Genomic DNA, 288,358 nt, shown 5'->3' on the forward strand with positions numbered 1-288,358 from the left:
TGCGTGGCATTCTCTTTATTTGACCCTGTAACTTTCCAAAACACCATGATACCTAGACATGGGGGGCATTGTTGTACTCATGGGACATCAAAGCATACATATATGTGTGTTTTATTGCAGTAAAAGCAAACACTATTATGACATTCAAAGTTAAAGTGCCATGCAGACATTGGAAAATAAAATTTCTTAATTTCTCACACTTTTTTTTTATTTTATTCATCTTAAATTATGTTTCATATAAAACACAAGGTACTTAATATAGATATAACTAAGCAAATTCTAAATAAATAAATAAATGAAAAGCCATTTTCATCAGAAGTAATTGAAGTAATTGAAGCAATCAAAATAACCAGGATAAAAAGGTTAAATATAGGTAATCATTTTAAAAAGATACATAAAATACACAATATAGAAATACAGAAGTAAACTCTGAGGTAATACGTAAAAAGTAATATTCATCTGTTTAACCCCTTAACGCCGTTACGGCGTTCTATGCCGTCGCGGCTTTAAAGGGCTTTAAAGCCGTTGCGGCGGCATAGAACGCCGTAACGGCTGAAGCCCCCAGGACCTCAGCGGTACTTACCTCCGCCACGATCCTCTTCTGGAGGGCTGCCTGACAGCTCAGGCAGCCCTCCTCCGGCAAGTGAGGCCTCCGGGGGCCATGTGATCGCTCTCAAAGAGCGATCACATGGCCCCCTATAGCTGGCTGTGGATCTGCCAGCAGGGGGACTGTCTGAAATGTCAGATAGTCCCCCTGCTGGTAGGTAGGGTAAAAAAAAAAAATTTTAGACATGTTTAAAAATAAATTAAAAGTATTTTTATATATATACCGTATATACTCGAGTAGTAGTCGAGTTTTTCGGCACATTTTTTGGGCTGAAAAACCCCAACTCGACTTATACTCGAGTCAATGTCTATATTATGGCAATTTACATTGCCATAATACAGACAGGGGGCTGTGGGGGCTGGCAGGAAGCACTTACCTCTCCTGCAGCTCCTGTCAGCTCCCTCCTCCTCCGCGCCGGTCCGGTCAGCTCCCCTGTCGGCTCCCAGTGTAAGTCTCGCGAGAGCCGCGGGGTCATAGTCTCGCGAGACTTACACTGGAACTTGCAGAGGGAGCAGACTGGACCGGCGTGGAGGAGAAGGGAGCTGACAGGAGCTGCAGGAGAGGTAAGTGCTTCCTGCCAGCCCCCCTCCACTGAACTGCCAATGCCACTGGTCCACCAGGGAGTGAGGGAGTGAGAGCCCCCCACCCTGCCATGTATCAAGCAGGGATGGGGGACGAAAAAATATCAAAATAATAATACAATTAAATAATATTAAAAATAATAAGAACAAAAAATTATAATAATAATATAACAAAAAATAATAATAATAATATAACAAAAAAATAATAATAATAATAATAATATAACAAAAAAATTAAAATAATAATTAAAAAAAACTAAATAATAAAAATGCCCACCCCCCACCAAGGCTCTGCAACACATACACAAACACACACTGCACAACACACTCACACTGCATCACACACACTGCACTCATACACACACTGCACTCATACACACACTGCACTCATACACACACACTGCATTCATTATATACACACTGTAAATAAATACACACACTGCATTCATACAACACACTGCACTCAAACACACACTGCACTCATACACACACACTGCATTCAAACACACACTGCACCCATACACACACTGCACTCATATACACACACTGCATTCATACACACACACTGCATTCACACACACACTGCATTCATTATATACACACTGTAAATAAATGTTAAATTAATATAATTTTTTTAGGATCTAATTTTATTTAGAAATTTACCAGTAGCTGCTGCATTTCCCACCATAGTCTTATACTCGAGTCAATACGTTTTCCCAGTTTTTTAGGGGTAAAATTAGGGGCCTCGGCTTATATTCAGGTCGGCTTATACTCGAGTATATACGGTACGTATAATTACAATAATAAATAAATAAAATAATACAATTAATAAATAAAATATTGAAACAAAATTTAAAATAAATTATATATTCATATGTAATTTCATTGTAACTGTATTTATTTATTTATTAATATATATATATAGGTAACAAAATACACTTAGAGTGACATTCTATATATATCTATCTATATATAAAATACAAATAACCGCAAATATATATATAGAGATAAATACATATAATTACATAAAAGATTACATTAGTATACACGTAGAATTTAAATACCTATAAATGCATTATATATTAAAATGCTACGTGTATATTTAAGTAATCTTTTAACATAATGATGTAATTTGATTAATTAAAATTTGATTGACATGCCTGACAACACAGGGAGAAAGTGCAGAGAATTTGATTCGCAAGCACTATATTTGACCCTGTAACTCTCCAAGACACCATAAAACCTGTACATAGGGGCTACTGTTTTACTCGGGAGACTTCGCTTAACTCAAATGTTAGTGTTTAAAACTGGTAAATTGTATTACAACGATGATATTTTAAGTAAAAGTGACGTTTTTTTCATTTTTTTACAAATAAACGGCACTTTTATGGACTATATTATTGTTGTAATAAAAAACTAATATTTGTGTTTAGTAAAGTCTCCCGAGAATAACAGTACCCCCCATGTACAGGTTTTATGGTGTTTTGGAAAGTTAGAGAGTCACATATAAGGCTTGCATTTCATTTTTTTGACATTGAAATTTGCCAGATTAGTTATGTTGTCTTTGTGGTAGCCCAGGAATAAGAATGACCCCCATGATGGCATACCATTTGCAAAAGTAGACAACCCAAGGTATTGCAAATGGGGTATGTCCAGTCATTTTTAGTAGCCACTTAGTCACAAACACTGGCCAAATATTGCTTTTTTCACACAAAAACAAATATGAACGCTAACTTTGGCCAGTGTTTGTGACTAAGTGGCTACTAAAAAAGACTAAACATACCCCACGTTCAATACCTTGGGTTGTCTACTTTTTCAAATGGTATGCCATTATGGGGGTAATTCTCATTCCTGGGCTACCACACCGTCTCAAAGGTAACATTACTAATCTGGCAAATTTCTATTTGAAAATGGAATGTTCTATATTTGACCCTGTAACTTTCCAAAACACCATAAAACCTGTTAATGGGGGGTACTGTTGTACTCGTGAGACATCACTGATTACAAATATGTGCATTTTTTTGCAGTAAAACCTAACAGTATTATGACATTTACAGCTAAAATGTGAGGCGGAACTACAAATTTAAAAAAAAAAATGAAAGCCCTGTTTCTCCTGAACAAAATTATATATAATAAGTGTGGGTGCATTTAATATGAAAGAGGTGATTTACGGTTGAACAGACATACAGCGCAAATTCCAGTTTTTGTTTACGTTTTGTTTTGATCAGAACGTGTACTATTGACTCCGTCCTGATGGGGTTAAAGGGAGCAGCAAAGAAAGAAGACGTTTGATTAAGACTCAATGCTCTGAGATGATTGGTGGGAGGGAGTGATATCACCAAGTGTACCCGTGCATTCCAGATTCAGCCTTTCAACCATCTATTTTGATTCAAAACATGGTAAAAACTCAATTTGAAATCAGACACTTATTAAGTCCTATAGTCAGTGGTGTATTTAGGATTTGTGCTACCCTATGCAGGATGGTGCTCAGGCACCCCCCACTCCCTAATTTAAATTTTCCCCACCCCTTCCTGTCAAGGTCGCACTTTGACTGACAGACGCTCACTCACTGACAGACGCACACTCAATGACAGATGCATACACTCACTGACAGACTCACACTCTCATATACACTATTACTTGGACACACACTGACAGACGCACACTCTTACTGACAGACGCACGCACTCACTGACCGACACATACACACATTTACGCCGGCCAGCTCTTGAGTCCCCCAGGACACGAGGCAAGCAAGGGATCTGCCTGGGCGTTCGGGGGCTGCTTTTCTTGCAGCCCCCTGCAAAGTGCCGCCCAAGGCAGATGCCTTGTTTGCCTCGCAGAAGACATGTCCCTGCCTATAGTCTTGTATTCTATATACTCTATCAAAAAATCTGAAAAAAACTGTTAAGAGATGATTACTATGTATCTTGTCTGGAAAGGGGAACAATTCACTGACACAATATAGGCACTCATACTTCTATAATTTGTTCAGCACAATGTTGTGCAATCTTTTTCTGGCCGAGTCATTAATCAGTCTCTTTAAACTATTAGTGCCAGTTGTACATAATGGAATACATCAGGGCTCGACGTATTTGCTAAAAAAGTTAGGAGCCAGGTTTTTCAACGTCAAAAATACAATAATTAAAGGGACACTATAGTCACCAGAACCACTACAAGTTAATCCTAAAGGTGCTTACTGGGGCAGTGCTGCACTATGTTCACAGTCTCCATGCTCTGCACAGAGACTTTGAACATTTCCCATAGAGATGCATTGATTCAATGCATCTCTATGAAGATATGCTGATTGTCGCAGCATGAGCCAGTCACCTCGAGGGCTCACAAACACACAGGTGCCAGGACAAAATTGTTGACATGGACAGGGCCGTCTTTAAAGCGGGGCAAACGGGGCAGCTGCCCCGGGGCTGGTCCCTGCTGGGGGGCCCAAGACGGCTGCTCCGTCTGCCCTCTGCCCGCAAACTATGGGGGCCCATCGGGTGGCCCATGCACTTAGGGCCACCCGGTGGGCCTGTGTCAGCAGGGGCCCGGTCGGGCTTTAAAAGCGCGACCGGGCCCTTGCTTTCCGGCAGCCGACTGGGAGGAAGTGACAGCCGCGCGTCACTTCCTCCCACAGAAACAGGAGCCGCGCGGGAGGAAGAAGCTGTTCCGGAGGGGTCCAGGCCGGTAGAGCTTAACTCCCAGCCACCCCAGCCAGCCCACTGGACCCCAGGGAAGCCACCCTCCAGGAAAAGGTAAGAAACTGGAGGGTGGTTATCAAATTTTGCATGAGTGTGTGTGTGTGTCAGTATATATGTATGTGTATGTGTTAGTGTGCCAGTATGTCTGTCAGTGTATCTGTATGTCTGTGTGTGTCTGTCAGTGTCTGTGTGGTTCAGTATGTATGTATGTGTGCATGTCTGTCAGTGTATGTGTGTATGTGTGTTTGTCAGTGTGACAGTATGTCTGTGTGTGTGTGAGTCTGTCAGTGTGTCTGTATGTGTGTTTGTCTGTCTGTGTGCATGTGTGCCAGAATGTCTGTATGTCTATGTGTGCATCTGTCAGTGTCTGTGTGTTTCAGTATGTCCATCTGTCTGTGTGTATATGTGCCAGTATGTCTGTCAGTGTATCTGTATGTCTGTGTGTGTGAGTCCGTCAGTGTCTGTGTGGTTCAGTATGTCTTTGTGTATGTGTGTTTCCGTATTGCTGTCTGTGTCAGTACGTCTGTCAGAATGTGTCTCTGTATCTGTATGTTGTCCATTTGTGTTTGTGTGTGTGTATCTGTATGTGTCAGTGTTTGTATCTGTATATCTGCATGTGTGTCAGGTTGTGTATCTGTGTGTCTGTATGTGTGTCAGGGTGTGTGTCGGTGTATCTATATGAAGTCAGTGTGTGTACCTTTGTATCTGCATGTATGCCAGTGTTTGTATCTGTCTGTCTGTGTGTGTGTGTGTCAGTGTATCTATATGTAGTCTGTGTGTATCTGTATGTTCTTGTGTGTATCTATATGCGGTCAGTGTGTATCTGCGTGTGTGTCAGGTAGTGTATTTGTGCGTATCTATATGTAGTCAGGGGGGCCCAAGTAAATGCTTGCCCAGGGTCCAATCAAAATTAAAGACGGCCCTGGACATGGAGACATGGAGACTTGGCGCCTGGAATTTGTTGAGCCCTGGATAAATCACTACAGAACATTTATATTTTAAATCTGTAAATATTCACTAAAGTGTAAATTATTGGGATTTCAAAGTAAATTTAAAAAACCATGTATAACATTTTGAGATGCTCAAATTTAAAGGGACACTCCAGGCACCCAGACCACTTCTGCCCATTGGAGTGGTCTGGGTGCCAATTCCCACTACCCTTAACCCTGCAAGTGTAATTATTGCAGTTTTGTATAAACTGCAATATTTACCTTGCAGGGTTAACTCCACCTCTAGTGGCTGTCTACTTGCTGGTCCATAGCATAGAAAACCTGTGCTAGAGCGTCGCTGGATGTCCTCACGCAGTGTGAGGACCTCCAGCGTCGCTCAATTCCCCATAGGAAAGCATTGAAAAGCAGTCTCGCCCGGGATCAGTCTCGCCCACCGGCCGACGTAATGAAGAGGAGGAGCGGCGGCGACCAGAAACCACCGCCGAGGGACATCGGCGGGGGTGTCAGGTAAGTGACTGAAGGGGTTTTCACCCCTTCAGCAACCAGGGATTGGGAGGTGGGAGGGAGAGGGGACCTGCAGTGCCAGGAAAACGGATTGTTTTCCTGGCACTGGAGTGTCCCTTTAACTCCAAAATAGCAGAACGGAAAAAAATTCCCCAAATCAGCTATGCTTGCAGTACAGCTACTTTGGCTTTCAATTTCACATTTACCTTGATTTCCAAAAATTTTCATGTTAGTGAATAACCCTGTAACTGTTTGAATTCCTGAAAATTCACACTTCTTACTAAAGAGACATGCCAAAGAGCATTCTGCATTCTGGATCTGGACCAGTCTGACGTTATCATCAGGGCCGGATTAAGAGCACAGTGGGCTTGGTGCTGACAATTATGATGGGCCTAATTACGGAATCTTATCGACCAAAAACACTAAAACAGTCATACCTCCCAAGCGTCATGTATCTGATGGAGATGGTGCTGGAGGGAAACTCATAGGATGCAGCTATAAGAAAACACATACTCTATGCTAATCTCTCTCTAATTTATGCTTTCATCTTTCAAGTAAATCCATAACCCCTAACAGCAGTGAAGCAGGAAGTCAATGGGTGGGGTAAAAGGTTGTGCCACTGGCGCAAATCACGTGACAAGACCTGCCAAAAGGGGTGAACATGCCCAAAAAGGGGGCATGTTTGTCCAAAGAATTGAAAGGTTAGCCTGGCATGAATGCATGCCAGGCTGCCTGCCAATCCTGCAGGCTGTCCAACTAAGGGCATACTATGCAGGCAGCACCTTGAGCTTTACATAAATGCTTCTAATGATGCGCTCACTCCATGCTTTCTAAGGACTGTCCCCTAGCACTCGCTGGTCCACTTGCCTCCTTACCTTCTTACTAGCAGGCAGAAGTTCCTGGTATATAGTCTGAGACAGAGAGAAGGTGTATGTAGTGAGTGTAGAAGAAAGGGGACATGCCACAGTGTTAGAGAGACCAACGTCTGCATCACCTAAACTAATTTTAATGTCAGCCAGTCCACACAAGTTTTGTTCCCATACATCCCTCTTAAGCTTCCAAACTTAAAGGGACACTATAGTCACCAGAACAACTACAGTTTATTGTATTTGTTCTGGTAAGTAGAATCATTCCATTCAGGCTTTTTGCAGTAAACACTGTCTTTTCAGAGAAAATAACTCCACTGGCCGCTCCTTAGATGGCTGCTAGAGGTGCTTCCTGGGGCAGTACTGCCTAGTGTGCAGCACTGCCATTCAGTGTCTCCACCCTCTGCATGCAGACACTGAACTTTCCTCATAGAGATGCATTGATTCAATTTATCTTTATGAGGAGATGCTGATTGGCCAGGGCTATGTTGGACTTGTGCTGGCTCTGCCCCTGATCTGCCTAGTTTACAGTCTCAGCCAATCCTATGGGGAAGTATTGTAATTTGCTCAGACCACCACTTCTGAGCCAGCAGCTGCAGTAATGAATACAAGTAATATTTTACTATATTTAGGGAGGCAAGAAGGGGCCAGGGTGGTGGTTTTAACATAATAGGGTCAGAAATACATGATTGTGTTCCTGACCCTATAGTGCTCCTTTAAGCAAGAGTATGTGACGAGTAGTTAAGGTTGCCACCTTTCTTGGAAAAAAATACCAGCCTTAATCATTTGTATAATTAATTAGTTATGCGTGACATCACATGATGTAAATCACAAGGAGTGACATCAGAGAAAATTCTGTAAAATCACCAACAAACTACTCACAGTTTGATTCTGCTGTATAGATGGATTGTTCCCAGTGTCTCCCTGTCTCCCAGTGTCTCAGTCTCGCAAGTCACCCAGTGTCTCAGTGTCCCTATGTATCACAGTGTCAGTGTCCCCATGTCGCCCAGTCCCCTAGTCTCCCAGTGTCTGTGTCCCCATTTCTCCCAGTGTCCCAATGTGTCAGTGTGTCCCCATGTCACTAGGATACTGGGGACACTGATATACATGGGGACACAGATATTAAGGGAAACTGGGAGAAATGGGGACACTGAGACACTAGGGACACAGACACTTGGGGAGACATGGGGACAGTTGTGGACATAGACATGGGGACACTGGGACATATAGGGACTCTAGGCACACTAAGAGACATGGGACACAGACACTGGGAGACTTGGAGACACAGACACTAGGGACACTGGCTGGGGGACATGGGAACATAGTGTCTCCGTGTCCCAATGTCTCAGTGTTTCCCAATGTCTCTATGTCTCACAGCGTCCCCTAGTGTCTCAGCATCCCCATGTGTCCCAGTGTCCCCTAGTGTCTGTGTCCCCATGTTTTCCAGTGTCCTCCAGTGTCTGTGTCCCCATGTTTTCCTGTGTCCCCATGTGTCTGTGTCCCCATGTTTTCCTGTGTCCCCACGTGTCTGTGTCCCCATATGTCCCCTAATGTCTGTGTCCCCATGTGTCCCCTAATGTCTGTGTCCCCATGTGTCCCCTAATGTCTGTGTCCCCATGTGTCCCCTAGTGTCTCAGTGTCCCCATGTTTCCCTGCTGCCTTTCCCCCCATCCCTCACTTACCTGAGCTGTAGAGCTGCTGTCTGGACTGTCTGGACCACGGATCAGTGAGTAGTAGAAAGAGGCAGGGATATGCTGTAACTTCCTATCCCTGCCTCTCTCCACACACAGTGACCCCTACTGGCCGGTGCTGGTATTGCAGAGTAATCTCCATTTATTCAGAGAAAATTACCTGCATTTGTATTGCCGGTATTGCTGCAATACCGGCACAGCCAGGCAGCCTCAAATACCGGCTGTGCCAGTAAAAAAAACACAGTCAGGTGGCAAACCTAAGAGTAGTGTGTAAAAAAAAAAAAAAAAAATTTTTTTTTTTTTTAAATGGGCCTATTCCATGGGCCTGGAGCTGCAGCTCCATCAGCCCCTATGTTAATCCGGCCCTGGTTATCATGGCAAAAATTACTCTCTAAAGTGGCTCTGTCACATTATAGGATCCTTGTATATTTTGCAAAGACCCTATATGGTGACTATGCAGGAAAGGGTTAGCTTTGCTTACCTGAACCCATCCTTTGTGGTCACCGCCACCCCTTTCTTCCGCTATATGCTCTTAAGGTTCTGGCGTTTCATCTGTTAGTACTGTACTAAACTTGAAATTCTCTTTGAATTCTCACTTTAGTAAATAACCCTCGGGGCTTTTAACCAGCAGCTATCGCTAGTGGGTAGTCCCTCCTTTGTTTAAAGGCATCTCCAATAACATATAGATGAGTTTAATGGAGAGATCTTTGCATGTCCAGTCAATAATAAGCACCATCTTTGCATGATTTTTAGTTGTTTCTAAGATATTGAGACAATTAATTTGTAATTATTTTTTTGTTTTCAATTTAAGAAATACACCACTCAGAGTTGGATATAGGTATATTAAGATCCCTTTCCCATTTCCTCAGGGCTTGGGGGAGGATACATTGATTTGAATCTATTTCTCAAGAGATCCATGGCTTTAGAATACATACCCTTTATTTCTTTTCCATAGAAAATCTGCCTCATTAAGATGTTTGTATCCTCTTCACTGATTAATATGTGGTGTTTCAGAAAACTCTTGATTCTTAAATAATTTAAAATTTTGCAGTTGGGAATGTCAAATTTAACTGTCATTATCTTGTTCTTATTACATATATCCTTCAACTTAAATCTATCAAGTCTATTACAATTTTTAAGGGTTAATTTACAGATAACATCTTCCAAAACTGTAATTTCTACCTCCATATATATTTTGGGTGATATTTAACTCTTTTTTTTGATGATTTTCCATTGGCTTAAAGTTAGATTAAGAACCTTTAAAACAGCCTTCGGGTGTAGTAAGATTACGGTCTATGACATCCTTCCACAAAAGAACAGCAAGATTATTTTTCTTTTAAATTCTCAGATTCTACCTTGTACTATGCTTAATTTTTTGATCTGATTAGTTGTAGTTTATAAACATGCACAAGCATGTTAGCTAAATAAATATCTCAACCCCCCTAACATTTCTTTGCTAGCAGAGGTAAAACTAGAAACCACGGTGCGAAAATTGCCCTTGGCCCTCAGCCCCTCGATTTGTATAATATAAACACACATACATACACACACACAGATATGTAGAGGCACACACACATGCACTTATAGACTGTCACATATTCAACCTCACCTTGTGAGGTTGCTAATAGGAATTGCCACATGCACCAACAGACTGTCACATATTCAACCTCAACTTGTGGTGTTGGCAATACAGGGAGTGCAGAATTATTAGGCAAGTTGTATTTTTGAGGATTCATTTTATTATTGAACAACAACCATGTTCTCAATGAACCCAAAAAACTCATTAATATCAAAGCTGAATATTTTTGGAAGTAGTTTTTAGTTTGTTTTTAGTTTTAGCTATTTTAGGGGGATATCTGTGTGTGCAGGTGACTATTACTGTGCATAATTATTAGGCAACTTAACAAAAAACAAATATATACCCATTTCAATTAATTATTTTTACCAGTGAAACCAATATAACATCTCAACATTCACAAATATACATTTCTGACATTCAAAAACATAACAAAAACAAATCAGTGACCAATATAGCCACCTTTCTTTGCAAGGACACTCAAAAGCCTGCCATCCATGGATTCATGTCAGTGTTTTGATCTGTTCACCATCAACATTGCGTGCAGCAGCAACCACAGCCTCCCAGACACTGTTCAGAGAGGTGTACTGTTTTCCCTCCTTGTAAATCTCACATTTGATGATGGACCACAGGTTCTCAATGGGGTTCAGATCAGGTGAACAAGGAGGCCATGTCATTAGATTTTCTTCTTTTATACCCTTTCTTGCCAGCCACACTGTGGAGTACTTGGACGCGTGTGAAGGAGCATTGTCCTGCATGAAAATCATGTTTTTCTTGAAGGATGCAGACTTCTTCCTGTACCACTGCTTGAAGAAGGTGTCTTCCAGAAACTGGCAGTAGGACTGGGAGTTGAGCTTGACTCCATCCTCAACCCGAAAAGGCCCCACAAGCTCATCTTTGATGATACCAGCCCAAACCAGTACTCCACCTCCACCTTGCTGGCGTCGGACTGGAGCTCTCTGCCCTTTACCAATCCAGCCACGGGCCCATCCATCAAGACTCACTCTCATTTCATCAGTCCATAAAACCTTAGAAAAATCAGTCTTGAGATATTTCTTGGCCCAGTCTTGACGTTTCAGCTTGTGTGTCTTGTTCAGTGGTGGTCGTCTTTCAGCCTTTCTTACCTTGGCCATGTCTCTGAGTATTGCACACATTGTGCTTTTGGGCACTCCAGTGATGTTGCAGCTCTGAAATATGGCCAAACTGGTGGCAAGTGGCATCTTGGCAGCTGCACGCTTGACTTTTCTCAGTTCATGGGCAGTTATTTTGCGCCTTGGTTTTTCCACACGCTTCTTGCGACCCTGTTGACTATTTTGAATGAAACGCTTGATTGTTCGATGATCACGCTTCAGAAGCTTTGCAATTTTAAGAGTGCTGCATCCCTCTGCAAGATATCTCACTATTTTTGACTTTTCTGAGCCTGTCAAGTCCTTCTTTTGACCCATTTTGCCAAAGGAAAGGAAGTTGCCTAATAATTATGCACACCTGATATATGGTGTTGATGTCATTAGACCACACCCCTTCTCATTACAGAGATGCACATCACCTAATATGCTTAATTGGTAGTAGGCTTTCGAGCCTATACAGCTTGGAGTAAGACAACATGCATAAAGAGGATGATGTGGTCAAAATACTCATTTGCCTAATAATTCTGCACTCCCTGTAGGAATTGCCTTCCTAGCAGTGATGGAGGTGCCGTTTAACGGTCTGGCGCTGGCATACCTGACTGCTGCAGCATATATGTGGACTATTCTCGGGTACGTTAAGTCGTTACCTTTAGTCCTAGGTGTAATATAATTATACGTGCTGGATCAACTAGTAATCCTGACATTATGATATGGCCATAAATCCTGTAGAATTGTGTCAGCACATAACAGCTTGCGAGAGAAAGTTAGGAGAATGATAACCGTATGGTTTTAGTACGCTTCTTGCTTGGACAGAGCATTTACAGCCTGAGATCCCTCAGATTATCTCACCTCTGCCTAATATACCTCCACCTATAGTATATAAGGCGCCTACTATCTCTCTAACTCCTCCCCCACATTTTGATGGTAATATTCAAGAATGCAGGGGATTTTTAAATCAAATTGAGTACCATTTTGAAGCCTCACCGGGATCTTTTCCCATGGCTGGAGCTAAGATTGGGTACTTAATGAACCAATTAAAGGTAAAGCCTTAACTTGGGCCAATCCTTTATGGGAGAGTAATAGGAGTATTGCATATAAATACCAGGAATACCTTGCGGAATTTATATTAACATTTGAACCATTAGGCAGGGAGGACAACGCTTCCACTGCTCTAATGCGTATCAAACAAGGGAACCAGTCTATTATGCCATAGAATTTCGCACCTTGGCTTCTGAGGTAGACTGGACTAATAGCAGATTGATCTCTACATTTAAAGAAGGATTATCCAAGGCAATTCTTGATGAAATTGCTGCCAAAGATCTACCTAAAAAGTTAAATGAATTCATCACGTTTGGTATGCAGATTGATAACAGATTTAGGTCCAGAGAAATTACTAGAGATAGAAGCAGACGTATGGCTATGTCACTGGCACCTCAATTCTCCAAACCTGTTATCCCTGACCTCTTTATACAGTCCAAACTTGAACCTATGCAGTTAGGGGTCACCAGACTGTCAGAGGCAGAGAAGCTGTATAGGAGAAAGGAGGGTCTTTGCTTGTACTGTGGTAAAAAAGGACATATGAGACATGCTTGTCCCATACGTCCTGAAAACGTCCGCACCTAAGAACCTTAAGGGGAAAGGTCTTAGGTGTGATGGATACGTCCTCTGGTAATAACCAAAATAGATTTCTTCTTGACATCAATGCCCTTTGCAACAAGAAAAGCTTTTCATGCAAAGCCCTGATGAACTCAGGTGTGGCGGGAAACTTTATTGACATGCATTTAAAAAGAAACACTCCATACCTATCAATGAGAGATCATCATCTCTGGCCGTTGAGGCTAATGATGGGAGACCTCTCTCTCAACCTCTGATTACCCACAAAACCATGCCTATTAACATGTCTATAGGAGCATTACACAAGGAAGACATAACATTGCAGATAATTGCTTCTCCTTCTTGTTCATTAAAGGACCACTCTAGTGCCAGGAAAACATACTCGTTTTCCTGGCACTAGAGTACCCTGAGGGTGCCCCCACCCTCAGGGACCCCCTCCCGCCGGGCTCTGGAGAGAGGAAGGGGTTAAACTTACCTCTTTTTCCAGCGCCGGGCGGGGAGCTTTCCTCCTCCTCTCCATCTTGATCGCGACGTCATCGGCTGAATGCGCATGCGCGGCAGGAGCCGCTTAGGCGACGTCTTGCTTAGGCGACGGTCAGGCTCCACCCCGAGCAGGGTTCTTTTTTGTCTCAAAAAAAGATGGTGAATTACGGCCATGCATTGATTACAGGGCTTTAAACAAGATCACCATAAAAATGCCTATCCCATTCCCCTCATCTCCGAATTCTTTGACAGACTCCAGAGTGCAAGGATATTTACTAAACTTGACCTTAGGAGTGCGTACAATTTGGTAAGGATTAAGGAAGATCATGAGTGGAAAACAGCATTTAACACTAGAAGTAGGCACTTTGAGTACCTTGTCATGCCTTTTGGTTTATGTAATGCTCTGGCTGTATTTCAGGACTTCAGGACTATAAAGGATGTGCTCAGAGACTATATTTATTCTTTTGCTCTTGTGTACCTAGATGATATCCTTATTTATTTTCCTGACCTCTTGACTTATCACGATCATGTCAAACAAGTGCTGCAAACTTTGCTTGAAAATTGTCTTTATTGAAGCTTGAAATCTGCATCTTTGACCAGTGTGGTACAGGTAGTTTTTGGGTTATAATATATCTGCCTAAACTAGAGGCTGTCAATGGCCACTACCTAATGGGTTAAAACCAATTCAAAGGTTTATAGGTTTTGCTAATTACTCTTCTGTGATAGCCCCCATCACCAATATGACACGTAAGGGGGTTAGTTACACTGTATGGTCTAAAGAAGCTAGATAAGCTTTTGAACTTCTTAAACAAAGTTTTGCTTCTGCTGACATATTGATACATCCTGACACCAGCAAATTCTTCATACTGGAGGCAGATGCCTCCGAAACAGTGGTGGGGGCTCTCCTATCTCAGAGGGAGAGTCAGGATAATCCTTTGCATCCATGTGGGTACTTTTCTAGAAAGTTGCAGAGCGTAATCATGATATTAGCAACAGGGAATTGTTGGCCTTTATACTAGCGCTTAAAGAATGGCAACACCTTTTAGTGGGTTCCAAGGATCCACTTTTGATAATCACTGATCAACAATGTGCAATGTCAATCAGCAGTGGCCAAGGCCAGTAAGGTATTGTCATGCATGAAAAAGGGCATTTATTCTCGGTACGAGAATATCATTTTGCCTCTTTATAAATCACTGGTAAGACCACATATTGAATATGCTGTGCAATTTTGGGCACCTAGAAAAAGTGCAGAGGCGGGCTACAAAAAATAATAAAAGGAATGGAACATATCAGCTATGAAGAAAGGTTAACAAATGTAAACCTATTTAGTTTATAGAAACGTCGCATGAGAGGGGATATGATAACATTATACAAATATATTCGGGGCCAATACAAACCATTGTGTGGAAATCTATTCACAGACCAGACTTTACATAGGACACGAGGCCATGCGTTTAGACTGGAAGAAAGAATATTTCGTCTAAGGCAAAGGAAAGTTTTTTTTTTTACTGTAAGAACAATCAGGATGTGGAATTCTCTGCCTGAAGAGGTGGTTTTATCAGAGTCCATACAGATGTTCAAACAGCTACTGGATGCATACTTGCAAAAACAGAATATTCAAGGATATAATCTTTCAATGTAGGGTAATAACTGCTTGATCCAAGGATAAATCTGACTGTCATTCTGGGGTAAAGAAGGATTTTTTTTCCTAGCCTGTTGCAAAATTGTGCTTCAAACTGTTTTTTTTTTTTTGCCTTCTTTTGGATCAACAAAAAAAAACAAATGTGCATAGACGCCATCTTACCCAGCTCCCAGGTTGCAGAATTCAATCCTGAAAAATCACCCTCCACAGGGACCATCCACTAAAACAAAGTGCACACCCAGCACCAAGACATCAGGGCGAACAGATTGATGCCCTTCTTCCAAGCCGCCAAGCAGCCTAGGCAGCGGCGCAAAACCGCGGCCTACCGGGCCTCACCAAGCCTCAGCCTCGAGGCATTCCTCGGCGGACAGAGAGCGGGTCCCGACTACCCGGGTTACCCCCCGCAGGACTCACCTGCCATGGGCCGACGTACCCCCAAACCTACGGCTGGAGACCATACCCAAGGTAGGGACATTGGGGAAATGCTGCTCCGGCCTGCGCACACCACGCCAACACTTGCGAACCCCCTGCCAAACATGGCCCCCGTCCAGGAGATGGAGGGAGGGGAGGCTCCGCGCACAGAGAACCCCCAAGGGGGACCCACAATACCCCCGGCCTCGCCAGAGGACTCAGCCCCCACTACTAAAGGGGACCTGAAAGCCCTCCTGGTAGACATCCAGAAGCTGCTGGCAGCTGATGTGGCCCTAATTAAAAGGGACATGCAACAGGCCACAGACCGTATCATAAACGCAGAAAAGGACATAGCTGGAGTACACAATACTATAACTACCCTGAAAGATTCGGTACAACAGCTGCACATGGAACAACATGTCTTAGCAACCCAAATAATGTCCCTTGAAGACAAGCAACGCCGAACACACATAAAGATCCGCGGCATACCCAACACCATCACCACTGAAGAACTGCCGCACTACACGCGACGACTCTTGAATTCCATCCTACCACAACCAGTAGCTAAGAAAATCGTACTGGACGGTATATACCGAGTAACAAGCTCAGTACGCATCACACCTGATACCTCCAGAGATGTCATCCTGCGTTGTGTAACCATACATGACAAGATCCAAATAATGACTGCCCTGAAAAGCAAAACGCCACTAGAATTTGAGAACGCAACGTTATTATTTTTTCAAGACCTCACCAGAGCTACATTACTTAGACGCAAATCCTTCAGCCCAGTGACGTCCACCCTACGCAAAGCGAACATACCATACAGGTGGGGTAACTCCGGCTCCCTGCTAGTCCATCACGCTGGGACCACTCACAACCTTACCTCCCCGGTGGGAGCCCCAACCTTCCTGTCTGCATTAGGACTGCAACCGAGCCAACCTCCTAATACAGCAGATAGCCAAAATGTAACCCATGACCCAGGAGCCAGCACCTCGGCCGGACAAATGGCGAACTGCCTGCAACGCCCGCACACCCGACCCTAATCTGGGACTGAGCCAGCCCTGCCTCCGAGCAACCATCAGGCTAACTAAACTACACAGACCAACTTCACGCTCGGACTTAGATCCAAACCAATCAAGAGTCTATAATGTTATGCTACCATGCTTATCACATATTGTATTGTATTGTTTGTTCTCATTTACTCTAACTTTCTTTTTACCTTTCACTTTTGCTTTCTAGTACGCTCACTCAGACAACATACCCAAACCCCTGGGAAAGGTTCCACAACCCCCAAACAAAGCAGGGTCTACACACCTCTCTCACTCAGCAAGCCGCTGGCCCTTAGGAACCATGCAACCTGCCAATAAGAGGCGCCTTCAATACCCCCCCCCCCCCTGTCACTCCTATAGGGCAGGGGCAACACTAAGCGTGCCAGGCAACCACCACGACACCAAATGGTCCAACATCCACACAAACATCACATAGTACCCAAAAGGTACGCACACCCTGGCACTATCTACGCATATAGATACCAACCTGAGACCACACAAACTAAGGCTCCTACGCAACACTGCGGCCTCATGCAACACAAAGGAGAATACTTCACACCTCAAGCCTGTAGTACCCCGGGAGGGCAATAAACGCCAACCACTAGCCTGCCGATCTCTAACTAACCCCGGGCTTGTCCCCAAACACGGTTAAAAATAAAAAGTGCTTGACAAACACATTTCACTGTATATCCTGAAACTAACCTTAAAAGGTTATGGGAACACTTGTTACCGCTAAATACTTGCAAACTAACGATCTCATGAAATGCTGAATGTAATTCCTTGTACAACTGAGCACAGAAAAATAAAGAATTAAAAAAAAAATGTGAGGAAGGCTGAACTTGATGGACGCAAGTATGTAACTATGTATGTAACTGATCACAAAAAAATGGCATATATTGGTGATGCTACACAGGCCAGATGGTCTTTGTTCTTATCCAGCTTTAACTTTATTATCACTTACAGACCTAGTCCAAAAAAACGTTAAAGGGACACTATAATCACCTGAACAACTTTAGCTTAATGAAGCAGTTTTGGTGTATACAACATGCCCCTGCAGCCTCACTGCTCAGTCCTCTGCCATTTAGGAGTTAAATCCCTTTGTTTATGAACCCTAGTCACACCGCCCTGCATGTGACTGGCACAGCCTTCCATAAACACTTCCTGTAAAGAGAGCCCTATTTAGGCTTTCTTTATTGCAAGTTCTGTTTAATTAAGATTTTCTTATCCCCTGCTATGTTAATAGCTTGCTAGACCCTGCAAGAGCCTCCTATATGTGATTAAAGTTCAATTTAGAGATTGAGATACAATTATTTAAGGTAAATTACATCTGTTTGAAAGTGAAACCAGTTTTTTTTTTCATGCAGGCTCTGTCAATCGTAGCCAGGGGAGGTGTGGCTAGGTCTGCATAAACAGAAACAAAGTGATTTAACTCCTAAATGACCGTGAATTGAGCAGTGAAATTGCAGGGGAATGATCTATACACTAAAACTGCTTTATTTAGCTAAAGTAATTTAGGTTACTATAGTGTTCCTTTAAAGCTGATGCCCTCTCTAGACAGTTTGATATTGAATCAGAATAAGAACAAGAGACGTCCCCTATTGTTCCTCCCGAGTGTATCATTGCTTCCACTGTTCTTTCCTTGTCATCCCCTTTGTTTTGTGCTATCATGGCGGCTCAATTCCAGGCACCTTGCAATAAACCTCTGGATAAATTGTTTATTCCATCGACTGAAAGAAAGGAAGAAATGAGGGTATTCCACGACAATGTGACTGCGGGGCATCAGGGCATTAATAAGACCATTTCCACTGTCTCTAGATCTTTTTGGTGGGATCCACTCAGGAGAGATATCAAGGAACATGTGGGGGCCTGTTTTGTTTGTGCAGTATCTAAGGTTCCTCATAAACTTCTGTGTAGATTGTTACAACCACTTGCTGTACCTAGTGTTCCATGGTCCCACTTATCCATGGATTTTACCGTAGAACTTCCATGTCCAAATGGTTATACCGTCATCCTTATGGTGGTTTACCACTTTTCTAAGATGGCTCATTTTATTCCACTCAAAAAAGTGCCGTCTTCACAAGATCTGCTGGGTAAAGAGCTGGGTATTAAATTATCTTTTTCTTCTTTGTACCATCCCTAAACCAATAGTACGGCTGAAAGGGCTAACCAATCTTTGGAATTATATTTGCGGTGTTTTGTAAATGGCACTCAGGATAATTGTACAGAATACACACAGTACCAGGTGTAGAAGTGGTTAACCCCTGAACCACCTGGTGATTTTACTGCAGAGCTATATAATGGTATTTAATAACTTTGGGTGGTTGAGATCATACATAAAAGAGAAAATAAAGGTATATAGTATAATATTGTTGACACAGTGATATTAGTGATAAAGGTGAGTGATAACAAACTCACATGGTAAAGAGCCTTTAAACATAGGCTCTAAACTTTATAGCTGGTATGCTTTTAGGTAACATACAACCCCTCTATGGATCTTCTGTATGTGTTGATGTTTCTTCCAAATATTGTCTATAACAGAGAAAAAAATGGAGTGAAAATACTCTAAGTGTAGTGGGTTAAAAACTTAATAGTGAGCTATAACACATGGATGGGTGTGCTCACCTGACATAGACTGGCTCTAAGTACAAACATTTTATGTGTCTGTTCTGGGAGACACTTTCCCTTAGGTACCCGGTAACGTAGAAGCTGCATATGTTTCTTTGAATGCACTTGGTGCTATTTATTTAATAAAATGCAAATAAAAATACACTAATAAATATTAAAACAAAGGTTAAAATATAGTGGTAACACCTGGATCCTCTGAGACGCGTTCGTCCTACAAAATTAAAAAAAGGAATGAAACATATCAACTATGAAGAAAGGTTAACAAATTTAAACCTATTTAGTTTATAAAAACTAGATGCATACTTGCAAAAACAGAATATTCAAGGATATAATCTTTCAATGTAGGGTAAAAACTGCTTGATCCAAGGATAAATCTGACTGCCATTCTGGGGTCAAGAAGGAATTTTTTTTCCTACCTTGTTGCAAAATTGGAAGTGCTTCAAACTGGGTTTTTTGCCTTCAACAGCAAAAAACAAATGTGAGGAATGCTGAACTTGATGGACGCAAGTCTCTTTTCAGCCATGTAACTATGTAACTAGATAGGCTTTCTCAATCGGTTGTGTTCTTTGTTCCAGGTTGTGTGATTTTGAAGGGTGTTCAGGTCTTTCTCTTTTGCCGCTCCTCCAATCGGTGCAGTCTGTTCTGTCATATCCTCCCACTTGATTATCTGTCTCTGATGCTGTAATGATTACTATGTGGAGTCTCCAAATTCGCTGTTACGTCACTTCCGGGTTTTGGAACTACAGCGCCCATAATCCTCTGCGCTAGTACATTCCTTTCCCAGCGTTCTCTGCATTCTGTAGAAGTTTCATAGTGATAGAAAATACACGTATATTAATTTGTACAAATTTCACAAAGTAGATGATAACATATCATATTGGGAAAAATGTGACTTAGAAACCTTTTGGTTATATTGTGTAATAATGTCTTCCCCTCTCCAATTTGCTGTAACTTTTTGGATTGCTAAAAATCCACTAGGTCGTCCTATAGTCTCTGGAATCAATTTGATTTCCAGTAGACTATCGGAGTACATTGACCACTGCCTCCAACCCATTGTACAAAAAACTCAGAGCTATCTAAAAGATACTTTAAATATCTTACAAGTATTGAGTAATATTAGCTGGCAGGACAACTATATATTAGTAACAGCGGATGTTAGCTCCCTGTATAGCGTTATACCACACAATAGAGGAAAGGAAGCAGTTTAATTTTTCCTACAACAATCACGACTATACCCCCAAGAGCAAATACATTTTATCATACAAGGGATAGATTTAATTTTGCACAACAATTTTTTTTGGTTTCATAACGAGTTTTACTTACACATTTGTGGTACAGCGATGGGAACAAGGTTTGCACCCAGTTATGCCAATTTATTTATGGCCCTTTGGGAACAGACTTTTATCTTAGATAATGCAGACTGGAGTGCAAACCTTGTTTCCTATCATAGATACATAGATGATATTTTTTTATATGGAAAGGTCCTGTAGAGAGTTTGACCCTTTTTTAGGATTTTTTAATTTTAACAATTGAGGAATTACCCTAATAGCTAATTTTAACAATTACTGCGTACATTTTTTAGACCTAAATATATATATTGAAAACAGTGATATAAAAACAAAAACATATTTTAAATCCGTTGATGTGAACAACTACATCAACTTACAAAGCTGCCATTTCTCTCCGTGTGTACACAATGTACCCAAATCGCAATTTATTTGAGTTCGAAGAAACTGCACAGATGTAGCCACATATGACATTCAAGCAAACAGATTAAAAAATTGTTTTCTGGAGAAGGGATACTCTCCAAAAGACAATTAAAGAGATCAAAATAAAGGACAGATCGGCACTTTTAGAATACAAAGAAAAGAACAAGGACCCTATATCCAATATACCTTTTATCTGTAATTTTAACTCAAAAAACAGGGAAATAAAACGGATCACAAATAAATTTGGGCCGATCCTAAGAGGGGATCCATTATTATATAACTTATTACCCAACAAGCCTATGATTATATACAGAGGAGCTCCAAATCTAGCCACCAAACTTACTTACTTTTTTTTTTTTTTATGTGGTATATGTATAGCCCAGTGATGGCGAACCTTTTTGAGCCAGAGTGCCCAAACCGCAATACATGGCAACTTGTTTTTCCTTAAAGTGCCAACACGGCAATTAAACCTCAATACTGAGGTTTAAGTTTAGAAAAAACAACTCGTACTGTTGTCCGAACTAATTAACAACTTTTGTTTTAAAAGAACACAACAGCAGAGATTTCAATAATACAAATTTTAAATAATGATATAAATAGATAAAATTAAGCTTATATTTATTAGTATCTCCAACAAATGCAATACATACACACAGAGACTGCTGAATACATACACACAGTCTGCTGAATATACACACACACACAGACTGCTGAATACACACACACACACAGACTGCTGAATACACACACACACACACACAGACTGCTGAATACACACACACACACACACAGACTGCTGAATACACGCACACACACACACACACACACACAGACTGCTGAATACACACACACACACACAGACTGCTGAATACACACACACACACAGACTGCTGAATACACACACACACACAGACTGCTGAATACACACACACACACACACAGACTGCTGAATACACACACACACACACAGACTGCTGAATACACACACACACACACAGACTGCTGAATACACACAAACACACACACATACAGACTGCTGAATACACACAAACACACACACATACAGACTGCTGAATACACACAAACACTGCTGAATACACGCACACACACAGACTGCGGAATGCACGCACACACACAGACTGCGGAATACACACACATACTGCATTGAGGGGTGTAGTTTAAGGGGCATTGAGGGGTGCTGTGTGTGTGCTGTGTGTGTCTGAGGGTTTCTGTGTGTGCTGTGTGTGTGTGTGAGGGGTGCTGTGTGTGTGTGTGTGTGTGTGTATGAGGGGTGCTGTGTGTGTGTGTGAGGGGTGTGTATGAGGGGTGGTGTGTGTGTGAGGGATGTGTATGAGGGGTGGTGTGTGTGTGTGAGGGGTGCTGTGTGTGTGTGTGTGTGTGTGTGAGGGGTGCTGTGTATGAGTGGTGGTGTGTGTGTGTATGTGAGGGGTTGTGTGTGTGTGTGGGTGGTGGTGTGTGTGTAGGTGTATGTGAGGGGTGCTGTGCGGGGGGTACGGCTGCTGTGCAGGGGTAGGGGTGCTGTGTTGTGGGGAGTAGGGGTGCTGTGTGTGTTGTGGGGGTGCTATGTGCGGAGTAGGGCTGCTGTGTGTGTGGGGGGGTAGGGGTACTGTGTGTGGGGGGGTAGGGGTACTGTATGGGGGGTAGGGGTGCTGTATGGGGGGGTAGGGGTGTTGTATGGGGGTAGGGGTGCTGTGTGGGGGGGTAGGAGTACTGTGTGGGGGGTAGGGGTACTGTTTGTGGGGGGGTAGGGGTGCTGTGTGGGGGGTAGGGGTACTGTGTGTGGGGTAGGGGTACTGTGTGTGGGGGGGTAGGGGTACTCTGGGGGGGGTAGGGGTGCTGTATGGGGGGTAGGAGTACTGTGTGTGGGGGTAGGGGTACTCTGTGGGGGGGGTAGGGGTATTTAAGTAATAAAAAAAAAAAAAAGTATATTTAATTAGTCCCCCCCCTTCCTCCTTCTTACCTCTAATAAAGGAAGGGGGACACACAGCCATCCCTGGTGGTCCGGTGGTGGCAAGCAGTCTTCCGGGTCGGGAGGCAGAGGGAGGGATCTTTGCAGCAGCTCCCCTGTCCTCCCGCGCGATGCTGTGTGGAGCGTTGCCATGGTAACGCGTGGCAACGCTCCACACAGCTTGCTCGCGGGAGGACAGGGGAGCTGCTGCAAAGAACCCTCACCCTGCCTCCCGACCCGGAAGCAGAGTAGGCGCCTGCCGTTTCGGACAGGCAGGTGCCTACTCTGCATTATTGGCGAACCTATGGCCGCGTGCCCACAGAAAGGGCCCGGCGTGCCACCTGTGGCACGCGTGCCATAGGTTCGCCATCACTGGTATAGCCTGTCGAACAAGTGGGAGTAAGAAAATACATATTACCACATTTAAAAATCCCCATGAACAAAAAGAATACAAAATTAAAAATCTAATTACTTGCCACACAAAACAAGTAATCTAGTTGTTAAAATGCATGTGCAATTTATATTATGTAGGCAGGACTAAAAGACCCTTATATGTAAGGATAAACGCACACGCAAGAAACATTAGAAAAGGTTTCACACAACACAATGTATCCATGCACTTTAAAGAGAAACATAACTGTGACCCAAAATGACAAACATTTTTAGCAATCCAAAAAGTTACAGCAAATTGGAGAGGGGAAGACATTACAAAAAATTGGGTCAAACAGAGATGCGGTGGATCTTTGATTTGCATACTCTAACTCCGCATGGTTTAAATTTAGATTTCGAATTATGTCATTTTTTGTGAATTTCCTGCCTTTCCCTTTTAATTAGAAAACTACAGTTTGTAATATTTTAGATAAATATAGCACTTGATTTTATTTTTATTTTACATTTAACATGAATTATATTTAAATTTGCTGATTACAATATCAATATTTGGAAGTTTAATTCATGCTTAAATTGGGTACAAAATTGCACTTTAATTGAATATTAGTTTAATTTCATTTATTTTAATTGATCATATTTTTTTATAATCTTCTATACAGAATATAGCATTACAATGGAAATAAGTTATCTTTTTCCACAATATAACCAAAAGGTTCTAAGTCACATTTTTCCCAATATGATGTTATCATCTACTTTGTAAAATATGTACAAATTAATATACATGTATTTTCTATCACTATGAAACTTCTACACAATGCCGAGAACGCCGGGAAAGGAACGTACTGGCGCAGAGGATTATGTGCGCTGTAGTTCCGAAACCCGGAAGTGACGTAACGGCGAATTTGGAGACTCCACATAGTAATCATTACAGCATCAGAGACAGATGATCAAGTGGGAGTATATGACAGAACGGACTGCACCGATTGGAGGAGCGGCAAAAGAGGAAGACCTGAACACCCTTAAAAATCACGGAACCCGGAACAAAGAACACACCCGATTGAGAAAGTCTATCTACATAGGAGAAACGCGTCTCGGAGGATCCAGGAGTAACCATATATTTTAACCTTTGTTTTTATATTTATTAGTGTATTTGTATTTGCATTTTATTAAATAAACAGCACCAAGTGCATTCAAAGAAACAGATCCAGCTTCTACATTACCGGGTACCTAAGGGAAAGTGTCTCCCAGAACAGACACATAAAACGTTTGTACTTAGAGCCAGTCTGGAAGGCTCTATGTCAGGTGAGCACACCCATACATGTGTTATAGCTCACTATTAAGTTTTTAACCCACTACACTTAGAGTATTTTCTCTCCATTTTTCTCTCTGGTATAGACAATATTTGGAAGAAACATCAACACATACAGAAGATCCATAGAGGGGTTGTATGTTACCTAAAAGCATACCAGCTATAAAGTTTAGAGCCTATGTTTAAAGGCTCTTTACCATGTGAGTTTGTTATCACTCACCTTTATCACTAATATCACTGTGTCAACAATATTATACGATATACCTTTTATTTTCTCTTTTATGTATGATCTCAACCACCCCAATTTCCAAGGGTGAGTTATTAAATACCATTATACAGGGAGTGCAGAATTATTAGGCAAATGAGTATTTTGACCACATCATCCTCTTTATGCATGTTGTCTTACTCCAAGCTGTATAGGCTCGAAAGCCTACTACCAATTAAGCATATTAGGTGATGTGCATCTCTGTAATGAGAAGGGGTGTGGTCTAATGACATCAACACCCTATATCAGGTGTGCATAATTATTAGGCAACTTCCTTTCCTTTGGCAAAATGGGTCAAAAGAAGGACTTGACAGGCTCAGAAAAGTCAAAAATAGTGAGATATCTTGCAGAGGGATGCAGCACTCTTAAAATTGCAAAGCTCCTGAAGCGTATTCAAAATAGTCAACAGGGTCGCAAGAAGCGTGTGGAAAAACCAAGGCGCAAAATAACTGCCCATGAACTGAGAAAAGTCAAGCGTGCAGCTGCCAAGATGCCACTTGCCACCAGTTTGGCCATATTTCAGAGCTGCAACATCACTGGAGTGCCCAAAAGCACAAGGTGTGCAATACTCAGAGACATGGCCAAGGTAAGAAAGGCTGAAAGACGACCACCACTGAACAAGACACACAAGCTGAAACGTCAAGACTGGGCCAAGAAATATCTCAAGACTGATTTTTCTAAGGTTTTATGGACTGATGAAATGAGAGTGAGTCTTGATGGGCCAGATGGATGGGCCCGTGGCTGGATTGGTAAAGGGCAGAGAGCTCCAGTCCGACTCAGACGCCAGCAAGGTGGAGGTGGAGTACTGGTTTGGTCCTACTGCCAGTTTCTGGAAGACACCTTCTTCAAGCAATGGTACAGGAAGAAGTCTGCATCCTTCAAGAAAAACATGATTTTCATGCAGGACAATGCTCCATCACACGCGTCCAAGTACTCCACAGCGTGGCTGGCAAGAAAGGGTATAAAAGAAGAAAATCTAATGACATGGCCTCCTTGTTCACCTGATCTGAACCCCATTGAGAACCTGTGGTCCATCATCAAATGTGAGATTTACAAGGAGGGAAAACAGTACACCTCTCTGAACAGTGTCTGGGAGGCTGTGGTTGCTTCTGCACGCAATGTTGATGGTGAACAGATCAAAACACTGACAGAATCCATGAATGGCAGGCTTTTGAGTGTCCTTGCAAAGAAAGGTGGCTATATTGGTCACTGATTTGTTTTTGAATGTCAGAAATGTATATTTGTGAATGTTGAGATGTTATATTGGTTTCACTGGTAAAAATAAATAATTGAAATGGGTATATATTTGTTTTTTGTTAAGTTGCCTAATAATTATGCACAGTAATAGTCACCTGCACACACAGATATCCCCCTAAAATAGCTAAAACTAAAAATAAACTAAAAACTACTTCCAAAAATATTCAGCTTTGATATTAATGAGTTTTTTGGGTTCATTGAGAACATGGTTGTTGTTCAATAATAAAATTAATCCTCAAAAATACAACTTGCCTAATAATTCTGCACTCCCTGTATAGTGCTGCACTAAAATCACTAAGCGGTTCAGGGGTTGACCACTTCTACACCTGGTACTGTGTGTATTCTGTATAATTCAACCAGTTGGTGATTTTGGAGCACCCACATAGTGTTCTAGCTGCTATACTGAAATAGAACTAAATAAATCACAACACAAGCGCCTATATCTCACACATTTGTTCTTGTATACTCAGGATAATTGGTCTTAATTGCTGCCCTGGGCCAAGTTTGCTAGAAACAATGCTACCCATGACTCCTCCGGACATAGCACATTCTTTGTCAATAATGGTCGTCATCCTGCTGTGTTGCCGGCTGTTTTCTCTGACACTGTTATTCCTGCTCTGGATGATCGCCTTACTTCTATTTGTGAGACTTGGTCCAAAGAACTCCGCTCTTGAAACTGTGACTGCTCGTTTCAAATTTCATGCTGACAAATGGCGGGGTGCCAACCCTGTCTACCAGGTGGGTGAGAGGGTGTGGTTATCACCGTGCAACATCAAAGTAAAAGTTCCTAGCATGAAGTTTGCTCCCAAATTCCTTGGTCCATTTTGTGTTATTCAAAGAATTAACCCTGTTTCCTATTCCCTGGCCCTTCCAGCATCCTTGCGTAAACCTAATTCATTCCATGTCTTCTTGCTCAAACCCCTTATTTGTAATAGGTGTACAGTTCCAGTTGTCCCTCCTCCTTTGATCATTTCTGGACAGGAGGAGTACGAAGTCTCCTCCATAATTCATTACAGGTTTTCTCGTGGTGCCTTATAGTATTTGGTGGACTGGAGTTGGTATAGGCCTGAGGACCGTTCTTAGGTTCCAGCTTCTGACATACATGCTGGTCACAAGATTCGTTCTTTCCCTGCCAAATTTCCTCTAAAACCTGGTCCTGCCCGCTCTGTGGGCGGTTTTCAGGTAGGGGGTAATGTCACGTATTGAACCTCACCTTGTGGTGTTGGCAATAGGAATTGCCTTCCTAGCAGTGATGGAGGTGCCGTTCAATGCACTGGCATACATGACTGCTGCAGCATATATGTGGACGCCAGGCGATGTGGATCCACACCATATTATAGCCCCACATCTGCCCACGGTAATGACAGCGTCACGTAATAGACGCGCACGCACGTTTAGGGGTCAAAGGCCAGTTATGACTAATTGGATCTGCGTTATTTAAACTTATTTCTCCTTTCACTCATTGCCCTGTCATGGCAAGAAAATATATTTGGATATGTAAAAAGGCCCCAAAAAGAAGATAGGCAAAGAAGATATGTCAAATTTGAAAAGCATATGTCTGATGTTCGACATTGCATCCCCCAAACAACGCAGCAAACCTATGCATAGGTGGTATCACTGTACTCAGGAGATGTTGCGAATACACATTGGGGTGTTCTTTTGGCAGTTATACATAACAGGGGCTCAGAATCCATGCCTAAAGTACAATGTGTGTGCAAAATAACACAAAAGAAATGACTACCCAAAAGGTTGACAAAGACTGGTGGTAGAATTAGTGCATGGAAAATGTTAACATACAACCATTTAAAATACCTTAGGGTGTCTACTTTTCAAAAATATATGGTTTTATTGGGATAAATTACATTGGTCGGCTTCAAAAATGTACCAAATAGGACATGGGTACATGATGACCAGCTGTGAAAATTCCAAGTTGGAAAACTGGAATGCGCACCCTCAAAATAAGGTATTTTAGCCTCCAGAGAACACGACACACCTGTAAATGGGTGGTATCACTGTATTTAGGAGATGTTGCTGAACACATTTTGGGGTGTTCTTTGGCAGTAATACATAACAGGGGCTCAGAATCCATGCCTAAATTACAATGTGTGTGCAAAATAACACAAAATAATGACTACTCAAAAGGTTGACAAAGACTGGTGGTAGAATTAGTGCATGGAAAATGTTAAAATACCACCATTTGAAATACCCTAGGGTGTCTACTTTTCAAAAGTATATGGTTTTGAACAGAAGCATTGAGTTTTATGCCCACATTTGGTTGGTAGTTAGAAACCTCTCTTGGAGATATTTCTTGTTTTGGGATTGGAATAATATTAGCTTGTAATAAGTCATCTGAAACCCATCCCTTAAATGCAATCTCATTAAATGCAAGAATCAGGTATGGCAAAATATATTTTGTAAACATTTTGTAAAAAAAATTAGGATACTCATCGGGTACAGAAAATTTATAATGATCCCATCTGTTGATTGCTTGTTCAACCTCTTCTAATTTAATCTGTTGGTTTAACAATTGTATCTGTTCTTTGGATATTTTGTGGATAATAGTATTATTTAGATATTCTTCTAGCCTCTGTAAGGGCATGTTTGTTGGAAAATTATTTCAACTTTGGATCTGTGGGTAAAATCCCTGTCTATAGAATGGAGGAGTCTCCAACAGTGATATAGATCATGTCTTTTACATAATCTATTTAGCGCAACTGATTGTTTGACAAAGTTTTTTATCTATAATCTGGTTAACTAATAACTTATTTATTACAGGATTTGCCACTCAATTAAATCCTCCCACTATCAATAAAGTGCCCTGACAGATAGGGTTACTATAGTTACATTTTTACAGAATAATTTGACTGGTGCCTTATTGGATAAATATATGTTTATTAAGGTATACCAATCACCATTAATCTGACAGACTAAAATGATATATCGGCCCTCTGGATCCATATTTTGATATAAACTGAAAAAATTATTGATTCATCCTGTTTTTTCTTATCTTAAAGAGGCACTAATAACTAAAGGGGACCTTTTATAATTCCAATATTGCTTAGCATCTAATTTCCAATGGGTGTCTTGAGCAAAACAAATATGTGCATTCTTTATTAACAAAGTGTTCTATACAAATCCTCTCTTGTATGGTGAATTAACGCCTTAAGTATGGCAGGCGTTCTATGCCGTCCATAAGGAGTCAGTCCTAAACGCTGGAGGGTGGCATAGATCGTCCATGCCGTCTTTACTACTCACCTACTTCCCGCCGTTTCCCCACCAGCGATTGCAATTGGGGGCACCGCCTGAAATCCTAGGCCAGGGCTCGACAAATTCCAGGCTCCAAGATGCCATGATGACCAGGAAATTGGTGCTGGCGCCTGGGATTTGTGAGCCTGTTCAGCCCCCGAGGTGACCGGCTGCCTGAGACATAGGAGGGCTGAGGTAGGCGGGCAGTTCCTGGAGAGCTGAGGGAGGGAGGCAGCGGCTGGTGTTCTATTTCAAGGGAGGGAGGGAGGGAGGGAGGGAGGGAGGGAGGGAGGAGGGCGGCCGGGTGATGGAGAGTTGAGGGAGTGAGGGCGGCTGACTTATTGTGGCAGCAAGGAAGGCGGCTGTAATCACCCTGCTTTGCTTCCTTCGGGCACCTTGCAGTGATGCCAGGAGCCAGAGTATGACGTATCTCCGGCGTTGCATTACTAAACAGCGCGCGAGACAATAACGTATCACGACAATATCATCAATGAAAGTGCCATTTGTGTGTGAAAAATGCAAAGAACAAATATGAATGCAACGTTGGCCAGTGTTTGTTACTAAGTGGCTACTAAAAAGGACTGGACATACCCCATTTGCAATATCCTGGGTTGTCTACTTGTGCAAATAGTATGCCATCATGGTGGTAATTCTCATTCCTGGGCTACCATACGGTATCAATCTGGAAAATAACAAAACAACAATGGGTACAAACTGAAATGGGCAAGCCTTACATTTGACCCTGTAACTTAAAAAAAAAAAAAAAAAACACTATAAAACCTGGTCATGGTGGATGCTGTTGCACCTGTGAAACATCTCTGAACATAAATACGAGTGTTTCAGAGAAGAAAATGTATAATGCTAAAGATATCATCAGTGAAAAGGCAGTTGTTTTGTGAAAAAAGTTTGGGAAGGGTTTGTGACTAAGTGGCTACTAACAATGACTGGACATACCCCATTTGCAATACCCTGGGATGTCTACATTTGCAAATGGTATGCCATGATGGGGTTAATTTAATTCCTGTGCTGCCATACGGTCTCAGAGGCAACATAACCAATTTGTGCGTTACTGGCCCCTTTCCCAGCTCCTCTGTGTATCAAGATACCCTTCCCCAGCCATTGTTTGCATCATTGTCCCCTTCCCAGCTCCTCAGTTTGTGTCACTGTCCCCTTCTCCACACCCTCTGTATGTCACTGTCCACTTCTCAGCCCCTCAGTGTGTCATTGTTCTTTTTTCAGGCCCTCCGTGTCATTATTCCCTTCCCCAGCCCTTCTGTGTCTCTGCCTTTTCCCAGGACCTGAGCCTCTATGTGTCTCTTTTTCATCTTCCCCATCTCATCTGTGTGTCATTGCCCCCTTCTCAGCCACTCAGTATTTGTTATTGTCCCATTCTCAGCCCCTGTTTGTCTCTGCCCCCCCCCCCCCAGACCCTCTGTGTCTTTTTCCCAACCCCTCCAGGTCTCATTATCCCCTCCATCAGTCCTTCCATGTGTCTCATCCCTACAAGCCCCCCATGTGTCTCATTCTCCCCAGCCCCTCCATGTGTCTCATTACCACCTGTCCTCAACCCCTCCATGTGTCTTGTTCTGCCCCCTCTCCATGTGTTTAATCCTGCACCCCCAGCGCCTCCGCGTGTCTTCTTCTGCACCCCCAGCCCCTCCATGTGTCTTATCCTGCCTCCCCCAGCACCAGTCCGTACTGCGTGAACCGTGGGTAAGTATCAGGTCGGGTTTTGCAGAGGCAGCCTGAGCAAGCTGTTAGGCGTATGGCAGCGTGCGCTGTTTGTTCGGCGGGAAGCTCAGGGTTAGTTCCCTGATTGGTTAATTGTGGTGCGAGTCACCTAGCGGCGGGAACCGCAGGGTATAAATTTAAAGGCGCCCAAAAATGTATTCACCTCATCTTGTGCCAGACAAATCAAGGTTGGCTGCCTGTAAGTATTGAGCTGCAGCCCCACCCAACATCCCCTTTTTTGTTTCAGGAGTCCTGTCGTGACTTTATTATGGGATATGTCACCCTCCTGGGCATGACAGGAGGGTGGATTTGGCCTATTTGGTTGGAAATATGTATTTATGGCTCCTTGGTTTAAGAGACAGAGCCTGGAAATGGTTAATGGTCATAGTTTAAAATGCTGGTTGATTATCATTATTATTGATGTTTAAATTGGAATAGTGATATCCGTAATAAAAGTCACAGCCATTGGCAAAATGTTTTTCAATTTATAAAAATAAACAGATTAAAGGAAGAAGTGGTTTTGTGTTTCAGTTATACTATGTATCATTCAAACCCCATGGGTGTCAAAGTTTTTTAAAATTTCTGAAATCTGACCATTCCCCCAGATCCCTATGTGTGATCAAATCCCCCTCCCCTTAAAGGCAGTTCCCTGGATTTTGAGTCACATTTTAAAATGTAGACTCACGGTCATGGTGCCCAGTTGGCACCGTGTGGCTGCACCTGATTGGTGCGCTCACGCGGTGCCTGATCAGTGCCATGTGGAAGCACCCAATCGGTGCGGCCGTGCTGCAGCGGGAGGTTACTATCCTAACCTGCAGCGCCTCTCCCTCCGAGCAGCATCTGGTATAGTGGCCTGGGCCAACGTTACGGACGCCAGGCGCTACTAAATAGCACCACCCCTAAAAACATCATAATAAACTAAATGTGCTAGCGACGTCACATTTTCAACACGCACGTTTTGGAGTTATAGGTCCCATTTTAACCAATAAGCAGGCTTTGGAGGTTATTGAAACCCAAACCTGCTAGTGTTCTTTGGCTTTGTCTTCTTTTTTATGCTCCTGTCTGTGTGCTGGGCCACAGCCCCATCATGACAGCCACACACATTCATAAAGACACAGACATGCACACATACATCCAGCCCTTCCCGGGCCTCGCTGCCAGCATGCACTCTCCATGTGCTGTGTGGACATGTCTCCCCTGTGTGACCGGCCCCGCGCTCTAACCATTCCTATTATTTCACCCGCGGCCCCGCCCCTTCCCCCTTTACCAGCGGGGACCCCGCCCCCTTCCTGAGTAATGTCAGCGGCGGCCAATCAGAGCCGTGCTGGGCGGGGCGGACTGTCCCCAGCTAGCGCCGGAGCCCCGGCTCGGGGAATGAATCCTCTGGCCGCTGGTAGGAGCAGGAGACCGGGGCAGCAGCAACACATCCCGCCGCGGACAGCGCTCACCTGCCGGCACCATGGCAGTGGAGGAAGAGGGCATCCGGGTCTTTCAGAGCGTCAAAATCAAGATCGGTGAGTGAGAGAGTGTGAGTGACGGGGGGAAGCATGGCACACAGTACCGGGCTACCACTGCCAGGACCGGGCTACCACTGCCAGGACCGGGCTACCACTGCCAGGACCGGGCTACCACTGCCAGGACCGGGCTACCACTGCCAGGACCGGGCTACCACTGCCAGGACCGGGCTACCACTGCCAGGACTGGGCTACCACTGCCCGCTCTGCCAGGACCGGGCTACCACTGCCAGGACCGGGCTACCACTGCCAGGACCGGGCTACCACTGCCAGGACCGGGCTACCACTGCCAGGACCGGGCTACCACTGCCAGGACCGGGCTACCACTGCCCGCTCTGCCAGGACTGGGCTACCACTGCCCGCTCTGCCAGGACTGGGCTACCACTGCCCGCTCTGCCAGGACCGGGCTACCACTGCCAGGACCGGGCTACCACTGCCAGGACCGGGCTACCACTGCCAGGACCGGGCTACCACTGCCAGGACCGGGCTACCACTGCCCGCTCTGCCAGGACCGGGCTACCACTGCCAGGACTAAACTATTACTGCCCGCTTTGGCAGGACTGGGCTACCACTGGCCGCTCTGCCCGGTAGTTGCTGGGAGCTGATCAGGGTTACATGCTGTGCGCAGTGGAGTTCTGGTTGATAGGGGCCACCAGACCCCCCACCAAGTTCTACTTTCGCCTACAGTGTGCTGTGATATTAGTCCAACGCTCCGTGTGTGCCTATGTGTACAGTGTGCAGCCCTGGGTTATAACGTGATGTGATGCACTGTATAAGGCAGGGATAAAATAATTTTGATAACATAATCGAACTTTGATGATCGACTTTTTTTAAGGAGTCTGAGTCTCTCTGTGTGTCGGTCTGGTCATCCTACCTATCAGTGTCCTTAAAGTGGTGACAATCAGTCAAGTGATGCTTTTTGCTGATGTTGGTTAGTCTTTGGTTCTCCAGCTGTTGTGTTTCACAGGATGCCCAGCCAGCCATTGATGGTTTTAATTTGCTGAGGGTCATAGGACACCTAGATGACAGTAACAGCTGTGAAGTGGATGGTTGCCTATCACCATATAATTCTGGCTTGTAAATGTTTTTTTGCTTCTTGTCGTGCATATATTCCCCCTATATTGCATGTTGGGCCCCACAGTAAATACTCACACACTGCCTCCTCCTATATGCTGTGACCATGTGAACCCCATTTACTGCTCTTAGCTGTCTGTCAGTGTATGTGTAAAAACATAGCTCATTGCCTGCTGGCAAAACCTCTCACAGGACAGCAAAAGCTTTTATATGCAACAAAGCACTCATTATTCTATCCCAGTGGAAAATCTGTGTAAAGCAGACTATGGTGACTTGAATACTAACTGATGTCAGCCTGTTGCTTTTTAAACTATATGCAACTTATTGGTTGAAGTCTCTAGGCCAGTGAATGAAGAATGCTCTAAAAGAGAAACCATCTTTGAATGATGTGCCCGATTACTAAGCTTGGCTAATTGATTTCAGAAACATTTAATGTCCACATCAGCTTCTTAAACAAGAGGCTCTGGAACATAGAGTTCTTGTTGGATTAGATCTCCTTTGAGCCCAGAAAAATCTTTTTGCCCATCTTAAACTTTGTCCCAAATATAGCTCTGTGAATTCTATTGTCGCCCAATTGCCATACAATATCTTCAGGATATTTTTTTTTATCTCCTCCTACTTAAAATCATGTCCTTCTGTTCAGTAAATCACTTTTTGTTTTGAGATTGCTCTTCCATGGATCAAGATGAATAGAGGTATCTGTAAAATTGTTGAACTTGGGGGGGGGGAAATATATATTTTTTGGCTTCAGATTCAGGACTGCCTATCTTTGCGTCAAGTGTGGCATAAGTTGTTGTCTTTTACAGATAGGCTGCATGAGATTAAAACAATGATGTCATATAAGATTGTAAACTGTACTACAAGTAAATAATTATTCACAGGTCATGGGTAGAACAGATCTGTGGTTTACTTTTATTTACCAGCCGTTTGTAAGCAATTCCACACAAACCCCCTAACCTATTAAAGCGTAAATGTTCCATTTGTCTGTCCATCTAGCATTTGATTGGAAAAGAATCGCAAAATCTAGTGCAGTCCCCAAGTAAAGCAAACCATGAAAAGATATCTTGTCCCATGACTTATGGCCCCTTTTCTCCTATGACTCTTTGTACATGTGATCCACTGACGCTTCCCAAAGTATATTACCATAAGATTGGATCACCTGTGGTAAAGCAGAGATATTTTGACCTCTTTATCAACATATTGATAGGAGAGGCAGTGTAACATATCATCAACTGCACAATTCCTGGCTGACTCCTTGATATTGTGATGCATATCAGTAAATAAACATAATCAATCACTCTATATCTTTACTAATTTAATTTGGTTATTCATAGATTTTCTAGGAAGGGAGGTATTGTATTGTCAGTGCACACATTGGCACCCTGTCCAGTAATAATGATAATATCGTGTGTCTTTCGCCCTTATCACTGTGAAAGACTTTCACATGCACTGAACATAACTTGTCAGTTTGGCTGTGGTTTTACATCGTGTCAAATCTTACGAGAATCCGTTTCACTTAAAGGTGGAGTCGCATTAACACAAACCACAAATGCACATGTACATTTTTTTTGTTTTGTTTATTTTTTCACTTTATGACCTTATGATAGTTTTCAGAGTTTGTGTTTTTTTTTCTGTTTTTTTTTTTTTTTTTTTTTTTTTTTTTTTTTTAGCCACAGGGATTTGTTTATCAAAAGTGGAGTTTATTAATATAGAGGAACAGTCTAGGTGGCTCTCAGCAATGTTTTTTTCTTTGTAATAGCCTGGTAGTAAGAAATGTTTGTAACCTGGACTAGTTCTGCAACAATTTGGGCAATCTGCTTCTAGCCAACTGTGACCTTGGACAGTTTGAACAGAAATCATCCTCTGTCCATCGTTTAATACGTGCATTTTATCATATAAATAAAAACTGACACAACTGTAGAACTCTGTACTCACCAGGTCTGTCAGCAGATTGATACTTTAGATACCAGTCAGCAGTAGACTTATTGGATTTGCAGTTTTAGTATAAATTTTGCAAATCAGTCATAGATTCACTCCAATTCACTGCTCAGTGCATTAAACCTTTGGTGTAACAGTTTTCTGTGGTTTTCATTGACTATACAGCTGGGGCAGATTTACTTTCCTGTTTAACCCCTTAATGACATGTGTGACATGTCATGATTCCCTTTTATTCCAGAAGTTTGGTCCTTAAGGGGTTAAAGGGACACCCCAATTACCCTAACAATGCATGCTCACTGAATGAGTTATAGTCACTATCTCCATGCACACCGTTGCTTATAATTGCTTACACGTCACCAACCGATTCTTTAAAAAAAGCCAAATACACGTAAGAGCAAGATTGGTCAATCACAATGTAGCATGCAGCTGCTATCAGCTCAGACATCAATTCTATTAATACTATGCATTGGATGGAATTATTGCCTTGTGCAGAACTGCAAATCCCCCTTTAAATATTAATCTTTTTAATTATTATTTTTTTACATTTTGTTTCCATGTTCTATTTAAAAAAGAAAAAACGGATTTCACATTTCATCCTCTAATTAAAAATAAATAAATTCACATTTGGGTCCCCTTAAACTGAAGTACTATCCGCTTAGATGGTAAGCTTTATTCTGTCCTGTCTAATATATCCAAGTACACTACCATTTCCAATGCAAAATAATTATTAATTTTGTAACTTGTATAGCGCCAACATATTTTGCAGTGTTTTACATAATAATCGCAAATAAGCGACAAACTATTTTAAATTCTAACGATAAGAAGACGCTATTGAAGACCCTGCTCGAACGTGCTTATAATCTAGAGGAGGCTATATGTCTGTCGTCTTTGAATTTCCTAAACACCAATGCCTACAGCAGTTTAAGTGATTTCATGATATGACCTTCTTGTTCACTGATTTATAATGAAATACTGTACATTGTGTATAATCTATACAGTAATCAGTTCATTTGCACCTGGATATTGTTACTATTTTCTTTCTCCTACAGAAAGCACATTCTCACGTGTATTTGTATATGTTCTATTCAGTGCCTCCCTCTCTTGGTGACTCTCAACAATGTTTTGTTCTTTGCAATAGCCTGGTTGTAAGGATGATTTGTAACCTGGCCAAGATTTTTAACACCTGAGACTGTATAAAGCTGCATAATTGAATGACGTGCAATTCATGGTTAAAGTTTAACAGAGTTATGTACATTCTCCACTTCAATCCCTCCTGCTATGTTGAGAAAATCAAGGAATTCAGACACTCTAGCAGTTATGGACTACGACAAGTGTATTTTGAGATTTGTTGTTAATTTGTAGTGGTTATGGTGTGAGGAGTGCTCTGGTTAGTAGCCACACCTTTTGGTAAATATTTGACTTCTTACCTGGGGTCTTCTCAGCCTTAGGAGAGTGATGTTCCTGCTGGGAGCTTCTATTAACTCTCCTAAGTTAAAGGGACACTGTAGGCACCCAGACCACTTCAGCTCATTGAAGTGGTCTGGGTGCAGTGTCCCTTTTGCACCTAGTGCTGCAATGCAGTTCCAGAGAACTGCACTGTTTACATTGCAGTTCTAAGTCTGTCCACAGAGGTTGTCCACTAGACAGCCACTGAGGGTGCTTCTGGAATCGAAACTGACCTTTGGTCCGTTATCTAATGCTGGGCGTCCTCACGCTCTGCATGAGGACCTCCCGAGTCAGATTTTCCCCATAGGAAAGCATTGAATAATGCTTTCCTATTGGGAAATGCTAATGCAAGTGCGCATTAGGTCTCCCCCGCCAGCTGACGTCGGTGGTGGAGGAGCGTGGACGGAGCCTGACCCAGCATTGAGAGACAGCGGCGCTAGATTCAGATAAGGGCTGAAGGGGAGCTTCCATCTGAAGAGGAGTTGGCAGCAGCTAAGGTGGCAATCGGTTCTAAAACAATTTGACTACTTACACCATGGGTTCTCAAACTCTGGCCCCCCAGATGTTGCTGAACTACAACTCCCATGATTCTCTGGCTATCTATGTAATTCAAAGAATCATGGGAGTTGTAGTTCAGCAACATCTGGGGGGCCGGAGTTTGAGGACCAATGACTTACGCTTACAATTTAGTGATTATGAGGCTTGGAGTGTTCCATTTAACTTACCTGTAATACAGCTCTTAAACATAATCATAACTGCAGACTTGCAATCCTTCTAATGTGAAGTCATTGAGCATGATACTTATTGTCCAATCAAATGCTTCTCATAGAGAAGCATTGCGGACATGGGCAACATTCCGGGCTACTGTGTGCATGTGCAAGGATGTATATTCATATTGCGTGCTGGAATTTTCCACTAAACTGAATAGTAAAAAAACAATATTTACTGTTTTTCTGGAGTACCGAGTGGAACAGTGACTTTTTTTTTTCCACTCCTCAAAATACCTCCATGTACTGCTATGTGTAATGCTTGTGAATCATCAGCACTAATTTCCTTATCTGCAAATATGTGTTTGTTTGTATAGTTCTGGAGTTATCGGTATTGTCATTTGACATGTGTGCGGTCTCTAAACTAACACATTAACATGCATTTACAACTAATTTTTTTGGTACCTAAAAATAAAACCTGATAATGTTAACAGAAAACAACCTGCATGTATTTCATTTACCGTTTTTTTGCAAAAAAGTAATTTCCTGAGAAAGTCATGTTTTTTTGTGTGTGTGTGTTTTTTAAAAAAAATTTAGGGACCTTCTTCCTGCGCTCTTGAGGACCTTGAAAAAAACGTTGTAAATTATACAATTTATATCAGCTTTCAATAATGGGATGCATGAAGGTGTCACGTCAGTCTATGTTCTGTGCATGCAACCTTCGAAACAAGCTTATTAGACTACTTAATAGTTGAGTGTTGTGGGAGCAATTTTTCATGGGCAGACATTCCATGGGCAATGGTCTAGTTATAAGACACAATAGATCATCCCAGGGTGGTTTGGCAATGAAACACTGCGGTCCCACCAGATCAGACTGCTTCAAAGTGTAGAATTGTCTGTCCTGGCCAGTCCCTTACCAGTTTAAGTATTTACAGTTCTATATTATCTTCTGGTCTTATAGAAGGCAATTATTGGATTGCAAGCATGTAGCAAACAACTTTTAATTCATGAAAACTTTTTTTTTTTTTTTGTAAATCTGTTTATTAAGGCATAGTAAATAATACAGAGTTGGCTCGCAGGCCAGATAAACGAGCAAAATTTTCAAGGCATTAGCAAGACATGTATACAAAGTTTTAATATCTAGTAAATTGTGATATAAACAGGAGCAATACGATTAACCTATATCGGATCAGGAGATCCGAGCTTCCTCTTGTGGGTCAGTAGCAGGTCCCCAGCTGTCAGGTTCAGATATGTAAATGAGCAGTACCTCAGAACATTCCCAAGGTATTTACATGGGTGCACCAGTGACTATTCTAGGTGTGACGTTGCTTTAGGTTGGGCAGAGATAGTTGGCATGATCTATTCCATGAGAGCAGAGTTAGGAAAATTGGGTCAACCGTTAGCAACGTAGAGGTTTAGAATTCTGGGTCTGTGAAGACGATATAGAGTACTGCCTCATCACTTCACATGCATAACCCCTTTACCTAGTGTATCCCCAGATAAGGCCAATATTCAGGCTCTAAGACTCTGCGGTGGTGGGAGAATTCATGAAAACTTCCATCAAAGTCAAGAGCTTTTTTTAATCCTTTTTCCTGATTGAATGAGATAATAAATGTGGCAACATTGCATATCATATGCCTGTATGTTAATTTGTGTATTAAGAATCTCTGGGTTTTCTTCATTTTTTTTATTTTTTTTTATTTTTTTCCTTTTTATAAACTTCTTTACATATGCACTGTGTTTTTTTTTTTTTCTTTTTTCTTTTTTCAGAAGCTCTGCATTTTTGCCCTTGGCTGCTTGTACTGGGATGACCCATGTTTTTTGGGAACTGCTTGAAGAAATAGTAACTCACAACAATATCGTTTCCCGTGAGACAGTCTTGACATAGCACTCCACTGACCATAACAGGTTTTTTCTTTTTGTCAAGGACTCCCCAGGGAACTAGCTGGTAATTTCTGCTTATGCAAGAGTGCTTCTGCAGCAAGCTTGTTAGTCCAATGTCAAGGCTGCATGTTATCTCACCCTGTATGCACCAGAGCTGGAATATCACTAGCATGCCACTTTCTGATCCTGTTTGTATACCACCCCAATTTGGGAAGTATAGAGTAACAGTTTTGCGATACTTCTGCCGAAAAGCTTTGTTACAGAGCTTGGTGTTATGACGCACACCGCTAGTTCTATTTACGACGGAGTATACTAATTTAACTTTTTGCAGTGGCAGGAATTTAATTAAGAAACACGTTGTGAGGACCTTGGTTGTAATTAAAAGAAGGACAGAATCTGGATCCAATTTTGACTTTTAACTTCTTAATTCTGCATCATTGCAAAAGATTGGAAAATAGGTTTAAGAACCTTAGCAAATTTTACATATGCTTTTCTTTTTTATTATTCTTATATTTCAGTAATGCCTTCACATATAATTATTTTGTGTTCATTAGTGAAACTAATATTTTAATTTATTATCCATAGTTTTAGAAGCTTTTATACCTAGTTCTATAGTTTTGTACCTAATCTTATATTTTATTTTTAATATTGTAGGCCTAATCGACAATTGCACATACATACAGTATTTATGTACATACATTGATACATAAATATACCCTTGCATACTTAGACACTCAGTCTTGCCAGTTTATTTAGTTACGGTCTCCCTGCACGCTTTTGTCTCTAGTAAGATGGGAGAGGAGCTGTGTCTCTTTATTACAATGGTTAGAGATTGGGAAGAGTTACAATGGTTGAAAATAAATTAATTGTTTTTACATATTAGATAAGATTACTCAATCCATTCTTGAAGATATCTTTTATAAATAGTTTTCTTTTTGTTTAGTTTTCTTTTGTTTAAACGAAGACGCTTCTAATAAATTTTGCATGAATTCAAAGGGGTCGAGAAAACAAGATAGTACTTCTCTAAACCGTTACTGTCAGGAAGCTTCCCATGGTGACATTCCTGTGAGTCATAATGTGTTTCTTTTTCTCCAAATCACCAAGAGGAAATGGCAAACTAATCCCACTTACTGACAATTGATCATACTGTTTGTAGACTAAATTTGTATCTGTGGGAATAAATAAATATACATAATTCTTATCTGTTTTGTGTTTATATATTTTAATGCAACAGTAATTTATTAAGACCAGCTTCATAGCACTGTCAGTGTTTCAGTCTCTAAGAGATTGTTCGTAAGATTTTCACAAAAGTCTGTAAGACTGATATGTTGACTTAATAACTTACTGTTGCATTAACAGTACCTGCTGTTAATGCTCTGTTCCTTGGATTATATGCAATAGACAAATTATTTTTATTTTTTTATTTGCAGCACCAAAAACACAATTCTTGAAGGGACACTATAGTCACCAGGACCATTGCAGCTTAATGGATTGGTTCTGGTCTCTATCCTGTGCCTGCAGACTTTTCAATGTAAACACTGCTTTTGGGAGCAGTGTTTACATTGCTACCTAGTAACACTTCTAATGGCAGTCACTTAGACGGCCATTAAGGTGCTTCCTATCTCAGTGCTGTACAGTGTGCAGCACCTACATTCAGCGTCGCCATGCTCCGCATGGAGACGCTTAACTGGAGATGCATTTATTCAATGTATCTCTATGAGAAGATGCTGATTGGTGCAGAGTTATGCAGTGCATGCACAATAGCTTCCCAATACTTTCCTATGGGAAAGCATTAAATTGGCTGAGATCATCAAGCTTGATTATCTCAGGCATAGTAGCAGGGAGAGTAAAAACACCATTACCATGTAATTGGAGGGGGGCTGGTCCCCTAAATAAACACACACACTCACTGAGAGTCACACAAATTATGTGTTTTTAATTCAATATTATTCCAACACAGCCTCCCTACCATTGGGAGAGCTGGAGTAGATAGTCGTTATACGCAATCCAGAGGGCGGCTGGCTTGGGGCAGAGTGGAGGTGGGCCGGCTGTACATATTGAAGGCTGCCAGCAAGGGAGCTGTGATCTTCCTGCTCTGCTCCCTTGCGCACCCTTTAGTGATGCTGGGGCCAGAGTGATGTCATATCCCAGCCCCAGGATTTGTGCCTTTAACAGATGCATATTTATTCACTACATTGTCAAAGTGCATTGTCAGGAACTTAGAAATAATTCAAAGAGCATTTTCCAAGTTTATGTAAAAATACCCGAACTGGAAACAAGTGGATCATTTTTCTCACTCTGCTGTTTTTATTTATCCACTAAAATATTAAATGCACCTCCTTTTTAAAATCACAACATTTACACTTTATTACATATCCCTATAAATGGCACATCTCATTTCTCTTTTTTTAGACCTGTATTTTCTTCTAGTAGCTGAATGAATATTTTGCTCCCATATTCAATACATTTTACAACTACACTCCTTTACAGAGACCTATGGGAGGGAGGCTGCATTCTCTGCTACTTGCAGCCATCATAAAATAAAGAGGGAATTTTTTTTATTAGTACCGGTATATATATTTTACAGTAAACCTTTACTAGCATTTAAAAAAAATTAAATAAAAAAATAACAAATTATAGTGATTATGTGTATATATTTGAAGTTACTCTATCAAGGACATGTGTTCGAAATGACGGAACTCAGGAGATTGGATGCATTTACACAGATCGTGCTGTGTTTTTTGAATAGTTCTCAATGTTGTAGTTTCTAATAAATGAAAAACAAATTGAGGAACCCTGGTTGTGGTATTCTCAGGTTTCATCACACTGACCTCTAGTTGGGTAGGGCTTCCTTTCAAAAGGAAACTAACGTTAAAAATGGAACTGAATCATATTTTCATACTAGTAAACCAAAGAAATCTCATCAGTTCTATAAACCTAATTTTTACAGACACACTACGTGCATGCAGGTGTGCAGCTGTATGCTAAACTGAGATCAGGGGAGCAACTAGACAGCCGTACATCCTAGAGCAGGGGTAGGCAGCTTTTGGCACTCCAGATGTTGCGGACTACATGTCCCATAGTACTCTTCTACCTTTTAATGGTGGTAAAGCATCCGGGGGGACATAGTCCATAACATTTGGAATGCCGAAGGTTAACTACCGTAGCCCCTACATGCTTGTACCTTCTGTTTCATACCGAACCTGAGTAAAATATCTGGTGTACATGTGCAATGCTAGGAAACTTTATACATGTTTTGAAGGGTGTTGGCCTATAATTTCATTATCTGGTACCAACTGGTGGTGTTAAACCTGGGAATGAGTGGAGGATTGGCCATCTGTGCCATTACCAACACGCTCTTCATCTACCAGTCACCAGGAATGGTGTTGGAGAGACGCAGAAGTGCCAGCAAGCTATGGGTTTCTGATCACAGTGTTTAACATCTTGATTCTACATATTTCTAACACACGATAAACATAGTGTTAAGAGTCAAGAAACACTCAAGAAACAAATATTTAGTTTATTTTATATTGGAGTGTTTCTCCCGCTTACCTATTTTAGCATTGAGAACATTAGAAGTGCTACTGAACACATCTTTGTTCCTGTGCCATAGGGGTCTCCATGCTGCTCCAACCTGCCTCTTTTGAAGTCCTCATTAGTGCGTTTCATAGCGAAGCATTGGGAGACATGGTGCATGTTGGCTGCTCTGAGAAGTCCTGACTTCTGCTCTATCCTACAGCCAGAAGGTGCTACTGAGGGGGTTTATAAAAGTGCCAATTCCTCTGCATCTTATAAAGTAAGGCACAGGGACATGTTGTTCACCTTTAACCCCTTAAGGACCAAACTTCTGGAATAAAAGGGAATCATGACATGTCACACATGTCATGTGTCCTTAAGGGGTTAAACCATGTCATCGAGCTGGTGTGTTCCTTTGAAACTTTAATCTATTATGACCTTGTCTAACAGTACACCTGTACTGCAGAAAATGTAAAGCCACCGAATATACAGGACCTGTTGTGCTTTTTCCATTTTTGAATTCTATATACCGGTAGTTGGTATTCTACATAAAAAAACTGCTAGCGGCTCAATTGTGTGTGTGTGTGTGTGTGTGTGTGTGCAGAAACTCTAAGAGAATTGATGTAGGCTGGATTGAGAGGCTGTCTTACTGTCTGACATACGTGTGTGTATATACCGGTGTGTGTGTGTGTGTGTGTGTGTGTATATATCTATACATGTTTTTGTGCTAGTTGTCTTTAACTAATTTGTTACTGTAAAAGCAAAATACACAATATGTTGAGATGCTGCGGTATGTGTCTAGTAAATTTACTCACTTTACTTGATTGATTGGTATGCTTCTTTTTACTGCTTTGATGAATGCATTTGTCAATATCTTCTTTAGCAAAATCAATATTCATTTGAAATGTAGATAAGACTGTGTGCTTTATATAGCGTGGGGGTGTGTGGTGTGGCTCTTAGACCAATTGCTCGTGATAAAGAGTTTAGCTAATACTCTGTGACCTTGATCAAGGTGCTGAGATTCCTGTTGAGTTCCTTGGTATTTATTTTTAATATTCTAGATTTACAGATTAGATACCATATTATAGATTTTTTTTTTTTGTGTGTTTTTTTTATTTTTTTTAAATTTAGTTAAAGGGACACTATAGTCACCTGAACAACTTTAGCTTAATGAAGCAGTTTTGGTGTATAGAACATGCCCCTGAAGCCTCACTGCTCAATCCTCTGCCATTTAGGAGTTAAATCCCTTTGTTTATGAACCCAAGTCACACCCCCTGCATGTGACTTACACAGCCTTCCATAAAATTTTCCTGTAAAGAGAGCCCTATTTAGGCTTTCTTTATTGCAAGTTCTGTTTAATTAAGATTTTCTTATCCCCTGCTATGTGTCACGGTTCTCGCCGCGACATCCAGTCTGCCAGACAAGGTCACCCCAGGAGTGCCCAGCAGGGGATTTGAACCCTGGACTTTGCCTCTTTTGCCACTGTGCTATCCAGCCATTCATGTATTGATTTAATAGGTGTCCTCGCCTTGTTTCCAGCACTGGGAGCTGAACTTGCCCGTGGCTGCTCTGTACACCTGTATCCCATATTAATTGGCTGGATATAAAAGCCTGCCTCACCCTGGGAGGGGGTCAGACTACTCTGATCTCTGGCTTCCCTGATTTTGGCTTTCCTTGACTACGCTTCTGCTAATCCCTGCTGTACTGAGACTTGGAGCACTTTTCCTGGAAAGCCCCCGTGCACAGACTCACAGGCCAGGTGGCGTCTTACCTGGTCACCCTGGTCTGTGTCTACTTTGCAAGGGTGAGCGTATAACTCTGCGAGCTGGACTCCCTATCAGGTAAGACTCCTTACACTATGTTTATAGCTTGCTAGACCCTGCAAGATGCTCCTGTATGTGATTAAAGTTCAATTTAGAGATTGAGATACAATTTATTTAAGGTAAATATTACATCTGTTTGAAAGTGAAACCAGTTTTTTGTTTCATGTAGGCTCTGTCAATCATAGCCAGGGGAGGTGTGGCTAGGGATGCATAAACAGAAACAAAGTGATTTAACTCCTAAATGACAGTGAATTGAGCAGTGAAATTGCAGGGGAATGAGCTATACACTAAAACTGCGTTATTTAGCTAAAGTAATTTAGGTGACTATAGTGTTTTCAATTGTCCCTATTTAGGAGGGGTAGTCTCTATTTTGGGCCCAATCCCTTGGTTACTCTGTTTTGTCCTAGTCCCTAGTTCTATATTGTGGATTTGCCAGAGTGTATAACCGAGCTCCACAGCAATAATTCTCATTGTAAATTTTTTTACACTACAATAAATGTATTTAGAAATCAGTCTGCGTAAATAAGATACATTGTTCTTGTTTTAAATTACATTTTAGTTGCAAAAATTATTAGTAAGTCACCTTAAAAATTTTAGAACAGCCCAGCCTGGCTACACCGCTAAAATGAAAGTATCCCTCTTTGTCCATTTGAAATGTTGGGAGGTATGGATTAACAATTACCTGAACGCACACATGCATATTACATTAGATGTTCTAGCGTGAGTTTGTTACCACAATGCCATCAACCTTTCGTCATGGCTGAATTTAATTGCAAGCATTTAGCTGTAAGTGGGAGCTTACACTGTGATGTTAGATTATCATGCATTATCAAGGTTTGTCTATCTACCATGACATTCAATGACCTTCAATCTTACTCCAGTCAAATTGAATGGTGTCTTACAAACTACAGGGGTTAAATCCCAGCCATTGATAAAACTCTATTTGCTTAAATTGTTTGCCTTTTACCATTGGGTCACCTGGCAATATCTAGCTCTGGCTATTTTGCAAGGAGCAAATCATCTGTTTATATTTATATTGTTTATATGTATATTGGCAAAGGTCAATTGACCTAAAAACATACCGGTACATAGAAACCTCTTTCAGATCATTTGAATACCATCCAGATTGTACAATTGACTTCATCAAAGAGAAGCTGCAAAAAACTAAAAAAAAAGGTACGCCACAGACTGGATTTTTGTTATTCACCACAATCTCTTAGACATAATCTGACAGCCTATGGACACTTAACAGACAACTTGATATCACATCAAAATACCATCCATAGAAAGTGATCTTATAGATCATTCTGTCTTCCTCACTCTGTTTTTTTTTTTTTATATAATTACTAATTGCTAACTTTTTGATTTTTACTATTTTGGCTACATCTACGGAGTACCACAGTGGTTTCTTGAATTTTTTTTCCTTTTACTGACAAGCCTAATGCAATTTTCTGTTGCCACTTTTAAATAATCCAATTTCTCTTTGACTCCATTTAAATTGCTCCAGTCTGATAATGACTCCTTTACTTATTCTAATTTTAGAAAAGTCTTGTTTTTTAAAGTCTAAAACTTTTTTGTTTTTGTGTGGTGTTCTTATATTAAACCACACTGCCTGATGATCACTGGATCCTAATCTTTCACCTATAGTAATATCTGATAACAAATCTCCATTTGTTTACACTAAATCTATTATGCCCTCTTTACGAGTTGGCTCCTCAATGACTTGTTTTAGAGACCATTCCAGTAGGAGTTTACAATATGTGTGCTCCTGGCACAAGCAGCTATTTGGTTTTCCAATTCACATCAGGAAGATTAAAGTCACCCATGATAACTTGTTTTGGGGGGGCAATTGGATTGATGTTTTATCATGCTTTTGTCCCCTCCCTCCCCCCCAGTTTAAATACATCCTAGCAAAACCTCTGAACTGCTGAGAACATTTTTCTTTTTGAGAAAGATGCAAACCATCTTTTTTGTACAGTTCATTTTCATTCCAAACAGAGCTACCGTGAGAAATAAAGCCAAATTCTTGCTCCCGGCACCATTCACCAAGCCACAAGTTAAAGTCCATAATATGCTTCCGCCTGTCGTTCTGAGTGTTATGCACAGGCAGAACTTCAGAGAATGCCAGTGTGGAAGCAACCTGCCGTATATCATTGGCAAAAACACAAAACACTTCCTTTACCTCTGAAACCTCATTACAAGCCAAGTCATTTGTCCCTAGATGGACAAGTACATCCAATTCCCCTTCCTGCTTTGCTCGCTTAACAATATTACATATACATATCCTGTCTCTGTGAGCACTAGCTCCGGGAAGACCTCTCAAAAGACCACCATTGTCCATCTCCACACCTCTTACGATAGAATCCCCCAACAACAACTGCTTTCTATTAGGCCTCACCATGGTCTCCGAGCCTGTCTCCACAACACCACTACCCTCGGTGCCTGAGCCTGTCTCCACAACACCACTACCCTCGGTGCCTGAGCCTGTCTCCACAACACCACTACCCTCGGTGCCTGAGCCTGTCTCCACAACACCACTACCCTCGGTGCCTGAGCCTGTCTCCACAACACCACTACCCTCGGTGCCTGAGCCTGTCTCCACAACACCACTACCCTCGGTGCCTGAGCCTGTCTCCACAACACCACTACCCTCGGTGCCTGAGCCTGTCTCCACAACACCACTACCCTCGGTGCCTGAGCCTGTCTCCACAACACCACTACCCTCAGGGTCCCACGCCCGCCGGGCTGAAGGGGGAGGAAGGGGTTAATCCCTTACCTTTTTTCCAGCGCTGGGACTCTCCTCTTTCTTCTTCCGTCATCGGCTGAATGCGCATGCGCAGTAAGAGCCGCACGCGCATTCAGCCAGTCTCATAGGAAAGCATTATTAATGCTTTCCTATGGACGCTGGCGTCTTCTCACTGTGAAAATCACAGTGGGAAGCACCTCTAGCGGCTGTCAATGAGACAGCCACTAGAGGCTGGATTAGCCCATAGGTAAACATAGCTGTTTCTCTGAAACAGCTATGTTTACTGCAAAAAGGTTAAACCTAGCTGGACCTGGCACCCAGACCACTTCATTAAGCTGAAGTGGTCTGGGTGCCTATAGTGGTCCTTTAACCCCTTAAGGACCAAACTTCTGGAATAAAAGGGAATCATGACGTGTCACACATGTCATGTGTCCTTAAGGGGTTGAACACCTTTAGATGCAGAGGGACACTATAGCTGTGGGAATAGTTTTGTATTTCTAACACTATAGTGTGCCTTTAAGGATGTTTTGTTTGACAGTGTTTTGATACTGTGTTTGCATTCTTCATTTCTATGTTTTGTAAGTGGATAGATGTTATTAGAGTTTAGGAACATGAAAAGAAGTTTAGTCCGAGTCCAATATAAAATGAGAAACCTGTGTATTTACTAGGACTGGGTTATGTAGTATGAGTTTCTTCATGGTGGATTTCTAGTTTTTCTAGCAATTCCTCCCCCTACTTTTTGAGATTTCATGACTTGTTAAAACTTTTATTGCTTGACTTTCACAGAAGACGTTTTTTGGTTTTTCTGCCCAAGCTTAAACTATTTAGTTTTAATCTAGTTATACTATATGCGTAAATGCTATTTGCCCTTGTCAAGTGTTGGAATTCTACAGTTTGAGTCCTGAACATAGCTGTTCCCTTGCAGGAGATATAATTACACATGTCATCATAAATATATTAATTTTCATTTTTAGAAGTCAAGTAGGAACACTACGACTCTCTTTAGCACGTTGACTGCCAAAATTCTGCTAAGTGCATCACATGCTTAGTTTTTGGACACATACCTATAGTGTTCAATGAATTAATCTTTTTGAAAACCCATAAAATGCATCCACTAAACTTAAATGCACATAAATCAGATTTTTAGCCTAGCAGCCAATAGGCGATGACATTTAATGCACATTTTATATAATTGAACATGGATTCCATATGGAACTACACACACGTTTGTTTCCATAAAGTGGATGTTGGATTATCAGAAATGAATTTCAAGCGGAATTTCTGTAGGGCTATATTTGACTGTCTTTGAACAGGATTACCGCCCCCAGCCTTATGACATCCTTGTTTTCTTTCTGATTAGCAGGAGGCAAATGCAACTGAAAGATAAATCATGCGGTTTCAGATAAACTTTCCTGTGGACGGAGTAATATAGAAATAAAACTGTGACGTGTATGCTAGCTCATAACCCAGAGTAAGCAGCATTATTGTGTATTGATGGCTTTACAAAAAAAACAACAACCCATCCCTACAAACCAAAAAGAAACACAAGCTATAAATGTGTGATCAAACCTCATGATTTGTAAAAATATAAATTTTTGTGAAAATTAACGGACTCCTTTCAGACGCCAACCTAACTTTTTTTTAATAAAAAATTGAATACAATTCAAACGTATCTATATGCATGTGTGATTGTTTACTTTGCATGTGCATTTAGGCTAATATAAATTTATTATAACTCAACTATAGCAATTATGTTGCTTTGAATGTTCCTTTTACTATTGCCTGCTTATCTTTATTCGAAAACGGTCTACTTGGTGATCTTCCTCTTTATTAAATACCTTCTACATTGCTAAATGTGGCTGTGGGAATGGGTACATTTTTCTGTTCAGAATGTTGTGATGGGATAAAATGTTTCATCATCTTCCGTTTTTAGTGTTAAAAGTAACCGCCACAAAGATATGTTTTTCATTATAATTGTAGCCAAAGGCTTTAATGGTTGTATTGAAAACTGTTGATCGTCCATTCCGTTTGCTGTGACTTTGAAAAGCTTGAGCAATGAATTACTGGCCATAAATGCCTGGGATCAGTAACCTTGCACTATTGTCTGTGTTCTAAAGTGCTAGTTTATTTTGTTAAAACTGTGGAACATTGTTCCCTGGCTTTGGTGTATTTTTAATTTTATTTATTTTTACTCCAGGTTTTTTGATTGTGTATTACTGGATAGCTGGTATAATTTGTATCACAGGAATAAATGTGCTTAATATTGTTCGTATGAGATTCCCAGTAAAGTCTGTAATTATTTTTCCTTTTAAAATACTTCTTCTTATTATTTTTCTATACTTAAATTACATATTTCTCAAGAAGTGCACAGTGCTTCTCCGCAATTCTGACATGGATGCCTGAGACATAAATTTGTCTGACGGCTGTCCTGTTTGAAGAGACATTATAAGTGGCCTAAACACTACAGCTTTTTGGCATGGTCCTAATGTGAAGTGTCTGTGAGTTCTGTCCCCTTCATTTTTTTTTTTTGTATTTTTTTGTTTAGCATATTCTCTTGGTTCCTTGTCTGTTTCTCAGATTAAGCAGAGGTTTCACTTCCAGATTATCAATCTTAAACCGTTGAGTGATAAACTGCAAGTGCTGGGAGAAGTTTAACCTGAAATCAAAGTTTGACAGAAAATGGGTTGGGAAAATTATTTATATCTCAAATAATGGTGCTTACTATATTTATTTTTAAAACCATGAATAAGGTGCGTTGTGTCTTTAAGACTTAACAAATTTTATAAAACTGTGCAAAACCGTATAATAATGAAAGTGCATACAAATATAACAAAAGTGTCACTGTGCAAAAATTTAGTGATGTGCACACCTTTGCCAAAGTGCTTTGAGTGAAAAGATATGTATAAAACACTTACAACAGAGTGTTGTTAGAATTGCTGGCAACTTTGTACCATCCGAGCGAATACTCAAAGATTAAAAACACAGAAAAAGAACATAGTGCAATCTTTTATAAAAAAATGTAAGTGTTAAAGATCTGAGGAAGCAGTCAAGGCGAAACGCGCCATCACGCCCTTCCACGTCACATTGTCATATGGTCCGGACGCTAACCCTGCCTCCCGGAAGAGTCTGTGCGGGATATTGGAGTGATCTGAGGTTCTGCAGCCGGCAGCGAACATAATGGTCAGAGACCCTACATAAGACACTCTCTGATGAAGGAGTGGAGTGGGGACGTTCTTTTATATTTTATGTGAACAAAGAATAAAGAATTTCCATTGTACCCCTGGCTGACATCCTCTCCTCCCTCAATGACCCTATTAGAGGTCTACATGTGCTGAAAGTTAGAGCATTCTCATCTGCTCTCTATTTGTGAGTGTTTCTTTACTTTTTACACTTGCATTATTTTACAAAAGATTGCACTACGTTCTTTTTCTGTGTTTTTATCCTTGCGTATATAGCTTGGATGGTACAAAGTTGCCTGCAACTTTTTCATTGTTTTTATATTTGATGAGTGTATTTATGGGCTATTGCACTCAAGGTGCTGTTTTTTTTTTTTTTTTTTTTGCACAATACTTTATTACATCCTTTTAAATGTATTTAGAACAATATTATAGCACCATCTTTTGTGTATACTATATTTTTAAGGCTTAATAATGGTACCTTGCCTAATCATGTCTGTAAAAATTCCATGTGACAATACATACAAATATAAATATATTTTTGTAACTGTGAAATCTGGTGCCGTCTAACTGATCCACTGTAAATGTGCAGAATTGCTGCCTACCTGTTTGAGTGTGCATGTTTCATAGACCTGTAACACAATACCGTATTGTGTTACAATGAATAATTATACCTACTTGGACAGCAATTATAACCTAAGAGCTCTGGGTTGTTTAGCTTATGCTGTTTAGAGTGCTCCTTTATAGAGAAAAGTACATTTTTACAAACCAAACCTCAGATTGATAGTACTGTAGTTAAATATTTTATTTATTTATTTTCTGATACCAATACAGGAAATTATTTGACTCAGTGCCCTGATTTTAAGATCTGTTTAGCGCTGCATAGAAAATTTGCCATGTGCCTAGATGGAAGCATCCTATGTCTCGGTTTAACCTAGTGAACCTGGTGAAGGCTCATTTTTCAAAAGGAAACCTGGACCACCTCAATACCTATGCTTCATTGAACATGCTCTAAATCCATTCAAGCTACGATTCAACTCTGAATTTTGCCTATGGTATGCAAGCCTGTTCAACAAGTTTAGTTGCTATTGCGTTGAAAACCTACTTACAGCGTACCCCGTGCAAGGTTCATTAAAACCCTTCCCAAAGTAATAATTTAAAGATGCTAGCCTATTGCTATAATTCTGGAGTTTGGCAATTCTATTCAAGAGCTATCCTAGTTATTTTAAGACCCATATAGGAAGTAGAGGCCTACATAAAATTCTAAACTTCAACATCATGCCTCCTTGAATTCTGAGGGTTGTCAAATTGCACATGTTTTATCCATCTCTACTTCATGTAGAATCTATTGATAGTGGGGAAAGGGCTGAGTACCTTCATGCATACCAATTTGGTATGTTTCTGCTGAAAAAAATAATCTTGATCAAAAGTTGATTGGCTCCTCATTAAGGGGAGGAAGAATCTATTAAGAAGTCCTATTAGGTGAGAGAGTTGTAAGAGTGGCATCTTTTTATGTACACTGAGTGGTGTTTTCACTACTGTACAAACTGCAGTTCAAAACCACGGCCTATGTTTTATTTCAACACTTATTCCCATATATTTCATAGAATGTAAGCTTGTTTGAGCAGGGTTTTCTTTGCCTCTTGTCTCTGTAATATTCTGAATGTAAATTACTTGTTGTCAAATATCCCCACTTTATAATTGTAAAGCGCTGCAAAATATGTCGGCACTATGTAAATAATAATAATAATAATAACAACATATAACTAAAGCTTTTCATATAGGTGCTACATGGCCGTCAAACAACCATTGAGCAAAACCTTTACCCTATTCTTTCCACACATACTGTAGTTTTCCCTGCATAGTTTGTTTCCTGAAATGAAAGTCACATTTTTGTGTAAGTAAAACTTGCCTTAATTTTGTCCACTATTTCAAAACTATATTTGTTGCTGCGAAGAAAAAAAAATGAATTTAGTGCAGCTCTGCTTGGTAAGATGTCTCATGCCGAGTGTTCGTTCTCAGCAATTAACCCATTGTCTGTAAGATGAATGTGTGAGAAATGTCCCAGGTTTGCATGCTTATTTTTTAGTATGAGGTTTAGTGACATGGAAGCACATTCTAGTTCATTATTGTCCAAAAAAAAGTCACCACAAAGGGTAATTGTTTCTCAAACTGAGTAGATAATATTGATTTTACTTTTTTTTTTTTTTTTTTTTTTTTTATACCCTCATTCCTCAACTAGTATAAATTCCCCTTGTTCTCCTATTCCCTCTCGTGCTTCCTTTTTGCATTGGTACATCTGGATTCTGTGAAATTCCTTTCCGTATTTATCATTTCCTGTTCCAATTCAGCACTACAGTCTATGGCCTTGAAATATTCCTCTCTTGTAAAACATCATTATTAACACACACTGACCTTTTCCATCTTATAAAGCCAGTCATTAGCTTGCTGCACACTTGCAAGACCAATTGGGTGCTATGTGCCTTTTGTGTGCCTTAATAATCAGTGACCTTATTTGTGCTGCCTCTTATATACTGGTGGTTTGTCCGTCTTTTCGGAGTTCGTGGGAAAAAGGGAAGCTGCACTGTCACAATTCAGGCTACTCCCAGGTGGTTTGCATTTAAAAGGCAAAAAAACATAAGCAATTTTTCAGTATCCTAATGTAAAGTTTTTCCAAATGTAAACTAAATGCACTTCCTGTATATCACTAATATTTTTTTCACACTTTTCTTTTGTTCCTTCCGTCATTTAAAAAAAATAAAAATAAAATAAATATGTATATTTATTTATTTAACATGCTTAATTTGGTAGCAGTTCCATTTGCTGCTATATATATTTACTTCCAACGGTGTATATTTAATTTGCCTGACCTAGCTGTACGAATGTGACAGAGCTTTATTAAATGCACACGTGACCCCCAGGAGCTCTGTAATTGAGGTGTGTTTTCCAGAAGACATGGTGAGACTTTCTAATGATCCAAAACAGTAATACAAGGTTGTCAGAGATGTGCTTTGGCAGCACTGTGTAGCTCGTTTATTAATGGTGCCGTATTTAAATAAAAATGATAACAATATCTCTTGCATAATAAAAATAATATAAAAGTAAAATATCTATACATTTACTTATACACAATTCTGTTCTGTTTAACCACATTCCAAAAGGGCAAACCTTGCCTGAGGGCAACAGTGCACAATATAATACCCTTTAAAGCCAATTTTCCTGTTACTAACCACATAATCTTTTTCTAGACCTCATGGGATAGTTGTGCCTTTCCCGGTAGCACTAACCTGCAAGGTATTACTGTGAGTGGCTTTTTTCATTATGAAATTCTGTCTCCTTTTTTTTTTTTTTCTTTTCTTCTTCAAGTGACAAGGAACGTTCGTTCTTCATGTCCACCATGCCTAACTACTTAGAGATGGGAGCACAAGTCCAGAAGGCACTCTTTAAATTAGTTGAATCTCATTTCGTCTTCGCCTGCTGAAATAAAATAACGTGGTCACGTTAATAGATGTAATCTTTTTTTTTTAATGCTTTCATATAAGAACATTATCTGTAAATGGCATATGTAATTTTAAATCTTGAGTTCGCCCAAAGCCATTTTCTATACTGCAATTTTAAATACAAATGTATTAATACCCAGCCACTAAAGGGTGTGTTCAACTTTTTAAAAAATATTAATTTCTATATTTATGAATGCACTTAAAGGCACATTTTAAGCATTATAACACATTGTGTAGTGGATATGATGACATTTTGAGTGCTGATCCCTCAGTTTGTTATAAGCCTGGCCTCTTTGCACCTGCTGAGATGATGTAAAGGTTTAATTTTATCGCTATAGAGAGGCAACCAACAATACGTTGCATGGTGGGATAAGTTGCCCCCAGAATAATGCCTTCTTCTAGAGGGCGAAACACATGCACCCCTTTTTTTTAAGACACCTTGACATTCCACACACATACCTCTGCATTCACATGACTGACATGTACTGGAAAGAGAGGCTTTTTTCCTCCATTGTGTGTTTGCGTATATTTGTTTGTGTTTTTTTTCGCTTTATGATCTAATAGCAGTGCTGTAATTTTAGTGAATCTTTTCTTCAGGATGTTTTATTTGTTTACATAGTTACATAGCTGAAAAGAGACTTGCGTCCATCAAGTTCAGCCTTCCTCACATATGCTTTTGCTGTTGATCCAAAAGAAGGCAAAAACCCCAGTCTGAAGTGCTTCCAATTTTGCAACAAACTAGGAAAAAATTCCTTCTTGACCTTAAAATAGCAGTCAGATGTCTCCTCTGATCAAGCAGCTATTACCCCTCTAATTAGAAATTATATCCCTGTACGTTATGTTTTTGCAAGTATTTATCCAATTGCAGTTTAAACATCTGTATAGACTCTGAGAAAACCACCTCTTCAAGCAATGAATTCCATATCCTTATTGCTCTTACTGTAAAAAAACCTTTTCTTTGCCTTAGATGAAATCTCATTTCTTCAAGCCTAAATGTGTGACCTCGTGTCCTATGTATAGCCCTGTTTATGAATAGATTTACAGATAATGGTTTGTACTGGCCCCGAATATATTTGGATAATGTTATCATATCCCCTCTCAGGCGCCGTTTTTCCAAACTGAAGAGATTTAAATTTTTTAACCTTTCTTCATAACTAAAATGTTCCATTCCTTTTTATCAATTTTGTAGCTAGTCTCTGCACTTTTTCTAGTGCCATGATATCTTTCTTTAGAACAGGTGCCCAAAATTGCACAGCATATTCAAGGTGTGGTCTTACCAGCGATTTATTAAGAGGCCAAATTATATTTTCATCTCGAGAATTTATGCCCCTATTTATACATGACAAAACCTTACTGGCCTTAGCAACGGCAGATTGACATTGCATATTGCTACCCAATTTGTTGTCTATAACAATTCCCAAATCCTTCTCGTGTGTGGTTATCCCTAGTTCACTACCATTTAGGGTGTAAATTGCTTGTGCATTCTTAACCCTGAAGTACATAACTTTACATTTTTCTACGTTAAATTTAATCTGCCATTTTAGTGCCCAGTCCCCCAATCTATCCAAATCCCTCTGCAGCAAGGCAATATCCTGCTCACATTTTATTACTTTACAAAGTTTTGTGTCATCTGCAAACACTGATACATGGCTTTCAATGCCCATTTCAAGATCATTTATAAAATAGAATATAAATAGAAGCGGTCCCAAAACAGAACCCTGAGGGACATCACTTACCACTTTTGTCTAGCTTGAAAATTTACCTTTTATGACAACTCGCTGTACTCTATCCTTAAGCCAATGTTCTACCCAAGAACAAGAATATTCATCTAGACCAATTTCTTTTAGTTTGAAGACTAACCTATTCTGAGGAACCGTATCAAATGCCTTGGCAAAATCCAAGTAGATCACATCCACTGCAACACCCTGATCTACACTTCTACTTACTTCTTCGTAGAATGCAATTAGGTTAGTTTGACATGACCTATGTTTCATAAAACCATGCTGATTATTGCTAATAACACAGTTCTTCCCAATGAATTCCTGAATATTATCCCTTAATAGCCGTTCAAATAATTTCCCAGTCACAGAAGTTAAGCTTGTTTCAATATATTATGTCTTAAGGGCTAGATTTGAGACCTATTGGAGCCTAAAGAAAATATTTTGAGGTCTTCAGCACAGGGGAGTGTACTAAATATGCTTTGGAAACCTCCTGTTTTTGTCAAACTGTTAATAAGCCTGACAAAACCCAGGAATATTCATCAATGGCCTCTTCCTATAACCAATATACTACACTACAATACACTATAGTGGTTATGTTGCTTGGAGTGACTCTTTAACTGCTGAATTGCTCCTAGTACAGTGAATTCCATTGATACTGAGAAATGGTGTTTGCTGTAAGCAGTTTGTCAGGCCTTGTTATTGGTTAGTGAGAAGAACTGCACTCCCTGTGTGTTGCAATGTATATGGATAAACAGCAGATGTTGAATACCTCTGTTATTTTATACAGTCAAGGGCAAAACGGTACTAGAGCCAATTGAAGGACACCATCACCATTGTTGGATTCTATTTTCTTGTATCTTTAGTTCCCTATGCTCTTGGTAAACAGTGTTCAACATTAGGGTACAAAATGCCATTGGGGAGGGAGGGTATGTAATACACCACAATTCACATCGAGTAACTCCTCCCACAGTAAAGGGTCTCTTCTTTGTGAGGTTTGGAAAACATTGGACTGTGTGACTAATATGTGTCATAGTTCACCTATAAACCCACTTGCCAATGTGTAAACAACCCAAGCCATTGTGTTTGGAACAACTCAGACTCGCAAACTGATTTAAACCGGTCAAAATTCCATTGTTACTGTGTCAAGAATGTTGCCTTCCTTTGTAGGGTTCTATCTTTTAGAATGCATTATTGTTTTATACCTGTCATCACGGTTACTTTAGAAGGGGAAAATAAGACTAGAAATATATATTTCGAGATTGCTATCGGGCAGTTTTCTTAAAATATAAGCAGATTTGTTATAGCACCCTTACACATTGGGAGGTGTGTAAATTGTTTATTGTACTACAGTACAATATTCATCACAGCTCTGAAAGATTGCGTTTCCACAACACACACAGTGCCGTGCAAATGAACACGAAAAGCTTTGTCACTTTTTAGGTTTCCGGCCCACATTGCCGTAGCAATAGAATTCAACTTTATATGTAAACAGAAACACACACCGTCATAATGGAGATATGCAGAAAGAAATCCAGTATTGGGGTTATTCACTAAACTGTTTGAGCAGGGCCGTTTTCAATTCTTGTTTCTGTTAAAATGGGCACTATAGGGGCCAGTACCACTACAGCTTAATGTAGTGATTCTGAGGACAACCGCCTTTTGGACAACCGCTAGAGGGTCTATCTGGGTTTGGTCTTGCAAAGACTGCTTGACCTAGGTTCAGTATCTCCACACTTTGCATGGAGATGCTGAATGCTTCACATAGAAATGCACTGAGATGCTGATTGCTGCATATGCAAAATTGTCCCGTCCCACCATGCTTCCCCACGGGGAAGCTTTGGATTGTGTGCGATAATTTTTATGGCCATGTAGATGGGGCCAATAGCCCTTGATCTCTTTTCCCTACATGCCCTACTCTTGCTGCCCGCTCCCGGTTTCTTTAATGACACTAGGAGTCAGCTGGGAACAGAAGCATTACCCATGTCCTAATCCCTGTGTGTCTCTCTCTCTCACCGGTATTGTTCCTGTTACCGCTGAGCAGCACTGAGGACATTGCATGGGTGGGCAGACAAAGCAGAGCATCAGCCTGACCATGGAGTTTGGTAGACCACAAAGTGCAGGGCTGGCAGCACGCTGCTAGAGTTCTCTCCCTGGAGTAGGCTTGTGGCCGCTGGACTTATTGAAACATTGACTGTCATCTTTATTGTATATGTATGCCTGTCTGTGTGTACCTGTCGGTGTCTTTCTTTGCTTGTGTGTGTAACTAACTGTGTATGTGCCAAAAGGTATGTTAAGTGACCGAATTGGGGGCTTAGGGGGGGTAGGGTTTATCAAATTATTTCTGGACTTCAGCTCTGGGTTTTTCTTTTTGACCCTAGCAACACCCCTGGGGCCCAGTAATCTAAAATGTTATCCTAACACTAGCATGTTAGAAAGACATGTCTGTATTCCTATTTCTAGAGTGTTACTTTTTATTTTTTTTTTCAGTGTCAATTACCTGTTGTCAAAAATCCCAATTGGTAGACCTTATAGTTTTTTGTCCTCACCATACAAAACTTAATCACATTTAATGAGACTGTAGCTTATTTTTAAAGGAAGTGTTATTAGGTTTACGTTAAATATTTGCTGTTTTTAATCTGCAGCTTGCAATGTGTTCTATCTTACAATCCCCATATTTCCTGTACCCACTGAGCATCTAATAATGTCACTTCTGCTTCCTGCTCTGGACAGCTGTGGTCTGCATCCCACTGGCGGGAAGGTGATGGATTAGTAGATTTCTTATATATAGACACAATGGGAAAATGTGTTTGTTTATTTTCTTACCAAAACCTCTATATGTGAACAGTTAAACATTTAGGCCATACAGGTGTATTGGCAGATTCCATGCAGTACTCAGGGGAAACCTAGCATGTTACATTTGTACCGATGCTGTCTTCTGCTTGTTTTTGAATTGCAGGTCATAATTCAGGCAATTTAGATATACAAAAAAAATACCGTGACCCGGAAGGAATGCTATAGGGTCAGGAAAACAAGCGTGTATTCCTGACCCTATAGTGTTAAAAAAAAAAATAAATGCCAAGTCCCCAGCCCCCCTTGCCACCCTTAAATAAGCATAAACTCCACTTTATTCCAGCACCAGATCGACTCCTTGTCTGACATCATCAGAACGATGATCTCAGCCAATCACAAAGCATTGGATTGGCTGAGATTGTCAATTTTGATTATCTCAGCCAAGGTGGTGTGGCGGAGCTAAATGCCACCCTAGCCAATCAGCATCTAGATGCATTGAATAAATGGGGGAAAGTTCAGCGTCTCCATGCAGAGCGTGGAGACTCTGAACGAGTGTGCAGCACTGCTCCAGGAAGCACCTCTAGTAGCCATCTGAAGAGTAGCCAGTGGAGGTATCCCTAGGCTGTAATGAAAGCACTGCCTTTTCTATAAAAAAAACTGTGTTTTCCCGCAAGAAGCCTGTAGGGGCTGACTACCCTCACCAGAACAATTGCATTAGCTGTATTTTTCTAGTGACTATAGTTTCCCTTTTTTCAGTGAAGGATGTGCTAAAGGAACACTGTAGCATTAGAAATATGAACTTGTGCTCCTAATGCTATAATGTCAATGAGACAGCCACTAGAGGCTGGATTAACCCTAATGTAAACATAGCAGTTTCTTTGAAACTGCTATGTTTACAGCAGGCAGGGTTAACAAGATGGACCTGGCACCCAGACCACTTCATTGCGCTGAAGTGGTCTGGGTTCCTATAGTGGTCCTTTAATCATATCTCTACCATATTTACAAAATAATACCACAGCTCCATACACTGGATGCTCTACTGTACGTCTTGATATAAATTACCGTAAGTCTTTGAGACTTTGATATAAATATACATGCTGACAACTCTATGTTCATTTATGTAATCTCCTAATTATCGGAGCAGATTGTTCCTCAGTATCCTGATTCTACACTTGAGGCCAGATAGGTCGATCTGGAATACCCTCTGGTTATGGACCCTGGATCCTGTAATATTTGTTTTTATGTGTTCATTAGTTAGAATTATGACTGAACCACCCAATTCACAAAAAAACAATAGCAAAATGCTGTATTTTTTTTGGACAGGGGGTTCCTATGTAAAATGGAATAAAATGTGTCCACATAAAATAGATGTGACTCCAGGGGTTGTTGTGTAGGATTATCCATCATAATTTGCAAGCATTTACGTATTTTTAGTTTTTTTTTTGTTTGTTTGTTTATTAGGTGAGTGAAAGAAATCGCCTGTCAATTTCAGTTGTGCAGACTGAGCGATGGTGCATCTCACTGCTACACCTTGACTGAAACGGTCTACACTTTCACATCATTAAATATCACATCTGTTTCTTGCAAAGTTAACGTGTGTGAGTTGATTTGTCAAGGCAAAACAGGTGCTTTTGTGGGGCAAAGTGCTAAATAAGCTACATTTGCCATGGAAACCAATATAATGTCTCTCAGCATTTAACACTTTGCCCCATTATAGAACATGCTTCTTCCCCACAGACTTTTCACCAACACCTATAACCATGTGTGTGAAAAGCATTCTGCCTGGCTGGGCTCTATTTGCCAAGTTATTTTTAGTTTATCAACTACGCTTGGCATACTACATGTTCTCCTTTACATAAACCCATTTCATATGTTTTATTTGATTTCATGCATATTTATTCTGACTGACGTTCTACAGTATCCATGTAAATACTTATGAATGTGAAGTAATGTTTGTTTGTTTTCTTGTTCCTTGTATGATGAATATCCAGATTCCCCACTTTTTGCTTTAATCTTCCTGATTTGCAGCTTCTAATTCATGTAGACATTGTAAGGCTGGGAGCCTAGATGACATTTAACCCTGTCCGCTGGGGTTACACCTCTTATACTGAAATATTTTATATTGCTGATGTCCTTAATTTCCATACAAACTCCATGCAACATCGCCATGTAAAATCACCGAAGTGACCATGGTGCTTGGAGAAACCCTTTAAGATAAGAGGTTCATTATATGTACAGTTACAGAATATCAATCAGATTCAGGTATTTTCTTAACTTGGTGTCCTCATTTTGTCATCTCATCTCTGCAAACACAAGTTTAATGAACTTGGATTAATGGGATTAATTGACCAGAAATGTAGCTATTGCATTTGAATAACATTTGGACTGATGGAAAAAAAAAAACATTTGTTTCATCCAAATTTTATTTTTATTAAAATAAATCTGATTTTTAATAGTAATAACAGAAACAGAACTTTTTTTTTTATCCTTCTTTTTTTTTTTTTTTTTTTTATCCAACCTGGTATATATATTTCTGATATATTCTGGCATATTAATTCTGGAAGACTTGGGGTTACTACAGTTCAAAAGGTCCCTTCTTTGCTCTGCTGATTGATTGCCTGAAGCATTTATGGAAATCGTAAGATCTGGCCTTGTTACCATCATATCTCATGAATATGTAGTCCAATTTAAATCCTTGCTTAATTGCCCATCGCTGGGTGCTGTTATTGTGTGGGCTAGAAGGCTTATCTGCAGCATTTTATTCCATGGCTGAAATAGGTGCCTTCTCTGTCAAATCTGTAAATGGAATACAGTATACTATGTTCCCCAAAACATAAATGTTAGGTGTAATTCTCCACTTAACTCTAAAGACAATTGTCCAACCTCTGAACCAAAACTACGCCAGCATTAACCCTGGCCCTACATGAACATTAACCCTAGCCCTAACTCTGCATTATTTCCTCTACTGAAATGAGAAGAGGGATTTCTCTGTTGAAACAGTAGATTGGTCTGTGATCATTACCTACTGGCTGTTTTGCAACATGAGAGGGAGACTTCCCTTTAATGCTGCAGCTCCGACATTCTGTCTCTGCTGATCACACTGATTGTTGCTTGACTACTGGCAAAGCCCAGCACCAATAACAATTGTCAGGAGGGCATACAGGGAGACCCTACCAGTGTTTTCAGACCCTAGAAGTCTCCTGAGTGCTTCCCGCTAGAGAATAACTGTGGCTGGGCAGAATCAGTCAGTTGCAGTGATTTAAAGGGTGGTGTAAAGCACTCTCTTTGAGCGCTGTATACAGTTAATCTGTCCATCTGGGGCCACTAAATATGGCCTTGGCTGACAGAGGAGAACTCCAGTTATTGATTGATTGATACCTGGGTCTCCCCAAAGGGAGTCTGGATTTAACCCTTTTCACACGAAAACACTAGGAAGTTCCATGCCATCCTAACACCTTTAACCCCTTAAGGACACATGACATGTCTGACACGTCATGATTCCCTTTTATTCCAGACGTTTGGTCCTTAAGGGGTTAAAACCCTTTGCAGAGGACAGCATGTATAGTCAGAACCTCGTAAGTGTTTGTCTTTGTATGTTTATGGTGAAATCCTTATAGGGGCCATAGTATTCCATACCAACCGTTTTTTAATTTTGTAAATTGTGAGCATGAAGGTTTAATGATACTCCAGCACATTAAGAGTTAACTCATACAATATTGCATTGAAACTGACATAATTTTAAAACCATTTAGAGTTTCTTTGTGTTTTAAAATAAAAAATGGAGATCTCGAAATCGTGTGTGTGTGTGTGTGTGTGTGTATCCATCCGTCCCATGTAGTGTGGAGATCAAGCTGGAAATTTGCAGTTAATTAATGAAAGCATCAGTGTGACAGGTATGGTCTTTTAATGCCCAAAATGAATTTACCTTCAGGGTTCTAAGTTAACAGACTGATATTTGACAACACTCTGGTATGTGACAGTTCCAGCGAAGCTTAAAATGGCCTCAAGGCTGCAGTTGGGTGATTATTTTAAGGTGGAGCCTCAAGGTATAGCATTCATTACCTGTATACCTGCGACTGCCACCTCAATAGTGTGAAGATACGTATATATTTGTTTAGTTTTACAAGTAAAGAAATGGTACAATTACACCCACCAAACATAGTTAAAATGTTTTTGTAAGGGTTTGCTCTTTTTTTTTTTTTTTTTTAAACAGTATTTTATTTATCTAAATGCTAAGAATTCCAACCAGAAAAAGTTGAGTTAATTTTAAATCTTGTCTGGTGTGATGTGTTGTAGCCAGGGAAGGGATGCGTTCTCATAGTACAGTGTACAGAGAGCAGTCTGGGCCAGTTTCCCTTTCATGGTGCGTGTCTCTCGAGTATTAGATCAGTGACAGGTCAAGGATGCCATGTACGCTTATCTTTCAGTAATGATCTCTTTCCATAGACTTGAATGATTTGACCCCTGACTGGTACTTGGAAGGATTTTATTCCTCCTGATGTGATTATAGCTCACCATCTGTTTCCCTTCCCCATTTTATAATACATTGCATGCTTAACCCTTGTGTGCCAGACCATTACCTGTGCAGGTTTGACAACCAAGCGTCGTGCTTAGTGCCGCAAGCATCAAATTTCTGATTTATGTTTGTGTGAGTTTCTTAGCAGTTTTATGTATCCATTCAAACCACAACCATTACAGCTAATTTGGGAGAGGTGAGTAAGTAGTATTCTCCCACCACACCTATTTAAACTTCCTAAATCTTTCTTTGGTTATATGGAATTTGGCTTGCTGAACTGCAGTTAACCCTTTCAGGACCCCCAAACTGAGGATGATGGTAATCAATACAATTTCTCCAGATTACACCAGCTCTTTGCTAATCGCCATTTGTTTTGTCCTGTTGTATCCTCAGTTGATCTCAGCACGAACAGGGGGAAACAGCCATGCTAAACCTACCCATATAGTTGGCATCTCTCCCACTTGCATTGGTGGTTGAACTGGAATGCTACATATTGCAGTTGCAGTATTTCTCTCCAGGGATTCGGTTTCAACAAAGACCTGACTTCTCCTTTCAAGCGGCTGTCTCATCAGTAACTGCGTCTGCCTTCTTAACCCTTCCCTATCTTCCTCTGCCTGTTATAAAAATCAAAAAGGCAATTCATTAACGACTGAAAGCCACCAAACTGACTTCTTAATCTTGGAGAAGACTAAACGGGCGGTTTATGTGGTTTAATTTGTAGTGTTGTTACTATCCTTTGCTCTAAACATAATGCACCTCATTATTGTACTAACATGAAACGTCTGTAAATATAGACCCAACATGTGAATATGATCATATTCTACATCTACAGTCTCATTTTTATTTATTGTAAATATTATCCAAATACAACGTGATCTTGCTTTTTTCTCCTTCCCCCTTTCTGACATGGCCATTCAGACTATATGGATTTGTGTCACAGCTTGCTGTTTGATGAGCTCCTTGTTCAGTCCGTTTTACTTAATACAATATTCAGACTGTAGGTCAGAATATAATTTAAATAAAAACAAACAAAATTATTCTTTGTAACAGAACCAACAATAAGAAGATACCATTTACAGAGGTTTGGTTCCTTTGTGATTGTGTTTTTATTCATTTCCAGTCATTTGAAAATTCTGTTTGCACTACTTGAGTTTGAAAAGCCTTGTTTTGGCTGCAATTGGAAGATTTGATGAACACATCACTATCGATCCACCTGTGTCCTGTGTTCTATATCTATTCTTTGGGGTATTTCTGGAGTATTTCAGTGACTGTTTATTAGACTTCACTAATGTGCAGTCATTGAAAGGTTGAAGTATGTCAGCTACAGATAAATACTCAATGGTCTTTTTTTATTAAGTACACTTTTCTAATACTAATTAAAACCCCAACATTACCCCCGAAAAGCCTGACTTCTTCAAAGCATGGAGTGATCAAGTACTGGAAATGCTTCTTATAGATTATTGCATTGTGCAGTTTCTGCAGGTTTGTCAGATGTACATTTATGCTGCAAATCTACCATTTCAGCACCTCCCAAAGATATTTTATTATTGGATTCAGAGCTGTTGAGCTTAGAGATCATTATTACATTGAATTGATTGCTGTGATCATGGAACCAACTTGAGATTGTGCTTTTTCTTGCTAGAAGATGGGTAGGCTATGTCCATAAAGTGACACACAACGTGAGCAACAATATGTAGGTAGGCTGTGGCATTTAAACCATTCTTAATTTGTATTGACATTTCAGCCAAATCTTATTCCCTACACCATTCTACCTCTAAATCACTGACACAAAGCAGGATGGGTCCATGGATCAATGTTTTACACCGCATTCCGACCCTACTGTCTGCATGTTGCGTGTTTCGGTCTTCTACTGTCCAGTTTTGGTGAAACTGTGTCCAGTCTCGCCTTCCTGTTCTTAATTGACAGAAGTACTATCCACAGTGGTCTTCTGCTGCTGTAGCACATCCACTTCAATGTGCAATATGTAGTGCGATCAGAGATGCTCATCTGGAAAAAAGTCCTATTGTCTTGCTGACAGCTAGAACCAGATTGACAACTCTCCTTTGACCCCTCAGTAACGCAGAGGAGCTCATACCTGGAGACTTGGACAGCTGAACCTCTTGGTTATGTCTATATGCTTTTTTTATATTAACCTTAACAGGCAGGTTACAGTGTACCTAATGGAGTGATCACTGAGTGTACATTAAGTGAGAAACTGAAGACATGTGTCCGCAATTGAAACACTAAAATAGGAATATATATATTTGAAATTTTAAATAGGAATGCCAGCTATTGATGTATGAAAGAAAATATTCTATTCCTCAGATATTTATTTTTTTTTGCATAAAACTCTGGATGGGAGATTTTTTTTTTTTTTTTCCCCTCAAGGTAGCACAACTAAGTAAAAGTACTACAACATACTGACTTTTTGGAGATTCTCTAATGTCCTCAATATAGTAGAATTCAAATGATTTTTCAGAATTAAGATGGCATCAGTTGCGAAGTCCATCTATTTTACTATTTATGATTTACTGCCAAGTGGGTATAGGAAGATTGTGGGGTTTACAAGCCCCTGGAGAGGCTCAGGTTAGTAAACTCATGGATCCATGTGTTAAGTTGATATTTTATAGAATATACAATAAATTACTGTATTGAGGGGCATTATGTTAATCCCAATAATGCAATGTAACTTAAGCATTACTGGAAAATACTGTAAGTGGCTGTAAAAACTGCATTATAAATTGATCCCATTCACCTACAGCTGTATGACTTACTGACCTCCTTTTAATGATACTGCATTTATTCTCAGTATACCACAGAGATTAAAAATACCATCTGTAAATTGCAGCAGAGTTACAGTTCTGGGAAGTACTTGAGATATGTCTTTTTAGAAAAATGTCTTATTTTGTGTCTGGGCTTAGAGCCATGAAACATTTCAAAAATTTGTTTTAGATTTTGAGACCTGGTATTGATTTGATGATGATGATGATGACGATGATAAATGTTTTTCGTGGACATATGATCTATAGTCCAAGTCATGTGTATTCATTCAACGTCACATTAGGTGGATTGTTGTAATTATTGTTTAAATATTTCTATATGGTTTTGTAACCCTTCCTAATGAAATAGAACACATGGATCTGATGAGTGTAAGTGTTTACCTATGGGGCTTTCAGTACATTCCCATATGCCATAAAGCAAGGGACGACCCCCACCCCTTTGCTGCTTATTATGTATACTTTTTTTTTTTTATTATTCTTTAAAGAGTGGTTATTTCCCAGAGGTTTTACCCTCCCTCCCCCCCCAAAAAAGAAGCGTTTTCTTGTCCTACACACATTTCCCACATTTTCCTGCAGTGTGAGAGAGAATTCTTTGAAATTGTAGTGGGTTGTTCTATGTTGGACAAAAAATTCTAAATCCACCTTGAAGGAACTAACCTTCAACGGCTTGAATCGTAAGAACTCCTAGCTGACTTTCTTTTGTGAAGTTGTTGGCTGTTTCGTTCTTAATACTAAGAATACAGCTGTTTTACGGCCAACATACCTATTTATTTGCATTTTCTTCCATGTACTTCCATGCTGTGGTTTGATCAGCTAGTAATTCCATATGACCGATTTTACTGTTGTCTGTGGATTAGAACCGTGTGTGTCTTCTAGAATGGGAAGCTTGGTCTTCCTAATTATTCTTGATGGACCTATGATTAAAAGGTTACTCATGCCTCTATATAATTTTTTTTTTTTTTCCTATAGTTTAAATATATCTTTAGGTTCCTCCCCATCCAATTTATACCCAAATAACCTTTACAAATAATACTTAACTGGAATCTCTGCTTATTCGTTGCCTTTCTGTGGAAATAATTATTAGAAATGACGACATAATTTTTTTTACACTTATAAGTTAAAACAGATAGTGGAGAGCTAAAATTGACAAGCGATATCTTACCCACTTGTACATGTGATTCCAAAAAGTTAGAATCTTCAATGACATAAGAGAATAAAGAAACAAAATATAGTGTAGATGGTACAAATTAAAGTGCAATAGGTAAGAGGTAATGGGTACACTTACATGGAGTGGATCCTTTTGTATATCTGCTCATCCAATTTCCAGATGTGCCTTTTAGCAGCACTTTCTTCAAACATGGTTGGTAACTGTTCCCTCAGGAAGAAAACATGAGGCACAGTGTAGTCTGTCTGGGATTCTTTATATAGACAAACTAAGAAAATATAAACTGCTCATATGATGTAGAGTCTTTCACTCCTAGACTGTGAGGGGTAAAGATGTAGTGTAATTTTGTTGGGTGACTCTCTTCCCCAAATTCCTTGCTTTTCTACTCCTGAAGACCGATCATCTTCTTCCTGGTAACTGTTTAATCAAATGCTTGTCATAGCGAAGCGTTGATGCAATTTATGCACATGTGCACCAATCAGAGAGGAAAGCGAAACAACTGACCGGAGAACGTGAAAGGTGGGCGGACAAGGGGAGAGGACAAAAAAATGTGGTGGACATACTTCGGTTATAACGGGTAGGGAGGCATGGAGTTCTTAAAGGACCACTATAGGCACCCAGACCACTTCAGCTTAATGAAGTGGTCTGGGTGCCTGCTCCAGCTAGGGTTAACCCTTTTTTCTATAAAAATAGCAGTTTCAGAGAAACTGCTATGTTTATATTCGGGTTAATCCAGCCTCTAGTGTCTGTCTCATTGACAGCCGCTAGAGGCGCTTGCGTGCTTCTCACTGTGAAAATCACAGTGAAAAGACGCCAGCGTCCAAAGGAAAGCATTGTAAATGCTTTCCTATGAGACTGGCTGAATGCTCGCGCGGCTCTTGCCGCGCATGCGCATTCAGCTATAGAGGAGGAGGAGAGCTCCCCGCTCGGCGCTGGAGAAAGAGGTAAGTTTAACCCCTTCCTCTCCATCCAGCCCGGCGGGAGGGGGTCCCTGAGGGTGGGGGCACCCTCAGGGCACTATAGTGCCAGGAAAACGAGTATGTTTTCCTTGTACTATAGTGATCCTTTAACCCCTTAAGGACCAAACTTCTGGAATAAAAGGGAATCATGACATGTCACAAATGTCGTGGGTCCTTAAGGGGTTAAGGAGGGAGGCATAATTTTTGTACAGAATTTACATTGGGTAGCACTGAGCCTTTCCAAGTCACAAATGCCGGTGTAACTAGCCCTGGCACGAAAGTGCAAATATCTCAGTATGTGCAACAATACTGAGTAGAAACGCTGCACATACAGATTCCTTCCTCCATAACCACATCAAAAAGCATAAGTGGTTATGGAGGTTGTATTAACTCTTTAATGTATTTACCTTTGGCTATCAATTACACTTTGCTCAATATAACTCCCACCATCCTTAGCTATTTGTTGTTCCTCAGGGTGATACCTGCAACTAATTCCCTCAGTTGACCTTCTGTGCTTTATACAGGGCTAGTCCGTGGGGCATACCCTGCTTTACAAGCCATCGATCTCTTATAGTGCACTCAGGGGTGGACTGACCACTCACAGGGCCCTCGGGCAGTGGGTGATCAAGGGCCCCCCCCCCCCTCTTGGTCCTGGTACAAGGTTTTCTAGTCCCCTGCTACTCTTCCCCCCTTCTTTCTGCTGCTTTTACACATATATTATGTGTAGGCTGCCCAGCACACAGAATGGCTGTGTGAGAGCCACACAGCCCTGACTCCCACACTAACAGAGCCCACAAAAATGGCCAGATTTACTTTAAAGGAGTTAATCCAACCAAAAACAGTGTATTAATAAACACTGTTCTTAGATGGAGTAACCCTTGCTGGCGTGCCTTCCCAGCAAATAAAGGATCACTATAGTGTCAGGAAAACAAATCGGTTTTCCTGACACTATAGTGCCCTGACGGTGCCCCCACCCTCAGGGTACCTCTCCCGTGGCGCTGAAGGGTTTAAAAACGCCTTCAGCCACTTTCCTTAATCCAGTGCTGGGCTCCCTCGGCGCTGGTGACCTCTCCTCCCCGTCTGACGTCAGCGGAGCCAAATGCACATGCGCGGCAGTGCCGCGCGCGCATTAAAAGTATCCATAGGAAAGCATTTCTCAATGCTTTCCTATTGACGCTCTGCGTGATGGAGGCGGAATGCGTCTCAGCGTCGCAGATGCGCCTCTAGTGGCTGTCCGGAAGACAGCCACTAGGGGCTGGATTATCCCCAAATGTAAACATATCAGTTTTTCTGAAACTGCAATGTTTGCATCTGAAGGGTTAAAACCTGAGGGACCTGGCCCCCAGACTCGCGGAAGTGGTCTGGGTGACTATAGTGTCCCTTGAAAATAAAGAAATAAAGCAAATTTAATAACACACTTCTTGACCACTTTTGCTGAGGCCATCACAAGCAGCAACCCCACATGTACAACCATACAATGGGCTGAGGTGGGTACTGGGGGTCTGAGGTGGGTACTGGGGGGCTAAGGTGGGTACAGGGGGGCTGAGGTGGGGGCAGAGGTGGGTACTGGGGGCAGAGGTGGGTACTGGGGGCTGAGGTGGGTACAGGGGGCCTGAGGTGGGTACAGGGGGCCTGAGGTGGGTACAGGGGGCCTGAGGTGGGTACAGGGGGCCTGAGGTGGGTACAGGGGGCCTGAGGTGGGTACAGGGGGCCTGAGGTGGGTACAGGGGGCCTGAGGTGGGTACAGGGGGCCTGAGGTGGGTACAGGGGGCCTGAGGTGGGTACAGGGGGCCTGAGGTGGGTACAGGGGAGCTGAGGTGGGTACTGGGGAGCTGAGGTAGGAGCTGGGGGGCTGAGGTAGGAGCTGGGGGGCTGAGGTGGGTTCAGGGGCTGAGGTGGGTTCAGGGGGACTGAGGTAGGAGCTGGGGGGCTATGGTGGGTACTGGGGGCTGAGGTGGGTACTGGGGGTTCAGGTAGGAGCAGGGGGGCTGAGGTGGGTACTGGGGGGCTGAGGTGGGTACTGGGGGGCTGAGGTGGGTACTGGGGGGCTGAGGTGGGTACTGGGGGGCTGAGGTGGGTACTGGGGGGCTGAGGTGGGTTCAGGGGCTGAGGTGGGTTCAGGGGCTGAGGTGGGTTCAGGGGCTGAGGTGGGTTCAGGGGGACTGAGGTGGGTTCAGGGGGACTGAGGTGGGTTCAGGGGGACTGAGGTGGGTTCAGGGGGACTGAGGTGGGTTCAGGGGGACTGAGGTAGGAGCTGGGGGGCTATGGTGGGTACTGGGGGCTGAGGTGGGTACTGGGGGGTTCAGGTAGGAGCAGGGGGGCTGAGGTGGGTACTGGGGGCTGAGGTGGGTACTGGGGGCTGAGGTGGGTACTGGGGGGCTGAGGTGGGTACTGGGGGGCTGAGGTGGGTACTGGGGGGCTGAGGTGGGTACTGGGGGGCTGAGGTGGGTACTGGGGCTGAGGTGGGTACTGGGGCTGAGGTGGGTACTGGGGCTGAGGTGGGTACTGGGGCTGAGGTGGGTACTGGGGCTGAGGTGGGTTCAGGGGGACTGAGGTAGGAGCTGGGGGGCTATGGTGGGTACTGGGGGGTTCAGGTAGGAGCAGGGGGGCTGAGGTGGGTACTGGGGGCTGAGGTGGGTACTGGGGGCTGAGGTAGGAGCTGGGGGGCTATGGTGGGTACTGGGGCTGAGGTGGGTACAGGGGGGCTAAGGTGGGTACAGGGGGGCTAAGGTGGGTACAGGGGGGCTAAGGTGGGGGCAGAGGTGGGTACTGGGGGCTGAGGTGGGTACTGGGGGCTGAGGTGGGTACTGGGGGCTATGGTGGGTACTGGGGGCTGAGGTGGGTACTGGGGGGTTCAGGTAGGAGCAGGGGGGCTGAGGTGGGTACTGGGGGCTGAGGTGGGTACTGGGGGCTGAGGTGGGTACTGGGGGCTGAGGTAGGAGCTGGGGGGCTATGGTGGGTACTGGGGCTGAGGTGGGTACTGGGGGGCTAAGGTGGGTACAGGGGGGCTAAGGTGGGTACAGGGGGGCTAAGGTGGGGGCAGAGGTGGTTACTGGGGGCTGAGGTGGGTACTGGGGGCTGAGGTGGGTACTGGGGGCTGAGGTGGGTACTGGGGGCTGAGGTGGGTACGGGGGGGGCCTGAGGTGGGTACAGGGGAGCTGAGGTGGGTACAGGGGAGCTGAGGTGGGTACAGGGGAGCTGAGGTGGGTACAGGGGAGCTGAGGTGGGTACAGGGGAGCTGAGGTGGGTACAGGGGAGCTGAGGTGGGTACAGGGGAGCTGAGGTGGGTACTGGGGAGCTGAGGTGGGTACTGGGGAGCTGAGGTAGGAGCTGGGGGGCTGAGGTAGGTACTGGGGGGGCCATGGTGGGTACAGGGGGGATGAGGTGGGTACTGGGGCTGAGGTGGGTACTGGGTGGTTCAGGTAGGAGCAGGGGGGCTGAGGTGGGTACTGGGGGGTTCAGGTAGGAGCAGGGGGGGCTGAGGTGGGTACTGGGGGGGCATGGTGGGTACAGGGGGGATGAGGTGGGTACTGGGGCTGAGGTGGGTACTGGGGCTGAGGTGGGTACTGGGGGCTGAGGTAGGAGCTGGGGGGCTATGGTGGGTACTGGGGGCTGAGGTGGGTACTGGGGGGTTCAGGTAGGAGCAGGGGGGCTGAGGTGGGTACTGGGGGCTGAGGTGGGTACTGGGGGCTGAGGTAGGAGCTGGGGGGCTATGGTGGGTACTGGGGCTGAGGTGGGTACAGGGGGGCTAAGGTGGGTACAGGGGGGCTAAGGTGGGTACAGGGGGGCTAAGGTGGGGGCAGAGGTGGGTACTGGGGGCTGAGGTGGGTACTGGGGGCTGAGGTGGGTACTGGGGGCTATGGTGGGTACTGGGGGCTGAGGTGGGTACTGGGGGGTTCAGGTAGGAGCAGGGGGGCTGAGGTGGGTACTGGGGGCTGAGGTGGGTACTGGGGGCTGAGGTGGGTACTGGGGGCTGAGGTAGGAGCTGGGGGGCTATGGTGGGTACTGGGGCTGAGGTGGGTACTGGGGGGCTAAGGTGGGTACAGGGGGGCTAAGGTGGGTACAGGGGGGCTAAGGTGGGGGCAGAGGTGGTTACTGGGGGCTGAGGTGGGTACTGGGGGCTGAGGTGGGTACTGGGGGCTGAGGTGGGTACTGGGGGCTGAGGTGGGTACTGGGGCCTGAGGTGGGTACGGGGGGGGCCTGAGGTGGGTACAGGGGAGCTGAGGTGGGTACAGGGGAGCTGAGGTGGGTACAGGGGAGCTGAGGTGGGTACAGGGGAGCTGAGGTGGGTACAGGGGAGCTGAGGTGGGTACAGGGGAGCTGAGGTGGGTACAGGGGAGCTGAGGTGGGTACAGGGGAGCTGAGGTGGGTACTGGGGAGCTGAGGTGGGTACTGGGGAGCTGAGGTAGGAGCTGGGGGGCTGAGGTAGGTACTGGGGGGGCCATGGTGGGTACAGGGGGGATGAGGTGGGTACTGGGGCTGAGGTGGGTACTGGGTGGTTCAGGTAGGAGCAGGGGGGCTGAGGTGGGTACTGGGGGGTTCAGGTAGGAGCAGGGGGGGCTGAGGTGGGTACTGGGGGGGCATGGTGGGTACAGGGGGGATGAGGTGGGTACTGGGGCTGAGGTGGGTACTGGGGCTGAGGTGGGTACTGGGGGCTGAGGTAGGAGCTGGGGGGCTATGGTGGGTACTGGGGGCTGAGGTGGGTACTGGGGGGTTCAGGTAGGAGCAGGGGGGCTGAGGTGGGTACTGGGGGGTTCAGGTAGGAGCAGGGGGGGCTGAGGTGGGTACTGGGGGCTGAGGTGGGTTCAGGGGGGGCTGAGGTAGGAGCTGGGGGGCTATGGTGGGTACTGGGGGCTAAGGTGGGTACTGGGGGATTCAGGGGGGTTAAGGTAGGAGCAGGGGGTCTGAGGTGGGTACTAGGGGGGCTAAGGTGGGTACAGGGGGGCTGAAGTGGGAGCAGAGGTAGGTGGGGGGGCTGGGGTGGGGGGCACTGGGGGCTGGGGTGGGTGCAGGGAGACTGCAGGTGGTGATGAGCTGAATGAAGATTTGCAGAAAATAATCTATTAAAAACGTACCTGAGCTGTCTGCCAGGCTGCTGCAGCTCCTCTTCAGGCAGGGCAGGAAGTGATGTCACTTTCTAGCCCCTCCTCTTCCTCCTCACACAGCACCGCACAGCTGGAGACCTGGCAGCAAGAACTGAATACTCACTGCCAGGTCTCCCTAAGAGAGGGAAAACGGGTGAGGGAGGAAGGGGGTTAACTACAAAGTGATATGCTGCAGGGGTCCTGCAGCATATCACTGGATTAACGAAAAAATCATGTTCTGGCTGGGGAGATCTTTGATCTCAGCCAGAGCATGACTGTGCTGCCGGGCCCCTGACTGCCTCGGGCCCTCGGTCCATGACCGATCTGCCCGACCTGTCAGTCCGCCCCTGAGTGCACTTGTCATGAGAAAATGACATGGTAACGTTTTATAGGTAATAACATTTCGTCAATACTTTGTGTAAATTGCTCGCAAACACATAGTTTAAATGGATACTCTGTGCGCCATAACCATTATAGGTTATTACATAGTTATGGAGAGTGCTATCCTCCTATTTTGTGTCACACCATTTCAAAGTGGTTTGACCACAACAACGAAAAAAGTCGAACTCTAATCCTGTACATGCTTGGAGAATTCATTTTTTATTTTTTTGTCAAACTGCCCTAGCAGGGGCGGACTGACAGGTCGGGCAGATCGGTCATGGACCGAGGGCCCGAGGCAGTCAGGGGCCCGGCAGCACAGTCATGCTCTGGCTGAGATCAAAGATCTCCCCAGCCAGAACATGATTTTTTCGTTAATCCAGTGATATGCTGCAGGACCCCTGCAGCATATCACTTTGTAGTTAACCCCCTTCCTCCCTCACCCGTTTTCCCTCTCTTAGGGAGACCTGGCAGTGAGTATTCAGTTCTTGCTGCCAGGTCTCCAGCTGTGCGGTGCTGTGTGAGGAGGAAGAGGAGGGGCTAGAAAGTGACATCACTTCCTGCCCTGCCTGAAGAGGAGCTGCAGCAGCCTGGCAGACAGCTCAGGTACGTTTTTAATAGATTATTTTCTGCAAATCTTCATTCAGCTCATCACCACCTGCAGTCTCCCTGCACCCACCCCAGCCCCCAGTGCCCCCCACCCCAGCCCCCCCACCTACCTCTGCTCCCACTTCAGCCCCCCTGTACCCACCTTAGCCCCCCTAGTACCCACCTCAGACCCCCTGCTCCTACCTTAACCCCCCTGAATCCCCCAGTACCCACCTTAGCCCCCAGTACCCACCATAGCCCCCCAGCTCCTACCTCAGCCCCCCCTGAACCCACCTCAGCCCCCAGTACCCACCTCAGCCCCCCCTGCTCCTACCTGAACCCCCCAGTACCCACCTCAGCCCCCCTGCTCCTACCTGAACCCCCCAGTACCCACCTCAGCCCCCAGTACCCACCATAGCCCCCCAGCTCCTACCTCAGCCCCCAGTACCCACCTCATCCCCCCTGTACCCACCATGCCCCCCCAGTACCCACCTCAGCCCCCCCTGCTCCTACCTGAACCCCCCAGTACCCACCTCAGCCCCCCTGCTCCTACCTGAACCACCCAGTACCCACCTCAGCCCCAGTACCCACCTCATCCCCCCTGTACCCACCATGGCCCCCCCAGTACCCACCTCAGCCCCCCAGCTCCTACCTCAGCCCCCCAGCTCCTACCTCAGCTCCCCAGTACCCACCTCAGCTCCCCAGTACCCACCTCAGCTCCCCTGTACCCACCTCAGCTCCCCTGTACCCACCTCAGCTCCCCTGTACCCACCTCAGGCCCCCCGTACCCACCTCAGCCCCCCGTACCCACCTCAGCCCCCAGTACCCACCTCAGCCCCCAGTACCCACCTCTGCCCCCACCTTAGCCCCCCTGTACCCACCTTAGCCCCCCTGTACCCACCTTAGCCCCCCAGTACCCACCTCAGCCCCAGTACCCACCATAGCCCCCCAGCTCCTACCTCAGCCCCCAGTACCCACCTCAGCCCCCAGTACCCACCTCAGCCCCCCTGCTCCTACCTGAACCCCCCAGTACCCACCTCAGCCCCCAGTACCCACCATAGCCCCCCAGCTCCTACCTCAGTCCCCCTGAACCCACCTCAGTCCCCCTGAACCCACCTCAGTCCCCCTGAACCCACCTCAGCCCCAGTACCCACCTCAGCCCCCCAGTACCCACCTCAGCCCCCCAGTACCCACCTCAGCCCCCAGTACCCACCTCAGCCCCCCTGCTCCTACCTGAACCCCCCAGTACCCACCTCAGCCCCCAGTACCCACCATAGCCCCCCAGCTCCTACCTCAGTCCCCCTGAACCCACCTCAGCCCCTGAACCCACCTCAGCCCCCCAGTACCCACCTCAGCCCCCCAGTACCCACCTCAGCCCCCCAGTACCCACCTCAGCCCCCCAGTACCCACCTCAGCCCCCCAGTACCCACCTCAGCCCCCCTGCTCCTACCTGAACCCCCAGTACCCACCTCAGCCCCCAGTACCCACCATAGCCCCCCAGCTCCTACCTCAGTCCCCCTGAACCCACCTCAGCCCCTGAACCCACCTCAGCCCCCCAGCTCCTACCTCAGCCCCCCAGCTCCTACCTCAGCTCCCCAGTACCCACCTCAGGCCCCCTGTACCCACCTCAGGCCCCCTGTACCCACCTCAGGCCCCCTGTACCCACCTCAGGCCCCCTGTACCCACCTCAGGCCCCCTGTACCCACCTCAGGCCCCCTGTACCCACCTCAGGCCCCCTGTACCCACCTCAGGCCCCCTGTACCCACCTCAGGCCCCCTGTACCCACCTCAGGCCCCCCGTACCCACCTCAGGCCCCCCGTACCCACCTCAGCCCCCGTACCCACCTCAGCCCCCAGTACCCACCTCTGCCCCCACCTCAGCCCCCCTGTACCCACCTTAGCCCCCCAGTACCCACCTCAGACCCCCAGTACCCACCTCAGACCCCCAGTACCCACCTCAGCCCATTGTATGGTTGTACATGTGGGGTTGCTGCTTGTGATGGCCTCAGCAAAAGTGGTCAAGAAGTGTGTTATTAAATTTGCTTTATTTCTTTATTTTCAAGGGACACTATAGTCACCCAGACCACTTCCGCGAGTCTGGGGGCCAGGTCCCTCAGGTTTTAACCCTTCAGATGCAAACATTGCAGTTTCAGAAAAACTGATATGTTTACATTTGGGGATAATCCAGCCCCTAGTGGCTGTCTTCCGGACAGCCACTAGAGGCGCATCTGCGACGCTGAGACGCATTCCGCCTCCATCACGCAGAGCGTCAATAGGAAAGCATTGAGAAATGCTTTCCTATGGATACTTTTAATGCGCGCGCGGCACTGCCGCGCATGTGCATTTGGCTCCGCTGACGTCAGACGGGGAGGAGAGGTCACCAGCGCCGAGGGAGCCCAGCACTGGATTAAGGAAAGTGGCTGAAGGCGTTTTTAAACCCTTCAGCGCCACGGGAGAGGTACCCTGAGGGTGGGGGCACCGTCAGGGCACTATAGTGTCAGGAAAACCGATTTGTTTTCCTGACACTATAGTGATCCTTTATTTGCTGGGAAGGCACGCCAGCAAGGGTTACTCCATCTAAGAACAGTGTTTATTAATACACTGTTTTTGGTTGGATTAACTCCTTTAAAGTAAATCTGGCCATTTTTGTGGGCTCTGTTAGTGTGGGAGTCAGGGCTGTGTGGCTCTCACACAGCCATTCTGTGTGCTGGGCAGCCTACACATAATATATGTGTAAAAGCAGCAGAAAGAAGGGGGGAAGAGTAGCAGGGGACTAGAAAACCTTGTACCAGGACCAAGAGGGGGGGGGGGGCCCTTGATCACCCACTGCCCGAGGGCCCTGTGAGTGGTCAGTCCACCCCTGTGTGTGTGTGTGTCACTGTTGTGTCAGTGTGCTTGTGTTGACCACAGTGTGTGTGTGTTCATGTGTTTGTATTGGTCACTGGATGTATGGGTTGCTGTGCGTGTCATTGTGCTTGCACTGGTCTCTGTGTAAGTGTCAGTGTGTTTACATTGGTTTGTGTGCCATATGAGTTAATCAGTGTGTGTGTGTGTTAGTCTGTCTGTAGTTGTATTGGTCAATGTGTATCTCTGTGTTTGTATTGGTCACTTTGTGTGCCATTGTGTTTGTATGGGCTGTATATTTGTAAGTATACTTGATTGTGTCCGTGTCACAATGTGTAATGTTATAATTGTGTGTCAAGTGTGGTTGTTTTGGTCATTATGTGTATACCAGTGTGTTAATGAGTGTATGTTGGCATCAATGATTGTAGCCAGTGAGTGTGAGTAATTGTGTATGTAGGAGTGTGCATGTATGGGTCAGTGTAACTGTATATCGGTGAGTGTGTGTCAGACTGCATATATATATTTCCCCTTTAAAATGCGATATAATAAAAAAAAAAAAGAGGAATAAAGGTATGTGTGTGGCGCTCTTATCTGTCAATGAGCAGCAATCCACCTACATGGAATCCCCACAACCTTGTGAAAAGCAAGCAGAGAAAAACAGTGGTGGTGGTGGACCACACTGAAGTTCTACAAAAGGTAATGAAGAAAGGTATATAATTACATACAGTTGATGGAAGAAAATTCTCTACAATATGTCTTAATAAAAAGAAGAAAAAAAAAACATAATAGTGCAATACAGTTAGATAATATATGCAGATAATATTTGCAATGCCAGTGGAACACTCACTTTCTAGAGCCAATTAAAAAACAAAAAGTTTTGTTCCCTCTCCTCGATCTATGTGGTTTCTAACAGTATTATGCATATATGCATATATTTGTATTATATTAATAGATGTGTTTTATATATGATAAGCATAATTTTATAAATTAAGTATACAATGCACTGATCAGCCAGAACATTAAAACCAGTGACAGTGGTTTTTCATTGACCTGTGGAGATGGGTGTTTTTATGCAGCCTTTAACATTGAAATATTTACTTCTCTCTTCTATCTAACCAATCTGTATTTGTGAAGTGTGAAAAATAAACGTAGAAGTTCATACCTCTTTTTTTGTGCACCTTCATATTGGCTCCTTGTCAGTCTGTGTTAAAGGCTCAATCCTTTGCAAGGTTGCACCTGGCATACAGAGAAGAGGAGAAATGAAGCCATGTTGCTATTTCTCCATATTTGCAATGTGTGCTCTGACTATGCCTGGAATGGACTGGAGCGTGATGTAATACACGTTTAAAGGAAAACCGAGCATCTCATGGAAAATGTGTAATACAAATTATAGGTGACTCTCAATGTTTTATTCAAAGTTGAAGTTTCCAAAGAAGTGACTGTTTCCTTTAAAAAAGGATTGATTGTGTAAAGAGAACGTGTGTTGATTTCTGTAGCGGTACTTACCCTTTCCAGGGGCCGGTCGGGGTCCTCTGTTCGAGCCGCGCGCGGCTCATCCGAAGGCAGAAACAGGAAGGCGGGCAGTGACCGCGAGAAGCGGTCACATGTCCCGCCTGACTCTAAGAGCGCACCGCGGGTCTCGGGCGCGCTCTTAAAGGGACAGTGGGAGCCTACATTGGAAAAGGCCTCCCATTGGTCCCTGTCATGCCACACTCCCCATACACTACCTTTTGGGGGCGTGGAGATGACAGGGATCAATCAAAATAGATGTTTAGTCAGTTATACTCACCTTTTTCCCTTGGTTCCTTGCCCTATCGTGGTTTCTGTTTCAGTTCCCTTTAGCGCTTGTTGTGTTCAGTTGTGTTCCTTCGTACTTGACCTTGGCTTTGTTTCTGACTACGTTATATCTTTATCCTTATCTGTTCTGTTTGCCGGCTTGCTGTTTACTGTGTACCAGACCCCGGCTAGTCCTAGTTTACGCTGTCTCTTTGTGCCCTTGACCTCGGATTGTTCCTGACTCTGTACTTCTCCTATATACGTCGAGTCCGGCCACTCTAAGGTCCGGTAGACGTATCTCCCCTTTGTGTTGTCTTCTGTTTAGCTGAATCCTGCGTGTTGGTGTATATTTTCGTTACAATTTCTTTGCCTATGGTGTATGGCATTCGGTCATTTGAGCAGCTGTATTGCCATCCAAATCTTCATGGGTAGTACGTAATTTTCCAGTGTATAAATATATGTATAAGCAATAATCATTTCAGCACATGACAATGCTGACAGAATTTGTTACATAATTTTGTGTAGAATTAGATTTTTACAGTGCTGGATGTTTGCTGTTTCTACAAACATTACTATTTGTATTACTTGGAATCAGTGTATACATATAGTGTATATAAAAAAAAAGGGTGTTTGTATGGATATATGTGTGTGTGTGTGTGTGTGTATGTATGTATGTATGTACCGGTATGTATATATATATATATATGTACCCAGAAAGAGCCCCTTTGGCCCCCTGCACAGATCTGCTGGAGCTCTACTACAACATACACATAGAACAAGAAGGATTGTAAGTCTACATTAAAGGAAAACACAATTGAAGAATAAATAACAATTACTTTTTTGAAAGCATTTAGTAGCTATATCCTAGCTCCGAGCTCACTGAGAATTGTTTGAGAGATAAGAGCACTAGTGTGCATATGCCTAGTTGGTGAGTTTAGGGTTAGTCCACTCAACCTGCCAGTCATGTGATGTAGGTTTCCTTATAGTCCAAAGCAAGTGAGGCAGGAACCCCATTTGGCTATCAGGTTGACCGCTGCAAAGGTGTGATAAAAGTGTATTACAGAAGTATCCGGGACAGCAGGGACCTTATCCCTAAGGAACCTTATCAAGAGGAATTCCCTTAGGTGTCTCGAGTGATAATTTTTTATTTATTTTTTAACCATCTTTTATGACTTGTCTGACACATAAAAGTATTACTTAATGTAAACACTGATAAGAGTTACGTTTCCATAATGTTTAATAAAATCTAAAAATGTAACAGATATTTAATTGTTTTGTGGTATATACATCATGCCCCTGCAGTCTCACTGTTACGTTCTCTGCCATGTAGGTTAGATCGCTTTGTTTATGCAGCCCTAGCCACGTTAGCCCTACCAGTGACTCAGACATGCTCTCTACACACTGAAAAAGGTCACATTTTTTTTTAACTGTCCTTATTGCACTCTTGTTTTTTTTTTCTTTTTTTTAACACTCCAAGCACAATAACCACTATGGTATGAAATTTAAAAGACCACAATAGGCACCCAGACCACTTCAGCTCAATGAAGTGGTCTGGGTGCCAGGTCCATCTGGTGTTAACCCTGCAGATGTAAACATAGCAGTTTCAGAGAAACTGCTATGTTTACACAAGGGTTAATCGAGCCTCTAGTGGCTGTTTCACTGACAGTCGCTAGAGGCGCTTCCCACTGTGAAAATCACAGTGAGAAGACGCTGACGTCCATAGGAAAGCATTGAGTAATGCTTTCCTATGGACTGTTTGAAAGAGCACGGCTCTTGACCCTGACCCCGGGGGGGGGGGGGGGGGGGGGGGGGGGGGGGGGGGGGGACACCTAAAGAGCTTATAGTGGTCCTTTAAATTGATTTTATTATCTTGTACGTATAAAGCTCCAACAGATTCTGCTGTGCTGTCTACATTCAATTAAAAGAACACTATAGTCACACAGACCACTTCATCTTACTGAATTGGTCTGGGTGCAGTGTCCCTGTCCCACATAGTCCTGTGATGTTTACATTGCAGTGCTAAGACAGCCACTAGAGGTGCTTCCAGGAGTTTACCAGACTTTTGGTCCGCTAACCGAAGCTGGACGTCCTCACGCTGTGCATGAGGATATCCAGTGTCCATAAAATCCCCATAGGATTCCTATGAGGAGGGCTTAATGCGCTCGCCACTCTTGTGCATTAGCCTCCCACCCCGTCGGAGGAGGCGGAACGCTGACTCAGTGCTGAGGGTCATCATTGAAGTAAATAAATTATTTTTAACCATTAACACTGCATGTCAGAGTTACTGGGGGGATTTCTTGGCCTCTTTAGAAGGCATTTTTAAGGGACAGTTTTGAAGAAAAGAGAAAGTTTGACATTCTGTAAATACAAACTTTTCTTCTACATATTTTATATAATTAACATTAATATAGTCCAGGAGCAAGCGTACTGTGGTCCAAAGTGGGAACCTAAATTTTAACGAAAGATTAAGCTGCACACAATATGGTGATGTCGGAGCACACCCACAAGTGTCTAGCAAACTATGCATTTTCCAACCTAAAATGCAGCATTTTTGTGAAGAACCCCCCAAATGTCCAGAGGCTGTTTTTATTTATTTTTTATTTCAAATGGGTTTTAATTCTCTTTCACAATTTGAACAAGTGTCCCATTGTCTGCCTTTTCCTGTTACATGCCTCTTTCCTGCTGGTTTTATATATACTTTTTTATTGCCCTCCTAGAATGGAAACTAAAGAAATGTACTTCCTTTCTGACTTCATTTGCTGAGCTGCAACACTTATCTTTCTCAGAAGGTCTGGCTGAGGCTTAAAACAGATGTAGTTTCACACCAGCTGATGATCAATAGATTGGCAAACTACGCACTGTTGTTGACTCAGTAGCTATGTAACGCTTTCTCATGAATATGTTACACAATATGGGTTGACATTGCTTTGATGGTATTAACTAGATTTCAATGTTAACGTGGTAAAAATAAATACAACGTTAATTAGCCAACTTTACTGTGTAGGGACATGAATTCTTAGGGAGACACAGGATTGATCAGTGTAAAAAAGCAAGCTTGACAAAAGCATTAAAGTAATGCCCCCAAAAATGGATGCTTGGAATAGCCTTCCAGCTGAAGTGGTAGAGGTTAGCACAGTAAAGGAGTTTAAGCATGCGTGGGATAGGCATAAGGCTATCCTAACTATAAGATAAGGCCAGGGACTAATGAAAGTATTTAGAAAACTGGGCAGACTAGATGGGCCGAATGGTTCTTATCTGTTGTCATATTCTAAGTAAGTGGGAGCAAATGGGTAAAATATACATGTCTATCCCGATACTGAGAGATTGGAGAATACCTAAGATTCTGAAAATCCTCTTTAAAATGTAGTTAAAACTCCCCTTTTTTTCGGGGAAAAAAAAACCAAATAGCCAAGGGCTATGTTTTTGTTTTGTTTTTGCCTTCTTACAAGGGGCTTGAATTTTTAAAACATGACTGGTTTGCGATATTTGTCCATCTTTTCGGTTTACTTAAATGATTTATCTCTTGCATCATTTGAATTTATAGAGGACGACACTGCTTAGGCTATTGTATGATACCATGCTTCCAGCTAATCTTTCATATGTTCGCAAGATCTGTCCATTAATCTATTGAATTAAAGTGAATCAGGCTTGAGGATAATAACCTGTAGAGCTCAGCTCAAGCTGGAGAGCTAGCAGGCTGGTTTACTGTCTATGCTATGGTAATAATTTTAGAGCTATATTCTCACGTTCACATAGCTATCAATGTGTGTGGTGCAATGCTCCATGGGCAGGTTATTTAATATGTGATCATTTGTGTTCCTGAGGTGGCACATGAATCATTGTTTTCTAAGCTGCTTACACCAGTGTTTGTTTGTGAGGCGTAACTGATGTGAATTCTGTATGAGATGTTTGAGGGCTGTATGTCTGTATGTACACATGACAAGATAGTTTCGCTTGTTTGATCTACGTCAAGCTTTAAAAGCACTTAATCTTTTGTGAAACAAGCAGATAATGATTTCTTGTTACTGTCTTGATATTTCCACTATTACGAGTTAGGTAGGACTGAAGTACTGAACTACAATAGTAAGTGGGACATACATAATGTATCTTCTATAATCTATACCAGGGGTAGGCAACCTTTTAGCAGCACTGTGCCGATATAGGATTGTGATGTCCTGTAGCGTGCGGTCCTATTTTTTTTAAAATTGAGGTGTGCATGCTGCCGTGTTCTGCTTGTGTTATTTTTACTGTAATTGCTTTGTATCGTTGTATATGTGCATATATGCAGGGCCATCTTTAATATTGACTGGACCCTGGGCAAAGCATTTGCTTGGGGCCCCCTGGACTCTGTCCCCCCTCCCCAGGCGTGCAAGCACGTCCTCCACCCCAACGCTGACACACACAGACTGACACACAGACACACAGACATACTGACACACGCATACTGACACACATGCAGACATGCTGACACACACACAAACATACTAACACACACAAAATTTACACTTTAAAACCCACCCTCCAGTTTCCTACCTCTCCTGCTGGTGGCTGAAGGTGTTGGGAGTTAGAGTCTGGCTCTCTCGGCCAGCCCCCCTCCACTCTGCCTACTCTTCCTTCCCGCGTGCTCCTCTCTTTGTGGGTGGAAGTGATGCGCGGCCGTCCCTTCCTCCCAGCCTGCTGCCGAAAAGCAAGGGGCCCACTCGCGCTGTTAAAGTGCCTCAGTGCGCAACCAGACCCCTGCTGACAGAAGCCCACCGGGCCAGCCAGTGGGCCTCCTTAGTGTGCGGATTACCGGCCGGGGGTGAGAAATAGTTGAGGCCAGCGGGGCTCACGGTGCAGCGGCCCCGTTTGCCCCGCGTTAAAGACAGCCCTGCGTATATGAACTATTATATTGTATATGTTCATGAGTAGTTTATGGTATTGTGTATGATACATATGAATATAAGTGGTGTATGGGGGCTGCTTGTGGAATTGTGTGTGTGGATGGATATGTCACATTGTGTGTTTGGTAGTGTATGGGGCTGTTTGGGGTATTGTATGTGAGCGGCTGCATGTGGAGTAGTGTGCATGTATGTGGATTGTTAGTGGTGTTGCGTTTGTGCGGATTGTGTGTGGGCTGTCTGTATTATTTGTATGAGGGGAGGGTTATTCTGCATTTCTGTGTATATCTAGCAGTGTGGGTGGCTTCCCTGGGTTCCAGTGGGGACCAGGCCGGCCAGGTACATGTCAAGGACAGGAGCTGCAACAGGAACTGCGTGCTGCTCTACTACTGTGTGGATTCCCATTCACAAGTGCTGGGAGGAAGTGATCTGAAATCACTTCCTCTACGTGCTGCAATGCATAAATTGAGGATTGTCCTTCACCACCTTTTCGGATTAGCAGATATCTGAAGTTTTATTGGGACTCCTGATAGACCAGAGTCTGTTTGGCTCTAGCAGCCTTGAGTGCCGTGCAAAGGCACCTCGAGTGCCGTGCTTGGCACTAGTGCCGTAGGTTGCCTACCCCTGATCTATACCATGTCCATTGCTAGTATTTAATGTGTTACTACTTACTGGACTCAGATTGTTTGACTGTATAATGCACATGTCTAATATTTACATATGCAGGTGCTGTATGCTATTGGTTACAAGTGTAGCTGAATTTAATGTACATCATTTGAAGAATGGAATTTGGTCCCAGAACCTACACTGATACTGTGACAAGCATTCGATATTTTTAGAGCATATTATATCTCACTAATGCTGGGTGTAGTGATTTTTTTCTTTTGCTCATCTTTTAAAACTATTTTGGTTTCATTGTTTTGTCTTTAAAAAGTTCCTAATTCGAAGTTATGCCCTTTTTGTAGAGCATTTAAGCAGTGAGTTGCTTAAAACGCAGTTCACAACCAACACAACAGCTGAACTAGAAATTTGTATTTAACATAAGCCTAGCTATGATGCTAGAGGAAATCACAAAAAGAGAAGGGGGGAGGGGGGGGGAGGGGGGGGGAGGGAGGGAAACAAGCATGTGTCAAATGTGTTTTATTGAATTAAAGATGACTGCAATAATAGCATTGCACATGTTCTCCAACCTCTCTGCTTGGTTTTATTTAATAGCATTAAAAACCCTGAGCCAAACGTCTAGTGAAAGAAAAGCTGCATGCCTCATAAGTACAAACAGAATTTGAAATGAGTTGTTTTTTTTTTAACATACACTATCTTTGCAATGATGATGTTGGTGCGAGTTGCATGAGCTTTCTGGTGTGTGTACATTAGAACAGTAATAGAGGATATAAGATAAGTGCAAATGACTGCTGACTTATATGGGTTGTTGGATACCAGTCAATATCCACTTTAAACATGTGTTTTTTTCAGGCAAACCTTGAACTAAGATAAGTGTTCTGTTCCTGATTGCAGATTGTTCAAATGAATCCCTGTGATTATTCTTCTGCTTAATCTTCTTGCTCCAATAAACCACAACAAGAGGTACAAATGGGGCAACGTTAACAGGTTGAATATTCAGGAGATACTAAAAATATCACTAAGTTACCGTATATACTCGAGTATAAGCCGACCCAAATATAAGCCGAGGCCCCTAATTTTACCCCCAAAAAACTGGGAAAACGTATTGACTCGAGTATAAGACTAGGGTGAGAAATGCAGCAGCTACTGGTAAATCTCTAAATAAAATTAGATCCTAAAAAAATTATATTAATATTTATTTACAGTGTGTGTGCGTATGAGTGCAGTGTGTGCGTATGGATGCAGTGTGTGTGTATGAGTGCAGTGTGTATGAATGCAGTGTTTGAGTGTGTGATGCAGAGCCTTGGTGGGGGGTGGGCATTTTATTATTTTTTTATTTTATTTTAATAGATTTTTGTTGTATAATTTTTTTTAATTATTATTATTTTATTATTATTATTATTAATATTTTTTATTATTTTTTTCGTCCCCCCTCCCTGCTTTATACATGGCAGGGAGGGGGGCTCTCACTCCCTGGTGGTCCAGTGGCATTGGCAGTTCAGTGGGGGGGAGGGGGGCTGGCAGGAAGCACTTACCTCTCCTGCAGCTCCTGTCAGCTCCCTTCTCCTCCACGCCGGTCCGTGCAGCTCCTCTGTCAGCTCATAGTGTAAGTCTCGCGAGAGCCGCACTATGACCCCGCGGCTCTTGCAAGACTTACACTGGGAGCTGACAGAGGTGCCTAAAGGACCGGCGCGGAGGAGAAGGGAGCTGACAGGAGCTGCAGGAGAGGTAAGCGCTCGCTGCCAGCCCCCAGTCTGTATTATGGCAATGTAAATTGCCATAATACAGACATTGACTAGAGTATAAGCCGAGTTGGGGTTTTTCAGCACAAAAAATGTGCTGAAAAACTCAGCTTATACTCGAGTATCTACGGTACTTTTAAAATACTATAAAGCACGAGTGGCCAAATAAAATCAAAATGCAGCCCCTCCTCACCAGTTCCAGAAAACAGCCACCCCACTGGGCAGCAAAGCTTCATGGGATTTGTAGTAATTCATACCTCCAAAAATTTAAAATGGACAAAGAGGGACACTTAAAGTATGGGAGTGCGGTCAGAGACATCACTATTTGAGAAATTGTAGGCAACTTCCTAATAATTTATGCAACTAAAATTGAATTCATAACAAGAACTATGTATCTTATGTTCACAGAATTATTTCGAAATAAATTTATTGTAGTTTAAAGACATTACTGTGAATATTATTGATGTGGAGCTATGTTATGCACTCACACACTAACAAGCTCCTAGAAAAGAGGGACATTCGGATCGAAAATAGGGACGGTCCCTGCTGAAAAGGGATACTTGGGAAAGATGGTGATTCACCAGATTAATTGTTGTCTGTCTTTACGTTATTATTGATGATATTTTGCAAGGTGCTAAATTTTATGATGATGCACAAACCAATCAAAGTAATCTTGACCAATTTTGAGGATTCCTCAATAGTACATGGTTTAGGAATTTAATAATTATATGATTAGCGTGTACTAGGAAAAACAAAATGAATACAAATAATAAACATAGAAGAAAAACAATAAAAAGGTCATCCAGACGGGGTCACCTTGCACACCATAGCTGTGGGTATTGCCTATACCGCACTGATGAGGCCTAACAAGGTATCTCTCGTGCAGAGAGACGGCCTGCATTTTGGATTTGAAACCACCCTTTTGGGTTGTATCTATGGTCTGGGTTCTCTCTGTAATGGAACAATTATGAGTTAAAACCAAAGAGTTCTGAGTGGGAATCCAAGCTATTTGAGCTGTTGTCCGTTCTCCGTATTCTCTTGCACCCTGTTTTTTGGTTTTGTTTTGTTTTCGCTGCTCTTTGTAAAATAATAAACATAAAATGTTTTTGTGGCGAAACCGACCTCGCCACGTGTCCTTGGAGGGGGCTGATTGCCCGCCTCTTGCCTTTGGACTATGGACCAGACTTTATGGGAATGTGATACCCCAGATAGCCATACCATGGAGCCTATTCATATAATGAAAGACTATGGGAAAGACTTTAGCTCCATGGCAATTGTACTGTGTGAGTAGGATCTGCGCGCTATTCGGTAGTTTTGTGCGTGCAGATCCCAGCTATCTGGGGATAGGTGAAATGTCTGTGTGTTATGTGTAAATGTGACTTTATGTATTTTAAAGTGTTTTATGTTGTTTTGCAACCATGTGGTTAATGGAGTCTGCCTTTAGTCCTGGGTAATTGGATTACTTCTCCAATTAACTCCAGGGCAGAAGGGAGGAAACCAGGGTGCATTGTGGGGATGTTTTTCTGCCAGCCAGAAAGGAACAAAAGATACTTTTAGTAACGTTTGAACCCCTGGTCGGATTCATGCCATTTTTTAATATGTTGTTCCCCTGAATGGATTGATTGTGGATATGCATTATGTGAATGTGATGTATGGTTTTAAAGTTATGAAAGTTGTGTAAAAGTATATTTTACACTGTATGCATAATGGGATTATGTGTCACACTAAGGGGAGGGGATGTGTGGGAGGTAACATCTATGTCATTGGTTCTTTTATGCCTACCCCTGGGTGTGGCCTGTATGTGTGAGTTGGAAATAAAAGCCAGGCTGGATGAGCCAGTCCAGAGTTCCTGTTTTACCCTCAAAGTGATGTGTCGTCTCATTATTGGGGGAAGGATTTATTGCATGCTGTTCCAGTTGACTGCTAGGAGTACAAGCCTATTCGTATGGTTCCTATTCAATGGTCTACAGCATTCAGAGGCTTGAGAGGATTCATATGTTTCTCGGATTCGGTGATTGTGGTGTCTGCCAGAGTGCTTAGAGTCCTCAGGAAGCACTAGGAGCATCCATTAACGGAGGTACCAAGTCGGGGTGCCAGGTGATCCGTTACAGTTTTATACATGGTCTGTTAACAAAGGAGAGTCATTATTCAACATCCTTTTTCTTCTAAACCAAAACTAACAAAATAGGTGCACAAATTGTGCACTAGAGAAAAATTAAATAACATTTAAATTGACATTTATTAAAATGCAAAAAACACTGTCAAAAATATTCAAGATCAAGATAAATGTGTTTACTACCACAACTGTCATGGTCCATTGCAACCAACAGAGCCTTCTGACTATGGGCAACACTCTTTTATGTACATATATCATCCTTCTTCCAAGCTCATTGCAGTTCTAAGTCTACTTTCTACATATTGTTCAGCTAAAGCTGTTTCTGTTTGTGTCTGTGGGTATCTATCTATCTATCTCGGCAATATTTTGTCCACTAGTTATGCCAAAGTTGATAGGATGAGCCAATGCCCTTCAGCAGAAGATAAGGTCATCTAGGAACACTAATTATCACAAACTTGTTGCAACATTCACCACTTCTAAGGAAGTAGTCTTCATTTGGTATAATCTTTGCTTTTCAAGAAGTTATCAAGTATCTGTGGTCTGTTAGTGCTTTAGTGATTTACCTATTTAATGTGCTGATTTTATCCTTTTTGTGAAGCGAGTCATTTTAGTTCGACTTATAGTTGTGTAGTGTTTACACTTGCCTATATCTATTGTTAATACATTTATTCCGATTTTTTTTTGTAGTGCAGGGAAGTACAGGCAGATGCAATGACATGAAGAAGTATAACATTCTAAACAATCATATTGGTAATAGAGGCAGGCATCATGTCCAAGAAACTGCACTATTTTATGTTTAAGGAATAAACATGCTGAACATACATGTCTGAGTGTGAGACTAGGTAGGAGATTCAATAACAAAAAGCATCAGACAGGATGAATACTAGTTGTGTTAGAGAGAGAGAGAGAGAACAAATCTGTGAGCGAGACAGCATTATCCAGCCCAACATACTTGTCTTTAATCGAGACACTAAGCTGAGACTCTCAAGAAATTGGCTAGCCATTGTGTTAGTAATAGCATTAAGATGCTATGTAGCATACTAGTAATTGTGATAAGTAATAAAAACAGGGGCCAAGTACCCAACCTGTACCCAACCCAACCTGATCTGGTACTACCCCGTACTCTATATTCGCCCGTCAGTCTGGGTACCCGGGGTGAGTGATATATTCAGGCCTACATACTTGTGACCTATTCCCCTATATCTGCTGTAATGAGGGTGATTATGGTAGGTATCTCCTTTGTTCACAGCTTAGTGGGCTAGTTATGGGGGTAACAGGGGAGGTAGGGTCGCTGTGTAGGGTTTGACCACTTGTAGTTCACCCTCGGTACGGTACTAGGGGGCTTTTGAGAGATCTAATCAAGGTGGGCATCTGAGTAAAAGTAATAATGAGTTACCCATTCTTAACTTAATGTGTAAGTTGACATACTGTGATACGTCACTCAATGACCCCTGAGCGCTTTGGGGGGGGCGGGACCTGGGGCAGGCACTTAGTGAACCTTCACAACACTGTTAAGGTTAAGTAGATAAACGATAAAGTAGGATTACTAGTAATTTCCACCACTAAATCATAGTAGTAATCGCAGAGGAGATAGTGGGATAGAGGCCATAGTGTATGCTAGGGGATAAAGATCGTAGTGGATAGAAGCTATAGTGGGCGCAGAAGAGGGATAGGGGCTGTAGTTGGTGCAGAGAGCAATAGAGACTGTAGGGGGTGTAGGGACAAGAAGGGCTGTAGAGGGTATAGGGGCTGTAGGAGGTAGTGGGGATTTAGGGGCTAGTAGAGTTTTAGGGGGCAGAGGTGCTGTAAGTTGTCATGGGGTTGTAGGGATTTCAGGGGCTGTAGGAGGTATATGGGCTGTAGGGGATGCATGGATTTTAGGGGCTGTAGGGCCCTGGGGGTATACGGGATGTAGCGGGTGCAGGGGAAGTAGGGGGTAGAAGGGCTTTTGAGGGTAGTGGTGTTTTTAGGAGCAGATGGACTTTAGGGGGCAGAGGGGCTGTAGGAGGTAAAGGGGATGAAGGGGGTGCAGTGATTTTAAATGCTCTAGGAAGTATATGAGCTATAGAGGGTACAGGGCTTGTAGAGGACTTGTAGGGGCTAGTAAGGCTGTAGTGGGTACTAGGCTTATATGGAGTAGTGGGGATGTATGTGGGTAGAGGGCTTGTAGTTGGTAGTGGGGCTGTAGAGGGTACAGGGCTTATACATATAGTTGGGCTGTAGGAGGTAGATGACTTATAGGGGATAGTGTGGCTGTAGGTGGGTAGAGAGCTTGTAAGTGGATGTGGGGCTGTAAGGGGTAGAGGAGCTGAGGGGCTTTGGGGGGGGTAGAGGGGCAGATTTATATATTAATAAAAAAATGGATTCCTCTCCCTGAGCCTTACCTGTGGCATGCTGTTGCAGACTCTGCTTTCTCCACATGGCTCACTGAACCTTTGACACATGATGTAATTTCCTCTATAACGAGCTGCATGGAGCTGCCTGATCTGTGCTACAGACAGCTCTCATTCTGTGCTCATCAGACAGGCTTTAGGCACACTGAGAGACAGCCCTAGTGGGTGTTTGGGAGGACCCCATTAGCGGTCTCTCGCTGTGCCCGGCCGAACAAGGGGGAAACAATTATTGTAATGGGCCCTTGCAGTGCCGTGCAGGCCTCTGACTGACTGCAGGCTGGCTGGGGAGATTTTTGCACTCAGGCTGGTCCCCAAGAGCCTCGGGCCCTCGATCCATGACTAATTTGCCTGAGTGCTCAGTCCGCCCCTGGATAAAAACTAAATGAAAGATGTACAATAACAGAATGTCAGCCTGGTCAGCCATCCGGTGTCGGCGCCAGACCGTGGGGTGAACTGAATAATTTTGGAAACGTCCCAGGTGCATGTCTGCCCATCACTGGTGTTTGCAGGTTGTGTAATACCCAATTTCTGGAGGAAAATAGCTGTGTCGGTTGCGGATGAGATGTGGTAGTTGCGGCTATCGGGGTATGTGAGGGGCCCCATTTGTAGTCAATTCCTGCTGATCTCAAGGGCTGCTGGAGGGATCTTCTCCAGGTCAGAGTGGAGCAGCATAAATCCTGTAGAAAGTGGAGCTGCATCTCTTCAAAGTGGTAGGGCATCTTGTTCTTTACCGCGTTTTGAACCGCCATCCTGTCTCGAAGCATGAGGAGGTGCACCAGCACGTCTTGAGAAACCCCAGCCGGAGCTCTGGCAGATTCGGTCAATCTGAAGCAGCTGTCTATTTGTATGCCTTTAGTCGAGTGTTGAAGTTATAAAGCAAATAGGCGTCGTAGGAAATGCAGCAGTTCTTGGTCATCAACTGTTTCCGCGATACCTCTAACTTTGAGGTTGTGCATTGTCTCGTATCTTCCAGTGAATCTATTTGTATTTGGATGGCTTTCCTCCGCGTTACTCTCTTGGTGTTGGCCTATGGAGGAGACGGACTCCTCAGCCACCCTCACTCTGGCATTGACTGCCGACATGTCCTCCCTGATGATATCCAGGTCAGCATTAAAGAAAGCGCGTATATTGTTTATTAGGGCCTTAATGGCCGGTGCTTGCAGATCTATCAGTGGTGAAGAATCCGAGCCCTCTGATCTTGGGATGTCGTCAGGGGCATCAAGAACTTCATCCTCGGAGGAGGAGTAAGGGGAGTCCGGTTGTGGCGCCTGAGCCGTGACTGCAGGAGGTCACATATATTTATGGTGCCGTCCCCTGTGAGGGTTTTGTGCTTTTTTGCCTTCTTGCACATTTTATAATGTGTGGTCAGGCTTGGTCTCTGTCGGTATTAAGGCAAAAAGCCGTTGAAATAAGGGTATATGCAGTGTCAACAGGGGAAGCTCTGCAGGCACGCGTCTGTTACCTTCAGTGTCAGAGCCGCGCCCCTGTACTCAGACTTTTTTTTTTTTTTTTAAGTCTAGCATTTTTCCATCAAACCTGATACTGTCCAGATTTGTATTCAGTTATTATTTTAAAGGCAGATGCAACACAAACCAGATATATCCTACATCCACCCCAGAGACCCAGTAATAGGCAGTGGATTTCTATGTCCATCCCTCTTGCATTAATTAAACTGTACAGTAGTTTGGATAAAAACACCCACCTCACCCACCTGAATATAGAGGCAAGAACCAGGCGTATCCAAAACATATTCTATGTGTGAACAAGTTATATGTCAAAACCATAATTGCAGCTAATTACAAACGCTTGGTTACACGGAAATAGCCTAGTTTGGCTTTAAATAAAATAGATCATATGGGGTAATCAATCAAGATGTCCGATTGAAGTCATGGAATGTGTAATGATTTTTTTTTTTTTTTAATGTATTTATATATTTGCATCAACAGACTAGATCAAAGCTAGGCAACAGAGCGCTCCATGCGTTATGGACTGCATCTCCCATACCTACTTTTACAACCTTAATGCTGGCAAAACATCAAGGGAGACGCACATCATCCGGAGTGCTGAAGGTTGGACACCTCTGGGCCATATCATACCATCACCTTTTCTGGTGTGCTTTGTGTCAGTTATAGCCAGATTTAGTGGCTCAATGTGGGCAGATGAAATTTAAGCAAGGCTCAAACCATCTGCTACACTTTTTTGTTTATTAGTGGATGGACACACTTCCTCTTTCACCTGAGCCAACCGGGACTTCAGTGATAAACTCACAGGGGGCTCATATGAAGGTGGAAATCACGCCACCATCTGCTATTGCTGGTGAAGCCTTTGGAAGTTGGTGTAGACCATAGAATGTGATGTCAGCTGTGATCTATTGAGACCAATACTGTGATTAAATTGAGCTGCCATATAGCCCATTGACACGTTAATGGGGAGAAACGTTTTGTTTCCCCTACTTAGAACTCATAAAACCTTCACAACGATTCGCTATTATATTGGGGTCCCTTGGGAACAGTTCCTGTAACCTCACAATGGGTTTCTTTGTAAGCATGAGGTCTGTGTAGTCTGAAAAGCACATACCACATGGGCCCTATGATCATATTCCCCTGATCAGCTGATCATGCACGCACAGCATGGTTTTATTAGCAAAGGACAATTGTGTATATTGGTTTTTCTTTTATTTGTAAGTGACATAGAAGAGTTGTATTGCTATTGTGCAAGTGTTTTTTTTCAAATAAAGATAAAAGCTAAAGATTATCTGGCAACATAAAAACAAAAAGGAAAATCTGAATAATTGGAATAATAACTTGTTTCTATCTGCACATTTCCTAAACTACCTATATAAAATCAGGACACTGGTTTTCTCATTCCCTTGTCCTGCTGTTGCTTTTACATTGCCCTATAATAGAGCACTGTCCACTCGGTTTATTTAAAGGGCGTTTGGCATATAGTAGGCACAATTTGATTGATTATATTGTTATGTTGGAGTGAAGTATGAGCCATCATTTTACAAATTGGGACAAAGTTTAAAAACCTATTCCTTGTGCCTGTATTCCTCGTGTTACGTAACCAAGCTGTGTATTACTAAGATGATGTACTTAATGGCAAGGAATAGCATTACATTATAATTTATTTGATGGGTTTGATCCTCGATATTTTGTCGTGTTGTTTCCTGTGTTTTTGTTTTGCTGGCTTGGTTATATGTTGTAGTGTTGGACTGGCAACCTTTCCTGCTAACCTACAGAAAATCATGTATGAATGCAGGCTTCTGGATTATATAATAGAATAGCCAGGAAGCACTTTACACCAGTCTGTCACTTGGCACCATGATCCTTCCGTGTCTTTCTTATGTTTTCTTCCTGAGCAGCTCTGTTCTTTGTCACTGTAAGACCTGCTGATTTCTGTCCTGTGGAGTTGGCTGAGCTAATAATCCGTGGTTGACAGAAATTGGACAATGTTTGTGAGTCTTCTGTTTATGGTGATTGCTTATACATGTTACTGATCAGACCCTTTGTCAATACACCCCCTCCCCACCAGTTCTTTCACCTGCCTATACTGTAGATAGGGGAAGCTGCTCAGACTGTATGGTCGCTTTCTCTAGATTTAAGTGACAGTGTTTTTGTCATTAAGCAGGAAGTACCTGCAGCTAGATAAGAACATGCCTTTATCTGTTTATCTTTGGAATTATTCCAAAATGTAAAGTGACACTCATCAGCAGGCAGCAACAGCAGTGAAACCCTCAAAGACAATGAAGGCTCTTCTCTAAAATTGCACTGTTTTCCCTTGCAGGGTTAAGGGGACAGAGACAGGGATACTGCACCCAGACTCCTTCAACGGGATGAAATGGTCTAGGTGCCTGTAGTGTCCCTTTAATAGAAATTGAGTTTACCAAATTAGATCTGCCAGTATAGCCAGATAACCGGCGTTGTTATATATATTTTTTTATTTTATACTATTCACAGGCAGATTCATAAAATTTCACTCCGGACAAAATATAATGTCAACCCTCAATTTTATTGCTATCAAATAATCATGGATTGCTATCAAAGATTTTAATTAATGGGGCATCTTTCTCCGAACCACACAGGCTATAAAACACTGCTCCTGTCTGTTTCACAGATGTTGGCTAACCAATTTACTAGAACATTATAAATTCTGATAGGATTGTTTTGTTGTGTTCACTCACAATCCAATTCTCTTTTTTCCCAGGTGAAGCAAAAAATCTTCCTTCATATCCCGGGCCGAACAAGATGCGGGATTGCTACTGCACTGTGAACTTGGACCAAGAGGAGGTATTCAGAACTAAGATAGTGGAGAAAACTCTCTGGTAATTTTTATTTTATCGTTATTCTTATATGAATGTAACCTTTCTTCAACAATTCCTGTTGCTCTTCTGGAGCCAGAGGGATGTGATACTCAATCTGGTGACGTTCATTCCCCTCTAAAAATCTAAAGAGTGTAAAGTTGATATATATATATATATATATTATGCATGATGTCTGTGTAGTCTGAAAAGGCACATACCACATGGGATATATATTGACATGTCTTCTCTTGTTTTCTTTAGTCCTTTCTATAATACAACTGGTTCAATATTTTAAGTGTTTTTTTTTTTTTTTTTTTTAAACTTGGTTTCTTTGTTATTGTTTGAGTCTTTTAGAATAAGGTAAAAAAATGAAAAATACATAAAGTTTATTTCAAAACATGCATGTAAATGAACAATAGTTGATTGTCCTAGAACAATATTAAAGTAATAAATAAAAATGGGAGGGAAGAAAAAATGTGAATTAAGTATTTGGAAGGAGGTCGGTAAAAACATTGACTGTGAGTACAAATGAATAAAGTGACATTGACAAAGCATAATGTTTAAGTGTAGCCACAGATATCTTGTTGAAGAACCCTACATTCCTGCAGTTCCCACACATGGACACCCGTATTGTATGTGTAACAGGTAGTTGAAGTGGAATTCTGGCATCATCAGGGTTGAATGTTTCCTCATTCAATCTTCACTCACCGTCTGAGCAGTAGAAACAGTTGTCTGTTTTATTTACAAATTTTTATACGCCTTCATTGAACCCCTCCCAGTGTGTGAGAGGTCAGGTATTGTTTTGGGTGGTCATGTGCAGTTACAGTGAACATTCTGTTGCGGGCAATTTGCTGGGGTCTGGTTCAATACTACGTGCCTGTTCCATCCTTTAGGAACATAATTATGAAGGCCCAGTTTTTTTTATTCCCCACCTAGGTGTAGGTGTTAAGATCCACAGATCCACTGATCGATATTTTTTATTGTTTTTCTTTTGCATCCCTCCATTTTTAGCCTATCACCGTTCTTTATTTTTCTTGACCTTTTGCTCAATATTCATACTTTGGCTTTAGAATCATATTTTTTTTTTTCAGATTTCCAGATTGATTTTTTTTTTTTTCATGAATATAAAGACAATTACATAAGTTACATTTTCCCCTCTTTTTTTCAATGTCTTATAAAGCTGACTTTAGTTTTAATGGTGTATTTGCCCTTTAAGTAGATTATGTAAATATTAAGCAGATTTCCCAGCAGTGTAAGTGGTAACAATTCGCAAAGTGAAGATGATCTCCATAGTTCATGTGAGGACCAGTCATGCTATCTTGTTGTCCTGTTTTGTGGTCTGCAGCTGCTATCAGTCTGGAATGTTTTATATGTATATATAAACCAGACTTGTGGTTATTGTCCTGAGTGTGATATTCTTAGTAAGCTTATTTTTATTGAAAAAGGTTTCTGAGTCAATCAATTTGCAATCACAGTTAAAAAGAACACAGTGTTAGGGACACAAAACTGCCATTGTGCCCTTGCCTATAGTTATACAGAAGTTCTCTTTTATTCCAATAAAATTGGTGAAATAAAGGTTTTACTTGCCTTCTTTCCAGCACTGATACCGCCTTGTCACTGCTCACCTTCTGCAAAGTCATCAAGGAAGCATGGATTTCTCCGGTGATGGACCAATGCAATGCTCCTCATAGAGGATTATTGGATACCTGATGTGAATACCACACGCACATCCAGGGATGTATCTACTGTGAAGCAAAACAGGCATTTGTCTTGGGCAGCACTTTCCAGGGGACGTCAAAAAACACATTTTGGGGGGCCCCCGGGACAAGCGGCTAGTTGTTTCCCGGGCGGGAGGCAAGGGAGCTGTTTCCCGAGCGGGAGGCAAGGGAGCACTTTCCCCTGAGCTCTCCCTGATCAGCACCCTTGCGTGACCCGCAGTGATGCCGGGAGCCGGAATATGACATCAGTCCAGCTCCCAGCATCACTCTGCGGCACGCGAGGGAGCTGAGCAGAATGATCACAGCTCCCTCGCTGACCACATAGAGTGGGCGCCCGCCTTGATGCCCAGCAGCCCCACTGGACCCCAGGTCAAAAATCCACCCAGCTATCACAAAAGTAGGGAGGCTGGGTGGATGTAATTTTTTTTTTAATGAAAATAATAATAATTGTGAGTGTTGGGGAAAAGTGTTTGTGTGTGTGTGTCAGTCTGTCTGTTAGTGTCTGTGAGTGTGTGTCTGAGTGTGCCTGTCTGTCAGTGCTTATGTGTGTCTGTCAGTGTGTGTCTGAATGATTGTATGTGTCTGTCAGATTGTGTCAAATCAGTGAGTGTGTGTGTATCTGAGAGTGTGCACTGGTCCGTGAGTGTGTGTCTGTCAGTCAAAATGTGTGTTCGTTAAAAGGCCTTGGCAGGAAGGGGCAGGTACATTTAAATTAGGGGGTGCCAGAGATCTGTCATTCCTAGGGCAGCACCATTCCAAAACACACTTCTGCGCACATCCAATTCTTCTAATAGGAGAGCATTTAATCCAATACTTTCCTGTGAACTGCCACATCATGTGACAGTTTTTTTGGTTTTTTTTTCGGCCAGTGCAGCAGAAACAGGTCTAATGGATAAACGGCAATGTTTTACCTTATCAGGTTAAGCATACAGGATCACTGCACCTGGACCACTTAAAGGGTAAAAGGGTTAAAATAGTCACCCAGACCACTTCAGCACATTGCAGGGTTAATCCAGCCTCTAGTCGCGGTCTTCCTGAGCCCGGCGCTGGATAAAGGTAAGTGGCTGAAGGTGTTTTAACCCCTTCAGCCCAGCGGGAGGGGGACCCTGAGGGTGGGGGGGGGGACCTAAGGGTTATATAGTGTCAGGAAAACTAGTTTGTTTTCGCTGACACTATATGGATCCTTAAATTGAGAATAAATGATCTGGGTGACTCTAGTGGTCCTTTCAGTGATCGTTCTAAAAGATCTAACCCTGCATCGCTGTATTTATGAATGCACCCTTTGTGAACATGTAGGACAGTAGATTTTTTTTTTTTCTCTCTCTCTCTCCATAGAATTCTATGGAATTCTCCATTTACAGTACATGTCGGAGGATGAGGCCACTGCATTTGTTCAGTAGGAGGATGTGGAGTGCTGTGGCATATTAATAGCTTGTGCTGAAGTTTAAAATAAAATCTCTGTGAACAAATAAATTGCGTTTTATTTTTTTTTATTTTTACCCTGGGAATCTCATTATTATTCTTAGAGCAATTCCCGTCAAAGAGAGGACAAAGTGATGTCAACCTCCAAAGGACTGCATACTCCACAGAATTTAGTGTTGTACGAGGAGGGCAATATAGGTTCCAGGGTTCAGGGTTAATGCATGCAACGTCTGTGGGTCACATCATATTGAATTAGAAATGCCAAATCAGCAATTACATTTCACTATCGCATGTGCAGAAAATACCAACTGGAATAATGTAATATCGATATTTACATCTTGGAGAAAATCTACTATAGAGTTGTATTAACATGTTAATTTTAGAAGCGTTTTTTTTTTTTTTTTTTTTTCATACAATAAATTGTGTTCTTTTTAATGTGAGTGGCTGACGCCTGGCATAACCTTCCAGTAGAAGTGCCTGGTTAACAAACTGGAGATTATAATTGAAGTCCCAGAATCACTCTTTAAACAATAAACTGTTTAGAAAGGGTGTATTCGTAAACACGTGGTAGGGAATTGGGTCTTTTAAAAGACTCATTTAATTCTGAATTTTATTTTAATTCGGAAAACTTTTTAATAATAAATAATGGGGAGAAAAAAATTAGCAAGGATCAGCGTGAAAGCTTACAAGGACATATGTAATGTGTGTATATTAATACATAGGCTGAAAAGAGACATGTGTCCATCAAGTTCAGCCTTCCTCACATTTGTTTTTTGCTGTTGATCCAAAAGAAGGCAAAAAAAAACCAGTTTGAAGCACTTCCAATTTTGCATCAAACTAGGGGAAAAAATCCATCTTGACCCCAGAATGGCAGTCAAAATTATCCTTGGATCAAGAAGCTATTACCCTACAGTTGAAAAATTATATCCTTGAATATTCTGTTTTTGCAAGTATGCAGCTAGTTGCTGTTTAAATTCTTTATGTGAGTATACGAAAAAAAAACACTTTACTGCACATAAAGGAACAAGTATGAGATACACATAACATAGCCAGTGTTTAGCATGTTTAACAGCACAAGTACTATTTCTACCAATTTTCTTATTAGTAAGTCAGGCTAATCCCCCTCATGTCTAATCAAAGATTGTAAAAGTAATTGCCTAGGAGGGTGCAGGTAATATGCGTTGTGTTCCCTACTTAGAGAAGGTGGAGTTGCATGCTGTACGTAGGTTAATGCACGGGTGGTTAGGAGAACTTGGACATAATGGCCTTTAGTTACCCAGGGTATTGTGCAGTGATCTTGTAGAAGGTCAGGAGCTCCAGGTAAGAAGCTGAACGTGTGGCGAGGAACTTAGAACAAGGGTGTTGGAATTTTCGGGAGAGGGGAGGTGGGGATATTGCTTAGACGGTGTCGTTGGCTGTCCGATTACGGAGCCAGATTATAGAATGTATCTTATAAACATAAAACTATGAAAGCTATTATATGAAACCCAAAACAGTACTATGGTTAGAACAGTGTGAGACAATATAAAGTGATACAGTGAGATGCGGCTGCCAATCTCAGGTCAAGGAGTCCGCCGTCCTTGCTACTGTTCCCCTGCGCACAAAGGGATTTATTTCTGCAATATTCCAGGGTGGACGGGCATCCATTGTTGTTGCTGTCGCTTGGAGACCCAATGACTGTAGGAAAGTTGCCGTCTTGGAGATATGTGACAGGAGGAGCGTCTTGCCAGCATGTTCTGCCATTAAACGATGAGGGCCCCATTTATAAGGGATAGATTTCTCACGAAGCTGCTGGGTGACTTGGCAAAAAGCTCTGCGCCATGTAAGGGTGTGTCTTGAAAAGGCCCTGTATAATATCAGGCTTGCTCCTTCAAAAGTAATTGTGGGAGAGCCTCTTGCGGCTCCCATAAGGATCCCCCGGTCTGAGTCCCGGACAAACGTAACTAGCACATCCCGTGGTGCATCCTGGGGTGCATTGATATCCCTGGGGAGTCGAAAGCAGGAATCAATTCCTATCTGCTTAGCTTGCTTTGGTATTAATAAAGTGGCTATAAGCCTCCTGCAGTAGTGCGGCAGTTCCATGTTGGACATTGTCTTCGGTACCCCCGGATCTGCATGTTTCTTGCCTTGGCTTTGTCTTCTTTACCGGCTAGCTGGGCCGTCAGTGTAGCACACTGTTTTTGTAAAGATCCCAGGGTTGCGTCTGTGGCAGAGTCCGCCACTCTAGAGCTCTTGAGAGGCTCATGCTGCGTGATCAGACCCATGAAAGCACCGATATGTCTTGATCCAGAGCCGGGGTCTGCTCTGTTCTTCTTCGTCTTTTTCACCATGGTGCAGGGTACTCTGGGGACCCCCCTCAAAGCCCAGGAGGTATTTTGTAGGCTCCGGTAGATCAGTTTTATCGGGTCCGGGACTCGGAGCTGTGGCAGGCTGCGTCTTGCTCGTTCAGGCGCTGGCTCCGCCCCCCCCACCCCCACCCCAATCAAGTTGCTGTTTAAACATCTATACCGACTCTGATAAAACCACTTCTTCAGACAGAGAATTCCATATCCTTATTGTTCATACAGTAAAAAAACAAAAAACTTTCTGGGGTGGGCTCGTGTCCTATGTAAAGTCCTGTTTTTGAATAGATTTCCACACAATGGTTTGTATTGGCCCCGGATAGATTTGTATAATGTTATCGTATCCCTTCTGAGGCAACGTTTTTCTAAACTAAAGAGGTTTACATTTGTTAACCTTTCTTCATAGCTAAAATGTTCCATTACTTTTATTTGTTGCTTGTCTCTGCACTTTTTCTAGTGCCATAATATCCTTCTTCAGAACAGGTGCCCAAAATATATTATAAAAAGACATGCTTATGTATTTATACATGTATATTATTATATACGTTTGTGTGTGTAACTTATTTGCAAGCTACGCTTGCATTTCATTGCCTTGTGTCATTCATGAGCCCACAAGCGGCATAACTCAGGTTATAGAATATCATTCTTCTTGGGAATGTATGACCATTTTAAGAGTGGTTTAAGTGCCTCCCATCCTAATTGACTCTTCCAGAATGTGTGTTTTTCAGAGGACTTCAGCAATCTTATTATAGAATTGTTAAAATGAGGAAATCTTCAATTACTGAAGCTTAATTGAAATGGTAAACTTTTCCTGTGAGATGTAATTGGGAACTGCAACTGCTCATAGACTTCATCAATACAGCACAGATTACATGAACATCTCATCTCCAGAGCCCTAATCACATTCATATCGGATAGAGTCTGAATGGTTCTGATTTCAGCTCAATTCTAAATTGTGGTAATTGGGTTTATTTGTATATATTTGACCTATAATTTGTTTTGTGAAACCTAAATGTGGGGATTTTTTTTTCTTCCATTCCCATAAACTTTTAATAGAACTGCAGTTTCGGTAGTGCAACATGTTGAATGACTTATTTAGCCTTCCCCTCCCCCCCCCCCCAAATATTTACTTTATAAATATATATGTGTAAGGTGATAATCTTTACTTTACATTCTCCTTATTACTGAAGGGTTAATCTGTGTGTTGTAAGTATGGTTGTATTTCCCATATTGTTTTTTATCTCTATTTATTTTCTCTATGATATTCTGTCCTGATTAATAGAGCAGAACATGTTTACTTTCCAGATAGTGCTGCATATCTTTTCTTATAACAGCTGGGTTTTAGAGGCGCATGTTGCCCTCCAGAATTCTGATTCAGTTTAGTCCTCTTCATTTAAGCTGGACAGCTTTGTTAATGCCGATCTTGTTAAATAAGATGTAATTCCACATACTTCACAGGAGTAATGGTTTATTGCAGTTGGAATTAACATGCTAATGTGTGTCTGTGTATTGAGAGATTTCTGAGATTGCATGGCGTATTCTTTATCCATTTGCCAAGTGCGAAATTCCAAGATTGATACTTTTTTTTTGTGATAGAGCTACTGTATCTTCTATCCATGTGCTTATATGGCTAACAGAGGCATGGTCTACCAATACGCTTCTAATGCTACCCATCAAAGCATGTTGTCTTGGAGATCATTGAAGTCCAGCATTTTTACAGAAAAAGTTAGCTGTGTCAAAAGGTTCACCTATGTTCCACTCTGGCAGCATGACGCTTAGGGGGAAAAGCTGGTGAGCATCTGGGTATGGGTGTTGTAGGAAGATGAGCGTAATGTTTGCATCATATTTATTCTCTCAAGGTTTATGTAGGGCAATGTCCTCAACTGCAAGGCACATCTCGGTTTGGAGAGTCTGTCCACATGGGACTTTCTTTACAAGTTCTTTTCCTCCTGTCTTGTAGTAAGTACTCAAAAGTAGAATGCTCTATTGTCTGTATTTATGTTAATGGCAGAGAGAGGTTATTCTGGTTCTGTGTTTTGTTGCTTTCTTTGCACACTGTTACTTTTTACCTCTGTGTAGCGAAGTACAAAATAATCCTCCCTCGCCATACTGCTCATTAAAGTCTGCTTGCAAAATTCAGTGCTCCAACTCCATGAATGCCTTCTAAATGTGCAGTTGGGTAATGGTATTGTGCACCACTTCCAAAAAATTCTATTACACTTGTATGACGTTATTTGAATATTAAAACCATTTAATAGTTTGGTCACAATAGTTGTCACAGCGCATTCTGCAGATATAAATGCCACCATAGCACTTGTTCTTTTGCATGTGTTTGAACACTGTGTGGAAGGTCCTGTGGATTATTTAAAAACTTTTTAAAAAAAGTAATAGGCCTGGTCTGTCTTAGAAAAGTCTGTGTCTTTCTTTGTGTGATTACTTAATGTTGATCTGCAATCTATGCTATTTGCACGAGGAGACTAAAATGACTACACAAAGAGGCACACCAGTGATTTGTATTCAGAATTCACTGCCAACCTGCCAACCGTGAAATCGTCCCATTGAAAGGCTTCTATAATTACCAGTGATGTTCGGTGGCAAATATTGAAGACTTGGGAATACAAAAAAAAAAAAAAAACCCGTCATGAACTGAATATTTTTTCCAAAATTATTATTACAAAATATATGCCTTTTTATTGTACATGAAGTTTATTATCCTTTTACAGATCATGTGCAGGTTAGTTAATAGGTAGTGGTAGTATTCATTATACTTTGTTTTATTGAAATAAACTAAACACAATTGTATTGTTTAAAAAAAATAAGCCAGCGACACCAGTAACATTGGTATAAAAATGGTACTGACACTTCTCTGGAAACTGCACCATTGAATAGAACATTGAAGATGATCTTAAATGTGTTAAAGGATCACTATAGGGTCAGGAACACCAACATGTATTCCTGCACTATACTGTTAACACTGCCATCTAGCCCCCCTGGCTCCTCATGCCTCCATAAATATAGTAAAAATCTTACTGTATTCAAGCCTAAAGCTGTAAATCTGCATGCTGTTAGACTCGGAAAACCAAGCAGTTTGCTGACATGTGGTAGCCTGATCCAATTACAGTGCGTCCCCATAGGACTGGCTGAGACTGACAAAGAGGCAGATCAGGGACAGAGCCAGCATGATATAAACACAGCCCTGGCTAATCAGCATCTCCTCATAGGGATGAACTGAATCAATGAATCTCTATGAGGAAAGTTCAGTGTCTGCATGCAGAGGGAGGAGATACTGAATCACAGGATGCTGTGCACAGTGCTGCCCTGTGCTCTGCTGACAGCAGACCTGAATGGATGGAGGCATATTATGCCTCCATCAACTCCGAAGTCCCTCTGGTTCACTCTGAGTGACTGCAACTGGAGATGTTCCTAGCTTTCAATGTAAACACTGTACTTTCTCAGAAAATACAGTGTTTACATGAGAGAGCCTGCAGGGAGCTATAGTTCTCACCTCAACAACCTCATTAAGCTGAAGTTGTTCAGGTGACTATAGTGTCCCTTAAACAATGATTGACAGGCAGTTAAAATGGAAGCACATGGCTGTAGGATAAATAATTGTTTTGTACATTGAAAGTGGCTCGATGAACACAATATAATTTCCGAGTATTCTATAAAGACAAATTCTTTGTCTACTTGAAGTCTACTCAAGACTAGATTCTGCCAATTTACCAAAGCATGCTTGTAGGGTACCTTTCCTTTACAAGATGCACCACAGCAGGATGTTATGTGCTTTAGGGTCAGCTCTGCCCGTAACCTCCACTTGTTTGCTTTTAAAGCAGACTCTGTTGTTTGTTCTGCATACCATACATCCATTCCCTAAAAAAAAAAAAGCATTTTAATCTTGTCCTGATAAGTGTTCATTAAATAAAGTCCTCCCCCTAATCTCTGACACCCATGAAGATAGCGATACCTGGTGTGAGGGTTGTGGTTTGTGAATTTGTTTTCCCTGAGTTGTACATACTTACATCATCTGGTAACTGCAGCTCCATGCGCTCTACATTGACATTACACGCTGAGACACTGCCCTGGATTTTCATCTTGGATTCAGTCCTTTGCTGCTGTCCTTGGTATCTCTCTCTCTCTCTCTCTCTCTCTCTCTCTCTCTCTCTCATGGCTACGTTGCCATGGTCATACTGTACAAGGTCTTGTGAACGTATACAAAGCCATCTTGTTTTAAAGACGTATAGTGACAGTCTCTTTTTGTAGTGGTTATGAACCAATTTAACAGTTTAACAACTTACTTGGGTTTGGGCCAACTGCCAGCTGCCACCTCCTGGAGCCTGAATCTTTTACAAAGAGCTTCGATTACCTCAATTGAGCTAGGCCCTGTCGTTCTGGACCAACTCATTGGCTGAAAGAACTCTCTCCCAATAAATGTCTCCCAATTCTGTTGGGCTAAGCTCAGTGTAGGAACTTCTGGTGACACATGGGGCAGTGGCAGGTGCCTGGAGTACCCCAGGTAAGTTGTCAAGCCTTTTTCTAAATGGTTTCTCTATTTACACTGGGAGGATGCCATGGCACTCTTGGCACCATACGCGCCTCAGCAGGATGTAGTGATTATGGTGCTTGAGGTTTTCCTTATAAATCATGTATGGGGCAAACTCAGTGCAGCTTTATCAAAGTCACCAAGTTCTGGCCTGCCCCCATCCCATCCCTTTACTCTAGTCAAATCCTGTCAGGTCCTCGACCAGTCTCCTTGTCCCAGTCTGACTCCTGTCTTGTCTTGGATGTTTGTTGCGAACACTTAAAACTTGGCGCGGGAACCAATGCATCTATTAAAGTGAAGGCTCTGCATGAGGGATCCAGCTTTCTTCTCTTACTTGTGATTCACTCACCCTACATTATCCTGTGTTTAATCACATTGACTAACATGCACTCGTAAATGCTTTATGCAGTAAATACATAATTATGTGTACAAGGAGTTGGTGTACAGTGTAATACACATGGTTGGAGAGCTTGCATTGTAGTTGTCAGTGAAGTGATAAGAGTCGAGCTGTTGGCTTCCGACTTCCTATTCAGCAACTGGCTGTACATTGCACGGGTTGATTAGCAGTCACAAATAAGACTCTTTTCCACAATGAATTGCACATGATATACATTGTGCTTATCAGAAGTTGCAAAAATGTACAAGTTTTGTGACTGTGTTGGAAACATACGTTTATCCCTTTATTGCCTAATAAGCTTAGCAAGTTGCATGCAATACAAAGCATCTGTACCCACTGTGTGCCCAACATGTGTGCACAATACATTGCCATATCTGGGAGTGAGAATGGTTAATATTTGTTACTAAGGAAATGTTGAAGCAAGCACTGACTAGTGCATTTACACACTTTGACAGCTGACAGAGAGAGGGAATTGAAATATGTGGTCAAAGCAACAATATATGTTGTACAATATTGATTTAGATTTCTGCATATTATTAATGTTTCATTGTCATTAATAACCGCAAAACAGCTGAAGGGGTGTGATGATATATGCAAAATATATCACTAAAGCAACTGTACAAAGCAGTTAGTGCAGAATCTCTGAATCAAATTTGGGTAACTATAGAAACTAGAAAGGGGGCTGTTTTTTGTGTAGGAGTAATTCATAGATTTCCAGGACCAGATTTGGAATTAAAGAGAGTTGGTAGAAGTTGGGAACTTAATTACAATAAAAAGGAATGTAATTATTCTTGGGAACCATTATGTGCCAGGTGGGAGCTGTAAAGTTATTTGTATTGTTCAGCCAGCACAATTCTAAATTTCTTGAAAGGAGGTTAACGTGTGCAGCAGTGCACACTAGTGTATATATACTGAAAGGTAAAGTATGTGTTCTGGGGAATATAATGCCATAAATGGATTCTGAGATCAACAGGTTGGATTATGGGTGTCTGCAGAACATACAGAGCTTACACTATTTTCCCCTAATACACTTTTCAGCATTGTGTATATTTTTTATTACATGGTTTAAAAAAATATATACTTTTATTGAACTTTAATAAATTGCTGAGATGCCTGAGATTGTTCCCTGACATACCATCTGTTGTGGAATGTAAAACCAATATGGAGACACACAAACACACCGTACATATCAAGTTTTTATTTAAAAAAAATAAATAAAAAAATAAATAAGTTTAAATCAGAAGAGCATTGTAGGGTATACAAGTTCAATATAACTAAAATATTTAAAAAGTACATGAAAATACGGTATAAGGGGGGGGGAAGCTAAACATCTGAAGCGAGCGGTTGCATGGCCACGGTGCTCTGGGACAAACTACAGCTAAAGCGACTTGGCCGGCAACGAAACCCGCACAACCAGACCCCAGAGACAGCACAGAGAACCGGGAGAGCCGAATGGGGCGGAAAAACAAAAAAGCGAAACCCAATAAGCCCCGACAGGGCATGGACATTGGGGAACTATGGTAGGAGGCGCCAAGATGGAGTCCTTGCACGGTGGATGCTCGGACTTCACGAAGGGGTCGTCGGACGATGATGGGGGAGACTCCATGCTGGCCACACTGTCCCATTCCCATTCACAGGGACCACCACCCCCAAAGGCCCCCACCCCAGTGACCATGGAAGCAATTGGTGACCTAATGGCGACTCACCATAAGAAGATAGCTGCCGACGTGGCCCTAATTAGGGATGACATCAAGGGCATCACAGACAGGCTGGGAAAGGTGGAAGCCTCCTCCGACAGCCACACCAATCAAATCAGGGACTTACAAGCAGCGATCAAAGATTTGCAGCAAAAAACCCTGCAGCATGAAATCCAAATGACCGCACAGGAAGACAGACACCGTCGGAACAACCTCAAGCTCAGAGGGGTTACAGACTCCATGCCAGAAGCTGAACTACCGCACTTTATCAGGCGACTCCTCACGGAGCTACTGACACCTAAGGCGGCTAAAGTGATCACCTTAAAGGACCTATTCCGGCTACCACGACCGGCAAAGGCACCTCAGGCTGCCACGGGGGACGTCATACTAAAATTTCATTCAGCCAAAGATAAGAAGACGGTCCTAGATGCCACAAAAGGACAATCCTCTTACCCCTTTGAGGGGATGACTCTCTCTTTTTATGCGGACCTGTCGGCCGGAACGCTGGCATGGAGGAGATCCCTGAGTGCATTCACAGCCCTCCTGCGCCTCCACCAAATCCAATACCGCTGGGGCCCAAACAGAGTCCTCAACATCAGCAGAGGAGACACCAAACACATGATACATTACCCCTGCGGCTTCTTGGGGGTTATGAGGCTATTGAACATCCCTGCGGACTCTCAAAACCAGGCAACGTACCCCACAGGTCGTAGCCAACCACTGGACAGACACTCCGTATATGCTGCAGAATTTACACCCAGGCAGACACCCACAGACACCTACGCTACAGCCACCACATGAACGGGACTGCGGACTACCCAAACAACCAAGACTCACCTCTGCCACCGACGGAGATCGACCGATCGCTGTAAGAGTGGCCGGACACCACCTACCGGACGCAACGTTAACCAACGGGACAGTCCGCGAGACTTGTTTCACCCAACTCCCTGGGTTTTGAGCTCATACCGTATAAACTTCAGTAGAACTGAATAAATTTTATTAGCACTATTGTTACACTTTGTATTTTTCTTTCATGTTTTTTCCTTTTTTTTTTTTTTTCTTTAATTTCTTTACATTGGTCTCAGCTGTACCGGCTTATCTCATCACAGGCCCAGCCGCATAACCCACAAGACCCCCAGGCGGCACCTCTCTGGGCCATACCGCTGCTCTCACACAAAAGCACCCACACTGTATAGCTAATGTGGTTGCCCCAGACTACCTATATCTACCTTCACTTACACTGATCCCACGCAGGCCAAGAATCACCTACCCTGATACTCACCTCGCAGCACATGTCCCTACTGTGCTGTAACCAACATAAATTTTAGGCGCTGCATAGAGCTGCCAGTTAGAGGCCACGCTTAGTATGTTCAGTATGTAACCAGCTATTTTTTTTTTTTTTTTAATTTTCTTAAATTATCATTTACTCGCCGGCCACAGACAACTATCACTGTAAGCGTTCCCCTAGAGCTTGGCATAGCACAACCTCACTGGCATCACCTACTCGAAATTTACCTGATAGGTCCACACCTACGCCATGGGACGGCTGACCAAATAAATTCCTCACAATCTGTAACAATCTTGTTCCACAGTTATCATATCCCTGAAACACGACAGCATAATGGCTTTCTATTAAACGTGCATTATTATAGCTAACCAAGCACAGTTACACATTAATGGTTTTCACCTGTTTAATTTACTGTTATTATGTCGATATAATCGTTTGTCAAAGCGACATACTACTGTTTACAAAAAAAATGTGCGGATTTTCATACCACTACCTAACGTGTATTAACCTTGAAATACGCTATTGTGGTGTCTGCTGAAACCTTGTAACCACCCGCACAAAGAAAATAAAGAATTAAAAAAAAAATTAAAAAAAATACGGTATAAAGTCACATGATTATCGTGTTTCATTAAACAATGTGTAAGTAATATTTAAACAGATGTGGAATTTATCACATGTATGGATTCTCCTATGACTGTAACAAAGGTTACCAAAAGAGTTATCACCATTGAGTTCTACAATAACAGGGCGACATCTGCCAATTATATCTTTACCAAAACAGTTAACTTAATGCTGCTCATTTTATAAAATCGTTTATATGGGGGTCAAGTCCCCCGCATCAACTTAGGCACATCGCCCACTATCATGATATGCCTCAACTATAAATTGTGAGAACCTGTGACATTCCAACATCCGGTATAGAATTATTAAATTCATAGTAGGGCATACCATTTACTCTTTCTGATATATGACTATAGGACTTCCTCACCAACTAAACCATTCTGAACCCTAAGGTTGCCACTATGTTCTGTTTTAATGGGGGTATTCCTTCCAAATCCACACATCAACGGGTTTGTAGGTGCATTGCACAAGGGAAGTAGAGTATTGGTAGCCCACATAAATTTCCCATTATCAAATATACCGAATAGGAAAAAATAAAGAGATTAGTCTTTCATGAATGCCCTAGACCAGTGATGGTGAACCTTTTTGAGCCCGAGTGGCCAAAGCCCAATACATGCCAACTTTTTTTTCCCCTCAAAGTGCCAACACGGCAATTAAACTTGAATACTGAGGTTTAAGTTTAGAAAAAATAACTCGTACAGTTGTCCGAACAAATTAACATCTTTTGTTTTAAAAGGACACAACAACAGAGCGTTCAATGATACAAATTTTAAATAATGATAAAAATAGATAATTAAGCTTATATTTATTAGTATCTCCAACGTATGCAATGCATACACACCGACTGCTGAACACACATTTTATATATATATATATATATATATATATATATATATATATACACACACACAGACTGCTTAATACACAGTCCGCTGAATACACACACACACACAGCCGAGTATACACACACACACACACACACACACTGCTGAATACATACAGATTGTTGAATACACATACACCTACTGCATTGAGGGGTGCAGTGTGTGTGTGTGTGTGAGGGGGGTGCTGTGTGGGGGTAGGGGTGCTGTGTGTGTGGTGGTGGTAAAGATATATATATATATATATATAGATGTATTAACTCTTTACATCCCCCCCCACCCCCGTCTTCTTACCTTTGGTGAAGGAGGGGGGGGGGGGGGGACAAAGCCATCCCTGGTGGTCCAGTGGTGATAAGTATGTGACTAGGAAGCAGCTCTCCTGTACTCCCGCGGGATGCTGTGTGGAGTGTTGCCATGGTAACGCGCGGCAACGATCCACACAGATTGCTCGCGGGTGTACAAGAGAGCTGCTTCCCAGATCCCTCCCCCTGCTTCCGGGTCCTTCCGACATGAAAGCAGAGTAGGCGCCTATTCTGCATTGCTGCCGACAGCCAGCAGCCCCCTCCCCTGGCGACCTATGGCCGCATGCCCACAATGAGGGCCCGGCATGCCACAGGTTCGCCATCACTGCCCTATAAGAGCAACGTTTCATCCTGAACAAGGTCTTTGTCAAGAAGATGTTTGGAGTCCCATTCACCTCATTCATTCTTTCCTCCAGTTATCAATCTGAGAGGTGCTGGGAGTTATGGACACACTTGTTAGTTGTGTTTTTTTTTTTTTTTTTTTTCTCCCTGTCCAAAGCACTTTCCCAGTAGATGAGCAGCTGAGAGAGGGTGATGGCCCGATGATTCACAGTGTCACAACACACTTTTTAAGGTTGGAAATTGGGGTCTAGGTGCCTCCACCCCCGCCCCCCCCCCCAAAAAAAAGTTTAAGTCCCCGATTAACATTCTAGAAAATATGGAAGAAGATTTTACTTGGTTGATTATTAGGATTAATATAAAGTAAAATCATCTGTATTCCTCAACAAATAAGACTGATTACAAATCACTTAGACCATATAAAAAGCTGTCATTGCATGATTTCAATTGAATTTATTGATTCCTTTATGTGTTTGGCTTCCTCCATATTACTTTCCACTCTATTTAATTTACCGCATACAGTATGTATTGTTGTCTTGTGGGACCCATCTGTGGATTTCACAAAAAGCATATTTATTAGGGTGAAGCAGTCACTTAATGAAGTCAACTAATTCATTTGATTGTGTTGGACAAAGAGTACAACTGAGAATTACAAATGGGAGGATAATCAGCTTGGCGTATTAAACACAGAATGGTTATCAGTCACTTTGCCAGCATCCACTCTATATTCCTAGGCTTATTCACACAGCAGTGTTGGGTTTATTCCCAGTGGCATATGCACTTACATGGAACTGTAAAACTGCTGACATTGTAATGCCTACATTTTGCAATTTGGTTTTCTGTTCACTACAAGTCAGTGTTTACTTTTGCTAAGGACCATTGCTGCATGTCCTCATTTTGTGATGTTATACATAATTAACATATGTTTGGTAAAATGGACAGTAACTGGTGATGCAAAATAATTTCCACATCACCTCCAGCCATCGTCACTCTTTTACCTCTCTTACAGCCAGCCAATGTCTGTCTCAATCAGTATAGAACATCTGACCTCTTCTTACTTTTATCTGTTTATTTGTTCTGTTTGTCTTGGTTTTTCCTGTATTCTGTTTTTTTTTTGGTGTAGCCTAGTTCATAAATGTGGAGTAATGGTTCAATAACTATTCACAACACTAGGTGTTCAAATATCAGTGGCCCGGGCTGAATTCCTAGCCGTGTCCACTTGCGAAATGTAACCACTGTTAATTTGCTGGTTAGAGCAGTAGTAACTTTAGAACTGGGGGACCTGGGTTTGAATTCCCAGTGAGACAACTTTACCAGTAAGTTTTCTTTAGCAAAACCCCTAATGATATGCATCTAAATACCTCAAATCCTCATAGATTGTACGCTCTTTTACCTGTAACCTATTTATACTTGTAAAGCGCTGCGGAATATATTGGATCTATATTAATAATAATAATTTGCTGCAAATCTTCCAGTCTTGAAGTGATTTTTGCTGTTTTTCAAGTGTAGAGGCTGCTCCTGCAGCTTTGCTGAAACACGGTGCCATTTCCTTTTACGATTCCAATTCCCCTAGAGACAAACTGACACTAGAGACATTGGACTTGATAATTGAATATATTTTATGTCTGGTGTCAGCACACAGACTGTGCTGATGCTGGCTGTTTGTTAAATCAGGCTGATCACAACAGTAGCTCGGCATGAGTAGTAGGAAGATCAGAAGGTACATTTGTGTGTGTGTGTGTGTGTGTGTATATATATATATATATATCACTTCTAATCTAAATTATCTGTTATTACTATGCCCATGGCAGCTATGTGGCCATCTGCGTATCGCTGTATGCTCGCATGAAGTAGGTGAATATTTCCATCAAAGCCTGAGGAACATAGACCAGTGTCTTACAGGAGACTAGTGTGCATTGAGATTTTATTTCATGGTTAAACTGGTTTGACTGGGTCAGGGACTGCAAATACCTCTGTGTTCTATTAGGTGCCCTTCAAGCTTGAGATAGAGAGAGCTATTTCGTGTTTATTGTTTAATTGCAGGGCTGTGTTTTTTTCCATGTAAGTAGCTGAGTAAAAAGATAATCACGCGCTATTTGGAAGGCAGCTTTCCCTTCTTATAAATGTTTTAAGGATTTTTGAGCATTAACACCTTTTTACAGCACAGGTCGTTGTATTGCTCTGTGTGACAACATGTTTATTTCAAAATACTTAACTTTTTTTCTGGATTACAAACTTTTTTTTAATTTATTTAAAATTTTGGTAAAAAGCATACAGCATACATTATTTTGTTTTCAGTTTGATATTGCTATGTCACATCTCTATTTTGTAATCTACTACAACTACAGATACTCTTCTCCATGTGCGTCAAACTCTATGTGATCTAACTATACAAAAAATAAGTACTGCGCTCAAACTCACATGACTCTTGGGCAGCAGCAATGACTATAGTAAACATCAGCCCCAATACATACAATAAAAAACAAAGGAAAAACGTCACTTGCACACTATCCAAATCTCTATGCGTATTTAAATAACTGGAGGTTTTTTATTATCAGTCATATGTCCACTTGAGTGTAAGTTCACATGCCACATCAAAGCAAAACCTCTTTTACACTAACAATTCACCTTGTGGTGTTCAGCTAAAGGTTAAATCTCTGAGATCTAGAGGGGTATTTTTCTAAATCCCTACATAGTTATCAACCCTTAATAGGGAACACATGAGGTGGGCTTGATGTGGCAGGTGAGGTAACATTCAAGTGGCCACTGAAATTATTCATTAAAACCTCTAGTCATTTAAATATGCATAGGGATTTGGGTTAGTCCACAAGTAACGATTTTCTTTGGTCTTTGTGATCGGTCTAGCCATACATAGTAAACCGCTCAAAAAAAATAAAGAACACTTAAACAACACAATGTAACTTCAAGTCAATCACACTTCTGTGAAATCAAACTGTCCACTTAGGAAGCAACACTGAGTGACCATCAATTTCACATGCTGTTGTGCAAATGGGATAGACAACAGGTGGAAATTATAGGCAATTAGCAAGACACCCCCAATAAAGGAGTGGGTCCGCAGGTGGTGACCACAGACCACTTCTCAGTTCCTCTGCTTCCTGGCTGATGTTTTGGTCACTTTTGAATGCTGGCGGTGCTTTCACTCTAGTGGTAGCATGAGACGGAGTCTACAACCCACACAAGTGGCTCATGTAGTGCAGCTCATCCAGGATGGCACATCATTGCGAGCTGTGGCAAGAAGGTTTGCCGTGTCTGTCAGCGTAGTGTCCAGAGCATGGAGGCGCTACCAGGCGACAGGCCAGTACATCAGGAGACGTGGAGGAGGCCGTAGGAGGGCAACAACCCAGCAGTAGGACCGCTACCTCCGCCTTTGTGCAAGGAGGAACAGGAGGAGGACTGCCAGAGCCCTGCAAAATGACCTCCAGCAGGCCACAAATGTGCATGTGTCTGCTCAAACGGTCAGAAACAGACTCCATGAGGGTGTTATGAGGGCCCAACGTCCACAGGTGGGGGTTGTGCTTACAGCCCAACACCGTGCAGATGTTTGGCATTTGCCAGAGAACAGAAAAACGTTACCTGCGCTTTCTCCTTAATCCCTATGTATATTTAGACAAATGGAGGTCATTTAGTTGCTCCAGTGGCCATTGGAGCAACTAAATGACCTCCATTTGTCTAAATATACATAGGGATTAAGGAGAAAGCGCAGGTAACGTTTTTCTTTTCTTTGGTTTTTACTATATATTGGGGCTGATGTGTGTTGTAGTCCTTGCTGCTTAAGCGCAGGACTTCTCTTTTTGTATTTGTATTTGCCAGAGAACACCAAGATTGGCAAATTCCCACTGGCGCCCTGTGCTCTTCACAGATGAAAGCAGGTTCACACTGAGCACATGTGACAGATGTGACAGATTCTGGAGACGCCATGGAGAACGTTCTGCTGCCTGCAACATCCTCCAACATAACCAGTTTGGCAATGGGTCAGTAATGGTGTGGGGTGGCATTTCTTTGGGGGGGCCGCACAGCCCTCCATGTGCTCGCCAGAGGTAGCCTGACTGCCATTAAGTACCAAAATGTGATCCTCAGACCCCTTCTGAGACCATATGCTGGTGCGGTTGGCCCTGGGTTCCTCCTAATGCAAGACAATGCTAGACCTCATGTGGCTGGAGTGTGTCAGCAGTTCCTGCAAGACGTAGGTATTGATGCTATGGACTGGCCCTCCTGTTCCCCAGACCTGAATCCAATTGAGCACAACTGGGACATCATGTCTTGCTCCATCCACCAACGTCACGTTGCACCACAGACTGTCCAGGAGTTGGCAGATGCTTCAGTCCAGGTCTGGGAGGAGATGCCTCAGGAGACCATCCGCCACCTCATCAGGAGCATGCACAGGTGTTGTAGGGAGGTCATACAGGCACGTGGAGGCCACACACACTGCTGAGCCTCATTTTGATTTGTTTTAAGGACATTACATCAAAGTTGGATCAGCCTGTAGTGTGTTTTTCAACTTTAATTTTGAGTGTGACTCCAAATGCAGACCTCCATGGGTTGAAAAATGTAATTTCCATTTTTTTTATTTTTGTGTGATTTTGTTGTCAGCACATTCAATATGTAAAGAACAAATTATTTCAGAAGAATATTTAATTGATTCAGATCTAGGATGTGTTATTTTTGTGTTCCCTTTATTTTTTTGAACAGTGTATATAGTATATGAAGAGACCAAGACTTTCACCTACCTTCTCTCACCAATATGATATATGTACCCTTATTAGCTTTATTTGTATCCATCCTTCTGGCATTGACTTACATTGAACTATATTCCTGAGGGGTTTATTCACTAAACAGTGGTATGATGTGATCTAACGGCAACATTGTAACTTAGTATAACATAGTAGAGTTGGGATCATAAGAACACTGCAATCTAAAGCGAACACTTGCAGTTCATTTATCAGTTGTTCATGATTAATTGTTTGAATAAATCCTCTAGTTTCACTTTTTCTAATTTGACTTCACACCCACATCAAAGAGACAATCTTCCTATTTTGTAGTATGTGTGAGTTTCATTTTCTATGCAATTTAAAAGCAATTCACATTCGCCTCTCATATTTGCTTGTAGAATTTTTGTCCACTTGCGTTGTAATTGAAAACTAATGTATACATAAAAATAGAACGATCTGAATAGTGCCCATATCTTGTGTTGATATTTTTCAATCTTTCAAATTATGTAAACATATATGTGTAAACTGTTTTATCTGAGTTTTATGTTGATACACATTTAGTATTTGTGTGCATTTTCAGAAAATTATCTTTAATTTTACAAAGTGCAGATTTTGATTGGCTAGTAGCATCTCCTCTCTTGGTGGGGATATATACTGCTTAAACAGCTTCCATAGATTCTCCTCAAATTTATGCTTTCCTGTGGTCACTTTCAAAGGGGCATCTGTTGTGGAGAGGTGGGGTGCTCGCCTCAAAAGGAATCTGGTCTATTCAAAATATACACAGAAGAATGGGAATTGGGGGCACACCCAGAACATGTATATTTTAGAAGTGGTGCTGCCTTATAGATCAAAATGTATACAAATTAGGGAACAGCGCACACAATAATACAGCTTTAAATTTTAAAATCCCCTATCTTAGCAAGCAAATATGTGGATTCAGTTCCGCCTAACTCTGCATTACAGTACCCCAATTAATTCTCCCCCACAAAAAACAATGTCCTCCAGCCAGTTACAAAACTCACTTAAAGGGACACTCCAGGCATCCAGACCACTTCTGCCCATTGGAGTGGTCTGGGTGCCAACTCGCACCACCCTTAACCCAGCAAGTGTAATTATTGCAATAATTACCTTGCAGGGTTAAGTCCTCCTCTAGTGGCTGTCTATCAGACAGCCACTAGAGGGACTTCTGTGTTTTAAAACTAAGCTAGACATCCTCACGCTATGCATGAGGACCTCCAGCGTCGCCGAAATCCCAATAGGAAAGCATTGAATAATGCTTTCCTGTGGGGAGGTCTAATGCGCGCGTGGCTATTGCCGCGCATGCTCATTAGGTCTCCCGGGCAAGTAGCGTGGACTGAGCCTGACCCAGCGCCGAGGGACATCGGCGCTGGATTCAGGTAAGTTACTGAAGGGGTCAACCCCTTCAGCAGCATGGGATGGGGGCTGGGAGGGAGAGGGGCACTGCAGGATCCTGCAGTGCCAGGAAATGGTTTCCCAGCACTATGGAGTCCTTTTAACCTACCTTTGAAGATTTATCTATATATTATTTATCCTCAGAGCTTCAATGGCTGGAAAACTACACAAGGACTCTTGTCTGCAAACCGTGCATGAGTTTGTCAAGCCTCATTTCACAATCCGTTACTCATCCCTAACAAAAATACTGTGTGGAGAGAAAATGTTTTTCTGCTCACATTCTTTGTATGTTCGCTCACTAGACTTGTGCAAAATTGTGTTTGAAGTGATTCGTCTGAATAAAATTATTTTTTATAGATAACAGAACAAATTATTCTGTATCGATCTCACCTGTGTGTTCCACATATAGAACTACATGTAAAACTATTTGGAAACGATTTGTTTGACGATCACCATTCATTTTTAGTAGGACGAAAGGCTTGAAGTTAATTTCTACTCATGTCTAGTCCTTACTATTAATAATACACTCTAATCTCGTGTAATAGCAATAAGGTACTTTCTTTAAATATAAACTAGCAGGTTTTGTAGCCGTACCTCTAAATCATCACATGATGATAAATTATACAATGATCACACAGGTTTCATGCAATTCTAGATGGTCTGCTCCAACAAATCGGGTAACTTCTCATCTAATTGGTAGCGGTCTGGAAACTAGAAAAGATGTGGAGATTGATACAATGAAGTATATCTTGCATTCTGTAAGCCTAACCCCTCACCCCCCTCAAAAACAAAAAAATATAAGAACCCCTTTCATATGTTCATAAGGATTTCTTTTTAGCTTCTTCAGATATTATTTCAAAAGATGCAAGAAATGTAGCACTGCAGAAAGTCTTTTACGTCTTAATACAACGCCTTGTAATAATCCATGTTTGTTTTTCCTCCACAGCCCATTTTATGGTGAAGATTTTTATTGTGAGATTCCCCGTAACTTTCGTCACCTGTCCTTTTACATATTCGACAGAGATGTTTTCCGGAGGGATTCCATCATGGGTATGTAAAAAAAAAATATATATATATATATTTATATTTTTTGGAAGCAGTAAATGAGAATTAATAAAAGAAAACTCTCAATTCTGTGGAATGAGCTGCTTAGTTTTACATGTATTCTAAATATCTAGCAAAAGGCCTCTTCATCCCCTAAGACAATGCAAAGTCAGGGCAAACATTTCTCCTATTCTGTAAATACATTCTCTATACTTACTGCCAGGTGCAAAGGACAGAGCTTATAACCATTATTGACAGGAAGCTAAGATGGAAGCGCCCAGTTTCAGTATAAAGAGGTGTTGATTTCTACATTTTAATTTTTAGTTCTCACACCTCATAAGTATATATTTGTAAAGTAAGCACGGTATTAAAAATCCAAGGAAGTGGCAGTTATAGAACAATGTTTTTAATTAAATTTTATATATACATATATTTAGATGAGTTTAACATCTGTGTTTATTTTTATCTCTCTCAGAATATTCAAATATTTCATAAAATTGGCACAAATGCAATAACTTTTTTCAGAAAGTTAGTGGGTGACCATATTGTCTATTTTGTTAGGGTAATTTAAAAAAAAAATGCACAGGTATAATCTGTAAAATGTACCTGGAAGTTTTCAGCCAATACAGCCCTTAATGGGACATTGTAGGCACTATAACCATTTTATGTCCTTGTATTGGTTAATGTGACTGGAGTCTCCTAGCACTGTCCCTCCTCACAATTTTTAAGCAATTTATCTCTGAATGATGGTCCCTGGCCACCCACAGCCCAGTTCCTACTGGTGGCATAGCTAAGGCAGCGATTACACACTTCTTTCTAGCCATACTAATTAATTCCTGCAATGACATTATGATAGGCTGAAAGCTGTCAGCTGATACTCAGAGCCAATCACAGCTGCCCTCTGCTGCCCAGGCTAATTATCACAGACTGAATGGCCTGCTGGGGCCCTCACATTAAACATTAGAACAGTATAAATAGTTTTTACACTAAACGGAAGGATTGTGTCAGGGGACTCCAGACACTATAAACACTTCAATAAGATGAAGTGTCCATACAGATGTTCAAACGGCAACTAGATGCAGACTTGCAAAAACAGAATATTCAAGGATATAATTTTTCAATGTAGGGTAATCGCTGCTTAATCCAAGGATAAATCTGACTGCCATTTTGGGGTCAAGAAGGAATTTTTTTCCTAGTTTGTTGCAAAATTGGAAGTGCTTCAAACTGGGTTTCTTTGCCTTCTTTTGGATCAACAGCAAAATAAAAATGTGAGGAAGGCTGAACTTGATGGACGCAAGTCTCTTTTCAGCTATGTAACTATGAAGCAGTTATGGTCCCTACAGGGACCATTTAAGTATGTGGTTTTTTTTTTAAATGGGCAAAATCTTTCCCAAGGTTGTTATAGTGCAAGTGGTGGCATAACATTCTTCTGCTCGAAAGTGCTTTAAGCAATGGAGAATGTTTCTGTACTCTTGACTGTGACAGAAAACACCATAAGTGTGGTTTAGAACAAGTCTTGTAAATTTTAAAAACTCACGTTTAATTATTTCTAATAAAGCAGGATATGTTCAATTGTCCCATTTACTGTGGAATAATTCTGTTTACTGCTGATATTTTGTTATATTCTTGATGTACTGCTGTGCATATGCTGATGGAGAGACATTCTGAAACATGTCCCCTGAAGACCTCTAAGGCCGCAGAATTAGTCAGATCACTCTCTACCTTTTTGGCTTCTAATGAGAACATAATAGTTTTCATATGCCCAGATGGCTTGGCTTCAGCTGTAGTTAGTGTGTACGGGAAACACTAACATTTCCAGTTGCCTATCCTCTGCTCCGATGCTTGTTTTGTGGATTAAAGGACTTTACAGATTTCAGCTGAAAGCTTCACTCTGTATATTGCTATTTACAGCATTCAAAGCAATCCAGTTTAATCACAGTTTATTAACTTTTTTTTTTTTTTTAAAGAGCTTTCAAATAAAAATAACTTTTGGATAATTTCCCATCATTTATTATTAAGCCCCGCCACTGTTAGGATTAATAGGGCGGTTTTAGAATTAGGAAGCATCATTCAATGTCTTCTTCTAAAAGGGTTGGAGATATGAAATCCAGAGAGATAAAAATAGTTTAACCTTCGCAGTGTCGACGAGATTTGTACGTACAGTTACTTTACAATGAAAATGGAATGTTAATTGTAGTTTATTATTTATCCGGGGTAAAATAAAACATCTAAGAGTTGCTATAGCTCTGTTAATCCTACTTGGCAACAGTTAGACAAATAAGTAGTACAGGCATGTGATGAGTGTAACCTCCTCTGTCATGGAGTTAAATTTTGTGTGCATATATGCAGTGGGAAAGACCATTTACAGTTTTTATACGGGACAAACATGCCTGTCTCCCAAAGAGTATAAGGACTTCCATCTAGAAGTCGAACTATTAGCTGTCTTCCACTGTCCAAGTGACCCCACTTCCTTTGCACTGACTGAAAAGGATTTAAAGATTCTGGAATGGACCACAGTGATGTTGCAGGTTTCCCCTATAAATTGTGACTGTTTCTACCAGTGTTTTTTTTTTTTTTTTTTTTTGCAAAATCACCACAGCTATACGTCCATTTGCTACCTTGTGACGTAATAGAGGAAAGTTATATTTCCCTCTGCTACAAAAGTCGAGTAGAGGAGCTGCAATGCTGAGATTGAATATCTCCGCTGTAATCCTCTGGAGCTGGAAGGGAAGCGCTGTTAGTAGATCTAGCTCATTCCCCCAGTAACTGGACGACACACTGTTCTGGGAGTCAACTGATTTTATTTTGGCTTTTATGCACAGACCTCTACATGGGGTCTCCTGTATAAAAATACAGGTTTTTTCCTCCCAAGATCCTCTGTCATTGAGAGATAATTGCTTGAGAAAAAGCTATAACTCAATTATTTCTCAGGTACAGAAGAATCTACAATATTTTAAAACCTCTCAAAAGTACATTTTAATACTTCAAAACCCCTCGAAAGTCACATCACCAAATAACTTGGATCTGAGCGTACACTTTGCTGAAATATCACTGAGATCCCTTTGTTGGTTCGGAATGTTTTGACCGGTTGGCCACGAGGTGATGCCCCAAAACAGTTCCAGAGAAAACAAGGCAAAGACCGGTTATCTTTCGGTGGTTCTCGCAGGCTGTTAGGGTACGAATGCTCCCCTTGTTCGGTAGTTTATTCCTCCCGAACGCCATTCTCATAACTGTTTGGGAAGTTGGATGGGCAGCTGTACCAGTTTACCGGGTGCTCGAGGGGTCGCGCAGCCGAGAACAGTTCCACTCCGTCGACAACCATGTACCACTGCCCACGTTCGGGAGACAAAATGGCCGCCAGTTGTTTGAACACTTGCATTCGGTTATACGAACGGTGGCCACACAGGAAAGCACTTGAACGAATAACCAATTTGTGATTAACAGCCAGATGTTGTCGGTACTTAAAAGGTACGCACAAGGGGACCACACAGAGTTGGTTTGGTAAACAAACGACGGTGTACGGACAGCCGAACAAAAGGGAATAAATGTGTATTAAGAGCGTCCATTGCGTTACATAAATTAATAGACCAGAAAAGAAACTAGAGACATGCTGCATGCGTTTGTAGGGGCAAATAACATCATTTCTGAAGAAGAAGAAAAAATGCAAATTAAATATTTCTACATGCTACTAGTAGCTCTAGTTACTACATTCTCATGAATTAAACTGCTAAGTTTGTCAAATGTCAAATTACATTTCTTAAAATCCAATGGTAGTTGGGCATTTCTGGTTTGTATGCAGCATTCCTTTGAAAATATTAGGTGCAATAGATCTGGCTGAAACATCCCAGCCTCTTCCTGGTCACTGCAGAAGTTTGTCTGCTAATAAAAGCGAGTTTTGCAGATTGGTGGGTTGGTCTTATTGTTTTTTTTTGTTTTGTTATTTCTCTATTGATTTCCGTGTTAATCAATACACTGCACTGTATGTTAAAAAACAGGGTGTTATTTCAAACTTAGTTTTCTTTTTATTTATTCATTCCAAGTCTTCTGTAATCATGGCAAGTTGTTGACCTGTTTTCACATCCCTTGCTTGAGTAACACAAACTCTCTCGGTATCGGAGCGATCACTGATTACAGTTGGCTGTATCACGCACATCAGCTGATCTTCTGCCTTTCACTAGCTGTTGTGTGCATTGCAGATCTTTTTTACATTTTATTTTAATTTCAGTCTTACAGCTGAAAGCCGTCACTCTGTTTAGTGTTCTATAATGGTGTGTTTTGTTTCTCCGATAATAAAAAGGATTAGAAGGACACCTACCTTGACTTAATATGTATACGAATACTTATTTTTTGAAATTAATTTTTTGGGGGCGGTGGAGGAAGGGGGGAGGTGTTTAAATGAACAATATAGCGTGATCTGTACCTATTGACCAAAACCCATTGATGCAAGTGGTGATGTCACAATTTCACTATTTTGGTACTATATTTATGTAAAAGATGTGATTTATGTATTTTTCTGGAGTCTACATGTGAACTACAACTATATGCATTGTTAAAATTTCTCTGGCTGGTGTATCAAACATAAGTATTATCCAAAAGAGATTTCTAGCACAGTGGCTGTTTTTAACTGTTGGTTGCTAAAGCTGTTTTCTCTGGTACTCCGATATATATGTTTGTATGACTGTTACACACAGCCTTCCTGTGAGGCTGAAATTACAAGATGAAACTCTCCACATCAGATAGCCTCCACTGCGGGAGCTGCAGTCCTCATGGTGTAATAGATAGGCATACTAAAAACCTTTTGAACATAGGTCGCACGCCATGCTCCATTTAAAGTGGTAACTTTGTATAACTGTGGTTGGCAATGCCATTGGCTTCTTCTTTATTTTACAGTTGGTTTCTAAATAAAATAAATTCGGCATTTCCAGTGTGGGGTCATGTAGCTATTAGTCTTGGTTGCAGCTCAGTGATTCGCTGATCCTAGGTCAATGAGTAGGACGCTTGCTTGGATCCGTATACGTTGATCAATTTGCTCTAGTATATTTCTTGCGCTATTGCCTTGACTTACCAAGAGGGAGATGATGTAATTTTCAGGGTTTTTTTCTTCTTCCCTGATGGTGCCTTCCTGCAGTTCCAAGCAGCTGCTACCATCATCAGTCAGAGTAACTGTGCATCTCACTTCTTGTGACATCTGCTAAACATTTCTTCACATCTGAAGGAAAATGACATTTGAAGAAAACGCAAGGGATTGAATTCTGCTGTCTGCCTCTAGGACTCTCATGTCTCGCTCTAAGAGCGATTGTTGGACCAGTTGCATCTTAAATTCCATGACAACTATAATCTATACAAATCAACATCATAATATGTAGTACTCTTGTGGATAATGTTCATATATATGGATGAAATGCTCATCTCCTTGGGGTTTGTGTGTGTGTGTGTGTGTGTGTGTGTATGTATATATATATATATATATATATATGTGTATATATATATATATATATATATATATATATATATATATACACTGCTCAAAAAAATAAATCGAACACAAAAATAATACATCCTAGATCTGAATGAATTAAATATTCTTCTGAAATACTTTGTTCTTTACATAGTTGAATGTGCTGACCACAAAATCACACAAAAATTTTAAAAATGGAAATCAAATTTTTCAACCCATGGAGGTCTGCATTTGGAGTCACACTCAAAATTAAAGTGGAAAACACACTACAGGCTGATCCAACTTTGATGTAATGTCCTTAAAACAAGTCAAAATGAGGCTCAGGTGTGTGTGGTCTCCACGTGCCTGTATGACCTCCCTACAACGCCTCTGCATGCTCCTGATGAGGTGGCGGATGGTCTCCTGAGGGATCTCCTCCCACACCTGGACTAAAGCATCTGCCAACTCCTGGACAGTCTGTGGTGTAACATGACGTTGGTGGATGGAGCGAGACATGATGTCCCAGATGTGCTCAATTTGATTCAGGTCTGGGGAAGGGGGGGATCAGTCCATAGCATCAATGCCTTCGTCGTTGCAGGAACTGCTGACACACTCCAGCCACATGAGGTCTAGCATTGTCTTGCATTAGGAGGAACCCAGGGCCAACCGCACCAGCATATGATCTCACAAGGGGTCTGAGGATCTCATCTCGGTACCTAATGGCAGTCATGCTACCTCTGGCGAGCACATGGAGGGCTGTGCAGCCCCCCCAAAGAAATGCCACCCCACACCATTACTGACCCACTGACAAACTGGTTATGTTGGAGGATGTTGCAGGCAGCAGAACGTTCTCCACGGCGTCTCCAGACTGTCAAGTCTGTCACATGTGCTCAGTGTGAACCTGCTTTCATCTGTGAAGAGCACAGGACGCCTGTGGCGAATTTGCCAATCTTGGTGTTCTCTGGCAAATGCCAAACGTCCTGCACGGTGTTGGTCTGTAAGCACAACCCCCACCCATGGATGTCGGGCCCTCATTACCACCCTCAAGAAGTCTGTTTCTGACCGTTTGAGCAGACACATGCACATTTGTGGCCTGCTGGAGGTAATTTTGTAGGGCTCTGGCAGTGCTCCTCCTGTTCCTCCTTGCACAAAGGCGGAGGTAGCGGTCCTACTGCTGGTTTGTTGCCCTCCTACGGCCTCCTCCACGTCTCCTGATGTTACTGGCCTGTCGCTTGGTAGCGCCTCCATGCTCTGGACACTACGCTGACAGACACGGCAAACCTTCTTGCCACAGCTCGCATTGATGTGCCATCCTGGATGAGCCGCATTACCTGAGCCACTTGTGTGGGTTGTAGACTCCATCTCTTGCTACCACTAGAGTGAAAGCAGCCCCAGCATTCAAAAGTGACCAAAACATCAGCCAGGAAGCATAGGAACTGAGAAGTGGTCTGTTGTTACCACCTGCAGAACCACTCCTTTATTGGGGGTGTCTTGCTAATTGCCTATAATTTCCACCTGTTGTATATCCCATTTGCACAACAGGATGTGAAATTGATTGTCACTCAGTGCTGCTTCCTCAGTGGACAGTTTGATTTCACAGAAGTGTGATTGACTTGGAGTTACATTGTGTTGTTTAAGTGTTCCCTTTATTTTTTTGAGGTGTATGTATGTATGTGTGTGTGTGTGTGTGTGTGTGTATATATATATATATATATATATATATATATATATATATTCCTTCATGACTTCCTGTTGCCCATAAATTCACATTCTCAATAGGAAGAATAATGATAATCTGAAATGATTTAACCAGGATCAGAACATTTAGACAAAAATAGAAAATACAGGACGCCACAGTCACTATATGGGTAATCCAATGAATGGGGAAAAAGTAGGATAAATATAACAAAGTTTATTGAAGATATAAAACAGTCTCAGCACACAATATGTGTGCATGTTATAATTGGGGTTGGAGTGACCTTTTTACAGAGGCTTGCCTGCACTTGGGTCTCACTACCTTTCACCTAAATTTTTATTCCTTTTCAGAACATTTATGTTTCACTAGTTTCTAAGTGTATCTAGTGGTCTGGATATTATGCAGATAGTATTATTGGACTGCCAGGCAACATGTAATTTCTATAGGCTCTAGTGATACTACAAATGAGCGCATTTTTTGGTGCAAAAGATTTTAAAGGCAGGCCTGTGTAGCCACAACAGCAGACACAGGCAGGTTCATGCATACATGTCCGTGACATTTTACATTTGCACATTTTTTGTTGATAGTGACTATAACAGGCTAGTAAACATTGCGTATATGGTATAATATGCTGAAGTATTCAGGCATAGTAATAGTTAATTGATAATCCGCTTTGTCTATTTGGTATGATTCTAACAGGCTAATACAAGTCGACTGCTCATTAAAGGTTAAACAGGCTTATTGGTTAATTGTAAAATTACAGGCTTTGTCACATTAGTAGTAGTGTTAAACATTCTACGCTAGACATGCCTATATAAGATGACACGTCTTTCTGAGTATAGATACAGAAGCAAGCCTACATAGATGCTAAACGGTCTATTAAAGGATTAACAGTAGACTGTGCAATATCATAGACACACATCAAGTAAATAAAGTGTGTGTCAGGCTGAAGTCGTAACAGAAAGGTTAATGAAAATCGTTAATAACATATAAGCTGTTTCTAGATGAAATGCTTGATAGGGAGCGTTGTGAAGTGAAAGTCAGGGCTTAGATATAGTAGCACTTTATTGTTTAAGCTGATAACAGAGTTCTTGTAAACTTTGCTTATCTGCAGGGGAGAGAATCCTCGGCAGTCCAGGGTTAGGCATGACATCTGCGTGGGTAGAAGTGACAGGTGTCCTGGTGAAGTGTAACGGTGATTAGAGAGAGGCAGCAGGTCAGCAATGGTTCGTCGACTGAGCGTTTGTGTCGGAGCACAGAGAACTGTCCCCGGTGTGCAGGTGAGGTTCTTTTGGTCTCAGTCCTTAGAGTGTCTTATGGTTAACCAACGCCCGTTCTGTGGATCCGAGTCTCTTCTGAGGCACGTATAGATTGTTCGCCGCTCCAGCTGTTCATACCTTCCTGAGCGTGTGCTTGGGAGGTGGTGAGGTCTGCCTGAAGGACGGAGGTTTTGAGTGTCGTCGGGCGGTAAGCGAGTCCGGGTGAGTTGGGTGGTCTCCCATTGATGTGTGTGAGAGCGAGTATTGGTGCCCGGGGGGGTATAGCCGAGTTTTCCACCATCTGGGTCTGCAGTATCGCCTCCGTCGGGAGGTCGCTCTGGAGGCTTTGGGCGGGAGCCAGCATAATTGGCGCCGTGTTGTAGGGCGAATCCATGCCGCTGCTCGTTTCATCGCTATTTGAAAGGCCAGGCCTTTGGCTTTGAGTTCTGACCAGAGGCTTGTGCCGAGTCTAACTCTAAAGTATGCTTGGGGGGTTTGATGTGAAGTCGCTCAGCCGTGGGCCGCATCTGTGCCGCCATCTTGGTCGGGCCCTGGCACTGGTGCTTGGTTACAGGCTTCGTCGCTTGATTGGGGGTAATCGTCCCCAGCGAGGACCGGGATAACCCCCGCTGGTCCAGAGGGGGTGGGTAGCAGGGCAGTGTGTGTTTCCCGTTTGCGCGCGGGTCACATGCCAGGAGATCGGCTGCCCATCCCAGGTTTCAGGCTCCGCTCCGGTTTAGGCCGCATGGCCGGTTCAGCCTCTCGTGATGTGGTTCGCGCAGGACAGGCATCGTTCTGTTCCTTGCGAGGTTCTGTGTCATGTTCCAAGCACCTTATGCTGCTGGCTTCTGTAGTTTGGTCAATATTAATGTTTTTCAGCTGCTGGTGAGCACGCTGGTGAGCTGGTGAGCACGTCTAGCCATCTTGGCTGTCAGGCCCCGCCGGAACATTATTTCTTTAGGAATACAAACCTATATTTTTAAAGTTACAGTGTGTCCCTGTTTGTTTTCAGGTACTCCTTACCCTCGAGTGCTTTAAAAAAAAAAAAAAGAAAGAAAGAAAGAAAAAGCCTTTACTAACTTTTTTTTTCCAGCTCCTAAGCTCCCTCAGCACTCTTTTCCAATCCAATGTGCCTCATATAGGAAAGCATTGGGTACCTGGCAGCCACTAGAGGTTGACTTAGCCCTGCAATATAAACATTGCAGGGTTGAAAGGACAGGGACACTGCACGCAGACCACTTCATTAAGATAAAGTGGTCTGGGTGACTATAATGTTCCATGAAAAAAGATTTATATTAATAAATAAATATAATATATTAATAAATAAATAATAATATAACATTTATTGGATATATCCCAAAAGAAAGTATGCATGTTACCAGGGACGTATTAGCCGCGAGGCAAACGAGGCATTTGCCTTGGGCGGCATTTTCCAGGGGGCAGCAAAAAAAGCCACCCCAAATGCCCAGGCAAATCTCTTTTTAGCCTTGCGGCTAACAGTCCAGGCAGGCGGGCGGCTCAGTAAAAATCCGTGCGGGCGGCGCTGGCGAGCGAGCACTTTCCCCTGAGCTCTCTGCTCAGTTCCCTCGTGCGTCGCAGAGTGATGCCGGGAGTCGGAATATGACATCATATTCCGGCTCCCAGCATCACTCTGCGGCGTGCGAGAGAGCTCACTAATCAGTGCTCTCTTGCCAGCGCCACCCGCCCGCCCAGCAGCTCAACTGGACCCCCAGGGAAAGGGAGAAACCCCCCCCACCCCAGCATTCCCAAAGGTAAGGAGGCTGTGGGGGGTTGAATAAAAAAAAAAGTGAGTGTGTTTAGTGTGTGTCTGTTGGTGTGTGTGTGTGTTACTATGTGTGTATCTGTTAGTGAATGTATGTGTGTGTATTTAGAAGGTGGGGCAGGGGGCAAGGGTGGGGTGGGGTGGGGTGCGCCTGAGTTTTGTCCTGCCTAGGGCAGCACAAAACCAGGATACACTACTGCATGTTACAAGGTTTGCATGTTTTCTTTGAAATCTTTGCCACCCTATAGGTGAAGATCTAGTATTTGCAGGTATGCAAGCCCTACCCTTCTTCCCCATCACTGATTTTCTGTTTGTTTAATCAAACATTTCTCAATGAGTTGTATTAAAGGTCACTGAGAAGTCTTTACTAGTGATGTCGCGAATATAAAATTTTCCGTTCGCAAACGGCGAACGCGAACTTCCGCAAATGTTCGCGAACCGCCATAGATTTCAATAGGCAGGCGAATTTTAAAACCCACAGGGACTCTTTCTGGCCACAATAGTGATGGAAAAGTTGTTTCAAGGGGACTAACACCTGGACTGTGGCATGCCGGAGGGGGATCCATAGCAAAACTCCCATGGAAAATTACATAGTTGATGCAGAGTCTAGTTTTAATCCATAAAGGGCATAAATCACCTAACATTCCTAAATTGTTTGGAATAACGTGCTTTAAAACATCAGGTATGATGTTGTATCGATCAGGTAGTGTAAGGGTTACGCCCGCTTCACAGTGACAGACCAAACTCCCCGTTTAACGCACCGCAAACAGTCCATTTGCACAACCGCAAACTCCCCATTTGCACAAGGTTGGATACCAAGCTAGCCATGTCCCGTTCCTTGTCCTCACTGATGTCATTGAAGGTCTCTTCCTCCACCCAGCCACGTACAACACCAAGGGTCCCCGAAAGGTGACAACAAGCCCCCTGTATTTTTTTTTTTTAAATGTACACTACTGTTACACCAGATATGAATTGCACTGGTGTGACACTGTGCCCTGGCAGGCCCTGAAACGCACACGTGTGAAGGAAACTGACTGCTATTATATTACAGTCAAAAAAGTTTGTTTGTTTTTAAATGCAAGCTATTGTGACACCAGATATGAGTGGTGGCACTGGGCAAGTGGGCACAGTATACGCTGTGAGCCTGACACACGCTGGCAGGCAGGCAACTGGAATTAGATTACACAGGGAAAAAAAAAAAAGCAGACTGATGTTCTAGCCCTAAAAAGGGCTTTTTGGGGTGCTGTCCTTACAGCAGAGATCAGATGAGTCCTTCAGGACTGTAGTGGACACTGAATACACTAGCCTAGCTATACATTTCCCTATCAAATGAGCAGCAGCTACACTTTCCCTCCTCTCACTAAGAATGCAGCTTCCGGGAGGCGGGCCTAGCTGACATGGAGGAAAGATGCACTTTTTGTGAGCTCCCTCAATATCTCACTTTAAGCAGCTATCAACAAGCGAATTTCACCCCAGAAGGGGATGACCCAGCAATGTTGCTCCTACCTGACCGACCCGACATGCTTAATAGCGGTCAGCAACTCGACAGAGTCTTACTTACCTCCGCATGGCAAGTGTGGCCTGGTGCTCACCGGGCGGGAGAGGCGGCCAATCTCCCGATCCTGGGATGCCCAGGAGCAGCTACTTCCCGGCAGGAGCTCTGTTACCTCCCCCCCCCCCCCCCCCCCGGTCCACCCCTGAGAGGCTGTCTGGAGCTAATGGACGCACAGAGCACAGCTGCCCAGGCTGACATACTCATCTGCGACTCTCCCAATATGGCGGCAGCCGCGTGTCCTCCTGGTACCAGCAAAGCATGGCAGGATATTGAGTCTAAGCTGGACAGACTCTTTAATCAATTTTGGAAGCAAATAACATGCAGGAAGCCCCAACAAGCTCCACCACAGCCCCAACAAGCTCCACCACAGCTAAGCGAAGCAGTCCCCATTAAAATCCACCAACGCAAAAGGCGTCGAAGGCGGGACCGGAGGCACAAACAGAAATGCAGAGCCTGCCCCAGGTCAAGCACTCGCCTCCACCTTAAGCCACCACAATCCCGCACCGGACATGAAGCACCACCGGGACAGATCCGACCACCCGACAAAACAAGCTTCCACCACCTCAAGCCGCAAACCCGGCATTCAGCCAGAGACTTGCCTTTGTTGTTCCAGGTATCAGGGACTCCCAGGGTCTGCACCTGGCGCCCAGAAGGGATCGGATGAGCACAAGCAGTAAACCGCAGCCTGCCAAGCATGTCCCACTATTGCCGATCCTCCGCACCATGCCTTTGATTACATGAACTGCTCTCTGCACATTAACTAATCGTAAAGTAGCAAGCGTTTAAACATGTCATTATTTCACCTCCTAAAGAGTTTATTGTCGTAGTTCCTTACATGCCTTTACCTTAACCGTTCATGTATTATGTTATTCACTAGTCTCATCTCATGGGGTGACTCACACTAGATTTATAACTAGTTGTAGAGCTGTGGATATAAATACACAGTTGATAACGTGCAACAGAGGTGGCTCTAGACTTTATGAGGCCTTAGGCGAAACTCAAACATGAGGCCCCACTAACAAAAAAGTGTCACATATACACATTGATGCACAGTTTACCTGTGTATGTGCCTGAGAGTGTGTCTGACAGAGAGTATCCTTGTGTGTGAGAATGTATGTCTCTGTGAGCATGTTTGCATTTTTGTCTGAGACTGAAGTGTGTTGTGTGTATGGTGGGTGATGGTGTGAGGGGGGTGATGGTGTTAGGGGGGTGATGGTGAGAGGGAAAGGGGGGTGATGGTGAGAGGGAGAGCGGGGTGATGGTGAGAAGGAGGGGGGTTGATGTGAGAGTGAGGGGGGGGGTTGATGGTGTGGGGGTGAGGCTGAGGGGGTGATGCTGCGGGTGGTTGGGGTGGGGGGTGATGCTGAGGATGCTGAGGATGGTGAGGGGGGTTATGCTTAGGGTGGTGATGCTGAGGATGGTGAGGGAGGGTGATGCTGAGGATGGTGAGGGAGGGTGATGCTGAGGGTGGTGGGGTGGTGAGGCTGGGGGTGGTGAGGATGAGGGTGCTGAGGCTTAGGGTGGTGGGGGGTGCTGAGGCTGAGGGTGGTGGGGGGTGCTGAGGCTGGTGGGGGGGTGCTGAGGCTGAGGGGGTGGGGGGGTGCTGAGGCTGAGGGGGTGGGGGGTGCTGAGGCTGAGGGGGTGGGGGGTGCTGAGGCTGAGGGGGTGGGGGGTGCTGAGGCTGAGGGGGTGGGGGTGCTGAGGCTGAGGGGGGTGCTGAGGCTGGTGGGGGGGTGGGGGTGCTGAGGCTGAGGGGGGTGCTGAGGCTGGTGGGGTGGTGAGGCTGAGGGTGGTGGGGAGGCTGGCTGAGGGTGGCAGGGAGGGTGATGAGGCTGAGGGTGGTGGGGAGGGTGGTAGGGAGGCTGAGTGTGGTGGGGGGTGAGAGAGCCTACCTTTAGTCCCTGGTGGTCCAGTGGGCTCCCTGGTGGTCCAGTGGCCACTGCTCTGCGGAGCTGCAGACCATGTAATCTCGCGAGACCATCAGAGCGTTGCCGTGGTAACCCGCGGCAACGCTCTGATTGGCCGTTTTTTGCGAGACACATGGTCTGCAGCTCTGCTCACTGCGGAGCTGCAGACCGGTGTCTGCGGTGGCTGGCCGGGCAGCCAGGAGGGGCCTCGCACCGGGCAAGCCGCCGGGCCCCCTCCTGGTGTCAGGTCCTGACACAGTCTGCCCACAGGCGGTTTAGGCGGCCGCGAGGCCTTAGGCGGCCGCCTAAACCGCCTAATTAGAGAGCCGCCTCTGATGTGCAAGCTACACCCTAAACATGACAGCCATCTTTCACAACAATGTATTGCTATATACTCATACCCTCAGTGCAACTAGCCATGATATATGCACGTTCAGCCTAGCATGCTCAAATATAACACACTTCTGTCTAAAAAAAAAAAAAATAATGCAGCTTTAGAATTAATCTAAATTGTATGCTGTCTAGGAGGTGGGAGGGTCTGCTGCGGGACTGTGAGGTACAGGGTCAAAGTTTACTCAATGATGATGAATAGAGGGCGGACCGAACATCGCATATGGAACTATTCGCCAGTGAACCGTTTGGGACATCACTAGTCTTTACTTTACAGGAAAAAGTAACCAGTAAGACCTGGTTGTCTGATACTGTGGAGTTGTAACAAAGTTAACTTATAAAAGTGTATATATATTGAAATAGAAAACTTTTATAAAATGAAAAAGGGGACACACTTTTAATACATAAAGCATTTAATGCTCAAGTGTTTATGTATTTGGAGTGTTCTTTAAATCTAACTGTCCTATAGTCTGTATGTATGCATGTAATTAATAAATTCAAAATGTATATTCATAGCTAACCAATATGTTGCCTATATCTGTCTGTCTATATTATTATAGATGGTTAGATAAATTTTAGTGTCCAAGCAACCAGACCAGGACCCCAATACAGTAACAATTAGCCAGACCTTGTATTGTTCCTCTCTGCTTTAAACCAAAAGCCTCTCTTTACAGCAGTCAGAGGGAAAAAGGACGTTGATGTTAAAAACATTTTTTTTTCCCAGTGCTACAAATCCTTACTGATATTCCAGTCTGATGGGTAATGGTTTCCTCAGAGCATGGTGAAACCATCAGCATTCAGCAAAGCTGTTCTGCCAGACTGCAATAATGGTGTTCGTCATAATATAGAATGTGTTTTTGTTGTACATATATAGTCTTTAGATCCAATAGGAATGAGGGTACAGCATGACAACTGGGTCAGAGCATCTCCAAAAGTCTTGTGGGGTGTTCCCAGTATGCAGTGGTTAGTACCTACCCAACGTTGTGCAAGGAAGGTGAACTGGTGAACTGGCGTCAGGGCACTGAAGGCTCATTGATAAACGTAGAGAGCAAAGGCTAGCCAGTCTGGTCCCATCACACAGAAATGCTGCTGTAGTGCAAATTGCTGAAAAATGTAATACTGCCTATGATAGAAAAGTGTCAGAACACAGTGCATCAAAGTTTACTGTGTATTTAGCTGTGTAGCCGTAGACTGGTCAGGATGCCCATGATGACCCCTGTCAATGGTGAAGTACGCATCAGAACTGGACCATGGAGCAATGGAAGAAGGTTGCCTGATCTGATGAATCCCATTTTCTTTTAGATAAGGTGGATGGCCTGGTGTGTGTGCATTGTTTACCCGGGTAAGAAATGGCAGCAGGATGCACTATGGGAAGAAGGAAGGCTGGTGGAAGTAGAGTTACACTCTGAACAATGTTCTACTGAGAGAAACCTCGGGTCCTGGTATTCATGTGGATGTTACTTTGACATGTTCTACCTACCCAGAAATTGTTGCAGATCACGTACACCCCTTCATGACAATGGAGTTCCCTCATGGCTGTAGCCTCTTTCAGCAGGGATAGTGTACCCTGTCACACTTCAAAACATTGTTCATGGTTTGAGGAACATGACAAGGAGTTCAAGGTGTTGCCTTCACCTCCAAAATGTTCAGATCTTAATCAGATTGAGAATTTGTGGGATATACTTTAACAACAAATGCTATCCATGGAGGCCCAACTCACAGTTTGCAGGACATAAAGAAACTGCTGCTGATGTGTTGGTGCCAGATAACAAAGGACATGTTAAGAGGTCTTGCGGAGTCTGTGCCTCTGCCTCAATGCATCTGAGCTGTTTGGCAGCACGAGGGAGGCCAACACGTGTGTGTGTGTGTGTGTGTATATATATATATATATATATATATATATATATATATATATATATATAATGTGTGTGTATATGTAAATGTCCTTGCACTCAGACCAACCCAGTAATTTGAAAGCCAGGTGCCCTTTAAGCCATGGCCAACAAAAATAAACTAATGTAAAAAAGGAATTATTTATTTGGAATTATTCCATAAAAACATCACATCAACGTTTCAGCCCTCGTCCGGGCTTTCTTCAGGATGAACTGACAACACAAAACTAGCCAAAAGTACTGTATTATATAGCCCATAAGAAGAGAAATTGACTCACCTCAGGTAATTGAGATCGGAGTATCAGCGTCTCGCCGGACCATGTGCACATGTGCGTGCGTGTCATACCCGGAAATAGTAAGGCAGCGCGTAACCTGGTTACTATGGTTACATGCTGACGCCAGATATACCGTGGTAACATTAACAAAAGGTGTAAAGTATCAAGAAAATAAAAACCAAGATCACCAGATATATGAGAGATCCTCTAAACTGATAAGCCCAAAAGCGTATTAAATATTAAAAAACTAATATTAAGGAAAAGAAGAATGAGACTCAAGGTCTGGCTGTACGTGACTGGACTGGATAATACATTCATCCAGAGATCCAGTTAAAGATATTGGCTTACTTGGGCTAAAAATAGATAAAGTGCACATACCGTATATACTCGAGTATAAGCCGAGTTTTTCAGCACATTTTTTGTGCTGAAAAACCCCAACTCGGCTTATACTCGAGTCATAGTCTGTATTATGGCAATTTGCATTGCCATAATACAGACCGGGGGAGAGGGGGGCTGGCAGAGCTGTACTTACCTGTCCTGCACCTCCTGTCAGCTCTCTCCTCCTCCGCGCCGTCCGTTCAGGACCTCGGTCAGCTCCCAGTGTAAGTCTTGCGAGAGCCGCGGCTCTCGCGAGACTTACACTGGGAGCTGACAGAGGGAGCTGCACAGACCGCGCGGAGGAGGAGAGAGCTGACAGGAGCTGCAGGACAGGTAAGTACAGCTCTGCCAGCCCCCCACTGAACTACCAATGACACTGGACCACCAGGGAAGGAGCCCCCCTCCCTGCTATGTATCAAGCAGGGAGGGGGGACGAAAAAAAAATATAATAAAAAAAAAAATTATAATAATTAAATAATACAAAGAAAAAAAAATAATATAAAAAAAAAATAATTAATAATATATTAAATGCCCACCCCCACCAACACACACACTGCACTCACACACACTGCACTCACACACACTGCATTCATACACACACTGCATCACACACACTCACACTTCATTCATATACACACACTGCACTCACACACACTCACACTGCATTCATACACACACTCCACTCACACACACTGCATCACACACACTCACACTTCATTCATATACACACACTGCACTCACACACACTGCATTCATACACACACTGCACTCACACACACTGCATTCATACACACACTGCATCACACACACTCACACTTCATTCATATACACACACTGCACTCACACACACTGCACTCACACACACTGCACTCACACACACTGCACTCACACACACTGCATTCATGCACACACTGCACTCACACACACTGCATTCATACACACACTGCACTCACACACACTGCATTCATACACACACTGCACTCACACACACTGCATTCATACACACACTGCACTCACACACACACACTTCATTCATATACACACACTGCACTCACAGACACTGCACTCATACACACACACACTGCATTCATTATATACACACACTGGAAATAAATATTCAATTAATATATACGCACACACACTGCACTCATACACATACACACACACTGCACTCATACACGCACTGCACTCATACACGCACTGCACTCACACACTGCATTCATACACGCACTGCACTCATACACGCACTGCACTCATACGCACACACTGCATTCATTATATACACACACTGTAAATAAATATTCAATTAATATAATTTTTTTAGGATCTAATTTTATTTAGAAATTTACCAGTAGCTGCTGCATTTCCCACCCTAGTCTTATACTCGAGTCAATAAGTTTTCCCAGTTTTTGGGAGTAAAATTAGGGGCCTCGGCTTATATTCGGGTCGGCTTATACTCGAGTATATACGGTATATATATATATATATATATATATATATATAAAGTGCTACATGCAAATAACTGAAGTGCAGAGAACAGGATACTACCAAAGAAAAACTGTACTTAAAGTGATACAGTGCTTTTAATGAAGTGAAACAGTGCCTTAAAAAGTTAAGCTCCGTATAATATATATAGTGGAGCATCATAAATTAAAAAATATAGGCATATAGACCAAAAGTATGGTCTTCAAGTTCACAACACTTCCAAATGTAGTGTGTGTGTGTGTGGATATGCACTTTTTTACAATGCAAAATCATGCAACTTAAAACTTTTTTTTTTTTTAGCAAAAAATTCTTCTTATCTTGATCTTGCGTCATGATCTCTTTAAAACAATATCTGTAGAAGACTTGTGAGGCAACAATAAAAATTACATATACAAATTACATTTTTGTTTCCTAATTTGCTGTGATTTTTGAACTGTGAATTCCTTGTATATGCTCAGTACTTGATTTCATGTGACGCTGGGCTCATTTCCAGCCTGTCTGACCGTTTGGGTCACTTGGTAACAGAAGCACTGTGTGGTATCCTTGCTTCAACACGCTCAGACACTGGCTCTAGTTTATAATGATCCCTGTTGGAAAGTACATTGGCTTAACACATACACACACACACACACACACACAAAATAATTATGACCATTTAGCATTAAAGCATATTTTAATATGTCACTGTGGGCTGTGGCTGGCCAGCTGCCGGGTTGAATACTTTTTAGATTTTTCGGGCCAGTTGGGCCTTTTTAACGACTTTAGGGGTCATGTGAAAGGGAGGGCCCAGCCACCTAATCAGTGATGGGGGCACTATACCGTTAGGACTACACATTTGCATTCTTAACACTATAGTGTTCCTTTAAACTTACATTTTAAAGTGTTAGAGATTCTACATCTATCGTTTACATACTTACAAGTTGATTTTTTTTTACATACATGTGGAACTGCTTTCAAATTTAAATGTGTAGTGTAACAGCTTAATATTTTATGAATTTATTTTAAATGCTGACATACTTCTACTATGAATATTATAAATAAGTATATATAATGGGATGAATGAACTTAAAATAGAATTGTTCCATGTTTGTGGGAATAAGTAGAGTTTACCAACACAATTGTCTCTAGCTCGATCATTTCCTGGTATTGTGAAAGGGGGAGCATTGCATCTTGACAGATATATTAATGGGAATAAGCTGTGTGACAGAGTGCCCAAACAATGGGTGAAGCTCTTCTGTTTTCACAGGGATTTGCTCTCTAGTTTTCCTTTGCATATTACACAGCTGGTGCTGTTTGAGATTAGAATGGTCCCACTGGGTTTCCGCTTACTGACCTAGTTTATTCAGCTTTTTTTCCTTCTTCCTTTTATGGACATAACATTAATAAAGTGCTCTAGCATGTCAAATGCAGCTCTTTTCCCTCGATTGCATCCTCGTCACGCTGCAAGACCATTCTATATGTTTCACTTTGGAGATTTGCTCCTTTTTCTTTTTTTTCTCTTTATTCACCAACTTGCTATACAGAAAATATTTAGCTTAATTTTTCAGTAGTAATTTTGTGTATAAAATTATCTATGCAATTAAAAGTAGAACTAATAGAAAGCATTGTTTTGTTTAGTTTTTTTTCTAAATTAGCATTGCTTAGAGGATCATAAAATTATTGTCTCTCAAATTGTCAGGCTTTTTTTTGTTTTGTTTTCTGAATTTTGATGTTGTTTTTTTGTAGACTCGCCACACCTGTGTCAAGTAAATAAGTATCTTAAGTGTTTGAAAAACATTATAAATTTGTGCATTCTTTGTTTTATTTATGTTTTATCTCATATTAATATTTTTATTGTATTAAATGTCAGAAATCTCTACAAAACAGACCAAAAGCTAAGACTCTTAACTCTTGAAAAGTTTTATTTTGGTCATAAAACAAAAGTCTGTTCATTTACAGTTCACTGCAAAGAAATTAGTCATAACATTGTGACGCCCAGACAATGAGGACCCTAGTAAACTATCCTAATGGTGTCTAATAATGGCAGTAATTTGTAGAACTGTCACACTGAGCTTTCAGAAGTCACTAAATCTGTTGTCATATTTGGAGATAGGTGAATCTCTCAGTGGTGTACTATGGAATATATTTTAGTGTCATAATTATCAAAATTTTGTCAAAACTACAATTACAGAATTTTAAAATAAGACATTTTATTTTTATTCTAAATATTATAAGGAATAATTGGCAGGTTTTTAGCAAACGATCCAGCTAGTAAATATATAATTTCTTGGACCGCCATGAAGTAAGCCATCAATCTTAATAGGGTTTTAAGAATATTGAGAAGTCTTTTGCAATCAATGGAAGTGAAGTAAGCAATAATATAAGAAAGATATAATGTAGGAAATTCATCCTTCCATTTTAAAGCCAATGTTTCCTGTGTTCATGAGGTAACTTAGAGAAGTAGCAGGATTCCCCCCCCCCCCCCCCCCCCCGAGCTGTGATTTGTGGAGCTAACATTGCGAGTCTTCCTACTCAGTGACTGACTGATAGCTACTTCAGTCAAAGCTCTGTGTAAGGCAGATGTTTTTTTATATGTTTTGTGAGCAATTTCAACATGTGTTAATTGTTGCCAGAAACATAACTTAGAATAAAAGGTTCAGACGCTTAGAAGAGAGTAAAAGGGACAAGTTCAATTATGCTTTGTGTTGCTGTGTACTGTATGTCTAAAGACCAAAAAGGAAAGAAAAGATGAATGTTAATATTTGCTCATTTGCTGAACTATTTTATTGAACTGCTGCACCAAATTTCTTAAAATAAAGAAGAGAATAGCTTTGAATGAAAATGAACTGCGGGATAAACCAGTACATCCCTACGGCCATGTATTCATTGCCTTTTGTCTTGATATTTTAGGTAAAGTTGCGATACTTAAAGAAGACCTCCAAAAGTACAACAACAGGGATACTTGGTTTCAAATGCAGCACGTGGATGCAGATTCTGAAGTACAGGTAATTATACTGTCATGTCTGTTTTACAGGGTTTTATTGAATTTGTACATGTTTGCGCCTGTAACCAATATCACCATATTATTGTACATAAACGTTTACTTTTTCTGTAATATTTCTATCTCTGCAATATGCATTGTGTGTGTGTGTGTGTGTATATATATGTATATATATATATATATATATATATATATATATATATATATATATATATATATATAAATATATATTTATCTATTATAATATTGTATGGATACTTCCAAATATTCACTATTGAAACTGTTGGTATTCTTTGACATGCAAAATATGCATATGTGGACCCAGGACATACTTGAAAACGAGAGAAATCTCAATGTATCTTTCCTGGTAAAATATTTTATAAATATAAATATGTAAGTGTTTGTGGTTTTCTAATAAACCAAAAAAAAAAAACTATATATATATATATATATATATATATATATATATATATATATACTGTATTAGTCTAGAAACAGAGATTAAAGATTCATATGGTGGAATAGTTAAAGACCTCTGTAGGTACTAGTATAAGTTTTTCATCTCATTGAATTAGTTATAGTGCTTGGAGTACCCTGGCACAGTCTCTCCTTTCAGTGTTAAAACATGTGCAAGCACTTAAACACTAAGGCTTTGATTTGGTATTTTTTGATGAACTTGTAAAATGTGCTTTTTTTTTTTTTTACCCTCTCTTCATAAATTTTAAAGTATTTTCTAAAATATTTAATCATTTTAAAAGTTTATTCAGAAATATTAAATGATTTGAAGAGCTTATCTAACAGGGTTACATTGAGGGCTAAATCAGGAGTTTCTGTCCCCAAGTGAAGGCAAGGCTAAATCACGGATGGCACACTTCATTCTAGCCATACTAATTCATACCAGCATTGAGCACTGTGATAGGCTGGTAGCTGACAGCTGACACCCAGCCAATCACAGTCACCCATTATTTCTAATGTTAAGGCTTCCTCATTGGCCCATGCAGCACAGAGTGGATAGGCTGGTGTTGACTCGCATTTAATATTAGAACATAAAATGGTTTAACGCTGAATGGTAGGATGGCGTTCGGAAGCTCCAAACACTGTAAATACTTCAATGGCATGAAGCAGTTACAATGAATTCACTGTCCCTTTAAAGAAGGCTTGTTATTCATGCATTGCTGTCCTGGACTTTTAGATGTAAAAAGAATATACTGGATTGACCAGTAAACTTATCTGCCAACAAAATTGGCTAATGTTATGGATATCTCTTTATGTACTTCTCAGTTTTATTTGAAATCATTACATGTTTTCCCCATTTGTTGTATTCAACACCTTCTGAGTTGAATTATAAGTTCCACAAACTACTCTTGTTGTCACTATATTTGACCAAAAGTTCTAATTAGTCCAGTTCAAAACGTCTTCATATATTATTTTTAGTAGAATCCTGTTCATTCCTACTTAAATTACTGAAAGATTTTGCTTGTACAAAAACACTAGTGTTAATATTATGTAACCCAGTTTCGCAATATCAAAAGTTTTTATGTCATTGATGGCTTGTACGCAAAGTTGGTCATAACACTAGTGTTAATTAGATCACAATCTTGTAAATAAATATCAAGCTGTATTGATTTTCTACAACAATTCTAGCAAGGAACAATTTATGATCTTCCATTTATACTCCCCTTAGGCACCTGTGATATGTAACGGTTTGGGAAGCATTAAATGTGCGCTCCATAGTTTCCTGAAATTACAAGATCAGAGATTGCATTATGCCAAAATAGAATTACAGGCTTCAAGCAGGCCATGCACTTTTATGTAATTTTCTCTGTATATAAATAGTTGCAGAAACATTAAACTAAACCATAATTGTATGGACATTTTCTTAGGGTACATGTGACGTACAAGGAGGTCTTTGATTTATCAAGATGTTCTGACCATTTAGTGTGCTGAATATAACCGAAATAATCAAGTACATGTCCCTGTGCATTGTTATAAAAATAACCCTGCTTCCAGAAGCTGTGCATTAATGTTCTTTAGATCTCTATTTATATACATATAATGTAAAACTGGAAGGGAGGCCTGTCTTAATAGGAGAATGCTATACTTACAGGGGAGAAAAATGAACTACTTTATGACCTCTCTATATGAAATATGCTATACAGGTTGTCATTTTAATTAAGATCAGTGTAAATTCAAAACCATAAAAGGAGAACTTTTGTCCCTACATGATAATCTTTTGCTATTTATTGTCAATTATTTTATTTGATTTTCTACTACTTTTATGTGCCACAAAAAACAAAAAAAACCATACTATTACTGACATGACAAGTTAGTAGTGACATTGCAGCGTGGCTATACCACCCATCCTTACCTCTGAAAGACATCTTTGTGCAGTATATTCCAGAGATGTGTTCCTCTTCCAGCAATATAGAGGATAAATTTGGCGCTCTCTATATAACCAAAAAAGTTGTGGGGCAGCAGTAAACCAGCAGGATTTCCCAATACCTGCTTGCAGTGTAATATGTAAATAAGAAAGGTGGTAAACCGCGCCCAGAAGTGCAAAATAAATATGTTATACATACATACATATAAATCTTGTTCAGTGGTAAAAATCCTCAAGGGAAACAGAAAACAGTGGAATAATAGTGCAATATGCTCTAGTTAATAAATGCAAATATACGTAAAAATTTCAGATAAAAGGCAAACTCACACTTTACAGAGCTGCTAAGAGCTCTGCTGTATCACGCCTGGACGGCATAATCCCTGTCTTGGGATGTGTAAATGTTGGTAGTGTGGAATATCCAGACTCGGCAACCGTATATGGGAGGAAAGACAAAATACAAGATCCAATGGTACAATAAAAAAGCCACAATTGGAGTCATAAAATGAAAATATCCTACTTACAGTATCCAGAGCAATGACTTGCTCTGGTATTGGCAGCTTGTGGTGGTATAATCCCCACCAAAGGATATATGGGTGTAACAGGAACCCAGCAGCACCAGCAGAGATATAGAAACCAGAAGAGGATTGGATAAAAAGCTCAACTTTATTGCTAAAAAAACAATGTAAAATGAAACTTAACGCGTTTCGCCCAGATTACACTTTTGATAAAGCCCAAATCCGGGCTAGCTAGCTTGAACCTACCAAACAAATCCAAAAATAACTATTGATACTGAACTTGAACTCCCCCACTTACCAAACCAACCTACCCCCCAATTTTCCTATGCATCCCCTGCCGCTGTGACCAAACAATGGATAGACACACCACATAAACCTCAAAGAAACAGGGAGGGAGGGTGGGACAGCAACAAGTAATTGAGAATTTAAATTAAAATAGCCGCTATTTATATGGCTCTAAGCCCTCCCCTAAACAAAATTAAACCAATCCACTACCCCTAGCCGTATGCCTGCCTCCTAGCTAAGTCAAGGCCCACTCCACTTAGCTTTGCTGTTCCCTGTGCCTCATTTTGATGTCTCTTATTTTTTTATGTTTTTGCAGGTTCTCCAGCTTATTTTCTCATTTTCTTATTCCCCAACATATTTATCAAGCGATTCTCGACTAGAATACATTTAATACCAAACTGGAAACGTGTGGGAAAATTAAATTTTACTTACAATATGATATGTTTATGAATAATACTACGAAATTGCTATTTGCTTTTCCACAGCAAGCCTGCCTATCTATGGATTTATATTCTACAGATAAGAAAACAAGCCCAGCTTCTATGCCTGACCCCAGGTGGGGAAACCATTTGCAAATGTAAGATAGCAGTCGCCTCCCAGACAGACAATTTTAGATAGTCATATCATACCTGATTACCTTCAGTTGTAGGCTGAAGCCTACTTTGTATCTGCTAATGGGCTTGGAGTTTAATTCACTCAAGAGCCCGTGTAAATAGCAACCTTCAGATTGTGCCAAGTATTGCCTGCAGCTGAACAACATGACTCCTTTCAATTAATCTTCTCTCGCCCAATTAGTGCTCTGCGTGGAAAGAACCCATTTTCTATCTCTCATCCTGGCAAACAAGATCAAAGCTCAAACACACAGTAAATTTAAAAGCCCTCACTCTTCATATATTAAATGTTGGGTCAGCTCTATATAGTGGTATGTTGGCTTTTATAGAATAATAGATTTTTGGGAATAAGTGTGCTTTAGGTGTTTGTCAAATCAGCCTGAATGTTTCCTGTTGGTCATTCTGATATCTTGGCTGAAAACAAGAACCATCAGTTGGGCTACAGGCCCACTAAACACAATATTACCAAGCTAAATAGTTGTGGGATACCACGTTTCATATCTTTATTGCATAAGGCAAACAATCAAGGAACTAGACATTCCTGGCCCTGATAAAGGGGAAACACAAAATGTTTGCCATGTGGTCCTTCAATAAGTTGTATGTAGCACTGTTTGTGCACATTTAGCATCTGGTTGAGCTTCCTCCTTGATTTATTTATTTCCTCAGGCATTTGGATTTAACCCTGCGTTGCGCACCAGGGTATATGGTCAGCAGCACAGAGTTATTCAGTTTGTGTTTTTGTTTGGTACTGCAGTAACCCCTCCTATATCTTTATCTTTATTGTGAGGCTCCTTGGAATAGCCTTGTTATCTGTAATCACTGGTGACTCCTATGTGAAACAAAAATGATTTGGGTGAGTTGCCTTTTTGTGGCATAGCTGTCCAGCTAACGTCTTTTTTTTTTTTTTAATTTAACATTTTTAGATAAAGGTAGTCAGATTATGTATAGACAGATATTTGGTCAAAAGGGAGACTTACAGTAACAGGATAGTATTCAAATATTAGAGTAGTCCAATATAGAAGTTGTTTAATAAAAGCAGCGCATTAGAAAATAAAATTAGTATGTGTACTACTTTGGCCTAATGTTAGCTGAAGTTGTTAATCATATAAACTTTTGTTTGCTCATAAAGTGCCCCTGCCATTTTTTTTTAAAATTTCCATTTGGTTTTCTTTCCTTATGCCTCCGGTATCTTAGTGATTATACTCCTTTCCTTGGCTTTGTTTATATTATATTATTTTTATATTGTTTATATTATATTATATTTGTTTATTATTATATTATTTTTACCTTGTGCTCATTACCTGGGTGCAGCAATTTTGTTCTCGTCTGCTCATGATGTCTCCCTTTTGCCTTTCTGTGATAGATTATGGATAAATCTGACTGATAACTGAAATAGAACCTTGCTTTAAGTTCTGCTCATTGTAACATTTTGTCAACATGGCTGCTTTATGTGAGGAACAGTAGTCCCTACATTTCCTTCTGTGTTTTATGAAAACTAGAGCTCTTGGGGGAAAACATTAAAAAAAGATTCAGCACAGAATTGGAATGTTCAATTTTTTAAAATGTATTTAAAAAAAAAAAAAAAAAAAATGTTCAATTCAGAAAAGCTAGCATTTCTGAACATTCATAAAATACCTAAAGTAAACTTAAGATGGTCAGTGCTTTGAGTGTCAGTAGAATTATTAGCAGATTGCTGCAACATATTATATTCCTCTAGGAAATTCAGATGTTTTTCTACAGAAGTGTGCATACATAACTTCCTAGTTGTTTAGAATGTAACAATTTCTGCTGAAGGTTAATTTAAAAGCTCTCCTTTAATTTTTAAGGGGAACCTTCGCTTCCTAGGATTTGTAATATTTTATTTACTAAACTCCTGTATTTAACAAATCTCTATTTTTTGTAATATCTAGAAAGTAAAGTTTAATGTATAGATCCTTAATGTATAGATTCTGAGTGTCCATGTCATGGCTTTCTGTCAATCATTGTTCTAAGCTTTTTGTGACTGTCAGCCAACACACGGAAAGCCTAGAGAGAGGAAGATAAACAGAAACAATTGGGAAGATTTATGAAAGAGTTGCTGGCATTTGTATGTCTCCATTTCAGCAAATATGTTGTGCAGTTCTTTAAATCTGTTGGATTTTTGCATCAGTTACTAATTGTGCACCTTAAATTTAATTTCCACACATGCAATAGACATTTTCCTAATACAACAGAAAAGTGTTGTCTTTCAGTTCCCTTTTTTCCATAAATGTTACTGTCTTCTGAAATGGAAATGCATGTAAAAATTGGGGGAATTTACTATAAAGAAACAGTTACGTTTTAGAACACTTTTAATAAATGCAATTAAATTAATTATGGAATTTAACCATGACATATCAATACTATGATAATTGTCCCACACATTTTATATTTATTTTAATCCAATGCAATGTGTGTCCTATATGACTATATTTAAAAGAAGAAAACTACCACAACAAGAGGACATAGCCTTAAATTAGAGGGGCAAAGGTTTAAAAATAATACCAGGAAGTATTACTTTACTGAGAGGGTAGTGGATGCATGGAATAGCCTTCCAGCTGAAGTGGTAGAGGTTAACACTGTAAAGGAGTTTAAGCATGCGTGGGATATGCATAAGGCTATCCTAACTTTAAGATAAGGCCAGGGACTAATGAAAGTATTTTAAAAAATTGGGCAGACTAGATGGGCCGAATGGTTCTTATATGCCGTCACATTCTATGTTTCTATGTTTCTATGTTTCTATGTTTCCTGGCCGTGTCTTGAGTTGGGTGGATTGTAATGTACTGTCATTTGCTAACCATTTCATATAAATTTAAAATCACAGGAAACCGAAGATAACACAAACCATAGGTGATTTTCAGTGTTTTATTTATTGGTGCAATTTCTAGAGAATTGGTGATTCCCCCTTTCAGTATTATGTATCTATTCCTAGAATATGTTTTAGATAACCTTGCTGAGGCTTGTAGCTCCAATTGACTTGGTTACACTGTCCTAGTACAAATAGTTGTCTCTAACACCCCATTCAAATCCGTGCTGTACATGTAGTAGTAATATAGTTTTGATGCGTTCATTGGAATCCAACAGCAGTACATTAAATACCAAAAGCTACTTGCTCTAGGTGAAGTACCACTCCTATACTATTGCTCACCAATCACTTGCCAGAAGACCATGGTGTTTGGTTGACCTTCATGTATTGTTGAAGATGCTCATGTCGAGTCCCTTTGTGTTGGGTTTCTTAGTTGAAGAAGCAGCAATAGTGTGAGGTGGTGAGGTATTGCAAGCTCCAGGAAATGAGCAATCAAAGTGCACATGATTCCTGAGTAAGGACAAATGGTTTTCCACAGCATCTGTTGCCTGTCAAGCCAGCGGTTTTCACACAGAAGTCTCTGTGCTGTTTACCAATCTGTATTCTCATGTCTGGACATTGGTGGGATATTTACTGGAAATGGCTTACTGAAGATGTATTTTTTTTTTTTTTTTTTTTTTAAGGTTTATGTTAAAGACATACTATTGTTACTTTCTTTTTTTTTCTCGGATATTCATTATGAGAGACCAACAAACCGATAGGGAAAGTGTGTGATTGTATACATATGCAGTGTAGAAATGTCTTTATTTATTGAGATTGCCTGTACTTTAAATCACAGTATCAAAAACATTTTTTTTTCATATTGATTATTTTGAGCTGAATGAGCATCATGGGAATTGTAGTCATGTCCACAAAAATCTGGGCTGGTAAGGTCCGTTAGAGCAACTGTTAATGAGACGTGTTTAACTTTGAAGGTACTAATATCTAATTTCACACAGAGCAATGTATGTACTACAAGTAACAATTTAAAAAAAAAACAAAAAAAACTTTTTTTACTGTAAATACATTGTAACACAATGTCATTTATTACATTAAAACAGTATTGCATCATAATTTACACATGCGACTTTGCATATGTGTGCATATGTTAAATTTTTATGTACATATATGTACATCGTTATGCAGTACGGAAACATAGCTAATAGGCCTTAAATTTGAAATTTACTTTAAACCATCACTTTAATGAATAACCCTGCAAGCCTGTTTGGTCTAATGTCACCTCTGTTTGTGTGTTTCAGGGAAAGGTGCACCTCGAGCTGAGGCTGAGTGAAGTGATCACAGATACAGGTGTGATATGCCACAAGCTTGCCGCACGGTAAGTTATTACCGCTCACCAGTCTTGGATCACTGGAGTGATCACTGGAGTGATCTCTTAACACTAACTTAATAATATGGTGAGAAAGACATCCTAGTCATTCTCACAATGGGATCAAGTTAATTAAAGCTATCCTTTTTAAAGTGTAAGCCGTTTTTACATCCTTTAAAACAGGCTATTTTTATCTTCTAGCAAAGCATCTGTAATGCCAGAATTTATACCAATTTTCCGTCATCCCCACCACTGATATGGTTGTATTTTCTGAGCTGTGTTATTAAATGGTTAAAGGGACACTATAGTCACCAGAACAACTACAGCGTATTGTATTTGTTCTGGTGAGTAGAATCATTCCCCTCAGGCTTTTTGCTGTAAACACTGTCTTTTCAGAGAAAATGCAGTGTTTACATTACAGCCTAGTGATAACTTCACTGGCCACTCCTCAGATGGCTGTTAGAGATCCTTCCTGGGTAATGGCTGCCTAAAATGCATCCAAACATTCAGTATCTCCTCCCTCTGCATGCAGACACTGAACTTTCCTCATAGAGATTCATTGATTCAATTCATCTCTATGAGGAGATGCTGATTGGCCAGGGCTGTGTTTGAATTTTGCTGGATCTGCCCCTGATCGGCCTCTTGTCAGTCTCAGCCAATCCTATGGCGAAGCACTGTGATTGGATCAGGCTACCACTTCTGATGTTGTCAGCAGACTGCTTGTTTTTTTTTTTTGTTAGGCAAACTGCATGCAGAGTTAAAGCTTCAGGCTTGAATACAGTAAGAGTTTTACTATATTTATAGAGGCATGGGGGGGTCAGGAATACATGTTTGTGTTCCTGAACCTATAGTGATCCTTTAAGTTTAACTGTGGCCATGCTATGTTTTAATATTAAAATCTCAGACAAAAATGGGTTTAAAGAAATAAAATAAAAACAATTCAACCATTAAATGTGCACTTTTTCTTTTGGGTATGTTTGGTACACATGTCCAGCCCTTTAAGATAATATGCTAGTGAGCTTTTAAGCCTTTGTGATTTCAGTGTATGCTAAATAGCCTCTATCACTAGTTTTTGTAGGATTGCAATATTCTTATTATTGTTACTTGTTTTTGTCTTGTTTATTTTGTGTATAATAAAATTATTTGACTTATTAACTAAGGAGTGAATCTTTTTTTGTATATAGCTACATGTCATTTGACATTAAAGGGATACCAAGAATAGGGCCAAGAATACAAATCTGTATTCCTGGCACTATAGCTCCCTCTGCCTCCCTCCCCCCGCGCCCCCGTCTCCCCCTGCCACACCCGGGTTAATAAAGGGTTAAAAACCCTTTATTTACTTACCTTTTCCTAGCGCCAGTATCCCTCGGCTCTGGGCCGACGCTCCACCCCCTCCGATGGCCCACAACTAGCAGGTGCTTATGCTTTCCTATGGGGAAAAATCTGACGCTGGGTGTCCACATGCAGAGCGTGTGGACGTACAGCATCAGTTACCAGACCAAAGGTTAGTTTCAATCCAGGAAGCCCTCTAGTGGCTGTCTGGTAGACAGCCACTGTTGGCAGACCTAGAGCAGCAATGCAAACATGTTTAACATTGCAGCACTATGTGCAAAAGGGACACTGCACCCAGACCACTTCCATGAGCTAAAGTGATTTGAGTGCCTAAAGTGTCCCTTTAAGGGATGCTTCTTTAAGTTGGCACCCGTATTTGCTTTGTAAATCACTGCCTTTTCCAATTGATTTGTTATAGTTGTAAGTGCAATTGAGACTTCTTTGTTATTGGTAAGAAGCTAACTAAACTAAAATATTTTTTTAAATATTGTTATTGAATCAAAATTATTTTTTTTTATATTCCAGAATACTTAAAAAAAAATGGATAATGGGAAGGAAAAAGAAATTGAACTTATAATGATATTATAGCCAGATGCTTAACATTTAATTTAAAGTATCACAATAGAATTAGGAATACAAACCTATATTTCCCTCTCCCCCACCCACGTACCTTTTACTTCAGGTCAGAGACTCCCTTTAACTGTCTCGCAGGAGTCCAATACAGTGCTTCTTGTAGGCACGTTTATTATGCCATCTATGTGCTTCACATAGGAAAGTATTGAATTAAATACTTTCTAGCTCATGTGGCTATTTTACTCGTTCAGTGCAATGGAAGAGCCTCTAGTATCGGTCTTCCTGACTGCCACTTGATGTGGATTTAACCTTGCAATGTAAATATTGCAGTTTTGAAAAAATCTAAAACTAAAGGACTGCTGCACCCAGGCCATTTCAATGAGATATTGTGGTCTTTGTGGCTTTAGTGGTCCCTTAATATTAATTATAATAAAGAATCAAAGAGTTAATGTTACATTTGAATAGTAAGTTGCTACACTAAAGCCAAGAACATAACTGTTTTCCCTGAAAAAAGGTTAAGAACCATTGTAAAAGAAAATGCTACACATTACATTATGGATAGGCAAATGACTCTAGGTGTAAAATAATCTCATGTTTAATTTCTTCACATTACCCTCATTTTGATACCTTATAACATTGACATTTTATTCTTTGTAAGTAAAATTGTGATTCGGAGAAGATTAAGCCTGTTTTTACAAAAATGTTTTTAGGACTCTCTTGCACTGTAAATGCAAAATAGCTTGCCAAAAGGGGGGAAGAGGGGTGGGCAAATCCTCCTTCTCCCCATTCCCTTGTGATCATGTATGCTACATCAGAGACCGATTCTTGGAAGTGCCATGTCTGCATTATAATTAATAAATGAGTCTTAATCCGATCTATGTGCCACTAGCTTTGTAAATTTGCAGAGCCCGGGGAGCATCCACAGTATAATCTGCATATACATATTAAACCAGTAAAGCATTTCATTGCATACTGGATTGCAATTAGCACTTCAAATAATTGAGAATCTCTGTGTGTCATAAACTTAAAATGACATTCATACTTAAACTGTAATTCACAAAACAATATATCACACAACATGCACACTTGCTTAACCTTTTCCTCTCTGGTCCTATGTCTAAGTCTACAATTCTACACAACTTAGAGGAAGGGAAGGGAATATGAAATATGATGTGCAACATGAAAAGTCAATATACACACCTTTCTCACAACATTAAAACCACTTGCCTAATATCATGTAGGTCCCCTTTGTGCTGCCAAAACAGCCTTGAGGCACGGGCACCACAAGACTTTTGCACGTGTCCTGTGGTTTCTGGCACCAAGACATTAGCAGCAGATCCTTTAAATTCTGCAAGTTGTGAGCTGGGGCCTCCATGGATCAGATTTTTTGTTTCAGCACAACCCCCAGATGCTCATTCGAATTGAGACCTGGGGAATTTTGAGTCCAAGGCAACACCTTGAACTCTTTGTCATGTTCCTCAAACCATTCCTGAACAATGTTTGGCAGTGTGACAGGGGGCATTATCCTGCTGAAAGAGGCCACTGCTATCAGGGAACACCACTGTTATGAAGGGGTGTATGTGGTCTGCAACAATCTCTAGGTAAATGGTACATGTCAAAGTGACATCCACATGAATACCAGAACCAAGCTTTCCCAGGAGAACATTACCCAGAGCCTAACGCTGCCTCCGCCGGCCTGCCTTCTTTCCATTGTGCATCCTGCTGCCATCTTCCCCAGGAAATGACACATGTACCTAGCCATCCAGCTTATTGAAAAGAAAAACAGATCCATCAGATCAGGCAACTGTCACGTATTCATCCACTTATAGAAATGTGGTTAATGACATTTACTGTCCACACAGGAAAAGTTGTGCCGAGCAGCAACCTAATCCACAGAAGGGTTAATGCTGAGCAGCAATTATGCAAATGAAACCTGGTAACCGACTTTGGGGTCAAAGGCCGGTTACAGCCTATCAGAACTAAAGGAGGGGTATTTAGGCCCAGTTCTCATCCTGCTCAGTGCCCTGTCGTGGTTTCCCTTGTGGTTGTCAGAGAGCGCGTTCCTGTTATTAGTTTTCTACCTGGTTTTTGACTTTGGCTTTGTTTATTGACTTATCTATATTCTGGTATCCTGACTCCTGGCTTTCCTCGTCGCTGCGTCCCTTTCTGTGTTCCCTGACCTCGGCTAGTATTTTTGACTATTCTATGTACGTTAAATCCGGCCATTCTAAGGACCGTTAATACGCTTATTTGTCATCCGTGCTATACAGATCTACGTGCTGGATCAAACAGTAATCCTGACATTACGACGTGGCCATAGATCCTGTAGAACTGTGTCAGCACATAGCTGCTTGCGAGAGGAAATTAAAGGAGAATGATCACCGCATGGATCAATTCGCTCAGGCTTTCAGTACGCTTCTCGCTAGAACGGCGCACCTGCAGCCTCTCCTCCTATAGCACCTCTACCCATTGTACCTCCACCCACTGTTAATAGGACTCCTAGCATCTCCTTATCGCCATCCCTACAGTTTGATGGCAATATCCAGGAATGCATGGGTTTTCTTAATCAGGTGGAGTACCATTTTGAGGTCTCACCAGGGTCGTTCCCCACGGACAGAGCAAAAATTGGTTATCTAATGAATCAATTAAAGGGCAAGGCCCCTTGCCTGGGCTAATCCATTGTGGGAGAGTAATCGGAGCATAGCTCATAATTACCAGGAATTACCTTAGCTTCCGAGGTAGACTGGACTAACAATGGGTTAATCTCAGCATTCAAAAAGGGTCTCTCAGAGACTATACTAGATGAGATAGCCGCTAAAGAATTACATAAGAGTCTTAACGAATTTATTACGTTTGTCATGCATATTGATAATAGGTTTAGGCTCAGAGAAGTCACCAGAAGCAAGGCCAGACGTACGGCTATGTCCCTAGCACCTCAATTCTCTTAACCTATTTTGTCTAACCTCCCTGTACAGTCCGAACCGCAACCTATGCAGTTGGGGGTCACTAGACTGTCGGAGGCCGAAAAACAGTATAGGAGAAGGGAGGGGTTATGCCTATATTGCAGTAGAAAGGGGCATATGATAACTAATTGCCCAGTGCATCCGGAAAACTTCCGCACCTAAGAACCTTAAGGGGTTGTCCTCTAACAAAAACAAAAGTAGATTCCTCCTTGATGTATCCATTTCACTTGATAACAAGAAGTTTTCTTGCAGTGCCCTAATGGACTCAGGTGCTGCTGAAAATTTTATTGATGTCCAGTTTATTAGGGGTAATGAGATACCGGTCAGGGAGAGACCTACGCCGCTAGCTGTAGAGGTGATGGTAGACCACTCACACAACCGCTTATAACCCACGAAACTGTCCCTATTACGATCTCTATTGGGGCCTCCCATAGGGAGGAGATGACGTTTCAGGTTATTACTTCTCCATCATATTAGGGTTTCCGTGGCTTAGTAAGCACAATCCCTATATTGACTGGGCTAATGGGGAGATATTAGAATGGGGTAAAGAGTGTATGGGGAGATGTATAAAACCAGTACTAAAGAGATTGGATACTATTGACCTTCCCACTACTACTCCCCAAACTCCTGGAGTTCCCATACAATACCGAGAACTTCAGGAGGTGTTTAACAAGGCTGAATCCGATGTATTGACTCCCCACAGAGCATATGTCTGTGCCATTAACCTGTTTGCAGGCGCTATGCCACCTAAGGGGGCAGTTTATGCCTTATCTCCCCAGGAGAGTAAAATAATGGAGGAACACATCAAAGAATCCTTGAGCAAATAAGAAAGTCATCCTCACCAGCTGGTGCAGGATTCTTTTTTGTTGAGAAAAAGGGTGGTGAGTTACACCCTTGCATAGACTACAGGGCACTTAATAAAATCACTGTAAAAAATGCATACCCTATTCCACTCATTTCCGAATTGTTCGATAGACTTCAGGGAGCTAAAGTATTTACTAAGCTTGACCTCAGGAGCGCTTACAATTTGGTTAGAATTAAAGAGAATCATGAGTGGAAGACGGCATTTAATACACGTAGTGGACACTATGAATATCTGGTAATGCCATTTGGGTTATGCAATGCCCCGGCCGTATTCCAAGACTTTATAAATGATGTACTCAGGGAATTCATTTACTCATTTGTCTTGGTTTATTTGGACGATATTTTGGTGTATTCCCCTCATCTTCAAACTCACCATTCCCATGTGAAACAGGTTCTGCAGACGTTGTTGAAAAATAAATTTTATTGTAAATTAGAAAAGTGCATATTTGACCAGCCTGAAGTCCACTTTTTGGGTTACAACATCTCTGCATCGGGATTTCAAATGGATCCTAAAAAACTAGAGGCTGTACTACACTGGTCATTACCCTCTGGTTTAAAAGCCATTTAAAGGTTTATTGGCTTTGCCAACTATTACAGAAGATTCATCAAGGGATTTTCTTCTGTAATAGCCCCCATCACTAATATGACTCGCAAAGGGGTTAGTAGCACGGTATGGTCCAAAGAGGCTGTGAATGCTTTTGAAACTCTTAAACAAAGATTTGCCTCTGCGGACATACTAAAACATCCCGACACCAGTAAACCTTTTATATTGGAGGTTGATGCATCCGTGACAGGGGTATTGGCTGTTCTCTCTCAGAGAGAAAGCCAGGGAACACCATTGCATCCTTGTGGCTACTTCTCCAGAAAGATGTCTCCTGCTGAGCGCAACTACGATATTGGCAATAGAGAACTGTTGGCCACTATTCTTGCCCTCAAGGAGTGGCGACTTCTTTTGGAGGGTTCCAAGGACCCCCTGTTGATCATAACCGACCACAAAAACCTGGCATATATAGGGGATGCCAAACGTTTGTCTTCCAGACAGGCTAGATGGTCACTGTTCCTTTCACGTTTTAACTTCCTCATTACTTATAGACCAGGTGACATCTCCTATTATTCCACCAGAGTGTATTATTGCTACTACTGTCCTCTCACTGTCTTCTCCACTGCTTGGCACCATACTGGAGGCCCAGCCTCAGGCGCCCAGTGTTAAACCGTGTGATAAACTGTTCGTTCCCCTATGTGAAAGGGTTAATAACATGAAAGTGTTCCATGACAATATAACTGTTGGACACCCGGGCATCAATAAGTCCACTGCCGCGATCACTAGATCATTTTGGTGGGATTCACTCAGGAAAGATGTAAAGGAGTATGTGCAGGCATGTTCTATGTGTGCAGTTTCTAAGGTGCCTCATGCACTTCCTTGTGGCCTGTTGCAGCCTCTTCCTGTTCCTGAGATTCCATGGTCCCACTTATCCATGGACTTTATTGTTGAGCTTCCTAGCTCTGCTGGGTTCACTACTATTCTCATGGTTGTAGACCGATTTTCTAAGATGGCTCACTTCATTCCTCTCAAGAAGTTGCCATCTCCGCAAGAATTGGTCCTAATTTTCATACGTGAAATTGTCCGTTTGCATGGCATCCCTCACAATATTGTGTCTGATAGGGGCTCTCAGTTTGTGTCCAGGTTCTGGAGGGCATTCAGTAAACAATTGGGGATTGATCTCTCCTTCTCCTCCTCCTACCATCCACAGACCAATGGTACAGCTGAGAGGGCTAACCAGTCATTAGAAGTTTATTTGCGTTGTTTTCTTAATAGCACACAGGACAATTGGTCCGAACTACTCCCGTGGGCCGAGTTCGCTAGAAGCAATGCTGTTCATGACTCCTCTGGGCACAGTCCATTTTTTGTCAATAATGGTAGGCATCCTACGGTTCTCCCTGCGGTATTTTCTGATACTGCCATTCCTGCTCTGGATGAGCGTCTGGCCTCCATTCGGGATACCTGGGTTAAGGTTCAAACTGCTCTAGGTGCTGCTGCTGAACGCTTCAAACATTTTGCTGATAAGCGTAGGAGTGCCAACCCGTTGTACCAAGTGGGGGGGACCGGGTTTGGTTGTCATCTCGCAACATCAAGCTTAAGGTCCCTAGCATGAAGTTTGCCCCCAGATTCCTTGGTCCCTATAGAGTGCTTCGTAGGATCAATCCAGTGTCTTACTCTCTGGCTCTTCCTGCATCTTTAGGGATTCCCAACACTTTTCATGTGTCCTTACTCAAACCTCTTGTCTGCAATAGATACACTGTTCCTTGTGTTCCTCCCCCTCCGGTGGTGGTGGGTGGTCAGGAGGAGTATGAGGTATCTTCTATCGTGGATTCTAGGTTTTCTCGGGGCACTTTACAGTACTTGGTTGTTTGGAAAGGTTACGGTCCTGCTGATCGTTCTTGGGTTTCGGCTCCTGACCTGAATGCAGGCCGTAAGATCCGCGCTTTTTATGCCAAATTTCCTCTCAAGCCTGGTCCTGCCCGCCCGGTGGGCGTTCTTCAGGTGGGGGGTAATGTCACGTATTCATCCACTTGTAGAAATGGGGTTAATGACATTTACTGTCCACACAGGAAAAGTTGTGCCGAGCAGCAATCTAATCCACAGAAGGGTTAATGCTGAGCAGCAATTATGCAAATGAAACCTGGTAACTGACTTTGGGGTCAAAGGACGGTTACAGCCTATCAGAACTAAAGGAGGGGTATTTAGGCCCAGTTCTCATCCTGCTCAGTGCCCTGTCGTGTTTTCCCTTGAGGTTGTCCGAGAGCGTGTTCCTGTTATTAGTTTTCTACCTGGTTTTTGACTTTGGCTTTGTTTATTGACTTATCTATATTCTGGTATCCTGACTCCTGGCTTTCCTCATCGCTGCGTCCCTTTCTGTGTTCCCTGACCTCGGCTAGTATTTTTTTTAATTCTTTTTTTTTTTTTTTTTTTTAATTCTTTATTTTTGCAGTGCATATGGTGGTAACATTCAGGCACGTGGTACCCCAAAGGCAATCCGCATGCATATTTCAAAACAAAGAGTGGTAGCATGGAACGCATTAGGGTATGGTAATACAATGCACTATTTTTATATTTATGAACAGGCTTAGATCACGTTATTTAGGCATATTATGGATTATAAAAAAAGCTTTTCAATAGCGTTATCAATCGCTGCCAACGTTAGGAATTGCTATTAGTCATCGCTACCAACAATAGGTATCTGAAGGTCTATGTGAATTAATGGTTGCACAACATCACTTTTTATAGGCAAAATGCTACACAGAGAGACTGCAGACACCATGACCACTTCAAATCACTGAAGTGGTCATGATGCCTGGAGTAACCATTTACAGAAATGAAATGTCTGTATTTTCAGAAATTGTTACTTGATACCCAGGGATGTGTCTACCGCGAGGCAAACAAGGCATTTCCCTTAGGCGGGAATTTCCAGAGGGAGGCAAAAAATGCCGCCCCCAAGTGCCCAGGCAAATACCTTGTTTGCCTCGTTTTATGGGAGCCCAAGAGCTAGCCAGCTGGGCACCCCGGGGCAGGCGGGCGGTTTAAATTAGAGGGGGGGGGGGCCAGAGTACCGTCCAGCCTAGGGCAGCACAAATCCTAAAGGACAGAGTAGGAGAGACTATAAATGCATTTCTACCATCCAAATAGCCCAGACATTTGGGATATCTTGGTATTTTTTGTAACTATCAATTCAATGGGGTTTATTCTATAAAATTAAGTGTAGTGTAGTGAACTGGACCTGTAGTTTTGGGACAACTTATGAAGGAGGGAAAAAGGCAAGTGACACTGAGAAGGATAGTTGTATGAGGAGGAAGTGGGCAATTATTGATACAGGAAGAGTACAAGGGGAATATAGCAAGGAGAGAGGAATTGGGGCAATTTTTTACAGGGAAGGGAAATATAGTACAAATACATTTCTGTATTAACATATACTGACAATCCATTGAGCTTTACCTTTGCATTGACACTCTCCACTATTACAACCCCTGCATTCACGCACCAATGCCTTGCAGAAATACATAGTGATTTTCCATATTGCAGATATGTCCATATTTGTCATCCGTGAAAAATAAAGCTATGAACATGTATGTTTGTTATGGAGAACAACTTCCAGCTTAGTAAGTTAAGACTTCCTATTCTGGACCCTGTCAAGTTGGTTTTGAACTATAAAATAGAAAGGCTCATTAAAACTTTAGCTTCAGCATTTACCAGAATCCCCATATTCCACGAAGAACTGGCTTTGCTGGCTTAGGAGATTCACAGCACCTAAATGAAACCCGATCCTGAAGACCTGTTATTATGCCTTGTATCTGATTTCCTAAGCTGTTTTGCGTGCAATGCTTGTTCTACTTATGCGCTAGGAACAAAACACATTTAACAGAAGCGAGTACGGTATGTCTGCATTTGTTTGAGAACTTACTCAGCGGCATTATGTGAGCCTCATCAGCTGAAGGGTATTTATAGGTGAGAGATTGTTAGACAAAAACACAGTGTGCAGACTGGTCCTAACCTGAACTTTTTGATGATTGACTTTTATGACTGAGGTTAGCATGGCTTCCTAGCTCACAGGCTGTGTTGTATGTGCGTGAGTGTATAATGAAGCTATTGCTTTTGTTGGCATGCAGGGATAACTTATTAGCAATGTTTTTTAAAAGGTATGTTTCAGCTAGGGCTGTACTGCAAAGGAAATGTTTTAATGATAAACAGATCAGTCTTCCAAAGGAAATATTACTCCTATCATCGGAAGAGTAATCGCCCATCCTACTCTGAGAACCGCACCGTCATGAAATCCCAGGATCTGAGGTTTTTGGTTAGAGGTGTGCACTAGGCAGGAATGACTGGCTTGTGTTCTTCTGGGAGCAAATAAAGGTTGACGCTGAAGATGGCAAGGTTGTGCATACACTTAATAACCAGAGGTAGCTTTGGTAGTTCACCTGTCTTACTGTGGTACTATTCAAAGCAGCAGGGGATTCTCAACTGTAGAATTGCAGTATAAAAATTTATATACTAATAAATTGTGTGTAAACTTGACTTGTCGCACAGGGTAAAAATAAACCAGTCTTAACAATTTCCTATCAGTGTGTGAAAATGTTTTTATATATTCATATATAAATTCCATCCAGATAAAGGAGTTAATATGTTCGCAGACTAATGCGTGTACAGTATAAATTACGGGAGCCGACAGTATACAGTCAGTGTTGATGCACCCATGATTGCAAGAATCAGATAACCAAGTCAATGTCATGAAATATTGATTTTGTCTTTATTCTGTGTCTCCCTCCTCTTCGCTGTGATTGTGAGTAAGAGGGAGACATGAAAGGAAGCAGTGGTCCTAAACTCTGTTATGAAAATATTTTTTTTGTAACCTTTTGATCTACTCTCGTTTTCTATGAACACAAGCCTCACAGTGTCATCTGTTTACCTATGCTGCAGGCCTTAAAGCCACTTGCCACCAGAAAAGCATGACTGAGATTTTGTTTTTGATTCACTTTGACACAGCATGCAGCAGTGTATGTTTTTATGTGTGTTTATGTGTGCATAAATTATGTGTTTGCCCTTGTCATGTTACTGCCTCTTCTTAACCTAATAAATCCCCCTCACACGCAACCGTCCTGTCTGGTGTAAGCTTTGCTTTATCAAGCTCCGCTTCATATCATGAACAGTTACAACAGAACTTTATTATTATGACAATTACTTGTAGATCCACTCTGTCACCTAGTTAATGCTTTTTATTATAATTAGCACTTTTACGAACTCTTTAAACACATATTTCCAGCATGCTTTATATTTGTAACTTTTATCTCTAGTGCTTAAAGGGACACTATAGTCACCAGAACAACTACAGCTTATTGAATTTGTTCTGGTGAGTAGAATCATTACCTTCAGGCTTTTTGCTGTAAACACTGTCTTTTCAGAGAAAATGCAGTGTTTACATTACAGCCTAGTGATAACTTCACTGGCCACTCCTCAGATGGCTGTTAGAGATCCTTCCTGGGTAATGTCTGCCTAAAATGCATCCAAACACTCAGTATCTCCTCCCTCTGCATGCATACACTGAACTTTCCTCATAGAGATTCATTGATTCCGTTCATCTCTATGAGGAGATGCTGATTGGCCAGGGCTGTGTTTGAATCATGCTGGCTCTGCCCCTGATCTGCCTCTTGTCAGTCTCAGACAATCCTATATGGAAGCATTGTGAGTGGATCAGGCTACCACTTGATGATGTCAGCAGACTGCTTGTTTTTCTGAGTCAAACAGCATGCAGAGTTACAGCTTCAGGCTTGAATACAGTAAGATTTTGCTATATTTATGGAGGCATGAAGGGTCCAGGGGGGCTAGATGGGGGTTTTAATACTTTAGGGTCAGGAATACATGTTTGTGTTCCTGACCCTATAGTGATCCTTTAAAACGGGATATGTGAGTAAGTGTTAAATTTGTACTTACACTGCCTGTAGCATAAATGGGAAGTATTTGGAATGCATAAAAAATAAACCACATCGTCATACAGGGGAAAGAAAGGGAAACTGTAAAATATTTAGTTACAGGAGAAGGGCACTTGGAAAGTTTTGCACAATCTTCCCTTTATTTAAACAATTATAAAGGTGAATGCTGCCATGAATCATTCATATTAAATAATTTGATACGTTTCTTTCTCTTTGTTGAGAGTAGTGTACGTGGGAAATTTCACAGCTTCTTTGGAACATAACTGTACAAAATAGCAAGTTTATAGATGTTGGCGTAATAAAAGATTTATTCTTTCGTAAATTTATATATCTGCAATTTATTAACTTTTATTAGTTTTTCTTTTCAGGTTGGTCTATAATATGACTACAATTGGAAACCTTCCGTTTCTAGGTTTACTCTGCTCTGTTAATCTATAACCAAACAGAAAAACTATTGATTATGCATTAAAGGGACATCCTAAACAATATACCGTATATACTCGAGTATAAGACGAGTTTTTCAGCACATTTTTTTGTTCTGAAAACCCCCCACTCGTCTTATACTCGAGTCAGTTGTCTGTATTATGGCAATTTACATTGCCATAATACAGACATGGACCGGGGGCTGTCAGGAAGCTGTAACTTACCTTCACAGCAGCTCCTGTCAGCTCCCTTCTCTCTCCTCCGGTGCGTGCAGCTCCCAGGTCAGCTCCCTCTGCAACTCTCGCGAGAGCTGCGGGGTCAGAGCGTTGCCACGGGTTACCGTGGCAATGCTACGCGCGGCCGCGAGAGTTGCAGAGGGAGCTGACCTGGGAGCTGCACGCACCGGAGAAGAGAGAAGGGAGCTGACAGGAGCTGCTGTGAAGGTAAGTTACAGCTTCCTGACAGCCCCCTCCTACAGCCCATCCACTGGACCACCAGGGAGTGAGAGCCCCCCTCCCTGGCCAGCTAACAAGCAGGGAGGGGGGACGAAAAAATAAAAATATTAATAAGAAAACAAATAATAATAAGAAAAAAAATATTAAAATAATAACATAAAAATAATAATACAAATAATAATAAAATAAAAAAATAGTTACCTAAAAAAAATAATAACATTAAAAAAAATTAAAATAATAATTAATAAAATGCCCACCCCCCACCAATGCTCTGCACTCACACACACACTGCACATACACACACTGCATTCATACACACACTGCACTGCATTCATTATAAACACACTGCATTCATACACACTGCACTCACACACACTGCACTCATACATACACACTGCACTCATATACACACTGCACTCATATACACACACTGCACTGCATTCATTATACACACACTGCATACACACTGCACTCACACACACACACACACACACACACTGCACTGCATTCATACACACACACTGCACTCACACACACTGCACTCATACACACACACTGCACTCATACACACACACTGCACTCATACACACACTGCACTGCATTCATTATACACACACTGCACTCATACACACACACTGCACTCCATTCATTATATACACACTGCACTCATACACACTGCATACACACACACTGCATTCATATACACACTGCATTCATTATATACACACACTGTAAATAAATATTCAGTTAATATAATTTTTTTAGGATCTAATTTTATTTAGAAATGTACCAGTAGCTGCTGCATTTCCCACCCTAGTCTTATACTCGAGTCAATAAGTTTTCCCAGTTTTTTGGGGTAAAATTAGGGGCCTTGGCTTATATTCGGGTCGGCTTATACTCGAGTATATACGGTAACCACTGCTGCTCAGTGTAGTTGTTGTTCTGTCTTTATTCTGTTGGTCCTATCTCCCATTTTTTGTGAAACTGTTTGTGAAGGAATTGACCACAAATATGGGGCTCTTCATCCAACTTGATTGAAAATGTACACTCGAAATTATTAATATCAATTTCATGAATTCTGCACGCCCATTATAGACCGAGAGTGTAAACTGCTTTAGCGCTGAAAAGAGAGACTGTAACCCCATACCACGTTAATCACTACATCAAGCCTCTCTCATTGTACTTGGTGTCTATTTAAAGCTTGATCTTGCTGAAACTGACTTTTGTAAATTCACCTATGTCCAACATATATTGTATTATTTTGTATATAACTATGCATGTTTAATTTTGCAAAAACTTGGCAGATGGCCTACAGTATGTACCACAGTATGTTTTATAGACTGTCTAAGAAACCTGTCTTTAAAAAAATAAAAATAAAAAAATATAAAGGATTGAATTACAAGGCTGAAATATTCCTCTATCCCATGGCCAATCTAAAACCCCAGAGGGTATGTTAAGAATTAAAGCTGAATACCTGTATAAATCTGAGTGGACCGGTTAATGCTCCCACCCCCCTTCCGTTAGCTTCGTTATGTAGTCATTTATAGTAAACACTTTTCATCACAAGAATTGCTCATGTTGGATTAAGCTGCTTTGAATTTGTATACGAAGCAAGCATGTTATCTGTTACACAGAACATATGCTCCCATTTATAGTAAATACTGCTTAGGTAGATCTAATAAATCCCTAATTCCTTTGCCAACCATTATGTTGCAGAAAAACAATGTATATGTGCATTGTTGAACAGGCATTTCTTCCACAGTGGCCTACACACAGTGCTGCTTGGGGTTAATTTATTTATGTGACATATTCTAGGATGCATACAACTTAAATGAAAACAGAAAGAAACCATGAGAATTTGAACCCTTAGTGACCAGACCGTTTTTCATTTTTCTTACTGTTAAGGACCAGGACTGTTATTACATTTCGGCGGTGTTTGTGTTTAACTGTAATTTTCCTCTTACTCATTTACTGTACCTATACATATTGTATATTATTTTTCTTGCCATTAAATGATCTTTCTAAAGATATCATTATTTTATCATATATCATATAATTTAGTATAAAAAAATAGTAAATTATTAAGAAAAAAATTGCACACCTTTTTTAACTTTGACCCTCAAAATAATACTCAATAGTTTCTAAATTTTGTCCTCCGTTTAGAAATACCTAATGTTAACATGTTCTTAGCTTTTTTTTTTTTTTGCAAGTTATAGGGCTATACGTACAAGTAGGACATTGCTGTTTCAAAGTATATATATTTTTAAAATGTATCAATAGTGACATTGTTACACTGTTATCTGGCATAAATCTCTGAATCACACCTCACATGTACATATTTCTTTAAAGTTGACAACCCAGGGTATTCAATATGGGTTATGGCCAGTCTCTTTTAGTAGCCACTTAGTCGTAAACACTGGCCAAAGTTGGCATCTATATTTGTTTGTGTGTTAAAAATGCAAAAAAAACATTATGAACGCTAGCTTTGGCCAGTGTTTGTGACTAAGTGGCTACTAAAAAAAAGACTGAACATACCCCATTTGCAATACCTTGGCTTGTCTTTTTTTTTGCAAATGGTATGCCATCGTAATTCTCATTCCTGGGCTACCAGACGGTCTCAAAGTCGATATTACCAATCTGGCAAATTTCAATGTGAAAAAAACCTGAAATGCAACACTTATATTTGACCATGTAATTTTCAAAAACACTATAAAACCTCTATATTGGGGGTACTGTTATAAAACATATCCCAACAATGATATCATCAGTGAAAGTGCCGTTTGTGTGTGGAAAAATTCAAAAAACTTAACTTTCACTGACAATATCATTGCTGTGATATGTTTCTGTTTTGAAACACTAATATTTAATCAGCAAAGTCTCCCAAGTAAAACAATACCCCCCATGTACAGGTTTTAGGGTGTAACGGAAAATTACGGGGTTAAATACAGTGCTAGCAAATTAAATTCTCTGGACTTTTGGCCTGGGTTGTCAGGCAGGTCCCTCGAATTGCAATCAATAAAATTACTTAATTATGTAAAAATATTACATAAATATGCACATAGGATTTAAATATATATGCATATATATTTGAAGTGTTCATGTATATTTATGTAATTATGTACATGGATATATATTTTGTATTTTTATATATACATATATATTTAGAATTTATATATTATCAAAATAGTTAGAATAAAATGACATATATAATTTTTTTTATTTTTTTTACATTTTGTTATTAATAATTATTTTTTTTGTATAATATACATATAGTTAAGTGTGTAATTTTACCTTAAGTGTATTTTTATATTAATATATGTATATTGTACAGCGCTACGGAATTTGCTGGCGCTATACCAATAATAAAAATATATTAATAAAAAAATACATTTTGTATTAGGTTATATATAATTATAAACATATAACATTTTAATTTTATTTCACGCAGGCAGGGAGACTGTCTGTCAGTTCAGGCAGTCTCCTTGCAGGCAGCACTTTGGATGCCTATTGCGGTCATGTGCATAGCGATCACATTGCCCACGGGGGGCCTAATTTGCCAAAGGGGGACTGTCTAGACTGTCAGGCAGTCCTCTCCACCGCCCCCCCAGACCTGCGAGCAACACCAATTGCAGGCAGGGGGAACGACGGCGATCGGATAAGTATTAAGGAATATCGCAGACATACTAGGAACGTCCGAGGTCCTTAAGGACCATTTTTGACGGCCGTACTTGGTATGTTCGAGGTCGGGTAGAGGTTAAAGAAAATAAAGCAAAAAAAAAAGTTGTATTTATTTTTAATTTTTAGTAGGCTGTTGAGTTGTGCATAAATCGCACAAGTTCTGCTTTAACAGATATTGTTCAGTTACACATGGGTCACACAAAGCAAATATTGCTAAAATGCTATTTGGCCTTAAAGCTGCACTGTCACGCCAAACTTATCTTTCTCCTGTTTCCTCTCCTCTTCCTCTCTCAGAATCTGTTCTTTCCTTTTATTTCTGATCTTTCCTTTTATTTCTGATCTTTCCTTTTATTTCTGATCTAGTTTTCTTTAAAACATAAGGCAAAGTAGGGACTACTTTGTCTTTATGTAGCTTTCATACACTTGACTTTCTTTGGCTAAAGGAGGAGCTTAAGTGTCAAGGAGAAGGGTGAGTACCCTTGAATGAAAGGTAAGTTCGACGTGGCAGTGCCGCTTTAAATGTACAATTTCCCTTTATTGCAGTAGAATGCTTCTTTAAGGTAGAATTCTAAATATATGCTCTTTTCCAAAAATCACAATCATTTCATACTTTATCCCTCATGCTGAACACAAAACCTCCATAAAATTCTGCAGAAAGTGTTTTAGATTTTGATCACAAAAACTTTTAATCTACATCATGAAGGAGGATATAGATTCACCTGTGTGCAGATAGAAAACACACTTAGTGGGTATTTAGTGAGACAAACACACAAATTACCCTTAATTAACTGTATTGTAGATAAAGGATTCCTCTTATATCTTCAAGGCAATAGAAACAAAGTACCAAAAAATGGCAATCTACAATACAAAAGTAATAGAGACGGACATAGCGCAATACTGTTGCAAAATGAGAAATATAGGTATAAATGGTTGCACTCAAAGAACCAATTTGATTGAAGGCATATCAAGTATAATGGTGTATAGACTTCAGGACTTATGGAACATCGATATCATGCATAGGAGAAAAAAAAGATAAATAATAGTGCAGAGTATCCAAGTAAAAAATGACACACTTTATTAACAAATACACTTACAAGATAGAAGTGTCAAGTAGGCACATCAAGCTCAGACGAAAAAAACTAATCCCAATATCAGGGTCCAGTGGAGCATGAAAACCAGATAAAGAATGAGATAAAATCAAATAAATAAATAAAAATACTCTATGCACTGAAGAAAAACAGCCCTACGCGTTTCGTTCAATAATGAACTTCCTCAGGGGCATCTGACACAATACTGTCCATATGTTTTTCTTCAGTGCTTAGAGTATTTTTTATTTATTTATTTGATTTTATCTCATTCTTTATCTGGTTTTCCTGCTCCACTGGACCCTGATATTGAGATTTGTTTTTTTTCATCTGAGCTTGATGTGCCTACTTGACACTTCTATCTTGTAAGTGTATTTGTTAATAAAGTGTCATTTTTTACACGGTATTTGTAAAGACAACTAGGACATTTGTTTTCTGTGTGTGTGATGCATTTGTACATTGAGAGACTTAATTAAACATATGCCCTCAACATCCCACACCTGTAAACATTTCACATCACATTTCTTTTCTTTTTGGTTTTTAAATTAAACGTTGATTCCTTTATATTTTTGTGTGAGTCAGTGCTTGCGTAGACTGAATGACTCATGCACTGAGTGCCAATTTGATCTGAACTACCTGCTGTTTCCTGCTCTGTGGAACCAGTCGCTTTGTCTTCCATCAGTTTAACCTGCAAATCATACACAGCATATTATACACTCTTGATTCCCCTAGGGTCTGGACAGTATGACTTGATTTTCCATCTCACAGCTTTGATAACACTGTGACACGCTAACTCTCTAAAGGAAGTCTGACGTATAGTGTACGGCTGTGAAGTAGTTGCGTATTGGAGGAACACTATATAAAAGTTTTAAGTCCCCTGTGTTTCGTCACTTTGATAAAGGTGATAACTTACCTTTTATTCCATTGTCAGTGTAGAGTGCTCAGTGCAGCCTGATCTGCCCCATGTGAAGTCACGTTTTATTGTTAATTTTGTCCAATAAAATGATTTACACAGAGATAAATTTTGGCTATGTTGCCAATGCATGACTGTCGCCTCATTCTATCAATATAATACTTATTTGTAATCACTGAATCCAGTACCTTTTCAAAGAGTAGCATTGGACACACACAATGTGTATTTTAGCTACTGGCATCAAATAAAAAATTAACTCAATAAATTTTAGTGCAGTGCGCGATACAAACCTAGTATTTGAAGGAGGTAATTTACTAAACTCTGCATTGAAAACCTGATTGCAAAATATAGGTTGGAATAGCCACGCTGTGATTTATAGCTGCATTGGAGCCAATTTGGCCTAGGTAGTTTGGTTTGAAATATTCAGCAATTTGGAGTTTAGTAAATAACTAACTCAAAAGTGATTTCTTTCTTTTTCTTTTTACATCCACAATAGTTAAAAACAGTCATGCAAATACTTCTACTGTTCTGTGTTCTTCCAGCAGGACTGTAAGGTAATCTGTTAATATGCCTGTTATGGTCTGTAGCTGCCATCTGGTTTATAGTGTTTTGTTTTGTTTTGTTATAACAAATAGGGTAACTTTGGGGTTTTTTTCTGCGTACAGTGGCAGTACAGTAAGGATGTTCATCTATGGACAGGTAGACTCCTCTATTAAAAAAAAAATATATATATATATATTTTTTTTTTTTTTAAAGTGACAATTGGATGTCTCAACCGCTTTTGCGGTCCTTTAATACCTTCACTTACATGGACTCCCCAGTTCTTACTTGATCCACAAGCATGATAGTCTGGATTTTTCCTCTAGAAAGCACCCACAGTGGTGCAGTGCTTGGGTGGTGATTGCCACAGGATGCTGCTCGTGGACTATCCAGCACCGGATGCTGAGCTTGTTTTGCAGGCTGGATGGTGGCGTTAAAGTATATCCAGGCAATCTTATGCAGTTGCAGTTATGCAGTTGCCCACACCAAAAGGTGTACATTTGGGCTCTGGCTGACCCAAATGCCAAACATGGATCTGGGAGGCATGTCGCCTGTGCACAGTGAGTGGAACACATGCGTGGGAGTTGATGTGATAATGAGTATGCGCAATCAGAACACTGTTCCCTGGCTTCAAAATAAAATGGCTGTAAATCCTGTCTGACAGCAAGTGTACTAGTGTCCAGACCCATATTTAACTAGTATAAGCTTCTCTGACTTTTTAGATTTAGAATACTTTTACATTTCTCTTTAGATTTGTTGCCAACATCTCCACAAAAAAATGGAGTGCCAGGTGCAGAAAAAAAGGTATACAATGTGTGCTAAAAGAAATGAACTTTCTTTTTATGGTTTCAAGAGCATGTTTCTCAAAACGTTGCTAATTTTAAGGAGGCTAATGTAAAAGCAGCAGGGCCTGATACCACTGTTAAAGGAAAGAAGAGATACAGATCACCGAAATAGTCTTTGGAAGAATGTTTGCAAAGTTCTTCCTTTTCTGAGACATCTAGCACTTGTTATGAACAGGAAACAGGTTTTCCTATGGAGGAGCTTAGTAAATGTATTAAAGAGATCCTCAAGGTTGTGCAGGAAGAGGAAAAAACAGGGTAAAAGGAAAGAGGCCTTCCTATACACCATGAGCTCATGCCCATGATGAAACGAGAGTGGAAAAATCTAGATGGATAAAAGGATTCATCTCAAAGCAATTCAAACCACTTTTTAAACTGGAGGAAGCAGAATCTTGAGAAGAACTCGTAAAAGTTGTTGTGCCCATTGCACAACTTTATAAAAAAAAGACCACGATTCCTATTGGGGAAGTAGCCAGGTTAAATGAATACCCATGAAGACTAAGAAATAGTAGCACTGGAACAGAGGAAACTTGGTTAGTTCTTCAAAAGGTACATTTAGTATATCAGGTAACTTTGGGATACTTCATGTATTCAATGGATATGGGGCAGATTTAAACAATATAAAACATTTTGACGGGTTCACTTTAAAAGGGGTAATAAAAGGTTTTGGCAAACTAATAATACATAATAATAAAAAATTGTATTGTACACTGCCTGTTACCAATTTTATTTTAACAACCCTATTTTAGGCAAAAGTAGAGATTCAAACATTAAAAAAACGAACACACCGTAACTGCCTTTTGAATCCAACCGGTCTTTTCATTCATGCCTATTACTATTTTATAACTGGTTTTAAAAGAAAAAAGAAAAAGAAAGAAAAGTTAAGTATATGTGAGCCTTGTGGGGCCTCCTGAATATCTGGTAAAAACGTTTCTGATTACAAAACTTTTAAAAAGATGTGAATGTATATGGCAGATATCCATAAAAGGTTTGTTTTTAAAAGTTATGAAAAAACACATACCGGTACATTCAGAGATGCTGCCTTTTAAAACAGATTGGACTTTTTTAGTGTTGTGAGGCTTAAGATATGCACTAGATGTTTGTTGTGTTTTTTTTTTTGGTGCACAACATTTTAATCAGAACTCTCACTTCCAGAGAAGTGAGATTTCCTTTTTTACTCAACGTAATGAACACTATTGCAGCTTTTCATGGGGTAAATAAAACCATACCCTTGCTGCACATTCACATTGTGGATAACAGTCATCCCACAATGTCTCTCAGGTGTGCTTATGCACACCCTATAGTATCTCCAGCATCACAGAAATGTCATGTGAGTGCATGCGCATTATGAATTTTCTTCAGCAGTACCATATGCATACAGCACTGCAGGCATTGACTAATCTACATGCCATGCATGCTGTGCCTGGCATGTTTTGCAAATTAAAATAAAAGCCATTGAGATTTCAAAAATACAAATTGGCACAAATCAACCTCTGAGACAACAAGGGAGGTGGGGAATAATTGAAGAAATCTGAACTTCTTTAAGTTCCCTACATGATCTGCAAATTTGCAGCAAATGTAAATTAATAAATACGTTTTCCCCATTAGAATTAATTGGTTAAAATAAATTCCCTTTCACAGAGTTTTCTGTGTTGCCTGATTCATACAATACTCTGGAAGTGAAATTCTAATTCATGACCAAAACATTTGATTGCTTTCCAACTGTTGGAAAAGCATATCTTCTATGTGATCTCCAGGGCTTCCATGGTGTAATTGTATTTTATGGGTTTATACTTTATTTGCACACAAATTACTCTGACATAATTAGTATTTTTTTATATTAATTATCCCGAACATCTAATGTTTCAAATTGTTTCTTTTGATTCCTTTCACAAGATAGTGCAAGGTAGAGTGCTTACATTTCACAAGGATGTTTGTGTCCATTTTCTATTTTAAAGGGAGACTGTCACATCCTGGGATGTTTAATATAAAGTTGGCTTAGTAGGTAGTGTACACAGCTAATGCTATTTGGAAGGCAAAGAATGGTTTAAACCACGTAATGGTTTTGTTCACTAGTTTATTCTTTTGTTGTGCTTTTTAATAATTGTGATTGTGTATTCTGCTTTAAGTTAGAGTTGGCACCAGTTCTTGAATTAAATGTCTGATTGACAGGTGTGCGTCAATAATTTTGTTAGTGCATGCAGTTTCTCTGAAATTAAAAAACCATTAAAAAAAAAAAAAAACTGAAATTTACCTGGAATCTGGCAAAGCTACCCACACAGGTTTCCATTCCTCTTCTGACGTCACAACTTCCTTGAGCATTTAATTGGACAAATTCACAGACTCAGAGTGCATGCGGGCGATCTGAGCTGGCATGGGGAGGGAGGGAATTAAAAAAAATTAAACAAAAACAATGCAATGCAGAGAGATGGCTGGTTGTGCATGAAGGAAGTTCCAGATGGCCTAAGTCACATGTGCCGGCGTTGTAACTTGCAGCCGGCACACAAGTGCTATTATATCTGCATTTGCTGCATTTAAAGCTGAATCACTGCACATACAGACTCATACATAGACACGTAGAATGGGACCGCAGATCAGAACCATTTGGCCCATCTAGTCTGCCCAATTTTACAAATACTTTCATTAGTCCCTGGTCGTATGCCTATCCTACACATGCTTAAACTCCTTCACTGTGTTAAAGGAACACTATAGGGTCAGGAACACAAACCTGTATTCCTGACCTTATAGGGTTAAAAACCACCATCTAGCCCTCCTATCCCCCTCATGCCTCCCTAAATATAGTAAAATCTTACTTGTATTCAAGCCTGAAGCTGCTTGATTTGTCCCCGTTTCCTTAAGACCTGCCTGCTAACAGCAGCAGAAGTGTTTGCCTGATCCAATTACAATGCTTCCCCATAGGATTGGCTGACACTGACAAAGAGGCAGATCAGGGGCAAAGCCAGCACAATTCAAACACAGCCCTGGCCAATCAGCATCTCCTCATAGAGATGAATTGAATCAATGAAGCTCTATAAGGAAAGTTCAGTGTCTGCATGCAGAGGGTGAAGACACTGAATGGCCGTGCTGCTCACTGTGCAGCACTACCCCAGGAAGCACCTCTAGCAGCCATCTAAGGAGTGGCCAGTGAAGTTATCACTAGACTGTAATGTAAACCCTGCATTTTCTCTGAAGTGAGACTCAAAACACTGGGTGGATTAGCTGTACTGTAATTCAGTACTTGTGTAATTAGTGTAGAATTATTCTACATATATTTGTTCATATTAAAAATTCAATCTTGTTTTTTTCCTGAAGAAAAATTCCCTTAAGTTATATATGCTTTGTATCGTTTGAATTTTCTTATCTTTATCTAAAGGTGTTAATAAAGAGTCTGAGGGTTTAGTTTATTTGTTTTGTTGTTATTTTTTGTTGTTGTTTTAAATCAAATGTATTATTATTTAGGATTGACCGGCTCCACTCCTTTTTTTTTTTATTTTTATTCAGAAAGACAGATTACTAATAAAAAGTATAGACTTAAGTGCTAAACCGCACTTTATTTTCCTGTGTTAAAGGAACACTATAGTAATTCAAAACTGTATTCTTAACACTATAGTGTTCTTCTGCACCCTCCTTACACCTCCGCTCAGCTGCAAGTAAAGGGTTTAAAAACATTTTTACACTTACTTGATTCCAGCGCCTAGGTCCCTAGTCATTGGGTTGGGCTCCGCTTCCTCCAGGGTCAACTGATAGAGGATCCTATCGCTCATGCACAGCAAGCTCGTGCATTAGGACTTTCCCATAGGTAAGCATTGAATCTATGCTTTCCTGTGAGGATTTAGAAGACGCTGGACGCTTTTGGATCAACAGAAAAAAATAAATGTGAGGAAGGCTAAACTTGATGGACACATGTCTCTTTTCAGCCTATGTAACTATGGTACTAACTAACTATATAACTATGGACGTCCTCATGCAGAGTGTGAGGACGTCCAATCAAACTCCATAAAAGGCCAGGAAGCGCCTCTGGTGGTTGTCTGGTAGACAGCCAGTAGAGGCAGGCTTAACCTTCCGATGTAAACATTGCAGTTTCTCTGACAGTGCAGTGTTTGCAGCTGCAGGGCTAAAATGACAAGGACAGTGCACCCAGACCACTTCAGTGAGATGAATTGGTCTGGGTGCCTATAGTGTCACTTTTAAGAGTGAATTTTGTATGTTTCATCTTGGGAGACATTCTGCTCCTGTGGCGTCCTAGCGCAAATGTTTTCAAGTGTTAAAACGCCAAGATTATAAAACACAAAATACGGTGTATATAAAGGTTAGTTTATGGTCAGTAATCCAAGCTGTTACAACAAATCTATTTTAAAAGCATGTTGAATAAAAATATACATGCACATTTTTTTATGGAACGTTTTATTTTTATTTTTTTTAGAGGCTGAGACCCAAACGATATCCACTCCTGCTAGATTTATGTTGAAATAATTTAATAACTAGTAACTAGCATAAAATTAAGTTTTAATTTCTCATTTAGCAGAAGTCTGTCACTGTTATTAGTAATGTTTGGACATGATTATATTTTCAGAGTGTTGGAATGCCAGGGGCTCCCCATCGTCAATGGCCAGTGTGATCCATATGCTACTGTCACTTTAATTGGACCATCACGGTACGTATGCAGCTATCAACAGCATAATTTTACTTTTGTTTTGGAATAATTCTAATTGTTACGCTATAACTATATTATAATGATTCTTTAATTATAGTGCTATGAAAGACACACTTTGGGGTATTTTTATACAATTAATGCTACAGAACTCTGCTGCATCTGCATACGTATTCATCTTCCTATTTATCATTATATGTGGTTTAATAGGCCCACAAAAATACTTCACCTCCATGACTGGGCCATTTAATACCCAGCAGCAAATAAACATCTCCAAATGTCCGATAGCACCTTGTAGCATTTCCAATAGCGTACTTGCAATGTCTCCATGGAATAATGTATTTAAAATAGAAAGCAATGTAATGTGAGTATCCTTTTGATTCCAATTAATTTATATTTTCAAACTGCACCTCTGACAGATCTGAAGCCAAGAAAACTAAAGTAAAGAAGAAGACGAATAACCCACAATTTGATGAAGTGTTTTATTTCGAGGTTGGTATTGTGCTAGGAAGATAAAGCATAATATTATAATTGGCATCATTTCCAAACTTTTTAACTACACAGATCAGATGTGTATAGTCACTGTTAGACTAGGATGTACCAGTGAAGGCTGCCCAGTAACATGAGGGCTATAAATTGGGAACTCGGCAACGCCGTCTAACATAAATCAATATGTAGCATTTGCTACACTGGCTTTTTACTTAGTGACACACGTGATCTGCAATATTAACAAATAGTGTTTGCGAGCATGATTCTTTAGAAAGACTATTTCAGTGGATTTGTTGTTTAAAATCGCATCCTATTTGGGGGAAAAAATGCTGATATATATAAATTGAGTGGACGTAGTTTAGCCCCAAGTGTCTCACGGGTAAGATGTATAATTTTGCTAATGATATTCCAAGAATTTTCACCCTGACATATCTATGGGGGCGTCTTGAACATTTTAATTGTTTATAAAGCAGTCTGCCAAGATCAAATACCCTGGGATTTCTTCTCTATTCAAGTATACCTGATTTACATAATTGCATAGAAACTAATCTATTTACAATTCAAATAGTTACAAATTTTAAACACTTAATATGTATAATAAGAATACATTATGTACAATTCCATTTGTGGATGTAAACCCTCGTTACATCAGCCTTCTCCACTTTTAACTATGACTACCCATCTGACCCCATTGATTCATTAAAGGGACAATCCAGGCACCCAGACCTCTTCAGCTAATTGCACTTACTGCTGAACTGTAAGACACTGCAGTTTCAGAGAACAGCAACGTTTACATTGCAGCTCTAAGTCTGCCCTCCGTGGCTGTCTATCAGACAGCCACTAGAGGGCTTCCGGAATCCAAACTGACCTCTGGTCAGTTAATGCATGCGCATTAGTTCTCCCCCGTCGGTGGCGTTGGAACGTGGGTGGAGCCTGACCCAGCGCCGAGGGACATCGGCCCTGGATTCAGGTAAGTAGCTGACGGGGATGTAACCCCTTCAGCGACATGGGGTGTGAGGGTGGGGGGCACTGCAGGATCCTGCAGTGCCAGGAAAACGGGTTTGTTTTCTTGGCACTGGAGAGTCCCTTTTATTGCCCTTCTTGGTTTTCATTGACTGCACTTTCATTCACACAGCTGAATCACTTATCTGTTTTACTTAAAGGACCACTATAGGCACCCAGACCACTTCAGCTTAATGAAGTGGTCTGGGTGCAAGGTCCAGCTAGGATTAACCCTTTTATAATAGGTTAATCCAGCCTTTAGTGGCTGTCTCATTGACAGCCGCTAGAGGCGCTTCCGCGCTTCTCACTATGATTAAATATATATATAATTATTGTGTTATATATATATATATATATATATATAACGTAAATACGTTAAAAAATAAAATTAAAAAAATAATTAAAAATATATAGATGTGTTATTTTGTTCTAACTGTATTGTGATATTAATATATATATATATATATATATATATATATCAAAATACACGTAGAACGAAATATATATATCTACATAAATATATACGTATATATATACATATAATAATTCTACACATAGATTTATGTAATATTTTTACATAATTGGGTATCTTAATTAATTACAATTAGTGGGACCTGCCTGACAACCCAATGCGAAAGTATAGGGAATTTAATTTGCTAGCACTATATTTAACCCTATAACTTTCCAAGACACCATAAAACCTGTACATGGGGGGTACTGTTTTACTCGGGAGACTTCGCTGAACACAAATATTAGTGTTTCAAAACAGTAAAATGTATTACAACAATATCGCCAGTAAAAGTGACGTTTTTTGCATTTTACGCACAAACAGCCCCTACACGGACGATATTATTGCTGTGATACTTTTTACTGTTTTGAAACACAAATATTTGTGTTCAGCGAAGTCTCCCGAGTACAACAGTACCCCTCATGTACAGGTTTTATGGTGTTTTCAAAAGTAACAGCGTCAAATATAAGGCTTGTGTTTCATTTTTTTCACATTAAAATTCGCCAGATTGCTTACGTTGCCTTTGTGACCCTATGGTAGCCCAAGAATGAAAATTACCCCTATGATGGCATACCATTTTCAATAGTATACAACCCAAGGTATTGCAAATGGAGTATGTCCAGTCTTTTTTAGTAGCCACTTAGTCACAAACACTGTCCAAAATTGGCGTTTTTTGCATTTTTCACACACAAACAAATACTAACGCTAACTTTGGCCAGTGTTTGTGACCAAATGGCTACTAAAAAGACTAGACATACCCCATTTGCAATACCTTGGGTTGTCTACTATTGCAAATGGTATGCCATTATGGGTGTAAATTTAATTCCTGGGCTACTATACAGTCTCAAAGGCAACGTAACCAATCTTGCAAATTTCATTTTAAAATGTAACGTGCTATATTTGACCCTGTAACTTCCAAAACACCATAAAACCTGTACATAGGGGGTACTGTTTTACACGTGAGACTTTGCTGAATACAAATATGTGTATTTTATTGCACTAAAAGCAAACAGTATTATGACATTGACAGTTAAAATGTCATGTAGAACTAAAAAAAATAACAATGTCTTATTTTCTCCCATTTTTTTCATATTAATTTATATTTCATAGCTTAATATTTGATATTAAATGAAAGCCCTGTTTCCCCTGAATAAAATGATATATAATAAGGGGAGGTGCATTTAATATGAGAGAGGGATATTACGGTTGGACAGACATATAGCCAGGGGCGGGCTGGGCCGGGGGGCAGGGAGGCAATTGCCCCCCAGGCCGCCCTAAGTAATTAGAAAAATGGCCACTGCAGGGCCGGTCCTGGGCGTCAGGAGGAGGGGGTGCCGCGCGGAGTAGGCTGATAGCCTGTCACAAGGAGCCCAGCAGGTGGCCAGCTGGCCACTTATGGTGCCCCAGTAGCAAGGCAGAGTAGGCACCTGCTTGTCCCAGATGGCAGGTGCCTACTCTGCAGCAATATACCGGCCGGGTGAGGAAGGAGGCATGCAGCAGCGAGGGAGCTCTGCTGATGATCTTCCTGCTCCCTCGCGCGCCCTCTCTGTTGATGTCGGGAGCCGGAATATGACGTCATTCCGGCCCCGCATCACTAAACTGCGCGAGGGAGCAGAGAGGAGCAGGAATATCACGGAGGAAGTCACTGGACCCCGGGGAAAGGACCCAGAGCACTCCTAAAGGTAGGAGCAACAAGAAATAAAATAAATTTGTGTGTGTGTGTCTGAAAGTAAGTGTGTGTGTGTGTGTGTCTGTAAGTGTGTGTGTGTGTGTGTCTGGAAGTGTGTGTGTGTGTCTGTAAGTGTGTGTGTGTGTGTGTGTGTCAGGAAGTGTAAGAGTGTGTGTGTGTGTGTGTGTGTGTCTGGAAGTGTGTGTGTGTCTGGAAGTGTGTGTGTGTCTGGAAGTGTGTGTGTGTCTGGAAGTGTGTGTGTGTGTGTGTGTGTGTCTGGAAGTGTGCGTGTGTGTGTGTGTGTGTGTGTCTGGAAGTGTGTGTGTGTGTGTGTCTGGAAGTGTGTGTGTGTGTGTGTCTGGAAGTGTGTGTGTGTGTGTGTGTGTGTGTGTGTGTGTGTCTGGAAGTGTGTGTGTGTGTGTGTGTGTGTGTCTGGAAGTGTGTGTGCGTGTGTGTGTGTCTGGAAGTGTGTGTGTGTGTGTGTAAGTGTGTGTAAGTGTGTGTGTGTGTGTGTAAGTGTGTGTGTGTGTCTGGAAGTGTGTGTGTCTGGAAGTGTGTGTGTCTGGAAGTGTGTGTGTGTGTGTGTGTGTGGAAGTGTGTGTGTGTGTGGAAGTGTGTGTGTCTGGAAGTGTGTGTGTGTGTGTGTGTGTGTGGAAGTGTGTGTGTGTGGAAGTGTGTGTGTGTCTGGAAGTGTGTGTGTGTCTGGAAGTGTTTGTGTGTGTCTGTCAGGGACGTCTTTCCACGCTGCCCAGCATGCCCGGCCGACAGGGGAGATCCTTTGATCTCCCCTGCCAGCCAACGGAGAGGTGGCCTTGTTTTCTGGCCTTGTGCCGATGAGGGAGATCTCAATTCAATCGGGGAGAGAGGAAGCTGCCTAGGACCCAGGGCTGCAGGAGAGGCCGACCTGTAAGGCAGATCGTTCCTCCCGCAAGCAGGCTGTGTGGAGCGTTGCAGCGCATTACCATTGCAATGCTCCACACAGCATTCTGCGCGCAGTAGGACAGGAGATAGCCTGCAGCCAGACAAGCTGCAGGCTGTACAGAATTCACAACTGGACCACCAGGGCTGGCTGTGTCCCAGCCTCTTTCACCAAAGGTAAGAAGAAGGGTGGGGGGGACATATAGATTTTATTTAACGTATAGTAGTATTAAAAAACAAAAAATATTTGCTACCTGCACCCCTCAAACACACACACAGCACCCAACACACATATAGCACTCCACTCACACGCAGCACCCCACTCACATAGCACTCCACACACACACAGCACCCCACTCACATAGCACTCCACACACACACAGAGAACCCCACACTCACATAGCATTCCACACACACACAGCACCCCACACACACCGCACCCATACACACAAACACATACACTGCACCCCTCACTGTTGTGTGTGTGTATTCAGCCGTCTGTGTATGTATTCAGCCGTCTGTGTGTATGTTTGTGTATGTTTGTGTATGTTTGTATTCAGCGGACTGTGTATGTATTCAGCACTCTCTATGTGTACTCAGCAGTCTGTGTGTGTGTGTGTGTCTATTCGTCAGTCTGTATGCGTGTATTCATCAGTCGTCGTGTGTATGCATTCAGCAGTCGGTGTGTGACTGCATTCGGCAGTCTGTGTGTATGTATTGAATGTATGCATTGCATTTGTTGGAGGTACTTCTAAATATAATCTTCGTTGTATCTATAATTTAAATTTTTATTCCTGTAAGTTGTGTAGGCAGGGCCCCAGTGCACTGCTTTGCCCGGGGACCCAGAATGTTGTTAAGATGGCACTGGTGTCTGTCAGTGTGTGTGTGTGTCAGCAAGTGTGTCTGTCAAGTAAGTGTCTGTCAGTGAATGTGTGTGTGTGTGTGTGTCTGCCTGTCAGTGTGTGTGTGTGTGTATGTGTCTGCCTGTCAGTGAGTGTTTGTCAGGGTTTGTGTGTGTATGTTATTGAGAGTGAGGGCCAGTGTGTCTGTCAGCAGGGCCAGCCTTTGAGGTATGCAAGCTGTGGGGTCATGTAGGGCGCAATAACAACAGAGGCGCCCGGCGGCCAACACAGCTCACAAGTTTTGGACACCAGCATATTTAATTTAAACGATTCCCTGGTGGTCCATTGGTGCACACCAGCAGTAGGTGCAGTCAGATCATATCCCTTGTGGTTCCGGTGCTCAGTTAGTGAGTCAGGGCACAGGCTCAGAGATTCCCAGCCTGCGCTCTAACAACATTGAAAGTCGAAACCGCAAAGGAGTGGGTATGACAAAGAGCTACTAATTAGCATAATATCAATATCCGTTATAAAACCAGGAAAAGGTGGCCATGGATGGTGAGCTAATTCAGGGGTGCAATGGGCCACTTGACTGGATTTGCCCCCCAGGCCTGAGGCTGCCAGCCCTCCCCTGCATATAGCGCAAATTCAAGGTTTTGTTTACGTTTTGTTCTGTTCACAACGTGTACATTTGGCTCAGTCCTTAAGGGGTTAATCTCTGTGCTTTGGCCTGGGACTCTAGTTGTGTTTAAGAAGCTCTATTTGTAGTGACCTGGATTTAATACATATGAAGTAAGGAAAAACAAAGATTTGTTGCATTTGCCAAAACATGGCACATACAAAGTGTCATTCCAAGGCTCTCATATGGCATCTAAAGGCGATGGAATATAGTTAAATCTGATAGAGCATAAAACTATAATTTATCTTTTTTTACATGAGCCTTGTACATGAGATTACCGTATTAATTCCCTGGTGGGTTCAACAGTCCCATAAATAAGTCATTAAAGCTAAGAAATGCAACTCTATGGCAAACTGAGTAATATCCATTGAAGTATTTAAAATATCTGAATTGCAGCAATGAGTAAAATGCAAGCTATTCTGTGCTGTAATGGTCTTGTAAAACCGTTCCTTTTCGCTTTTCATTCTTTTTTTTTTTTTTTTTTTTTTGGTCAACACCTGCCCCACCCAAGCTCAATACTTGGGTTCATAAGTTCCAGTGGTTTTCTGAAGTTTCAGTTTTTTGCTGCTTTTTGTTTTGTCTTAGGGTGTGGTACTTATTGCTCTTGTTTACTGCTTCCTTTAAAAAGCGCAAAAAACCCTCAAAACTTAACATACTTTGATCATGGAAAAAGAGCATCATCTTCTCCTCTAATTATGCTGTAACAGCTGACATTGCTCAGAGCAGTGCTGTGCTGGAAAGGGAGATGGCCCATTCTCAGCTAGTGCAGGCATCAGCTGACTCTTATTCATCTTTCGTGCACACAATGTACAAATATAACTCACTTTTTGATCTCTCAAGAATTTTTACTGCACTGCATACACTTCAGCAAGGAAGCTGAACTTACAGTGATACGTGGCCTTTTGTCTAATTTTTCATGCACGTGCACAAAAACACCTGTGTGCAAGTGATTTAAATAATCAATACATTAATATAACATGCTGTTAGACTTGTAAAGAAACAATAGTTTCATACACTGTTATTTTATTTTAATTCTGTTTTTTTATAACTAACCAGTACATTTATATACCATGGTTGTTTGATAGACTTAGAAATAATTATTAGATTTATATACAATGGTGGGTTGGCATATTTATACACCAGTGTGTTCGTTCAGAGGATGTGATATATTTACATTACACAGCGCTTCGACAGATTTAAGCGTTGTGCTGGTTCTATACCATGGAAATGCTAAAAATTTGACAGTGATTAGACATAATTAAGTACCATGCAGTTTGAATGTGAAGAGATAATAAAAAAAAAAAAAAACCTTTAACTGACAGGTATTAACCCCTTAAGAACTGAGCCAAATGTACACGTTTTGATCAAAACAAAGCGTAAACAAAACTTGGAATTTGACTATGTCTATTCTACCGTAATTCACCTCTTTCATATCAAGTGCACCCACACTTATTATATATTATGTTATTCAGGAGAAATAGCGCTTTCATTTAACATTAAATATTTAGCTATGAAACCTAATTTAATATGAATAAAATTAAAAAAAACAAAAATGTGAGAAATTAAGAAATGTAATTTGTTTTAGTTCTGCATGACATTTTAACTGTGAATATCATACTGTTTGCTTTTACTGCAATAAAATACACATATTTGTATTCAGCGATGTCTCACGGGTAAAACAGTACCCCCTATGTACAGGTTGTATGGTGTTTTGGGAAGTTACAGGGTCAAATATAGCATGTTACATTTTTCAGTTTTATCACATTGAAATTTTGCAGATTGGTTACGTTGCCTTTGAGACCGTATGTTAGCCCAGGAACGAGAATTACCCCCATGATGGCAGAGATATCGGAGACCTTCTTTTTTTTTTTTTGCCCAATGCTAAAGTGTTACTGCAGAGATGCTAGCATAATATGTATACAGCTCAAGGGTTTAGCTGACTGGATACCTTCATTGGTATACGGCTTTACTAGCACCCTACAAAGCGCCTGGTCCTTTACCATAGCTTGTAATAACCCCCCTCCAACCTCCTTATGCCACAACATGTCTGTGCGTTAGTGCTGTACTTCTGTAACAAAGGGGTTGTATCTTCCTAAGGGCATTAACCCCCTCTTGATTGTATCGGATGTTCCTTACTCCAGCCCTGGAAGACCTTCTAGTTCGATAATATTTTAGTTCTCAATTGTTCACAAAATATAAAATCCTCATTCTGCATGTCTTTTGACTGTGATGTATTATAACTCTGACTTGTACTCTACTTACAATTTGTCATCAATTGCTTAAAGTATTTATTGCATGCATGCAGATTGAGCAAAAAAAAAAGAATAAAAAAAAAAGACAAACTTACTATTAACTTAATGCAGTGAGGCGGAGGAACCGCACGGAGGGAGGGGAAAGTAAGCTTCCCCTTGCCGGCGCTCTGTTTGCACTGACAACAGATATAAAATATGCACAGTCACTTGTGCCAGGGGTAGAAAACAAGAATACAAAGAAATATTTCAAGAAAACAAAAAAACGGTAGGCACTTCTAAATCATATACAGAGTAAATCAGCCAGTAGATCTAAGCATATGTTTATTAGATACCAACCTTTCATTCAACATTTGCATTAAAGGTTCCAGGCAGGCACAGTTTTATAATATTCGTCTGTTTATCATTTTTTTAATACACAAAGCGCTGACATTTGTGCTTTATTGTTTTTCCACAATATGCATTTAAATTCAAACAGATTCATCGCATCGTCCCTTTTAACACAACCAGGTAAAATTTAGGTATTGGTTGTATTAAAAGTTTCTTCATATTTTAGTGCGTATACTTTGCCAGGAAAAGCCAGGCAATGTATGTAAATTAGTAAACTCCATGTGCACAATGCATCCTTAGAGCACTGTGAAAGAGAATTCTGAGCATGCTTGCATGCATATGAAATGTCTGTGAGATGTACTAGTGTGCGTGCCCGAGGCATTATGGGGCAGTGATACCACAGAAAAGCTGTAATACAGCGGTGGTAAGTAAGTACGGTAAGCTTTTTACTCATCTTTGCTGAAATGTTTCACCTTAGTAAACATTGTAATAGCATTTACTTGGGTGAAGGAATAAGGAATTTTCGCGTTGTTGCAACTTCAACTACTGATTTTTTATTTTTTAAAAAAAATTTGTCTGATATAACAAAAAAAAATAACTGAACATTCATAATTTCATCATCTACTGCCTTAGTACATGATTATTTGTGCATCTCTGTTATCTTACTTGCATTTTTATGAACTCCATTTGCAGATCATTTTAAATTGAAAACGTATTACTTTTCTTGGTTGTTTCATTTTATTTCAGAACTCAAGGTAGTGTCAAAAAATGTAAAATAACCATAGATTTGCTTGCTTGGACTGTGATTACGCATGTAACTTCCTAAAAGAGTAGATGCTTACGTTGTTCTATTCGACACAGGTGACCAAGCCTAGTAGTTACAACAAGAAATCCCATTTTGAAATAGAGGAAGATGATGTGGACAAAATGGAGGTTAGGTAAGATTTTTTTTTTTCATTTTCTGTGTTATTTAGTACTAATTGATTTTATGATGTCCTAAATTGTTTACTACTTGTAAAGCTTTCATTCCAGGCTTGTGGACACATAAATATGTTACTTTATTATAAGCTTGTAACCTTTTATACACTTAACTCTCATCTAGTACCATTCATAAAGTCTTCTTATTTAATTTTGTAGTTCTAATTCACTTCTTGCTTAGCCACCATTATTCAAACCCCACAAAATGGATGCAGTCAAGGTAACTGTAGGCAGCCATCTTGCCTTTATAGCATGTGACAGCAAAACAGAATGCTGTGACAGGATGATCGAAAAAGATGGCTACATGATGGCTTTCAATATCTTTATTTTTAGAAACCTGAGCATATAAAAATCTGAATCAAAAGAGACTACCCACATTCAGGAACTTCTTTTATCTAAAAATCCTTTTTTAAGGATCCAACAAACGATCATGTTTCATTCAAAAATATTTTTAGGGATTGCCAGTAATCTTTGTCTGTGTCCTTGTTTCAGGGTTGACCTGTGGAATGCCAGTAATCTCAAATTTGGGGATGAGTTTCTTGGAGAACTTAAGATTCCACTAAAAGTACTTCGTCAGTCCAGCTGTTATGAAGCATGGTAGGTTGGCTACACAGACCTTCATTTGATTATCATATTTGTGCTAGATTGATGGAATATTTACTAAAGTGCGTGACCAGTGGCATTGACTTTAGTGCTAAGACTGTTTTCTTTACTAGCATCATGTCATTTACTGGGATTCTTGACATAGTTTGAAACTAAAGACTCTTTGCCAATCATGTTTCCTTACAAATGCCAGCATACCCTGCCAAACGCTCTTGGAAACTAGTAAGTGTTACTGGAACAGGTTCAGCATTGCTAATTACTTACCGTTTGAAAACATGCATCAGAATCACCTAGTTTATTGTATATATGTGTGAATGTTTGATGCAATTATTAAAATCGTCTGGAAGTATTGTTCTCATGTTTGTTTTCGTAAAGTACCTCCCATGTCACAGAACAGTTGTTTACTTGTTATCAGGGGGCTACTTATGTGCTTGAGTTGTTGAGCTTGATCCTGTTATCTATCAGTACTGGGGTCCTTAATTTGTCAGATGGTTCTAAGTTTAGGTACAAATAAGGCACATGGCTAATCTGGTGCTTAGAGAATAATTTGAAGATGTTGCTGATGGAATCGATACTAGCTATAATAATTATGCAGCAAAAATGCAATGTAAAAAAAATTAATTACTACAAAGTTTGGTAATGCTTGGTGACTGCCATTTATTTCAGTGAGGGGAACATTCATTTCCACAGAAGTGATGGTTCCACATTAAGTAACGTTTAACCATAGGCCATCAACTGATTTTTTTTAAATTTTCATCCATGCTAACTTGTAAAAGGATTTGTTTGTTCCCTGACAACTAACTTGCAAAATTTGGGCCAATACAGAACATTTGTGGAAGAAAATACCATAATGGACTCAACTAGAGTTAGCAGTGCTTTAGATTAGGGTGGAAATTGTAACTGGTGTTTCAAGGGTAATACAGATCTTTTTCAAATTAGTGCATAACTCTAGACTGAAAAAAATATGATGGGGCTTCATTTTCCATGAGTATCAAACAGCTATGTCATAGATTCTAAAATTCTGTTTATTCTGTTACTTCTGTTTCAAACGGAGAGAGCCAAATGTTTTAAAATAAAAACAAAAGCCACCTTGTAGCTAGATATTCAAGTAAAAATAATAATAATAATAATACGTTTCAGACCGAACTATCTCTCATTACTAATACTGTATTAAATAAAGAGTGTTCCCTGCCCACCACTTCTGGAACGCTCACATTAAATTAGATAAAACACAGAAAAAAAATGTGTGTGACCATGTAAGTACAGCCATAGAAAACCCTTAATGATAACATTTTAAAGTGGATCGAATGGAAATAGCTTGTAATGTTATGCTCTTCTGACTTGTGTAGTCATGTTTGAATCTGTCCAAATGGCAGTAGCACATTGTTCACCCAGGTGATGATCAATATATAAAGGAATAAAACGTTGCACTTGGTATAGCGATATTCTGTTCCTCACCTCCTGGGCATGCTTACTTTACACAATACCTTTCCGTTCATCATTCACATCTCTGCTTCCCACGTGTCTCAGCTTGTGCATTCAGTACAGCAGAAAGATTTCCTAGGCGGGTATATAGTGCAGTGCTTTATGGGATGCAAACATTCCTATTCGCCTGGTTTGACTTGATTTTCTGCACATCCAGAGATGCCAGATTTTGGGACTACTCTGTATGTTCTAAACACATCCTTGAAAATGTGTTTTGTTTTTGATTTTTAACATATATTTTTCTGTGGTACAGGATAACTCAAAACGTTAACAAACAAATGCTCATTATGGTAAATTGAACGCTATGTTTTAGCTAAATCATACTGAACGCATATCTCTTCCCTCCTAAGTCCAGCTCCGGAGAGAGCTCGAGCTTTGGCCAAGTATGCATGGTCAGTGGGGTGTATATTTTTTATATATATATATATATATATATATATATATATAAGATCCAACCTCTGGCACTCGACCTCCAATAGTAATAATCCACAGACTTATACCCGGGTGCATCCAAGCAGACATATAAACCAAAAATTGAAGACAGGAGCACTCTCTGGGAATTTCAAATTTATATTATCAAAAAATCACCACCTCTACATCAACGTTTTGACCCTTCAGGGCCTTTATCAAGATGTTGATTGGACTAACATAATATTTCAAAGACAAGCTTTCAAGAGTTTTCCTCTCTTTCTCAGGTCTGAAGCAATAATCATCAATTGATCGAGTTTAACACTTAAAACAACTGATGTTAGAGAAGGGGAGGGAGAGGGTGAGTGGGGTGTCATAAATAGCAGATGTGCCTGAAAGTGAAAGGTGCAGGTTGGCTGAGAATAGCCAGAAAAAGTAAATAAACAGAGGAGAGTCAAAATGTTAGTAAAAAAAAAAAACACAAAAAAACAGCGGAGCAGGGCATGCAAGTAAATAGCTGCATATATGTACCGTATATACTCGAGTATAAGCCGACCCGAATATAAGCCGAGGCCCCTAATTTTATCCCAAAAAACTGGGAAAACTTATTGACTCGAGTATAAGACTAGGGTGGGAAATGCAGCAGCTACTGGTAAATTTCTAAATAAAATTAGATCCTAAAAAAAATATATTAATTGAATATTTATTTACAGTGTGTGTATAATGAATGCAGTGTGTGCGTATGTGTGTGTGTATGAGTGCAGCGTGTGTGTATGAGTGCGGTGTGTGTGTGCATGAATGCAGTGTGTGTGTGCATGAATGCAGTGTGTGAATGCAGTGTGTGCAGGGCCGGTGCAAGGATATTTGCCGCCGTAGGCAAAAAAAAATTTGCCGCCCCCTCCCCCCCCCATATGTCTTGACTTCCCCTCCTCCTCCCTCAGTGGTCCTTACCTCCCCACCCCCGTGTTCCTTCACTCCCCCCCCCAGTGGTCCTGACTCACCCCTCCCCTAGTGGTCCTTACCCTCCCCTCCCCTAGTGGTCCTTACTTCCCCCTCCCCTCCCATAGTGGTCCTTATCCCACCCCCTCCCTCGCATAGTGGTCCTTATCCCCCTTCTCCCTCCCATAGTGTTCCTTATCCCCCCCCCCATCCCTCCCATAGTGGTCCATATACCCCCCCCCTCCCTCCCATAATGGTCCTTATACCCCCCCTCCCTCCCATAGTGGTCCTTATCCCACCCCCTCCCATAGTGGTCCTTAAACCCCCCTCCCTCCCATAGTGGTCCTTATACCCCCCTCCCTCCAATAGTGGTCCTTATCCCCCCCTCCCTCCCATAGTGGTCCTTATCCCCCCCTCCCTCCCATAGTGGTCCTTATACCCCCCTCCCTCCCATAGTGGTCCTTATCCCCCCCTCCCTCCCATAGTGGTCCTTATACCCCCCTCCCTCCCATAGTGGTCCTTATACCCCCCCCTCCCTCCCATAGTGGTCCTTATCCCCCCCTCCCTCCCATAGTGGTCCTTATACCCCCCTCCCTCCCATAGTGGTCCTTATACCCCCTCCCTCCCATAGTGGTCCTTATCCCCCCCTCCCTCCCATAGTGGTCCTTATACCCCCCTCCCTCCCATAGTGGTCCTTATACCCCCCTCCCTCCCATAGTGGTCCTTATACCCCCCTCCCTCCCATAGTGGTCCTTATACCCCCCCCTCCCTCCCATAGTGGTCCTTATCCCCCCCTCCCTCCCATAGTGGTCCTTATCCCCCCCTCCCTCCCATAGTGGTCCTTATCCCCCCCTCCCTCCCATAGTGGTCCTTATACCCCCCTCCCTCCCATAGTGGTCCTTATCCCCCCCTCCCTCCCATAGTGGTCCTTATCCCCCCCTCCCTCCCATAGTGGTCCTTATACCCCCCTCCCTCCCATAGTGGTCCTTATCCCCCCCTCCCTCCCATAGTGGTCCTTATCCCCCCCTCCCTCCCATAGTGGTCCTTATACCCCCCTCCCTCCCATAGTGGTCCTTATACCCCCCCTCCCTCCCATAGTGGTCCTTATCCCCCCCTCCCTCCCATAGTGGTCCTTATCCCCCCCTCCCTCCCATAGTGGTCCTTATCCCCCCCTCCCTCCCATAGTGGTCCTTATACCCCCCTCCCTCCCATAGTGGTCCTTATACCCCCCTCCCTCCCATAGTGGTCCTTATCCCCCCCTCCCTCCCATAGTGGTCCTTATCCCCCCCTCCCTCCCATAGTGGTCCTTATACCCCCCCCCCTCCCTCCCATAGTGGTCCTTATCCCCCCCTCCCTCCCATAGTGGTCCTTATCCCCCCCTCCCTCCCATAGTGGTCCTTATACCCCCCCTCCCTCCCATAGCGGTCCTTATACCCCCCTCCCTCCCATAGTGGTCCTTATACCCCCCCCCCCCTCCCATAGTGGTCCTTATACCCCTTTTTTTTATTATTATTAATATTTTTTTTTGTATATATTTTTTTTTTTCGTCCCCCCTCCCTGCTTGATATATGGCAGGGAGGGGGGCTCTCCTTCCCTGGTGGTCCAGTGGCAGTTCAGTGGGGGGAGAGGGGGGCTGGCAGAGCTGTACTTACCTTTCCTGCAGCTCCTGTCAGCTCTCTCCTCCTCCGCGCGGTCTGTGCAGCTCACTCTGTCAGCTCACAGTGTAAGTCTCGCGAGAGCCGCGGCTCTCGCGAGACTTACACTGGGAGCTGACCGAGGTGCTGAACGGACGGCGCAGAGGAGGAGAGAGCTGACAGGAGCTGCAGGACAGGTAAGTACAGCTCTGCCAGCCCCCCTCTCCCCCCAGTCTGTATTATGGCAATGCAAATTGCCATAATACAGACTCTGACTCGAGTATAAGCCGAGTTGGGGTTTTTCAGCCCAAAACATGGGCTGAAAAACTCGGCTTATACTCGAGTATATACGGTATGTATATAACTTGATCCAATAAAGGTGAAGCGAGAATATTGAAAAAGAACTATATAAGACATTAAGACATGTGTTTATATAAAGTTTTGGTAGTGTGTGAGAAAGCCAGAATCTACATTAAGTCCTTCATTTCTGGTGTTGAAATGTGTGATCATTTTCATCTCAAATGTCTTTCGTTCATGAGTCTTTGAAATTCCCTTTAAGAACTTTAATCCTGAGGTTTTGGATGGAGTGACCAGTCTGGGTGAAGTGATGACCAACAGGGGTACAATATTGGTTTTCTTTGTGGTTCTGGATTTGACTGTGTGTAGATTTATTCTGAGTTGCCTTTGTCACACACTGTACACTGTATCATGTACACCACGTTTGCAGATGTGCATGAATATGATCCCATAATGTTGTATGATTGGTTATTGTGTCTGGCTGTGTTATTGCCACATGTATGTTGACACAGTTTGCAGAGTAATTCGTTGCATCGTACCGTGCCATTCTGTGTGAGCTCCTGTTCTGTGGTCAATTTGCTGTACACATTTTCAAGGATGTGTATAGAGCATATATAGCTACAGTTAGGTCCGGAAATATTTGGACACTGACACAAGTTTTGTTATTAAGACAGTTTACCAAAATAAATTCAAGTTACAGTTAAATAGTGAATAGCTTAAAATGCAGTCTCTCTGCTTTAATTTGAGGGCATTCACATCCAAATTGGAGGAAGGGTTTAGGAATTACTGCTCTTTAATATTCAGCCCCTCTTTTTCAAGGCACCAAAAGTAATAAGAATATTGGCTCAACAGCTGTTTCATTGACAGGTGTGGGCTATTCCTTTGCTATTTCTTCATCAATTAAGCAGGTACAAGGTCTAGAGCTGATTCCAGGTGTGGCATTCACATTTAAAAGCTGTTACTGTGAACACCCCATCTTTAGGCTGCAAAAAAACAAAATCCATCAGAGAGAGAGAAGGAACATTAGGAGTGGCCAAATCAACAGTTTGGTACGTTCTGAGAAACAAAGAATGCACTGGTGAGCTTTGCCACACAAAAAGGCCTGGACCTTCACGGAAACCAACAGTGGTGGATGATCGTAGGATTCTTTCAATGGTAAATAAAAAACCCTTCATAACATCCAGTCAAGTGAAGAATACTCTTCGGGAGGTAGGCATGTCATTATCTAATATATTCAAAACCTTCACCAAACAATGTGTGGTGACAATATCATACTTATCAATAGTAAAGTCAGCCTCCCTCACTCCCAGGTAGTGATCTTTATACAAAAAAAAAAAAAAAATAGGGATGCTGCAAAAAGACCTAGAAACAAACATACAAAACATAGTGTAATACAGTAGAGTCAAAAGAGTCTGCACTTCAATAAGGTTGCACTCACAAGATATCAAATTAAAAGCGCTTCAAGGGTGCCTCCCCTTTCAGGATCCGTAGTCACCACTGTCAACAGGAACCAGCAGGATTCAGAATAGTAGGTAACCAGGTAGTTTTATTAGGCTATAAAAATGAATAAAATATAACATATAGCAATAGGTCCTACGCATTTTGTCCCTATAAAAGGATTCCTTAATCTGCTCAATACAAATCATTAGCTAACTGAACAGCCTATAACGAACCTAATGGTTCTCCATGAGATGCAAAAGTTATATAAACTTATTACAGGAAAATGTTTAACCCCTTAAGGACCAAACTTCTGCAATAAAACGGACATGTGTGACATGTCATGATTCCCTTTTATTCCAGAGGTTTGGTCCTTAAGGGGTTAAAATGACTTTAACAACATTTTTGAAACATGAAATCTAGTTTACAAACAAAATAAAAGGAAAGTCCCCATTCAACATCACTAATTCAGGTAGCATTCTTACAGCTGCAGGTATTTTTTTTGAAAATCACTACCATTAGAAGCTACTTTGGACAGGATCCGCTTGGCAACATAACAAAGGTCATATCACTTGATGCTTTGCAATCATTATTGGTATGAGCATTATGGGAGATATAGTCCATAACAACAACTTTGCCTACACCTGACCTAGGCAGTGAAGGAAAGTTTCCATTTTACTTAGTTACCCTTAACGTTTTCATTCACAACCTACCACGGTCTCTCGCTCAGTACGCTGTTTTTCCGTGCCAAAATAGTTTATTTGGAAATATAAAATCTTTTCATTAGTGTCTCAAACCAGTCTGTATAACTTTATTTATATCTAGTTTTCTGTCATGCTGCACAAACTGGAAGTGACATTGTATATCTGAATAGTCAAGTTTGTGTATAATTATATATATATATATATATATATATATATATGTGTGTGTGTGTGTGTGTATATATATATATATATATATATATATATATATATTACACAAGATCCAGGGCACTCACTCATCCACTAAACAGCAACTTCAAAGCTCACAGATTTTATTAGTCTTCTTAAAAACACCTAATCTAGGCAAAAGTAATGGGGGTCTAGTTACAGTATAGATAATATTGGACATTCGGCAAAACACGAGTCCGGACGTTTAGTAGCAGAGGGTGGAGGGGGTTGATGGGGGCTATGCTGCAGCCGTGATATTATCTTTCTCCTGTTCTAGCCACCCTGCTTCATGATTTTAACATCTTGCTAGGTAGTCGCCTAGATAGTTCGGCTACTGTTTTCGCTGCAGAGGGGAAGGAGATTTTGTGGCCACGGTGGTACAGGGTGATGGGAGTTGGGGGATTTATCATTGGGTAAATTTATACGATTTTATTTACCTTCTTTACATTTGTACCCCTAAAATCCCTGTGCTACAGGTGTTACTACCCGACAGGGGTAACATGGGCTAGCAATTATTGCCTCCTTTTTTGTTCCCCTCAGCTTTTCAGTATTGATTTACATATGGGGATTTTTTAACCAATTGAATTAAGTTATATTTTATCTTATTATCTCTTCAGACTACATAGGGTTGCTGAAATAGTTCACGAGCCATAAGGGGACTTTACTTAGATATTTTCATCCCCCCCCTTGGCACCCTTGTACCTTTTTTCTTTTTCTTTAGTCTAGTTACAGTATATGACCATAGATTGCATAAGCCTGCCACAACGTCAGTGTACCCCATCTTTAGCAGGTTCTACTCTCACAGCCTAATGTCTGCTCTTATGAGATTAACCCACTTACTTGGGGAAACAATTTCCAAATGGGGCTCTCTGCAGTACAAGGCTAAATAGGGCCCTGGGATGAGGCACCTGGAACAGTGAGAGGTGCAAAACCAAGTAGCTGGCCTGACTCCTGGTGTGTGTGTGTGTGTGTATGTATATATATATATATATATATAGTAAAATTCCATATACACAGTTGGCATTTTCATAAATTAAACTTTCTTCCTTCCAGGTACCTACTCCAGCCCAGAGATAATGGAAAGTCAGGGAAACCAGAAGATCTTGGCTCTTTAAGGCTAAATGTGGTTTACACCGAGGATCATGTCTTTTCCTGCGAGTACTACAGCCCTCTTCGCGACCTTTTGTTAAAATCTGGCGATGTTGAGGTAAACGATGCATAGTGTACATACAATGGGCGTTGCTTCTTTGCTGTAAAGTGTGGTTTCTTAAATGCTTACCACAACTGATAAGATCAATCTTTTTTTGTATAATGTGGAGATACGCCCAGGTCTTCCTCTTTGCACCCGATAGGAAACTGGTGTTTTATATATTTATTTGACTCTGGCCTTTTATAGTAAATGAGTGTGATGTACATCTGTAAAGTCAGATGTTCAGAGCTACTCATAATATATGGCAAAAAGGAGGAAGAGGAAAAATTATGTTTGAAGTAAAATATGATTACAATTGGAGCAGTGGATACGTTTGGGAATGGATTTGTGTCTAGACTGGAAGCTTATTTCATCAACCTATTGTTCTTGTAACATTTTGAAATTTCCCCCTCTTTATAATATTGTAAAGTGCTGCGAAATAAGTTGGCGCTATATAAATGGCAAAAACCATATAAACCCAAAAGGTTTGGGTGTATTTGAAGTCACCATAATAAAGAGTCAAACAGGCAAAAGTCATGTGTCTTGACTTTCTCTCTTGCCCTCTGCATTCTACACACATATTTTGAGCTCACCAATTTGTTTGCATGCTAATACTGCTGCAAAGCTAAAATCTGACTTTTAGCAAATACATTTAGCCATGCAGTTAGTAGAAATCCGTTTGAGCGTTTATTTTTGGCAAAATTTGAGAACTGAGGTTTAATATCTTAAAATTTGGTGTTTGGTAAATAATTTTAGTGTTGGAAGCCTTCCCTCTCTCGGCTTCCCATGCTGTGTTCTAATACACGGCGCAGGAAACCTCTGTGTCCTTTCTATGTTAATTTATAGTATAATAATGGTATAATGTAGCACACTCTTCTGTGAGTTACATTTTATTCTATTGCCCACCATGCACAGCTGGAAGCTTCATCTACTTCGATGTCCTTTGCATTAGGTTGTTGCATACCAAATTCTCCAGTCCTTAACATTAAATTGTGAAATTGTGTAAGTACCCTCTCAAGCAGTAGAGATGTTGCGTTTTAGGCTACCGCCTTTGCTAGCAATAGAACACAGGCCTGTAATGACAGCCTCGGATTTACTCTTGGGTGTTCTTTTTTCTCCCACTTGTCCTGGAGTAATGTTTAGTTGACTGTAGAAAAGAACTAAAATACAAAACAAATACAAAAATATTCATGGCACTATTGATGTGCACAGTGTTCTTTCTGCCTGTTCCAATTCTTAGAGCAAAAATGTCATCATTCCCTTTTAACTGTTCTCTCTGATAATGTGCGTTTCCTGTTACGTAATCATGCATTAGTAGTTTCAGAGGAATATCCATCATGCATTTTGTTTTCTTTTGGGCTGTATATTGCTAAGGTGGAATGTAAAAACGAAAGGTGATTTACTTATACTGATATCACTTACAGTGTATTACAATCTTCCTCTTCCATGATCAATTCCCATCTACCATTGTGTTTAGACCAGTACATAGATGGTATATAAATTGGAAAGAGTGTTCATTCCACATGATCTGAATATCCCATCATGCTTTGTTGATCATCTCCATACTCCTTAACAGAGTAATCCGGTGCAAATTAGCCTTTTTTAATATTAGTCTTCTGTGAGTGAAGATCCACTTTTATCTGGTCTTTTTACAAAACCCTGATCCTTGCATTTTCCCCCTGTCATTCTCCAGCCCGTTTCAGCATCTGCTGCACATGTGTTGGGCGAAGTCTGCAGAGAAAAACAGGAAGCAGCAATACCTCTTGTTCGACTTTTTTTACATTATGGCAAGATTGTGCCTTTCATCAGCGCAATTGCAAACGCTGAAGTGAACAGAACACAGTAAGTAGCTGTAGAATGTTTTTTTTTATGGAATTCCATGGCTTGCTAGATGTTTGTGTGTGTGTGTGTGTGTGTGTGTGTCTCCACTCAAAAGTAGATTCATATTAATTACAAAAAGGAGCACATACCACTGTACTATACAAATATAATGTATATGATGGTGCTAGGCATGTAACAATACATTATTATAATGTAAGCATACCCCAGTTTTGCCTGGTGTAAGTATAAAAAAACAAAACAAATGTCCAATGAAAGGGAGATTTATTCGTGAATAATGGTGTAGGACAGTGATGGCTAACCTTGACACCATAAATTATTTCTGGACTACATTTCCCATGATGCTCAGCTAGCTTTTAGAGTCTAAAAGCTAGCTGAGCATCATGGGAAATGTAGTCCGGAAACAATTTATGGAGTCAATGTTAGCCATCACTGGTGTAGGATATTCAAATTTCAAGGTTGTCTTTGAGTAGGACATAATTATCACTGTTATACCGAAATGTATGTTGCAAGCAGCTCCTTTGTTCTGTAGACCTGTATCCTGTTTTATCTGCAAGGTTTGCAAAAATCACTGCAACTGTAAGTCACCCTTATTATTACATGTTCTTATACAGTATGTGCATACATCATGCATGTCCACCCTGGCTTTTTTTTTTTTAAACATTCTTGCTTACAAGCAGGTCAGTGCATCAGAGTAGTAAAAATGTAGTGTAGACACCTTCTCAATTTTATGCGTCTTCTCTGCAATCTTCTGTGGTATATATTTATGTGACACACCTCAATTACAGTGAGCCCTGAGGCCTCGTATACAATAATATTACAAATGTATCGACATCTTAAAAGCAAACCAACAACTCAACGTAACATAACATAATATATGCGTGCATGAAGTCTGCAGTGGTAATTGCAGTTTGGACCGGCAAGACACTGCTCCCCCTCCCAGGCCCAATTGTATCCCGTAATTAGGGTTCATTATTGCTTCCCAGTACCCTGCCGTCTAGACCACCTCTGTGTGAATTTCTCAACCGAGCCTGCCAATCTATGTGACATTGCTTTGCACTCTCATGTTCAAGATACTCTTTCTACAATCTGCGCTAGATCCTGGAATGTTTTTAATTTTCCACATGCCGGCTATGCTCACTTTGGCTGCTATTAATATGTGAATTATTAAAACAGACCTGTCCCTACTATACCCTTGGGGAGACTATGCAGGAGATATACAGCTGGTGGGAGGGGTAGGCTTCTCCTTATGGTTGATAAAGTTAAATATTGGATCTGTGTCCAAAAAGGATTGTGTCTGTGATAATGTCAAAAGATGTGGCTAATAGAGGCTAATGAAGTTCCCTAATATATATGGTCCAATCACAGAGGTGTTGAATACCAGCTCAGCCATATTTTGTTAGTGGCTTCCATGTGATCCAAACAGTGTGTAGCTGCCTTTGTCACCCACACCGCACAATGCCAGTGCTTTGGTTCAATCGTAGACTGTAGTTCACTTTCACACTGCTGCATGTATTGCAGCTTTGTAGGTTTATAGCTTTATAGCAGCAAGCTTCTGTAGCAAAGTGACAATGGTCTAGCTTTCCTTATCCCTCCTGTATAAAGTTTCCCAAACTCGCCCAACGTATGTTTCTCCACACCCCTAATCTTGTGTTATGTGAGGATGTGGTTCAATCGCAAATATGTAAATATCTCACGCTGATTAAAGCCGTAGTCTGTGCCGAGAACCGCGAATTGTCGGATTCCATCAGTGTCCGTCAATTGATGCACTTTGCGTATGCCCTGGCTTCACCAGTGTACAAGAAATAGGTCAGTTGAAAAGGCTTTTTTTACAGGCTCTCTCATTGCTTTCTGCTCATTTCCACTTACATATGCAATTGTGACTACCTTAATTCATTAAACAACATGAATTAAGATTGTTTGCAAGATAATAGAAACTGCACAGTAGTAGTACACTTGTGTAGTAGTTTCATTCACATCTTTTCATGAATGAAACAACTGTCAAGTACAGAACTAGTTCTTGAGGATGGACTTTGGAATATGTTCTGCACTCCCATTGATCAGGACCAGGATTGCTTGAGGATTCCCAGCTACCACGTAGTCCGTAAAGAAGAAGGTGTTAGAATCTTACGGTGTTACAAAATTCACTAATTTCTGCAGGCAGAGTGCTTATATAGCAGCTTGTATTCAAAGATGAAGACTTTTGTCATAGTAATAATGATTAAGGACTATACACAGGAAGCCAATGCCACCTGGTGCATCTAAAACAGAAGTCTCTAAACCTTTCCCTAGTTTTTTATTTATAGGGGTCCCTTTAAGCAGCAGTCTTGCTGCTAAGTAGTTTTAGGTCTTTTGGCTAAGCAGCTGTCTTCTTATTTAAAGCGAGCTAAGGTCACATAGATCACTACCGGCTATATTTAGCTCGCATATGCACGCCAGATCATCTTGGCACCAAGATTGAGTAGCTATATTCCTAACTGCTCATTAGTCTGTTCACTGTACTTCCATGTATCAGCTGCCTTGCCGTAGCCTCACCCTAAGTATCATTATGTGACTGTCTGCTCTCTGGCCAGTATAAATACATACCCTGTCTAATGTATCTTGGAGAATTTCTGCTGACTGAAAGGGAGGAAAGAAAGCAAGTCTGCAGTGATTCACCTCCTCTCACCTGGTGCAACAATGGAAAATTGCATCCATTGTGAATATTCAGGCACATTGATAGCTTAGCTGGGGTGGCCAGATTTTTTTTTAAGTACATTTCCCATGATTCTCATCCATCTTCATAGATGTCTGAGCTTGAGGGGAAATATAACAGGTTTAATGTTAAAGGGTTGCAATTACAGACTAATGCTCCTGAAGCTCTTTCAGTGCTTGTGGATAACATTATGGGTTAACGCAACATGGTTTAATGCTAATAGAATTAAAATGTGATTTATTCTTTTCCCTCCCCAGAGATCCAAACACCATATTCCGAGGGAATTCATTAACGTCCAAGTGCATTGATGAGACCATGAAACTGGCAGGAATGCATTATCTGCAGGTTACACTTAAGCCTATCATAGATGAGGTAAATGAATACTCTTTATGAAATGGAATAAACAAAGATCTGCCATTGTACAAAATGTATTTTTTGCGCTTGGAAATGCCCAGTGACTACTGTAGGGTGGTATCCACCTGTGACCCCTTCCATGACTACTAGTGTGTGGGGAAGCCATGATGATGGCCATGATGATCCCAGCACCCTCATATACAGTTCATATGTTCAATGTTTGATGTTTTCTGCCACATTGATTTCGATGATATAAAAAAATAATAATAATAAATCAGTGGCCAGTATGCATTTTGCTTATATCTTTATTAGGTAACGTTGAATACCAAAGCTACTAGTAATTTTGCTGGCACTATATTTCATCTGAACATCTTAGAAATGAGCCCAAGGAAAATTACTAAAGTAGAACCAGGTGTAGGTAGAGTGCACTGGCAATTGAAGACCTTCCACACTATATTATTGCATGCGGTTGTAGTTAAGTAATAGAATAACCACGAGAACCTAGTTGTTCTACTATCACCTAACCTAAATAATGTGCAGAGTCCTACAGGATGCTTTTCTACCATCAGCTGTCTTGATATACTTTTCCCATACTGCATGCCCTTACATCTGTGCTTGAAATCTTAGAAAAAGTACAGTGCTTTCCAGTAAGCCTTAAAACAATGTGAACTTGCTCCACTTAGTCACACTGGGGCTACGCTGAGGAATCCTGTGCCTTTTGGCAGTGATTAAGTCGAGCAAAAGGTTTTAGATTGTTTATGAAAACCTTATTGTGGGCTATGTAGATCTTCTAGTACATAGCCTGTAAATTAAGACATGTTCACTCAGTGCAAAATCAGGCAACGTTTAGGAAAAGGGAAAAACAACATAGGGTATAAATTAAAATATCACAAAGTTTCATGCCAAAGCGATTACATCTGGTCTGCGTAGAAAACAAGGAATTTCATGTGAACATTCATTATTTATTATGAAGCCTGAAGCAGTTTTTAAGCATACGTAAGAACTGACCAACTGTGCATGCAACTAATTATAGCAGTTTATCAGAACAATGCTTTTGATTGGTTGTTTCCTTAACACATTCAAGGCTAATTCACACATTTTAAAGGCACTTGTTTAACCCTGTAAAGTACTGTCACAAGGTATGTTTTAATTGAATATCATAGAGCTTTTATCATAAACCTGGGAATTATGGATAATCTACAAGTAAGTTGTGAATTTACGATCTGCAAACTTTTAAAATCTCTACAATTACGTTATTATGGCTTAAAAAAAACATTTGCAATGCTCTTGCCAATTGTTCAGTTTCACGAAAAACACATATAGTGTGGGATAGACTATGGCAGCTGAAAAATATTTTTAACAATGCTTTAGTCGTAGCTTTGTTATTTTAGCTCAAAATTCACTATAAATTTTACATTCTAGGCTGCCATATTTGTACTGAAAACATAGCCAAATTATAATTTTTCCAGTTTTGTTATTTTGGCCTTATATTTGAAATTCACTGCAAACCACCAACAATTCCCAGTCTTGTGAATAGCAGTGATAATGTTCATAGACCTCTAAGGACTTCATGTAAACAGCTGGACCAAACCCTTCATTTATAGGGCATTAAGAAGCATTTTTCTTCAGAGTATCCTGTACCACGTATCTATCTCTGATGTTTTATGTGTGAAGAGTGAGTGTGTTCTCTGTTTTCACCCCTTTTTTTTTTTTATAATTTTACAAAAAGTGCAGATTTCAATAGAAATTGACACGATTATAAATTAACCTTTTTACACTCTAAGCCAGGCTTCCCCAAACTCCGGCCCTCCAGATGTTGCTGAACTACAACTCCCATGATTCTATTAATAGGCTGAGCATCATGGGAGTTGTCGTTTAGCTGCATCTGGAGGGCCGGAGTTTGGGGAAGCCTACTCTAAGCATTGTCAACCCTGTAACCCACGTTAGACGTTATGGTGCCAGGATTGCTCTGTCCCCCTCCCAAAGCAAGTGGTCAAGCCATTTGTGAATGGTTTGACAAATAAACTGGGGTCCAAAGTGGCTGCTTACTCCTGTGAGCTAAGCTCTCCAGTGCACGAAAGGTTCATTGGCTGAGAGCATCAGCTGATCACTCTCAGCCAATGAGCTAATCCCTGCTCTGCCAAACTTGGCTCGGTGCAGGAGCTTTCCGGGGACACAGGAGAAGGTGCTAGGTCAGTGATGGCGAACCTATGGCACGCCGGGCCCTTTCTGTTGGCACGTGGCCATAGGTTTGCCATCAATGCAGAGTAGGGACCTGCCTGCCCAAAACGGCAGGCGCCTACTCTGCTTCCGCGTCGGGAGGACTGGGGGAGGGATCTGTGAAGCGTCTCCCGCGGGAGGACAAGGGAGTTGCTTCACAGATCCCTCCCCCAGTCCTCCCGACCCGGAAGCAGTGCTTGCCACCACCGGACCACATGGGATGGCTGTGTGTGTGTCCCCCCACCCCCCTTCATTAAAGGTAAGAAGAGGGGGGGGGAATACTGATTTACCATATTTTTTTATTTATTTTTAAACACCTTTACCCTTACCCCCCCCCCCACAGCACCCCTGCACCCCTACCCCCCCCCACACAGCACTCCTGCACCCCTATCCCCCACACACAGTACCCCTATCCCCCACACACAGTACCCCTATCCCCCACACACAGTACCCCTACCCCCCACACACAGTACCCCTACCCCCACACACAGTACCCCTACCCCCCACACACAGTACCCCTACCCCCCACACACAGCACCCCTACCCCCCCACAGCACCCCTACCCCCCACAGCACCCCTTCCCCCTACACACAGCACCCCTACCCCCCACACAGAGCACCCCTCCCCCCACCAGCTTCCCTCCCCTCCCCTACACCTAGCATCCCTCCCCACCCCTACACCCACACGCACAACAGCCCTACCCCCCACATACAGCACCTCTACCCCCCATACACAGCACCCCTACCCCCCTCCCACACACAGCAGCCCTACCCCCCTACACAGCACCCCTACCCCCCACACAGCACAGCACCCCTACCCCCCACACAGCACAGCACCCCCCTCACACACACACACACCACCCACACAGCCACAGCACCCCTCATACACACACACAGCACCCCTCACACACACACAGCACACACAGCAACCCTCAGACTACACACAACAACCATCACACACACAGCACCCCTCACAGCACCCCACACATACACTACACCCCTCAATGCAGTATGTGTGTGTATTCAGCAGTCTGTGTGTGTGTGTGTACTCAGCAGTGTGTGTATTCAGCGGACTGTATGTGTGTGTGTGCACTCAGCAGTTTGTGTGTGTGTACTCAGCAGTCTGTGTGTGTGTGTGTGTACTCAGCAGTCTGTGTGTGTGTGTGTGTGTACTCAGCAGTCTGTCTGTATGTGTATTCATCAGTCTCTGTATTCAGCAGACTGTGTGTATGTATTCAGCAGTCTTTGTGTGTATGTATTGCATTTGTTGGAAATACTAATAAATATAAGCTTAATTTTATCTATTTATATCATTATTTAAAATTTGTATCATTGAACTCTCTGTTGTTGTGTTCTTTTAAAACAAAAGTTGTTAATTAGTTTGGACAATAGTACGAGTTGTTTTTTCTAAACTTAAACCTCAGTATTGAGGTTTCATTGCCGTGTTGGCACTTTAAGGAAAAAAAAGTTGGCATGTATTGCGGTTTGGGCACTCGGGCTCAAAAAGGTTCGCCATCACTGTGCTAGGTGGACCCCTGGTAAGTTGTCAAACTGTGCACAAATGTTTTGACTACTTAGCGTGGGAGGGTTCCAGAGCACTCCTTGCACCATAACTACTACAGTGGTTATGGTGCTTGGTGTGTTCCTTTTGCCAAATCAGGGGTAGCAACACCAAGCAAAGTTTCAACATAGATAGTATTCAATGAGTATGTGGATCCAGCAATGTTTCAACAAAGAAGGTCATTTGGTCGCCAGTCTTCAGCTGCACCTTTTATATTTGGTTGCTAAGAGCTAAAAGGAGCCTGTGACTCTCCAGCCAGGTTCACTGCAGACAGTTCTTGTTTTCCTATCTCATTGTGTTATGATGGCGTAGGCAGTCTTTGGTCTTGAAGGGGATAAAACTCACTAACCACAGTGTTTATTCTACATTGCTGTGAATGTATCTATTAATCTAGATCCAGCGCAGCAAAATGTTTTGCCAGAATGTACTTCAAGTATATGAAGTTTGCAGCGGTGGGAACACCATGCAGTGGATTATATTCAATGAATATTTACACTTTGTGCTTGGCCTATTGACATCACAAGCAAGGAGTTTAGTTACATAGGTTTATACATTTTTTCATAATGCGTACAAAGTAAGATGCGATAAGAGCTCTTTGTGGTCCAAGCGTGCACTACTATTTTGCATTTACATTTTTTCACATGGTACTTAAAAGTGCTGTATATTTTTATTTTAAAATGAAAACCACAGTTTTATGTGAAATAGTCTTAACGTGATGGCCACCCCTGATTACAGAGTTAACAGTTTCTTCGATTAAGTAGCTGCACATTTGTTGGTCAATTGCATCTTCAGCCATCTGGGAAAATAATGGCTGAGTATTGTGGGCCTTTCATTACACCAACAGCAAACATTTTGTATGTTTTTCTTCTTTTTTATTTATTTATTATTATTATTATTTAGGCCAGCCTAAAACCATATTCTTTCAGGATGGTAAATTATCAGCAAGTCAAACCACTTCCTGTTCTAGTGACTCAGCTCCTATAATCTGGGAGAACCATCAGCCCTCCGGAAGAATTATTTTTCCTAAGGAGAAGTATTTGTTTTCATAGAAAACACAGAAAAATGTTTAACTGCTCTCACGTCTCATAGCCACCTCTGCCATGATCGAGACAATTCAGTAGTTATTACCGTCTAGATAAGAGTTAGAGGAGTTGTTGATCACTGCATATCAGTTATTACTGAAATATGGATAGCTACTACATTTGTTAAACAAGTAGAAAGGCATTATGGGAGCTGTGGTCTTCTCCTGCTGGTTTGGCCCTGGCCCTGAAACATGAGCCATACAGTCAGCACTTTATTATAGCTGACACATGCTATACTATGTTTTCCTCACAAAACAAATGTAGTGAAAAATAGGTAGCTGATTTAATTATTTTACATTTTGTTGTATTAACTTTTTACTCTGCTTGTTGTTAGTGGAGGTTATTACCGGTACACCCAGCACTCTTAATTTTTCACACACGGTAAACACTTTTATAAGCATGCATCTTACACACTTGTTATTAAGAAAGACAAGTTGGTCTTAAATATGTCACTCTGCTGTAACCCTTTGTGTGCCAGAGCTGCTAGGGTTCCGCTCAGGCACGGGGAGTGTTAATAAGTAAATGTTTTTACATTATAGTGCATGGTAAGGTATAGTGCATGTTTATGCTCCGATTGGCTCGCACGCTGCCATTAGATTGTGTTCTGCTCCTGATTTGACCATCCCAGAATAGACATTAAGCCAGTGTAATTGATTGTGTGTAATTAGCAATGTACTGATACCACCCGCTTGATCTAAACACATGCTTGCTTCATTCTTACAAGCATGTCCTAGATCAGGGGTAGGCAACCTTGTGCACTCCAGCTATTGTGGACTACATTTCCCTGATGCTTTCCAAGCAATATGGCTGTAAGTACACAACATCTCAATTGCTAAAAGTTGCCTATCCCTGTTCTTGATGATCACTGCCTATGCAGGCTTCAACCCGAAACTTGTATAAATGCCATTAATAGTAATAACTCAAAAGCACCACGATCGTTTTTTTCTGTTTTGGCTGCCTTCTTTTAAAGTGTAATCTTGAACAACTGATTTGTATATGATCCAAAATGGCGTATAGTACAATCTTGTTTTTTGTATATAGTTTGATTTATTTTTTTCTCTAAGGCGCAATTATTGACTTTGCAGTCTGTATGCTTAACTTTACAGATATGCGAGTTACATAAACCTTGTGAGATAGATCCTGTAAAATTAAAGGATGGTGAAAATCTGGAGAACAACAAGGTACGTAATGTGTTCTCCAATTTTAGTATATTTAACATGGTTGTCCTCCAGTCTTTAAGAAATGTTTGCTCTCTTGTAGATTTTGGTATTATTTCAAATATTATATTTGTATTTACATTAAAAATGATTATGGCTAGTATTTGTTATACAAGCATTGTACATGCAATGTTGCAGACACTGTTCCCACATTATATTCCTTCTTAAAGTGGCACTGTCATGCTGAACCTACCTTTCTTTAACTGATTCCTCTTCTCTCCCTCTCTCAGGATCTGTTCTTCATTTCTTCCTGTCTGCTCTAGTTTTTAAAACATAAGACAAAGTAGGGAATACTTGACTTATGGAAGCCAGCGAAGGGGCAAAGTGTGCTTCATTTCCGGTGGTCAGAGAAATTTCCCCACAATTCTAAGCTTTCCTCCCTGTTCTCTCCATGCATCCTGTCAGTATTGCCGAACGTCCTGTCATTTAAACAGAACGCCGGCAAAACTGCCGAATGGCGTCCTTACAGAATTAGAACAGTTTGTTCATTCGTGTTAGGACGCAATTCAGGACTTTGTTCTTATCGGAATTTCATTCTAATGAATGAAACTCCCATCCTATTCTTGCCGCGGCTGCATTTTGCAGCCGCTAAGTAGATAACTCCCTAATTCCCACGGTATCAGGAAGGTATCGACCAAAAGGCTGAAAGACCTAAATTGGTCTTTCAGCCATATTTACTAATACAAAGTAAAGATTACTTGGTATTAGTAAATGTTGCCCCTACTCGCTATACCACGGTGGGTGGGGGCCATAAATAACAATAATGGGGGGACCTATTGTCCTCGCCCCCACCCCTGAGCTGCGGGTGGGGGCCATAAATGATAATGAGGGGGGGGACCTATTGTCCGCCCCACGGACCCCACCCCTGAGCGGAGGATGGGGGCCATAAATGATAATGGGGGGGGGACCTATTGTCCTCGCCCCCACCCCTGAGCGGCGGGTGGGGGCCATAAAATACAATAGAGGGGTGGGTAGGGGCCCTAAATGAAAATACCCCCTTCCAAGGTGACTAGGTGTCCCCAAACCCCTAGTAAGCCCCCCACCCCCCCAAATAAAAAATAATCCCCTACCTACCCCCCTCACCCTAAAAATAATGACGGGGGAATAAAATAACTAACTGCCTGTAAAAAAAAAAAAAAAAAAACTCGTAAAAAATAAAATTAAAAAATCCGACGAAAAAGAAAAAAACTGACGCTAAAAAATTAATCCATCTTCACCCAGCGAAGGCACAGCGCAGACTGACCTCCGCAGGGCGGGGAAAGGCTTATAAAGCCTTGCTCTGCCCTGCAATTAGGATCAGAACACTCTGATTGGTTGACTTATAATTCAACCAATCAGAGTGGTATGAGTAATTTTACACAGCATGGGAAAGTTCTTTGGAATTTTCCCACGCTGTGTAAAATTACACAGAATTCCAATCTTTCTGACGATGGGTAATATGGGGAGCTTGGGGCATTTGGGGGTGACTAGGGGGTCAGTTAGATGTAGTGGAGTCGGGAGAGAGTTAAAAAAACAAACTGATTCGGCCATGACAGTGCCGCTTTAAGATGATCCCTCAGTACACACTGATATTTAGTATATTCAGGAAGAAGCCAGTCCCAGTTTCAGGCCCCTGTTCATCATCTGGGAATACCAGGGATTTGTCCTCCGGAAGTGCTCTTCATGAGATGTTTACATTACACATAGTGCACTCAGCCCAAGGGCAGAGAGCTCTAGCACTTTTAGCCCTTTTACCGATGTGGCCTGCCCCTTTGGGCATCACCATTGACAAGACATGTCACAAGTATATGCCCTGCTCTATACCCGATTGCGATTTCATACCTGAGAATTTTGGAAGGTATTTTTATAATCACAAGATCCACACAGCAGTGAATATTTACAGGAATTCCATGAGAGCATAATGTAAATAAAAATACTGAATTGCTATTTGAAAGCTGGCTTAGTTGGTGTTTCATTTGCTTTGTCTATACTAAAATGAACAGTCATCAGGAGGGAATTAAACAGCTTGTGGCTTTTCTAACCTCCTTACCAACTTTGAAGTTATTTTCCTGTATCTATAAATATCTGTGTTAATGGAAGAAATGGTGGTGGAGGAATGTGAAATGGATTTATCATGATTTTTGTTATCTTTCAATGTCAGTGTGTGAATATTTCAGACTTTGTCAGCAGCAGATCTCATGTGGCTTGTTGTTTGTTTGTCTTAATTTGTTTATCAGTACTTGTATGTTTTATTTGTACAGTGTACTGCACAGCAGAATATGTTGCTATTTTATACATAAGTTAATAACGCAACCTTGTATTGTGTGCCAATGCCTGCTTTTTCTTTTGAAAACATATGTCACAACACAGTTAATTTTATGATGATTTTGTTTGAGTGCATGATTACTTATATTTATTGCAGCTGGTCTTGGGAAAGACCATGTGGGTCATGGTCTGGAACAACATGACAACGCTCCAACCTTGCGAGAGGAACCCAGCAGAGCTACTGTCTAGAGCTCCCCAGGTCCTCTCCTGCCTCCCTCCAGCATCATATCATTGTCTGTGGGCCAGTGAGGGAGATCTTTCATCTCCCCACCGGCCCATGAAGGCACACAGCAGGGCTGGCGCTCGGATAGCGCAAGCCCTGCTTGGGCCGACAGGTGATTTCCCCTGTCGGCCTCTGCCCACGACCATCGCGGCCCACTGGGCATTTGCCCGGTATGCCCGATGGCCGGTCTGGGCCTGTCCAAATGTCCTATTGATTTTGAGTGGCTTATCCTTACACACTGATTAAACTATACTATACATATTAAGTATGTAAAAAAAGCTTCATTACAGTAGAAAAGTCTACTATGAGCAGTTCCCTGGGCCATGATAAATATAATGGCCTTGTTCCACTTTATGAGGACCTCACTTTTGTATTACCAACCTAGTAATTAAGAATAATATGCACACTCATCTAAATAGAATAAAGCTATTTTTAAGCATCTTCATTTTTTAGTAATTGCAGCAAAATATTGTGGGGAAAAAAATATTTATACTTAATCACAAAAACAGCTGTATAGGATACAAATAACCAATGTGTGGTAAGAAACAAAACAGACATTTCTGACAGTTTTATGTGTGGCTCTCTCAGCTTTTTGTGTGATTATTTATTATAATCGACCTTCTTTTAACAAATTTTTGAAGCAATTGCTAAAAATTTAATTATACGCAATTTTAAAATAGCTGTGTTCTATTTAAATGTGTGTGCAGATCCTAACCTGTGCAGGGTAGGTTAACTAGGATCCAGCACTTAGTACTTTTCTTTGCACTCATGGGTAGTGCGGTTAAGTATGTATAATGTTGTCTAGTAATTAAGATACTACACTGAATAAAAAATTCCAGTTCTGAGTAGTTCTAGTTTATTTGTTCAATAATGCACATTATGTGAAAATGTTTCTCCTCTTTCTTCTAGGACAACCTGAAAAATTTTGTTGATCAGATATTTAATGTCATTACAAAATCAGGAGTGAGCTGCCCTACTGTCATGTGCGATATTTTCTTCTCTCTGAGAGAGTCTGCCTCCAAACGCTTTCAAGGTAAGAATCCTCTTACATTTCTGATAAATTTTAAACATGTATTTTGTCATAATGAAGAAACAAGCTAAGTGGCTGATTTAAAGCACATAAATATAAAGGTCAACATATCAAAGCATTTTTTTCTGGCCTTTTCCACATGTTTGCTCCATTTATTTTGAGACAATTTGAGGGGGGAGAAAGGATTTGTGGTAAATTCTTGTAATTATCGTTCCCACTCTCATTTTTCATACTTGAAAATGGTTGCTAGCTTTAGAAAGATAAGAGTTTGCCACACACAGGGCCTGCATGTTATAAAAAAGCAGTCACACAAGTTAAATTCTTTTTTTTCTCTTTGTTCTACCTTCGTTTTACTTGAACACATCTTTGACGTGCCTTTTTTGCAAAGCAATACAATCTCAAAACTTGCTACAGCTGAAGTATTATTTTAAAAAAAAAAAATCTTTCTCATAAATTCACGCTTGCTTGAAAATGTCCTTTTATCCATCCAAAGTTAAATGTCTGTATGCCTTACAGTGCAAATTTTTAGTGGTAAATTAGATGAAGTTAAATATGTCTTGGCCAGACTATTCCTAGTCATAAAAATAAGGCCTTCATAAATCACTAACATCTAGAGCCATTTTAAATGTGCAGACTCATTGTGAAAGACATGTAGTTTTTATAACATAAAATAACATGAAGTACTGATACCGTACATATTCTTACCAATCTCCACTGCGGTAGAGTGCACATTCCAAATGTCCAATTGTGGGACACGCACAAACACATCACAAAAAAGTCAATGCTTAGTATAGTAAACAGGGTACCATTTCACCAAGCGTGACATAAAATAACTGCTGGTATTATCACATCTGTTATCCACCAGTCATAAGGGAATGTTGTGACATCTGTTTCTGGATTGAATGTCTCTTTTTCCCTGCTTTTAGTCCTTTAATTTGGTTTTGGCACACCGTTGAGTTATTTAATTGTATTTTTCTGAAGCATATTTCTCTTACTTCCCTTGATGTTCTTGTTAATGTGCTATTGTTTTTAATAATAATATTATAAAATATGTAAATCTTATATATTTTTTTTTTATACAATAACAATGTTAAAAAAGGTGAATGCAAAATTCTAAAAGTTGCATTTTCGTTTATTAAAGTAAATCATTTAACATGTCCACTGGAAGAGGTTTTGATGAATACGTTTATATTAAAGATTAGGGTACACCGTATAAGAGGCTTACATAGAACTGCCATGATAAATCGTAGGGCACCTAACAAACCATCAGCTGCCCCTCCACCCCAAAAAAAATGAAACACTCCCAGATACACAAGGCCAGACGCAATACACTGACACACATGCAGATACACACTGTCAACTACACACACATTCAGAGACACAGCTACACACTGTCAAACACACACAGAAGCACAATGTCAGACACACACTCTCAGACACATAAACACATAGACATCAACATACTGTGAGACATATATACACCCACACAACTAAACACTAGCAGACACCTGTCAGACAGACATGCTAAAAATGTCAGACACACACATCCAGATCTCCAACCCTTTTTCCATTTCCATTCATAATCAGCCAGAGCTCCTTTCCCCCACTCTCCCCTTTTAACGTCATAATTTCTCCCCCTGCCCCTTCCCTCCTCACCCGCCCAAATCATACCTTAATTCCTTTGACGCGTGACCAAGTTTATAGTAAAAAGTATGCAGCCCAGCCTCAACACTTCGGAGTGTGGCAGCCCTCTTGAGATTTCCCACCCCTTCACACAGACACCTGATCAGACGTTCAGTATATGAGATCACATTCTCCCAGCTCTGCTGCCCAGAGGAAGCAATGCAGGTCTCCTGAGGAGAGACTTCTCCCTTACTTCAAAGTATTACAGGGCCTATTCAGGCCCAGTACTCAGTTACATCTTTTACTGGTATTCTGGCTGTACTCCACTGATGGCAGCCATTGGCTCATCCCTCTCCTCTATTCAAAACACGGCTCTTCTACAGAGGGAAGCAAACGTGGAGGAGGCACTAGAGGTAGCGTATGGGATGACATTCGCAAACCTACAGCCAAGGTCTTCATGTGCGCCAACCTACAGGAACAGATTTTAATCTACTTGTGAGATGCTTTGTAACACAGCTGGGCTCCTTTTCATGGGTATTGCCTTCACATATTTATTTTAAAAAGGTGAGATTTACTTAGCCAAGTCTGTGAGGGACAGATTGAGATATCTTGTTCCGGTGAGACCTCTTGAGTTCCTGGCTGATGTCACTGCTGCACTCTTGCACAGCATTGAGGTCTATGGAGGATCTCGCGAGATCTTCCATAGGCAAAGCCAATTCCCTAGAGTCGTCACTGGTGACGGCTGTTCAGGTTGACACTGTAGCTCCGCCCAGAGTTTATACGTCGAGGTAATCTACAGAGCCAGAGTAGTCTCTACTTTGTCTCCATATAGCTCATGAATGGGCTATACGGAGACAAACTAGGGACTACAGTGCTGCTTTAAAGGAACAGTATAATGTTAGGAATACAAAGCTATATTCCTAACAATATAGTGTCCCTCTGTCCTCCCCCCCCCCCCCCCCCCCGCAGATGTCAAAGGGCTGAAACAAAACTTTAATTCACTTACCTGATAGCTCCCTCTGCACCTCTCCTGACATCAGCGCAAGTGTATTGGACCTTCACAATTGGAATGAATTGAATGAATGCTTTCCTATGGGGATTTAGAAGATGCTGGATGTCCTAATGCACAGCGTGAGGACATCCAACATCATTTCAAGGAATTAAAATTTGTGAAACCGCAAGAAGCAGGTCTACTGGCTGTGTAGTAGACAGTCACTAGAGTCAGTCTTCAACCTGCAATTTAAACATTGCAGCACTGCAGTTTGCAGGATTAAGGGGACAGTGACACTGCACCCAGACCACTTCATTGAGATGACATGGGCTGGGTGCCTATAGTGTCCCTTTAAGTGAATAAGTATGCAATAGACATCAGAAGAAAAAAAAATGCAATACTGTCTTTTGTAAGTCTTCTTAATGTTAATCAGACAATTTTGGCTTTTGAATTTGATTATAACCCAAATGCACAACATACTCCTCTAAGGTAGGAGCACATTTAGTAAGTGCAGTATTAATGTATTGAGAAAAAAAAGTAGAGGATAAGGCATTATTCTATGCAAATTCAAACCCACAACTCAAAGCATTAATTAAAGTGCATTCTCCGATTTTAAGGAGGGCAAAAAGGGATTTCGCTTGGATTTCTGATACAATCCTTACCTCTGATTACTAGTTTAAAACCATCCATAATCATAGCTCTAAACTATGGTAGAAAAGTATTTTCCACATTTTCTGTTAAATTTATTGGTTAGATTCTGGTTTTGTTTTGTTTTTTTAAAGACTTGTGACTTTACCAAGGCATATTTCATTGTCAGGCTTAAGTCAATATTTACGAAGTGCCAGAAGTAGTTAGACATGAACTACCTGCTTGGTTGCTCCTTTTACCTTTGTTCCATGGCTTTCTAAAACTATATCAAGATTAGCTGTTTATTTGGACATACAGTTATGCACTATTTTATACTTCATTCTTAACCCCTTAAGGACCAAACTTCTGGAATAAAAGGGAATCATGACATGTCACACACGTCATGTGTCCTTAAGGGGTTAAAAGCCCTCAAAAGCAAAGAACAAACTATTGATTACTTTAATATATTTATTTAGTTATGCATTTACAATTTTATTAATATCACCTTAACATAACCTATAGGGGTTATAAGCAGAATAGCCCTGTATATATAGTATTATGGCAGAGAAATTGATCTATTGCATCAGATATTGCTCCAGTTTTTAACAGCTTATTCTGGAGCTCGTATTAACAGATGTTACACTGTGCTTTTCAATGAAGCAACAGACCGCTCACGTCATATAAAATGTTACTACACACGGAGGGTTTAGGGTTGCTCTTGTTTTTCAATGGTTCTTGCAATGCATCATCTCTAAGTATACCATGTCTTTCTCTAATGTCTCCCTCAGGTGACCCCGATGTAAGATATACTGCTGTGAGCAGCTTCATTTTCTTGCGGTTCTTTGCACCTGCCATCCTGTCTCCTAATCTGTTTCAGCTCCGTCCTCATCACCCAGTAAGTGATTTAATGTATCCTTGTCTGGAACTAGGAACAATAACATGTGGGAGAACTTGGTGTTCAGTGTCGGAGAGCTGACACAATGAGCCTCCCGCAGTGAGTACAGCGCACACTGTGCCAGGCTTCGTGTTCAATGTGCTGAATGCACGATAAGCTGCAGGTGTTGGGAACATATCTTCAGGCGCACACCTTTTAACTGCCGTCATTTGTGACTATTTTAAACTAATAAAAACCCATTCGCTCCTAGGCATCACAATGAGACATGTGCTATATTATTACTATTGTTTATTTATGAAATACAAGCATTCAATGGCACCTTTCCACATATTAATAATACACCACGCCTAACAATAGCAAGCGGGTGCCAGGTAGGCAAATAACCCTCTACAAACAAGGTAATGTGCAAACACTTCATAATGTATATGAGAAGCTATTATGAAAGTCAACAGCGTGAAAGGTCAATGAATAGTAAACAGTGTATTCTTCATCGGAGTATATCTAGTCTAGGAGCCATGTATAAGTTTCGTAAAATGGAACCATTTTTAAAAATTGTTCAATGCTGTGTGCGATGTGCAGTTATTTAGGCTGGTTGGGTATTTTATTTTTCTATTTATTTAAAAATCAATAATACATTTGCTCGATAACCCACCCTTTCTGCACCTGTTCTATTTTTCCTCTTACTTCGGAAATATTGTTGTACAGGGCGGATGTACGTTAGGCATTCACTTGGATTGCCAGCTCTGAGGTGGGCCATTAAACCATTATTGGTCTCTTTGTACGTTTGTTTTGCATTAATAGCTGCACAATTATAATAAATGTCCACGTTGTATTTCTGTACAAAATTGCTTGGAGTTTTGCCTGGTATTCTCGTAATGCACAGTCAGATGGAGTGTAGCGGCCAGCAAAGCGAAGTATTGGGTTACAATGTCTGGCACAGTTGAGTGTTAATACAGAAATAACATGAGGAGACACTTTAAGGTGGGTGTTTAAACTCCCAAGAGCTGAAGTGAGGAGTTGTGTTGGTAGTCTACTAGTGGAACCATGGAAGAGCCAGCAGAGATGGTGTTGTGAATAGCTTAAAGAAAAATGTGCAGACTAGATGGGCCAGCTGGCTTTTGCTATAGAATTGTATTTATTTTTGGCATATTGGTGCAAAAATAAAATTCTACTACTCAAAAGAAGCAAATGCAGTATAAAGTGTTCTTGGGTCTACATGGGGTTCTTGGTTTTGTGATAGGAAAGCATCAGTGAACAGCTGTCAATGTATATTCACTGTTACAAGAATATTCTCCCTGCTCCAGTGTGGGCTAGGCCATTCAGAGTAAATTTGAAAAGGCCTACAAGCAGCTCTTGCCGTTGATGTCCAATAGCACCTACATTTTATCACTGATTCCATTTAACTCTATCTTTCAGGACTCCCAGACATCTAGAACCTTGACACTCATCTCCAAGACTATCCAAACGCTGGGCAGCTTGTCAAAGTCAAAATCTGTAAGTTTGACCAAATATTTGTAAACTAATGTGCTACAGCACTGCTATCGTACCCAATTAATCATATATTTTCTCAGGAGATGTGTTCAGCATAATTTGTTTGAAGGTGTGCCATCCAGAGCAGGATCTGATAACAGTCCAGTAATTAGAACAGCAGCAGAAATGCATGTGATTAGCTACGTTTACTGGCCTTTCATTGCTCAGATATTGGACTTTTTACGAATGTTTAAAATGTATGGTAGCTTTAGCTCACTTTTTGAAGCCAGATATATTTTTAGTGTTATTCTTTGTAATTCTTTCATAATTTCTATTTTTGATCATGCACCTTCAGATTTTTGTATTCTCTCAAATGATTTTGTATCCAGCCATTTTTCTAACCTTCTTTTTTTTTTTGTTTTCCAAAATATGATGGACATATCCGTGTAGATTAATTACACTTATTATGTTATTTGTGTTGATATCCCTGGTGGTAAACAGCAGCATATAAGAAAATGCAGATGCAAGCTCCTAGTTTATTAGGTTAATGCATGTAGTTACATACAGTTAACACAATATCTAACTTCCTTTTCTTTTAGACAGACTTTGTAATACCTTTTTAAGACCATTTAGTTTCTAACTCTCAATATTGCAGGCAAGCTTCAAAGAGACTTACATGGCTACGTTTTATGAGCACTTTAACGAACAGAAATATGCAGATGCTGTTAAAAATGTAAGTATTACAGTAATTTGTCCTATTTAGTTAATTGATGATAATATGAAAGATAAGATTGAAGATCATAAAGAAAGATGTCAGAGAACGGTTTTATTTTAGCAGACTACCCATCTTCAACTGATTACCGTAACCATCAATCAGTTTTTGGCACTTTAAAATATGGATATTTCTGTATTTGAAAATGGGTAAGTAAAGGGGAGCTGTTACTTGACGTGTGTTTTATTTTATTTAGTTATTTTTTGTTCTATTTACTGATCCACAGATATAACAAACATGTTCTTTTGTGTGTTGTGACAAATATAATTAAATGGGGAAAAAAAATCACATCCAATTCTCCTGCTCAAAAAAGCTTGTCCTAGTTTTGCCTTGTCTGAATGGTGTCATTTGCTACACCTTTAATATAAATTTAAAGAAAATGGTGTATGTCATACAAAATAGATTAACACAAGTTATATGGGATTTTCAAAGTTGTATTCAATGGATTAAATTTCAGAGTATTGACAGTACCCCTTTTAGACTAGGTATGCAATATAATCCCACTTTCCTCAATATGATGGTTTTCAGATGATAATGCACATCCTCAATATGTTCATTACTTTGGAGACTGGTAACTGGGGGACAAAAAACACATATATATATATACACTTTTCTATTTTTTGGCTGTTTCCTAAACCATAGTAAATGTCTTCATGTCCACTCCTAATCTATGCTTTTGGATGTGTTTGCAGTTCCTAGATCTGATTTCATCATCAGGAAGAAGAGACCATAAGCGTATTGAGCAGCCCATTCTACTTAAAGAAGGGTGAGAGACCACATTTATTAGTAATTAATCAATTTCCTTGGTGTTCCTATTTTTTCATGTATGGTTGTACAGTCAAAGAGCGCCGTTTACACGTGTTATTTGCTATTTGAAAGAACTTTACGTACATGGTTAAAAAAAATAAGGCATTTTAGTATGTGTAACTTGTTTCTTGGTGTACAGGCTATAAGGCATGACCGTTATTGAAGGTATTTTAGTATGTGTAACTTGTTTCTTGGTGTACAGGCTATAAGGCATGACCGTTATTGAAGGTATTTTAGAATGTGTGACTTGTTTCTTGGTGTACAGGCTATAAGGCATGACCGTTATTGAAGGTATTTTAGAATGTGTGACTTGTTTCTTGGTGTACAGGCTATAAGGCATGACCGTTATTGAAGGTATTTTAGAATGTGTGACTTGTTTCTTGGTGTACAGGCTATAAGGCATGACCGTTATTGAAGGTATTTTAGAATGTGTGACTTGTTTCTTGGTGTACAGGCTATCTTTAATTGGTTTAGTGTCTTTGCTTTAGTTACAATAATCACATGCGCTTGCTAGTCTGGCCTCCTAGCAGGTAAATAAAAATGTTCTTGACTTTCTATGCCTTAGTAAATCTGTAATAAATACAAATAATGTCTGGCTGTTGTTCCTGTCTATACAACATTGTAGCGGAATGGACATTTGCAAACTACTTTTTATTCTGTATATTGGCTGTCCGTATCTTCCCCCCTCCTGTTATTTTGGGTATTTTGATGGTTATTTCATGTGGTTCTTCTTTGGCCGTTTGGGAGACTTCATACGACCGGAATCCATTTGTCTCCCGAACAAGGACCACGTCTGCAACCCATTAGAACGTTAACATCAACCAGTTAACTGCAAAACCGCAAGGGAAACAATTAATGAATGCTCTCCTTGGTGGCCCCCATTTCGTATAACCGAACACATGGCTGGGGGAATGGCGGCCATCTTGTCTCCCGAACGAGGGTACTGGAACTATTTTCGGCTTGGTACTCATGCAAACACCGGTAAACTGTCGACTGCTGCCCGTTCCTGTTCCAGACCACCTACACGAACAGAGTTCGTGAGATATAAGGTACCGAACAGGGGGAGCATTCGTATCGTAAAAGCAAGAGATTCCCTTGTATAGTTTTCGCACAGGAACCTCACGAACAGAGACCGGACAGGGCACCTATTCTTCTGGAACTATTTTCGGCTACCACCTTGTGTCTGGCAGGTCAAAACTTCCACATGATGCCGTTCCCGTTCTACTGAACCGATCTGAGTGATTCTTGGATATGCTGGTCACTCAGATCGGAGTTATCAGGGAATGTACTTTTTGTGGGGTTCCTATGTATGGTTGGGGGACTTTTGGGTGTACGGGATTTTTTTGGTCTTGAGAGATAATGAAATTGGAGGAGTCAATTATCTCTCACGCACAAGGGATCTTGGGATTGAAACCCTTGCATTTTCTGCCTGTGAAACCCCTTGCATGGGAGATGGCATAAAAGCAATGTATGTGTGAATAAAATTCAGGTATACCCCCAAGGTGAAGTGTCATCCAGTTGCTGGGGATGTGGTGGTAGATTCCTGGATTATTTTACTGTGTTTGGCTGCTCTATTGGATTGTTTGACTTGTTCCTGAGTATATCTTGGAGTACCCAGTGGAGGACAGTCCCTGCTAGGATTAGGGCTTTGCTACAAACATATTCCTTTTCAATCCGCATAATACTGTATTTAATTCCTTATAATGTAGGGCTTTGGGTATACTTTTTATATACATCTCTGTGAGCCAGAGACCCTAGATTGTACTGATTAGACCATGCACCATAACCTTTCACGCGGTATTGAGAATTCTTAAGATAGGTCCTTTTTCTGTACTTTTACTAGTTACTAGATGTGAAAAATTGGGGTTTCTTAATGCTTCAAAAATCTTTGTTATGCATCTTAACCTCCTGTCTATCACCATCTGTGACTTGGAATATAACAGAATGTTAGATGTTCGTTTGGATAAAATGCTTAAAGGACCACTCTAGTGCCAGGAAAACATACTCGTTTTCCTGGCACTAGAGTGCCCTGAGGGTGCCCCCACCCTCAGGGACCCACTCCCGCCGGGCTCTGGGGGGAGGAAGGGGTTAAACTTACCTCTTTCTCCAGCGCCGGGCGGTGAGCTTTCCTCCTCCTCCTCTCCTTCTTCCTTGCGACGTCATCGGCTGAATGCGCATGCGCGGCAGGAGCCGCGCTCGCATTCAGCCGGTCGCATAGGAAAGCATTTACAATGCTTTCCTATGGACGCTTGCGTGCTCTCACTGTGATTTTCACAGTGAGAAGCACGCAAGCGCCTCTAGCGGCTGTCAGTGAGACAGCCACTAGAGATTTTGGAGGCTGGATTAACCCTCAGTATAAACATAGCAGTTTCTCTGAAACTGCTATGTTTATAAAAAAAAAAGGGTTAATCCTAGAGGGACCTGGCACCCAGACCACCTCATTAAGCTGAAGTGGTCTGGCTGCCTAGAGTGGTCCTTTAATGTTGTGTAAAGTAACACCAATCTTGGATGTGCTTTTTTAAAAAAGGACAATTATTGTTACTTTCTCTTGTATTGTTATGTATAACAAACCTCAGTGGGATAATCCCTATTACTGTGTACTTTTGAGGTGAGTGATAAAAAAGGTAAATTCCCCACTTCTGTTTTGAAAACACTGTTGAATAATTATGCTAAAGAGAATGTCCTTGAAAACAATAAAGTTTGTGTTAGTCACTTGAATCAGCTTTTGATCCAAGTAGGTTTAGTGAGCATTTATATTCTGGACAGTAGCACTTTCTGTGTATGATCTTAGCTGTTCCCACTCCCAGGATCCAGTTTTCTTTTAAAACTGATGAGAGGCATGATGTTTAAAATAGACCTTGGGAAAGAATGATGGTGGTTTTAAGGAACTGAGTCATGCGGAGGAGAACGAGAACATTAAAGATACAGCACTATTGTAATATAGCTCGCCTAAGAATAACATTCACGTACCTAACTATCAACATGTTTATGCTAAAGAGCAATATATTGGTGAAGCACATGCCCTTCATAAGCAGAAGCTGGCTTAAACGACAATAAAATGGCTTCTGAAAGAGAGAGAGAGAGAGAGGGATATGTATCTCTTTCACTTTAGTAGTGTATATTTTCCAATTTGGCTGACCCTAATATTGCACGGTGGTGCTATTGTCCCCACATCTTGTCGTTTATAAATGGGCCCAAATAAAAATAGATGTATTAAAGTATACACTATTGTTTATTAACTCATTTGGGGCTGCATTGATATTTACTAAGAGCAAAGTTTACTTCAATTTGCCCTCGGGTTAACACCAGGAGTCAGACCTTTTCCACTAACTCTCTAACTTACCATTTTTTAGTGACTTATATTTCAGTAATTAAAAGTTACTTTTGTTTATAATATTTTCTCATATTACAGAAATAATGTTGACTATTTTTTTATTTGTGGGTAGGTTTATGATTAAGAGAGCGCAAGGGAGGAAACGGTTTGGTATGAAAAATTTCAAGAAGCGCTGGTTTCGCCTTACAAACCACGAATTCACGTACCAGAAAAGTAAAGGTACATTATTTTATTATGAAGTCCATGCATAAAATTAGATTAGTGACTGAAGTTACATAATGTTCCTAGACTTTGTATGTGGAATCCATACTGAGAACAATTCTGTGGAAATAAAGAATTCTGAAGAAATTGTATAAACTATTTATTAAACTGTCATCTGTTGAGGTATTTTTGCATTTCTGTAACTTGCCCTTACAAACAAACTGTAAGCATCCACTGTTACCCTGGTCCTTAAACAGCAGTGGGGATAATATGCTATTTTACAGTCTGCAGCGATTTCTGCTTTGTCTACAGATAAATATGACATACGGTAGCTTGAAAATATTCATTGTTAAAATGGAACTGAATGAGATTATTCTTCAGATTCTGATGTAATGAATACACCACAAAGCACACACAGAATGTGCTAATTATTAATCACAGGGTGGAAGTGTATTACTTCCTGACACATTCAGTAGCAGCTTCATATGTTTTTCAACAGCCCTCCCATTTAATGACTTATTTGGTATTTCTTTGTATACAACCAAAACAGTGTCTCTTCTGACATGGGTAGGGCTGTATTTCAGACAATGTACTCACCAATGAAAGGTGTGATCTCATGCTGACTTATATTGAGTGAAGTTTAAGTAGAGATCTATACTCTGGTGAAAAAAATATATATATTTTAGTGTGCAACTACTTGTCTGTCTGAGTCTGTCAAAATATTAAAGGGACACTATAGCCACCAGAACAACTGCAGCTTAATGTACTTCTTCTGGTGAGTATTGTCAGTCCCTGCAGGCTTTTTAATGTAAACACTGTCTTTTCAGAGAAAAACATTACAGAAAAACAATATATAGGCACTAAATATGCCCTAAGAGTGAAAATCAATACTTATCTCAAAGATACAGTGCGACAGCCTCCCAGGTCACTACCCAGAGAAAAGTGCCCTTTACACAGCAAGAATACCAAAAAAACAAAGAAATTTGGGATACGGCTGTAAATCTAGAACAAACAAAAAACATACATAGTGTAATACAATTTAAAAAAACAAAGTTGTGTAAATGTAATACACTCAAAAGATTATGTGAAAGTAGCGCTCTAGGGTGCCTCCCCCGATAGCAGTGGGGGGCTAAGTGATCCCTTCTGTTGTTCCACCGATGGACACACAATGCAGGACTCCAGTGGTGGTAAAAGAACAGCAGCTTTATTGATAGGGTGAAAAAACTTCACCAAATAATTATAAAATATAATATAAAATACCAATAGGTCCTACGCGTTTCGTTCACTAAGTGTGAACTTCCTCAGGGACCATAATATAAAAGTAATAAATACAAAACAATAACAAGAATGAAAAGCAGTGTTTACATTACAGCCTGGGGACAACTTCAGTGGCCACTCCTCAGACGACTACTAGAGGTGATTCCTGGGGCTACACAGTGTCTCCACCCTCTGTATTGAGATACTTAACTTTCCTCTATGAGAAAATCTCTATTGAGGAGATGCTGATTGGCCATGGAGGTGTTTAGCTCTGTTCCTCTGCCCGCCTTCCTGGATGGAATCATCAGAATTGACAATCTCAGCCAATCCAATGATTTCCTATGGGAAAGCATTGTGATTGGCTGAAATCATCACTTCTAATTATGTCGATCAAGGAGGCAGATCAGGAGCAGAGCCAGCACCAGCAGACAGGAATAAAGGTAAGATTTTACTATAGTTTGGTGAGTGGGGTGTTAGATAACGATTTGCTATGTTAAGAAAAAATGAGACTTGTGAAGACAAACAAAATATGCACTCTTAAAAGGAACACTATAGTATTAGGAATACAGAACTGTACTCCATAAACTATAGTGTCCCTCAGCCCCCCTCCGCCGCAGCGGCAAATAAAGAGTAAAAAAAAACCTTTAAACACTTACCTGATTCAAGCATTGAGTGTCTCCTCCTCCAATGTCAGCCGGTAGGCAGGGATCCTGATGTGCATTTGCCGTAAGTGCACCGCACCCATTAGATCATCCCCATAGCAAAGCATTGAAACATTGATTTCCTATGGGTATTTAGAAGACGCTGGACGTCTTCATGCAAAACGTGAGGGCGTCAAGCTTCATGAAATGCCAGGAAGCGCTTCTAGTGGCTGTTTGGCTGACAGAGGCAGATTTAACCCTGCAATGTAATTATTGCAGTTGCTCTTAAACTGCAATGAGATTAAGTTGTCTGGGTGCTTATAGTGTCACTTTAAAGCTGTTAAGTTTGTTTATAAAAAAAAATGTGTAAAAAATTTAAATTAAGATGTGTATATATATATATATCCTTTAAAAACGTCTGACCCAGAAGGGTCTCTATATCTTCAGGTGCTGAAGATGTAATAACTGTCCGCTAGATTAGAGGTATTCATGTACCTTACCCATATAGAACCCTGCAACTCTCATGAACCTATGCCTAGCAAAAACTATAAAGGGATACTATAGGCACCAAAACAACTTTATCTTAATGTAGCAGTTTATGTGTATAGATCATATATTTGCCATTTAAGTGTCTGGCAAAGATGTACTGGAATTACTGCTTCTTAGCAACTGGAGGTCTGTTATTTGAATCCCACACTTCTAGAATGTATATCTGAATGTGAATGTACATGTCCACGTACAAGGGTTTAAAACTATTTTAATCAAGCTTTGACTTGTCCTTTATTTTTTTTATCCAGTTAATTTACAAGGGGACTTTTTCTGTTCCAGTCTGTGCCAAGTAACATCTGCTTAGAAAGCTGGAGTCTGGCTAGGGGAGTTCCCTGAAACTGTGTTGTTCGATAGCAGAGAAGTTTCCATTCAAATAGCACAGAAATGACCAGCTTATTTTTTTCTGTTCCCTGATATTTCCAGCAGGTGATCATCCTCTCTGCAATATTCCCATTGAAAACATTTTGGCAGTAGAAAAACTGGAGGAGGAGTCGTTCAAAATGAAAAATGTAAGTAACCTTGACATGATCTTGTCCTGTCACATTTCCCTTGCACACTTTACACTTTGTTTTGTTCACTGGCATGGTTATTTGCTGGGTTCCAAACAATCCATTTTTAAGAGTTAGTGGCAGTGTTAAATGTATAAACGACTATTACCAGAATTCAGTGAAAGGTGTAGGTTGGGGTGAACAGATGTCTCAGATTTTTTATTGCACAACAGCATTGGAAAACTATGCTATAGAACCGACTTTGTAATAAACTATGTCCGTTATTACTGCAATTAGACAACTTGATATTTATATTTGCAAGCATTTTTTGTAAAATATTTTTCCCATTGATGGAACACCAAATGTGCATTTGCAATGTGCAAACCATAATCCCTTGTAGCAGAAGATTTCCATCAGTTAAAGAATGCAGCAAATGCATCCATAGTGCAATAACAGATTAATCCACTCGATGGTGCTTCTTTTCTATTTTGGTGCAAATAAATACAACAGGACCATTTTAAAGATGAATAATCACTTTTCCGCAAATTATGAAATTTGAAGTAAACTATAATTTGGGGTAATCTTTTTCTTTTAGATGTTTATTAAAAATGAACATTTTCTGTTCATTGTCTAATTACATAATGTTCAATGACAGAATAGGGTAGATCAAAATATTCTATAAATTCCGTAGAAATGGTCACTTCAGAGGAGCGAGCAGACATAGTTTCTGTGAAGACTTTGTCTGGAATTGCTTAAATTATACTTTAATGATCACTTTTGAGTTCTACTCTGTCTTATTTTATAATTGCAGATGTTCCAAGTAATTCAACCAGTGCGGACCCTCTATATCCAGGCAAATAACTGTGTGGAAGCAACGGACTGGATAGACATTCTTACCAAAGTCAGCCAGTGTAATAAGAAACGCCTCACTGTCTATCACCCCTCAGCCTTCCTTAATGGGCACTGGCTGTGCTGCAAGGCTACCTCAGAGAATGCCCCTGGATGCACTCCTTGCACTGGGTATGTCTTAGTCTGGGCCTCTAGTTCATAAAGCAGCATACAATAGTATGTTTAATATCAACATTGTTTACTATGAGTCACAACAAAAGCAGAGAATAATAGTTAAAGTAACCGGCTACATGAACATGCGTTACCTAGTAGCACTGCTTGATCATAAATTTATAGAACATTTATAAGGATAATTTCACATATACATAATCCACGATCTATATCTTTCAAGGCTTCTTAAATTGGTATTGCGTATAAGAAAAACAAGGGAGTATGCCCATGATTGTGCCATGCCAACCCATTGCATTAAAGAACCCAAATGTTGTAAGGGTACAACCTAGTGCTATACAGGAGAGATAAATATGCTGATCTGCCTTACCTTTACTAGAGTAGGCCTTTTGTTTAATTGGTCCTATGAAACTCTGTTACAGTATGTGTGCTTTTCATGTCACTTGTAAAGGAACCTAATCATGGATTAAATTATACCATTGAGTGAAACATTCACAATCAACAATAATTTGTGTTAACATGCTTTTCATATGGTACTCTGTTTTCTTTTAAAATTCACATCAAAGACTTAGTAAGTGAATCCAGTTTAGTCCAGCCATGGCACACAATGCAGGAAAGGTGTTTCAGTTTCTCCTGTTCCACTAAGCTAAATGTCAGCAAAGAGCATCATTTATAACAATGACTGACAGGGAACCAAAATGCCCAGTTCCAGGATAGATTTGCAAATTTTCTACATTTTATTTTTACAGAATTCACACAAATATTTGCTAAATGTAAGGTTAAGTAGACACCATATTTAAAATCCTGGAAAGTAACCGTTCTCATTTAAAAGTATCTTCTGGGTACCATAAATCTCAATGTAGCAGTTAGGGTGCCTGGTAAGCACAATCCTACCTGTAAATCTAAAACCATTTAAGAACGCTTTAACGTTAAAGATGTGTACCCAGGCACCAATATTAAGAACGCTTTAACGTTAAAGATGTGTACCCAGGCAGCAATATCTTCATCTGCTTTGGCTAATGCAACAGTGAGGAGGCAGCAGTGATTGGCTCAGAGCATCAGCTGGCTCTCTAAGCCTATCACTGACCTCTCATTGCAAGTGAAAAGGGTACATTTTGATCATCCACTTGTGATGGGAAGCCACTGAGAAGCACTAACCAGATATCGGATGTACTATTGAAAAAGGAACTGGAGATTTAACAAAATCCGTTTAAGAAGGAAAAAGATCCGTATGCCCATAAGATATGAATTCTACCCCCAAAACATCTCTTAATTTACATTCCCTTGCAAGAGCAGTTCTCAACGATTATTTTTTTTTCAGCGTCTAAGATCCAGCCATGTGCATCCTACCTAGTGAGGATGTAACCCAATGTTCCGGTGTTCTTTTAAGAAATTAGTGAGCATGTGAGTGTATGTTTAACATATATACATTAGTTCTCCCATGAAAAGCAATGCGAGATTGGATGAAAGATGCAGTTACAGAATTGGGAATAATTATTTTGGTAAAAGTGTACCTACCATTTTACCACACAACACTGGCAAAAAATGTAAAGCTCATAACCCAAAAAAATTAAAAATCTATACATTGTGCTAACAGAATTGTATAGATTCTGCAAATGTGCAGATATTTAAAGGGAATCTCCAGTGCCAGGAAAACAATCCCCCCCCCCCCCTAAACCGCCCAATCCCCTGTTACTGAAGGGGTCAAAACCCCTTCAGTCACTTACCTGAGGCAGCGACAATGTCCCTCGTCGCTGTCTCCTCCTCCGCGCCGCTCCTCCTTCTTGCTCCGTTGGCCGGTTGGCGAGACTGATCCCGCCCACCGGCCGAGGAGACCTAATGCGCATGCGCAGCATGCGCATTAGGTCTCCCCATAGGAAAGCATTGAAAACTAATTTCAATGCTTTCCTATGGGGAAATGAGCGATGCTGGAGGTTCTCACACAGCGTGAGGACGTCCAGCGACGCTATAGCACAGATAATCTGTGCTATAGAGCAGGAAGTGCCCTCTAGTGGCTGTCTAGTAGATGGAGTTAACCCTGCAAGGTAATTATTGCAGTTTATAAAAAAACTGCAATAATTACACTTGCAGGGTTAAGGGTAGTGGGAGTTGGCACCCAGACCACTCCAATGGGCAGAAGTGGTCTGGGTGCCTGGAGTGTCCCTTTAATTAAACTTCAGTAAAACGATAGTTCCTCCACTCACCTGTTAGTCATTGACAGAGAGGTATATGCTGATAGATGAATGACGGGAGACCAGGAGTCCTCCTACAGCCAGTTCTCCTGCTCTCAGTCACAGTGCTATACACCTCTGTTAAGTGCAGGATATGATTGCTGGGGTGAATATAGGAACAGAGTGACAAGTCCTTCAGTATGCCCACTGCTTGTTTCACCTTATTAAACAAGTTTTAATACTGCTAAATTAGCACCAGTGTCTAGAATTGTTTTAAGTGGTTCTCCTGTAGACTTTATTTTAAAATGTATTTTGTGTTTTGATAAAGGGGTCTGCCTGCGAATATACAGCTCGTCATAGATGGAGATCGTGAGACAGAACGCATTTACTCACTGTTTAACACCTACATGACTAAATTGGAAGAAATGCAAGGTAATGTGTCAGTAGTGTGTAAATATACTTTCCTTGAACAGATATAAATATTAAGCATTGATTTAGAATCCATTGATAACCACCTCATTTTAAATATATTCACTTGCCGTGGTATATTTAGTACTTATGTTCCTACGTGTTATTTTTCAGAGGCCTGTGGGAGCAAGGCTGTGTATGTTGGATCTGACCAAGAGGAGTACAGCTGTTTCCTAATTGAGGACCCCCGTGAAACTTATAAGACACTATGTCAAATCATAGAAGCTGTTAAAACATTACAGCAAGAACATGCTCAGTACAAAAGGGATAAGTTTGAAAAGACAAAGTATGGAAGCCAGTAAGTCTTTTTCCGCAACTGCCATAATTCACTGAGCAGCCTAGGACTTGCTAAGGATTATGTGAATTGTAGTCCATCATTTCAGAGAAGCATTCTGTTTAGAGCAAACATAACACCTGCCTGGGTTTTGTATTTTTTTTAAATATACATAGAGCTAACATACCTGCCAGTCTTTTGAATCCTATGCAAGAAAGTATAGTAAGTGCCCAGGAGTCCGCACAGGATACATGGTCCACTGTGTGCTGCATTGTATCTGAAGATGCTGAAAGCCTTGCTTGTTAGGATTTGTCGTCACTGTTCGCTTGCACATGTGTGAACGATACAAAACAGCAGAGCCAGAGAGACATCTGACATTACTATGATCTTCTCGCACATGCTCATTGAACATGCAATGGAGTCAGCTGTCAGCAGAACTGAGGAAAAATAACACAAGTAATATCCATTTTTTTTGGTTGTTTTACCGTGAATCAAACTTGAATCTTGTAGTTTAGTGATGGGATATTGATGTTGGCAAATGCTTAATGTGGCATATGTCTAACACACAGATAACAAAAGGAAGCATTGTTGTAATGTAACACATACTACGATGGTCACTAGCCGAGCAGTGTACAAAGTAAGGTTTGACAGTGCTCCACAGGTTTCCAATATACGGTGGTAAGGGGTATAAAAACTAAAAGAACTCTGTGAGACCCATGATATTCCCTTTTAACTTGTAGTTCTTGCATGGTGCTGCCCTGTATAAAGATTAGGACAGGGCTCTCATGTCTCCTAAATTTTACATTCTATATGTCTTGATTTCCTCTTGCTGCTATGAATTTAATGCCAGTGCTTGCCCAGTACCCCATAAAATAAGATTTCACCTCGTTAACTGAGGGACCGTCTAAGTAAGGTACCACGATTGACTGCAACACTGCATTTCTGTACCTCTGTAACCACAAATGTTCAGCTTTACATTAAATGTGATTGTAACCAATTTAATATTTGTCCTTTTTGCAGACAACACCCTATCGGCGACAAGAGTTTCCAGACCTACATCAGACAGCAGTCTGAGGTGTCTGCACATTCCATTTAGCATACCATAGGACACCTATTGAGAATCTCGGAAGGAATTGAATCTTGATCTTGAAGATGTAAACATGAGGAAATTGTGGTATTCATGTCGGGATCAGCAATTTACCCACTTGGTCCACTTTACTTTTTCTGTTTGTTTTTAGGACTGTTACAATATTTGCTATGCACTTTATTCATCTGATAGCAGATGACAGAACATTTTTAGGTTTGTTTTTAGCCTTCCCTTATGTTTTACTCCATGTGACTGGTGGATTGCACCAGGTGTGGAACACTTGCTTCTTTCTTCATTGCTCTATGTACTCTGGGGACCCATCCAAAGGGAAACATACTGTGTCTGACTCTGATCTGCGCCCAACAAGATACATTGAAGGTCCTCGATTCTTAATGTCATCATCACATGGAAGCACTGATTTACAGATTGTTACAGTCTCTTCTGGATCTGGCTTTTTAAGCCCAATGAGGCAGAGATGTTTGATTACAACTGGTTTGCTGCCCCTGTCTTCACATAACCTTTTGATAAAGAAATGTCCCACAAATGATCTAGAGATGTTCCACTTTGGATTACAGAGCTGGTTCGCATAGGATTACAATGTCTGATGAAATATCCCATAATGGTATTCTTATTGTGATGCACAGTGCCATACAGCAAATTCACAGCTATAAGAAAATTGACTTTTGTGAGTCATGCAGGGGATTACCAGGAGGATTGAATGAAGTATTCCCACTCTCACTTATGTTGCTGGCCTGAATCTTCAAAGGAAGACTCGAGATCTCAAAATGTCTTACTGCACCCTATGTTTATATATATTTTTAGTCTACAGTTAAACCTATCCTGCCAGTTAATGTATTTTCCTAAAAGCCACTGCCTTTGGTGTTGGTGCCATGCTATGTACATAATGAACACTTTGTCATGTTCTTTCCACAAAAACAACTCTGCTTCTAACCTTTGAATCAGGTACAAGATGAAAGCAAAATCACTCCTAACATTGATATTGTAGCACTTGAGTGCCCCCCTCTGTGCCAAAGAACTGACTGTATGTTTGCTTATCACCATCCAGTAATTTTGTTTGGCATGTTTCATTATTAAGCAAATTAATTAGATGTTTGCTGCTCATCTAGCCTGAGGACTGCAATACCTGATTTACCAGTCACTTGCAAAACGTCTTCACAAAAAAAAAAAAAAAAGCTTATTAAAGAAAAGATTAAAAAAAAAAAAAAAAAAAAACTAAATCATAAAAAAAGTCTCTGTGGTTTCTGGATAACTTTATTAATATAAGTTGAAGATGGATTTGTGAAAACATAGCCTAGCCACAGGTATAATGCCTTAGTGCTTTGAATAAGCGGTACTATAGTGACTCTGCACTATCTTACTTTGCAAGTGTTGGGTGACCATATTTGGAGGAGAGCCTTTATTATTCATTCCAACAAGAACACTTTCTCAGCATTAGAATATGTTTACTGTATATTACAACACGTAAAAATAATGGAAGTATATTGTCCACATACTATAAGATTCTGGTTCCTTTTTTGGGAATCTGCTTCCCCAAAATACAACCAGGTTTCTGACAAATACCCAGTGCATTTGGCCATAATTTTTTGTTTTTTTTGTTTTATTACCCTTACTTCATGTGGGGTGCAGGGTAAGGGGTGGGTAGACCCTGTATTTGTGCTAAGGTATATCTTACATTCAGTAATACTTTTTATCTGCCACCATTTATGTAAAGATGGAATGAATACCTTAAATAATGTTATTTCTTTTACACACTCTTCCTGTTTTTTAACTATCTATTCATCCCACATTTCAAAGAAATGTTAAATTTTTAATTAATTTTTTTTTAAAGAAAAAAAAAACATTTTGTAGTGTAGGTGTTAAAAGGGGACATTGTAGGTCATATTATGTTTGAACAATAATTGCACTGTCCTACGTGAAGCAACCTTTTAAAAATATATTAAATGTAAATGCAGGCTTGATACTTTTGTATTGTTACTATCCCTGTATCCTTTAGTAGTATTTTTTTAATTGTTAAAACGTGGTTTTAGTTATGTTTGTCTCTGAAATTCTCTTTTTCATAATGATATATTTGGATTTGTCAGGGTGCTTCTAAAAAAAATAGGATAGAGTAGTTGTATTTTAATAGAGGATCTATGCTTTTTAACTGCTCAGAGTGTATAGATTGTAGGTATAGCTTAGTAAAGAGGTTGTATGTATAGCTTGCACATCACTGTATCACTTGAAGTAGAATTTGTTTTAGCATGATTAACACTTTGCAATTGAGGTATTTCTCTACAACGTTTGCAATTTAACTGGCCCAGTCCTACGTTAAGTATTCAAAATAGGTTGTCATTTAAAGAAAAATTCTGGGCATCAAGAGAGTCTTTAATCTTAAATTTATAGTTAATTCAATACGTTTTTCTTTGTCTTAGCAAGTCACTCGGATGTCCTTGTTTGGTAAAAAGTCAGTAGGTACATACAATTCAATCTCCCAGGAGACCTTTTTCTTACCTAAAAAAAACAACAAAGTGAAACAGTGAAAAATTTAGAATATAAATGGCGACAAATGTAGAATTGCAAAGATTGTAATTGTGGGCAATATCATGTTTTTCAATCTCTAAAATGCCATTGTTCTGACTGTGAATTAGGTTTTTAACATGATCATATGGAAGCAGTATTATAATGACATTGGGAATTTAAAAAGCAGTGTTGTAGAGTTTGCATTTTCAGTGATTATCAATGCTTTTCCATCTCAGAGCTTGCAGATTCTGTTTGTGAGATGGGTTGAGAAATTCACAAATTTAATAGTTTGCAAGTATGGGCTTAATCCAATGAAATGGTGATAATTAAGAGCTGTTTTGTTGGCTGCTAATGAGTCATAATTCTTCAGCAAATTTGTTATCAGCGTATAAATAATGTAGTCACTAATAAATTCATGCAGGCATTGATTAAGTGTTTTATAATTTACTCCATGGCCTGCTAGAAGGCATTGCTGGCCTGTTTGGCAGGAAAGTGATTATGTCAACAGTGGGGTAACAGCCATCGCCCATCTATGTTGGACTGCCATTCCCACAAACCTGTGCCAAAGCCAAAGGGGTCTCTAATGACTCTGTTAGATGGCTCATACTATTTTAAGAACTTGCTGGTGTGAAATGTGTGGAGAAAGCTGTAACACAAGCATGTCAAACTCGCGGCCCAATGGCCGCATGTGGCCCACAAGGACCATCTTTGCTGCCCGGTGAGCCGCGAGTACCTGCTTTCCCCACATTGCAGGTGCCTACTCTGCTAACACTTACCAGGCCGGGGAGGAGAGCCAGCTAGTAAGCTCAGGGTTCCTGCTCCCGCGCCATCTGTAGTGAAGCCGGGCGAGGGAGCAGGAAGGAGATCTCCAGACAGAAGATCCCCACTCCAGTTCCCAAAGGTAGGGAACAACAAATTAAATGATGTTTGTGTGTCTGTATGTGTTTGTGTGTGTCTGTCAGTGAGTATGTGAGTGAGTCTGTCAGTGAGTATGTGAGTGAATGTGTATGTCTGTCAGTGTGTGTTGGTCAGTGTTGCATTGGCTGCAACTGGACAGTGGAGGTGCATGGAGGCACGATCAGATTTGGCACAGAGTGGTAGAGGGGGGTGTTGTGGTTTACTAGAGGCGGAGGGGGTCTAGGATTTAGTAGAGGGGGATGCTGTTTTTTTTTTTTTTATACTGTACTTTTTAAAATAAACTATGAAAATGTAAGGTGTATTTTATTTTTGCGGCCTACATAAACTTAAACCTTGTTTATGTGGCCCGTGCCAGACTTTGAGTTTGACATGCTTGCTGTAAAGAAACATGTTATAGACTTACTGCATATCATGATTTCTAACCACATGTGAAAAATAAACAAAAAAAATAGGGCAATAACAGGGTTTCCGAATAAAGCCATGGTAAAAGTGTTCCGATTTATACCACACGTTGTGGCTTAGTATATACTCATGTGTACTAACACAGCAAGGTAGGTACCTCATTTAAAAGGGCACTCTGAGCACCATAGCAACTTCAGCTCGGTGTAGTAGTTACGGTGTTAAGAGTCTGTAAAGCCATCCAGTAGTTTTCGGTCTGCTTTTTTTTTTTTTTTTTTTTTTTATCACCAGTCACCGTTTTTAAATGACCATTTTGTCTGGAATGTTCCGTGTGGCTTCAAATGTATACAATTTAATCATTTGTTGTACTATCAATAATCAGACTAGTCATTTTTGATCTCTTCATCCTAAATTGTTAGTAAACTGCATTTCCTTTAATACCTAGCTAATATCTATATCAGCTGAGAATCACGGTAAAAGTAATTCACAAACATTGAACAATTTAGCTGTCCCTAACCGACTGTGTCTTCTTCTAAAGTGAAAATGCCATGGTTGACCACATTTAAAAAAAATATACTTTGAAGTAAATCTGATAAAATTCCTTACTGCTCATATGGGGACATATTGGGTACACAGTGTGTCTGACATTGCATTCTTTGTAAATGTAGTCCTATGTCTCTGTAAAGTATAATTATGGATCTTTCCTATATTGACCTTAGAATGTGTAACAAGCTGATGGAAGAAGGGAGAAATATACAAATCTCGGTCCAAGGAAATCGGCTTTGTAATATGTAATATATTGCCTATGATGTAGATACTGTTCCAATATGCGTAGTTATTTTTTGCTTATTAAAACAATTGTTTTATTAATTCTGTGCCTGTGACATGTTTGTATTGTTATTCATCACAATTTTGTAATTCTTTTAAATTTACTTTATGTAGATATACAGTAATAATACAAATTATGTAGAAGCTATAATTGCAGGTAGTCCGAAATGAAACGGTTTGGTTTAGTTTAATATTAATTCCAAAGGTACATTCTGGTTCATTTTATAAAATGTTACTCTTGTTGCGCTACAGATCCTGTCATCTTCTACTAGCTTACAACAACTAGCTGTCCCAAATCTAGATGGTTCATAGCTTCTACAGGTTAACCGTCTCTATGAATTAAAGGCTGAACTGTAACATTTCGCAAAGTTGTATATTCTACCAGAAGAAGAAGAAAACCGTTCTTTTCATAGTTCAGGACATCGATATAGGTCATTAACAAGATTACCGTGTGCATTCGCCAAGAATCAGCATATGTATACAAGACATTATCTTTCTTTGTTAATGTGTAACATTACCTGTTCTGAATTCCAGTCTAAAACTGAATAGCCTTTTTGTGCACAATGTCTATTGTTCAGTGAAGCAGAAACCACAGCTTGATACATGTGCCAAACTTAATTTGATATTCAGTACACGTGGTGTGTAAGTGAGAGCTGGCTGCTCTAGTCCTCCAAACACCAAGCTCAGGCAGAGCAAATGTTTAGGAAAAACAAATACTTTTGACCATCACCTGCTTGCAAATCATTCATTACATAGTATGAGGGGGCATCATGTGGGACCCATGTGATGGGACTTAAAGCTTTATTCTTCCATTTTTGGGTGATTTATGTAGTTTTGTTTTACTTTTTATAGTTTGTATAATTTCATCTACTGAGAAAATAGTTTTTCATCAAATAATTGTATTTCATTTTATTGAGCCTCTATACTTTTTTTTTCTTCTTGATTATTACACTAGTCTTAATGTTATTCAAATATATTGGAAGACAGACTTCTAGTCAACACTCATTCACCCAGAGAACTAGAAAGTCTAGAGCATATTAAGGTATTATAGCATATTTAATATGTTGACCATGATAAAAAATATTTTCCACCTGTTGCATTCAAACAATATTTATATTAATTTAAAAAGGAATACTCGGACAAAAATGAATAGGATTGTATTTGTCTATTTAGCTTTACGTAAGAACCTTCCCAGTGGTATTCTCCATGTGCATATCCAACAGTAAAACATGACGTTACCTCCCATATAATGCCTTTATAGCCATGATGCTGGTAAACAACAGGGGAGAAATAGTCCACAACATCTGGCGTGCCGAAGGTTGCTTGCCTGCCCCTGAACTAGAACAATGCAAAGGATCTGAACCTTGGGCCAAGCTGCTTTTCTTTGAGGTGGAATGCCCTTGGTCGCTGGTTCTCGATTAAGACTTGGAAGTGTGAACTTCTCAAATAGAAAAAAAGGAGAGTTAGACGTCAAGTCACCTACCACCTTTCGCAAAATACCGGCTTACTGACAGTGTGCCCCATACCAGTGCACGCTGCTCAAACGTTTTCCTGTTTGATTTATTTTTGTTCTTACTGTTTTGTTTCTGTCATTTACCTGGCTCCGTGAGCTCACATTAAGCCTCTAATAACCAGCTGTCTTCTCTTTCCCCCCTCTCCCCCCCCTCTCCCTCCCAACCATGCATGTCACCAGCAGATCTCTTACCGGCAGATTTAACATGTATTTCTAGCAAATTATTATACTCTTTGTTATTTGCATTTAAAGTTGAGGCACTTTAAACTCCGTATGTGCCTTTCTCTCTCTTTTTAATAAAAAAAAAAAAAATGGTGCAGAACCTTTGATGTATATGAATGATTTACTGTAACCAGCTTATGTTCATTATGATATTTCTGTTTTTCGTGCAACGATAGCACCGCAAAAATAAAGAATGTCCAAAAAAGAAAAAAAGCATTATGGGAGATACCTGCTCAATTCATCTGGATGCACATTCACAAATTCTCATTTACTTGCGTCTGGAGCGCAAACCATAATTTTAGAGTGAACCTGTACTGTACTTTAAGACTTTGCCTAAATTGTCCCTAATTACATTGAATAGTCATATCATATATATATATACACACACACACACACACACATACACAGTGTTACCTCGGTTTACAAACGCCTCAGAGGTCTACAGCGCCACCCCCCCGTGCATGCTGGAGTCTGTGGGTAGCACATGGCTTCGTGTGTGGAGGTGTTGTAGCAGCTTTTGCATCGAGTTTTGGAGCCATTCTGGAATTATTTTGCAGCTGTTTTGGGACTTTTATTGAACTTTTTTGGTGCATTTCTCAAGCGGTGGAAAGGTATGGAGCTTTGCTTTGTCGTTTGCATGCCGTTTATTGTGTGTTCTTCATTGTGGGTTGGTTTCCATGCCAGCTCATTTTGACTTTATTTTGACCTCCAGAACGGATGAATTGGTTTTCAATGCATTCCTATGGGAAACCGCGTTTCGGTTTTCAAATTTTTCGCAATACAAAATGTCCCGGAGAAAGCATTAAATTCGTAAACCGAGGTACCACTGTGTGTGTGTATATATATATATATGTATGTATGTATATATATATATATATATATATACATATACATACATACATACATGATTTTTACAATGTAAAATACTTAGATTTACTCACCATACCATGTTCCATTTCCTCATCTTTGTGGTTGTTACTCTTCATGTAACACCCACCTCCGGTTCATCCTCCTCTCCTTCCACAGTCTTCTTTGATTGGTCATGCTAGGAAACACTTCCCTAAGCATGGCAACCCAACTCAGTGACGCATCATTACCTGCATGCTGACATCTGCGCATAGTGATGCTAGTTACTCCGTTCCTATACTCTTAAGTTAGTGTTAGCAGCGATGGTTGGAGTTACTATAACATGCGTTGTGGTTGCTATGGGTGGAGAGCAGAAGGACTGCTTCTGGGTGGTCTCTCCTGCTCTCATTTATCAACTAAAACGTCAGCAACTGATTGAGCTATTGTTTAATAGGATTTTCTTCCAAACTATACATTTGCTCTATACATTTGCTAACAAAACTGCCAATGTATAGTTAAATCTTATGGTCTTTCAAAAGAGCATAAGTAGAAGAAAAAAAAACAGAGTACAGGTATGCTTTAACTACTACTGGTCCACTGACCGTGCAAGCAGCCAGTAGGCAAATGTTTTTAGGGTAACTCCAACCCTTTTTAATAAAAATAATTTTATTAATACAGAATGCCCTATTGTGCATTAGTTATTAGGTGCCCCCTTACAACCCTGTATAATATCCTAAAAACGTATGTGGATCCCAGCGCTGGGCAAAGCCTCATCCAATGTCACAGCCTCCCTTTCCATGGTCAAATCAAATACGTGTGTGCTCTGAACTAGGGAGGGAGTGGGAATGGCCAAGGGGAGTAAGAGGAACAAAGAACGTAGCACTATAGGGAGGTGGGGACTGCGGAGAGGGAGCAGAGATCAATGCGGACCACGTCTGTTGCCAGTGTGCTGAGGTGGCTATGCCAAAACCATATTAAAGAAAATTTATAGATACTGCTGTATTTATTTAATGTCAAACTATAATCATCAAATATGAAAATTAATTCTGAATGCAGTTTTTACTTTGAAGCATTGCAGTGCTCTACTGGAAATACTACTCCCACTGCATATGCGCACATATAAGAGAGAAATACGCAAACCGTAAACCTATATGTTAAATGTTCTAGCATGTTCAGTTTAAAGGAACACTCCAAATACAGTAACTACTGCAATGCACTGAGGTGGTTATGGTACTAGAAGGGCCCTGGCACACTCACAATGAAAAAAGTGAAACCGTTTCTGTTGGTTTGACTTCTTCCCTGGGGTTTTACCATTCGCAGCTACTTGTCTTCTCCTCTTTCTGTAAGGTGAGCTGGAAGCATTGCTCAGGCAGAGAGCAGTGGCAGAGTTAGCGTCTGACACCCAAAGGACCCCAGCTAAGAAGTCAATCCTAAGTAAATGGTTGGATCACTTTCACTAGGAATGCACAAGGGCACTTCTGACACTATAAACACTACATGCACTGTGGGAGTGCTCTTTTATTTCATTACTCTCTCATACACGGCGCTAGTTGTGACAACCTGAAATTTTCTGTATAATTTTTCAGTAGTAACTGGTGGGGATCAAAATTATTTTGTTTTTGTGATATCCTGCTGAATTTGACACTGAGGGAGGGGAACAGATTAAACCGCATACAGTTCCATATGGCTTTTTCAAAGCAATGGTGCCACCTCCTGGTGTATTTTGAGAATCCATCAGGAAGAAAAAGAGTTGAAATAAAGCATTACTATAATAGCTTCTCATTCAGAATTAGCATTGTTAAAGAGTTTCTGTCATCAGAAATTGTCTATCTACCATCAGATGGCATTTTTAAAACTATCTATACCTTTTCTTGGTCCTTTTTTTTTCATCTAGTCAATATTTTTTCTTTATAAAAATCAAATCAAATCTTTCAACCAACATTGTGTACAGAGAATCATCTCCTGAGTAGTGGAAAACTGGGAGCTAAATTCTCAGATTTTGCTTTGCTTTGCTTGTTACAATAACTTTCCGTGAGGGTTTGAAAATTCTGACGCAATTCCTCAACTCAGACTCTACCTATTGTTATGGGTGTATTATTATATTAAACCTTTACTGTTCTTATTTTATTGTTCTGTTAAGCATAGTCTCAGAGAGAGGCATTTGTGCATGTGCCAGGGTTCTAACTGTCACACCTATCGTTCTCTCTCTGAGGTAGCTGTACTGTTTAATAATATCCAAATAAATCGGACAGTTTATAGTAAAAATAACAGTAGTTCAGGCTTTGATATTTGGAAGATGGCATCTAAAATCCAGTTGACTTAATACCTCCTATTATTTTTATCTAAGGGAATTATAGTCATTTGTTTCCATCATTAGCTTATACTGATTTGTACAATGATATGTTCAGCTGACAGTGCTATTTCAAACACCAATTGTCTAACTTTTATATTTTTTGGCAAAGTGGGCGTTAAAGGTTAACTATATCAAATGTTTTGTTTTTTGAGTAAAATTTGCCTAATTTTGCAGGATTTAAAAAGGTTACTCCAATCAAAAACAGTATTTTTGTTTTGGTTGTAGTTCTACCATTCTGGGGTGGGAGGAGAGAACCCAAAATGTTTTATTAAAAAAATTAAAAAAATATGCACATTCCTAGCTTAATTTTTAGCACGACATATGACGCAAACATTTTGTACTTTGCAGATTACTTTTTATATTTTTTTTTATACATATACAGATTGTGTAATACTGCCCCTGACTTAGGGTGACCACATTTCCTAACTGCCATTCAGTGACACTGTCAGAAATGCATTCCATACATTTTACTACCCGTCTCTACCCCTTCCATTTATATTAGAACCCCACCTACCCCTTCCATGAATATTCGAACCACCCCTACCCCTCCCATGAATATTAGAACTATCCCTTCCATGCACAAAAGAACCCCACCTACCCCTTCCACGCATATTAACCCCCTTACCCCTTCCATGCATATTAGTACCCCCAACCCCTTCCATGCATATTAGTACCCCCCTAACCTCTTCCATGCATATTAGAACCCCACCCTACCCCTTCCATTCATATTAGTACTCCCCTAACCCCTTCCAATAATTTTTCTACCTCCCCCTCCTCTCATCCATATTAGTAGCCCCCTAAACCCTTCCAATTATTTTTTCTACCTACCTCTCTCCCCCTATCCTTATTAGTAGCCCCCCTAACCCTTTCCAATTATTTTTCTACCTACTCCTCCCCCATCCATATTAGTAGCCCCTCTAAACCCTTCCAATTATTTTTCGACCTTTGTCCCCCCTTTTACCTGACATAGCAGGGGGACCTCTGGACGTCCGGCAGGCTCAGTGTCAGACTGAGCGCCGGGTAGTCAAGTGACACCCGGCCAGGGCCGGTGCAAGGATTTTTGATGACCTAGGCAAAAGTAAAGTTTGCCGCCCCCCCATGTGACCTCACAATGCCCCACCCATATGATCTGCCATGTTAACTAACGCCAGTGCTGGAGTGCCGCCGTGTTTACATTAAAAGGCCTGCAGGGACAGGCTATAGACACCAGAACCACTACATTAAGCTGCAGTGGTTCTGGGGACTATAGTGTTTCTTTAATGTGAGGTAAATTAGAGATTAGTGCCACAAATAATATGCTAGACTGCCTACTTACAACCAGATGAGGATGATTATGGGCTCTAGCTGCAGTCTGGCTCCACTGGTCTGGTGTAGAACAGGCTCTCTGGAGGCTGTTTGTAACTGTGGTCACAAAAATCAATGTTCTGGGAGAACGGGAAGCAGCTTCATTTTTTGGGGGCCCTTTACACAGCTCAAGGTCTGGGTCCCAGGGTCCACCTTCATGTTCCACCAATGAGTTTGGGGGTGGAGTGTGTAGGGGATGTCCTGATATGTGTGTAAGGAATGCATTGTGTGAATCTGTGTGTGTATGTGTAAGGGCTGCAAGGTGTGTTTCTGTGTACGTACGGGATGCAGTGTGTGCGTCTGTAAGGGGTGCATTGAGTGTGTGTAAGGAATGCATTGTGTGTTTCTGTATGTGCAAGGTTTGCGTGATTGTGTGTGTGTGTGTGTGTGTGATTGATGTCAATCTCTCTCCCTCCCTCGTCACTCTCTTTCTCCCCCTCCCTCCCTCCTTTGTCACTCTCTTTCTCCCCCTCCCTCCCTCCATTGTCACTCTCTTTCTCCCCCTCCCTCCATGCCAATTCCCCCCCCCCCCACCTGTATTGTAGCGTGGCCGAGCTCTGTATGGTCCGTGGGTACAGGGAGCTTTTGTTTCCTATACCCGGCCGGACTAAAAGGAAGTGCACACTCAGTGTTCACTTCCTGTTAGTCCGGCCAGGTACAGGAGACAGATGCTCCCTGTACCCGCGGACCATACAGAGCTTGGCCACGCTACAGTGAGGGAGTGACCGGAGGGAGCGCTGAGCACTTCCCTCCTGTCAGCCCCTCTCCTCATGCTGCGCCCAGGCGGTGCCCCCTTATGGACGTACCAGCCCGGGCAAAGCAGCAGCCGCCTGAGGCTCTCTGCAGAGCGCTCGGGAGGCTGCAGCATGAGGGGGGCCGGCGGAGCTGGGGGGGGATTTCTCCATAACCTGTCCCCCTGCATGATTTGCTGGGGGGGATGTGTCCCCCCCATCCCCCCGGCTCCTATGCCCATGGGTCCAGAGTGTCCCTTTATGTACCTATTGATCTATATTATCAAAAGAAGCACAATTGGCCCTCTAAAGCAAACACAAGCTATATGTATGTTTCTTTTGGTAAATTGTAGACAATTTTTAGAAATGTGACTTAAAGGGACACTCCAGGCACCCAGACCACTTCTGCTCATTGGAGTGGTCTGGGTGCCAACTCCGACTACCCTTAACCCTGCAAGTGTAATTGTTGCAGTTTTTCATAAACTGCAATAATTACCTTGCAGGGTTAACTCCACCTCTAGTGGCTGTCTACTAGACAGCCACTAGAGGTCACTTCCTGGGTTCTAGCACAGGAAACCTGTGCTAGAGCGTCGCTGGACGTCCTCACGCTGTGTGAGTACCTCCAGCGTCGCTCAAAACTCCATAGGAAAGCATTGAAATGCTTTCCTATGGGGAGACGTAATGCGCATGCGCGGCATTTCCGCGCATGCGCATTAGGTCTCCTCGGCCGGTGGGCGAGATTAGTCTCGCCCACCGGCCGACGTAATCACCAGGAGGAGCGTCGCGGAGGCGGAGACAGCGGCGAGGGACATCGCCGCTGTCCCAGGTAAGTCACTGAAGGGGTTTTCACCCCTTCAGTAACCGGGGATTGGGGGGTGGGAGGGAGAGGGACCCTCCAGTGCCAGAAAAACGGATCGTTTTTATGGCACTGGAGTTTCCCTTTAAGTAAGACATAGAACACCACTCATAAGTGGCTGGCCTCCTGTGAGAAAACAAAAAAAAGTCAAAAGTGCCATGGCTTGGTGTTCAATATATAATTGCAACCGAGTAGAGTACGTTTATTTCTTTCAATTTCAAACAAGACAAAAGGTGAGCCCCATGTTAACAGGAATTTGTAACTGTTCCATCAGTAAAACACTGAAGATAGCCATCTTTGCCAAAACACAGGTTTTTTCATTTTTGGAATAAAAATGTAGTTTGAAACCTTTATTTCGAAATTTTCATCCTGTTCCTTTTCCGTTCGTTTCAGACTGTATTAGTTTAAATGGGAACTTGGTTTGGGGTGGCCAATGGTGAGGAGTGAAGATGGAGCTCTTAAAATTCTACACAAATGGACAATTGTTGGTTTGTCCAAACTCTGTCTAATAAGTATACATGACTCTGCAAGACATACAAACAGTCCCAATTGATACTCGATAGCAGCGGTTCCCAAACTGTGTTCTGCGGGGCCTGCCGCGGAATGTTTCCCCGGTGCTATGATTATAGCACCGAGGAAACATTACTACTAAACAGGGCCCCTGTAATGTCGGCCAGTTGGGAGTGAGTAACAGACTGTCACTTCCTCCCAACATCCTGCAGGGAGACAACGCGGGAGGGAAAGGAGGCAGCCGCAGCTTGAGGGGAGAGAAGCTTGAAGAGCTCCAGACCCCTCACTGCCACAACAGCAGGACTCCAAGCCACCCTCCTGGCACATAAGGTAAGCTGGAGGGAACAGAAGGGTGGCTGGCAATATAAAAAAAAAAAAAATGTATGTGTGTGAGTGTGTGTGTCTGTCTATGTATTTGTATGAGTGTTTGTGTGTGAGTATGAGTGTATGTGTGTGAGTATGAGAGTGTGTGTCAGGGTGTGCATCTCTGTGTGTGTGTGTATAAATATATATATATATATCAGTGTGCTTCTGTGTATGCGCACACATCTGTGTATGTGCATATGTGTGTCAGGGTGTGTGTTTTTATGTCAGTGTTTCTATCTGTGTCAGGGTGTGGGCATGTCGGTGTGTATCTATGTGTGTGTATGTATCAGTGTCTATATGAATTTGTGTGTATGTGTCGGTGTATTTATATGCATCTGCGTGTTAATGTGCATGAATATCTGTGTAAGTATGTGCATACATCCAAGCAGTCAAACACCAGCACCAGGGCCGGATTAAGAGCACAGTGGGCTTGGTGCTGACAATTATGATGGGCCTAATTACGGAATCTTATCGACCAAAAACACTAAAACAGTCATACCTCCCAAGCGTCATGTATCTGATGGAGATGGTGCTGGAGGGAAACTCATAGGATGCAGCTATAAGAAAACACATACTCTATGCTAATCTCTCTCTAATTTATGCTTTCATCTTTCAAGTAAATCCATAACCCCTAACAGCAGTGAAGCAGGAAGTCAATGGGTGGGGTAAAAGGTTGTGCCACTGGCGCAAATCACGTGACAAGACCTGCCAAAAGGGGTGAACATGCCCAAAAAGGGGGCATGTTTGTCCAAAGAATTGAAAGGTTAGCCTGGCATGAATGCATGCCAGGCTGCCTGCCAATCCTGCAGGCTGTCCAACTAAGGGCATACTATGCAGGCAGCACCTTGAGCTTTACATAAATGCTTCTAATGATGCGCTCACTCCATGCTTTCTAAGGACTGTCCCCTAGCACTCGCTGGTCCACTTGCCTCCTTACCTTCTTACTAGCAGGCAGAAGTTCCTGGTATATAGTCTGAGACAGAGAGAAGGTGTATGTAGTGAGTGTAGAAGAAAGGGGACATGCCACAGTGTTAGAGAGACCAACGTCTGCATCACCTAAACTAATTTTAATGTCAGCCAGTCCACACAAGTTTTGTTCCCATACATCCCTCTTAAGCTTCCAAACTTAAAGGGACACTATAGTCACCAGAACAACTACAGTTTATTGTATTTGTTCTGGTAAGTAGAATCATTCCATTCAGGCTTTTTGCAGTAAACACTGTCTTTTCAGAGAAAATAACTCCACTGGCCGCTCCTTAGATGGCTGCTAGAGGTGCTTCCTGGGGCAGTACTGCCTAGTGTGCAGCACTGCCATTCAGTGTCTCCACCCTCTGCATGCAGACACTGAACTTTCCTCATAGAGATGCATTGATTCAATTTATCTTTATGAGGAGATGCTGATTGGCCAGGGCTATGTTGGACTTGTGCTGGCTCTGCCCCTGATCTGCCTAGTTTACAGTCTCAGCCAATCCTATGGGGAAGTATTGTAATTTGCTCAGACCACCACTTCTGAGCCAGCAGCTGCAGTAATGAATACAAGTAATATTTTACTATATTTAGGGAGGCAAGAAGGGGCCAGGGTGGTGGTTTTAACATAATAGGGTCAGAAATACATGATTGTGTTCCTGTAGTGCTCCTTTAAGCAAGAGTATGTGACGAGTAGTTAAGGTTGCCACCTTTCTTGGAAAAAAATACCAGCCTTAATCATTTGTATAATTAATTAGTTATGCGTGACATCACATGATGTAAATCACAAGGAGTGACATCAGAGAAAATTCTGTAAAATCACCAACAAACTACTCACAGTTTGATTCTGCTGTATAGATGGATTGTTCCCAGTGTCTCCCTGTCTCCCAGTGTCTCAGTCTCGCAAGTCAACCAGTGTCTCAGTGTCCCTATGTATCACAGTGTCAGTGTCCCCATGTCGCCCAGTCCCCTAGTCTCCCAGTGTCTGTGTCCCCATTTCTCCCAGTGTCCCAATGTGTCAGTGTGTCCCCATGTCACTAGGATACTGGGGACACTGATATACATGGGGACACAGATATTAAGGGAAACTGGGAGAAATGGGGACACTGAGACACTAGGGACACAGACACTTGGGGAGACATGGGGACAGTTGTGGACATAGACATGGGGACACTGGGACATATAGGGACTCTAGGCACACTAAGAGACATGGGACACAGACACTGGGAGACTTGGAGACACAGACACTAGGGACACTGGCTGGGGGACATGGGAACATAGTGTCTCCGTGTCCCAATGTCTCAGTGTTTCCCAATGTCTCTATGTCTCACAGCGTCCCCTAGTGTCTCAGCATCCCCATGTGTCCCAGTGTCCCCTAGTGTCTGTGTCCCCATGTTTTCCAGTGTCCTCAAGTGTCTGTGTCCCCATGTGTCTGTGTCCCCATGTGTCTGTGTCCCCATGTTTTCCTGTGTCCCCACGTGTGTGTCCCCATGTGTCCCCTAATGTCTGTGTCCCCATGTGTCCCCTAATGTCTGTGTCCCCATGTGTCCCCTAGTGTCTCAGTGTCCCCATGTTTCCCTGCTGCCTTTCCCCCCATCCCTCACTTACCTGAGCTGTAGAGCTGCTGTCTGGACTGTCTGGACCACGGATCAGTGAGTAGTAGAAAGAGGCAGGGATATGCTGTAACTTCCTATCCCTGCCTCTCTCCACACACAGTGACCCCTACTGGCCGGTGCTGGTATTGCAGAGTAATCTCCATTTATTCAGAGAAAATTACCTGCATTTGTATTGCCGGTATTGCTGCAATACCGGCACAGCCAGGCAGCCTCAAATACCGGCTGTGCCAGTAAAAAAAAACACAGTCAGGTGGCAAACCTAAGAGTAGTGTGTAAAAAAAAAAAAATTTTTTTTTTTTTTAAATGGGCCTATTCCATGGGCCTGGGCCTGGAGCTGCAGCTCCATCAGCCCCTATGTTAATCCGGCCCTGACCAGCACAACATACAAGCACACTCCTGCAATCTAACACAAATATTACATACAAACACACACCTGCATTCAAACTCAAAAAAATATATACAAACACACACTTTCACTCAAACACAAATACTTCACACATATGTACATCCACATTTAAAAGTGAACATGACATTCAGACAAACCCCTGCAATCAAACGCAAACATTACATACAAACACACCCCTGTATTAAAATTAAAACACTATAACTATATACAAGCACCCCTTCAAACACCAACACTGTACATTACACTATAGCGACAGTAAATGCCGCAGTGCTGTACAAATATGCAACCTAGAAATTTTGACTTGGAGTGCCTTGGAAAAATACTGAAATATTAAGGGTGCCTTGAACCTAAAAAAGTTTGGGAACTACTGGTTTAAAAATACAAAGTATACTAAGCTAAATTATATTGAGCATTCTCAAAAAGATAATTTAAATTTGTCAATTTAGTTTCACTAGTTTAAATGTGTTGCTGTCTGAATGCCACAATTATTTTGGTGTACAGAGACATCTAGTGGCCACACATTCATAATTTGAACATGTTCTACTTCCCCATCAAAGCTGTGAGATGTGGAATCCTGAGCCTATCTGCTAAGTATGTATTGACCAGTACTCACACCCAGGGCCGCCACCAGAAATTTTGGGGCCCCTAACTCAGCTCAGGGTCTGGGCCCCCTGGGGCCCGCCTCCAAATACCGCTCAATGGGTCCACACACAGACACAAACGCACACACTGATACATACTAACAGACACACATACTGAAACAGACATACACGCATACAGAAATACATATATACATATATAATGACATACAGACATACATATACACATACATAGACATACATACAGACATACATGCATACAGACATCCATGTATGCATACAGACATACACAAACATACATAGACAGACATACATACGTAGACATACATGCATGCAGTCAGACAGACATAGACATACACACAGACATGCATCCAGACAGACATATACATACATACAGACAGACATACATACATAGACATACACACAGACATACATACATACACACATAGACATACGGACAGACATACATGCATGCAAACAGACATACATACACAGACAGACATACATACACATACATGCATCCAGACACACAAACATACATGCATACAGACAGACATACACGCATACAGACAGAGACATACAGACAGACATGCATGCATCCAGACATACATAGACATACATGCATACAGACATACACATACAGACAGACAGACATACATGCATACAGACAGACATACACAGACATACATGCATACAGACACACAGACATGCATACAGACACACAGACATACACATACATGCATACAGACACAGACATGCATACAGACAGACATACACAAACATGCATACAGACACACAGACAGACAGACAGACATACACATACATGCATACAGACATACATACAGACAGACACACATACACATACATGCATACAGACACACAGACATACATACACACACACATACATACAGACAGACAGACATACACATACATGCATACAGACAGACACAGACATACATACATACATGCACACACACAGCTCATTTTCCAGCCACCCTCCTGTCTCTTACCTTTTCTTTGCAGGAGGGTGGCTGGGGATGATGGGAGTCGGCGCTGCTCCCTCTTCATTGCCGGGCTCTCCCTCTTTACGGCTGGGCGGGCGGGCGGGCGCGCTCCTCCCGCGCGGAGTGAGCTGGGAGGAAGTGAGCACTTCCTCCCAGCAGCACTTGCGGCTGTTTTTTTTTTTTTTTTAAAGGGGCCCGGTCAGCGCTATGGCCGTTGTATAGCGCGACCGGGCCCCTGAAGGAGGGGGCTCATCAGGTGGCCCTAAGTGTGTGGGCCACCCGATGGGCCCCACACGTGGGGCCCGGGCGGCCGGGCCCCCCAGGGCCGCCGGGCCCATGACAACTGTTATGGTTGTCATGCCCTGATGGCGGCCCTGCTCACACCATGAACGTTCTGTAGACAGGGTCAGCTCAGCAAAACTGATATCTAGATGGGTATCTCAGTTGAAGTTTTAATCTTCAGGCTGACGATCCTTGTTAATACAGAAATGCAGGTGAAAAGACAGTAGTTCTTGCTAACAAAAAAAATGGAAATAAATGGCTGCTACATGACACTATAATGAACAGCACTAGAATGAGCAGTAATAGAGGAAGCAGCAAACAGCAGATTCAACACAGAACACAAAAAACAGAAAAAAAATTCAGAGTCGTGGGACATGACACTCCCTGTCTGCAATTGTTAGATTTCAAAATGATCTCTAACATTATACCTATTACTGTCCTCATGTGAGCCAAATGGTGGGTACAACTATACAACTATAAACTGTATAAACATAAACTTGAGTTGGAAATCTCAAACGCCCCATGGCTTGAAGGTGATCAAATAAAACTCATCTTTTGGGCTGGGGAAGCCATACTGGACCAAAACATATATCAACTCACGTTATAATCCAATGTGGTTGGAATGTTCTAAGAAAATTAAAGCAGTACTGTCACTGTAAGGGGACTTTGCCAAATGTGTAAAGTCCCCCAATGGTGATATCACAGTTGATAGTGAATATATCCAAATTTGAATAATTATGTGGGCCTAAAATTTGCAATTCCCTTCACCAGTTCCTTGTGGGTGCCGCCATGTTAATCACACTGTGAGAATACAAAATTGAGGCCTATGGGGAATCCCGCAAGACACTCTAAAGACCCAGCCAATACCCTGCAGCCACCGCAGATGACAACTGCAGGTCTTGACACATAGGCTCTGCCTTGTGCCAGGAAATGTCAGGCGGAGGAGAAAAACAGAGACAAAGTAGTCCCTTCTTTGTCTCTGTATTTTTCTCGACTGGATTGGATTTTCAGTGAAATTCCAACACAGTCACAATGAGTATTTCATAGAGATATCATCTTTATGAAATACTCATTTTTAATATGGTAGGTGACCGTAGCACTTTAAGTCTCCTGAATGGCACAGCTATGAAAGTCATTGAAAAGTCTACGAAACTGCACCCTGCTGAGAGCTGTGACCTGGGACAGAGACCATCAAGTGGCTTTTTTTTTTTTCCCATCATTACTGGGCATGACCTGAGTGACAACATCCATTTCACTCTTTATTACTTTAGCAATTTATACAGGTAGTACAGCTGCACAAAGTTCCAGCCTCGGCACAGTATGGACAGTCAGTTTTGCCTTACCCAGAACAAATTCACAGGTTGGTCTGCCATTGTCACCTAAGAATTTTAGATATGACACTGCAGCTATAGCTTCAACTGATGCGTCATAGAAAGTGTGAATTACTCTTCTGAAAGCATTTCAGAGGGGGCTGGGAACATAATAATGTGGAACTTGGAGTTGCTCTAATTCTAAGTTTCACACCTTTGCTGTTTCTCACTAGATAGTTGAGTGTCCCAGTCTATGATCTCGGTGGTAAGTGATCATAGCAGTATCTTACCCTGAATGGTAACAGGGCCTATGAACCCAAGAGAGCTGAATATGCTCTACACTAGATACAAGATTCCTCACTCAGTAAAGGGATTTTAACAAAAGGAAACCTGAAATGTAAAAATGCCTTGTTTGATGTCCCACAGCATCAAGCTTACAGCATAAGTATCAGAGGTGAACGCTCTAATTTCCTTCTGACTGTTGTAGATGATCTTGTGAAGTTTGAGTTTTGCGATGGTGTCATGATTACTTATATTGCTCCTGGGTGCTCAGGTGGATAGACGCCTGAAGTTCACTCCTCTCCTCTGGTGTCTGGCAATTCAGACGCCGCACACTTCAGTTATAACTGCATTATGGGGGAGATCCTAGTGCATGTCCAGGTTTCTTAAACCAAATTAGTATAGACTTTGAACATCAACCTAGGGCATACACAACTGACAGGGCCAAATGGCAGTCCTTTGGTTAATAATTACACCGAATTTGTGGCTGCGTTTAAAATAACTTTTGATCTTCTAGGGCAGGCTTCCGCAAACTCCAGCACTCCAGATGTTGCTGAACTACAACTCCCATAAATTCTCTGCCTATCTATTTCATTCATAGAATCATGGGAAGTGTAGTTCAGCAACATCTGGAGGGCCGGAGTTCGGGGAAACGTGTTCTAGGGAGAATGGCTACTGCTGCTAAAACACTCTTAAGAATTAAGCAAGGTTTTTCAATATGTGTTAGAATTCCGCAGATTTGCGGTTGAGGTTCCCTGGAATAATCAAGCCTTTGTTGATGTTTTTTTTTTTTTAATGGTCTCTCTGATACTTTAGTAGACGATGTTGCAGCAAGGTAATTGCCAGAAAATCTAGAAGACCTGATAACCTATTTCTTACACATAAACAAACGCCTCAGACATAGGCAAACTACTAGACATAGAAAACACACAGTACTTTTGGCTTTGACCTTTCCTTCGTCTGAATTTAATACTGTGGCTCTTCCCAAACCTCTGCAGTTGGGGCTTGCTAGGTTATCTGAAGCCAATAAGCAATACAGGAGAAAGGAAGGCCTTTGTTTATATTATGGGAAAAAGGGACATCTCTGTTTAATATGTCCTAACAGTCAGGAAAGCTCCTGCACCGTCCAGACCCTTGGAGGACAGGCCTTGGGTATATTACACATGTCCTCGTCCTCCTGTAAACCTAAGAACAAACTCAGGCTTCTTCTGCCTACAACCTTGAAGTGGGAAGGAAAATAGCACATAATCATGCCCTCATTGATTCTGGGGCTGCACAGAATTTTATTGATGCTACTTTTGTAAAAACCTATTATCTTCCATTGAAAGAAGGCTCTACACCATTGACCCTGGAGGCCATAGAGGGTAGACCACTCTCGGAGGCCGTTATCACGAAAGACACCATACTGTTTCTATTGTCAGTAGGAGTACTACACCAAGAGATAATAGTCCTACAACATATATCTTCACCTTCCTTTCCTTTTGTACTAGGTCAGGGGTAGGCAACCTTCGGCTCTACAGATGTTGTGGACTACATCTCCCTTGATGCTTTGCCAGCAATATGGCTGTAAAAGCATTATGGGAGATGTAGTCCAAAACATCTGTAGAGCCGAAGGTTGCCTACCCCTGTACTAGGTATTCCTTGGCTCACCAGACACAATCCTGTGATAGATTGGGAAAATAAGGAAATAAAAAGTTGAAGTGATTCTTGTATGAAAGGGTGTTTTTCTTAAGTGAAACACATATGCGTTATTACTGTTCCTACTATGGAACCTTTATCTATAAAGATGCCAGATCCATATGAGGATTTAGGAGTGGTGTTTAAAAAGAAAGAAGCAGATAAACTTCCCCCGCATCATCCCAATGATTGTGCTATTGATCTACTTACTGGGATGATGCCTCCCAAGGGTTCTGTCTATCCCTTATCTGCTAAATAGAATATGGTACTAGAAGAGTATTTAATAGAGAATTTTTGAAAGGGTTTTATTAAAAAATCCTCTTCCCCAGCTGGTGCCATATTACCAGACTCAACACTTACCCTATACCTTTAATAACTGAGTTCTGTTCAATTCAATTCTATTTTATATTCTATTCGATAAGTTAAAAGGGTTGTTTATTTTTACCAAGCTTAATCTAACAGGGGCAAACAACTTAGTGTGAATCAGAGAAGGAGATGAGTGGAAGACGGCTTTTAACACCAAATAAGGACATTACGAATATACCGTCATGCTCTTCGGTCATCTTCCATGACTTTATAAACCATGTTTTGAAAGATTATTTACATGAGTTTTACAGAGATATGTACTGTGTGGGCAGTGGCGTACACATGACCCATGGGGCCCTGGTGCGAAAGGACCACTACAGACACCCAGATCACATCAGCTCAATTAAGTGGTCTGGGTGCCAGGTCCCTCTAGTTTTAACCCTGCAGCTGAAAACATAGCAGTTTCAGAGAAACTGCTATGTTTCACTGAGGGTTAATTCAGCCTCTAGTCTTATTGACAGCCACTAGAGGAGCTTCCGCGATTCTCACTGTGAAAATCACAGTGAGAAGACACTGAAGGTCCATAGGAAAGCATTGAGTAATGCTTTCCTATGGGCGGTTTGAATGCGTGCGCGGCTCTTGCCGCGCATGCGCATTCGGAGCTGAGAGGCGGAGGGATCCCCAGCAGCAAGGGAGTCCAGCGCTGGAGAAAGGTAAGTGCTGAAGACACACACACACACACACTGTCACGAACAGACGCATACACACTAGCTAACAGACACACACATTTACTGACAGAGACACACTCAGCGACAGACATACATACACACTCACTTACAAAACATACACTCTCACTGACAAACACACACTAACAGACACACTCAGTAACAGACACACACAGTAACACTCACTGACACTCACCAGCAGACACACACTCAATAACAGACACACTCACTGACACTCACTAGCAGACACACACTCTAACACACACACTAACACACACTCTAACACACACACTAACACACACTAACACTTACACACACACTTTTTAAAAAAAAATTAATCCCCCCGCCTCCTTACCTTTGGGAGAGCTGGGGGATTCCCTGGGGTTCAGTGCTGTCACCGGGCGGCCGGTCCTGTGGGCGCGTGAGGGAGCACTCTCCCCTGTGTGCTCCCTCTTCAGCTCCCTCGCGTGCCGCCTACTGATGCCGGCGCCGGAAGATGACGTCAATGAATTTAATCATTTTTATTATATCAACAATTGATATATTGGCACTGTTACGGATCGCCTGGCACCCCGACTGGGTACCTCCATTAATGGTTGCTCCTAGTGCTTCCCGAAGGCTCCAAGCACTCCGCCAGACACCATAACCATGCAAATATTTATACTGATACCGGAGAAACTGACGGAAGCCAAGTACAGAGAGATGGACACAGGTTTCTTCAGGAAGGAAGAGATTCTTTATTGGATCACCGATCGGGACTCAGAGTGACTAGCGTCACCAAAATACAGCAAGTTCTGAGCCCCGGACAATAGTGCAGGCTCCTTATATAGGCATATAACTCCTCCCATATTAAGCTCCACCCGCACATTCTCTTGACCAATCAATACAAATAAGAATTAACTTCCTGTTTGACCGCATGGCTTGTCCAGCACAATGGAGGAGGGGAATACTATATCCTGTATTCTTGCACATGCTCCGTACACTACTGATCGTATCTTGCCTCGTGCAACCAACTGATCGATACGTCAGCATATGCACGTACACATGCCACGTGGTAATCTCGGCCTACTAAATTTATTTTTACCGAGATTCCACCACATTCCCCCCTTTGATGCCTCTTGATATTTTACAATTACTTGAGGCATCACATAACCTTAGTTTTGCTTACACCGCAAGTTACCTTGAACCAGACCAGACTTATCTTATGATGTGAATCTTTTAACACTCATCTTCCTGCATTGGTTCTCCTTGATCTAGAGCCTTATACTTATATATCGCCATTATCTGTGCAGCAGCCTTCCTCTCTGCTATACTTCCTATCAGGCTTTGCACAGACCTAACTACTAAGGGTATAAGACACGGTAGGAGTAGACACAACAGTAAAATCAGTAGGACTCCACCTACCACTGCCTTAAGCCCTCCAAACCACTCATACCAGCTACCAAACCAACTACTTGGATTATACCCTTTCCATACCTGAGTAGGCACATGCGCTAGTTTAACCATATGGCTAGTAAGCTCAGCTATTGCTTGCCCTTCGTCATCTATTTGAAGACAGCAATTGCTTAGGTTAAACTTCCCACATACACCTCCCTCTACTGCCAAAAGGTAATCCAAGGCTAATCTATTCTGGTATACTGCTGTCCTCATCCTGGTATTATGTTTCACTAGGAGATTGAGCGCTTGTGATGTTTCGTTAGTGATAATCTCAACCACCGCCTGTAATCTTATAATGCGGTTGAGCATATAAATAGGGGTTCTATAACCAAAGGTACCATCTTCTGCCCACGTGGCTGGCCCATAATAATCTATGATACGCTGGGGAGGCCATTCATTATCTTCCCAGGTGCCTATCTCTAAGGGTCCCCTTTTCTTCCTATGATTCACATCATACACTTTAACACCTAAAGTCTCACCTGTTTCAATCGGTAACAAGAAGAAGGATGGTTTGAGCATACCCAACACACATGCCCCTTCCCAGTCCTGTGGCAACTCCGAATAGGCTTTCTTACCACAGATCCAGTACAAATTTGCTGGGGCTCTCCAGGTAGATGTGATGGATAAATCAAACCACACATCCTTTAAACTGGCATATCTAGCAAACGGGTTAGATGGTTCTGAGACATTTGAAGCCGACCACCAAGTTGTATTTTTAGTATCATCATCATAAGCTTTTTGCCCTAGACAAGTTAATTCTCCTACAGAAGTATTATACATTATTCCTTTCCTTGCTATGCAAACATAACCTATGATGGAGGTCTTTAATCTCCACTCAGATTTACCTCTAACACTCAAATGATAATCGGCTTGTGTAGATATTAGTTGGTCAACTGCCTCAGAACCGGACATTACCTCCTTTGCTTCCCAAGGCCATTGGTCTCCCATGTTAGTACCTCCACACACATAGCAGTTGGTAACATTAAGACTACCGGCAATACTTTCGGCTAAATCTATGAACAGGTTTTTAGCGTTATGGGGGATCTTATTATCTATACTCATCTCTTCATAAAAGGAATGGTATACTTGATGAGTCTGGGAGGATACCGTATCAGTCTCTATTCCTATAAACAATAATGTCCCAGGATCTAAACCCGTCCCGTATATCTGAAACCCAAATAAATTGCCATACTTATCTAGGAACTTGTCGGGGTTATTAATAAGTATATGGACTGGGTTGCATTCCATAGACTTACAATAAGGGCTAGTCGGCAACTTAGTTACTATCATGTCTTTATCTACTGTCTGTCCCCAAGTCGCCCACCCCACACAAGACCAATATGGGCAAAAGTTATAGTCTTTATTTGGGCATCTAGGACTTACATATTTATTTTTACTACTGGGACAAATATATTTATCATTGGACCCATACGTCCTCTCCCATCTAAGATCCCCACATACATTCCACGGTTTTCTACCACTTGATATTGCCTTACATGCATCAAATAGCAGAACACCCGAAGAATATACGGATTCTAACACCGTCTTATTAATTAGGGTCCCCTGAGGATCTCCATTCCTGAGAGTCAACCAAATTGTACGAGGTTGATACTCTGGACTGAAGCACTTAGGTTCTCCTACTCCTAAATGGCACACACTATAGTCTATATTTAGGTATCTACATCTTGATACCTCTCCTTTACATTCGTATTGTGAATGCCAAATTAGGGTTTGGGAAATATGGTTACCTGTTCTCGTAGTCTTAATGCATACCTCACAGCTAGGAATGTCGGTACCTCTACCTTCCTGAATATAAAAACACATGTAAATAAACACAATCAAAAGCACATCTTTCGCCGTCATCCTCAGTCTTCGTCCGTGCGATGGAACCTCAGCTTCCAGGATGTGAGGGCTGCAGGGAATGGAGTTCTGCTCGTCTTCACAGGTGTCCCTTCGAGACTTTCCTGGCTTATACACTATGTGTTGGTAAGCGGACAGGCTTTATTATGGCCTTCTCACTCACACCTGTAACAATAAAATTTGTAATCCACAATAATTCCTCGTTACTCCGACTGAGTAGTGCGTTTCAACCGGATCTTGCAGGGATTCTCTGGATCTGCTGTAACTTGCCAAGAATCGACTGCTGCTGGTTTAACCCTGGAGTGATGTATCCACGGAGTCACTTCGGCTACTTTTATCGCTGTAGGGGTAGACAAAAGAACAACATAAGGACCTCTCCACTTGGGCCCTAACGGTACATTATTCCACTCTTTAATCCACACTTGGTCTCCTGGATGATAACTATGAACAGGGGGATAAATATTCACAGGTAATCTATCTTGTACCCATTTCTGTACCTCCTCCATAGTCTTACCCAACTCTACAACCTGCTGCCGGGTAATTCCTTCTCCCAACTGACTCAAATCCCCCCTTAAGTTACCAAGTACGGGAGGTGGTCGCCCATACATAATTTCAAAAGGAGAGAGGCCCATCCTTCTGGTAGGGGTACTGCGGATTCGCAATAGAGCTATAGGTAAGAGAACGTTCCACTTAAGTTGGGTTTCCTGACACATTTTAGCCAACTGGTTCTTAATAGTTCTATTCATTCTCTCTACCTTACCAGAACTCTGGGGTCTATATGCGGTATGAAGCCTCCACTTTATACCAAGCATATGAGTCAGTTGTTGTAGGCACTGATGAACAAAAGCTGGACCATTGTCCGATCCTATAGAACAGGGTAGTCCATATCGGGGTATTATTTCTCGTAGCAGGAATCTCACAACTTCTCCTGCTTTCTCTGTACGAGTAGGACATGCTTCTACCCAGCCTGAATAGGTGCACACAATTACCAACAGGTAACGATGTCCACCCGATTTAGGCATCACTGTAAAGTCTATTTGTAGATCGGACATGGGGAGTCCCCCCATAAACTGGACTCCTGGTGGCTTTACTGGTCCTTGTCTTGCATTATTCTTAGCACACGTTACACATCTGCGTACAATGGCCTGAGTCAAGTTGGACAATCTTGGTATGTAGAAATGTTTCCTGAGAGATTCTTCTGTACTGTCTCTCCCAGAATGTGTCCCGTTATGATAGTTCTGGACAATTTCTACTGCTAGTGATGCTGGTATAACTATTCTTCCATCTTCTAGCTGATACCACTTGTTCTCCAAATACTTTCCCGGTTCAGTCTTTAACCACTCCTCTTCTTGAGTTGTATAAACTGGAGTCCATTGGGACAGTGGAGTTGGTATAAGAGCAGCTATATGCCCCACATACTCCTGTCTTCCTGATTCAGCAGCACGCTTAGCTGCACTATCTGCCATCCGATTTCCCTTGGTTACATCACCATCTCCTCTCAGATGCGCTCGACAATGTATGATACCGACTTCTTTCGGCTCCCACACTGCTTCCAATAGTTGTAGGATTTCAGCTGCGTATTTGATTTCTTTGCCTTCTGAATTCAGTAGTCCTCTTTCTTTATACAAAGCTCCGTGGGCATGAGTGGTTAAAAACGCATACTTAGAGTCCGTATAGATATTTACTCTTAAACCTTCAGCCAATTGTAACGCTCGTGTTAGTGCTATTAATTCTGCCTTTTGTGCTGATGTTCCTTTTGCCAGTGGCCGAGCTTCTATCACCTTGTCTATTGTTGTTACTACATATCCTGCATAGCGGATCCCTTCTTTCACATAACTACTGCCGTCGGTATAATATTGAACATCGGGGTTCTGGATGGGAAAATCACGAAGATCTGGTCTACTTGAAAATACTTCATCCATTACTTCCAGACAATCATGTTGACTTTCAGTAGGTTGCGGCAAAAGGGTAGCTGGATTTAAGGTGTTTACAGTCTCTAAATGCACTCTTGGGTTTTCACACAACATTGCTTGATACTTGGTCATACGGCTGTTACTAAACCAATGATTTCCTTTGTAATCCAACAACGTCTGTACTGCATGTGGGACTCGTACATAAAGTTCTTGACCCAGAGTGAGTTTATCGGCTTCAGCTACTAGCAGGGCGGCTGCAGCTACGGCTCTTAGACAAGGTGGAAGTCCGCTGGCCACTGCATCCAATTGCTTAGACATGTAGGCAACAGGTCTTTGCCATGATCCCAAGTACTGTGTCAATACTCCCACAGCCATTCTTCTTTGCTCGTGTACATATAAGTAGAATGGTCGTGTGTGATCAGGTAGACCTAATGCTGGGGCACTCATCAAAGCCTTCTTTACATCTTCAAATGCCGTTTGCTGTTCTTGGGTCCATAAGAAGGGGTCGTGCTCTGTACCTTTGATGGCTGCGTACAGAGGTTTTGCCAGTATCGCATAGCTGGGAATCCATATCCTACAGAAGCCTGCTGCCCCCAAGAATTCTCGCACTTGTCTTCTATTCTTGGGTATTGGTATTTGGCAGACAGCTTCTTTTCTCTCTGGCCCCATAATCCTTTGACCTTCAGAGATATGGAATCCCAGATACTTGACAGTTGGCAAACACAACTGAGCCTTCTTTCTAGACACCTTATATCCTGCCTTCCAGAGAATATGTAGTAGATCGTGCGTTGCTTGCTGACATTTTTCTTTTGTAACTGCTGCTATCAACAAGTCATCTACATATTGTAACAATACACATTCTCCTGGGATAGACTCGAAATCCAGTAGATCTTGACTTAGAGCTGAACCAAATAGGGTAGGTGAATTTTTAAACCCTTGGGGCAGTCTTGTCCAAGTCATTTGGCGTTTTGAGCCCGTTACAGCGTTCTCCCATTGGAAAGCAAAAATACATTGACTTTCTGTGGCAATTCGGAGGCAAAAGAAGGCATCTTTGAGGTCTAAGACTGTGAAATAAGTAGCCCCGCCCGGAATTAAAGCAAGCAGGTTATATGGATTGGGTACAACTGGATGTATACTAACAACCGCATCATTGACTGCTCTTAAGTCCTGCACAGGTCGATACTCATCTGTACCGGGCTTTTGAACAGGCAGCAATGGGGTGTTCCAGGGGGAAGTACAGAATTTTAGGATACCATACCGTATGAACTTATCCAGATAGGATTGAATGTTCTTCTTAGCCTTCTGCAGGATGTGGTATTGTCTTAGGCTTACTGGATAAACCCCAAGTTTTAGTTCAATTTTTATAGGTGGAATATTGCGGGCCAGTCCTGGTGGGTTGTTCTCTGCCCAAACTCCTGGTATGTTGAACAATGTCTCATCACTCCTAGGGTTTTGGCTAGTCAACACTGTATAAAGTCGCCACTCTTCTTCCTTTGGTACGGATAAAGTCATAATACCTGAAGGTCCATTAAACTTTAGAGATGTTGTTCCATTTGGTAGGAACGTAATCTGCGCTTGTAATTTTGATAGCATATCACGTCCCAGCAATTGGACTGGACATTCAGGCATATAAAGGAATTGATGTTTTACTACGTGGCCTCCCAATGTACAGAGTCGACTTTTAAGAACCGGTTTTTCAGCACTTCTTCCAGTTGCTCCTATCACAGTAATAGTCCTTCCAGATGGAGGAGCAACTAGATTAGTCACCACTGAATGTTCAGCACCAGTGTCGATCATGAACGCACTCCTTTTTCCCCCTATTGATACATTGACCATAGTCTCCGCTCGACCAAGGGGGATGGAGCCCGGTCGGTATCAATAGTCCTCCATGACCGTGTCAGCCAATCCTACAAAGTCCCTACCTTCTCTATCGCGGGACCTTTGCGCTGCTGGAATATACCTGTCTTCCCTAACACTTCCTCTGTTCCCATTACTCCCTCTATAACCATTACTCCCTCCGGGGCCTCCTCTACCTCTCGCTCTGCCTCTAAAGTTTCCGTAGCCTGCCCTGGGTTGGTCTCTCTCGTACTGCTCTCTTTGCGGACATTCGTTCCTCCAATGCCCTTCTTCCTTGCAATACGCGCATTGATCCCTACTCAAAGGCTCCCTACTCCATCTATTATTGCCTCTATCTGGGCCCCGTTTATCTACGCCTGCGATCGCTACCGCTAGCATATCAGCCTTTTTACGCATCTTGCGCTCTTCCTCTTTCTTACTTTCTGTATCCCTGTTCATATAGACCTTATTTGCTACCTCCATTAGTTGGGTGATGGACATACCTGCAAACCCTTCTAACTTTTGTAGCTTGCGCTTAATATCTCCGTATGCTTGGCTGACAAAGGCGGAGTTAACCATTCGGGAATTGTCTGCGTCTTCCGGATTAAAGGGGGTATACAAGCGGTATGCCTCCAATAATCGGTCATAAAAGACACTGGGCGCTTCATCACTTTTCTGAATCACCTCAACTGTCTTCGACATGTTAATGGCTTTCTTTCCTCCGGCTTTCATGCCAGCAATTATAGCGTCTCTATAGGCTCTGAGTTGAACCATATCAGCACCATTTACGTTCCAATCGGGATCGGTGTTGGGATAATGTGTTGCGGCCCATGCTGATGGATTGGCTTGGTTTAAAGTACGGGCTCTATCCTCTAGTGCTTTTATGGCTGCTTGATTTATTCTTGTCCTTTCCTCATTGTTAAATAAAGTCATTAGTAACTGCTGGCAATCAGCCCATGTCGGATTATGCGTCTGTACTATTGAGGTGAACAGATCAGTCATAGCTTGTGGTTTCTCAGTATACGAGGAATTATGGGTCTTCCAGTTTAAAAGATCGGTTGTGGTAAATGGGACATATACGAAGACTGGGTCAGCGTGTGCCATTTGACCTGCGGCATCGATATAAGCTGACCCGGGATTCAGACGAAGAGGCATCTGATAGTGCTTTAATTGTTGGGCACCAGTCAACTGTCGGGTTTGGATGGGGCTACGTAGAGAGGCGTCAGTCATGGGTTCCGGTCGGGGAGAGATAGGGTATGGGGATGTGGGAGGTTGGTTTTGGGAAAAGGTCGTAAATAAAACACTTCGAGCCGAGCTAGATGAAGCTTGACCGGAAGTCTGAAGTGGCGCCAAATCAGGATATTCGTTTCTAATGGGGGTGGGTTCTAGTTCCGGAAGGGGAGATTTAGTACGAGGGGGGGTGGATCCTGTACTGGAGGAGGAAGCGGAAGTGGATGGGGGTAATGAGGGGAGGGCTGCAGGACTTCCTGCGTTTGCGTCACTTCTTCTTAACGGAAAGTAAGGGGGCGGCAAAGGGATCTCGGACTCAGGGGGCGTGTCCAAAATGGGCCTAACACCAGTCCTAGTGGACGAACAAGTCCTAGCTACCATGAGGCGACACTGCTCCTCGTGGCATGTCTGGAGCCATTTTGGCGAGTCATTTACGGCCTGTCTCCAACAGTCAATATAAGGAAACTGGCCGTAAAGTTCAGGCCTACCTGATACAGCCACGTGTAAGCGCTGTACCAGAGTTGGATCCAAACTGCCACGTGGCGGCCATGCCGCAACCAAAGTAGGCCACTCCCTAGTGCACAAAGTAACTAAACGCACAGGAGACATCTTAACCCCAAAATCACAAGTTTTGAATCCCTTTTTAAAATTCTTCACCATACAACCTAAGGGATCCGGAATCGTTGACTGCGACGCACCCATACTTAACAATGGAACGTCGTCGACAACGAATACTATACACGCGTACTATTCAACAGTCACACCCGTTTCCTCTGGCAACAGCACCACGTGGTACGGTTACCAAGTGAAACGTACACAATAACAATAAACACTCAGGGAATTCCCGTACACACACAGCTGTTACACCAGTCACTATATAATCAATATTATGCCCTTTGGCGTAACTATACAGTCACCCACGCTATAATTCTCTATATACGAATTACCCGTCTATAACACACTCCAGTAACATCGTCTTTTACAAATAGCGGTTACAGTACGGTTAGCATAGGTCAAAGCACAAGTTAAGGTCACAATACAATTATTAGTGGTTATGGTGTTAAACATGCAATGGACGACAATGATTAGTACTTATATACAGTGTCAGTAAATATACAAGGTTATGGTACCGTGCACTATAATACAGCAACACACTATTAACACTCTCGCTAGACGGCTGAGCTCGCGCTATCTAACAAGATATACACTTTACTAAAACAATCGTTAACACATTTACAATTCCCAACTAAACTATTGGCCAGTACCTTGAATGGACTACCTAAAACTATATACACCCGTTTTGGTTAGCCACACTGCCCAATCACCACATATATAGCGAGCTAGAGAACCGAATTTACACAGGCGCCTCTTAGTCGCACTATCAAAAGTCTAGTGGGTTCCAAATCTACACGCCTTCCCACTTAGCCCAGATAGGATGAGAACTAGCGAACCGAATTTACACAGGCGCCGCTTAGTCTCCCGGTCTCTCCGACCTAGCGAACGTAATATACACCCTAGAACGCTAGTCTAGACAAGACACCGGTGTCCGGCTAGGGCTATTTACACCAGGACCCCGCCTGACTAACCAAATCAAACGGTCTGACTAAAGAGCGTTCGATCGAGCGGTGCGCCTTCGCTCCTTCCCTCCGACAGAGGGGGCAGATACACAGATTCAAAAACCCCTTTGGGCCTACCGCACAATCGGTATACCCCTAGCGGGTCCTGCCGTCTAAAACAGCAGTTGTCTTACCTCCTCGTTCCTGAACCTGAGTTCACACTCATCGACGGGGACACCCCAGCACTTCTCACGTAGAGGCCGATGATCTCCTGGACAACGGCCCAGTGGCGCCGAGACGAAGGGAGGTCCACGCAGAAGTTCAGGGGTGCAGCCGTAGAGAACGTGGGCAAAGATAGACCGTCTCACGCCTCTGCCTCTCAGCTACCGTTGAACGATGAGCTTCCCGGCCAATGCACCAAATGATACCAGAGAAACTGACGGAAGCCAAGTACAGAGAGATGGACACAGGTTTCTTCAGGAAGGAAGAGATTCTTTATTGGATCACCGATCGGGACTCAGAGTGACTAGCGTCACCAAAATACAGCAAGTTCTGAGCCCCGGACAATAGTGCAGGCTCCTTATATAGGCATATAACTCCTCCCATATTAAGCTCCACCCGCACATTCTCTTGACCAATCAATACAAATAAGAATTAACTTCCTGTTTGACCGCATGGCTTGTCCAGCACAATGGAGGAGGGGAATACTATATCCTGTATTCTTGCACATGCTCCGTACACTACTGATCGTATCTTGCCTCGTGCAACCAACTGATCGATACGTCAGCATATGCACGTACACATGCCACGTGGTAATCTCGGCCTACTAAATTTATTTTTACCGAGATTCCACCACAATACATACCTACATACATATGCACGCGGTGTGTGTTTGTGCTTTAGGGTGCACATCCTAATGCAATAGGCTGCACACGCCTAAGTATATTAATATATACACACTGCAAGATATGTAAAAATAATTGCCTTTTAAGTGGTTCCCCAGCTTTAAAACTTTGCTTGAGCTTTTTCTACATTGGTCAGCTGGCGTAGAAACAATGCAACAAAGAAACATTCATTACCACCATAGAAAAATATGCTATACCCATTGTCTCCAATTAAGTGTGGTGTTAGAAGTAGCACTGGCAACGTTGGTGACAACCTAGGTGTTAACATGCAAAATTGCCAGAAATTGTAGCATCTTGTATGTTAATTTCTATGGCATTTAAACATAAACAGATGTTCATTCGTAACTCCCAAGGTTATAAGCAAGGGCTGCGCAAAAGAGTTTGGTTTTGAAATGCTTGGCTGCACAATTTGAAGCTGACACTGTTCTCTCTCTCTTCTGTTTCCAGTAATAGGATTTTTTTCCGTGATTGTTTACGTGCTTTCTGAAAACTGTGAATTGCAGTGCAGCCAGTTCCTTAAAACGATTTTTGGGAAAGAAACTGCCAATATGACACATGCCGCAATGCGTGTGCATTTTCTTTGTAAACCTCTCAATACCTGTGTAGGAAGAAGAATACTGACATTTGGTTTCAGTATATTTCACCTTAAAATATCACTTAAAACACAATTGTAGTGGCACTAAGGGAAATAATCCAAATGCGCCTGTGGAATTCGAAAATTAGACATTACAACACGATTTATTATTGTTTATTATTTATTATTTATTATTTATTATTGTTTATTAACTACGTAACTTGGGGAGAGCAATGTTTGATGTTTATTTAGATTTATATATTGTGTGGATTGAGATTACACACAAGTTTGAAGCAGCTATAGAAATAAATGTCAGATAACGAACTAGTCATTGTCAATAGCGCTATTATACAATTACATTATTTATTTTTGTTCTCTTTATTGTTTGTCTCTGGCCTGGGAGGAATATTAATTAATAGTAACAAATAACTCGGGGGAAACAATTGTAGGACGGTAATAGAATTCATTCTTCATATATAATGCATAAATGCATAGGGATACTTAGTGAAAAAACTTAGTGTGAAATAAAGTCCCGGCTCTATTCTTTCAAAACATGAAATAATGATTGGAAACAAAATGTAAAAATAATTCATAACGAAATGGTACAATTTCAACACTAAACTCAACTGACATTGTGTGGCATACTAATAAAAACCTACACTGGATCTGGTATCACTTGTACAAGACTGCTACATACATGTAACACTTAATGAAAAGATGATGCATATATATGAAATGCATATATATATATATATATATATATATGAAACTGAAGGAAGTTGTTTAGGTGCCATGTCCCCCTCATTTTAACCCTGTAATATGAAACATTGCTCTTCTGCAGGAGCGGCACTGTTTACATTGCAGGGTTAACCTGCCTTTGATGGCTGTTATACTGAAATAGTGAGGTGCTTCCCTGAAAAAGTAAAGTAGAAATCCACGATTTCTAACAGATGGTCTCAGACAGACAACAGCATGGCGTTTTGTCGCACATGTGCACTAGCCACCAATGCCTTCCTATAGGAAAGCATGGGATTGGTTGAGTTCAATGATTTCAATTACCTCGGTCAAAGAGGCAGAGCTTCATTGAAGAGACTGGTTCTGTGAGGGAGCCTGGTCACATAAACGGTGACTAGGACATTATCACATACATACAGTGTTTGTATAACTAACACTATAGGGTTCCTTTAAATGCACAAAATGACAATGCTCAGTGGAAAGCTGATAATGCACAGAACAATAATTATAAATAGAATGAAACACAGCAAAATTTGACCACACATAGAGTGATTTTGAAATTCCAAGTTCAGCTCTGACAGATTATGTTCCGTACAAAGCAACAACATAACACTGATTAATGGGGTGAACAAAACATATGAATAAGGGCAACAACACATTTGACTGGCAGGAACAATAGGTTGTCTCAGTGTAAAGATAATATTTGGCAAACAATTCTTGACATTGCAAACTACATATATAAAATCTAGCAAAGATTTATGAAACAGTTATATGATGTCCAAAAAAAACACAAAAAAAAAAAACAGTCAAAACCTATACATACATAGACATGCACAAAGGACTAGCCGTAGTTCTTTAGGCATCCTGTACTAAAAATCTTCACACCGCCTCACTGGCCCCACCCTCACCCATTAACTCCCACCATGTAATACCTCCTATTCTTATTAAATGGACATTATAGGCACCCAAAATAGTTCATCTCATTGAAGTGGTCTGGATGCCCTTTCCCCCTGAATTTGCCGGTATCCCGGTGGGTCAGTAAGGCCCTTTTTCTGGCTGAGTGGTGTTTTGTACAAACCTCTAGTCTATACTATGTTTATACTAACAAATTACAGTTCTTCTTTGAGCACGGTGCTATGAACTTCCCCTGAAGTTCTGCTGAAAGTTCAGATTCTTTTGATGTGTAATAGATTGTTGGCTTTTGTCTGGTTGGGGAAAGAATCACATTTTTAACTCTAATTTGATGATGGATTTTGTTGTATATTATTATTCATGCTCCCATACTATTTTATGTATTTTTAGGCCAACAACTTCATATTGCATTATAAAATTAGGAAACAGATTTGTTGATGTCTTATTTTGATAGAGTTTGGTTTGGAGCCTCAGAGAATTACTATGAATTGCAGGAAAATATACACAATGCTTTGGTATTGTTTTCTTCCTGTCGAAGCACATCAAGTTCCCAAATGTCTTTGCTAATGGGAAATAGAAATTAAGCAATGGAATGAATTCCTAAAAAGGAATGTAATACTTTCATCTCAGTCTGCAAATGTGACATAGTCCATATGCATCTGATGTTATATTTACTCTCTTTTGTCCAATGTTTCTTTCATAGAAATCTGTTTAAATCACATTTGTCAGTTTCATATCACAGAATATGTCATTCGCCAGCAGATGATCATAGTATGAAGTGCTGCAGTGCGAAAGAAATCCATACCTATAACTGAAGAGCTTTATATATTGATTTCTCTATCTATTAAGAAAGTATACAGTGAATAAAATGCTAAAAATCTACAGTAGAGCCACCTAAGGCAGCACCCACTGTAAAACTGTAGAGCCTCTCTAAAACCAAATTTGAAACCTCAAGAACCTATTCACTTACAGTTATAACACCTCTTTCAATAGGTTTACACAATTCAATGTTTTTTTTTTGTCTGTTTGTTTCGCATTGCATATCTCTGTTTGGAACCATTGAAGACACACACAAGATCTATATCCCTAGTCAGTGATTACACTGCCGCATGCTGGTATTTCTAGAGCTTGTATAAGTTATTTTACATGTGAGTGGCCACTTTTGTACCTAATTAAACTATACACAATACTTGACATACAGGGCCGGTGCTAGGATTTTTGACTACACAGGCGAAGACGCATTTTGACGCCCCTCCTCCTTCCCCCCCCCCCCGCACCCAAAAAAAAAAACACAATGCATCTTCACCTCTGTGTCTCGTAGCCCCCCTTTTGAATTTTACCCCCATTAGTGTTGAATATCCACTCTCTTACCCCTCTGGTCCCTTTGTGCTTTACACCGCCCTTTAGTGTGTCTCATACAACCCCTCTTATGCATTTCTTACTTCCCCGTCAGCCCCTTTCTGTCTCTTTCTTCCCCCTATCCCCTTTCTATCTCACTTTTTCTCCCATATAGACATAGACATAGATACAGGCACTCCTTGCAAATGGTCACTAGGATGCTGATAGACAAAGGCATCAGGTACAGCTGGGGCCCGGGACAAAGTTGTCGGTACTGCACGATGAGAAGTGTATTCACCTTGCACAGATTTCTGAAGCAGAACAATTTCTCAAGGCACTGGACTCATACCTGACAACATACCGAGACTTGAAGCAACCACTTCTAGCAATTCTCCCACTCATCATGGTATGTGGATAACATCCAGCCATTTTACCCCAAGCAGAAGCGTACAACGGCATCACGGCCACCCACAGGCACCTGAGACCTCATGACTGTGGTGGCATGCACCCACCTACTGTTCCGACTGTTTTTAAACTGTTAGTGCTAGATATAGCCCCTCTTACCAGGATCATTTCTTAAGTTAACTTTTTTACGTTGTTTTATGTTGCCTTCCGATAGAGAATTCCACCTTACCGCATCATGGTGCCCTTTTACACAAGAGATGCATTTTTCTCTCTGGACACTCGTACGTACCCCCATATCTGCAGCGATCTAACTATGCATTTCTGATGAGTCCAATTTACAACAGTGCAGATATCCCTAGATTAAAGGGACACTCCAGGCACCCAGACCACTTCTGCTCATTGGAGTGGTCTGGGTGCCAACTCCCACTACCCTTAACCCTGCAAGTGTAATTATTGCAGTTTTTTTTAAACTGCAATAATTACCTTGCAGGGTTAAGTCCTCCCCTAGTGGCTGTCTATTAGACAGCCACTAGAGGGAACTTCCTGCTTCATAGCACAGGTTTTCTGTGCTAGAGCGTCGCTGGACGTCCTCACGCTGTGTGAGGACCTACAGCGTCGCTCTATTCCCCATAGGGAAGCATTGAAATTCATTTTCAATGCTTTCCTATGGGGTGCGCTAATGTGCATGCGTGGCATTGCCGCGCATGCGCATTAGGTCTCCTCGGCCGGCGGGCGAGATCAGTCTCGGCCACCGGCCGACGTAAGCAGAAGGAGGAGCGGAGGGGGAGGAGGAAGCAGCGACGTGGGACCTATCGCTGCCTCTGGTAAGTCACTGAAGGGGTTTTCACCCCTTCAGCAACTGGGGATTGGGGGGTGGGAGGGAGAGGGACCCTCCAGTGCCAGGAAAACGGATCGTTTTCCTGGCACTGGAGTTTCCCTTTAAGCTTAGCTAGACAGGAATTAAGTGATATTGTGTGAAGTATTCAAGCTATGTATGTGTGATGCTTTTTCCTTTTGTTTTTGTATGCTCTTAAAATGTAGCGTAACACGCCTATGCCTGTGTGTATAACCTAAATATGCTATGACAAAAATATAAAATTGAAAATTAAAACGATCAAGATAATTCCGTGAAGACTTGGACGTTTTTATTATTTATCATTATTTATTATTTAAAATTGTGAGATATATATGGCCCAGTTGCTGTTTAGTAGATAGGAGAGTGCGCTGGATCTTGTGTATTGTTTATTGTATAATATGGCCCCCAGCAGCACCCCATTTAAGCATGTTCAGGTGAGTGCAACCACCCCCCCCCATGTTCCATATATATATATATATATATATATATATATGAAACAAGGGGGGGTTGGCTGCACTCACCTGAACATGCATAAATGGTGGTGCTGCTGGGGGCCAAATGATACAATACACAAGATCCAGTTCACTTACCTACAGAATGTAAGCTCGATTGAGCAGGGTACTCTTCAACCTATTGTTCCCGTAAGTTCTTTGTAATTGTCCTATTTATAGTTAAATCCCCCTCTCATAATAATGTAAAGCGCTACGGAATCTGTTGGCGCTATATAAATGGCAATAATAATAATAATACCTATGCACTAAACAGCAACTTCAATGTTAAAAGATTTTATTTGTTTTTTTTAAAAACACCTAATCTAGGCAAAAATAATGGGGGTTTAGTTACATTATATGATCATACATTGCATAAGCCTGCCACAACGTCAATGTACCCCATCTTTGGCAGGTCCTACTCTCACAGTCTAATGTCTGCTCTTATGAGATTAACCCACTTACTTGGGGGGGGGGGGGGGGGGAATTCCATCTGGGGCTCTCTGCAGTACAAGGCTAAATAGGGCCCTGGGATGAGGCACCTGTGACAGGGTGGGGTGCAAAACCAAGGAGTTGGCTAGACTCCCATATATATATATATATATATATATATATGAAACAAGGGGGGGGGGGTGGCTGCACTAACCTGAACATGCATACATGGGGGTGCTGCAGGGGGCCAAATTCTACAATACACAAGATCCAGCGCACAATGGCATGAGCACTTACCGGATGAGTTGCGTTATTGCGAGCAAACTCAGCCCAAGGAAGTAGGTCAGTCTACTTGTTCTGTTGGTGAGAAATAAAACAGTGAAAATAATACTCTGGGGACTGACTGGTATATTCAGCCGCTCTATTAGTATGGGGTGGTAGGCAGAGGAAAAGGGCAAGGTAATACCAATCTATGAGCAAAGCGCTCTTCAGAATCTGGTGATAAACTGGCTACCACTATCAGAAACTATAGTTTCAGGTATGCCATGCAATCTAAACACCTCCTTAGTGAATATAATGGCCAATTCTTTGGCAGAGGGTAGTTTCATAAGAGGCATGAAATGGGCCATCTTGGAAACTCTTTCCATGATCATGTGAATGGCCATAAAACCATTGGAAGGGGGAAGGTCAACAATAAATAAATATAAGCCATAGGTTACTAAGAATATACTTGGCTTTTGATGTAGGGCACTCAGGTAGCTTAAGGAGTCAAGCTTTGAAGTGTAGCGGGGGATGAATACAAAAGTTGGGGTGTAGGCCGTTTGTTCAGCTGTAGGATAGTTTTAGTTCACTAAGAACAGTTACGTTGGAATTGCTATTGGTAGGTTCAAGCTCATTGGTAGCTCCGAACCTGGTGGGTGTATCTTGGTATATCCCTACATTGTTAAAACTGGAAAATCATGCCCTTGGTGGTAATGGTTCATGTACTATTGTATTATATGTTATAATGGTTATCAATTATTGTTATGTAGGTCATTGTCTGGAGTTGTGAAAAAGAATTGTGATGAATATGCAGTGTTTAAGTATGTTGACAATGACCTTAAATTATTTATGTTATCTTTTCAATAAAAACTATGAGAATTTCCTCCGTCCGCCATCCGACTCCCACAGCACTCTCGGCGGGCTTCACTCGGCGGGCATGCACGCGTCCTACGTCATCCCCGCCGGGTGTATTGGAAGGGGAGGAGGGTGATAACCCCTGATCTTTCATGATCTGTGCTAAAACTGAACAGTGTTAAACATCATAGTTGGAAAAAATCACAGATTGTATATAAAGCACCTCCTCCTATGAATGCATACTCTTTAAAAAGAGATTACTTATGAAGTTGAAGTAGAGAGAAGAAAAACTAAATCTAATGAATTAATTACCTAAGGGTGAAACGTGATACATAAACCAAACGTCATCAAAGCTGCAGAAACACGTTTACATTGACTAATTGACTCAGACAAGGAAACAAGCTGACACATTTTTGGTGATTCTTTTTCCTTTTTTTTTTTTTTTGCTGCACGATACTATCAAAATTATGTCAACCAGAAGAAATCAAGAAAACAAAGCGATCCTTGGCAAAGATAAAGATAAAGAACATAAAGAGAAGGCTGAAAGAAAAGATAATAAAACGGAGAAAAGACTCTCTAACTTCTTCACTCCCCAAATAGATAGATCATTGCCAGAGAGCTCTGTAAAAGACCTGACAACAGGTGAGAAAAAAATATTTCAATTAGAAACATCACAAATGGAAAATCCGATGGTTACGCCAGAATTCTTAAAAAACTGTCTAGACCAGCAACTTCTAGCAATAAAACAAGAAATTCTCAGTAATAATGAGGATTTAAAAAAGGAAATAAAAGAGATAGGCCTGAGGATTAACCAAGTCGAAAGAAAAATGGATCTAATTGACTCACTAATTAAAGACCAACAGCAGCAACAGGGAGAAATAAACCAGAAAATCCAACAGCTACAATTAAAGATAAATGATCTTGAAGACAGATCAAGACAAAATAACTTGAGATTAAGGAACATCCCGGAAAGTATCACACAAGAAAAAATAAAAGCATTCTTGGATTCATATTTTTTGGAGTTAGGTATTCAGAAGGATGATAATTATAAATTTCTAGAGAGATATCACAGAATTCCAAAACCTAAAAATCTCACAATGGAAGCTCCCAGAGATATTATGGTCTGCTGCAACTCATACCTATTTAGAGAAGAAATAAGAAAAGCTTCAAAGCAAGGCAGTAAAAAAGAAGAATACGCGAGTATAAAAGTTCTTCCAGATTTATCATACGAAACGAGGAAGAAAAGGCGATTATTCGCTTCGGTTCTGGAGACATTAAGGAAAAATAATGTTAAACACTTTTGGGCCTTTCCAGCAAAATTAATCATCATTTACGAAGCAAAAACTCTGGTGTTTGCCAATTCAGATCTAGCCAGGAAATGGCTACAGGAGGTCCATATGTAAATTCAACTGATAAGACAGGCCATCCCAACAGGCCAATTAAGGGTTGAATATTTTTTTTTTTAATTTATTTATTTATTTATTTTTTTCCTGATGTAACTACAATAACTAAATATACTATACTGTAAATGGCTGGCACGGCATTGATCGGCTTAACTCACAGCTTACAAAGATGCTTCTTATAATAGTTGGTACATAGGAAATTGCAATATCTATACTATAAACTCTTCATGTTATAGGGGAAAAGGTTAATGTATATATAAATGACACTTTTTTTTTGGTGCAATGTTAATGGTAAAACCAGGTATTTGGTTTTTATGATGCTGTTTGAAAGAGGAGGGAAGGGAGAGAGAGTAGAGGGAGGGGGGAAAAAGAAAAACTTTAGATCATAATGACTGACTTTATTAATATAAAGATGGCATATAAGAAATTGAAATAACCACACTTGATAGTATCTCCTCCCAGAGAAGAATGAGATCACGTACAGATATTGACACTTTCCGGTGTAATTTGAATAGTTAAACTGATAAGAATGGTTCGCATGATAGAACACTGGTTTAAAATAATCTATAAAGTATAAGTATTGAAATCACTAATATAAAGTTATTATGTGAGTAATGGAATTAATTACACTACAAATTGTCTTTATTAGTGGAGATTAGGAGAATGTACATATAAATGTGTTTTTTTTTTTCCCTGTATTGTTTTTAGTGTATTTTGGGGCGTAAATTTAATGGTTAAATTAGCTATATGGTCCACACGATATTGTATAGATAACACTTTAGATTGCAAAGATAGATTCTAGTAATATAAAACTGTTATATAAGAAATTGAAATAACCACATTTAAAGGCATCTTCTGCTAGAGGGGAACAGGATAATACATATATGATGACACTCCTTGGTGTAATTTGAATAGCAAAATGGATTACAATGGTTTACATGATATGCTATCAGTTTAGAATAATTCTTAGATCATAAGGATTGGTAGAATTAACACAAGGTGTAACATAAGAAATTGAAATAGTTATATTGAAAGTAGCTTCCACAGTGGGGATTATGATATGTATATAAAAAGTGTATTTTTTTTTTTTTTTTTTTTCATTTTGGGGATATTTAATAGCTAAATTGTTTATAATGGTTCGCACGTCAAGATATGGCTTATTGATTATAGGGATTGACTTTATTAATGTAAAGCTGATACACAAGAAATTGAAACAATTATATAAGTTAGTGAGATTCAGGAAAATGTAAATGTAAATATGAAATTTTCTCTTTTTTTTTTTTTCTCCTTCTCCCCCTCTCTCCCCTTCTTCTTCCTGTTGGGTTTACATGGACTCCCGCAGCACTCTCGGGGAGGTTTTTCCTCATGCTCCCCCAATTAACTCCATATTTTTGTGGAGTTTTGGATGTATTCCCAGGGTTCTGGGACGCATTTTCTGTCTTCCACTAAGTGGGAGTGGAGACGGAACTTCCTATCAAGAATGTGGGTATGTTTGGACTCATGTTTGATTTACATGAGGTCATATGAATGTAATTGTTATGTGTTTTCTTCCCCTTCCTTTTTTCCTTCTCTTTTTTTCCCGCCGGGGGGTATGGTCCCGAGTCTCAAATGCTTAGACTATGGTTAAGTTTATGACGGTGAATGTACAGGGTCTGAATAACCCAACTAAAAGAGCCATGGTGTACCAATATATTAAAAAGGAAGGTGCAAAAGTTATATTACTCCAGGAAACTCACTGGTTAAGGAAAGATATAAAACGTTTTATCCCCAAAAAAATTAAAATCCAACTCTGCTCTTCATTGGAGGATAAAAAGAAATGTGGAGTAGCTTTATTAGCAACAGATGATCTAGATATTCAAGTTATATACCAGGATATAGATAAAAATGGCAGATTCATCTTAGCTATATGTAAAATACAAGATGAAGAATTCACTATTGTAAACATCTATGCTCCTAATACTAACCCAGTTCAGTTTATACAAATGGTTTTGAGTAAATTAGAGAAAATTAAGAAGGGTAAGATTATTATAGGAGGAGATTCTAATTGCATTTTGGACGGAACGTTGGATAGGAACTCATTGATAGGGGTAATGCAAGATAAAAGGGGAAAGAAATCCTCAATGCAATTCTCAACTTTGATAAATAAGTATGAATTATTAGATCTTTGGAGGATAAATCACCCATCAGAAAAAGATTATACCTGCTTTTTGAAAGCACATTGTACCTACTCTAGATTAGATTTGTTTCTGGGTTCTTTAGAGGTTTCACATAAGATTAAAAAGGTTTTGATTCAAGAAGTAACCTGGTCAGATCATAATCCAGTAATACTTGATTTCACTATTTCACCAGATATTAAAATTAGGAATAGTTGGAGACTTAATGAATTCCTTCTGAGGGAGGCCCAAGACATAAATACCATAAAAGAATTAACAAACCGTTTTTTCGAGGAGAATAAAAATAAAGGAACTTCAGACGCCATAGTTTGGTGTACATATAAGACTGTGTTGAGGGGACATTTTATTAAATTAGGTACAATTAAGAAAAAACAAAAAGAAGCTTCCATGACAGAACTATATGTGTCTCTTTATAAATTAACAAATCTTAACAAAAATAATCCAAATACAGAGATAAGCGAGAAAATAGGAATAATAAAAAATAAAATCAATAAAATTCTACTTTTACAAACCTCAAAAAAACTCGAATATTTAAAAATAAAATGGTACTATAAAGGAAACCGAGCAAATAAAATGCTCACAAACCGAGTTAAAGGTGCGAAATTAAATAAGTTAATACAAAAAATTATTACAGATGATGGTATCCAATTAACTCCTGAAAATATAGGTAAAGCATTTAATTCATTTTATCAAAAATTGTATAACTTACCTGATTACCCCTATAATCCAGAAACATATTTTCAAAATAAAACCCTAAAAAAATTACCAAGGGAACAATTGAATTCTATTAATGAACCCTTTTCAAAAACTGAAATAACAAATGCAGTCTTTAAAAAAAAAAAAAAACTCCGGGGCCGGACGGCTTTCCAAATATATTTTACCAACAGTTTCAGGACGTACTGGTAATACACCTTGAAGATCTTTTTAATAGTATAGTTCGAGAAAAAGATTTGCCCAACAAATTATTACACGCTAATATAATTCCCATACAAAAGCCAGATAAATCGACAGAATTGGTAGGGAATTATCGTCCTATATCCTTATTAAATTCCGATATAAAAATATATGCAAGTATTTTGGCAAAGAGACTACAAAGAGTCCTCCCGTCCATAATTCATGGAGACCAGGTTGTATTTATGAAGGATAGACAATCAAACAATAGTGTAAGGACAGTGATTGACATTTTGGAACACGTTCATGAATCAGGCACTCCATTGCTGGCCCTGTCATTGGACGCGGAGAAGGCCTTTGACAGGGTCAGATGGGACTTCCTTTGGGAGGCATTGAAGGCTTTTGGTTTTGAAGGTTGGATTCTGAGCGCTATTATGGCCTTGTATAGCTCCCCAATGGCAAGAACAATCGGCAGGGGTATAATTTCTGAGTGGTTTAACATAAGAAATGGGACAAGACAGGGGTGTCCCCTGTCCCCATTGCTATATTTGATATATATAGAACCCTTGATTTGTGACATCAGGTCTAATGAGAAAATAAAGGGAATAACAATAGGCCAAGAGGAACTTAAAACTTTACTTTATGCAGACGATGTGCTAATCACTATATCAGACCCTATAACATCAACAGATGAACTGTTAAGGGTGATTTATGAATTTGGGCACTATTCCAACTTTAAGTTAAATGTAGATAAGACAACTATTCTTGCCAAAAACATAAAGAAGGAAGAGAAAATACACATTAAAGCGAAATATAGTTTCGAATGGGCAAAAAAAATTATTATCTATCTAGGCATTAGGATTTCCAGTAATCCTTTTAGGATTTTGGAATACAACGTTTTACCTCTAATGATGCAAATTAATAAACGACTGAAGGACTTGAGAACAGCAGAGATATCATGGACAGGTAGAATTAACATCGTAAAGTCTTATCTGATCCCCAGATGGAGTTATATATTCCGTATGTTACCATTGAAAATGCCTAAACCATGGCTCATGATGATTCAATCTGCTTTAGATAAATATATATGGCTGGGGAAAAAACCCAGGGTTAATAAAAAAAATTTGAATTTAAAGCCTAAGTTGGGAGGGATGGGAGTCCCTGATATCACGGACATATATGAAGCCTGTTCATTGGCGCATGTTATTTCCTCTATGAAAGAGAGCTCTAGGGGTGAATCATGGGAAAAAATTGAGGCTAGGAAAGCGGCAGTTCCGGATTTGACGACTTTATTTTGGAGTATAGATAAGTATGAGAGAGATGATATGGGTTTAATTCTAGCTAATTTATTGGGTCAATGGAGAATCTGGAAAAAAAGACTCAAAATTGAAGATAAAATTATTATTGATTTACCCCTGCATGTATTGTCCAATAATATTGAGGATTTAAATCTAGATCCATGGTTAAGCAAAGGTATTAATAGAATAGACCAGCTATTCCAACAGCAACAAATTAGACCTTTTGAGGAGATTAAACAACTTTTTTCGCTTTCCTATAGAGAAAGTTTTGCGTATTTAAGGATAAAACATTTCCTAATGAGACATAGAATAACTGAGATTCCTGAGGAATTACAAACTTTCCTAAATTTGATAAACACCAGACATAATAAAAATTTAGTTTCCAAAAGCTTAAAAATTTCTAGCAAATATAAGTCAATCCCTGAATTCCCAGCCCTTAAAGCATGGGAAAGAGACTTACAAATTACAATTACGAGAAATGAATGGCTTAAGGCCAATAAAGCAGTAATGAAAGCCTCGCACTGCCTAAACCTAACGGAAAGTCATTATAAAGTTATCAATAGATGGCATTATGTCCCAGCTAAATTAACAAAAATATACCCAGGATCTCAATATCTCTGCTGGCGATGCGCCTCATTGAGAGCAGATTATGTCCATATATGGTGGTCATGCCCGATTATATCTCCATTATGGCAAAAGGTAGCGAAATTCTGCAGGGAAGCAATAGAGGTAGACCTTGATTATACTTGTAGTTCTATGATATTACATCTGGGCTGGCCTACAATTCCAAAGGATAAAAAAGAATTAATAATCCATATTCTCATAGAAACTAAAGCTACTCTTGCAAGATTCTGGAAAACTCCAGATTCCCCGACTTGGGAGCTGATAAAACAGCAGGTCTTGAATAATTGCAAAATGGAAATAGGGATATTAAGACAAGAACACTACTTTAATCCGCGAATTGAACAATGGCAGAAATGGACTAAAAAACTAGATAGAAGAAATGAGTCTTAATTTACACTAGGATGTTTATGCTATGGAACTGTGGTTGGGGGGTGAACCCTGGGCATTCACTTTCAAGACATCCGTGGTTATATGGAACCTGATTAGTAGATAGAATGACTGATGAGTGTTGTCTTTCGGGTTCTTAAGATTGACTCGGGACCAATCCTCGGCGAGAGTGTGTGTTTTTTGGTTTTTTTTCTCTCTGTCTAGGTTTCAATAATATAAGGCTAGGGTAGTTGGGAAATTCAGGGCAATGCAGAAATATATAAGGAAGGGACTTAAAACTAAGAGGAATGAGAAAAGGGGAATTGAGGGAAAAAGGGAGAAGAGGAAGTAGGAAGGAAAGAGAAAAGAAAAGGAAAGGGCCCTTAGAATTAATTACATATATTTAACCTCATCCTCTTTGGAATGAAAATTGCCAAATTATGACTGAACTGTAACAATATTTATACATACCCTATGTCATTTTATTCTTATTGTGTAAATGTTGAATGTTTAATTTATGCTTTCTTATCTGTTTGTAATAATGCATGTAAAAGAAAAGAAAAAAAGGGGAGAAAAGAAAGGGAAACTTTTCAATAAAGATTATATATAAAAAAAAAAAAAAAAAAACTGAGAATTTTCCCACAAAAATCTTATTGGAGGGTTATGGGTTTTAAAAGTGTATGCCGAGGTCCCGTGGACCCACACCCTGGCAGCATGAATTCGTCCATAGTCCTAACATACTGGGATACTAGAAGGGTGAGGTGAGAGCGGAGGCACCATTCCTGCCATGGTTTATCACAGGGCCTGCTGGGACTCCCAATCCAGGGAATAAGCTGAAAGCCAAGGCACCTCGGACAGACGTCGCACCAAAAGACTGAGATCCAGAATCAACTGCAAATATAATCTACGATAAATGTTTTGGCTTATTTAGGCCTGTTACCCTCTTATCTTACTTTCTTTTGTAACCAAAATGACGCTATTATGCCACTATAATGCCACCTGACTAAGCTCACTGATACGGCTAACGCATGTGTGCTACAGTGGCGGATCCAGAGTCTGATCTCGGGAGCGGCACTTGTAGATTATTTAAAGAAATAATTCAGGCACAATAACCACTACAGCTCAGTGTAGTAGTTATGGCGCCAGTAGTGCCAGGATCCCATCCCAGAGTAAGTAGTCAAACCGTTTAAGAACAGTTTGACAACTTAGAATACATAGAAAATGTACTATAAAGTAACCCCAAAAGTAGACTTGATAGTAATATTATCTCTATTGAGGAATTTAAATATATTTTCAATCCTTCCTGTAAGATAGCGATTTTTTACTTTCTCCCAAAAATCCATAAAAGTCTATCCTCCCCCCCTGGCCGTCCTATTATCAGTAGGATAAATTTGTTGTCCTGCAACCTTTCAGAATATGTTGATTTTTTTCTTTAACCTTTTGTGGCATTATGCCCTTCCTTTATTAGAGATACTAAACATATCTTTTGTTTGGATCATCTTATATTTTGGCAACTGTGGATGTTACCTCCCTGTACTCCAATATCCCTCACGTTAAGGGTTTGGGGGTGATCAGAGACGTACTTGTTCAACTACAGACTATATGTCTTACACAGATTGATTTTTTATTGGCATGTATTCACTTTGTGTTGACCAAGAATTTTTTTTGTTTAATTATACGTTCTTTTTACAGCTATGTGGTGTCTCCATGAAGACGAGGTTCGCTCCTAGTTTTGCCAATCTGTATGTGTCTCATTGGGAGGCCTTGTGCATACGGTTGGGACCTCAGCTGGGGGTGAAACCTCGTCCTCTGGCGACGCTACATAGATGATGTGCTTATTATTTGGGAGGGTGATGAAACAAGCCTGGAGACTTTTATTGAAAATATTAACTCTAATCAATACAATTTAAAATTTACTTCAAATATACATAAAGAGACTATTGCTTTTTTGGATTTGACCCTATATGTCGAAAGGGGATCACTTAATACTAAAACCTTCTTTAAAAAAACTGATTGCAACACGGCAATTAAAAAAACTAGTCTACACCATCCGACTTGGTTTAACAATGTCTCTAAGGGACAATTAACCCGGATGCAAAGAAACTGTTCTAATATTCAAACATTTGAAGAACAATCCCAAATAATAAAAAATAGATATGCTGAAAAAGGGGTATAATACAGAACAGATGGAAAGGGATATTACACAAATAAAGAGAAGAGAACGTTCAGAATTTTTAGTTGATAATGGATTAAAAAATAAAAGAGGTAATACTCATGTATAATTTGCATTTATTACCAAATAGAATACACATGCCAAAAAAATAGAAAAATCCTTAAAAAACATTGGGCCATCTTAAAAAAGGATGAAATTCTAGGTAATGTTATACCTGAAAAACCAAGCTGATAATCTTAAAAATCAATTAGCACCTAGCCTCTTACTTATACAAATTACAAATTCTAATAATAATTTTTTACTTTCCCATAAAACTCCAGGATTTCATAAATGTGGTACCTGTCTACATGCACTTATCAAAAGAAAAAGACCATCACTTTTACAGGTAATTATACTAATAAGACGTATACCATTAAGAAATGTATACATTGCACATCCACATATGGAATCTATTTATTGCAATGTGGATGTGGAGCACAGTATATAGGCAGAACCACTAGGACATTACACATTAGATTCCGAGAATATTTCAATATTAGAACCAATAAAGTAGAACATAGTGCAACACGTGTACACTTTTTAACTGGTCCACCTTTATTGTTATTGGTATAGATTCTATTGAAAAACATTGGAGAGGAGGAAATAAAATGCACGATCTAGCTAGAAAAGAGGCACAGTGGATATATAATCTAAAAACCTTAAAGACTGGATTAAACCAAGATATTGATTTAACAGGACTGCTTTGACACTCTCTTTACTATCTATTTAGATGGTTTTGGGGTATAATTTAATTATATATTTTTTCCTACTCTCACTTGGTGGGTTCATTGGATTATTTTTTGAGCAATATATGTATATTTATATATACTTTATACTAATCTGGTTTTCTCTTTTTTGTAGAATTTTGAGAAAGTTCTGTATCCTCTGTATAATATACCTTTTGTGTTATGTGGAATTTCCATTTTGTGGTTGAACCTAATTTTTGAATACATTTTTCAATTTTTTCTTTTCTCTTTTTTTTTCTTCTTTCTCCCTTTTTTTCCTTTTTACATATATAGTTTTTGTGGTATATATATATATACATATGTATTGTTTTGATATATGTATATATCCTTTTAACTTTAGTTGTTTTTATATATGTTTTATATATACATGTGTATATTTCTTTAAATTTTGGGTCTTTTGTGAATCCGCATATATATTCTCCTTTTGTATTTGGCATGTATGTGTTTTATTCTGTTTTGTGATATATATGGGCATACATGTCCAAGATGACAGTGGGTTGGTCTTTTTCACCCACTGCCATCTCGAACTTCTTTTTGTTGATTTCTATTCTTGATATGCATTCCACTGTGGAGCGCTGTAGTGGAAGTTCCAGTGTGCGTTCCACCGTGGAACGCGGAAGTTACAAAGACGGCCATATGTCACATGACGTTTGTTTGGACTCGTCCAATAAGAGACGACTGACGTCAGACCCCGGAGTACCCAACACCGCGGGTAAATTTGATTAATGAGAAATACCTGCATCTAAGGATATATAAAGGAATGATGTTGGACTGTACTCATATCCCTGAAGAAGTCAGCATTAACGAAACGCGTTGGATTGAGTATTTGGAAGGACTTTTATTTTATTTTATGATTGTATTATTATTATTATTTTTTTAGCACTTAGTGGGTTGTGATCAGCTATTGTTCCATCTTCTGCATAGACCCATTTGTCATCTTGTTCCACTTGTTAGTGGAGATATGCCTGCTGATTGCAACCTGAATGTAAGTGAAATCAGTGCAATAAATGTATAATTTTTTAACAGTTCTATTCTATGTATATTTCTCTTTTTATCCATTTGAGGATCTCATATTTGAAGAGAATTTCGTTTCTACAAACAGACACCCTTATCCCCTTAAGGACCAAACTTCTGGAATAAAAGGGAATCATGACATGTCAGACATGTCATGTGTCCTTGAGGGGTTAAGGGGAGATAAGCGCAGACCATCAATACCTCATGTAAGTTCTCTACCTCCTGGATGTTATAATTCCTTTTAAAACATACTTCACTATATATAATTTATTATCCTTTAGATTTGTTCAAGATCACGTCCTGTTATACAGGTTGTATTCTCTATTCTGTACTTTTTATATTGTATGTGCTATCCCATTTTTTTTAGCTCATGTTGCTTTTTTAGCTATATTAGCTAATTTGTTTTTTTCTTGTAGTTTGACAACTTACCTGGCGTCTGCTGGGATGTAGGGTATAAGAGCAGTGGTATGTGTTGGTGTGAAGTGTGTGTGAAAGGTGCAGTGTGTGAATGGTGAAGTGTGTGTACGAGTGCGTGAGGGCAGCAGTGTATGTCAGGGTTCCAGTGTGTGTGTTAGGGGGCAGTGTGTGTGTGTGTGTGTGTGTGTGTGTGAGCGATGCAGTGTGTATGTGAGGGTGGCAGTGTGTGTGAGAGTTGCAGTGTGTGTATGGGGGCAGTGTGTGTGGTGTGTGTATGGGGGGCAGTGTGTGTATGGGGGCAGTGTGTGTAGTGTGTGTATAGGGGCAGTGTTTGTGGGGCAGTGTGTGTAGTGTGTGTATAGGGGCAGTGTTTGTGGGGCAGTGTGTGTAGTGTGTGTATGGGGCAGTGTTTGTGGGGCAGTGTGTGTAGTGTATGTATGGGGCAGTGTTTGTGGGGCAGTGTGTGTATGGGGGCAGTGTTTGTGGGGCAGTGTGTGTAGTGTGTGTATGGGGCAGTGTTTGTGGGGCAGTGTGTGTAGTGTGTGTATGGGGGCAGTGTGTGTAGCGTGTGTGGGGCAGTGTGTGTATGGGTGTGCAGTGTGTGTGTATGGGGGCAGGGCAGTGTGTGTAGTGTGTGTATGGGGAGCAGTGTTTGTGGGGCAGTGTGTGGATGGATGTACAGTGTGTGTATGGATGTACAGTGTGTGTGTGTGTGTGGGGGGGGCATGGCAGTGTGTGTAGTGTGTGTATGTAGGGCAGTGTTTGTATGGGGGGGGGGAGGAGGGTAGGGAGGCTTTTTCATTTTTTATTTTTATTTAATAAAATAAATATACATTATGTTCCCCCTCCCTTCTTACCTTTACTGGGAGGAGGGGGGACATTTCTGGATCCCTAGTGGTCCGGTAGGGATTCCCTGGTGGTCCCAGTGGTTAGAGTGCTAGAGTTCACTCTCGGGAAATTTGGAGCGTTGCCGTGGTAACCGCGGCAACGCTCTGTGCTCGCGAGAGGAGGACTCGCAGGAGCTGCAGGCTGAGGTTCCGGGTCCTCTCTCACTCCCCCCGCCGGCTGCCAGCACAGTGCGTACGGACAGTGCTCTGATCTCCCTCCCTGGTCCGCAGGCACATTGCAGGGCTGGCATTGGACAATGTCAGCCCTGCATTAGCTGGCAGGGGAGAATCTTGGGGGGGAGGGGGGGCAATTGCCGCGTTGCCCTCTCCCCCCCCCCCGGATCCGCCACTGGTGTGCTATCCCAAGGGCCACCTATCACCTAAAAGGGTCCCAGTGGGTTAAACTTGCACCACATCTTAGAATAATCATCGATGCAGTCTAATTTTGAACAAATTACTCATGTTATGGTAGGCTTATCACTACTAATCCTTGTGCCTCACGACCTCTAGGATGTGTATACCCTGCCTGTTATTACTTATTAAGTTTATTTACCTCAGTCTAGACAGTTTCTCTGATGTTAAAAATATATTATATTGTTGACCTAGACAAATATCCTTAGCCTGGTACCTAGCTTGTAATATCCTCTAAACTGAAAAAGAGATGTCTTTCTTGTTCAGATTATTGCATACCTAACCCTGCCTGTTGACCTTGTTGCCACGCTGGCATGCTCTGCATTATTGTTTTTCTCTTCTGTATAATGCTTTAATCTCAATTAAAGAAAGATTGACAACAACAAAAAAGTGTATGCCGAGAAGGCAACTATGCATATGTCATGTATTCTTAAGTATAAGGGAATTGTGGTATCAAGTATAACTGTAAGTACATTTTTTTAAAATTAGTTTTTATAAATCACTGCTGTATATCTGTTCAGAGGACAACTGTGTTTCATTGCCCTTGTTTGTACATGCTACAGTGACAATAAAGTGGAATCTGAAAATCCATAAACAGATTAGACCAAGATCTATCAGAAATAAGTAAAGGCTGTAGTAACCCACAAAGGACCCTATGTGAGGATTTCACACTACCAAGTGACACAGGCTTGAACATATTATTTAACGTCCTTATGTATAGAAGGCCACCAAAAGTTCTGTGAAATAGCAGCATGAGTTTTGAATATACCAGGATGACCTGCTGTCTTGGTGGCATGTTATATTTCCTGCCTTGCAGTAAGAGTGTCATACAATTTGTCAGGAGATTTCTCAGTAGGAGCCTCATTTTGTTTGGATTGACTGTTCTTCAAAACAGAAGACAATAAAGAGAGTAGGGTAGTAGCAAGCATCCCTTCAGGTGGGGTGAGAGGAGTGAAGTCTATTTCTTGTTTGTCTGTTATTTTGAACTGCCTAGATAAAGTATCTGCTTTGGTGTTGTCGTTACCTGGTCTGTATGTAATGACAAAATTAAACAGTGACATAGAGACATAGAGACAACCTAGCCTGTCTAGAAGATAACATTTTAGCTTTGCTTAGGTAGGAAAAGGTTTTTATGATCCGTGTATATGATAACTGGAGCCTTAGAACTTTCCAGGAGATGTCTCCATTCTTTTAGCACTACAATAATGGCAAAAAGACTTAGACATTTGTTTTGAGTAAAATCCACCAATGGTTTGTCAGGGGACTCCCTTTTTAAAAGAATAGCACCCACCTCAGAGGCATCAACCTCCAGTATAAATGGTAGAGAAGGGTCTGGGTGTTTAACCCCTTAAGGACCAAACTTCTGGAATAAAAGGGAATCATGACATGTCACACATGTCATGTGTCCTTAAGGGGTTAAGAATAGGAGCTAAAGCAAATGTGTTTTTCAGAAAATTAAAAGCATTTATTGCTTCTGGGTTCCAAGAATAAGAATTACCATCATCTGGTGATGGGTGCAATTACAGAAGAAATGTTTTTATAAAGCAAAATGTTGTCCGTGGCGCAGAGAAGTGCACTGCAAATTCACAATTATGTGCAAAATACAATGTAAAATATCAGTATTACCTTTAAAAGGCTGTAATATTCTGGCCAGGGCACTCTCAGAATAAGTATATATAAAGTGGATCATATAATGAGAAAAACACAGAGAAAAATAAATATCATAGTGTAATATTTAATGTAACAATAAAAGCTTAAAACAACCAAATGTACACTCACAAGGATATATGCACAAAATAAATTGTGCTAAATACGCATTGCTCACCAGGGTGCCACTTCTCCGGCAAACAAATGCTGTCCCCAGGAATGTCAACCCTGATGATTTCAGCCAATCCAGTGTTTAATCCCTAAAGGTAAGGCAGTGCCAGGTATCTCCTGGAACCATAAGAATGTAATTTCAATAAAGTTGTTATGGTGCCTTGAGTGTTCCTTTAACGATGTAGGATTCTGCTAGAACCAGAGGATAGTAGCAAGAAAATATAGATATTTTCTTGTCAGTTTAGAATTCCATTGGCAAGATATGTTTTGATATATTATGTTTTAGTTTCCTAAAGTATGTTTATGTTATTGTTAAAAGCATTTCTTAAAAGCCTTGCTTTATATCTGTTGCCAGCTCACCCAAAGAAATAAACTCCTAAAGATATCATGACTATGCTTCTGCCTCCAGCAATATGAGACATAAAATAGTATTTTTAAGACATACATATTATTATAGGTTTAAGTGGATCACTAAATTTATACAGGCACAAGTTCTTCTTGGCTTAGCACCAAAGAGCACTCCTCAAGCTGTGTCCTGGAGACAACAGTAGAGAACCTCATAATGAATGAATGAATGAACCAAAGCTCAGAATTATGAAACCAAATTAAGTTTTGAATAAGTAACTGATATTTTAAAGGGTTCATTGCCATTGGGCCACTGACTTTCACATAGATGACACCGTACAACCACCATAGCGTAGTTTGGGCCAAAATATTTTAAAATACCAATGATGATATAACATAATTGTATGCCTGGAGTTTCCCCTGCATGTAGTAATTATTCAAATTTGGTATGTATTGCAATGAAACATATATGTTTATAACAAAAGCGGACTCCTAATATGAAACCAACTTCCCTGAATCAGAAACCAACATCAGTGGTCACTTGAGCGATGGAACTACCGAGGAGCGCCCACACGCTGTCAATGTCAGATCACTTCCTTCCAGCTACCAGAGGAGGACTTGGAAAATGCAAAGAGAAGGGGGAAGAGAGAGGAGGCACACCGAGGAAGAAGCAGACTCCTTGCAGCCACAGACTCCAATCATCCTCAGCCAGTAGGACCCATTGAAGCCACCTTTCTGCACCAAAAAGATAGGAAAACGGGAATTTGGCTAAAAAATATGGACAGAATGACTTGTGTGTGTATGTTTGTGTATCTCTCAGAATGTATGTGAATCTGTGTCAGAATCGGTTTGTATTTGTGGTCAGGGGCAAAAGTCATAATGATACCGGAGAAACTGACGGAAGCCAAGCACAGAGAGATGGACACAGGTTTCTTCAGGAAGGAAGAGATTCTTTATTGGATCACCGATCGGGACTCAGAGGGACTAACGTCACCAAAATACAGCAAGTTCTGAGCCCCGGACAATAGTGCAGGCTCCTTATATAGGCACATAACTCCTCCCATATTAAGCTCCACCCGCACATTCTCTTAACCAATCAACACAAATAAGAATTAACTTCCTGTTTGACCACATGGCTTGTCCAGCACAATGGAGGAGGGGGAATACTACATCCTGTATTCTTGCACATGCTCCGTACACTACTGATCGTATCTTGCCTCGTGCAACCAACTGATCGATACGTCAGCATATGCACGTACACATGCCACGTGGTAATCTCGGCCTACTAAATTTATTTTTACCGAGATTCCACCACATTCCCCCCTTTGATGCCTCTTGATATTTCACAATTACTTGAGGCATCACTTAACCTTGGTTTGCATACACTGCAAGTTACCTTGAACCATACCAGACTTATCTTATGATGTGAATCTTTTAACACTCATCTTCCTGCATTGGTTCTCCCTGATCTAAAGCCTTATACTTATAAATCGCCATTATCTGTGCAGCAGCCTTCCTCTCTGCTATATTTTCTATCAGGCTTTGCACAGACCTAACTACTAAGGGTATAAGACACGGCAGGAGTAGACACAACATTAAAATCAGTAGGACTCCACCTACCACTGCCTTAAGCCCTCCAAACCACTCATACCAGCTACCAAACCAACTACTTGGATTATACCCTTTCCATACCTGAGTAGGCACATGCGCTAGTTTAACCATATGGCTAGTAAGCTCAGCTATTGCTTGCCCTTCGTCATCTATTTGAAGACAGCAATTGCTCAGGTTAAACTTCCCACATACACCTCCCTCTACTGCCAAAAGGTAATCCAAGGCTAATCTATTTTGGTAGACTGCTGTCCTCATCCTGGTGTTATGCTTCGCTAGAAGATTGAGCGCTTGTGATGTCTCGTTGGTGATAATCTCAACCACCGCCTGTAATCTTATAATTCGGTTGAGCATATAAATAGGGGTTCTGTAACCAAAGGTACCATCCTCAGCCCACGTGGCTGGCCCATAATAATCTATGATACGCTGGGGAGGCCATTCATTATCTTCCCAGGTGCCTATCTCTATGGGTCCCCTTTTCTTCCTATGATTCACATCATACACTTTAACACCTAAAGTCTCACCTGTTTCAATCGGTAACAAGAAGAAGGATGGTTTGAGCATACCCAACACACATGCCCCTTCCCAGTCCTGTGGCAACTCCGAATAGGCTTTCTTACCACAGATCCAGTACAAATTTGCTGGGGCTCTCCAGGTAGATGTGATGGATAGATCAAACCACACATCCTTTAAATTGGCGTATCTAGCAAACGGGTTAGATGGTTCTGAGACATTTGAAGCCGACCACCAAGTTGTATTCTTTGTATCATCATCATAAGCTTTTTGCCCTAGACAAGTTAATTCTCCTACAGAAGTATTATACATTATTCCTTTCCTTGCTATGCAAACATAACCTATGATGGAGGTCTTTAATCTCCACTCAGATTTACCTCTAACACTCATATGATAATCGGCTTGTGTAGATATTAATTGGTCAACTGCCTCAGAACCGGACATTACCTCCTTTGCTTCCCAAGGCCATTGGTCTCCCATGTTAGTACCTCCACACACATAGCAGTTGGTAACATTAAGACTACCGGCAATACTTTCGGCTAAATCGATGAACAGGTTTTTAGCATTATGGGGGATCTTATTATCTATACTCATCTCTTCATAAAAGGAATGGTATACTTGATGAGTTTGGGAGGATACCGTATCAGTCTCTATCCCTATAAACAATAATGTCCCAGGATCTAAACCCGTCCCGTATATCTGAAACCCAAATAAATTGCCATATTTGTCTAAAAACTTATCGGGGTTATTTATAAGTATATGGATGGGATTACATTCCATAGACTTACAATATGGGCTAGTCGGCAACTTAGTCACTATCATGTCTTTGTCTACTGTCTGTCCCCAAGTCGCCCACCCCACACAAGACCAATATGGGCAAAAGTTATAGTCTTTATTTGGGCATCTAGGACTTACATATTTATTTTTACTACTGGGACAAATATATTTATCATTAGACCCATACGTCCTCTCCCATCTAAGATCCCCACATACATTCCACGGCTTTCTACCACTCGATATCGCTTTACACGCATCAAATAGTAGGACACCCGAAGAATGTACGGATTCTAACACCGTCTTATTAATTAGGGTCCCCTGAGGATCTCCATTCCTGAGAGTCAACCAAATTGTACGAGGTTGATACTCCGGACTGAAGCACTTAGGTTCTCCTACTCCTAAATGGCACACACTATAGTCTATATTTAAGTATCTACATCTTGATACATCTCCTTTACACTCGTATTGTGAATGCCAAATTAGGGTTTGGGAAATATGGTTACCTGTTCTCGTAGTCTTAATGCATACCTCACAGCTAGGAGTGTCGGTACCTCTACCTTCCTGAATATAAAAACACATATAAATAAACACTATCAAAAGCACATCTTTCGCCGTCATCCTCAGTCTTCGTCCGTGCGAAGGCGCCTCAGCTTCCAGGATGTGAGGGCTGCAGGGAATGGAGTTCTGCTCGTCTTCACAGGTGTCCCTTCGAGACTTTCCTGGCTTATATACTATGTGTTGGTAAGCGGACAGGCTTTATTATGGCCTTCTCACTCACGCACCAAATCCCTGTAACAATAAAATTTGTAATCCACACGATTCCTCGTTACTCTGACTGAGTAGTGCGTTTTAACCGGATCTTGCAGGGATTCTCTGGATCTGCTGTAACTTGCCAAGAATCGACTGCTGCTGGTTTAACCCTGGAGTGATGTATCCACGGAGTTACTTCGGCTACTTTTATCGCTGTAGGGGTAGACAAAAGAACAACATAAGGACCTCTCCACTTGGGCCCTAACGGTACATTATTCCACTCTTTAATCCACACTTGATCTCCTGGATGATAACTATGAACAGGGGGATAAATATTCACAGGTAATCTATCTAGTACCCATTTCTGTACCTCCTCCATAGTCTTACCCAACTCTACAACCTGCTGCCGGGTAATTCCTTCTCCCAACTGACTCAAATCCCCCCTTAAGTTACCAAGTACGGGAGGTGGTCGCCCATACATAATTTCAAAAGGAGAGAGGCCCATCCTTCTGGTAGGGGTACTGCGGATTCGCAATAAAGCTATGGGTAAGAGAACGTTCCACTTAAGTTGGGTTTCCTGACACATTTTAGCCAACTGGTTCTTAATAGTTCTATTCATTCTCTCTACCTTACCAGAACTCTGGGGTCTATATGCAGTATGAAGCCTCCACTTTATACCAAGCATATGAGTCAGTTGTTGTAGGCACTGATGAACAAAAGCTGGACCATTGTCCGATCCTATAGAACAGGGTAGTCCATATCGGGGTATTATTTCTCGTAGCAGGAATCTCACAACTTCTCCTGCTTTCTCTGTACGAGTAGGACATGCTTCTACCCAGCCTGAATAGGTGCACACAATTACCAACAGGTAACGATGTCCACCCGATTTAGGCATCACTGTAAAGTCTATTTGTAGATCGGACATGGGGAGTCCCCCCATAAACTGGACTCCTGGTGGCTTTACTGGTCCTTGTCTTGCATTATTTTTAGCACACGTTACACATCTTCGTACAATGGCCTGAGTCAAGTTGGACAATCTTGGTATGTAGAAATGTTTTCTGAGAGATTCTTCAGTACTGTCTCTCCCAGAATGTGTCCCGTTATGATAATTTTGGACAATTTCTACCGCTAGTGATGCTGGTATGACTATTCTTCCATCTTCTAGCTGATACCACTTGTTCTCCAAATACTTTCCTGGTTCAGTCTTTAACCACTCCTCTTCTTGAGCTGTATAAACTGGAGTCCATTGGGACAGTGGAGTTGGTATAAGAGCAGCTATATGCCCCACATACTCCTGTCTTCCTGATTCAGCAGCACGCTTAGCTGCACTATCTGCCATCCGATTTCCCTTGGTTACATCACCATCTCCTCTCAGATGCGCTCGACAATGTATGATACCGACTTCTTTCGGCTCCCACACTGCTTCCAATAGTTGTAGGATTTCAGCTGCGTATTTGATTTCTTTGCCTTCTGAATTCAGTAGTCCTCTTTCTTTATACAAAGCTCCGTGGGCATGAGTGGTTAAAAACGCATATTTGGAGTCCGTGTAGATGTTTACTCTTAAACCTTCGGCCAATTGTAACGCTCGTGTCAGTGCTATTAATTCTGCCTTTTGTGCTGATGTTCCTTTCGCCAGTGGCCGAGCTTCTATCACCTTGTCTATTGTTGTTACTGCATATCCTGCATATCGGATCCCTTCTTTCACATAACTACTGCCGTCGGTATAATATTGAACATCGGGGTTCTGGATGGGAAAATCACGAAGATCTGGTTTACTTGAAAATACTTCATCCATTACTTCCAAACAATCATGTTGACTTTCAGTAGGTTGTGGCAAAAGGGTAGCTGGATTTAAGGTGTTTACAGTCTCTAAATGCACTCTTGGGTTTTCACACAACATTGCTTGATACTTGGTCATACGGCTGTTACTAAACCAATGATTTCCTTTGTAATCCAACAACGTCTGTACTGCATGTGGGACTCGTACATAAAGTTCTTGACCCAGAGTGAGTTTATCGGCTTCAGCTACTAGCAGGGCGGCTGCAGCTACGGCTCTTAGACAAGGTGGAAGTCCGCTGGCCACTGCATCCAATTGCTTAGACATGTAGGCAACAGGTCTTTGCCATGATCCCAAGTACTGTGTCAATACTCCCACAGCCATTCTTCTTTGCTCGTGTACATATAAGTAGAATGGTCGTGTGTGATCAGGTAGACCTAATGCTGGGGCACTCATCAAAGCCTTCTTCACATCTTCAAATGCCGTTTGCTGTTCTTGGGTCCATAAGAAGGGGTCGTGCTCTGTACCTTTGATAGCTGCGTACAGAGGTTTTGCCAGTATCGCATAGCTGGGAATCCATATCCTACAGAAGCCTGCTGCCCCCAAGAATTCTCGCACTTGTCTTCTATTCTTGGGTATTGGTATTTGGCAGACAGCTTCTTTTCTCTCTGGCCCCATAATTCTTTGACCTTCAGAGATATGGAATCCCAGATATTTGACAGTTGGCAAACACAACTGAGCCTTCTTTCTAGACACCTTGTATCCTGCCTTCCAGAGAATGTGTAGTAGATCGTGCGTTGCTTGCTGACAGATTTCTTTTGTAACTGCTGCTATCAACAAGTCATCTACATATTGTAACAATACACACTCTCCTGGGATGGACTCGAAATCCAGTAGATCTTGACTTAGGGCTGAACCAAATAGGGTAGGTGAATTTTTAAACCCTTGGGGCAGTCTTGTCCAAGTCATCTGGCGTTTTGAGCCCGTTACAGCGTTCTCCCATTGGAAAGCAAAAATACATTGACTTTCTGCGGCAATTCGGAGGCAAAAGAAGGCATCTTTGAGGTCTAAGACTGTAAAGTAGGTAGCCCCGCCCGGAATTAAAGCAAGCAGGTTATATGGATTGGGTACAACTGGATGTATACTAACAACCGCATCATTGACTGCTCTCAAGTCCTGCACAGGTCGATACTCATCTGTACCGGGCTTTTGAACAGGCAGCAATGGGGTGTTCCAGGGGGAAGTACAGAATTTTAGGATACCATACCGTATGAACTTATCCAGATAGGATTGGATGTTCTTCTTAGCCTTCTGCGGGATGTGGTATTGTCTTAGGCTCACTGGATAAACCCCATGTTTTAGTTCAATTTTTATAGGTGGAATATTGCGGGCCAGTCCTGGTGGGTTGTTCTCTGCCCAAACTCCTGGTATATTAAATAATGTCTCATCACTCCTAGGGTTTTGGCTAGTCAACGCTGTATAAAGTCGCCACTCTTCTTCCTTTGGTACGGATAATGTCATGATACCTGAAGGTCCATTAAACTTTAAGGATGTTGTTCCATTTGGTAGGAACGTAATCTGCGCTTGTAATTTTGATAGCATATCACGTCCCAGCAATTGGACTGGACATTCAGGCATATAAAGGAATTGATGTTTTATTACGTGGCCTCCCAATGTACAGAGTCGACTTTTAAGAACCGGTTTTTCAGCACTTCTTCCAGTTGCTCCTATCACAGTAATAGTCCTTCCAGATGGAGGAGCAACTAGATTAGTCACCACTGAATGTTCAGCACCAGTGTCGATCATGAACGCACTCCTTTTCCCCCCTATTGATACATCGACCATAGGCTCCGCTCGACCAAGGGGGATGGAGCCCGGTCGGTATCAATAGTCCTCCATGACCGTGTCAGCCAATCCTACAAAGTCCCTACCTTCTCTATCGCGAGACCTTTGCGCTGCTGGGATATATCTATCTTCCCTAACACTTCCTCTGTTCCCATTACTCCCTCTGTAACCATTACTCCCTCCGGGGCCTCCTCTACCTCTCGCTCTGCCTCTAAAGTTTCCGTAACCTGTCCTAGGTCTGTCTCTCTCACACTGTTCTCTTCGAGGACACTCATTTCTCCAATGCCCTTCTTCCCTACAGTATGCGCACTGATTTCTACTTAGAGGTTCCTCATTCCATCTACTATCGCCTCTATCTGGGCCCCGTCTATCTACGCCTGCGATCGCTACCGCTAGCATATCAGCCTTTTTACGCATCTTGCGCTCTTCCTCTTTCTTACTTTCTGTTTCCCTATTCATATAAACCTTATTCGCTACCTCCATTAGTTGGGTGATTGACATACCTGCAAACCCTTCTAACTTTTGTAGCTTGCGCTTAATATCTCCGTAAGCTTGGCTGACAAAGGCAGAGTTTACCATTCGGGAATTATCTGCGTCTTCCGGATTAAAGGGGGTATACAAGCGGTATGCCTCCAATAATCGGTCATAAAAGACACTGGGCGCTTCATCGCTTTTCTGAATCACCTCAACTGTCTTCGACATGTTAATGGCTTTCTTTCCTCCGGCTTTCATGCCAGCAATTATAGCGTCTCTATAGGCTCTGAGTTGAACCATATCAGCACCATTTACATTCCAATCGGGATCGGTGTTGGGATAATGTGTTGCGGCCCATGCTGATGGATTGGCTTGGTTTAAAGTACGGGCTTTATCCTCTAGTGCTTTAATGGCCGCTTGATTAATCCTTGTCCTTTCCTCATTGTTAAATAAAGTCATTAATAACTGCTGGCAATCAGCCCATGTCGGGTTATGTGTCTGTACTATTGAGGTGAACAGATCAGTCATAGCTTGTGGTTTCTCAGTATACGAGGAATTGTGGGTCTTCCAATTGAAAAGATCGGTTGTCGTGAATGGGACATTACAAAGACATACAAAGACTGGGTCAGCATGTGCCATTTGGCCTGCGGCATCGATATAGGCTGACCCAGGATTCAGACGAAGAGGCATCTGATAGTGTTTTAATTGTTGGGCACCGGTCAACTGTCGGGTCTGTATGGGGCTACGTGGAGGGGCGTCAGTCATAGGTTCCAGTCGGGGAGAAATAGGGTATGGGGATATGGGAGCTTGGTTGTGGGAAAAGGTTGTAAATAAAACACTTCGAGCCGAGCTAGATGAAGCTTGACCGGAAGTCTGAAGTGGCGCCAAATCAGGATATTCGTTTTTAATGGGGGTTGGTTCTGATTCCGGAAGGGGAGATTTAGTACGAGGGGGGGTGGATCCTGTACTGGAGGAGGAAGCGGAAGTGGATGGGGGTAATGAGGGGAGGGTTGCAGGACTTCCTGCATTTGCGTCACTTCCTCTTAACGGAAAGTAAGGGGGCGGCAAAGGGATCTCGGACTCAGGGGGCGTGTCCAAAATGGGCCTAACACCAGTCCTAGTGGACGAACAAGTCCTAGCTACCATGAGGCGACATTGCTCCTCGTGGCATGTCCGGAGCCATTTTGGCGAGTCATTTACGGCCTGTCTCCAACAATCAATATAAGGAAACTGGCCGTAAAGTTCAGGCCTACCTGATACAGCCACGTGTAAGCGCTGTACCAGAGTTGGATCCAAACTGCCACGTGGCGGCCATGCCGCAACCAAAGTAGGCCACTCCCTAGTACACAAAGTGACCAAACGTACAGGAGACATTTTAACCCCAAAATCACAAGTTTTGAATACCTTTTTAAAATTCTTCACCATACAACCTAAGGGATCCGGAATCGTTGACTGCGACGCACCCATACTTAACAATGGAACGTCGTCGACAACGAATACTAGACACGCGTACTATTCAACAGTCACACCCGTTTCCTCTGGCAACAGCACCACGTGGTACGGTTACCAAGTGAAACGTACACAATAACAATAAACACTCAGGGAATTCCCGTACACACACAGCTGTTACACCAGTCACTAGATAATCAATATTATGCCCTTTGGCGTAACTATACAGTCACCCACGCTATAATTCTCTATATACGAATTACCCGTCTATAACACACCCCAGTAACATCGTCTTTTACAAATAGCGGTTACAATACGGTTAGCATAGGTCAAAGCACAAGTTAAGGTCACAATACAATTATTAGTGGTTATGGTGTTAAACATGCAATGGACGACAATGATTAGTACTTATATACAGTGTCAGTAAATATACAAGGTTATGGTACCGTGCACTATAATACAGCAACACACTATTAACACTCTCGCTAGACGGCTGAGCTCGCGCTATCTAACAAGATATACACTTTACTAAACAATCGTTAACACATTTACAATTCCCAACTAAACTATTGGCCAGTACCTTGAATGGACTACCTAAAACTATTTACACCCGTTTTGGTTAGCCACACTGCCCAATCACCACATATAGCGAGCTAGAGAACCGAATTTACACAGACGCCTCTTAGTCGCACTATCAAAAGTCTAGTGGGTTCCAAATTTACACGCCTTCCCACTTAGCCCAGATAGGATGAGATCTAGCGAACCGAATTTACACAGACGCC

General features: G+C 41.3%; 1 protein-coding gene across 2 annotated transcripts; it reads left to right on the plus strand.

Moving 5' to 3' along the window:
- Positions 1-32,667: 32,667 nt before the first annotated feature.
- Positions 32,668-225,635, plus strand: RASA3 (RAS p21 protein activator 3). Of its 2 annotated transcripts, none has more exons than XM_063458648.1 (24): positions 32,668-32,814; positions 95,183-95,300; positions 117,916-118,019; positions 138,960-139,054; positions 146,964-147,040; positions 171,753-171,833; positions 172,250-172,322; positions 181,375-181,451; positions 181,984-182,088; positions 190,277-190,430; positions 192,106-192,254; positions 195,204-195,318; positions 201,269-201,343; positions 204,816-204,939; positions 208,966-209,072; positions 210,489-210,566; positions 211,198-211,275; positions 212,007-212,080; positions 215,568-215,674; positions 218,527-218,612; positions 219,403-219,611; positions 222,108-222,211; positions 222,362-222,545; positions 223,542-225,635. In XM_063458648.1, exons 1-24 carry the CDS (start codon positions 32,760-32,762, stop codon positions 223,615-223,617), a joined length of 2,505 nt encoding a protein of 834 aa, XP_063314718.1. In that variant the 5' UTR covers positions 32,668-32,759; the 3' UTR covers positions 223,618-225,635. The 2 variants fall into 2 exon arrangements, with proteins under 2 accessions (XP_063314718.1, XP_063314728.1); XM_063458658.1 differs by having other exon boundaries at positions 218,530-218,612.
- Positions 225,636-288,358: the final 62,723 nt, after the last annotated feature.

The sequence above is a fragment of the Pelobates fuscus genome, chromosome 1, assembly GCF_036172605.1.
Source record: "Pelobates fuscus isolate aPelFus1 chromosome 1, aPelFus1.pri, whole genome shotgun sequence".
NCBI classification, from domain to species: domain Eukaryota; kingdom Metazoa; phylum Chordata; class Amphibia; order Anura; family Pelobatidae; genus Pelobates; species Pelobates fuscus.

Coding starts and splice junctions, on each gene's coding strand:
- RASA3 (XM_063458648.1), top strand. CDS start 32,760: ATGGCAGTGGAGGAAGAGGGCATCCGGGTCTTTCAGAGCGTCAAAATC. Junction 181,452..181,983: donor GTGGACAAAATGGAGGTTAG/GTAAGATTTTTT, acceptor TCCTTGTTTCAG/GGTTGACCTGTGGAATGCCA. Junction 222,212..222,361: donor TAAATTGGAAGAAATGCAAG/GTAATGTGTCAG, acceptor GTTATTTTTCAG/AGGCCTGTGGGAGCAAGGCT.